At 35.3% G+C, this 268,625-nt stretch overlaps 1 protein-coding gene across 1 annotated transcript; it reads right to left on the bottom strand.

Moving 5' to 3' along the window:
* Positions 1 to 45,391: 45,391 nt before the first annotated feature.
* Positions 45,392 to 230,649, bottom strand: LOC150092552 (general transcription factor IIF subunit 1-like). Its single transcript, XM_090414316.1, has 12 exons — positions 230,463 to 230,649; positions 206,668 to 206,714; positions 197,567 to 197,639; positions 179,800 to 179,993; positions 154,362 to 154,532; positions 149,685 to 149,817; positions 121,774 to 121,985; positions 111,282 to 111,484; positions 88,967 to 89,046; positions 64,886 to 64,982; positions 57,036 to 57,132; positions 45,392 to 45,662 (listed from the first exon to the last, which is right to left on the bottom strand). The coding sequence occupies exons 1-12, from the start codon at positions 230,478 to 230,480 to the stop codon at positions 45,443 to 45,445; spliced, it is 1,545 nt and encodes a 514-aa protein (XP_090270442.1). The 5' UTR covers positions 230,481 to 230,649; the 3' UTR covers positions 45,392 to 45,442.
* Positions 230,650 to 268,625: the final 37,976 nt, after the last annotated feature.

Genomic DNA, 268,625 nt, shown 5'->3' with positions numbered 1-268,625 from the left:
CACATCAGTTTCTTGGAGATTCATTGGAACGAGTCTTTCACTTAACAATTAAAACTAATACGAGAAGATCTAACTTACCATTATTGCAAACATTTTATTTTACAGATTTTATGCAATTCATTTGGTTATGATTAGATACATATGGCTGTTCGTGACCTCCTAATTTTGTTTGTCCCATTATTACCTTCCCTGTGTTACAAATACAAAGCCAAATGTTTCGGTAGATGAGACACTATTTGCCACCTGACCGACTTCTGTCCGCTGAGAATGACAAGAAGTCAGTCATGTGGCAAGAAGCGAAATTAGTAAACTTTGATTATCATCTGAGACGTACAAATATATGCACGTCTCAGATGATAATCAAAGTTTATTATTGAATTGTAATGAATGTATTTCATTCAGATAAATGCACGTATAAAAAAAGTTAACTTGTTAGTTCATTACATGAACAAAATCAAGTAGGTGTTTCGAATTCTGTGTACTTTTTTTTGCGTACTTTTCTAGAATTGGAAGGAGGGACTTTTGTCAGTGCATATACTAGTACACAGAAAGATGGTTTTTATACCTTATTATTAGTACAGAAAACATATTTTGAGTAAAATATAGTTGAAATTTTCTACAGGCTGTTACAGTTATATCCATATATCTGCTTGGGAAAAAAGTGAAAAATATACCCAAAATTGTTGATTTGTTCTCAATGGTTTCATTTCGTTTGTTCCAGTGTTTGCAGTTACTAAAGCTCATGTTCTCTTGTTTGCTATTTTAAACATTAACGTGCAAACATAGCATCTTATGAACCTTTGTACACTACTCGTATGTTCTTGAATCTTAAAACAGTCTAACAATTTTGTAAAAACAGTTGTAATTTATAAATTTATTTATTATCAGTATACAATATAACCTTTTAAAATGATAATTTCAAAAGGTTGATCACTCGGCCAACCAGGCCGGCTGGTTAGCCGAGTGGTCAGCGTATCCGCTCTCCAGCCAAAAGGCTGGGGGGTTCGAATCCCGCCGTGGGCATGTTTGTGATTGTCTGTGAAAAATACTAGTGGTGATGATAAGCGGTAGATGGCGTTGGTTGTTGTAGGTGCAGACAGAGAGCTGTAGAGTAGGTGCCCTCCCTCGATGAGTCTTTGGACTCCCTGGAGGTGTCATATAATAATTTCATTTTTTTTTCATTCATAAAAATAAACTTTCTCTTCCTTTATACGAAATATGAGTTTCTCTCAGCAGTGCTTATCACATCGTTCAAGAAGTATGAGCTCTCCCCCATTCCTTCCCTCCTAATCATTTAAAGAAGAATGCGCTTTATTTTTTTTCTAAAAATCAATGCACTAAAATAATCGATCGATTAGTATTCGTGTTCTGTACATCATGAATGAATGATGAAATTTATTTGCTTACAAAATTGAGTGGAGAACTTTAATACTTATCGACGTTTTCGATTTAAGTTGATTTGCTTTTAACTTTGTGTCCGATAACTAAGATGTAACTTATAACTTTAGAACAAAAGCATTTAAGCTATTTATCCATGCCATAAATCTGCTGCTGTACTTTATTAATTCTACAGAATGCAAGTTCTTTTTAAAGTACACTTACTTTCCATAATTAATTTATATTTAACGACAAACAAGAATTCCTAATACTATATATATAATATTCATCCAAGCTTGATTTGCTTCCTCAGCCTTAAGTAAAAGGCTGGTTATATTCCACTAATTCGAGCCCTACCCAAGGGCCTATGAGTTGTGGAAATACTTTCTGAATATGAATAACAAAGCGGCCTTTTGCAGCTGCCCGATTTTTAATCCATCTAACTCGAGTGCTTCTAGATGTTTTTGCAATGCTTTAGGGATGGCGCCTAAAGCACCTATTATTATGGGACCAACTTTCGTTTTCTTTTGCCAGATTCGTTCAACTTCGACTTGCAACTCGCGATACTTTGTAATTTTCCGTCAATCCGACTATCTCCTGGTACTGATATTTCGATAAACTTAACACCCTTGTTTTCACTTTTTTCAACCACTGTGATATCGGGTGTATTACATTTCAAGCTTTTGTTAGTCTGAATTTTGAAATCCCAGAGTATTTTAGCTTTTTCATTCTCAATCACTTCCTGGTGAACTTTAAGCTTCCAATAGTTTTTAGATACTTGGAACCCGTGCTTTTTACATAAATGTCACTGAACTATCTTAACTACGTTATCATGCCTTTTATGGTACTCATTTGTGCGATTTTGCTGCACCCACTTATGTGGTCTACCGTTTCTTTTTGCACAATCTACATTTACTTCTTGAATTTTTTGTATTTTTGCCTTCTTAACGTTGGTTTTAACGGCCTGTTCTTATTCTGCAAAAATTACCGACATATTATATATATATATGAGAGAGAGATGAATTTATTGCGTGCATTATACAGAGTTTAACATCACTATATCTGATAAAGAACAAAATTTCAGTTGGATTCCACTCTACGATAATTTTGGACAAAAGCTTCTTATTTTTTGCTGGTGGTGTACAAGAAAAATGCTGATGTGCAGCTTTGCACGTAAACTTTCTGTTAAATTTCTTCAGAATCAATGGCTGAATTTTTTTATGTCAAGAAGAGTCAGTAAAATGATCTTAGAACTGATGAAATGGAAAACGCTTAATATAAGAAATATTTTAATAATCGCATTGAAGGGAAGGCTAAGTATGTTTTGTTCGGTTATTCGACAAGAAGAGCATAGAGTAGTTTGATTTTCACACTATTAATTTTCGGAGTTTAAATGCTGGAGAGTAGAAACAAGATGTTATGGTATAGTTGCAGGGGAGATCATTGCCGGAAAGTTTGGTGAGCATTCAAACGAAGAGCGTGTGTGTGTGTGTGTGTGTGTGTGTGTGTGTGTGTGTGTGTGTGTGTGTGTGTGTGTGTGTGTGTGTGTGTGTGTGTGTGTGTGTGTGTGTGTGTGTGTAGACAATCCCAAATGTAGAAATGTTTGTTGAATACAGACATGAAATTTAGTTTTGGAACTGTTATCATCCAAGCCTTCCATCCATACCTATGGCGAGATGCGAACCTGGGCTTGTTGATTGGATAGCAAAGACATAATGTGGTCATCATCTGATCAGGTCGGCTCTTTAGTTGTCCAAATAGCTGCAGTCCTATGAATATTCAGCTCTGTAGCATAGTCAACAGAGCATGGATTGAACGCAAGATGGGTTATTCAAATAACTTTTAATAACCCATCTTGCATTTGAATCCCATCAAAAATATGCAAAGATATTTTTCTAGACCAGTTTCACGCTTCAAGTTCGGCAAAACCTTCTTTCCATATATCTGGAATTTTTATTTTTGGTATAACTCTGCGTGCCTTCTCTCCGCCTCAGACAGCTTGGCGCTAATTCTTAACATCTAAGCAATCCAGAAAAAAGAAAAATAAATAAATGGCATCAATCTTTAGCGAAGAGCGAGTTTGCTTGCATTTCTTGTTAGGAGTTAGAATAAATGCTGCCAGGAATGGGAATACATTACGTTGACCTTCATTTTGGACGGGAAGTCAGTCTATCAGTTTTCTTGATGCGCTACCTTCGGTACGACAGATATGAACACCCTCTGCATGGAAGCCAGTCACCAGATACTCTAAGGGAAATTCCAAACAAATATAACTTCAAGGTTGCTGTGAATGATTTCACCATGATTTCAAATCTTGCAGTATTGCAGTGTCATCTTGCACGTCGTGATTCGCTGATCACGTTTATTACTCAAAGTACAGTAGATGCTACAGTATCCCGTTCAGACCGTGGGTGAGTGGGCTTGATTACATTACAGCAAATGCATTGACGTGTCCCGAATGCCAAAAGAGTGGGTTCTCTATATACACTATGTATCAAAAATTATGATATGCCATTACAAACTAAGGCAAGATGTAGAAGCAAGGAATACGTACTTAATGGCTGTACTGATACATTATTGAAAAGTGAGGAGGGGAGTTCTAACGAACCCAAGCTCCTGTCAGTGACCCTATAATAGCCTTCAATATTTGTCATTTCTGCATTATTACGACTGGTGCAATTAAATCACCCGAGATAACATTTCTTTCATCGAATATCCGCGAATTCTTTCGATTAGGAAGGCAGAAAAGTTTTGATACTAAAGTGTACACCTACGTGTACACTTCAGTATCAAAGCATCACTAATTATAAACTACAATTTTATGTAGCATTCCTTACTTGGAAGATTTGGTTTCCAAGTAAAGAATGTCACATACAATCCAAGCATTACGCAAATATAACTGAATTCAACGTGTGCATAGCTCTAGCCGATTTCCTCCATAGTTCGTTTGGTTTCAACGAAGCCATTTGGTTGGAAATCCCGTCTTTACCTTTTCAGGTGAATTAGGGGCTCATACGGAGGTAGTAAGGTTTTTCTTCTCGCAACCAGGCAAACTAGCCACAATCAATTTACACACGAAAATATATCTTTAGGCATAAGACTAACTACCTTATCCCAAACTTATGGTTAAGAAGCCCACTCGAGTCATGGGCCTTGAGGGCCTACCATTGCGGAAGATTGTTATTATTATTATTGTGTAGAGCTTGCAGGACACCGGGGAGTTGAATAGTCGTGGTGGCGTGTGAGAAACTCCTGTCCGAAAAATGAATACTGATCATTATGTTTGGTCGAAATGATTCAGTTTTCAGCATCAAGTATTGTGTACAATGGCAACGTGTTTTTTTCTTGTTTTTTTTTCTTTTCTTTCTTTTTTTTTTGAGGGGGGGTGAATGGTGGTGGTGGGGGAAGGTTGCAGATGTTAGACTGACCAGCAGCTTGTTCTAAGCAGACCTCGAGTCCATTGAGTATTGCCCTCCAACTAATAGGCTGTGGATTCAAATCCAACCATAGATGTGGCTGTCTTTAGGTTGAAAATCAGTTCCTCCGGTCGGTGGCTTGAGAAAAAAACATTTCATGTTCTGGAAGGATTACATATATTGCATAATGGGTTAATCTAGATAAAGGGTAGAACAATCCAGATTATTTAATCCAGAGAAATAAGTGAAAAATATTTTGATGAAAATGTATATTTTAATCATTTTATTGAAAGTAGAAAACTAAGTGGAACATTTACTTTCATCATCACTGAATATGATCATGCTTTCTTTCATCTGTTGGTGAAGAAATAGTAGCTTTTGTACTTCGAGAATCACTGTGATCTTGAAACTTACAAAAGGATAATTTAATACCATTGAAAAAAAAAAAAAAAAACACTCAAATATGCCATTTAGGACAATATTCAGACAGGGAACTAAGCATAAAATATACAGAAGAGATCGAATGATATCTTGAAGAGCAAAGTCCCTCTCAGTTTAAAAATAACTTTTTTACAGTACTGCTAGCTCCGAAAAATAAACAATTTCATAGATTTAGTTTTGTTTTTCATCAAGTTTGTATAAACAAATGGAAGTGATGCGTGACAATAACAAAAAGTTGTGTTTCGACACAGAATTATTATTAGTTACCCCCCCCCCCCCAAATTCGTTATAATACCAATTTGACGATTTTGGCTTTTATGTCATACAGCAGTGGCGGCCGGTGAAAAATTTAAGTGGATATGCTACATTTACAAAAAAAAAAAAACCTTTTTTCCCCCTAGTCAGTAATGAATTTATTAATAAATAAATTTACATATTAAAAACTGCTTTATTAAACATATTTCATCCTCACCACGAACAAACACCAATAATAAAAGTTTCGTATCAATAACAATGACAAGTGCAAACGAATATCGGCGTTAGATCGCAGTGCATTTGTTTCATGTAACGATAAGTGAAAAAATATAATTGTTTTCATATTTTCAACAGTGACGCTCGTCATAATTCAGCCTCGTATCTATAATAAATAAATAATTATATGTCATTTTAAAAATAAAATAAAATTTACAAAAAATAGTTCATCACGCACACGCACCAATAATAAACGTTTCATATCTCACAGAAATAAGGCGCGTAAGCATACTAAAAATACACTGCCGCGTGAGCAGTTACAGTTGGGAATGACGTAACGTGTAATGACAAGGGAAAACGAATATTGACGTTAGATCGCAGTGCATTTGTTTCGAAATCTAAAGCGTTAATCGAACATTTCCAATTATTAACTATTCAATCAATGTCAAAACATAAGCTGTAACTTTTAACATGTTGTATTGCATTTATATAATGTTGTAAGCATTGTTATTATTTATAAACACAGACAAAATTTAATTTTTTCATTTTTTCCTTGGGGGCGCTGCAGTGCTTATGTACGGACCACCACTGTCATACAGATAATTGTTTTATTGCAATTTGTAAAGTACTTTTGTACTGTATTGTTTCAAATCGTTTTCACAAATTTTGCCATATGTAGAAACGCGTTGTTATAGCAATGGACAAAAAAGAAAAATAATAATAAAATAAACTGAACGAAGCATTTTGTGAAATATACTTAACGGAAAGCATCGTGAAAAAGCAAACAGACTGAAGATAACAATAATTGGCTTTTTGTTTTAATTAACATTAACGATGGCTTAAATCAGACACTTCGTAACAGTTAACGTCAGCGGAATCTGACGTTAACTGTTACGAAGCAGACAGAACAATATAGCTGCGTCACGAAATTGGGCAACAGAAATAACAAATATTTGTCGACATAAATCTGGAAATTCGTATCTTTCTGAAATAGCATTTCCTCAAGTTTTGTCATCGTCTGTGTGTGGCGCAATGCTTTTTTCATTTGCTCGCTGTTTTCTTTCCATGAAAATGCAAATAACGCATACTCATTTCGAAAACAATAAATACATAGAAAATAAAAAATAACAATTATTCGTATAAAATAATCTTAATTTTATTTACCACTAAATATTCCCAAAAATACAATAATATAATTTAAGATAAATATGAGTTAACACAGAGTAACAAAATTATTATAAAACAATTAATAAATTAGTATGTATTTCGTTTCGTTTGTGTTCCATATAATAACTGCATAGAATTTGTACCAAAAATGTTGCATAATTTAATTTTAGGTTCATATCTTACTATTTTAACATCAAAATTACGCTCACGAAAAGAGGTAAGGTACGTGCAGGCAAAAAGAACCCTCATTTTATTTATTGTGATGACAAATGACGTCACGATCCATAAATGCAATGGTGAAACGCGAATTTTTATGAATACCCTCGATTTTCCATACTTGCTGGTATAATAAAATCAGAAACGATGGCATATTTGCATATAATCAACTACACACTTTTTGAGCGAAACATATACGCTTGTTGATTATATTAATATTTTTCCCTTAGTGATAGTATTTTGGTAGCTTAGATATTTATATTCAAAGCAGGACTAGCAAATTATTCCACTGACATAGAAGTATATAAATTCAGAATCATTTCTTAGTCGTAGTAGGCAATCACGGACTGCAGTTTTCCACGTTAAGTTACTGCAAATACAGAATACGAACTGGGTTTCCTCTGAGATTTTTTTCCCATTATCATGGAAAAAATTATAAGATAAAAAATATATATTCATATTTAAAATCTTATAACTAAAATCTTATAAATAAGCATTGCTGCATTCAGTTTTTAACTTCTATAGCTCATATATATAGCTTCTATTGTTGGGCGAGTATTATACCCATGTTAGAAAAGAAAACCGCAAAGCAATGTTCTCACTAGCTTAATGCATACAATGCGAATGCCTTTACCCAGGTGACGAAGCAGACCGTGTTTTTCCAAGTATAACGTATATAACGACTAGCTTTTTGGTTCTTTATTGTGCATTGTAACTAAAATGGGCTTGATTGTGTTGTTTGTTGCCCTCTGCTGTGGTCTTTGTGCAGCCATTTTTAAGACGTAGAAGTAGGGAATTTCTTTCGATGATTAATGAGGGTTGCAATCATAAAAGTCATCATAAATATGAACTTATCCTAATATTTAGTGCATCGTGTACTTCTCAAAATTCGTCTCCAATGAGGGTCAAATTCAGTTGATATCCACTGCGGTCAGATGACATATCCGATGGACTTCGTTGATTACCAATGTTACTCGACCACAGATTTATGATAGTTTCCAGGAGACAATAAACACTACCTCTTTGAAAAGTCCTGACAAAGTTTCTTCCCGTTATAGACAACATTCTAATCCAAGTCTTTCCACCAAAAAAAGCTAAAGAGGCTCACTTATTATCGCATATTATATGTGATTATTATATGATGACATCCTTTGATATGACCAAAGATAAAATGGGAAAAGTGAGTCCACAGACGTGCAAACAATTCCGAATGGTGTTCACATAAGGTTAACGAATTAATCCTGTAAGTAACTTAAAGTTTGTTTTCCTAATTAATTTTAATAACTGTTTTCCCATGCCACGTTTCATTAGCATCTATCAAATTGTCCAGGAATTAATATCAGATCCCCCGTAAGGGGGCATATGGATAAACAGATAGGCACCCTTTTTGTTTCGTATTTTGAGTGCCTAAAATCCGCCAGAGTTTACGGGTGGCGATGATAAACAGGCATATATGATCCGCATAGTGAGCTCTCTGGAATATTGTAAAGAATTAATTAAAAATAACTTTTCTACATTCTGATCGCTTTCTACACATAATAATGGCGACAATATTTCTCCTTTCCAAATAACTTCATTCTTGAAAATGCGCTCTCATTCGAGAACGCATTTTTGTGTTCCTAAAATTAGGATAACGAAATACAGAATCCTAACGAACAAACCGGTGATCGACAAGTGGAATGCGAGATACACACAACGGTATCTTGGCTATCAGCAAACACCGGAAGAGGAAATCATGTTTCATACGGAACCGGTCATGCCGCTATAAAGCAACTTCGTCCTTCACATTTGAACGAAGCTTTTTCACATGCTCAACACCATGACATTTCCTCTGAGTCTTCGTCATTTAATTGTGGGCGGACAGAGAGATTCGTTATATTGAAATTTCCGCAAGGTGTAAGTTCTCCAAGGTTGTTCCAAATACTGCATAATTTCTTTTTCAGTCACCTGATTGCAAGCGCTGGCTCCGATAGGGGGAGCCTTGATCTACAATGCATAACTCACTGTACGCTTTCCCGAATCAATGTGGGAACGCCCTGGAATTGATGTTATCTTTATCTGGCGTTGTTTCCTTCGCGATGACGACTTCGAAGCACTTTTACTCATTACTGGCATCCAACCGTACATAAACAAACATAAAGATTACTTATCGAATTGTCTGTTTGGGTCACGAATTGGACTATAAACAATCCTCATAAGTAGGATTATCCGGGGGGGGGGGAAGAAGTGTGTCATAAACACGGCAAGAATCGGGAAAACTCCCTGCAACTTCAGGGAAACACAATAGAGTAGATTGTACAGCGTGGGAAAACAGGAGCCTTATGCCACACACACACACACACACACACACACACACACACACACACACACACACACACACACAAGGAAATCCCACCGTTTTTGGAGGTAATATTTAATGATCTACCTTAAAATTTAATGAGTAAAAAAAAAAAAAAATAGTGCAATAAAACTGATGAAATCCTAGTAGAACGGGTAACAGCGGAAGGACAGGTCTTGGGCGTGTATGAATAAAAAAAAAGCGTCTGTATAAAATAAATAAATAATAATAATAATTTAGTTTTGTTTTCAGAATATTTCTAACTCTTTTGGTGTATTCTGCTGCTGCCTGTTGTTTAACTTTCGAATGGAGAATGTCACTGGCTTCTAATATTCCTAGGTATTTATAGTGTTCCTTAGCTGAAATTGCTTTTATATATTTCTCTTGTCTGCGTGGCTAGCCTAGTGGTTGTGCGCTTCGCAACCATGCCTGGGGAAGGAGTGCCCTAGGTCCGATTACCGTCGGAGAAGTGAGGAGTTGAAGGATCTTCCATAGCCAAGTTAGCCGGCCTTGATCGTGGACAGTAGGGTTTTTTCCCCGGTTTATCCTGGAGTTTTTCATTCCACAAACAGGCAAACCGACCCGTGAACACACAGGATACAACCATAGGATATAGTGGGGCAAGGATGGCAACGGGAAACCACCTTGGTCATAGTCACTTCCGTAGTATGGTAGCATAGCTTCCCCTACCATCCGTATAAATGAAAGGAAACTAATTCCATTTTGATGTCCTGACTGAAAATACAAACTGTGTTCAGTAAAGAGTCTATTTGCTGGGCCGATTTTCCATATCACTTCAAGTCATCCATATACATCAGATGCGAAATTTTAATATTACATTTAGGAATTTCATATCCAATTTTTGTTTTCTTCAAAATCATAGACAAAGATATCAAAAAAATGTTCAAGAGCAATAGTGACAAGGAATCACCTTGGAAAATTCCACGTTTAACGCTAATATCTCCGAATTGTTCATTGTTGACTATTAAAGTTGTTTTCCATGATTTCATAGCAGCAGCCAGAAACGAACGTATGTTTTAGCTAATTCCAAACATTTGTAGTGATTTTAGAATCCAGGAGTGCGGGAGGGAATCGAATGCTTTCCTATAGTCTATCCATGCCATGTGTAAGTTAGTTTTTCGTCTTTTTGAATTTCTGAGAATCATTTTATTAATAAGGATCTGGTCTTTTGTTCCTCTAGATTTTTGAAAATTGCCTTTTTGTTCAATCGGATAAATCTGATTATCTGATAAGTAGTGGTATATGGAATTTGCTATTATTGCAGTGAACAGCTTAAGCATAGTTGGTAGGCATGTTATTGGACGATAGATACTTGGGTCTGCACCCTTATCCTTATCTTTCATGAACAGAAAAGTATACGCGCAGATATCATCCAGTCTTCCACTGAGCCTGACTGCAACAATCAACTAAATTGTTCTGCCATTCGATCATGTAGACTGGTTAGGTGTTTTAACCAAAATCCATGTAGTTCGTCTTTGCCAGGTGCACTCCAGTTTTTTAATTTTCTAGCTTGTGCATTGACTATTTCTTTAGTGATAATGACATTTTGCATTTGTTTTTGTTTCATTTCGGACTCTTGCCTAATGCATAGCGTGTCTGTCCACCTTTCTTACAACATTAATCCCATTTATCAATACCACTGCACTAAAACGTAAGATGAGAATGAATATTGGGAAATCTTTATATCCGAATATTAGTAGTGGCCTTCCTGCACATAAGCTTAAGAAAGTAAATTGAAAAAACTAAAATATCGATTTAGTTGATCTGTTTTTTTTCCTTCTGAGATATTAGGGACATTACGTAAATGATACCTTAGTTCTATCTCAGGTAAAACTAAGGTATAAAAAAATTCTATAAAAAGAAGCCCGTTTTCCACGGGCTTCTTCTTTATACACTAAGAATCATGAGATTCACAACAAAACAAACTATAAGTTGAATATAGTAAGAAATGCGGTTGGGTTTAATTCCTCAAACTTTATTCTCTTCATACCTTGCAACAAATTAGCCTTAAAGCCTATTATATTTCTATAAATGGTGAATAGTCAACATAATATGTTGAAATCAGTATTTATGCTGTAAAATATGAAACATACTGCTAGGTTCTGTCGTCACATGTGGTCTGTACCTCTATATAAAGTAGACATATGCTTCTGGAGTGAGTCGAGTGTACATCTGAATGCTGTCAATCATATGGACAAAAGCTCATGGACTGGTTTGGTTCCGTTGGTTGGAATTACAATGGAAACAACTAAGGCTACTCACAGACAAAATAAGCATACTGACCTCAGCCAACATACTTATTATGTCTGCCATATTGTGTGTGTGTGTGTGTGTGTGTGTGTGTGTGTGTGTGTGTGTGTGTGTGTGTGTGTGTGTGTGTGTGTGTGTGTGTGTGTGTGTGTGTGTGTGTGTTTCCCCGGTTTGCCTCTTTTTCAGTATGAGAAAAACTGCGGCCTCTCTATGTGTCTGGCTGATTAATTTTTAATATCTTACAGACTCCGAAGTATGTTTTCATAGGATGTCAGTAAGCTACCTGTTGGTGAAAGACAAAGACTGAATCACCTGGTATTAGTAGCCGATGGAAATGTTAAGATGCAACGTCAGCTAAGAAACGCACAAGAGGATGCAGAGAGCTAACACAACGCGGAACTAAAGGATATTAGGAAGAGTAGTGCATAACGAACAACAAAGTTCAGCTTAGTATCAGGACACTAAAAAACTGCATATTGTCGGGTTATGAAAGACATCTACACATAAACCAAACCCCAGGAATGGTAACCAGCAGCATGAATAATATTTGTGTATATTGCGTCATGACAGATCTGCAGAATGTTTGAAGTTCTTCTCCTGATATGGAGAAACTAATCCTGCTACGACCGTTTCACACTGGATGTGTGTGTGGGGGGGGGGATTCCTAGTAAACGTTTTATTTACTGAGTTCCTCATCCTAACTGTGACCTTTGACGGTCGAAGTATAATTGTTTTGAGTTGTTTCTCTTGGTATGGATCTTTTGGTTATAGTGACTGAAGGATGAAAGCCGTAGGTTATGCAATATTCCTGAATGAGACAATTCCTAAATTTTTGAAGGTTCTACGCAAGACTTCATGCATCTTTCCACGTGATACTATATTGCAGGTGCTACAGCGACAATAGTAGGAGGGAAATTATCAGAAGCACTTTGCACCGATTCCTCATCACAACTTAATAACATACCATTAATACGAAGTGCAACGTTGAATGTCGGCCAAATGCAGGCCTGGTTGGCTGAGTGGTTAACGTATCTGCTCTCCAGCCAAAGAGCATGGATGTTTGTGATTGTCCAACTCTCTGTGGAAAGGGCATATGCGACCCTACCACTTCTCTAGCAAACTGCAGTTGGTCTCCTGCCGAAGGGACCGTAAAACTACGCAGGAAACCAATGGACAAGTAGTTCAGCGGCACCCACTGTAGTGTTCTGGTTAAAGGTGGGAATAGCCCCACCCAGGAATCAGCTAAGGAATAAAAAAAGATCAGCCTGTTCAACAATGGTATAAGGGCTGATGGACAAGTTCAAGGGAAAATTATTCAAAATATCTGACTTGTGTCATGATAAACTAGTGAGGAGTTTAGTAAGGTGGGAACTTTGTTTATGGCCGAAGGAAGGATCATATTCTGTTGAAGTGTAAGCAATTCAGATTTCTCCTAAATAAAGTGCTACTCCAATACAATTACAATAAAAATTACTCATTAAATTTAGATATGCACATAGGGATTAAAATTCTTCTGGATTAAACAGTTGCTCAAGATTCAAGATCTTCTCTTGGCATAATGCCTTATCATACATAGAACTAAATGTAAAGATGAATGCAGGGATGAGAGATCTCTATTAAACTGTCTTACTATTTTTAAAAGATAAATAGTAAACGCCTTAGCTATAGTGAAGAAAACAGCGCTGTAGTAAACACGTTGATTTTCTTCGTTTAAAAGAAGCCGAAAGTGACCTTATGTACTGCATTAAACAAGTCCTTGAAGCACATTAAGAAATCCGTTTACATTCATACAGAAGAACTTTAAATATTGGATCAATTCACAAACTCTGACAGCAGATATTTAATAAGTGTGGTCAAAAATGTATACAAGAAAATTTAACGCCTCTTCCACCTTACAAGAGGAGCAGGATATTTCCTCCTGGAAAACAGATATCATTAATTGTCCTTATAGTCATAGCCGAAACTCCTTTGGCTATAATTCTAAACCTCATTTTCCCTCAAAAGCCCTACCACCTCCGTGTGAGACCTGTTAACTAACATTTAGATGAAAACCCCTGATAAAGGTTCTTCCCGTAATCGATGGGATTCTAACTTAAAGTCTTTCCAAAGAAGGGCATCGTCAAAACCGACTGACCTACGGAGGATCTAACCTATATATCCTATAATACGCAAGACGTGCTCCGATTCACAGCATACTTGTGTAAAACCTCGAAACTGCACTTTTACTGCTAATCATTTTGTTCGTGTTTTCCGTTCAAAAAAACCTTGAAATCAGACCGATGTGTACTTATTTCCAATAGTTGACAGAAACTTTCACACGTTTCAGCTCAATGTTATCCTATGGACTGTAATATGCCTGCAACTGCTGGTATCACTACATTTTTATGTAGCTACATGGCTGTGCCATCTTTACAACAATGCAAGTGAGAAGTTAATCGGGTGATGTCCGCGCGGTTAGCCCAGTGGCTATGCGCTTCGCAACCACATGCCTGGGGAAGGAGTGTCCTAAGTTCGATTCTCGTCGACGACGTGAGGAGTTTAAGGATTTTCCTCAGCCAAACCCAAGTTAGCCGGTCTTGGGCGTGGACAGCGGGTCCCCCCCCCCCCCCCATTTATCTAGGGTTTTTCATCCCGCAAGCAGGCAAACCGGCCCCGTGAACACACACACACGGATACAGTCAGGAATACTTTAGACAATCCCTCAGCCATAGGTCTGAATTGTCAGCTATGCCAGTCCCGAGCCCGGATAAAAATAGGGAGGGAGGGGATTGAGGTGCCGTACCTCCCTGTAAAAGGGGCTCACGGCAGTTGAATCACCATACGAAATGAATGAATGAATCGGGTGATATGCAAAGTAATAAAAATTTGCAAGGCATTCGTTATATGATCGAACCCAGCGCCCTCTAGCGGAATGAATGCGCGTCCTTATTGGAGGCTTGAATTTCTTGAAAATAATCTTCTTCGGAATCTGTGATGGGTTTCCAGGATTATTTAATCCTTAGCCTATCCTTTCCACCAGTGTCCTATCATTTAAAAAAAATATTTTTTTTAATTCGCCTAATTTTTCTTTTCTCTGTGTTTTGCGAAAAAAAAAAAAAAACAGGGAAAATAAGAAGAGTAAATAAAAGAAATGAGTAAAAGAAAGAAAAGAGCGATCGCTTGATAATGCAGCGTGGAAACTGGAAGAATGCCAGAAGCGAGTCGTCCTATAATCTATAGTTTGTTTTATGTTCATGCCAAACATTAATATTAAAACAAAAGCCATCATATGATAAATAAATCGGCTTTCCTTGCATTAGTTGGGGCTGATAATTCAAATTCAAAGAACGAAATTGCCCGTCTTTCCAGTTGTTCTTCCTCAGATCCTCACGCTTCATCGCTCCTACTTAGGACATCCAAAATTTACTATTAATATCCACATGTCAACATTATGTATTCGCTGGAAGATATCACAATAAATGCTAATATTGCACCGTTCATCGGCATATTCCGGAAACACAGATAGGATGTATGAATTCAAATCTTCTACCGGAAAACTATCTCTGCCACAGTTAACCAGGAAACCAAGTGATGCGTGGCGATACTAGTTGTATTCAGAGCGAATGCTATAATAAAACATAACGTTGACTTTTTCTCCTTGATTACTGAACCTTGTGGAAAACATGATTCACATACCGCAATACTTTGCAATCTTCAAGTTAAATCTACATCAAGCAACACAGATCCAGTTTGAGTTCAACTAATTCTAGGAAAATGCTAATTTCTAGTTCGATATAAAATCTTCATTTACAGAATCAATGCTGCATTAGGTTCTCTCTTAACTACAGACTTATCAATTTTAACACTAACATAGACTACTTAAGTTTTTTTTTTTAATTCTTTTATAAATGCTTCGAATTCTTGGTGTTAATGATTTTTAGAGGAAAGAAAGAGTGTGATAAACTTGTTTTGTGAATATCTGATGATCAAAATCCCAATTCAGATGATAACATCATAAGTAAACAACTAATATAAGGCATTTCGTCGGAATATTTAGCAAAGTGAGAAGCATTTTCGCCTGCAAATAACAAACAGACAGGCTTTGTAATACCGCTACGGTATAGAATATGAAGAGGATTACCGGATTATCAGATTAAACCAACCAGCAATGCTTAATGTACTATAACTTGAATTGAATGGTTCGTGAGGAGAATTGCATAAAAATAAATAAATAAAACATTTAAGACTGATTTATTTATTTATTTATTTGTTGATCCGGCAGAAAACTTTCATGACAGACCCAGGAAGTTAAAAGGAAATCATGGAAAAGAAGAAAGTGTACGAAAAGTTTAGAAAAAAATGTAAGAATGGAAGCAGTATGTAAAATTAGCTAAGCAAAAATTGGGCAAATAGAGAAAAGAATGTTGTAAAAGAGACATGAAAACTGAAGATAAAGCTATTATTAATGTTTGGAATGATTACTTTGAAAAAATTCAAGAAGTGACATCACAGCGGTGGCAACGAATAAAAATAGACTATATTACAGATCCATCGTAATTTCATAACCGAATGTATTTAAACTTGGAAAGTTTCGAAAATACACCAGCGAGCTTATGAGAATACAACCCTTGACATCGGAGTTGTCTTGGCATTGCACTATTTAAATTTAAAAAATTAATTACACTTTATGGAAAATGATGAACTCAAGGAACCGTGCAAATGATTCATATTTAACTCTGTTTAATCTTTACCGATGACTTTTACTGTAATAGAATTTTTTGAAAGCTTTATTAAATATTCCATTACAAATACAAGTAGTATCACGTCTATGGATAACAAATCAAAGAAAAATAAATCATTACTAACGGTAATGATTAGTTTGTATAACGATATGAAACATTTTTATGAATCAAAAGAGGACGTTGTGATTATTGCATTCTCCATTTTTCCCATGAAATAAAATAAATATTATTATTCAAACGCCTCCTGAAGTCAAGATTCATCGAGAGAGGCAACAGTAAAATGCATTACAACAGATGTCATTCACACCTCTTTTTAAATTGGTTCAATGTTTCTGCACTCACTACCTCATTCGCCAAACCATTCCACTCACCAACCAGCCAACAGCCCTTGCAAAAAAGTTATGCCACAATCTCTTTTGCTCCACACCTTTATACATCTTCCAAGAATGACCTCTTGTCTTTATTCCCTTCCCTCCTTCAAACCTTGGAAAGTTATCCTGAGTATCTGTCCGGTGAGCTTCTCTATGTCTCAATCATATGGCTATTCCTCCGTCTATTTACCAGAGTTTGCAAATTACATTCGCTCAACCTGTCTTCACAGTTAGTATTCCACAAACCCGATAATACCGCGTTTGTTATCCGTCTCTGAACTTTTTTCCAGATCTTGTTTCTCATCTGTAAATGTAAGTGAGAAGTTCTGGAAAAAGGTAAGACCAAATAGGAGCAGCACAGTAATCTACATGTGGTCTAATCAAGGTCTTGTACAGCGGAATGAGCACATCCTTAACTCTCCTTGTCAACGTCCTTCTTAGTATAGTGGCATTTCTTTGCACCACTTTTGCGAAATGTCCTTTACTTGAATTCTCTATCCACCAATATTCTAAGATTTCTCGCTTCTTTCACCTTCTGTCGTACAATGCCTCCAATATGACACACAGCATTACATTTCCGAGATCCGAAGTGCAAAATTTGACATGTACTGGTGTTGAACTGATATTCCTACTTGTCTACCCACAGAATCAATCTATTCAAATCGCTCTAAAGCATCAGTCTTCTTCTTCTTCTTCTTCTTCTTGAGTATTCTGCAATTGAGCAGATTCTTCTTTTAGTAGCAGAAACTTTCCTTCCACTCTCTTCTGTTCTGAGCCTTCTCTTTCAAGGTTGTGTCTCCATTGAGCATATCATCTAACATTGTTTTCCTTACTCTTCTCTGGGTGTTTTTCCGTCTATTTTTCCTTCGATGGCATCTCTGATGATTCCATTTTTTCTCAGAATATGTCCGATCCAGTTTCCCTATTTCTTTTTATCCTCCTTATCAGACTTCTTTCTTCTTCTACTTTTTTAAAGACCTCTTCATTAGTTATTTCATCTGTCCATTTGATATTTTCCATCCTTCTCCAAATCCACATCTCAAAGCTTTCCAAATCCTTAATTTCTTCTTTCTTCAATGTCCAAGTTTCAGCTGCATAGAGGGCAACACTCCACATATAACGTTTTATTAGTCTTTTCTTTAGGTTTCAGTCCATTTTACTTCTGAATAAATCCCATTTTCTATTAAAGGCATCTCTTCCCGTCGCCATTCTTGCTTTTATGTCACTTTTACATCTTCCATCACTGCTAATAACACTTCCTAGATATTTAAATGTCTTTACTTGATTTAATTTTTCCCCATTTACCCTGATATCCATATTTGCCTCTTTCCTTGCTATTTTCATCATCTTTGTTTTTCTGATGTTAATTTTCATTCCATAATTGATACAGGATTCCAGTAATCTGTTCAACAGATGTTGTAGTCCTGTTTCAGTATTTGATAGTAATTCAAATTTAAGAGATTGTTATCCGTCTCTGAACATTTTTCCAGATCTTGTTTCTCATCTGTAAATGCAAGTGAGAAGTTCTGGAAAAACGTAAGACCAAACACAATAATCTACATGTGGTCTAATCAAGGCCTTGTACAGTGGAATGACCACATCCTTATCTCTACTTGTCAACGTCCTTCTTAGTATAGTGGCATTTCTTTGCACCGCTTTTATCTCTTTTGCAATATGTCCTTTATTTGATAAAAGCATCAGTACACCTTCATAATTCTTAATAATATTTCCCAACATTGTATCATCTGCAAACAGCTGAATATTCGCTTACTCCAATATCATTAATTAACTAAATAAACAGTAGCAGTCTTAGGACAGAACCTTGTGGGGCGCCACTGAAAACTCTCCTCCTCAGAGAATAGCTTCTCTATGCACAACCTTCGATATCTATTAGAAAATCAAATTCTTATCTATCAACCAATTGATTATCCAATCCCATTTGCCGTAACTTATGTAGCAGTTTATTATGTATATGTAAAGAAAGGGTTAGGTGTCGTTCATTATTCATAAAACGGCATACAACACCAAGTGGAAAAAAAATACACGTATTAAACTCACTGATATTTTGTGGGTTTTCTATCCAGAATCATCATAACACAATGATAACTGTGACAGAGATAGAGCACTAAACTAAGTAATTGTAGAAACAATTTAAATTGTAACTGACGCCTAATGTACTTACATAGTGTCCTGTATGGGTCAGATAACTACAAAGTTAATTTAGATAAGTCCGGTTATTAGGTCTTAAAATGATTGTCTCCCAGATTTTGTAAATTAATGCAACCATACATGTTGAGGTTGGGAGAGTGCTGTTAATAGCTGATGCTGATTCTAAGAATAGCCTCTCAGACCTTTAATGATTTCTACATATTTTTTCTCCATCTGATCCTATGTGAAAGAGTATTCAGAGCATGGCCTGCCAATCCCGACTTGCCATATAGATGATCTCGGATGTAGTTTTTATGTTCTTCAAGATATATGTCAACAGATATACCAGTCTGTCCAAAATAAGCCAAACTGCAGGCACGGGAACTTGATATATTCCAGTATGTTCGAGTGGATGTAGTCGATCTGTTAGAGAACGTATAAAAGGTAGTAGAATACTGTGGGTTCTCCACTTTCATCCCTCTAGCAAACTTCCATATATTACATGGAAGATGTTATAGGTCTGAGAATCTATTCTTAGAATCAGCATCAGCCACGAAGCACTCTTCAACCTCAATAAGTATTCTTGCATTAATTTACCAAAGATCTGGGAGACTACCATTTTTTAACCTACTAACCGGACTTCTAATAAATTTAGTTTAATCCTTTATCCAAGTGTAAGCAAACAAAGTTTGCGCCCGAAGTATATTCAGGACAGAGGCAACTCGTGGTAAAGGTGGACTTCACCACGAGTTGCCTCAGTCCTGAAGATACTTCAGGCACAATACTTTATTTGCTTACACTTGGTTTAAAGGGTTAAACTAAATTTATTATAGTCTAACCAAGCGGGAAAAAATTCCAATAACCCGACTTCTATAGATTAACTTTGTAGTTATCCGACCCATAGAGGGCGCCGTGTAAGTTCATGAGGTGTCAGCTACAATTTAAATTGTTTCTACAATCACCCTATCCAGAACTGTAGACACTATTATAAAATGCAAGTAAATTAATGAAACAAGACCTCTCTTTAACAAACCCATGTTGGCCTCTATGCAGTATCTTTGCATAGAGGCTGCAGTGATTACATTAATAACCACTCCAGAAATGCAAGCAGGTCTGTAATTTGAAGCATCCCTAATGAGCGGAAAGAAAGCCCAAGAATCTTATTAAACAACCAAGTCAATAGAAATGTAACTTCCTTAGTATGTTCTTTCACAAAGGCGTTTGGAATTTCTTGACATATTTGGCATCTAATTTTTCCATAATGGGAATATCTTAATGTTGATCAATAAATGAAACTTAATGCCGGGATTATTCTAAAATATTTTAAAAGCTTACGTTAAACGTGCTGAAGTTTGGGTGTCAGATTTGTAAAGCGATAAGACATTCTAATCAATGACGAGCACTGCTTCCATGATTTACCTCGTTTTGCTTGCAAGTATTTTTAAAAAATATTTATTTTGATTCTTGTTTAATGTTTGCTGTTTATCTCTCGGGGATGAAAATATCATAAATTAAAAAAAAAAAAAAATATATATATATATACAGGGTGTTCGGGATAAATTTGACATATTTATAATTAATTATATTTTTCCGTATGTTACATGTATTAACACACACTTCTCTTCATTTAAAAGTTTGGACCCTTCTTCATTCATATACAAGATGTCAGAAAGGATGGATAGCTGGAACCCACCTGAATCATGGAAGAGAATAACTTGTATCATGATGATTCGTGCCCGCCATCAAAATAAGGATATTACGACTGCTGCCCAATGCTCCCTGAATACAGTAAAAACAATCAGGCATGAACTAGAGACATGCAATGGTGACTACGAGGATGTAGCAAGAAGAAAGATCCCTAGCAGACGATCTGATTGCGTTCGTACAGCAGAATTCCTCGCAAATCTGCAGGAACAGGTGTTGAAGAACCCTGGCATTGGAATTCGGGCTTTGTTCGTGGAGTTGCTAACTGTAGTCAAGCCCTGGATAACAAGGGTAGCCAATGGTAGGCCGTATGTATGGCAGCAGGATTCGGCCCCTTGCCACACCTCTGGGAAAAGTCAAAAATGGTTGTCTGAAAATTTTTACGACTTCACCAGTCCAAATGTTTGGCCTCCAAACTCCCCAGACCTTAACCCCATGGATTATTTTGTATGGGGCACAGTTGAAAAAGACACCAATCGCACTTCCAGTAATACAAAAGCCCAGTTAATGGATAAAATTAAAACAGTTTTTGCGGCCCTTCCCAGGGAGACTGTAGCATCAGCTTGTTCGAGGTTCCGAAGCAGAATTGAAGCTGTGATCGATGCTAATGGTGGTTATTTTGAGTAAATCTTGTTGATAGTATTGTAATTAACTCTGCCTGTAATGTTTTTTTGTCAATTCATTAAATTTAATAGATACAAAGAAGATTTTCTTTTTCCTTACGAAACTGTCAAATTTATCCCGAACACCCTGTATATATATATATATATATATATATATAAACCTTTTTATTCCATTCTTCATCAGATATTCACACGCGTTGTAAGTCAATCATGTTGTGGTAGCTTACAATTATTGTCATTAGTTCAGTTTTACACAATATAAAAACTAATAAATGTAATACAAATATATGCTGAATATAATAAATCATTATGTTCTGTATTCCTTGTTACTTGGTATTTACTCTCGCGCGCAAATACACACACACACACACAGGGCCGATGAGAGGTTCACTCTCTCCTTCCAAGCAAGGACAGGCAGGCTAACAATGATACTAACGAGAAAGACAAAAACAGGTGCAACACAGTTGGACTTCGTTCTTTCAGAAAAGCGGGCTCTGGTAATTTGTACTGGCTTCCCTTCCCGTCCCCTTATGTCGGCCCTGGGGGGGGGGAGTGAGGAAGGCAAATGGACGTGATGCTCTTGGAACCACTTTAGCACTGTTCTGGTTATAAAAACTATAGCATTATTGTACTAAAACGGTCTCTTATTTATTTTATTTTTATTTATTTGGGGGGGGAGGGGGGATAGGAATGAGGCCAGAAGTATGAATTGGTCATTAACGATAGTCAGGTAGATTATATCTCTTGCAACTGACGAAGAGATCCGAACTCATTTGTCAAACAGTTTACTTTATAGCCTTGAATGTGTTCAAGATCATCCATGACGTCATAGTGAAATTGTCACTCTTGAATGGGATTCTTCACGTTTTTTCTTCTTTTAATTGGACAATTTTTTGAGGTAGCGAAATTACTGAGCATAAAAAATAGAGGCAAAATACCATTTTGCGAAATCTGCATGCAAATATGATAACAGAGTTAGGTGAGTAACAAAAATAAATAAATAAATAAATAAAAGAATAATAATAATAAATAAATAAAATAAAATATTTAGCTGAAATCTGAAAGGGCCAATCGAATGTATGTGTAACGGGGTTAAAAATCGCATTTGAGCCACTGAGAAGAAATTGCGCACCGCCATACCAAAAAAAACCTACACCGTTTTTTTTTTTTTTTTTTAAAGTCTTGATAATGCAAAAACAGTTTTGAAGTGATTAATATGTTAGTTTTGGCGTTCTCGCAAAATACTCAAAATCGAAATGTAACATATACTAGAAGGCAAATGGACGTGATGCTCTTGGAACCACTTTAGCACTGTTCTGGTTATAAAAACTATAGCATTATTGTACTAAAACGGTCTCTTATTTATTTTATTTTTATTTATTTTTTTTTGGGGGGGGGAGGAATAGGAATGAGGCCAGAAGTATGAATTGGTCATTAACGATAGTCAGGTAGATTATATCTCTTGCAACTGATATAATTAATCCATAACGAAAGTGAAACAAAAATTTAATTAATGTATTACTTGTGATGCAATGACTGTGTGAATGAAAGGGCTGTAAAAATGCATCCAGCATTATCACAGATCAGTGTGAGTTACGTCTGTAAATCAGAGGCCAACTCAACCCCCCCCCCCCCCACACACACATATATCTGGATTTTATGAGATAGTAGTCGTCCTAGTCGAAAGAACTAACATCATAAGGCGAGCGTGAGATGTCTGTCAGTTGAGTCTTGCGAAGGAAGGGAGAAGACAGTTTCGTGGAGGAAAACCCCTTCCCTGCCAAAAACTGTATAATTCGTCTTCAGCTGAATGTTCTTGGCCGCCTAGATAGGATTCAAACATAAGTGTGTCCATCCGAAGTGCACGTGGTGTGGAGTCCTTCCGTGTGTGTGTGAGAGAGAAATTTTAAAAGGTGCAAAAAGAATAAGAAATAACTCTACACTTAACGGAAGACAGAAATTCTTACCTCATAGAATAATAATTCGATATCCGCTATTAAACGAGGACGATCCTCTATTTTAAATTCAGTATTTTGCAGTTTACACTATCCTTCACCTAACTTTTCCTTCCTGGTCTGCTCTACTAACCGACATCCGTGGCGATGACGTCAAAAATGATGAACACATTTCATGTCATGGTGATGCTACCGAGTGTATCGCCTCTCGTCCTTAGCAGCACTGATCTGCATGCCGCTTATAATATGACGCACAACCCGTTACGTATTATACGTTGTGTGGAAATCTTTTCATAGGACAGCTGAGAGAACATAAATAATTTATTTTACTTTTCCTCACCAATAATAATAATAATTCCTACTCTGCTTATTATTTATGAAATAGCAATGCAAATATAGTTACCGTGTCTTTATTATTCTTCAGGATTTACTAAATATTAAATTTGCTTATTAGATTACTACAAATAAATAGCCGAAAGGCTTAAGATATTAGATTTGTCAAAGTTAATTAATCTGAAGGGAGATAGGGAATGATCTTTTGTAAGGTATTTTAACCGTATGTTAACTCTGGTCCACAGGGCCGACTCTACCGACGGTGCAACACATGCATTTGCACAGGACGACAAGCTTTTGGGAGCGGCAAAATCGGCCTAAAGTATACGGAAAATAAATCATTAACAAAAAAAGTCATTTATTCCTTCTCTGTTGAAACCAGATTTCAGGAAGTCGTTAGTCAAATTTTTATTTAATAAAAGTTCATTATAAAGGCCTGTGTAACTCCAAGTAAAAAAAAGTTCCTCTAGTCTCCGACTGGAGGAACTTTTTCAAAGCCTTTCTTCGACCGATTCCCGAGTTAGTCGATCTCTGGCACGGGCAAGCGGGTTTTTCCTCCCGGAAACTCAAGTTTTTCGTCCCATAAACGCAAGAAAATCGACCGTAGTACCCACATTATTTCAGACAGTAACCTATCCTGTTAGGGTTAGGTACCAAGAGATGGCGACACTTGTTTGCCAGCCTCTTCATCTGTGGCTGCTATAATTAGTGATAGACATTGGCCAGCTATCTCTAATTGGCTACTGGTGGAGATTGTACTGCCCACTCACTCTCCAAAAGCTAGATAGGGTATAAAGGCCTCGCCTACTCCCTATAAGGAAATAAAAGGCGTTAGTGGATTTATTATTTTATAACTTCATTGTACTGAATATTTTTTTTTAAAAATCATAATCATAATAATGTAGTACAGTAGTATCTCGCTAATCCGAACCTCTTTATTCCGAACCCTCCAGTAATCCGAACTGCGATTTAAAAAAAAAAAAAGTTTCATTTATTACGTATTTTTATTTAATAATTATTATTTTAACTATTATTATTTATTTTATTATTATTACAGTACAGTATTTTTTTTTAATACTGTCGATTGTAGGGTTATATTGGAGGCCAATTTTGATATATTGTGTGTTCACGTTTGCTTTTTTATGCTGTACAGTACGTACTGTATTGTCGGCATGAATCACCGAGGTCGAGCGTCATGGAAAAACTGTGGCCTACTAGAATTTACGAAAAGATAACTATGGCGATACACAAAAAGCGGAAATACAAAACGGACATAATTTGATTAAAAATATAAATCGAAATGTTGAAATTTCACAAACAGATGTTACAGAATGGATTACAGGCAGATCCGAAAGTGAATTCGAAATCAAATCAGATGCTTAAATTATAAATATGATGCTGTTGTTGTTGTTGTCTTGTCCTTTGAAGAGTCTTAGATGTTTCCGTGTGCTCTTTGTACTGCTTTGGCTATGTCTGTGATTTTGTTTGTATAGAGCTGTTGTTCAGGATTAGGATCTATTTCTTGCAAGGCTGCTGTAATTGCTGGACAGGTAAAGAGGTGAGTGGGTGTCAGTTCAGTATTGGGGCAGTTGTTGCAGTTTCTATATGTTCTCGTATCATCTGTATTGATCTTCATTCCTCTATAATGTCCTGTTCGTAGTCTTGCTATCGTGGTGGAGGTCCTTCTGTCAGCATTGATCTCGGGAATTTGATGTTGTATCACTGATTTCAATGGAATTAGTTTAGCTTTTGCTAGTGCATTGGCATCAGCAAGAGTTATCATATGAGTTTCTTGGTTGAGTTCTCTGGCCTCTTTTGCTAATTTATCAGCTGCTTCGTTGTGATCAATGCCTACATGAGCAGGAATCCATTGTAAAATGCAACTTTTACCTAAACACTTTAGATGATTTAAAAGTTTATGGATGTCTTGTGTGAGCTTGGTATTGCCATTTTTGATTGCCTCCATAGCTGATCTTGAGTCACTGTAAATTATAATTCCTTCAGATTGTTGAGATGATGATAGATTTAAGTAGGCTTCTAGTGCTTTAATTATTGCGTAGAGTTCGCTGGTAAAATTGGAAGCGATTCTCCCAGATCCAACTTTTATTGCAAGTTTTTCACCTTTCGGGAGTAGAAGGAGAACACCAGCGCCTCCATTAATCATATTGGTGTCTGATGATCCATCGGTATAACAAATAACCTGTTTGGAGGATGAAAGAAGGTTGATGGTATTTAGGCTTTTTTCTTTAAGTATTTCTTTTGGTTCTTTTTTTGTACAGAGTTTGGTAAGGTTTAGATTTATGGAGGTATTTGAAGGTAAAGGACTGGAAAATAGAGGTTCTTTGTTTATGTGGACATTTAGCTGATCAAGACCTATTTCTTTCCTGATAGTGTCATCATATTGTAAAGTCGATGATCTGTGAAGTCTGCAAATTTGGTTCCAATGTTCATAAGTTTTTAGGGAGATATGATCACTTTGGTAGCTTCTGATATTATTTATGAATTTTATGGTGGCAAATTTTCGTCTGTCCTCCAGCAGGTCAAGCCCACATTCCTGTTGGGCTCTGATGTTGTTAGTGGATGAGACTGCACCAATGATAATCTTGGATGCTTTTGCTTGTATTTTGTCTAGTTTTTTCTTTACCGATGAGGCCGAAGGTGACCAGATAGGTGCTGCATATTCCATTATTGGCCTTATTAGTGTAGTGTAAGTAGTTTTGAGGATTTTTGGCTTTGCGCCCCAATTTGTTCCACAAAGCCTTTTCAGTATGTTTAATTTTTTTAGAGCTCTGTTGGAAGTGTTAGAGATGTGTTGTGCAAAACGTAATTCCTGATCAAGCGTAATACCAAGGTATTTTGGATTTGTGACTTTTTCAATTAGCTTGTTATTGATCATGACTTTGGGATTGTAGGAATGTCTATTTTTCCTGTCTGTACTAAATGTACTTAGTTTTGTTTTGTCTGGGTTGATTTTGAGTTTGAGTTCGTCTGACCATTTCTCTAATCCTCTCATGGATTTGTTTAGAATTTCCTCTGATTCTTTGATTTTAGCACTAGTGTGCCAGATGGCTATATCATCTGCATAGCAAGTTACTTTTGTGTCTTCTGTAAGGTAGGGATGAATATTATTGACATATAGAAGGAATAGTAAGGGACTGAGTACTGAGCCCTGGGAAACACCAGCCCAGGTTCTCCGCTCTTTTGATATTGCTGCATTGATTCTGACTTTGATCTTTCTTCCTCTGATGAAATCAGCAATCCAGATTAAAGCGTTTCCTCTAATTCCAATATCATGTATTGTTTGTATTAATTTTTTGATCCAAACACGATCGAAAGCAGCAGTCATATCAAGGAATATGGCAGTTGTCTTTTTTGTTGGTTTTTCCTGAAATGAGTCTATTATTGTTTGGCAGAAATGGAATAATTGATCTGTTGTCGAATGACGAGTTCTATAAGCAGTTTGGTAGTAGTTGATTTTCTTATTTTTTGTCAGCCAGTGCATAAGCCTGGAGTGTATGATTCTTTCAGTAATTTTACAAAGTATGCTAGTTAATGCGATAGGTCTGTAACTTTGACATTTGCAGCATTTTTGTCAGGTTTCAGGATGGGTACAATAACTGATGTTTTCCATTCTTTTGGAAATTTGCCTGTTCGCCAAGAGGTATTGAGAATGTCCAGAAGTTGTTCTTTGGCATTTTTGCCAAGGTGTTTGACCATATGACCAAAGATAAGATCATTACCAGGGGATTTATTAGGTGCAGTTTTCTCGATTGATGAATTTAGTTCACTTAGTGTAAATTCTTCGGAGAAGATGTCAATAGTTTGGTATGTTCTTGCTTGTTTTAGCATTTTACTTGTGAGTTTATTGAGGCACTTGTCCTCTCTGTTATACTGAAGTTTGGAGTTGTTTGAATAGGTTTTTGCCAGTGTGTTTGCAATTTCTTGATCTGTAATAGCTTGTTTCCCAGCATTTATGATGAAGTTTGTTTTCTGTCGGTTCTCTTTTTTGATGTTGTCTAGGATTCTAATAATGTTCCAGTGTTGGCTGTCTTTTCTTGGATCCAGGTTACTGCAAAGTTCTGCCCATTTCTCTTGTTTGCACTTCCAAATTTCCTGCTCTATTTTGTGTGTTATGTCCATTAATTTCTTTCTGTAATCATCAGTTTTATTAATTCTGAATTGTTCATTGATATTGTCTCTTTCTGTGATCATTGAATCAATATTGTGATCTTTCCAGTATGGTATCCAGGTGTTTTTCCGCTGGCCTCTTGGTATTGTTGCTTTGGCAGCTTTACTGATGTGTGAAGTAAGGATTTGTAATTTTCTGTCGAGGTTTCCAGAGACAGGTTCATCTTGACAGAGGCTCTCCAAGGTTTGAGTAAACCTTGTCCAGTCGGCTTTTCTGAAGTTCCACGTCCTTTTGGTTTGCTGTTCTTGTTCAATCTTGAAGTTTAGTGTTGTTATTATGGGTCTGTGGTCACTGATGGCATTTCCCAGAATTTTCCATTGTGCACTTGATGCAATACTATAATTAATGGCTGTGATGTCAATAGCAGATTCAGTTCCCGTAGTTTTAGAAAGATAGGTGCTCTGTCCATTGTTAATTGTTGTGAGTTCCAAATCTGTAAAGAGGTCTTCCAATTGTTGACCTTTATGGTCTAAATTGGGGGAGCCCCATGTTGGGCTTTTTGCATTTAGGTCACCAAGTATAATGGTTGCATCAGTTAGAGAATCGCTTAGCTTTTCAATGATGTCTGTATCAATATTTGTATTATCAGGATGGTAGACGTTTGTGATTGAAATAGAATGGTTTGGTAGATGTATTTCAACAGCTTGAGCTTCCGTTGAACTGTCATTATTTAAATATTGATTTAGGGTGATTTCTTTGAATTTGATTTCTGGGGTCTTCAAAAGGATAGCAAGCCCGCCACCTGTTCTTTCTTCTCTATCCTTCCTAAGAACTGTGTATCCTTTGATGTTGAAGTTCAAATTTTTATTTAGTTTTGTTTCTTGTAGACAAGCTATATGGATATTATTTTTATATAGCATGTATTTGAGTTCATCCATTTTTCTCTGAGTACCGTTGATATTGAGTTGCAAAATGTTAATATGAGTCCTCGTAGCATATTTATCATCAGGAGCCCGGACTGCAGCCCCAGACGCGTCGGCTTCCCCGGACGCAGTAGCATTGGTTGAAAACCTTTTATGACTCTTCATTAGAAAATGGGTGCCGTTGCCACGTTAGTCACCTTGAAATCGGACCATAAGAAATTTGGTCAAGAGCTTCAAGGGTCCAGGGGGGGGGGGCCGCGAGGAGGTGTGGTCGGACTTCTCCCCCCCTAATATGATGCTACATAATGAATTAGAAGACGATGATGACGATTAAGAATTCGAAGGAAAAAAAAGTAAAACACGAAGAAGCAGTTGACAGTTTTAATATGTGTATAAGCAGAATGATACGCCATTCCACAAATGTTATTGCAAATGCAGCTCCGAGAAGCAGCATTCGAAAAACGTTTAGCTTCCAAGAAGCAAAAGAAAATCAGTGACTTTTTTTACAAAGAAATAAAAAAAACTTTTTTGTGTTATTTCGCGAAACTTTTTTTTTTGGTGTGTTGTGTACAAGAAAGTGATATTTTTTACGCAAATTAAGTTATGTACCGAACTATGCAGTTTTATTAAATCAGAATCCTCAACAATACAGGTAAATACAAACTAAATATTTTACTAAAATAAACTTGTGTACTGTATTATTTTTTAAGTTTTATATTACAGTACAGTAGCATTTTTTCTATCAGTTAATTTATTTATTTACAGAATTCAATTGATGTACCATTTGAATGTGATTATTTTTGTCTTAAACGCTAGTTATTGTTGCCTCTTGGGGGGGAAATTCGTTAATCCGAACGTCTCGCTAATCTGAACGAGCTCGGTTTTTATTAGTTCGGATTAGCGAGATACCACTGTATTATGTTGCGTTTAATATCGCACTGTCGGTGTTAATATCAGACGACGTGACTATAGTAGAACACCTATTTTTCATTTATTTCCAATTCCATTGTTGGCCGCGAGTTGACCTTGACTGAGGATAAATCTCATTTAACCAATGAGACCAAACGATCATAATCAGATAATTAAGAGTAAACCAGTAAAAGAAATAGAATCAAAACACATAAATACAGACTGTATTTATGTATTTTGATAATATAGTTGTGCAGTGATTGTTAATAATACTTTTTGATACAGTTATTAGGATTTAGCTTTGAAAATAATTTTAACATTCCAATATGTCTGATAAAAGTCAGTATATTTTTTTTAAATTCATACTGAAGAGATCCTTTGATTAAAAATAAAAAAACTATCAGGCGCAGAATATCGCAAACGAAAATCGGAAAAAGAACGCGATATTCAGAAACAAAACAGGCTTTGCATAAATATCTAAAAACAAAACTGAAACAGCTAATGCAGTACAAGAGAAAATAAGCGAAAGGACCGAAAATTCTGAGCTCATGGCAAGTACTTCTCATCCCAGTAATGTCGATATTAGTAGCAATTGATTTTAATTATCCATGTAGATGCACATTTTCAGAACAAAATTCCACCATTAAAGGGTTAATTGTCCTCTCTTTCTGTAAAGAAATATAGTTTATGATAATTTTTCATTAACTTAAGAAACTAACTTAACATTAACGAAACATTAACTTAACAAACTAAAATTCGTAATATAACTTGAAGGATAATACCACACTTTCAAAACTCTTCAGCATACCTGAATAGAATTCAACATTAATTACTAGAATTCTCAAGTTTTATTTTCAATTAAGGAACTTTTATTGACTTATATTTATAAAACAGCAACATAGCTGTTTGGTTGGAAAGAGGTGAGTTTAAGTGCCGGTAGGAATAGTATGACTAGAACATTTTTCAAGTCAAGGTCAGCCAGCTAGTCTCATATGAACACCAAGTACTCTTCTTCCTGGAATCTCAAGTTTTTTATCTGTAAAACATTGAAATCTGACAAAGTATGATTGCAGTTTTCGTTTACATGGAAAACACACTCGCCTAGTGGTTTTATAGGCTCGCCTAGTAGATTGCTTGAACTAAAAATAAATAAATAAAAATAATAGTACATTAATATCTCTCACGTGACTTTATATTAAGCCAGTCGGCCGAGTGGTAAGCGTATCTACTATTCAAACCAACAGGCTGCTGGTTCGAATCCTGCCTTCGTAATGTCAGGTATGAAGGCTGATGACTGTGTTTAACTGGGAGATGAATTTCAACGCTCGGTGTGAGACCATCTCCTCGGAGGCTTTAATGAAGGCCTGGAGTGGCTTGAAAAAGTTTCATGTTTGGTCTCTACAACAGGTTTACGGATTATGTAAAAAATAACATTAAAAAATATAGAAAAATCCTTATCCCACGCATTTTAGTAACGTACTACAGGATTACCATCTATCATGGTTAGGAGTCACATGAAAAAAAAAAAAAAAAAAAAGACCCAGATCCAATTAAACTTTCGATTTAGTCGACGCATTGATCGAACATTTAAAACTATGAAATCAGAACCGTTGCAACAAATTTCACAAGCACCTCTTCACCCTCATAAAATATTGTTACATTTAATAATCAAAATTCAGATGCTGAGGAAGCTCTCATCGGTTTTCTGAAATTTTCAACGTTTCTATTTTTTATTTTTTTATTTTTTTTTTCGGCTCTGAAATAAGGATGGATCTTTAACATCCCCTGTTTCAATCTGTATTAATTTTAACTGGTTTTTATGAGAAGAAATCAGTACCGTGTGATTCTATTCACGAAACTTGACATTATCAACCTCACTGAATGTTTTCGGCTAGGAAGCTAAGCAAATAAATATCACTGTAGCAAACATTTTCCGTAGGTACATGATCAAGCCTGGATATTGGCTCGCTCAGGAGAAATAAATGTTCGCACCTCCTAGATATATAAGCCAATTGAAAACAGACTATATATCATTTACTCCTTTTGGTGAGAATACAAGGCGTTATAAGATGAACGTATACAGGGTGGTTCAAAATTCCACTTACAAACTTTGAGGGGAAGTAGAGAACATCAAAATCAGCCATATTCACATAGGAAAGCATGACCGAAAACGCCGCCGGAAGGTACTAACAGGGACACAAAGATACAGAAAGAACACAAGGCAGTAAAGTAGTGTAAAAAACTTTATTAGGTGTAACTGAACAGTTCAATAGCAGTTGGATACATAATATGGTTTCACATCAGGTGCTCAAAGTTACGACCATTAGCAGTGATGCATGCCTGACACCGACGACGCATTGATTGCCGTACATTTTCGAAAATACCTGGAGTTTCCAAGATATTAGCAGCGGCGATGGCGATTCTTGCCACGAGGTCCATGTCAGAGGCAACAGGTGTTTCGTACACCATGGCTTTAAGGGACCCCCCACAGAAAGAAATCGGTGCTCGATAAATCAGGTGAGCGTAGGGGGACCATGCGACGGTTCACCACATCCAATTCGCCCAGCCCCAAAGGACCTGTTCAAATACTGACGCACAGAAATGCCAAAATGGGATGGAGCCCAGTCGTGTTGGAACCACATCTGCCGACGCACGGTCATTGGAACATTGTTCAGTAAATCCGGCAGAACTTCTTCCAGAAAGGTCCGATACTTCTGGGAGTCAAGTCGGGGTGGTAACAGTATGGGTGGACTAAACAGTCAGTGACGATACCTGCCCATACATTAATGGCGAAGTGTTGTTGTGCAGTACGTGATCGCACAGCGTGTGGGTTCTCATGGGTCCACACATGAGCATTGTGGTGATTGAATACCCCTTCGCGGCTAAATGAAGCTTCATCCGTGAACAAAACACAAGTTGGAAAATCCAGCTCTACGGCCCTTTTCTTCAGAAACCACTGCGCGAATTCCACACGTCGAGGATAATCTTCAGCCATCAATAACTGGACCCGTTGCAGATGAAAGGACTCGGAGTGCAAAATGCGCAATACACTAGATCGAGATACTCCTATAGCAGAGGCAACGGCACATGTGCTTGTCTCTGAATTATTGTTCATCGCATGCAACACCTCCTCTTCCATGGAGAGATTTCACGTCGATCGTGGCCGTCCACTATCATGCCTGCGATTCCTGAATGATCCATAGTCACACAAATTCTAATGCAAATGCACAAACATTTAGTGATGCGGTACACGTCTGTTTGGGCACCTTTGGCGATACATTCGTACAGCGGCTCGTCCATTACCGTCAGCTAACCCGTAAACGAGGTGCATGTCTGCCATCTCAGCGTTCGTAAAACGATGCATGTCCTTCGTACGACGTCGAAAGCTTGAATGAGGAAAGCCCCAATTGCTCACCTTCAGCGCTGGCGAACAGCGCCACCTATCACTTTCTCGTGTGGCGTTTCTGGTCATGCTTTCCTATGTGAATGTGGTTGATTTTGATGTTTTTTACCTCCCCTCAAAGTTTGTACGTGGAATTTTGAACTACCCTGTATGTGTGTATATATATATATATATATATATATATATATATATATATATATAAGATATTTTTATTATAAAATTTATTACCAGTTACTTTATTATCAAAAATGATAACTGATATAACCATCAGTTGGATGGTTATATCAGTTGCTTTATCATTTTTGTTCTAGGTGCTTATTAGAACTTTCCAGAACCCCCTGCCTCGAGTGTATGTGTCAGTTGCTTATATCAGATAAAACATGGGGGGGGGGGAATTCAAGGATTTTAAGATATGTTGCTTCTTGTATTTCTATTAGTTGCTTTAATATCATTTTTGTTCTATGTGTTTATCGGAACTTTCGAGATCCCCCCCCCCCCATCGCGTGTGCGTGTATATGCATATACATACGAGTAGGTTTGGAATACTATACTGAGTGATGGGAAGTTGACACGCATCCACCGCGCAGAGTGAACCGTCAGCATGAGGCCATGGTTCCGTCGTTGCAGGTCGGGCTCTGATAATTTGGAAAGTTTTCAATTGACATTAGGTCCTTTAGTGTGTCTGAATAGGTCCTTCAACGCTGCTAGCTACCAGAATGTGCTGGCTCATCACCTATACACGTTCATGGCCTTTGCGCATCCTGCAACCGATGGTGTTTCAACAGAACAATGCGTCGTCCACCAGGCCGCAACCACTCAGTCGCTCACAACGTCCCCGAATTTAAATCGGATAGCATATCTCTGGGATATGCTAACCGATCGGATAGCATATCTCGTAGAATGAGACATCGGATCCATGTATCCGGAACTGGCGTGTAAACATCAGTTGTGGACATTGCTGCATCAGGCATGGCTGGAATTATCTCTGACATCTGGTGGAGTCGATGCTTCGGACAGTACAGGCTGTTATGTGTTAGAGTAGGACTCACATGCTATTAAATCGGTATCTCTAATTTGTCCATTGAGTGTGTGTGTGTGTGTGTTCATATAACTAGTATATATATATATATATATATCATCCTTTAAATAAAAAAAAAAAAAAATATATATATATATATATATATATATATATATATATATATATACGGTATATATATGCAGTATATATACGTGGGTGGTGTGAAAAGTTCTGGGCCTAATGAAAAATCAAATTTATAATTTCAAAATTATTTTTATTTTTCAAACATAATCTCCCTTAAGACTAATACATTTATTTCAGCGATACTCCAGCGCCATTATGCCGTCCCTGTAGTGGTTCTCAGTAAGATCTGCAAAATATCCCTCTAGAACCTGACATTTCTTCGAATCACCTCTTGATTCGAGGAAAAACGCTCACCAGCGATGAAGAGTTTTAGTTTTGGGAAGAGATAAAGTCAGAGTGAGCCAAATCTGGGGAACAGGGTGGATGTTCCAACAATTCATAGTGCTGATCCCTTAATTTTCCCATTGCCAAAACACTTTTGTGGGCAGGTACATTGTCCTGATAAAAGATGATTTTTTCTTCTGAAAACCGGGTCTTTTCTCACGAATTTTTTCGTCTAGTCTGGTTAAAAGACCGGAATAATATTCCCCGGTTATTGTTATACCCCTCTGAAGATAATTAATAAACAAAATGCCTTTAACATCCCAAAACACCGATGCAATGACCTTTCCTGCTGATGGAACCGACTTTGTCTTCTTTGAACAACCGGCTTCTGTCCACTGTTTTGACTGCTGTTTGGATTCGGGTGTGTAACGGTGGGTCCAAGTCTCATCCATAGTAATAAATCGACGCACAAAATCAGTTTTATTCTTGTTAAGACGCTCCAAGCACTGTTCAGAGATTTTCATGCGAGTACGGCACCCATCTTGCGCAAAGCTTTTTCATTTGCAATTCTTCATGCAAAATATATCCCACACGTTCTTTTGAAATGCCTATAGTCTTCACGCACTTTGACTCGCCAGTCATCCAATACCACATCGTGCACTTGATCAATGATTTCTGGTGTTGTTACACTTTTCTTGGACGTCCTTCACGTGGATCATCTTCAAGGCCGGTACGGCCACGTTTAAACTCGGCAGCCCATTTCTTACTTGTCGAAAACGAAGATGAGTGCCCATAAACTTTTATGAACTTCAAATGAATTTCTTCTGGCGTTAAACCTTCTTTTACAAAGAATTTTATAACCGCACGGTACTCAATTTTATCCATTTCAATCAAGAGATACAGACAGCACTTTGGCTTCCGACAGCTGCATAAAACAACCTACTTGATAGTATGACTTGCAATTTCACATGGATTCTTATGACAATATACCAAATTAAAAAAAAAATAAAATAAATCTTGCTGTCTATGGTCGGGAACTTTTCAGACCACACACGAGAGTGTGTGCGTGTGATGTTATATATAAGTATATATAACATCCTTAAAAATATATACTGTATATATATATATATATATATATACTGTATATATATATATATATATATATGTGTTAAAAATACCAAGCAATTTTAAACCTGGTTTTACTCCATTTCCCAAGTAAGCAAACAGACAAACAAGTCAAGTTTGCACCTGCAAGTGATGCAAGTCTAGCTGATCATACAGGTAGTGCAAGACCAAAGCAACTCGTAAAATTGCTTGGTATTTTTAACATATATATATATACTGTATATATATAGTATATATTTTTAAGGATGTTATATATACTTATATATAACATCACGCACATTATATATATATATATATAGATACACACACACACACTCTTGTGTGTGGTCTGAAAAGTTCCCGGACCATAGACAGCAAGATTTATTTTTATTTTTTTTTTTAATTTGGTATATTGTCATAAGAATCCATGTGAAATTGCAAGTCATGCTATCAAGTAGGTTGTTTTATGCAGCTGTCGGAAGCCAAAGTGCTGTCTGTATCTCTTGATTGAAATGGATAAAATTGAGTACCGTGCGGTTATAAAATTCTTTGTAAAAGAAGGTTTAACGCCAGAAGAAATTCATTTGAAGTTCATAAAAGTTTATGGGCACTCATCTTCGTTTTCGACAAGTAAGAAATGGGCTGCCGAGTTTAAACGTGGCCGTACCGGCCTTGAAGATGATCCACGTGAAGGACGTCCAAGAAAAGTGTAACAACACCAGAAATCATTGATCAACAGCCTTAAAAATATATACTGTATGTATGTATATATATATATATATATATATATATATATATATATGTTAAAAATACCAAGCAATTTTAAACCTGCAGACGCCCATATATATATATAAATTTATATAATTTAATGTATATATAATTAGTATACAGGTAGTCTTCGAGTTACGCGGGTTCCATTCCAATGTTTCCGTCGAAAGTTGAGGACTTTTTTAAATTCTTGTTTATAAATCATTTATTAACACCTATACATATAAATACATAAATACAAAATTAAGAAATTGGTGATAGGCTTTGCTTTGCTTGCCGACCCTGCGATGAGCATACAAAAGTAATGTGATATATGTATGTATATGCTGGGGCAAAGTTAAATTAGAGAATTTTTAATAATTTTTGGCCGGCATAAATGCGAATCGTCCTACTTCTTCCAGACTTTGCTTCATAACAAAATCTTTTACAAAACCTCGATTCAGTGGAACCATTAAGTAACAACTGAGTATATCACCCAGACAAAGGCATTAAACCACTGAACTGTAGTCTGACAGATAAGCTTAAATGCCGAAGGTTATTCATGACTTATTTTTAATGGTATTAACAGCACCAAATGAACTACTTTATAAAAAAAGATGTTTTATTAATTTGCTTATATTTTGCTGAATTTCAAATCAGCATGTTTATACGCCAGTAAGTGAAAAAACGCAATTGTAATGGACAAAAGATCAAAGTCCTAATTTAGTACCCTCTAATGTCGAAAAAAAGTTATAGCTATGTGGGAGTTGCTCTTAAGAAAACAGTCTCCCAAATTTTTGGCAAATTAATGCAACCATATTTGATCAGGTTAGAATTCTTCATAGCCATGGCTAACTCAAAAAATAATCTTTTGGATCTGTAGACTTCTAAATAGCACATTAGTTTTCTTGCCACATGGTAACAAATGTATTTTTTATGCTCTTTCAGGCAGAGATCTTCCAGTCTGCCCATAGTAGGCCAAGTCACAATCACAAGTAACTTCATACATTCCAGGGTATGCTAAAGGGAGGTCAATTTTCCAATTATACATGCCAATTATATCCTAAGGAGAGAAGATCACAGTCGCTAATTTAACACATTTTAGTTAAACATCTTTCATTTGAACTGTATGAGACTATCTAGAAGCAAACTATCACAGGTACGGTTGATCAGTGGTATCCATATCCTTCAGAGGAAAGGCTGAGCCTCAACATTAGGCACTACTAGTGGTCTTAAATACTTGACTGCTCAGTGTAAAATCACACTGCTTCTAGAAACAAGTGGCCTTTTGACCACTTTAAGCTTCCAGTAATAATTCCCATATTTTTGGACTGCAAAAGAGTGATTTTTTTCTTCTCCATTTTTTCCAACACTGCAATATCACAAGTAATGTTTATGTCAGACATTATGGAGAGGCTCAACAGTTCTTTTTGATGCAATTTTAAAATAATCATTTTGTAGATCAGCTATTAGATAGTCCACTAGGCCAAACTAAATTATGTTTTAGAAGGTTCAAGGTCATCTAGCAGATAATGTCACTATTCTGCTAGATGTGCATGGAGAGTAAAAAGGAGTTCTTCAGGAATACAGCTTAGTTAAAAAAAAAAACATTACATACATATATATATATATATACATGCTCTTCCAAATCAATTACCATATAGCTTTCCCAAGTGTGTGGCACCCCCTGGGGAGCCATGGCTTCCTCACAGGGGTGCCGCGATTACAAAATTTTCATAATTTTATTTCGATTTTCAATTCAATGTGATAGGATGCGACACCTAGCAGACCTGGTGCAAACCAGTAACTCACTTAGTAATAACTGTTTGCAGAAGCCTCTACAAATGGTTACTAGATGGCGCTCTACAATAAAGTTTCTCAATTGTTTTAGTAGTTTCTCGAACTTTCTCGGTACTTTGTGTTCGTATATAAATAGTTGTCGGTTTCGCGTGGTCTTAGTGTTGAATTAGTTTTCGGAGATTGTATCAACTGAATATTGTTGTGATTTAGTCAAGTGAAGTTTTTGAAGTATTTCTTCTTGTATGTATTTTTAAAAATGGATCGTTTTTTACTAAACAGTAATAAGCATTGTGAGAGAGAAAATAAAGAGGTCACACTGTCAAATAGTGGCAAGAGTGTGAAGAAGTGTAAATATCGAAAATATGACGAATTATTTGAACTTTGGTTTTATGTCGACAGAAGTCAATGGTGAAGGGAGGCCACAGTGTGTACTGTGTATGACAGTTTTGGTACCAGAGTGCATGTTACCAAGTAAGTTGAAACACCATTTAGAAACCAATCATCCCAGCATGGTTAGTACATCTCATGACTACTTTACCAGAAAGTTAAAAGAGTTAAATCAACAAAAAAGTAATTTTTATAAGCAGGCGTCAATACTAAGCAATGCTTTGCTAGCATCTTACAAGGTGGCACATAGAATTGCAAAATATAAGAAGCCTCATACCATCGCAGAAGAACTGATTCTACCGGCTGCTGTAGATATGGTGAACATTATGATCGGTGAGTCTGCTGGAAAAAGGCACTTTTGAAAGCAACTTTCCAACAGACTGGGAAGTTGCTTTCAAAAGCGCCTTTGTCCAATAACACCATCAGTCGCAGAATACAGCACATAGCGGAGGACCTCAATGATCAATTAATTGAAAAAATAAAAGGGAAGGAATTTGTGTTACAGCTAAATAAGGCCACTGATAATAATAATGATGCTCACTTGATTTGCTATGTACGGTTTATAGATGGTAACAACATTGTAGAAGACTTTCTCTTTTGTAAAAGTATCACTGCTGGTGCTAAGGCTCAAGACTTGTTCGAGATCCTTGATACTTTTATATCCGTAAACAATTTGAAGTGGACCAAGTGCGTTGGTGTCTGTACTGATGGTGCCCGTTCTATGTCCAGCTGTTATGGAGGATTGCAGGCACTTATTCGAAGCAAAGCCCCTGATGCACTGCGGATCCATTGCGTTATTCACATGGAAGCACTCGTGTCAAAATATCTGAGTCCTACATTGAACCAGGTCTTAGAATATGTAGTGAATGTAGTCAACTTTATAAAAATTCTGCCAATGAAGGCAAGGTTTTTCAAAAAACTATGCGAGGATATGGGATCCGAGCACATGTCTTTGTTGTACTACAGCACTTCATGATGGCTCTCTCGTGGTAATGTTTTGTCTTGTACGTTTGAACTGCGACAGGAAATTTATATTTTTCTTAAAGAGGAAGACCACAAGTATATCGAAAATTCTGTGAATGAAGATTTTTTGGTAAAACTAGCATAATTATGTGATAATTTTGAAAAGATGAATGCTCTGAATCTCTCCATGCAGGGATGCAACATGCACCTTTTAAAGTCAATTGAGAAAATTTCAGCTTTTATAAAAAAACTAAAACTATGGAAAATAAAAATGAATGAAGACAAAGGCAAAGACTGTTTCCCCTTGTTGCAACAATTTTTGACCTCCAATGAAGCTGATTTCTCTCGAGGTATGAAATCCATTTTTGAAGAACACTTATCTGATTTTAGAAATATTTTCAAAATGATAGATATCGATAAATTTGCATGCATTCAAGATCCATTTAATGCCAGTGCTCTATCTGAATTTATTGCTGCAGAAGAAGAGAATCTTATTGAGTTGTCTTGTGACAGTACGTTGAAAACAAAATTTAGAAGCATGGAATTAACTGAATTTTGGATATCAGTAAAAGATGAATATCCCTTTCTGAGCTCAGAGAATTTTAAGTCCATTTGCGACTTCTTACTTATGCGAAGCTGGATTTTCGTGGCCGCTGTGATAAAAACTAAGTATCGTGTGAAAATCAATGTGGAGAAGGAAATAAGGGTGGTTGTGTCCAGTTTGCATCAAGATTTGAGAAAATGTGCAGTGATCGACAGGCTCATCCATCCCACTAATGATAATTAGTTAAATTTGTTCACTTACTTTTTTTTTTGTGATCTTAAACATGTTTTATTTATTTTTACCTAACCCTTTAATTAAAAAAAAAATATTCGCTATTTCGCAAAGTGTACTTGTTAGAATTTAACATTGGGCGCCTTGGGAAAACCTGGATTCAGCAAGGGCACCGAGAATCGAAAATTTGGGAACCACTGCCCTAGTGGGCTAGATTAGGTGATATTGGTCATTGAGCTGAAGATCTGATGATCTTACCAAATTTGGGGCAGTTTTATGCACCCAAATTTGTTGAGGTTTGGAAAGTTTCTTAGGGCTGAGATGGATTTGAAGAATAGCTTCTCATATTTGTATTTGCCGCAGTGTAACAGTGGCCTTCTTCCAGTGTATCCTGTGGTGGGTGTCCAAAGCATGGTCAGCAAGTCCTGAGTGGCTGTAATGATAGAACTGGATGTGGTCCTTCTGTTCAGAAATTCTGATAATGGCTATCCTGCTTGTTTGGTCGTAGTGAGACATTTGCCAACTGCAAGGGACCTGATAGACACCTGAAAAGTCTAGGGAATGTGACTGGTCTTTACTGGAGTGGATGGGATGCCAATTTTTATGTGGCCTGTGGTTGTGGAAATAAAACATTGTATTTCCTTCTCATCCTCAGATCTTCAGCCCAAAGACCAAGACCACCTAATATAGCCCACTAGGTGGTGCCATTTAGGATTCTATGCCTGACTTTGGTTGCCTTTCATCAATCTCATTTTCTCAGTGTTAGTGCACGTCACTGTTTTTGTAATCCCTGATGATGGCAATGTAACCTTGCCAAAATACGGGAAAGTATGAATTAAAGCTATTATAATTAATATTTTAGTATACGTTATTTCCTGAAAAGTGAAAGTTATAAGTAACCAACATATAAGCCTGACCAGAATTTAAATTAGCTGTTACTAATAACGATGTTTAAGTAGTTGCAAGAATTCTATATCAGATTTGTGATTTTTATATTTAAGTCTTTAACATTTGTGTAACTTTTTTTATTTAACGTATTCCTTATCATGGATTTTCTCTATCTCATGTTTTTTTTTTATATTTAAATACCATTTTGATTGCATTGTTTCTTTTACTAAATGATACACAGGCATGGCTTACGTAAGGTCTTTCATGCACATCTGGCTTTGAAATAAATAATGCTTCTTCCACAATGAAACAAAACTGGAGAAATTTCTGAAATTCAGCAGACTTTTTTTTTTTCTGTTGATGTATTCTAATAAACCTCAAGACTGTTCTCAACAATGATTCTAACACCCCCCCGAACTGCCTTGCCTTTTTCTTAGGACTCCAACAGTCTCATATCTTTCATTATGAATAGTAGATAATTTCAAGTATGTGGGCATCTTGTGGAATTATAATTCCGAAGAATTTGTTTTCAACATTGATGTTGATATTTATGCTCCTAACCCACTGACTTATCACACTATCTCCTTGCCCATGGGGAATTATAGAAGGCTTATTTGTGCCTATAGTCCCAAAGAAGTCTCTACTAAGGAAGAATTACAGGAATTTTTTAGAATATAACATGAACATCAGACATATTCAAAATGTTTGGGGAAAAGTTGGAAAAAAAGTAAAATGGTAACAATGGTAAGCACCTGCAGGATTTCTAACATATTTATAAAGGATATACACAAATTCACATGAAGAAAAGAAATAAGGAATAAGAAAATTCAATTGACTCAAATTATTGCTGAATGCAATATTTCGCACTGTTCCAGAATATATGGGGAGGAGGGAGATTTGAAACTAAAAGCTTTCAGGAAGATAAAAATGAACATATGAATAAAAAGGGAATCAAAGTTGAATAGGTTTCAGAAGTGAACCATAAACTCACACATATAAGCATTATTCAAGAGAGAAACGAAAAAGTTTAAAAGCAAAAAAAAAAAAAAAAAAACCTTGGAGACTCAGGAGCAGGCAGCTCTAGAAAAAACATCGATTCAGCAAGAGAGACTAGTCATAAAGTTGTCTGCAAGGAAAGAAAAATTAGAAGTCGGTGGTTAACTCAGGAAATAAAGTAATCATGGAGAAGAAGAAAGTGTATAAAAAAGTTCCCATGGGGAAATACAAGGAAAAATGTAGGAATGTGAAGTAATGTGTAAAAGTCACTGAAGAAAAGTCATGGATAGACTGGTAAGAATATAAATGGTGAATATCGGGATTGAAAAAAATGTTTTAGAGTCTAGAAAAAGCTTAAGAAAAGAGATAATACTGTAAAAGGAATTAGAGATATACAAGTGATGTGAAAATGAAAGATATTCTACATGAGCAGAGTAACAACTTTGAAAAATTGCTGATTGAAACAAGAAATGAGAGAATTATGATGAAATATTCAAAAAAGTATGCAAATCAAAAGTACATAACCATTTACTCAGGGTAGGCCTAAAAAAAATACCTGAAGTGTGAATAAATCATTGATGGCTGGAGTACATGTAATTTGACCAGAAATGCTCAGATAGAAAGAAATCAAAAATTTCACAAGGGCTGTACCTGTATAATTCAGATGATCTGGTTAGAAGGTCAAATTCCAGATGATTGGAATAGAGCTCTCACAGTACCCATCTATAAAAAAAGAGAAATAAAACATTGTAAGTCAGAGAGGAATGTCCCCACTGAGTGTTCTTCTAGGTGAGATTGCTATTCTTATAGTTGAAAGAAAAGACTAAAGAAAACAGTATAGGAAAGAAGCTTAAGAACATGCTGGTTCAGGAAAAAATAGAGATCATCTTAAAGTGAAACTCCAATCTTGACTAATGCAAGAGAAATCATGGGAATATAAAAGAGATCTATAGTTAAGTATATGACATCGTGCCAAGAGAAAGCTGTTCAAATACTACCATTATATGATGTAAACAGAATATAATATTGAGCAATATATTGCTCTATATTTCAGTTGTAGTCAGCAGTTAGAATGGAAAAAATACAGGAAGATAGTTTCGTGGAAAATCAGGTACAAAATTTATATGAATCACATTATGAAGAAGCATTATGCCTGATATCAAACTCAGCACTAGTGTTATACTAGAGCAAACAATACATTACTACTAAATAAATCTAATACAAGTTTGCAGATTTGTTAACTAAACTGAATAACTGTCAGAGCAAATGTGGTATGAAAATCTGCAATAAGCAGACTGACTATGAAAAGAGGAGCTGAAAACAACTTAATCCTGAACTGGAAATTTACAGAACAAGTAAAACATTCCTGCTATTTATGCACAGTTTTTAGCATAGATAGTAAATTAAATATGGCAACAGACAGCAGAATAATATGAAATAAGAAAGAAACTCACCGAAATACTAAAACAGCTATATGCAAGATAGTCTACAAACCAATTTTAACTTTTAGATCTGAGGGATTAGAAATAAAGTGCTCAAAGACTGGACATCACATATACAAGAATTCTTAAAAAATTAGGCAAGTGAACAGATAGCATCAATGGTAGAATATTAAAAATGAAGATATTAGGAAGGAACTTAACATTATCAGCATTCAGGAATGTGAGCGGAAATAATCGTAGATTGTATGGTTGCTTAAATGGAATGAGAAAGGTTAACAAACCAGGTATTTGATGCAAGGAAAAAGACCTAGAAGACAAAGATCTAGGTGGATTGATGAAGTTAGAGGTGCATTAGAAAATCAAAATATAAAACCTTATATTAATGGAGTCTTGAGAGATTAAAAAATTTGGAAGAAAACTGTTGATAGGAAATAAATAATTAGACTTTTCATGTGAAGTAAGTGCTGGTTCATTTCTTTTAAATCTGTATATAAAATAAAGGATACACATAAATTTAGCCAAAAAATGCCTCAATAATCTGGAATGCAAAATGATATTTTTGAAACATAATGTAAGTGAAATGGACAGTTTTCAAAGTATAACAAGAAAATTTGGTTTTCTTGCTAGCTAGTCAAATTCCTGATATGTCTCTCAAGTAGAACTAAGTTCACAGTTTAAGTCAGGGGGTCACTAAACTTCTTTGACCGTTGACCCCCTTCAAGAGTTTCTTGACTTTTTATTGACCCCTCTTTTTTACTATTAGGTAATTATAATAGGACAAGCAAAAAAAGACACTTATGTGAGTTTTTAGATTATAGTTACAGTGTTTATTGTATGTATAATATAGTATATATTATTATATTGGCTTAAAGTCAAAGGGATACGTTTCTGTTTTTGACGTCCTTCTTAACATTACATATTTGATAGGAGGGATAAATAATATATAAAATTTAATTTAGATAACAAAATAACAATAATACAATCTCCCTTATATATATGAAAATAAGACTTTTATTAACTTAGTATACAATTTACTAACATTGTCAATGTGAAGGGTGTGCTTCGTGACTCTTGACAAGATTAGCAATGTTGGCTTTCTTAATGAAGCAATAAACCCAAGTTTCAAATATTCTAACGAATATTGTCTACATTTTTTTTTAGAATCTGAAGCTGCCATTGTGGTTACAGAGGTTGTAACAAAATAATTAAAATTGAAGTTCAGTAAGCAAAAGTAATAAGTCTAAATAATATACCTACTCAAGTATTTCTATAGGATGTACAAAACTACCAGCCCTACTCAACTCTTCAACATAGAGAAGTTTGGTTTGTGAATGAATAATGATTGAATTATAATATGCATGTTGATGAATTTTAGAATATTAATGCTCACTTGTATGTCGATGCACAAAAATGAGACTGGGATCGAATACGTGTAAGTATAAGTAAATAAGCAACCGAGCACGTGTTGCAATCTCGCTCCCACCGCGCTGGAACTACCGACATCCATTTATTGGTAAATACATCATTTTGGCCTACTTGATTGGCCTCCGTAACTATTTTCATGACCTTGCTCCATCTTATAGGTCTTATTCATGTCACTGTTCCCACGATTCACTCTTAATTGCATTGTCATTCAGGATGGAAGTAATCCAAATTAACTGAATTAAATATTATCTATACAATGATGTCTTATATTTTTCTATTGACTCCTAACAATGTTATATTGACCCCTGGGGGGTCGATATCGACCACTTTGGCAACCACTGGTTTAGGTGATGTGTGAAAGTCACAACAGAAATGGAGGTGCAGATTAGTCAATGTATGATTTATTTGATAGGCATCTGCTAAATGTCAATATTTAGTATTTTGGCTATATCGAAGGATCAGCTACTCTACCCAACAACAAAAACTAACAAAGGTTTTATGTATGAATGCAGAATGAGAACATAAGGTAGGATATAATTTAATTTTTATCTAAAAATATATATACAAAGCATTTCACTGTCCAACACCAGGCTTTACTGATAAATAAAGTTTTCCTTTAATAGTCTGCTGTTCTGGATTAATCCTCTTCAGCATCTGAGCAATGGTTGTAACTAACTGTTCACTGGTCATACCAGTTTTTTTACTTTTAAATTTCTGAAGTAATTCAGTAGTTGTCATAGGCTTTCGCATTAAATACCGTCGTATGGCATCTTCATTAACACCTTCTCCATAGCTTAAAAAAATAATGAAATAATGAAATGAAATTTCATAACATTAGCATGAACATCTTTAACAATATTATATCGAAAAGTAAGTTTTAATGAATATATATACAACTACAGCTAGTAAAATAATATCCCCAGTTAATGTTTTGTAATATTATAGTCAGTTAATATGAATTATGTTAATTGTTGGAATTGTGTTCAATACTTATTGTTTAATACACTAAATAATAAGCATGTGAAAAAGAAATGTTTTTTTTTTTTTCTTTTCATCTTCCCCTCAATGAGAGTATCAATGAGGAGAGATAACTCCCTCTAGGGACCTCATCCCAGAAACCATATATAACCTTGTGTGACTTCAGGCCTTCAAAATAGAAGGGTAGTGATCTCACACTAGACAATAAAAATCACCTACTACTAATTTCTACAAAGGATCCAAATCCCAATCCTACGCATAGAAAAACAGAGATGATATCCACCCAATTTAGAGGTCATTTGGTTTACATACTGGTGTTAAACATATCCAGAAGCAAATACAAAATCATATACAAGATGTCAGGCTTCATACTCAAACACATGCAGCAATAAGTTTGCTGCCTTACGGCCTTGGGATGACAGGATATATTTTTCAGAGAAAGAAGAGCACACAAATCTGAAAGCACACACCCTAACTCAACATCACCAGAGTTAAAGATCGGTACTATCAACATAAGAAGCCTGAATGGCAAAGAAATGGAGCTAGCTGAAGAATTAGATAAGTACCAGATCGACATAATAGGGATGACTGAAACAAAAAAGACAAAAACTGGTGAGATCTTTCTGAGCAATAAACACAAAATGTTATACTCAGGAAATGTCAATTAAGGAAAAGAAGGAGTAGCCATAGTATTCAACACAAAATACAAGGCTAATCTTCTTGAATGGCAGGCAGTCTCAAGTAGAGTGATATGGGCAAATATCAGAATGGGGAATTGGACAATGAGACTTATTTGTGCCTATGGTCCCACAGAAGGTTCTACTAAGGTAGAAGTGGAAGAATTTTTTGATGCTTTAGAAAAAGCAACTGATACAATGAAAAAAGGAAAGTTGGTCCTTGTTGGAAGTCTAAATAGCGGACTAGGAAATGACTGTCAGACATACAAAAATATTTTGGGAAAATTTGGAGAAAAGAGCAAAGCTAATAATAATGGCAAATATCTGTTGGATTTCTGCTCAGGACATGGACTGGTTATTACTAACACCATGTTCCAACATAAAAATGTGCACAAATTCACACTGAGAGAAGAGGGTAGGAATAAGAAAAGTCTCATTAACTATGTTATTGTTGATAGTGATGTTTTCTCCGTGGTGCAGGACACCAGAGTGTACAGAGGATTTGAAATTGGAAGCGATTACTATTTAGTCTTGAGCAGGATAAAATTGAATTTCATATTGAAAAGAATAACATGTAAGAAAGTTTTAAAGCGAATAAAAGTTGAGTAGCTCTCAGATGTGAACTATAGACTAAAATACACAAAGATTATTGAAGAAAAAATGAAAGAGTTTGAGACCAGGAACCAAACTTTGGAGATTCAGTGGCAAGCCTTGAAGAAAAGATATCCTTGAAGTATGGAGTAATTACTTCGAAAAATTGCTAAATGAAACAAGCAGTGATAGCATAGTGGTAGAAGTAGCCATCAAGGGCTTGAAATGTGGAAAGGCAGCTGGAGTAGATGATATTCGACCAGAAATACCGAAATATGGTGGTATAAAAGTCTTACAGTGGCTGCACTGCATAGTTCAGAAAGCCTGGACAGAGGGACGAATTCCCGATGATTGGAGTAGAGCTCTAATAGTACCCATATATAAAAAGGGAAATAAAACTGAATGTGAGAATTACAGAAGTATTTCCCTACCGAGTGTTCCTGGCAAGATCTATGCAAGTATACTTGAGAAACGGTTGAGAAGAATTGTGGAAGAAAAGCTTGGTGAAGAACAAGCTGGATTCAGGCCAAATAGAGGCTGTCAGGATCAGATCTTCACTTTATGACAAATAGTTGAAAAAGCATGGGAATATAACAAAGATCTGTATTTAAGTTTTGTCGATCTGGAAAAGGCATATGACAAGGTGCCAAGAGAGAAGCTATTCAATACGTTACAGTTATATGGTGTCAATGGGGCATTATATCAATCAATACTTTGTCTTTATTCGAGTTGTAAGTCAGCAGTTGGAATTGAAGGAAGGAAGTACAGGAAGATGGTTTAATGTTAAATCTGGTGTGAGACAAGGATGTACATTATCCCCTCTGTTATTCATTATCTATATGGATCATATTATGAAGGAATGTGGTATATTAAACCTGATATCAAAATTGGAGATGTTAATGTCAGCTCTTTGCTTTATGCGGATGATGTTATACTTCTAAATAAATCCGCTACAAGTCTGCAAGATTCTCTGACTAAATTGAATAGCTGTTGTAATAGATATGGTATGAAGGTCAGCATTAAAAAGACAAAGACAATAAAAATAGGTAGAATTGTTGAAAATGTCAACTGCGTTGTGAACAGGGAACCTGTGGAACAAACATTTCAGCTATTTAGTCACGATTTTTAGTGAATATGGTAAATTAAATATGGAAATAGACACAGAGTAGGCAGTCAATGGAATAAATTCAAATGGAATAAGAGAGAAATTAGTCAGAACACTAAATTAGCTGTATACAAGACAGTGTTCAAACTAGTTTTAACATATGGGTCTGAGAGCTGGGTCAGAAGTAAAACACTTGACCAAAGACTAGAGACCGCAGATATGAGAGTCCTGAGAAAGATTAGAGGCGTGAACAGGTGGCATCAATGGTAATATCATATTAAAAACGAGGATATTAGGAAAGAACTTGACATTGTCAGCATACAGGAATGCGTTACCAGAGCTAATCTCAGATGGTATGGTCACTTAAACAGAATGGGCGAGGAAAGATTAGCAAAACAAGTGTTCTCTGCCAGGTTGGTAGGAAAACAACCCAGAGAAACACCAAGATATAGGTGGATTGATAGGGTACAAAGTGCCTTAGACGATAGAAATATAAGATCTGATAATGTTGGAGTCTTGACAAGTAACAGACTGATTTGGAGGAAAATTGTAGATAGGAAATTAGTAATGATGTAAATCTTTTTTCATGTTGTACTATCATATCCTGTACACCCCTTGAGGGTACATGTCAGGAATTTGATGATGATGACGATGAAGAAAGAAAGAAGTGTGAAGATATGAAAAGCTATCAGAGAAAGTTATAACAGATATGAGGATATATGCAAGACAGATCAAGTATGTTGAAGTAAAAGTTTCCTTACTTGAAAACATGAACTTCTGTTTTGGTGAATGTAATGAATGGTCAAGAAACTTGTACACAAGTCACAAACAAATATTATCATCTTTGTCCCATTACTTTGTTTTGTAAGAGTCAATTTAGTACAAAAGTCCTGAACACTTGTTCTGGATTAATTTAGGAATATAACATCATCTGCATTAATAGCAAAATTTGAGATGAATATCATGATTTTCATATCTGGATTAATACCACTTATTTTCATAATGAGTTATATATTTGATGAATAACAGTGAGATAGTATACACCTTTATCTTGTAGTATATTTTACAAACCATATATCTGTATGTATCTCTTTCAATTTTAACTACTTACAACTTAAACTGTCTCATTTATATCACTTAAATGGATCTGAGGTGATTTCAGTTTAAGACATGACTGTTTCCAGCTGGTGACAGTGATTATGCTGTACTGACTTGGTAAGTTGCTAAGTTTATGGACATTCCGTTCAGAAGTTATAAGCTGAACTACAAACAGAAAATTATGACCAACAGGTATTGGTTGCTAGCTGGGGAGGATATCAGCAATGCATGGAAAGCATCTAAAAAATACTTAAATAATGGAATATTATTATTAACATCTGTCCTCCATGAAGTCAGAGATTCATTATGGGAAGTACACATTACCACATACAGAGCTTATCCAACCATGCTTTAGACTGATTCAATGCATCTACATTCACGACACACTCATGCAATGCATTCCATTCACCAACCACTTTACATGTAAAGAACCTGCTCCTCACTCCCCTCCTCAAATCCCTTTGATAGAGGTTTCATGGTCTGCCTCTTGTTCTATCCCCCTCTCCAATTCTATGAAAAATTTCTTCCATGTTAACCTGATAACAACCCCTGATGTCTCAATCATATTCTCCTCACAGTTCTCTTATTCATGAGGCTTTGTAATTTGCATTCTCTCAATCTGTATTCATATTCTACATTCCAAAAACCACTGACCATCTTTGTGAATCTTCTCTGGACCCTTTCTAACATATCCTTGTTACCATGAAAACCTGGTGACCAAATCTGTGCACAATAATTCATGAGGCCTGATCAAGGCCTTATACAATGATATCATAACCTCTTTATTTCTATACTTCAGGATCCTCTGCATCATTGCCATTATCTGATGTGACATCATCACAACTTGTGCAATGTGGCCCCTGAATTTCAGGTCCTTGTCCACCACCACCACTCCCAGATCACTTCTCTACCTCCTTTAAAGTTTCCCCACCAAGTGTATATTTTACATCCCATCACTCCTTACCAAATTTCAAAACCTTATACTTTGCAACATTGGAGTGACAGTTACGTTTGCATGTTCATTCATGCAATCTATTCAAGTCTTCTTGTAAGGCCATAACATCTGCTTGACTCTGCATTACTTTCCCCAATTTTGCATCATCTGCAAACAGCTGCAATCACCAGTCAAATCCATCCCAAAATCATTAATATACAAATTGAACAATGGTCCTAAAACTGACCCTTGCGGTACACCACTAGTGACCTTCTTCTGGAATACTGCATCCCCATATAATACTTTCTCATACCTATCTGACAGCCAGTCATCGATCCAACTCAGAAGTCTGTTATCCAATCCCATCCATTTAAATTATTTAACAGCTTGTCATGTGGCAGTTTATCAAAAGCTTTTGCAAAATGTAAGTAAGTATACCAAGGTATATGCTCCCTTGTTCAAGACATTTGTCACCTTGTTACAGTGCAAAAGTTAGTAAAACATGCTCTCCCTTTAACAAACCCATGCTGACAACCACAGAGAATACTGCTGTTATCAACCCATTTCTATATCCTAGTTCGCGCCAATCTCTTAGTACCTTCACCATAACTCCAGATATACAGATTGGTCAATAATTTGTAGCCACAGCCTTTCACCACCTTTATACAGTGAACAATTTTACCTTCTTTCCACTCTCTTGAAACATGTGCTGTTATAAGACTTTTATTAAATAGGCATGCCAATGCTACTGCCAATTCCCTGGAACATTTCCTTAAGACGAATGGTGATATATCATCAAATTCTATCATCTTATTGACATCAAGTTTTAATTTATTTTCTCACATACCTCCTGCTCACTCACAATTAAACCATCCTCTCCTATGTCCTCTACACTTGAATTTCTCCTGATTTCATCCCAATGAGGTTGAAATACCATTCTAAATTGATCACTGAATACCTCCACAGCTCAGTCAGTATAGCCAAAGCCCTTTGGTTGGAAAGACCTGGGTTCGATTCCTGTCCACTTTTATCTGGTTTCTTTCGACTAAAGGAGAGTTAACGTCTCATATGGAGGTAGAGGGGTTTTTTCACCCAGATTTTTCATCCCTATGAACAGGCAATCTGGCCAGTAAATACACATGGATCTACAGTCAAAAAATACATACTTAATTCCTCACTAGGGTTCAACCAGTTGTAAGGGGCAGTCAAGGAATGGAGGAACTCCATATGAATAAATAAAAATTGAATACCTCAACAATGTCTTCTGTAGAAGTCACGATTCTACCACTTTCATCCATTAACATCATCTTACCATAATCATTCTTCCTTCTACTTGCCACATATCTAAAATCTCTCTTTGCTTGATTTGCTAATTTCTGTTCATACTGTACTTGTTGTCCTTAGTTAGTCACTCTCCTGGCTTACTCTTTATACTCTTCATGTAACTGATTACAATTATTCATCTTGAACTGCTTCTAAAGTGCCTTCTTCTTCCAGATTTCATGCTTAATTTCCTTATTCATCAGTTTTACACCTACTTTATTCAGTCTTCAGACCTTCAGAATACATTCACACATTGATAATGTTAAGTATTTCTTTGTCAATTCCCAAGCAGTGTTTATTTCCTGTTTGCTCAACTCCTCATTAAATGCTATAGCTATAAACTATCTTCTGAGCTTGTCATAATCCTTGTATGAAAGAAGTGCGAGTATAAAAAGAAAATGGCTCTTCAAGCTAAAGACAATCCAAAAAATTTCTTTTTTTTGTTGTGCAGCAAGTAAAAAAGAATGAATGCAAAAGAATAACTAATGAATGGAGATATGTAGGTGACAGATGCAGAAAGAATTCTTGGGAGAAGGTACCATAGCTGTTGCATTACACAAACTGAATAAGAATTTGGAAATAGGGACTGAGTCCGTGTGGTTAGCCTATTAGCTGACTGGCCTGGAGAAGGAGTGTCCTAGGTTCGATTCCCGTCGGTGACGTGAGGAGCTGAAGGATCTTCCTCAGCCATAGCCAAGTTAGCCGGTCTTGGGCATGGACAGTATGGTTTTTTCCCCAGTTTATTTTGGGGTTTTTCATCCCGTAAAGCAAGCAAACCGGCCTTGAGAACTCGACACTATGGACAAAGGATACACCGGGGCATAGGGCTGACCAACTTATCCTGTGAACAGTTTGAGGTCCGATGATTAATAATAAAACCCTTGACACCACAAAGTAAAAGAGGCAAAAGGAAGACGAGATGAGAGATAGGGACTGATGGAACATCAGCACAGATGCTAAAAGTATTCAGCTGAACTGTCTGTTCCTTTGAGCAGGCAATATAATTTGCTATTCAGAATAGGGATGATTCCACAGAAGTGTGCAAAGATTGAAGTACCGTATTTTCCAGTGTATAAGATGCACTTTTTTACCTTAAAAATTCATCTTAAAAATGGGGTGCATCTTATATAATGAAGGTAAAGATTGTTTCCTCTTTTCAAAGTCATACGCACTCCCTTTTATGTTCCAAGATCTTTGTAGGCGGTTAATGGTGCAATCAAATTGATGCGTGACCTTCACGTGACTTCTAGTACGTCATTGGCTAAGAACGGGGAGCCCCTATTCAAGTTTCATAATATCTTATCTGAGTATCTAACTATTTCTATCATTATCTCTGAAGTAGTGGTAAAGACTTTCGAAAAGTTGGCAAGAGGATGAACATTACAGACACAAAGTGACACAGAACCTATAATTAGCAATAACAGCATAAGTCTATTTACTAAGGGAAGAGTATGTTTAAACAACTTAGCTTTTTTAATAATGTTACCAGTGAGTTAGATAAGGGAATGGGTAAATGGTACTTTTGGTCTTTGCTAAGGTTTTTGACAGGATACAGCATGGAAGACTTCTGAACATAAATTGGAGAATATGGGATTGGATAATAAAATATTAGGTGTGGATAAGAGGATTGATGAGTGATAATTATCAAAATGTGGTGTGTGGAGAGGGGGAGAGGAAATCTTCAAGATTTAAGGTGACTAACAGGGTACCAATATGGATGAGTCCTTGATCCACTGTTACTTAATCTTTACATTAATGACTGTGACATACACCAATTTGCTGATGATGCAAAGACAAGCAAGATAATCAGAAAATGTAGCTGATATGTAGTACCTGCAAAATAATTTTAATTTGTTGGAATTGTGGACATGTGAAAGTGGTTGTGTTAGAAAAATTATGCACTTTGGTGTAATGAGATATTCATTGTCATATTATATTGGCATGATTATGTCAGAAGAAAATGTACAGGCTAGGAATCTCGAAGTTTTAATAGATAGGAAATCAGAGTTCAACAGTCACATAGCAAAGACTGCAAATACAACTCAGAAGGTAATTTCAACATTGAAATAAACCTTATGCATGGATAAGGAAGTCATTTCGCTTCTTGATACAACCTCACTAGGATTGCTACACACACAGGTCTGGTTTTCATAGTGAAGCTAATACAGTAGAGCAAGAGAGAGCAAAGGACATTGATAAAGATGACATCAGGATTGTGGAGTAGATTATTAAGGCAGACTGTGGACTAAAGACATTAGCAAATGGCAGTGATATGATAGAAACATACAAACTTCTGAGAGAGAATTTTTCATTTTATGGAAGGTGGGAAGAAGACCTCCATGGATACTGACTGACAGAAGCTGAGTTTTTACTCAGATGCAGAAACTTGGTTTTAATAGCTTTCAGTAAGATCTCCATAAGTACACCCACCTATACAATAATCTCTGCTTATGACTGTTACACTAGCAAGATATTCTACAACACTTAATAAGAAATAAAGTACTGTTGTAGGATATCTTGTTAGTGCAACAGTCATAAGTAGAGATTATTGTTAAGGCACCTCTAAATATATACATTTATATACCCTACATAGAAAAACAATCTAGAGGGAAGTTATTATCTGTGACTTATGAGGTCACATAACGAGATCAATTCTTACGGGTCCTCTATGTGGAAATGTTTATTCAGGAAGTCTGAATTCGATGGGTTGACAAAATAATGGAGGATTATCATGCTGAAAGAAGTATCTATCTTTGCAGTATCCAACGATGGATTGCATGACTGTTTGGTATGTTTTGAGTGTCTGTTACTGTGGCCTCTAAAAAGAAGATTGACTTAATCATGAAATCCACAGTTAGGACACATCACATGTTCTTCAATTTGGTACTGTCATGCTCTTGTTTAATAACTGCATTAGTGCCTTTACAAAAAAACTCAAAAGATAGACTCAGAGAAGAGAATATGCTCAAGAGATGCAATGTTATATCTATCAGCAATACCATCTCAAATGCAAATGACCTCTGCACAAACTGAATCTTGTGGGGCCTAAAATGCAGTTTATGATTGACTTGACAGATTTATGTCAATATATATATATATATATATATTATATATATATATATATATATAAATACACACACACATATACACAGAGAGAGAGAGAAAAAAAATCCTTATCCTACCCAATTAACATTTAGCATGTTTCTGTATCTGTTAGTGAAAACACTCATGAAAGAGACACACACACACACACACACACACACACACACACACACACACACACACACACACACACACACACAACAAATTTTGTTAGAGGAATCACTGATCATGACATACATACTGAATCAAGACCTAAAAGACATTTTCTTGAGCAATGTCAAGAATGATGGTACAGTTATTTATTACTTTTCCTATAAACTAGGAATTTTGCCAACTTCGTAACCAGCTCATAGCTATAACATTAATGCACATGTTTAATATTTTGATTTAACATTTGTAACACTGAAGATAGCCAAGAAACCTGAAAGATTTTTTAAAGCAGAAAAACAAACACTACATACATTCAAAAACTGAATTAAGAGATCACAAGAAATATTGCAAAATTTACTCTATCAACAGTTAACTTAAGCGTGCGCGCGCGCACACGCACGCACACGCACACACACACACACACACACACCTCAAACTCAAGGAGCCACACAAGTGTGTATGCCTCATGTTGGATTCAAACTTGCAATAATTTATGTCATGGAACTATATACTACACAGCAAATAAATGTTAGTTTTTACTAACTGAGAAGAGCTGGGCAATATTTACTTTTAAAAAGCAAATTCAAAAAAACCACAGAAATCTAGTGATCAGCCAAACAGAACTAGAAAAAACTGGATTACTTACAATGTTTGGAATATTTTGCATAGAATCACATATAACACAGTGTCAAGAATAATTTCTATAATAACAAACGAAAGCAGTCATAAGGTAATGTAGTAGGCACTCTGCCTCCCCCCTCCCTCCCCCCCAAAAAAATTTTCTAATAAAGTAATCAGTTGAGGAGGAAAATCAATGCTGCCCATTTTTTATTTTTTAATTAACAAAGACGAATTAGCAAATTTAGACACAGGCCTGAATTTTGCAATATTTCATAGGAATATTAATAGTTTAGCCTTTACTTACCAAATCATGATAAACCTTTTCAAGCTACTTTGGTAATATACTTGAAAACATATCCCCTTAGAAGAGGCCTTTCAAATGAATGTCTTAGAATGTGCTACAAAGTTAACAACCATTTTTAAGTTTATTAGATACTGAAGGTTAGGAAAAAAAAAAGAATACCTTATGATGCAAAATAACACACACACACACACACATATGAATGTGTACATATATATAGGGGGAAGGGATCTGAGAAGCTGTGATAATCACCATGAAGGTAGAACCATGTAACTTTATAATGTAGTTTTCTTTTTATATAATGTAATCTGCATTAATACCATTTTCATTCTAGGTGTTTATCAGAACTTTTCAGTCCCATCTCCATAATTTTTTTTTTTTTTTAATGTTGGGCCCATATACAGAAGGTTGGCTGGTCAACCTATAGTACGTTAGTACCATATATGGATGATGGGTTGTGAAAGTAGAAACTTGTTTACATTTGATTTGAATGCCTGTATATTGTATTCCTTCGGAAATATGTCGGGGGGAATACTGTTCCACAGTACTGCAGTAGCAGGGATGAATGAGGAGAAGAAACTTGTTCTGTGGGTTTTGAGGTGTACTGTAAAAGGATGTTGGGCGGCAGCTGTACGTATTCCAATGGGCTTGGTACAGGATGGGGGAATTATTGATGCTGTTTCAGATGAACCTTTCCTGTGAAAGTATTTATAGAATATACAGATTGCAGAGACCAAGGCATCTATGTGAAAGTGGGAGGGAGCGAGTTGGTGAGGGATGGATCATTTATTAGTCTAATTACTCTCCTCTGTATTGAGTCAAGCATTTTGAGGGAAACTTTTGGAGCCCCACCCCAGATGTGAGAGCAGTATTCGAGAGCCGGGCAGATTTGTGACTTGTATAGTGTTAACAGCTGTTTAGAGGTGAAGTAGTGTCTTGAGCAAAAGAGAAAACCTAGTTTTTTGGAAGCTGAGGATGCAATGGTTGTGATGTGTTTATGCCAGGAGAGGCTTGATGTCAAGGTAATTCCAAGAAGAGAAATTTCGTCTTGTCTGTGAATTTGAGTGTTATCGAAAACAATGCTGGGAGAAAATGGTTCTCCATAGTATACATTCATTTAATGTTAATCACACAAATAACATACGAGAAGATGTAGAGCTATTAAATCTATCTTTAAATCTATTATTTAGATATGAAGAAAATCCCAAAATATACAAGAGTAGCAATAATTTAAAATTTAAATTCTGAATACTTAGTTTCAGATTTTAAAAAAATTAAATAGTTACCAAATCGCTGTTTGTAATGCTCCAGACTGGTCTGGTTTGGATCTCTTGCTTGATGGAAGAGAAGCATCAGTTAATTTTCTTTTGTGACTGCTCTTTCCTGCATTAAAACAGACATCAAGATTATATTTAATAAGAGTTGGAATCATGTCACATGCTTTAAATGTCATAATATTTATACCTGCCCTTTCAAAAATGGTCATACAGTTTATGTCGATCAAATGCATACTATTATGAATATAATATACATCAGAATTAAACAAATGGAAAAACAAAATAAAAATGAAAAAAAAGTAGTCATGTTTCTCAGGCATGAAGTTTAAGGATGTTAGCAAGGTTAACATCCTTAATCTTAGATGTTTGCAATTTCATCACCTGGTGTGAGACCACTGCCTGCTAACTGGATCTTTGGAGCAGGATTTTGTAACAAAAAGAAAAAAAAATACAAAAAATGTATCAAAATAAAATAAATAAATATATATATCTCATTATCCCACCCATACAGGTTTACAACCTTTCATTGGTGGGAATCATTTACACAAGAAGATGTGATGAATTCCCAGAATGGCCTGCTATCACATGTGTGATAGGCAGAACCATGTGACTGTGCATATTTGAACATGTCTGTGCTATTACCTTGAGTCATACCAAAACAAAAGCTAGTAGCTGACAAGCTGTGGTAGAGTTTGTATATGTCTGTTGCTTTCAGCAACAAAAAGAGTCAATGGAATTTAGAATAACACATTAATTTCAAGTTTTATGCAAAGGTAGCAAAAGTTCAAGTGAAACTCTAGGAATGTTAATGTGGATGACGCCATGAAAAAGTCTAGTTTATTTGAGTAGCATATGAGGTTTAGAGAGGGAATTGGAAGGCATTAGAGATGACAAAATAACTAGGTGACCACAAACTTGCTGAACACGTGAAATTGTGGAAAGAGGACAACAATCAGGTCAGTCCGATAGACAATTTAGTATGGGTTAATGGCAGAACAGCACGGAAGATTCTAATGGATCTGAAAAAAAATTTCTGCAAAGATGGTTCTGCAAATTCCAATTATAATTTTGATTTGATTTCCACAATTGGCCATTCTTGATATCAGGTCATTCCAAAAGTAATGTCATTTTTAGCATTAAGATATGAAGGGATATCAAAGATAAATCACTTGCTAATTTAATCAAGTATATATTCTCCATTTGAATCAATAACACTCTTACAATGTTGTGAAAGCTTCATAAAGGCCATTTCTATAGAATTCAGCAAGTTTAGAGGCAAAGAAGTCGTATAGGCTCAATTTCAGTGCTTCTAATATATCGTATTGTGTTTCATTAATAAAATGTTGCAAACTTTGAAATAAGTGGTAATCTGAAGGTGTAAGATCAGGAGAATACAGAGGATGTGGAAGCTTTTCCACATCCTCTGTGGAAGTTCCTCAATCTTGGTACAGGTGATTCATGCACTATGAGGGTGTGCATTATCATGGTGAAAAACAACACTTTTTCAATTGACCAGAAAACACCTCTTTTCTTTCAGTTTTTCATTCAGTTGATCAAGCTGTCCACAGTATAGTTCAGCTGTGATTGTTTGGTTTTGTGGCAAGAGTTCAAAGTGTAAAATTAGCTACAGTCATATCCCACAAAATGCTTAACAAAACCTTCTGAGGGTGAAGGTCTTGTTTTGGCTGAGGTTTAGCCTGTTCCCCCTAAATGAACCCACTGCCTTTGGTGCTTAACATTAATGCTCTTCCATTCTTATCCACTTTTCATCACTGTTGACTACACAACTCAAAACTGGAGATTGATCCTCTCGAGAATGAAGAGCAGTGCAGAGCTAAAGAGCTCTCTTTTATCGTTGTTCATCAGTTCGCGAGGAACCCATTTGACAAGCTTAGACACTATTCCAAGTTCTTGAAAATGGCAATGGATGGTCGTTGACAATGAATTCAGTTGCACTGACATTTCTTGTAATAGCAGCTTTCAGCATATCATTAAAGAAAGAGACAGGGCACCCAGAGTGATGGGAGCCTTTCAAGCTAAAGTCCCCTTGTCGAAATTTTTGGAACTATTGCTAGCACTTTTGCACATTCTAAACATTATCGCCATACACTTTTTATTTTATTTTATTTTTTTTTAAAATTTATTTACAGTGATAGCAGCATTGTTGACTTTTTTGAACTCATAAAGTATGATGTGACTAATGTGCTCTTCACTGACTGCCACAATAATAAAAGGTTATTTATTATTGTGGAATTCCTTAGAACTAGGCTACCTAGCTTAGCAATACTTATAAGCTTTAAAAATTCATGTTTAGATACATTGGAACAAGTACAGGATAAAAACGACATTACTTTTGGGATGACCTGATAATTTTTACTGGTGTTGTAGTCTACTGTATATATATAACTATTGTAGTCTTCTGTGGAAGATAGTGTGGAGGGGCAGGGATTTTTTGGGAACATTTAGTGTTTTATCTATCTTATGGGGATTATAGCCATTGGTCAGGAAGGTGTGACACAGGCGAGAAAGTTCAGCAGTGAGAGCAATGTCATTGGAACAAATTGCTCTCGCTCTATGGGTTAGTGTTTTTAAGATACCATATTGTTGAGAAGGGTGATGGTGTGATTGTTTGTGTAAATATGTCCTTGTACGTGTGGGTTTCTATAAACCTAGAATGATAAGGAAACCTTCTGGAAGACGTGTGATTAATGTGTCCAGGCAGGGCAGACAGTCATTGGCTTCTAATTCCACTGTAAAGTAGATTTTAGGGTGCTGGCTATTTAGATGCACTAAAAATGTATTCGGTGTGTCTGGGCCATGTGGCCATAGCAAACACATTATCAACATAGCATTGCCAGAGACTAGGTTTGAGAGTGGCTGTGTTGATAGCTAGCTTTTCCAGATGTTCTATGTAGAAGTTGGCTAAGGGGGGTATCCCATGGCTGTCCCATCTAATTGTTTGTATATTTTCCCTTTCTGTGTAAAATAACTTGCCTGTACTGTGAATTTAAATAACTGAAATATATCACGGGGAAATTGTGAATTTAGTAAGTTAAGGGTTTCGGTTAATGGTACATTTGTGAATAATGAGGTGATATCAAAACTCACCATTAAGTCTGAACATTTCTAAAGGTGTGGTTTTCTAAAATACTTTTTAGGTAGTCAGATTTTTTAACAAAAGAGGGAAAATTGTTAGCGCAAGTGTTAGTAGCTTGGCTAAATGTTTAACAAGTTTATATGTGGGACTGTTTATGCTATCTACAATAGGGCATAAAGGTGTACCTTGTTTGTGAATTTTTGGAGCTCCATATATCCTGGGTGTTTTAACGTGGAAGGTTGAGTTTGTTGACTGTTTCTTTAGGCCTCAATAATTTGCACTATTTCAAATAATTTCAATTTTCCAAGTTGAAAAAACTTCCATCATCTAAAGGTTGAGAGATTCTCATCCCATCTTTCATGTTAGAATCATTGCTTATCACAGCCAAATTGTAACTTGGCTTTTAGAAACCTTCTTACTGCTTATGATAAGGCAGTTAATACTATCTGCATTGTCTGCTATGTCTGTCTGTAAATTGTGTGTGTTCTGGTCAGTTTGCCAGTTTTGCAGGATAAAAACATCAGTTTCCAATAGAAAACCATTTCACCTCCTTACAAGACCAGCTAACTCACTTTCTAAAGGCTTGATAAATGTTTTTTGTTCTAGAAAGGATTCAAACCCAAATCTTTCAACCAAAAAGTATCATTGATAATAATCTTTCAGTAAATGTAATTTTTTTTTTTCTGAGAGCTGAGTGAGAAATGAAACTTGATAGTTCTGACTAAGATTAGGAGCCATATTAAAAAATAACCATGTCAAAGGTTATTTTGCTAACCTTTCTTCTCATGTGAGATTAGCTCTACTCACACATTCCTAAATGCTAACAAGATCTGATAACATCTGAGTCCTGACATAACAGATTAATATGAAAGAAACTTGTTGATGGAAGTTAGTAATGATATAACCTTTTCACATAGTACTATCATAATATCCTGTACAACCTCTGAGGATACATATCAAGTATTTGATGATGATAATTTCACCCTATTCAACTATTTCATATCATCATTCTGATGAATGGCAGTTGCTTTTATCCATTAAGTGATTGCTGTATTCTGATTTGTTTTAATTTCTTGTTTTAACTACGTTGATAACATATTGTTATTTTTAGCATGAATTTTGTCAATAATCTTGCTTATGTTCAACATTCTTGTTTATATTTACTGTGTTAATGTGTTTTTAACCTCTGAAAAGAACCTGTGACACAAAGTATGATCTGCATTTGACAGTTAAATCAGTTTGACTGGAAAAGACTAGTTAAAACAGTTGTGGACATTACAGTCTCCAGAAAAGATGGCTGCACAATCAAGCTTTAGAATGTAAAAAATCAAAGGGTGATTTTGGAATTGGGGGGGGGGGGGGGGTTACAGAGACAGCAGATAAATGAAGTAGAATGGCACGAGGAAACCTTCAGCCAGAAAAGGTCAAAAAGATTCAAGATTTGGCATCCTCTGACATGGAATATCAACTATACAAATGCAAGTACCAATCCTGTAGTAGAATTAATTATATAAAATATAGTTTGTATAGTTAAGGTACACAATGCTGTGGCAACTTATTTGAGATTCAGTCAAAAAGAGGTCAGGTTCGTATGTCTAAGCAGTAGTGTATTTCTTTCTTTTATTTTCATATTAGTATTGTCCATAATCTTTGAAATGTTACAGAGTAGGGATGTAAGCAAGAATAGAGAGGCTTGAACATATCAACCATAAACAGAGCATGTAGTTTTCTGCCATATGTGGCCTAAACAGGGTCCCTGTTACACATAACACTACTCTGACTCCTTTCATGCATGAGGTACACTGAGTAGGCAAAGGTTGAATTATAGCAGCTGATATGAAATGATATGATACGAGGGTTGTTTGAAAAGTTCAGTAAATTTCCAATAGACAGCGATACAATTCATTTATTCATACCATTGTCAGCGTGCATCATCCTTTTCATGACCCCTGGCAAAATTTTAGCCAAGTGTGATGCATAGTTCTCGTTTGGCAAACATTTAAAATGACCGTGTTTGCATTTTTCATAAAAATGGAGAAAAACGAGCATGCAGTTATAAAACACTTTTATTTGAAGAAGTAGACGGCCATGCAAATCAAAGCCAAGTTAGTTCGTGGGAACTCTGCACCAGCATTAAAGACTATTTATTTTTGGATAAATGAGTTTAAACATGATCGTAAGTCCATCGAAGATGAAACATGCTCCTGACACCCAACTGAGGTCACTACGAAGGAAATGATTGAAATCCATGGTATCATTATGGAAGACCACCGAATGAAAGTGCGTGAGATTGCTGAAATTGCAGGAATCTCAACTGAATGGGTGTATAATATCCTGCATGAAAAATTGTACTTGAAAAAGTTGTGTACGTGATGGGTGCCGTAATTGTGGACTGTCAATCAAAAACACATGCAACAAGACATTTCCGCCCAGTGTTTGGCAATGTTTAATCACAATTTGCACAATTTTTTGAGTCAATTCGTGACTTAGACAAAACCTGGATCCACCACCACTACACAAGAGCACCGAAAAAAGCAAAGACCATTTTGTCAGTTGGGAAGGCGATGGCTGCTGTTTTTTGGGATTCCCAAGGAATTATCATGATATGCTATTTGGAAAAAGGGTAAGACAATAACAGGAGTCTATTATGCATCATTGTTTGTTGGACCGTTTAAAAGAAGAACTGAAGAAAAAATGGCCAACACTGATGCACAAAAAAGTGCTCTTTCATCAAGACAATGCACTGTCCCACACATCGACCGTCGCAATAACAAAATTGCAAGAATTGAGGTTTGAATTGGTTCCACATCCACCGTATTCTCTGGACTTGGACCCATGTGACTTTTTCTTGTTCTCAAACTTCAAAATTTGGTTCAGTGGGTAAAAACTTTCTTCGAACGAGGATGTCATCAAGGCTGTCAATGACTATTTTGCACAATTTGATAAATCCTATTTTTAGATGTGATGAAAAAATTAAAGACTTGCTGGATCAAATGTGTAGACCTCGATGGAGACTATGTTGAGAAATGAAGATGATTTTTTCCAAAAAAAATGTGTTTAACTTATTATTTTATCAAACTTTTCAAACAAACCTCGTATATAAAGAATATGCTACTTTTATATAACAGCCAACCTGCAGAAGTGCTTTATCTCAAATACTGGTTGGCTGGATGAACAGTATTTTCATTTTCCAATCAACAGGTTAGGGTACAGATCTCACTCTGGGCATGTATGTTTGTTAATGTCTTTAAATGGCAGAGAAATTTCACTAGCATTACAAAGGTCTATATTTGGTTTCTAGGTTATCTAAGTCTTAGTTTATTCACCATAATCCTGTTTACAACCTTTCATTGGTGAAATTCACTATAACCATGGTGATATTTCTGGGGCTACACTGGGTGTTTTGCATGCCCTTGAAAGAAATTGCTCAAATTGATATAGAATGGGGGAGGGGGATTCTGCTTGAGGCCAAACATGTCAGGTACCCCAGACCATCAATAATGCAATAATAGCATTTCATCACCGGTGGGTAATTTTTATGGATAAGGGTTGTATAGAATTAATAGTGAAATAGTTATGGCCAGGAGATGACAGTGTCACATCCATTGAGCATTCCAAATGATTTGTTGGAAAACGTTTCTCATTTCAGAAAATGAAGAGTTTCTTAACCCAATCTTCTGAAATAGCTCCAGTTCAGAAAATCTTGAAAAGCTGTGTTTCCTTAACCAGGTCTTTTCTATCAAAGGAATGCAGAGCAGGACTCTTTTCAATTAATGGGATTTACTAATGTTTATTACTACTGAAAGTAATATTACCAATATACCTTTCTTGATATAATACTAGTCTAGCAATATTTAGTAACTGTATTTTTTCTCAGTTTAGGCAGAAGCAGGTGCATGAATTACATCTGCATTGTATTTCAGATTTATGCAAGTTCACAAGTGAAAGAATTTCTGCATATCCTTTTACATTCTGTAATGGAGTACAAAAATAACTAAAATAAAAATTTTTAAAAAAGTATGCAGTTAATATAGTAATACATATTAAAAACTGTATACTACAAAGTGTTAATGCTTACTAAATGACTTAAGGAAATTACAATGTACAATAGAATATACATTAAATCAAACTTTAATATATTTCCTAATATTTCGGCAATGTCACGTTGCCATTTTCAAAGGAACTTACAATAAACACAATGTGCACGCAGGCACTACACATAGTAAATGAGGAACGAAGCAAGGAAGCTATGGTTTTCCTAAAAGTCTGATGCCACTTAGTAGGCTAAGTAGGTATTCTTGGCTGCTGGGCTGAAGGTCTACTGATGTAAGCCTCCCAAAGGGTTTGGGAGGCTTACATCAGTAGTCCTTCAGCCCAACGGCCAAGAATACCTACTTAACCAGCTATGGTAAAGAATCCCAAAAGGTTTGGGAGGCTTACATCAGTAGACCTTCAGCCCAACAGCCAAGAATATCTACCTAGCTCACTAAGCGGCATCAGGACTTTTAGGAAAACCATAGCTTCCTTGCTTCGTTCCTCATTTAATGTGTGTAGTGCCTGCATGCACATTGTCTTATTGTAAGTTCCTTTGAAAATGGTAATGTGACGTTGCCGAAATATTAGGAAATATATTAAAGTTTAATTTAATGTATATTTTATTGTACGTTGTAATTTCCTTAAGTCATTTAGTACGCATGTGCAACCAAAGCCTAAGCCTTTCTACAAGAATTACAAAGTGTTAAAGCAAAGCACAAAGAATTACCTTCTTTTCCATCTTTAACTCCATCAATCATTTTTGTAGGTGTATTGGCACGGCTACTGCTTGCACTATTATCTGAGCCATTTTTCCTCTTTGGTTTCTATAGGTACAGTATTTTATGTATGAATTTATCATATAATTTGCATTCTTCTAATTTATTATTTTTAATAAAAAAAAACTACTAGAACATTTACAAGAAATGAATAATATAAGTCAATATATTATTAGCATATATTTTTGTTATATATTAACATATATTTTTGTTCTAGATGTTTATCAGAACTTTCCAGACTCCACATCATATATGTAAGATTATAACATACACATTTTATACCAATGCTATATAAACGCTTCAAAATTATTAAAAATTTTAATAATTTTTAATAAAAAAATTGTGTTAAAAAAGTTTTTAACACAATTATTTATGACACTACAACAGAATATTTCATTACTAGTCTCTTATGAACAATTTTCTTCTAAACTACGAGGAGGGGGGGGGGTCTGGAAAGTTGTGATAAACACCTAGAACAAAAAATGTTTTTTCATATAAAAAATTTTTCATAACAAATGTGATTTCAAAAAATATCACAAAAATAAGAGGACAAAATTAATTAATTTTTGTTCTAGGTGTTTATCAGAACTTTCCAGACCTCACATCATATATGTAAGATTATGCTCTGCTTGAATGCTAATAACACCAAATTCTTAAATGATATTTTGATTTTAATGGTTCTGAAAATGCCATCTGCTCACTCCCCTAATTTTTATCACAATTCTCACATATGTGGTCTCTGCTCTTTAAGAAAGTGTTTTACTTCTGATATAACTCTGATCTACAAGGTAATTATAATTAAAGTTTAACATTCTAAAAGTCTGTAACTGGGTAATTACTAAGCGGAACAATTTATTATTTAACAATAATGATGTGTGTGGCAACAGAATTTTATTTTGTGCAAAAACCAACATTAGTTCTAAAAGATGCCACTAAGGCAATACATGGCACTGCAATACCATAGTGGGTAATTCAAAACATCACAAAACACAGGGCACACATACGGCATGTTATGTGGTTACAACATGTTTGATATGCTCTCCTCCATTATCGGCAACATGTTGAAATTGCAAAATCGCATGCTTAACCACAGAACATAGCATTTCACTCGAAATGTTGTGCATATATCATGTAATGCGTGTCTTGAGGTCCACTAAATTGGTTATGTGACCACAATAGACGTCTTTGAGATGTCCCCACAGCCAAAAGTTGCAGGGGTTCAAGATCTGGCAAGTGATCTATCTGGCCACATTGTATGAAAATGGTAGCTGAGAATTGTCCTCAGTAAAATAAGTCCAAAACAACTTCTTGACAGGTGTTGCAATGTGCATCATGCATAAAAACTGTTGAATCCAGGCACTGACACTATCAAAGTGTTGGAATCACTTGATTGGCTAAGAAAGATGCATATCACTAGCCACTAACAGTGCAGGTAATGAGACCAGCAGGACTGAGCTCATTGAAAAAGATCTAATAATGAATTCTGTGGTAAACCCACATCACACAGTGCCCTATGGGGAATGAAGCAGAATATGTTGCACGATGTGTGTTTTTGTGGTTGCCCAACTTCACGGCACTGTTCAGATGAAAGTGAGCTTTGTCAGTCCAGAAAATGTTCCAAGGCCAGTCATCCAGTTCAGTCCAAGTAAGAAACTGAGGAGCAAATGTTTCTCATACACCCTGGTCAGGATTAAGCAACTGCTGAACGTGGGAAATCTTGTGAGGATGACAGCACAGAATTTGCCTTTTAGTTTGTCTAAAGACCATGCAATATGCCATGTACTGCTGCTTCCTATGACATTTACTATCCTTTCTTCCTTTAACGTTGTGGCTACCTCCTCTACTATCTGCTGTTTGATTGGCTTCTGTCCTCTACCAGGTTTGAAATCTAAGGAACCTGTCCCTTCAAATTTCAAGATCATTTTGCATAAATTATTTGCAGTCATAGGACCCATTTTTAATCTCTTTAATGTTCTGAACTTTCGTAATGCAATCAAGGAACAGCTGGCATTTTGGTAAAAGTGACATTGTGCTTTAACACATTGTCTACTCAGAGGCAGTGAACTGACACATTCTGCAGCTATCTGCTTTTACAGAAGCTTCTTTCAAATGCATATGTCATTGGGGACATTTGTCATTTGCATAAATGGTACGGTTGCAGCATTTCACTGCATACCAAGAATATCACACATAATTTACATGTATTGCAGTACTATATATTGCCCTAGTGGCAATTTTTAGAAGTAACATTGGTTCTTGTAGCAAAATAAAATTCCATTGCTGCACTCATCATTGTGTTAAATATTACTGAGTAACCACTGAGTAACATCCCCTAAGCAAGCCAAGGAAGAAATGGAGGAATTTTTCAAGGCACCACAGAAGGCAGCACACACAATGAAAAAGTTTGTTGGTCCTTGTTAGCAATCCAAAAAAGCAAAATAGGAAATGATTACCAAATATACAGAAAAGTTTTGGGAAGATTCAGAGAAAAGAGCAAAGCTAATAATGTAAGTATCTGCTGGATTTCTGTTCAGGACATGGACTATTTATTACTAATAACATGTTCAAACATAAAAATGTGCACATTTTCAAATGGAGAGAAGATGCAAAAATTAAGTAGTCTCATTGACTATGGTATTATTCATAGTCATGTTTTCCCACTGGTTCAGGACATAAGAGCATACGCAAGTTTTGAAATCACCATTCAGTCTGGAGCAAAATAAAATTTCTTATTGAAAAAAAAAAAAAAAAAAAGTGTAGGAAAGTTTTAAAATTAATAAGTTGAGCAGCTTTCAAAGGTGAACTGTAGTCTGCAGTTCACCTTTGAAATACAACATTATTTAAAAAAAAAATGAAAGTATGAAAAAAAGAATTAATCCCCAGAAATTCAGTAGGAATACTGAAGAAAACACTGACTCAACCAGAGAATCATGTGGTGAGCCTGTCTGCAAAGCAAGAAAAATCAGAACCTCATGGTGGACTCAGGAATTTAGAGGCAGTAGAGAAAAAGAAGAAAGCATGTTGAACGTTTCTGGCAAGTAAGCCAGTGCTGTTAGAGAGTAGAGATAAAAAATGTAAGAAAGTAGAGCATTCTGTAAAACTAAGTAAACAAAAGTCATAGAAAAACTTTGTTAAGAAGATAGAAAATCAATATCAGGAAGATGGCAAAATATTCTGGGGACTATTCAAGAAAGCTCAGAAATGGAGGAAAGAGTAAAAGTAATCAGAGATGATAAAGGTGATGTAACAACTGAAGTTATTCTTTGAGATGTTGCTAAACAAAACAAGCAGTGACAGTACATGGGTGTCTGTGCAGTTAGCCTAGTGGCTATGAATACACTATAAAACAAAGAATGGTTTTATAGTGTATTCGTGCACAGTGTGAAGGAACATTTAAGGGAAACGGGTTTACCACCAGACAGAAAAGTGATTCTTTTGCTGGACAATTACTGCGCCCAGCTGAGACTTAAACGTAGAAAACATTTGTGTTATGTTTCTGCTGCCAGCGTAAAAAGCCTTATCCAACCAATGGCCCAAGGAGTCATCGAGAATATAAAGATGAACTACCGTTCCCTTTTTATCCTTCAAAGTTCACACATCGATGCATAAAAAGGGAACGGTGGTTCATCCAAGAGTCCAAGATTTTCAGAAACAGTTCACATTGAAAGATGCCATATTTACTTTGTCTCTTGCCTGGAGGAATGTAAACAACATTATTTTACGTCACTGTTGGAGGGTAAATTGTGGCCAATGATCATGTTTGAAGATGACGAATCATGTGATGAAGGTTTTCGTGGTTTTAAAACAAGTCCCGTGCCTGACATTCCTGACATCTTGGATTTAGTAACACATTCGGAGAAGGTCAGTGTTAGTGAAGAGGAGGTACAGGCATGGGTGGATGTAGACAATTCCATTCCCGTCACTCTCTCTCTCTCTCTCTCTTGATGACGACGAAATAATCGAACATGTACTGGAAAAAGGAGAAAGATGATGAGGAAGGGGATGAAGATAAGGAAAATGGCATGCAAACCAAGAAAGTTATGTGGAAGGAAGTCGACGAAGGATTACAGACTATCATAAGATTTGCTGAGCAATGTTCATCTATGTCAGCATGATGTTATGAAACTTCATTGTATACACAGTGAATTTTTAAAGCTCCAGCATAAAAAGGGAACGTCTGCCAGCAACAATTTTGTAAGCAGGCAGACATTCAAAGTTATGTCATGTCATCACACTAAGAAATTCATTTTATGTGATAATAAGTACTATAATTTTTAAATGCTGTTTAAATTCGATTTTGAGAAATATAAAATTATGTGTGTGTTTTAAATTTTGAAAAATCCGCACGATTTTTGATGTTATTTATCATCAAAACCAACGAACTTTGCATGCTGCAATTTCTACAGATGGCATCAAAAAACATGAATAGGTAAGTTCTCAAAATATATATTCAATTATCCAACAAAACCTCGTATCCGAAATTGGCAAAGTCCCATTGTTGCCTGTTAAGAGAAATTCTACTGTATACGATATATCATTTAAATGACATTTAGCCAAATGTAGGGATGGATTGCTCCTCATAGCTTTTTACAGATCTTATTTTTACAGCCAAAAATATCTCAATCATATTAGAAATTCAAATATCTTCACATCTGAAGGATAGGAGACAAGTGAGAACCAAGGGGATGTTAGTGATAGAGATAATCACTGCTCACCAAAATATCAGAAGTTTGTAAGGAAATACCTGTAGTCTTTTCTAGAAAATATGTAGAATTCTTGATAAATGATCTAGAGCAGTGTTTCCCAACCTGTGGATAGTTTATTTTCATTAAAATTTATCTTATCATGTTGCTCACACCTGGCCTAATTGATATGTTCACATTCTTACGAATATCTCCATTTATAACAGTATTGCATTGTCATAAATGGCACATTTAGTGTTGTAAAATTGAAATTTATTACTTCAACTTTATGATATGTAAAATATAAAAAATTTCCATTTTGGATTTTATGGGGGTCGCGGTGAATTACTATTCGCTACAGGGGGTCCACGACTTCAAAAAGGTTGACAAACACTGATCTAGACTGTCCAATATGTGCAATTAATAGAGGGGAAAAAACAACTGCTCTACAAGAGTCAATATAGTTCACAATGGGTCTCAAAGGGTAGTCTACCTCTTGTATCTCCCTATCCACACCTATGGCTTTTTGCAACAGGCCAAATCAAGTGATTGTTACACTTATGTGGACCACATTTTTTAAAACTTGAATTTTCAGGGAAAAATAAAATATATATAAAGTTGAAAAGTTCAATTTATTGAAAATAGCATTTTAATGTCATATATTACATTTTAAAATCAATTTTTTGTATATCCACTGACAAATTGGAAGTTGCTGTTATCAATGTCTCTCAAATTTGCATCTGAGATTTGTACATAGTGGTGAGTGGTTTAATTTCACAAGAGAAAATGCTTGTGCCAGTGCATATATAATATTCATCATAACTTGAATACAACATATGGACAAGAATGCCAACAAGATTACCTGCGTAGTAATCATAAAATACTAGATCGTTCTCATGTGGGCATCACTGGTGCAAAAGTTAAGAAACTAACCAATCAAATTTTAGTATTTGTTTAGTGCAAGCTCTATTGCTGATTTCTGTTAAAATGCAGAGAATGTAAAACTCATCATCATCAAATTCCTGACATGTACTCTCAAGGGGTGTACAGGATATGATAGTATTGGATTCTGAATGAAGAGAAATGGAAATTATTAATACATCATTCAGAGTCCAACATAATATACCATTCCCTGAGCAAAAAAATTTTTTTTTTTAAACTAATAGTCTCATGTTCATAATATGCTATTTACGTAATTTCTTTCAAGTTATGTTAATCAATATTTATTTATTTATATTTTTTGGGGGGATAAACAGCTATAAAAAGCTGAGTATTAAAATATCAATTATTTTGTGAATTCAATTCGTTGAATATAATATTAAAAACTGTAATATGTGCAATTTTAATGTATCCAAGAAATTCCTTAAGATAACACTTGATTGGCTGCTATGAGAAATTATGTTACTTTTAGCTAGCGCGTCTTAGCTAAAAGTAACACAATTTTAGTCTTAGCAAGTATTATTGGCAGGAAAGGAGAGCAGGATTTTGAAAGTTTATTTTTCACTTGGTTAGACTATAATAAATTTAGTTTAATCCTTTATCCAAGTGTGAGCAAACAGAGTTTGTGCCTGAAGATATTTTCAGGCACAAACTTTGTTTGCTCACACTTGGATAAAGGATTAAACTAAATTTATTATATTAGAGAGAAGGATTTGATAAGCAGTACATGAAAAAGTAACACACACGGGAGTAGGGAAGCAAGCAAGCAAGGAAGGTGGCCGATTAACATGGCGTAAAGAATAAAAAGGACTGGGAATTGCTTGGCAATTTGACTTAGCTTTTTCGGAGTTCTAATTCTATTGTAATTTCCTATCGCCTTGCACTGGAATAATGTAGGTCAAGGGATAATAAGAATAAGAAAAGAAAGAAATTGGAAGTTAAGTTGAACCAGTGAAAAAGAATATATTCTCCCGAGTCTATTAATCAGTTACGGAAACAGAATATTCTTTTAAGTTTGTGTAGTCTCAAAGTGAAAGTCAACAAGAATTTAAGTGTGTTCATAGGATTCTTGATGTGAAGAAGCTATACTGCTTATGCCGGTAAGATTATCTTTTCTATGCCCAGTGTGAAGTAGCGAACTTATTTCTGGCGAACATAATTTAATCCTTATTGCTGTATTTAACTATTCAAGATCAAATGTGTGATATAGTGAGACATTTCCATCTTGACATCCCAAATATTGTTCCATTTGGATTAATGGTTCAAAACTGAAAGTGTGATATAGAGAAGCCTGTTACATAAACTTAATGTAATACTGGATACTGAAATCTCTGCAAACTATTCTGCTAGGTTGATAGAACTTTGGAATCTTCAAATGAATGTCTGATGGTTTATATTTTATAACTGTTCTGAATGGTTAAACTAAGTTGATATTTAAACTATATTGAATAATAACTTTAATCAGAGTGAAGTTGTGATAAGAATCCTTGATAAGAAGAATAGAATCTGTGAGCATAAGTTCTAATCATAATTATTATACTCAGCTGAGTAGTTTGCTAGTATCTCAATGAAAACTTAATTATTTTTTAACTGTATTTTCCCAACTAGAAATCTTTGCTTTGATGTAAATTTATGTGACACTGCATTAAATAATTTTATTTGAACTGGATCTTGTATTTGCCTGATTTCTTCATTGCACCGCTCATTAAAATATTTCGAATCTTAGCGGGAACCCCATATGATAAAGAGAATCTTGGCCTAAAATTAAGTTAGTAATAATATAGATTGGTTGATTCCTCAACAATGCTCATGCAAATTTGAACATAGAGTGGTGCAGTTAAAAATAAATATTCTCCGTGTTCGAATGAGGAGTCAATCAACAACTAGAATACACATCAGAGTAGAAAGTAGGATACAACAAAATGGTGCAGCAGTCGACAGGATGTTGATTCACTAATATTAATTGAGCGATTAAGTTTTTGTAGTTCTTTAAGAAGAATTAATCCTTATAACCTTAGTAGTAGGGTTAAGTGAATCACGGTGAGCAGGTTGTGGAGCAAGGCAGGCAAATAATTGTATTTGAAAAGGTTTTAGAATTGAGATTATAAGAATTAAACTTGTAACTGATAAATTAATATGGCTCTTGCATTTAGCATCGGAATGGAAGACAGCGAGTTCTTCTAAACTGTAAACCCCCAGCAAGTATTTCCTCAATTTTCGGGAGAGGAATCTGACGATGTGCTATCTTTTTTTTCTTTTGTGGAAAAACTTAGAGACATAGCAAATTGGACTGACTTCCAGTTATTGATATTATTACGTAGTAATTAAAAGATAAAGCAAAGACCTTTTTTGTACTCATCTCCATTACTGAAAGAAACATTAGAGTACCAAAAATTTAAAGATGCCTTGATATCACAATTTTCTAAACTAAGAAGTATTGGTCCAAATCTGTGGAAACTAGAGAGGGTCACACAGAACGATAAGGAAAGTGTTACTGACTTTTATAATTGTATGTTAACACTCTCCAATAGTTTAAATGTGTCCAGTGTAGATAAACCTCATTTAGATTGGGCTGTGTTCCAACAATTATGCCAAGGTGTTAGACCAGAATTAAGGGAAACAGCCTACAAGAAGAGAATTACCACATTAGAAGAGTGTTTTAAAGCTGTGAAAGAACAAATGAAAGGAAACTTTTCTCCCTCATCCAATCTGAGCCATATAAATGTCATAGAAAGGGCTGATTGTTCCTCTAACATAATCGAAACTGGAAAGGTGAATAAAAAGGAGAAAGGAAGGAAGAAAAGTATTGGGGAAAATTCTATAAATCTTAATCAAGTATCGGACAGTGAGGATCAACCTAACAAAAAGAAATTAATGGAGGAAGTGAAAGCCCTGGTTCACCATGAAGTGGAGAGATTGCAACAACCAATAATAAATTGCCTTGATCACAAGTGGTGACAAAACTAGCAGCTATTACCTTAAAATCTCATGAGAATCACAACCTCTCAACAGATAAAATCAACGAGATAATAAAACAGGAAATACAAAGACAAAATCTGCCCGTATTAACAAGTCTGGATAAGATGATGCAAAGATTAGAGGGTATTAATCAACATATGCCCATTGCCTCTCAATATCAGGAAAGGAAAGAATATCTCTCGATCCTTAGAGATCCTCCTAAGTGTTTCCGGTGTTACAAAACAGGACATATTGCCAGAAATTGCTCTTATATTAGAGGAAAATACTCCAACAATACATGGGATTCTAATTTTGGATATATCCCTCACGGAAAATGGAGTAATTATCAAAACTCCCTTAAATCAAATGAGTCAATGATGAAGATTAAAGGAAATATCCAAGGATTCCAGTGTAATATTTTATTAGACACAGACTGTAATGCTTCAACTATTATAGAAACTATTTCCTACAAATAAAACATATATTAAGGAAGGATATAGCTCAATTAAGGAGATCTGTGAGAATTACTACTCTGTCTGACTCCAATTTTATAGCTTATGAGAAGGTTCATGTAAGAATTTATCTGCCAAGTTTTAGACTATGTGTCTGGCAGAATTTACTGGTTATTCCTTCAACATCTAATCCAGATTCTCATATCATCTTGGGAACTAACTTCATGGAAAGGTATCACTTTTCATGTGATTTTTCAAGGGGTGAAATATCCCTGATGAAAATAGAAGTGTTAGACACAATAATAAGCCTATATACATTGGAAAGAAGAAACTAACAGAAAGGTTTAATAAGTCAACTGATGCACAACCCCGAAGCAAAGTACAATCACATGCTGATAAATTAATTGAGCATAATAGAGTGCAGATTTAGATAAACTGGATAAGCTTGAAACTCAATTCAGCACAGACACAGCATTAAAAGAACAGATACCCACATCTGAAATAAAAGTTGACACTACTGATCAACTAACAACTGAAGTTCACTTTGCCAAGGCAACTACTCTTCATACTGGATTTAATGAAACAAGAAGAGAAAGAAAGAGGCCTAACAAAGTGGTTTTCTTAGGAGATTCACTAGAAACTGTGAGAAGAAAGGGAAAGAATTATCACAGAATTAGTAATTGCAGAGAGGACACAACTAGAACAAAAAACCCAAGATGAAATACTAGCGGTAGAGAACTTAAATTTTATTCTGAGAAGACATTCCCATACTACAGGAATAGAAGACATGCCGACTATAATCAGGGTAGTAAGAATTCAAATGAAAAAGTAGACGAGAATAAATGCACAAATCATAATCAGGAAACAAGTTTTATCCAAACCAGATATGATCTGAGACCTAGAGAAAAAAATAAGAAATCTGAATCCCCTGCAGGAGTGACCTGTGTGAAAAATTTTTCTTTAAAAAAAAATTTTTCAGAGGAAGAGTAAGCCTTTGTTGGATTTTGAATGAAGACAAATGGAAATTATTAATATATCATCATCATCAAATTCCTGCCATGTACCCTCAAGGGGTGTACAGGATATGACAGTACTACAGACAGTACTACATGAAAAAATTACATCATTACTAACTTCCTATCTACAATTTTCCTCCAAATCAGTCTGTTACTTGTCAAGACTCCAACATTATCAGATCTTATATTTCTATCGTCTAAGGCACTTTGTACCGTATCAATCCACCTATATCTTGGTCTTCCTCTGGGTCGTTTTCCTGCCAACCTGGCAGAGAACACTTGTTTTGCTAATCTTTCCTCGCCCATTCTATTTAAGTGACCATACCATCTGAGATTACCTCTGCTAACACATTCCTGGATGCTGACAATGTCAAGTTCTTTCCTAATATCCTCATTTTTAATATGATATTGCCATTGATGCCATCTGTTCATGCCGCTAATCTTTCTCTGGACTCTCATATCTGCGGTCTCTAGTCTTTGGTCAAGTGTTTTATTTCTGACCCAGCTCTCAGATCCATAAGTTAAAATTGGTTTGAACACAGTCTTGCATACAGCTAATTTAGTGTTCCAACTAATTTCTTTCTTATTCCATATGAATTTATTCAATTGACTTCCCACGATACCAGCTTTGCTGATTCTGTTGTCTATTTCTATATTTAGTTTACCATCTTCAGTAAAAATTGTGCCTAAGTAGCTGAAATGTTTTACTTGTTCCACAGGTTCTCCATTCACAACACAGTTGACATTTTCAATGATTCTGCCTATTTTCATTGTCTTTGTATTGCTGACCTGCATACCATATCTATTAGAACAGCTATTCAATTTAGTCAGAGAATCTTGCAGACTTGTAGCGGATTTATTTAGAAGTATAATATCATCCGCATAAAGCAAAGAGCTGATATTAACATCTCCAATTTTGATATCAGGTTTAATACCACATTCCTTCATAATGTGATCCATATAGATAATGAATAACAGAGGGGATAATGTACATCCTTGTCTCACACCAGATTTAACATTAAACCATCTTCCTGTACTTCCTTCCTTCAATTCCAACTGCTGACTTACAACTCGAATAAAGACAAAGTATTGATTGATATAATGCCCCATCGACACCATATAACTGCAGCATATTGAATAGCTTCTCTCTTGGCACCTTGTTATATGCCTTTTCCAAATCGACAAAACTTAAATACAGATCTTTGTTATATTCCCATGCTTTCTCGACTATTTGTCGTAAAGTGAAGATCTGATCCTGACAGCCTCTATTTGGCCTGAATCCAGCTTGTTCTTCACCAAGCTTTTCTTCCAGAATTCTTCTCAACCGTTTCTCAAGTATACTTGCATAGATCTTGCCAGGAACACTCAGTAGGGAAATACCTCTGTAATTCTCACATTCAGTTTTATTTCCCTTTTTATATATGGGTACTATGAGAGCTCTACTCCAATCATCGGGAATTCGTCCCTCTGTCCAGGCTTTCTGAACTATGCAGTGCAGCCACTGTAAGACTCTTATACCACCATACTTCAGCATTTCTGGTCGAATATCATCTACTCCTGCTGCCTTTCCACATTTCAAGCCTTTGATGGCTTTTTCTACTTCAAGTATGGATATGTATTCCTGACTGCATGCCTGGTCAGTGTTTTTTATCACTGTGCTGTCATCACTGCTTGTTTCATTTAGCAGTTTTTCAAAGTAATTACTCCATACTTCAAGGATATCTTTTTCTTCTGTTTTCATTTCACCTTTATCATCTCTAATTCCTTTTACAGCACTCTTTCCTCCATTCCTAAGCTTCTTCAACAACCTCCAGAATATTTTGCCACCTTCTTGATATTTATTTTCTATATTCTTGCCAAAGTCCTCCCATGACTTTTGTTTAGCTAGTTTTACACACTGTTTAGCTTTCTTACATTTGTCTCTGTATTCTGCAAGAGTAAAAGCTGACTTATTTGCCAGGAACTTTTGATATGCTTTCTTCTTTTCCTTCACTGCCTCTTTAACTTCCTGTGTCCACCAGGGAGTTCTGATTTTTTTATCCTTGCACACAACCTCACCACATGCCTCTCTGGCAGAATCAATCAATGTTTCCTTCAGAGTTTGCCACTGAATCTCCAAGGTTTGATTCCTGTTCTCAAACTCTTTCATTTTCTTTTCAATAATATTCTGTATTTTAGTCTACAGTTCACATCTGAGAGCTGCTCAACTTTTATTCGCTTTAAAACTTTCTTACATGTTATTCTTTTCAATATGAAATTCAATTTTATCCTGCTCAAGACTAAATAGTGATCACTTCCAATTTCAAATCCTCTGTACACTCTGGTATCCTGCACCAGGGAGAAAACATCACTATCAACAATAACATAGTCAATGAGACTTTTCTTATTCCTAGCCTCTTCTCTCCATGTGAATTTGTGCACATTTTTATGTTGGAACATGGTGTTAGTAATAACCAGTCCATGTCCTGAGCAGAAATCCAACAGATATTTGCCATTATTATTAGCTTAGCTCTTTTCTCCAAATTTTCCCAAAATATTTTTGTATGTCTCACAATCATTTCCTACTCTACTATTTAGATCCCCAACAAGGACCAACTTTTCCTTTTTCATTGTTTCAGTTGCTTTTTCTAAAGCCTCAAAAAATTCCTCTACTTCTACCTTAGTAGAACCTTCTGTGGGACCATAGGCACAAATAAGTCTCATTGTCCAGTTCCCCATTCTCATATTTCCCCACATTACTCTACTTGAGACTGACTGCCATTCAAGAAGATTAGCCTCGTATTTTATGTTGAATACTATGGCTACTCCTTCTTTTCCTTGATTGTCATTGCCTGAATATAACATTTTGTATTTATTGCTCAGAAAGATCTCACCAGTTTTGGTCGTTTTTGTTTCAGTCACCCCTATTATGTCGATCTGGTACTTATCTAATTCCTCAGCTAGCTCCATTTCTTTGCCATTCAGGCTTCTTACGTTGATAGTACCGATCTTTAACTCTGGTGATCTTGAGTTGGGGTTTGTTTTCAGATTTGTTCCAGTAGCTGACTTTTCGCTGTTCGCCCTGGTTCCCTGGCGAAAACAACGGGGGCCTTGTTTAACCGGGTGACACCCCAGCCAGCATGAAATTTTGTCATGTTGTACCGTCATTCTTTATTTTGGTTTAACCAATAAGAATACAATTTGGTCGGCTAAATCCCAAATTGCCAGCCCATCCTCGTTCGTTCAGTATCAAAGTAGATACCCAACTGGGTGCATCACGAGAAGGTGAGGATTGGACATTAGGTCAGAAGCCCTGGTCGGTTCTCCGCATTCCTTTAAAGGCTATGTGGAGGTCTCCTCTCAGTTACACAGCTTTGACCCTTAAGCATCATTCAGAGTCCAACATCATCTACCATTCCCTGGGCAAAATTTGTTTTTCTTTTTAAACTAATAGTCTCATGTTCATAATATGCTATTTATGTAATTTCTTTCAAGTTATATTAATCAATATTTATTTATTTATATTTTGGGGGGGGGGGGATAAATTACAGTTATGAAAAGCTGTGTATTAAAATATCAATTATTTTGTGAATTCAATTCCTTTAATATAATGTTAAAAACTAATATGTGCAATTTTAATATACCCAAGAAATTCCTTAAGACTAACACATGATTGGCTGCTATGAGAAATTATGTTACTTTTAGCTAGCGTGTGCCTTAGTCCGCATTACTGTACAGGATGCACGAAGCAATTTGAATATAAACAAAACCAGTTAGAACCAGATTTTTGCAGGAAAGGAGAGTAGGATTTGATAAGCAGTATATGAAAAAGTAACACACACGGAAGTAGAGAAGCAGGCAAGGAAGATGGCCGATTAACATGGCGTAAACGTAATAAAAAGGGATGGGAATCGCTTGGCTTTGACTTACCTTTTTCGGAGTTCTAATCCTATTGTAATTTCCTATCGCCTTGCACTGGAATAATGCAGGTCAAGGGATAATAAGAATAAGAAAAGAAAGAAATTGGAAGTTAAGCTGAGCCAGTGAAAAAGAATATATTCTCCCGAGTCTATTAATCAGTTACGGAAACAGAATATTCTTTTAAGTTTGTGTAGTCTCAAAGTGAAAGTCAACAAGAATTTAAGTGTGTTCATAGGATTCTTGATGTGAAGAAGCTATACTGCTTATGCCAGTAAGATTATCTTTTCTATGCCTAGTGTGAAGTAGCGAACATAATTTAATCCTTATTGCTATATTTAACTATTCAAGATCGAATGTGTGATATAGTGAGACATTTCCATCTTGACATCCCAAATATTGTTCCATTTGGATTAATGGTTCAAGACTGAAAGTGTGATATAGAGAAGCCTGTTGCATAAACTTAATGTAATACTGGATACTGAAATCTCTGCAAACTATTCTGCTAGTTTGATAGAACTTTGAAATCTTCAAATGAATGTCTGATGGTTTATATTTTATAACTGTTCTGAATGGTTAAACTAAGTTGATATTTAAACTATAATGAATAATAACTTCAATCAGAGTGAAGTTGTGATAAGAATCCTTGACAATAAGAAGAATAGAATCTGTGAGCATAAGTTCTAATCGTAATTATTATACTCAGCTGAGTAATTTGCTAGTATCTCAATGAAAACTTAATTATTTTTTAAACTGTATTTTCCCAACTAGAAATCTTCGCTTTGATGTAAATTTATGTGACACTGCATTAAATAATATTATTTGAATTGAATCTTGTATTTGCCTGATTTCTTCATTGCACTGCTCATTAAAATATTTGGAATCTTAGTGGGAACCCCATATAATAAAAAGAACTTTGGCCTAAAATTAAGTTAGTAATAATATAGATTGGTTGATTCCTCAATGTTGCTCATGCAAATTTGAACATAGAGCGGCGCAGTTAAAAATATTCTCTATATTCGAATGAGGAGTCAATCAACAACTAGAATACACATCGGAGTAGAAAGTAGGATACAACAATAGTACTACATGAAAAATTTACATCATTACTATCTTCCAATCTACAATTTTCCTCGAAATCAGTCTATTACTTGTCAAGACTCCAACGTTATCAGATCTTATATTTCTATCATCTAAGGCACTTTGTACCATATCAATCCACCTATATCTTGGTCTTCCTCTGGATCGTTTTCCTGCCAACTTCTCAGAGAACACCTGTTTTGCTAATCAATCCTCACTCATTCTGTTTAAGTGACCATACCACATGAGATTAGCTCTGCTAACATTCCAGGATGCTGACAATGTCAAGTTCTTTCCTAATATCCTTGTTTTCAATATGATATTGCCAATCATGCCATCTGTTCATGCCTCTAATCTTTCTCAAGACTGTCATATCTGCGGTCTCTAGTCTTTGGTCAAGTGTTTTACTTGTGACCCAGCTCTCAGATCCATAAGTTAAAACTGGTTTGAACACTGTCTTGTATATAGCTAATTTACTGTTCCAATGAATTTCTCTCTTATTCCATATGAATTTATTCAATTGATATCCTACCATACCAGCTTTGTTGATTCTGTTGTCTATTTCCATATATAATTTACCATCTTCAGTAAAAATCATGCCTAAGTAGCTGAAATGTTTTACTTGTTCCACAGATTCTCCGCAGTTGACATTTTCAACGATTCTGCCTATTTTCATCGTCTTTGTCTTTTTAATGCTGACCTTCATACCATATCTATTACAACAGATTCAATTTAGTCAGAGAATCTTGCAAACTTGTAGTGGATTTATTTAGAAGCATAACATTGTCCACATAGAACAAAAAGCTGACATTAACATCTTCAATTCTGATATCATGTTTAACACCACTTTCCTTCATAATGTGATCCATATAGATAATGAATAACTGAGGGGATAATGTACATCCCATTGACACCATATAACTGTAACGTAATGAATAGCTTCTCTCTTGGCACCTTGTCATATGCCTTTTCCAGATTGACAAAACTTAAAAACAGATCATTGTTATATTCCCATGCCTTCTCAACTATTTGTCATAAAGTGAAGATCTGATCCCGACAGCCTCTATTCGACCTGAATCCAGCTTGTTCTTCACCAAGCTTTTCTTCCACAATTCTTCTCAACCATTTCTTAAGTATACTTGCATAGATCTTGCCAGGAACACTCAGTAAGGAAATACCTCTGTAATAGTGTAAAACTCTCCTTAATAAAAATACTTATTTACATCAAAATAACAATATATGAATTTACTGATTTTTTTAATCGATTAATATTATACACTTTTTTTCTTATATTTATTCAATTTATGCAGTTGACTGCATTAAATCATTGAATAGGCCATCTGTTGTGCATCCCCGATGTAAAAAATACTTTGTTTTCCAACATTCATCTTCAATCCTCTTTCTGGGTCCAACTGATGGGTTTGTCATTTAATCACATTGTAAAAATGAACTATCACATTACATCAAATCAACAATCTACATTCGCTATGGAAAAGGAGTTCTGAGAGTTTACTCCCCACCCCTCTTTTTTTTTTTTTTGACATTACTTACCTGCACAGCCTGTTGTACCTTGTAACTAGTGTACATCAGAAACCAGATATACACAAAATTCTGCTCATTTGACAACTGCCCAGAGTTGTCAAACCCTTAATTAACAGAGCACAACATTTTTCTCCTCTTTTCAGCTTTACAACAGGAGCTTTTCATTATCAAAGATTTAATGAAATCAAATGGCTATAATATAACAACAGACTTACAACTCAACACCTAAGGATACGTCGATAGAATGCATAGCTCCGATCCCATACATTTTGAACCTGTAAGCAGAATCTCAAGGAGGTTTCATCTGATATCCACATATTTTCCAATCAACAAAATTTCTAATCTACTGGCAACTTAAACTTTCACTTCTGTTTGATTTTTCACTTGTGTCATAGAGTTTACTAGACTTGTGAATATAACCTAACAAACTCTGGACAGACAAGCTGTGCTGTGCTGTGGGGGTAAAAAAAAAAAGAATGAATAAACATCAGTAGTGCATTGAATACCTTAAACCTCAAAAGTGGTCTCCCATCTGTTATGTCATCCCAATTTAAATGGGAGTGCCTCCCTATCCTGAATGTTTGGGAGATTCTCATCTTGTATAAATATCAAAAATTATTTATTATTTATTTGATAGGATCATTCTAACATGTGGCACTTGCCATTATATGTTAACCAACTGTTGTATGTGCCATGTATTTGGTCTCTTTGAAATGTTTGTCTATTCCACACTGACATACTGTTAATTTCAGTAAGAAATATTTGTTTGCTAAGTTACATAATGTGTCTAGCATGTTTCACTTCTGATTATGATGTTACAGATTGCATTTGAAACTAAGGTTTAGATTTTCTACATTTTTATCTATAATCTCTAAGAGCACATGCTGACCTATTAGTCAGTAAGTTTTTGTATGATTCAATATAAAAATTTAGTGGCCTGAGTTCTTATTTTCCCATCTTTGCAGATATCTTTACCATATGAACCTACATTTTCTTCATATCACCTTCATGTCACCTGTTCACTCTCATCTCTGCTGCTCTGGTTGACCAAGAGGACAGTGTGACCACAGTCTCCCTTACTCTCTCTAACACACTACAAATTCTTATCTTTTAATCCCACCATAAGCATGAATGTTTGTGAATGTCTTTAGGTAACAGTTGAATTTCATGGTCCAGTGTTGAATGCTAATATGTACCAAAGGTACGGAGGCATATGGAAAAAATTCCATGTCTTTCCTATAGAAAAATGTTTCTGGATTATCTAACACTTAGCCCACTCATAGTATTAATGTACTATAAGTTTACAACTATTCATAAATTAAATTTGCAAAAAAAAAGTATGTGTATATATATAAGTGTCCTCTATAATGAATCAAAAAAATTCTACTTTTTCCCCACTAGAAATTTTCATGTGACGATGAGTATATAAAGAAGCCTCACTGTTGAATTATCCAAACTGATTCACACCACTCTTACTTCAGAAACTGATTCCCCTTGGAAAGTCTAACAGTAAATCAACGAGTGTTTCACTTACTGTTCAGTAACCATAGATGGTGTTTAAATGAAACAACAGTAACTTTTATACTGAGATGTTTTGAGACGTGGGACCACTCATAGCACTAATTATTCTGCCAGTCACATTTTTTTTCTAAGGTAAAAGTGACAGTAACTATGTAATTATGATTATCATCAGTGATAGATGTGAAAATGTTCAAAACTATTTTATATATAGTAGCCATTTTTTATTTGGATATCCTTTAAGAATGTGAGATCATTCCAAAGATCTGCAGAATTCATAAACTCAAAGTGGTGCTACATTCAATCAGATTGGAAAGGGTGAAAATTTGAGGTTTTGGTGAAAAAAACACTAAAGACATAATCTGAGAACATACAGATATCTTACAAATCTGAATAAGGTTAGCATATTTACAAATGTGCCTAGAGAATAAGTTTCTTCCCACCAGATGCCATCACACTTCTAACACTGTTTGGAAAGCACTTTATATATGTGACATCAGAATATATAAAGAGAAAGAAGACTCAACAAAAGGTTTATCAATCCAGCTGCTACTTGCCAATATTTACACGGAATTTTCTGAACAATAAGCCTAAGGACCACCTGAAGCCAAAAAAAGACTAAGTGCTGTATCTCACAGGAAGACATCAGCAACAGTTTATCTTTTGAAGGATATAGTTAATGCTCTGTATATTTAATATCTTTTAAGTGTATTTTTCTAATCCTGAAGAAACCCACAGAGCTTGCAAAACAGGTTAATATATATAAATAAATTAATATGGTACTGTGAATATGCTGTGTAATCTTATATAAAATAAAGAAAGTCACTGACAGTCAACCTCTGAAAAATCAACAATTAGCCAGCATGTTTCTTCTATTCTCTATCCTCGGCAGGTCGCCTAGACAGCATTCCACTTTTGGACACATTCCATAGAAAAGTTTAGAGGAACTCCTGTGGTCATATCAATCCTATAGTCTACTTTCTACCTACTGCAGTTCCTCTCTAATCACTTGTTATGTATCATGAAAGACAGCTTCCTCTATTCATATTTTCTGAAACAAAGGCTGGAGTACATCAGAACTACACTTTACACACACACACACACACACACACACACACACACACACACACACACACACACACACACACACACACCCACCCTTCATTCTATACATAAATGATGATCTTCCACCTCAAATCCTATCCACTGTTTTGCTAATGACAGTACATTCCATTCCTGTTCTTTAATTGACAAACCTTGCAGTGAAAACTGCAACATTTTCATTAAACCATGAACATTTTCAAGCTTCAAGATTTTCCATAACTAAAGCCATTTCCATCCTAAAGCAGAATGAAGATAAGCTCACCAATTATTTTAATGGCTAATATAGTCCACTTTCGTTTAGGAGTGCCCCTTTTTTTTATAATGTCATTGGCTCTTTACTCAAAATTCTAGGGCATTAAGTGTTTTAAAACTAATATATAAAGAATAAAAAAGAGGAGAAATTTTGGACATACCTTTTTTTTGGATGTTGTTTTCTTCTCCTTATTCCAGCGATGTGCCTTCGTATGCTGTTAAAGGAAGAGGTTTTTTTAGGGGGGAAGTGGCGGTAAAGTAATGTGGGAAAATTATTTGAAAAAACTTGGGTTTTCTAATACATGTATAAATATTGTATTACGGGTTGGTAGAAAGTTTTGGGAGGGGGCGAGAGAAGGATCTGAAGATAGAAATAATTTTTTTGGGGAAGAGGAGGGATTTAAGGGAAAAAGTCAGGGGTGGGAGTGATGGGGGTGAGCCATTTCGATACCCGTCATTTTCGGAACTCATAGGAGAAAGTGAATGCTATGTCATGTCAGTTAGGTGTTTCTGTCTTTGGTGTACTTGTGTTGTTTTCTATTGGTCAGAGTCGTGACCTAATTTTTATGTTGTGGAGTTTCCAACTCTTGGAGATTATGTAGGGTCGGTGGACGTTTATTGAGTTTTCATCACATTTTATGCCTATCGTTTCGATATTCTAAGCATTGTTTCATATGTCTTGTAAGATAACGAAACTTCATGTGCTTAACAGCATATGAAGGCACATTGCCGGAATAAGGAGACAGAAAACAACATCCAAAAAGGTATGTCCAAAATTTCTCCTATTTTTTATTCTTCATATATTAGTTTTATAACACTTCAGTAATGTCCTAGAATTTTGCGTAAAGAGCCAATGACATTGTAAGAAAAAGGAGCACTCCTAAACGAAAGTAAGCTATATTAGCATTAAAATAATAGTTTGTTTTAGAGGAGTAACATGAGAATTTTCCCAGAAATAACACCTATAATCTCATCAATTTCTAAATTACCAAAATATAAGCCTGTCTTATTTCTCAAGAAAGATCTCTCTTCACTTCCTCTTACTTTTAATAATACCTAGGTTTTCACAAGACAAGGTTAAATTTCTCTTTGCAGGCTGACTTACATTTCTATACTTTCCAAGCAAAAATGTTTCATTTTTCTGTTCAGTGCAGTTATCCCCTGCTAACCTCTACAAATCCCAAATCTACAAACTTTAGAATACTGTTCTTATTGCATTCAGTGCCAAAATATCCCAAAAAAAATCTGATGCCTCTGTCAGACTCACTTCATTCACTTTCTCACAGATATACTGTTTCCACATAATGCCTTTTCTGTACAGATTTTCCTGTTGTGTGTGTGTGTGGGGGGGGGGGCTTTGCTGAACTGACCTCCATCATTCCTCCACTTTCCTCTAAATAAAAAGACATGACTAAAGGTAACTCATAGTCCAGTTTCAAAATGCACAGAACTAGCTTACCTCTTATTCCATCTACCTCAATATTTTATAGCTGTCATTCTCACGGTTTTTCTCCCAAATCACAGACTTTAGCTACAAGAATGCATCCTTTTTCTTCTTAACTACTTGACCACAAACAACACTGATGTGTTATACGTTTTGCAAACTCACATATTGGAATAACGTAAAAAATTAATTTAAAAAAAAAAACTAACAGATTTTTTCTATTAGCACATTTGCCTTAATAATAATAATAATACAAAAAAATAGAAAACCTATCAAAATCTAGAACCAATAGTATTATACCTGTAAGATGTGTGCTTGTTCCTGACGAATGATTGTAAAAGCAAATTTAAAGCACAAAATCAAATCTGACCATTAGTTCTTAACTACTCCAATTCTACCAGTGAGGCTACCATGTTGTGATTTTTTTCCTTTTCAAATTATCACAGCTCATTATTTCTTATATTTTCCAAACAACTATGTCTTATGTACAACAAACACAACTAGATCATTCAAAGTTTTAACTCTTGTAACAGTTTGTGTTTGTTTGCAGATAGACTTATTAAGTAATCAGAAAGAAGTAGAAAATAAGTATTTTATACTTATGAAACCTGCCTAACAAAAGGATGTGTTGCTTGTATGTATGTAAGTACATTGGGTTAGGGGAAAATGAAGATCCAGTTCTGTGCGTTGATGATGCAACTATGCACAGATTTAGTCACCTAGGTTTCTTAGTGATGCATAAGTGGTGGAGAGGATGCAGAGGAAAGAGACAAAAATTTCCCTGTCAGGTTAGACAAAAAGTTTCATGGTAATTTACTACAAAGTTTAGCTGACAGAAAACGAGGGCATATGACAGATAATAGAGGAAAATGGATTACATTTTTTGCATAGAGTGACTGAAAGGAATGGGTTGCCAGAGGCAGTTGACTGCTCCATTAAGTATGAACTTCCCACAGTAAGTCTTCAGTCTACATAGATATACCAATGTAATAACATTATTACAACATGAGATCCACAGTATATGACATAGGCCATAGTACATTTCAGCATACACTCAAATGTACAATGGGTTGCAATGAGCCTTTTTCAGAATACCACAGAGGTATATAAATATAGTATAGCTATGTAATCGCCATATCCTCTGCAAGCTTTATTTCCTACAGGAACATTCACCAAGTTTTGAAATAAAATTTGGATATTAACCTACAGTTCTAAAACAGTGTCAACAACAACAGAGGGAAATTAACAGAAAACACATTTGAAAGAAAACGTGCCACTGAGAAAATATTTTTTTATTATCTTACAATCAAAACACTGGACTATACGAACAAAGACATAATGAGAAACTATGAAACCTGTTTCAAAGATTCAGTGTTCTATCATTTTCTATAAATGAACACTTTCTTTAAGTAAGAGAATGGAGTGGTTTTGTCATGTCTGGAGAGCATGACCAATTAATCAAACAAATACAAATAAAACTGACCAGAAAAGACTCAAGGAAGACCCCAAGTTTGAATGGTTGTGGTGTGTAATGAGACAGCTAGATAAACAATTTGCATCGATGCATCCTATGACAGAGACAGATGGAGAAACCAACTGATGGCAGCAATAGACCTTAATTCTCCATTAAATAGCTGTTGAGGAGGATAAGCCCATTATGAATACTTGTAATCCACAACTGTTAATTATTAGTCACAATTAACCAGATTAAATAAAACTATGCTGCATTAAAGTGAAGAGTGCTGTATGAGTATGTGGGTGGTCTGAAAAGTCTCGGTCTCGACCATAAACGGCAACACTATCGGCAAGATTTTTTTTCCTAAGTTGGTATATATCCATCATAAGCATCCATGTCAAATTGCAAGTCATTCTATCAAGTAGCTTGTTTTATACAGCTGTCGGAAGCCAAAGTGTTGTCTGTATCCCTTGAAATGGATAAAATTGAGTATTGTATGGTTAAAAATACTTTGTAAAAGAAGGTTTAACGCCAAAAGAAATCCATTCGAAGTTCATAAAAGTATATGGGCATTCTTCACCTTCGTTTTCCACAATTAAGAAATGGACTGCTAAGTATAAACACGACTGTATCAGCCTTCAAGATGATCCAAATAAAGAATATCCAAAAAGTGTAACAACACCAGAAATCATTGATCAGTGCACGATATGGTATTGGATCACCAGCGAGTCAAAGTGCATGAAATTTCTGAGACTATAGGCATTTCAAAAAAAATGTGTAGAATATATTTTGCATGAAGAATTGCAAATGAAAGAGCTTTGCGCAAGATGGGTGCACACGCTTGCTCACAGCAGATCAAAAACGCACCTGCATGAAAATCTCTGAACAGTGCTTGGAGCATTTTAATAAGAATAAAACTGATTTTGTGCATCGATTTATTACTATGGATGAGATTTGGATTCACCAATACAAAGCAGAATCTAAACAGCAGTCAAAACAGTGGACAGAAGCCGGCTGTTCAGCACCAAAGAAGACAAGGTCCTGGCACTGATGTTTGGGGATGCTAAAGACATTTTGTTTATTAATTATCTTGAAAAGGGTAAAACAATAACTGGGGAATATTATTCCAATCTTTTAACCAGACTCAATGAAAAAATTCATGAGAAAAGACCCGGTTTGCAGAAGGAAAAAATCATCTTTTATCAGGACAATGCACCTACCTTAAATTTCCCATTGCCAAAACATCTTTGTTTTGGCAATGGGAAAATTAAGGGATCTGCACTATGAATTGTTGGAACATCCACTGTATTCCCCAGATTTGGCTCCCTCTGACTTCTATCTCTTCCCAAAATTAAACATCTTCCTGGAATAAATGTATTAGTCAAGGGAGATTATGTTGAAAAATAAAAATAAGTTTGAAATTATAAATTTGGTTTTTTCATTGTTAGGCCGAGAACTTTTCAGACTACCCACGTATTTTAAAACCTCAGCAAAAACTGAGAAACTTTATTAATGATTTAAATATAAAAAAACTAACAGGTCATTAATGAGATTCTTCATCCTGGCAGACCAAAACATTATGTAGAGATAAAAGTAAACATTAAGACTAATTTAAGATCATAACTAAAATCTTTTAAAATTATGTAGTTATGAAAAATAATCTAGTTCTTATTGTAAGAATAACTTTTATACCTGCATGAACATAGCAGACTGGAATTTAGAATCATCAAAATCAGAATCTGATGACTCAGAGCTTGATTCTCCAGAAGAACCTATTAATACATATATAATAAAAAAAATAAGTTGTAATTCAACTAACATTTATTATTACTGTGCTGCTTGGAAGCAGCATGGCAATATCAATAAAAAAAAATTTTTTTAAAAAGCTCATTAATCTATAAAGTTTGTATTTTTGCTTCAAAAATGCTTACAATATTTTAATGAAAAGTTCCATCTGTACATGCTTATGCCATGTTCATACTCTACAATTAAAAGATTTTCTCTATTCTTTCTCAGGACAAACTGCTTAATGTCCAAAACACCTGAAATTTCTAATTCCACAGATAATTCTCACATAAGTTAGTTATTTAAATTGGCAAGTCCAAAAGTTTACATGACAATTACAGTAAATTTGCTGAAAACAACTTGAATTCTTCCAAACTGGGAGAATAATTACAAATCTTACTAATTACTTTAACTACAAATCTTATTTCTTAATATTCAGTAAGCACCAGTTTAACATAACCACCATGAATGTTACCTTTTCATATTTGCTGCAACAAAAATTTAAAAAAAAATAAATAAATAAATTACTGAAATTAAAATAATATAAATAACATGCTTAAGTTAAAAACTGGTGAGGTAAGGTGGATTTGTCGAAATCAAAATCTTTCATTACTGGAAATTCTAATTTATAGGATGTGTTTGAGAAAACATGAAATGAGATTATTCATGAGTGAAAATAGGATAATCAAGAGGGAAATAAGTTCATTCAGAGTTATGGATAATCCATGAATGGATAACGATTTTGGCAGTTGCTCCAACCTATCAGACAACAAATTTAGGAGCTGGTTAAGAGCACAAAGAAAGAAGAGGATCGTGTTTTTGCTATGAAAAATGATAGTGTATATCACAGGAAGGTCTCTGAATAAAGGGATTAACATACACAAATTAATATCCAGAGATCCCATGACATTACAAATCAAAACCTAAATCTTTCAGATAAACTTACCACCAGACACGAAAGTATTCCATGGGTTTTGTACACAAGATCAAGAAAGTGGGAAACTCACTTTGACTTATTGTAAATCGCATCAGATCTCCAACCTACAAAAGTTGCAAAACTTTTGCCAACATCACACATGATCCCATTGTCAATTAATTTTCAATACAGAGAATACAACATAATTTGTCAAAGATTAAAATTTTTATCCTTTAAGCAAAGCAATGAAATCATGGCTGTCATTACCTAGCAATCAGATGACCTATTAGAATTTTCTTCAGAAAATCTGAAGGAGATCAAGCAAATATTTCTTCCTTAATGGTCCAGATCCAAACTAATCTCTCCTTCAGTAGATTATCTCATTATTCCTTAGTGGTAAATTTTAAACCATGTCAGAACAACTTCTTCAGAAGCCATCTATCTGATGGATATTCCACACACACACACGCACACGTGAGTGTGTGAATATATGATAAAAAAACAACTTTTTTTATGAATTACTTTTGGATGAAATTATAATTCTTGAAACCTTAATTTCAAATTGTTTGTGAATAAAAACAGATCCAATTATAGTAAAGAGAGAACAAAAGAAATGAAAATTGTCTTCCTCATAACATAAAACTGCATTCTCCTGAACTAACACCTATTCTCTATCACCTATTCGCTAAACTGTACTCAGCTGGCATCATCTTTCAAGCATGGAAGCCCATATACAACCAGTTTCTAAAACACGAGATAAATGTTTACCATCAAGCTACCAACCTATTGCTCTTGCATCAGTTTTGTCTAAATAATGGAGAAGGTTATCAGCAGTCAACTTCAACATCTTGAGAACTGCTAATTAGTGACTACCAGTATAGATTTTGCTGCTCGAGATCCACGGGAGATCTGGCCTATGTCACTCACATTTGTACCCATTTGGGATCACATTTGAAGAAACCGTGCCATTGCTCAACATGATCAATCCTCTTCCTGATTTATATAAACGTCAAGCTCTCACTGACTGCAAACACTATTCATATTTAGGCTGATGTATCACATTCCACTCATCCTACTCATATGACAAGCACTGCAATGCTCAAACATCTCAAGCTTCAAGATCATTTGTAATAAGTGCCCTGAACACTAATCTCTGCAGTATCCTTGATTGGATGCCAGATGTGAAAGATTCAATGCTTCCAAAATGAAGTTTTGCTTGTTTTCCAGCAAAACTGCAAAGACCTCAGATGTTCTCCACTTAGTTTTGATAATGTTCAACTTAATAGTCAAGACCAAATTGCTCTTCTTGAACTGATTCTTATTCCAAACCTTTCCTGCACAATCATATCACTTCTATGGCATCATTAGCTTTCAAACAACTTGGCATCTTTTTTTTAGCCAGGTTGATACTTCTCTGCCAAACAGTTACTTACTGACATATAAATCCCAAATTCAACCAGCAGTGGAATAGAGCTCTCATGTATGGAGTAGTGCACCTAAAGTGTCCTAAAAATTCTCAATGCTGTTCAGAAAAGAGCAGTCCTATATAACCTGAAGAATAAGATGACTCCATCATCTTATGATGCCCACTAAGTGCCTATTCACATTTCACTTATAAACTCTCTTCAGTCACTTTCCCATAGAAGATAAGTTTCTGCATTGCCTCTCTTTTCTACAGATATTTTATTTCCATGACACTGATCAGCAGAACTAGAATCCATTTGCTACAGCTGCTCAACATCGTTCTACAGTCAAACTGCATACTAACTGAACCCACTACTCCCAGTCATCTTTCATTCCTTACATCTCAATTCTTTGGAAGTCTCCCTCATGAAGCACTTTTTCAAAAGACAACTTCAATACTTCAAAAAGAATATCAACAGATTACGCTATTCTTCAGACTTTCCTGTCAATGCTGGTATCCCTCACGGCGCTATAAACAGATTACTCTATTCCTGACCCTTCCTCACATGATATGGCATATTTTACTATAGGCTCTTCTGCCTTTCATGTTCAGGATAAAAATAAAAAGCATGTGTGTGTGTGTGTGTGTGTCTTTAATTAAAGATGCTTGAATCTAGTACCAATTTAACATCACAACAAGCATACTTTTCCATTATCCCAAAATTAGCGATTAAGTTTTTATAATTTTTTTTTACATAAAAGTTGAAAATGTTCGGAACAGAATTTTGAATGTTGATATTTCTGTTCTTTTTTTGCAAGACTATCATATTTGAAACAAAGTTACAGACATCATGACAGTTCTTATGTCAAAGATACTCAAAAAAACACTTATGTTCTATTAATCGGTGGGTTGCCTAGTATTGCCTAGATATGCAATACTAGCTTTCTTCATATATAACGTGAAGAATAAGATGAATCCATCATCTTATGATGCCCACTAAGTGCCTAATTCCTGTGATCTATCATTCTTGGATCAAATAGGGAAGTTAGCAAACATCTCTACAGAAGAGCAAAGATTATGCCAGATATCATGTGTATGAAAATCTGGTCTTATTCAATGTGAGGTTTCTTTCAAACAATGAAATACAATGAAACAAGATCCATCTTTCACAGGAGTCAGTTGTTATTAGAAAAAGATGTGACACTGTTTTACACACTAGATCTGAATAGAAATGGATAGAAACTACCAGGTTTGGAAGTAATTTTCTTTATAACAATCCTACAAATGAAAGATTGGTAGGATCGTCATTAAGATCTACAGCAAATTGGAGTACAGGATCCTAAGACAGCACAACATGATTAAGTTTACCTTATTACTAATGTCCTATCAACAATTTTCCTCCAAATGAATCTATCACTTGTCAGCACTCCAATACTGTCATGGTCACTTCTGATTGAATCAATCCATCTAGATCTTGATCTCCCTCTGAATATTTTTCATGCTATTTTGGCATCAAACGCCTGTTTTCCTAATCTTTTCTCTCCTATTCTGTCCAAGTGACACCCCACCTTAGATTAGCTCTGTTCGCACATTTGTTGAGTTCCTTTCTAGCATCTTCATTTTTAATATGATTCTGCCATTAATACCATCTATTCACTCTCCTAATTTTTATATAATAAATTTAGTTTAATCCTTTATCCAAGTGTGAGCAAACAATGTTTGCACCTGAAAGTATCTTCAGGACTGGGGTAAGATGGTACAACACCAGGACGACTCCTTGCAAAGGCAGAGCAAGCTACCAACACTCCTATCTCAGTATCTCACAAATGCAAAACACATCTCCTTGCAGATATGTCTAATGTTATGCATTAAGGGAAGGGCCACTACCCAGACTAGTTTCGACCTTTATTGAGGTCTCTTCAGTGGGAGCCAGGCCCAAGTGGAGATACCAGCCAGAAGCATTAGGAGGTCATCTCTACCTATGGGCCTTGGCTCCCACTGAAGAGACCTCAATAAAGGTCGAAACTAGTCTGGGTAGTGGCCCTTCCCTTAATGCATAACATTAGACATATCTGCAAGGAGATGTGTTTTGCATTTGTGAGATACTGAGATAGGAGTGTTGGTAGCTTGCTCCACCTTTGCAAGGAGTCGTCCTGGTGTTGTACCACCTTACCCCAGTCTTGAAGATACTTTCAGGCACAAACTTTGTTTGCTCACACTTGGATAAAGGATTAAACTAAATTTATTACATTCTAACAAAGTGAAAAATAAACTTTCAAAACCTAATTTTTATGAAGATTCTCATATTCAAGGTTTGACAAATTAAACAAACCACCACACACACAAATTTAGAAAGTTTTTTAAAAAAATAAATAAAGAATATAATCTACTACACCAGTTTGCAGCTGCTTGCCAGAGGGAAATGAATGAGCAGATCTGTCAAACCCTGCTCTTATCTATAGCTCTAATTTTTGATCAAGTGCTTTTTTCTAACCCATGTTCAAATCTATAACTCAAAACTGGTTTAAAAACCGTCTTGTACACTGCTAGTTTAAATTTTGGCAAACTTCTTTCTGGGGTAATAATAATAATAATTATTATTATTCCATATATATTTATGCAACTGGCATCCCAACATCGTCACTAAAAATTGCGAAATATTTTACTTATTCTATAAGTTCTCAAGGTTTCTATGTTTCTCCCTATTTTCATAGTGCTGATCTTTTAATTGCTGATTTTTCATGCCCAATTTGTAGCTATTATTCAATTTAATTAGAGAATCCTGGAGAATTGAGCTGGATTAATTTAGGAGTACATCATCTGCCTAAAACAATGAGTTAATTTGGATATCTGACTAATATCAGATTTAACCCTTTCTGACCTGACTTTTTTTTTCCCAAGTGAAAAAATTTTTTCTTTCTATTTATTTTGTCTTTAGGTCTAAAAAAGCAAGAATATCAAGTATTTTGGTGAAAAATACATTTCAGGATAGGAATTCTGACTGACTGATTCCATATGGAATCATTATATTCTGATAGCAAATATTCAACTTCTGAGCTTATACTCTATAATCCAATATATGCATATTATTCTACTAAGTCATAAAAACCGATATTGGTAAGATTTATACATATAATACATACCTGTTATTATATTAAAGAAATAGAACTACAACATACGATACCAATTGGAATCATTCGCCACGTAATATAGGCTACAAAAGCCAAGACAGTTAGTGATTCCAATTGGAATCACTAGGGCAGAAAGGGTTAATGTCACTTTCTTCCATAATGCAATCTATGTAGATAATGAATAATAAGAGTGCAGATATAGTGCGCCCTTGTCTTACACCTGATTTTACATCACACATCTTACTGTTTTTCCTTCAGTTCTATGTGTATAATGTTCCATTTACCCCACATAAGCTTATCTCTTGGGACTTAGTCATATGCCTTTTCTAGATCTACCAAACTTAATACAGATATTTGTTACATTTCCATGATCTCTCAATTATTTGTCAAAGTGAAAAATCTGATCTTAGCAACCTCTATCTGGCTTGAACCTGGCTTGTTCTTCTCCAAGTCTCTATCACAATTTTCTTAGCTTCTTCTCATGTATGTTTGAATAAACCTTACCAGGAACACTCAGTAACAGAGGAAATTCCTCTGCAATTCTCACATTTAGCCTTTATTTCCTTTAACATACATGGAACTATGAGAGTTATTTTCAACCTTCTGACCAGGCCTCTAAATTATGCAGTGTGAGCATTGCAAAAATTTACACCTCCATATTTGAGCATTTCTAGTCAAACACTTACCAGCTACCTTTCCACATTTCAAACTCCTGATAACTTTTTCTACCTCAAGTATTGATCTATACTCTTATTTGGATTCCTCTTGAATATTTTTTTACTTCAGTCATCTAGAATATCTTTACCTTTAATTTTCATGTCACTCTTATCATTTTTATTCCTTTTACAGTAATATTTCCTTCATTTTTATGCTTTTCAATAGCCTCCAGAACATTTTGCAACCTTCCTGATATTTATCTCCTGTATTCTTACCAAAGTGTTCCCATAACTTTTGTTTAGCTGATTTTACACATAGCTTAGCTTTTAGACTTTTCTCTGTATTCTTTTAGGCGTCTGCCAACTTATTTGCTAGAAACTTGCGGTATGCTTTCTTCTTTTCCAAGACTGCAGTTTTTAACTCATTATGTCCACTATGGTGTTATTTTTCAATCCTTGCAGATGACTTCACTTCCAATTCTTCCTTAAGAGAACCTTCTGTGACCATAAGAACAAATAAGTTTCATATTCCATTTTCTCATTTTGGAATTTGCCTACAAAGCCTACTGAAATTGCCTTTCATTCAAGGAAGAATGAATGGTAATGAATATGTGATACTTCTTGATAAAGTAATTCATCCAACACTGCAGCAGTTTTATGGATAGATGCCTCTTACAGCATGTTAATGCATCATTTCATTATGTAGGTGCAATGTGCTACAGAAATATGCTTTTGATGAAAAAATGTGCAGAAAATCCTGAATTGCCAGCACAAAGTCCTGATCTCTACCCACCACAGCACCTTCAATATAAGATGAAAAAACTGAGTACAGTCCAGACTAGCACGCACAAGGTTTGCACAGGAAGTGTCTTGGAGACTAAGCTACTTGCATTTAGAGGCTGATAACTTCACATCAATTGCCTTAGTATCTCATAATGCCAAGCACACTTCCTTTCAGACATACATGCAAATCACACCTCCCATACCACACAGTTTGCATTATGGGAAATTAAGATAATTGATGTGAAGTTATAAGCCTCTATATACAAGTAGCATAGTCATGAAGATCTTTGCATACTATCAAGGATTAAACAAAAATATGATTTCTTGGAAAGTTTAATTTAATCTTTAACCAAGAGAAAATACTCCATACATAAGAAATCATTATTAAAAAATCCACAATCAATTATTAACAGACAGAATAGAGATCACAATGGAATTTTTTGTTTAAGATGAGAGGAATAACTGTATTTATTGGTAGTCAGTTGAATAAAGCAAAAACCTTCATATTTATAACAGTTGACAATAACTCAGGGTGCTTAAGAGTCAAAGCTGTATAACTTAGAGGAGACCTCCACATAGCCTTTAAAGGAATGCAGAGAATCGATCAGAGCTTCTGACCTAATGTCCAATCCTCACCTTCTCGTCACACATCTTACTGTTGTGGTGCAACCTGTTAGGTATCTGGATACTGAATGAATGAGGATGGGCTGGCAATTTGGGATTTCACTGACCAAATTGTATTCTTATTGGCTTAAACCAAAATATAAATGATGGTACAACATGACAGAATTTCAAGCTGGCTGGGAAGTTACCCAGTTAAACAAGGCCCCCCCATTGTTTTCACCAGAAAAGCAGGGTGAACAGCGAAAAGTCAGCTACTGGAACAAATCCTAAAACACACCCCAATTCAACATTGGTACTATCAGCATAAGAAGCTGAATGGCAAAGAAATGGAGCTAGCTGAGGAATTGGATAAGTACCAGATCGACATAATAGGGGTGACTGAAACAAAAAAGACAAAATATGGTGAAATTTTTCTGAGCAATAAATACAAAATGTTATATTCAGGCAATGACAATCAAGGAAAAGAAAGAGTAATCATAGTATTCAACATTAAATATGAAGCTAATCTTCTTAAATGGCAGGCAGTCTCAAGTAGAGTGATGTGGGCAAATATCAGAATGGGGAACTGGACAATGACAGTTATTTGCACCTAATGTCCCACAGAAGGTTCTACTAAGGTAGAAGTGGAGGAATTTTTTTTTTGAGGCTTTAGAGAAAGCAACTGGCACAATGAAAAATGATAAGTTGGTCCTTGTTGGGGATCTAAATAGCAGAGTAGGAAATGATTGTCACACATACAAAAATATTTTCGGAAAATTTGGAGAAAACAGCAAAGCTAATAATAATGGCAAATACCTTTTGGATTTCTGCTCAGGACATGGACTGGTTATTACTAACACCATGTTCCAACATAAAAATGTGCACAAATTCGCATGGAGAGAAGAGGCAAGAAATAAGAAAAGTCTCATTGCCTGTGTTATTGTTGATAATGATGTTTTCTCACTGGTGCAGGACACTAGAGTGTACAGCGGATTTGAAATTGGAAGTGATCAACATTTAGTCTTGAGCAGGATAAAATTGAATTTTATATTGAAAAGAAGAACATGTAAGAAAGTTTTAAAGCGAATAAAAGTTGAGTTGCTCTCAGATGTGAACTGTAGACTAACATACACAAACATTATTCAAAAAAAAAAAAAAATGAAAGAGTTTGAGAACAAGGAACCAAACCTTGGAGGTTTAGTGGCGAATCCTGAAGATCGACAGGATTTCATGGATTCAGCCAGAGAGGCATGTGGTGAGGTTGTCTGCAAGGATAGAAAAATCAGAACTCCATGGCATACACAGGAAGTTAAAGAAGAAAGCATATCAAAAGTTCCTGGCAAAGAAGTCAGCTTGTGCTCTTAAAGAATAGACAAATTATAAGCTAAACACTGTGTAAACTAGCTAAATAAAAGTAAGACTATGGTAAGAACATAGAAAACAAATATCAAGAAGGTGGAAAGATATTCTGAAGGTTGTTGAAGAAGCTCAGAAATGGAAGAATGAGTGAAAGAATATGGAGTAATTACGTCAAAAAATTGCTAAATGAAACAAGCAGTGATAACACAGTGGTAAAAAACACTCAACAGGCATGCAGTCAGGAATAGATATGCATACTTGACAAAGAAAAAGACATCAAATTGAAATGTGGAAAGTCAGCAGGAGTAGATGATATTCGACTAAAAATGTTCTAGTATGGAGGTATAAAAGTCTTATAGTGGCTACATTGCATAGTTCCAAAGGCCTGGAGACAAAGGGACAAATTTCAGATGATTGGAGTAGTGCTTTCATAGTACCCATATATAAAAAAGGGCAACAAAACTGAATGTGAGAATTACACAGGTATTTTTCTACTGAGTGTTCCCAGTAAGATTTACGCAAGTATACTTTAGAAATGGTTGAGAAGGATTGTGGAAGAAAAGCTTGGTGAAGAACGAGTAGGTCGTGTAGGTAAATATCTGATCCTGACAAACGAAGGCTGTCAGGATCATATATTTACTTTATGACAAATTGTTGAGAAATCATGAGAATATAACAAAGATCTGTATTTAAGTTTTGAAGATCTGGAAAAGGCATAGGATAAAGTCCCAAGAGAGAAGCTCTTCAAAATGCCAGGTTATATAGTGTCAATGGGACATTATATAAGCAATACTTAGTCTTTATTTGAGAATTGAAGTACAGGAAGATTGTTTAATGCTAAATCTTGTTGCAGACAAGGATCTATTCTCCCCTCTGTTATTCATTATCTATATGGATCACATCATGAAGGAAAGTGGTATTAAACCTGATATCAAAATTGGAGATGTTAATCTCAGCTCTTTACTGTATGCAGATGTTATACTTCTAAATGAATCTGCAACAAGTCTGGAAGATTCCCTCAATAAATTGAATAACTGTTGTTGTTGTAATAGATATAGTATGAAGGTCAGCAATAACAAGACAAAGACAACGAAAATAGGCAGAAGCACTGAAAATATCAACCGCATTGTAAATGGAGAACCTACAGAACAAGTAAAACATTTCAGCTACTTACGCACGATTTTTAGTGAAGATGGTAAATTAAATATGGAAATAGACAACAAAACAAAGCTGGTGGTAGGAAGTCAACTGAATAAATTTATATGGAATAAGAGAGAAATTAGTCAAAACACTAAATTAGCTTACAAGACAGTGTTCAAATCAATTTTAACTTATGGATCTGAGAGCTGGGTCAGAAGTTGACCCAGCTCTCAGACACTTGACCAAAGACTAGAGACTGCAAATATTAGAGTCCTGAGAAAGATTAGGTGCATGAACAGATGCCATCAATGGCAATATCCTCTGGTCTTGCAGACCATGCTCTGGATACTCGCCACAGAATACGGTGGAAGAAAGCAACAATAATACACCGGAGCAAATATAAATTCGAAAGATTATTTATGGAATCAGCCTCTGCCCTAAGAAACTCTCCAAACCTCAACAAATTTGGTTGTATGCGACTGCCCCAAATTTGGGAGGCATACATCAGCAGACCTTCAGCCCAACGGCCAAGAACGCCTACTTAGCCCGCCAGAGGGCACCATCAGGACTTCTAGGAGAACGATAGCTTCATATCTTCATTCTCAGTTACTGTATTGTTAGTGCCTGTGTGCACCTGCCTTTTTGTAAGTTCCTTTAGAAAATGGCAATGTGACATTGCCGAAATATCGGAAATATCTATTAAAGTATAATTTAATTTATATTCGGATCTACGTTGTTTCAATTCCCTAAGTGATTTAGAAATGGCAATATCATATTAAAAATGAGGATATTAGGAAAGAACTTGACATTGTCAGCATCCGGAATGCATTAGCAGGGCTAATCTCAAGTGGTATGGTCACTTACCACCTGAGACTACCACACAGAATGGGAGGAAAGATTAGCAAAACAAATGTTCTCTGCTAAGTTAGCAGGAAAAAGAACAAGAGGAAGACCAAGATATAGATGGATTGATACACTAAAAATTGCCTTAGAAGACAGAAATATAAATTCCGATAATGTTGGGGTCTTGACAGGTAAAAGACTGATTTGGAGGAAAATTGAAGATAAGAAGTTAGTAATGATGTCAATTTTTCATGTAGTACTGTCATATCCTATACACCCCTTGAGGTTACATGTCAGGAATTTGATGATGATGATGACAATAAATCAGAACCTCCATAGCTCAATCAGTTTTCATGATGCCCAATGGTTTACCTTGGAGAAACCTGGGTTCCAATGCTGTCTAGGATGCACAGAACCTTTATACAAGCTTTTCTACTGAAAATGGGTTACCCATACAGCAGTGGATGGGTGTTTCTTCTCAGAAAATGGACTTTTCATTCTACAAGTAGAAAAATGGACAGAGAACACATGCAATTAACAGACAGAATATGGTAATATGGGGTGAACCATCCTATGGAGTCAGATTTGGTTTTGAAAGCCAGCATAATATGGTGACTGTTGTGCAAGCAAGTGGATGTTACAATAACTTATCTAGGAGATTAAGAGGTTGAAGTGAATCTAAGAGTGAGATTGTCTATGAGCCAAATTGCTCTCCTCTGGACAGCATCAAGAATTTTAAGGGAAATTTTAGGTGCTCTACCCCAAACACATGAGCAGTATTCCAAGCATGTGCAAATTTGGGATTTGTATATTGTTAAGAGTTGGTTTGGTGTAAATCAGCATCTTGAGTGAGGAGAATGCCTAGATTCTGGATGTGAGTAGATCATTTATGTACATCTTGATGTGATGTGCTTATTCCAGGAGAGACTAGAGGTAAACATTAGTCTGAACAGAGAGATCTAATCTTGTCTGGTAATTTGCATCTTACTGAGAATAAGGATAGGTGAGCTGAGATCTCTTTCGCAAGAGATAAGGCAAGACTGTGTTTTGGTGGCATTGAACATGACAAGATTGTCTTCAGTCCATTGAAGAATAGTATGTAGATCAATGTTTAAGGCACTAGTTGTAGATGTCTTGTAGCCTGAGATGTCAGAGTATCGCATGGTTTGTCAAATGAGTAGAATGAGTGAATAGTACTATCATATGCAAAACTGTGGATAGGAGTGATTGTGAGTAGATCATTTATGTACAGGAGAAATAATAGGTGATAGGACAGAGCTTTGACACAGTCCAGAATTGGTAGTGAAACTTGAAGAGAGGAAGCCATCTACAGTGACTCACAGAGAATGAACAAAAAAGAAAGCTGACTGCCCAATTGCAGAGGGCAGCAGGGAGAACAAAGAATGGCGATCTATTTAGTAGGCCTTGATGCCACACATGGTCCAAAGCTTTTTTTTACACTGGCTATAATGTATAATTCAGAAGTCAAAGACAGAATGTCAGATAACTGGACAAGAGCTCTCATTGTACCAATCAATGAAAAGGAAAATATGAAAATAATAAAAGAAATTCATGGCTATGTGTTGAAGGGAAGCATGAAGAAAAATGACTAAGGTTCAGCAAAGTTGAGAAACGCCAGAACCAGTTTTTACTTTTAAGACATACTGAGAAATCGTGAGAAGATAACACAAATCTAAGCTTTGGTGATCTGGAAAGATATTAACATCAGACTGTCATCTGCAATGGAGTTGAAAGACTCATTGCAGGAGGTACCAAATTTACACACAAAACCTAAATTGTGCTTTAAACTCACTAAATATATCTGCATTTACCACTATGTCAAGCTATGCATTCCACTCAACAACTACTCTCTATGAAAGAACCTGCTCCTTATAAAACTTTCAGAGATGTCCCCTTGTTTGACCCCTCTTCCCCCATTCTATGAAAAATTTCTTCCACATTAACCCAGTAACAACCTTTTAACAAATGTCTCAATCTATCCCCTCTCTTTCCTCCTATTCACTATGCTATGCATTTCCTCAATGTCTTATATCCTACATTCCAAAGACCCATTACCATGTTAGCCAGCCTTCTTTGAACATTTTCCAATACAGTGGAACCTCAGTTGTCGAACTCAATTTGTTCCCGAAGGCTGTTCAGAAACCGAATTGTTCGAAAACTGAAACCATTTTCCCATAAGAATTAATGTAAAATGGATTATTCCATTCCCGAACCCCAGATGATTGTTTATTTAAACCTTTACAACAGTACTTCATGCATAAGATCGTATACAAACATAATGAAAATACATAAAATCTTACATAAAAAGAATAAACACAATAAATAGATAAAATATAGACGAAAATTGATCGCCTCTTTATTTTTCAGTATTGTACATATCATTGATTTCGCCATACCGAACTGCATAGCAAGATCTGAGACACAAACGCCATTTTTATGTTTGGATATAATTTCTTTTTTCATCTCTATCGTGGTTCTAACAACTTTTCTTTTCAGTTCGCTGCTATCATGATTCTTCTGCGGCCCCATGGTGGATTAATTAATAATAATTTATGAAAAAAAAAATCAAGAAAACTCACTGCAAAGTCGAGTAGGTGAACGAAAGCTGCCGCGTAACTGACACTTATCCTGCCTTACACTCAGCATGCGGAGCACGTGGTTGCCATTTGCCTGTTCGGAAACTGGGGCGTTTTTTGTTCAGAAAATATGTTCGGGAACCGAGGCGTTCGACAACCGAGGTTCAACTGTACATCCTCATCACCATGAAAATCAGGGGACCAAATCTGTCCACAATAATTCAGACAAAGCCTGATGAATGCTTTACACAATGGAACCAGAATCTCCCTATTTCTGCAGTTTAAGGTCCTTTGCATCATTGCCATAACCTGATGTGCTTACTTCACAACTTGTACAATGTGACCTCTAAACTTCAGATTTTTGATCATCACCACTCCAGTCTCTTGTCTGCTCAACTTCCTCAAACATTTCACCACCTAGTGTATACTTGACATTCCATTATTACCTACCGAATTTCAGAACCTTACAGTTTGAAACATTGAACTAACAGTTCCATATTGCTGTCCACTCATACAATGTATTCAACTCCTCCTGTAAGGCCACAACATCTGCTTGATTCCTCACCACTCTCTTCATTTGCATTATCTGCAAACAGTTGTATATCACTAGTTAAACCATTCTGACATCATTAATACACAAATTAAATAACAATGGTCCCAAGACTGGCACACTACTAGTGACTTTCCTCTTTTGGGATATTGCACCCACACACAACTTGCTGATACCTATCCGAGAGCCAGTTGCCTATCTAACTCACTAAACATCTAATCCCATCCGAATACAGTTCAGTTTAGTTACTAACTTGTAGTGTGGAAATCTTTCAGAAGTCTTTATATATGAGAGGTGAAAAGCATTATGCAGTGTGCATATGATATTATATAACCTATATATATACTGGTCAACTGAAGGTAGCACAGGAAAATGAACTAGAATGAAATCAGGTCCATGCAAAACGTAGGTATGATGTGAAATCAGGTTGTATGCTTTCTCTGCTTTTATTGATTATCTACATGGACCACCTTATGATGGAAACTAGCATTAAACCTATGATATCAAATTAGATGTTAAACTCAGCTCTTTAAAATGGAAATGTTATTTTTATAAATAAATACACTACTTGCCTTCAGGGATTTTTAACTAAACTGAATAGCTACCATAATAAATTTGATATGAAAATCATTCAAGAAAAGAGAAATTATGAAAATAGAAAGAAATCCTTAACTGGTATATGAAATAAAACATTACGGCTATTTGGGCACACTTATTAGTGAAGATGACAAATTAAATATCATCATCATCAAATTCCTGATAGTACTACATGAAATTTATATCATTATTAACTTCCTATCTACAATTTTCCTCCAAATCAATCTCTTACCTGTCAAGACTCCAACATTATCAGATCTTATATTTCTATCTTCCTAAGGCACTTTTACTGTATCAATCCACCTATACCTCGGTTTTCCTCTGGGTCTTTTTCCTGCCCACCTGGTAGAGAACACTTGTTTTGCTAATCTTTTCTCTTCTATTCTGTTTAAGTGACCATACCACCAAAGATTAGTTCTGCTAACACATTGCCGGATGCTAACAATGTCAAGTTATTTCCTAATATCCTAATTTTTAATATGATATAGCCATTGATGCCATCTGTTCATGTCCCTAATCTTTCTCAGGACTCTCATATCTGCAGTCCGTAGTATTTGGTCAAGTCTTTTATTTCTAACACAGTTTTCAGATCCATAAGTTAAAATTGGTATTAAATTAAATATAGGAATCAAATTAAATTAAATTTAAAAAATCAAAATCAAATAAAATATAGGAATAGATAACAGAGGAGGCAAAGCTCTTATGGTAGAAGAGACAGCTGATGTTACATGATAATTCAAGAATGCTTAAGCACAACTAATCTAAAGTGGTATGATCATTTAAACAGAAGGCAAGATGAAAGGCTAGCAAAAACATGTAATGAAAAAAAAAAAAAAGAAAAAGAATGAGAGGGGAAAAAAATGCACAAAAGAAAATCAAAAGATCTCTAGATGAATTGAAGCACTTAATATGAGGGTGGTCTGAAAAGTTCTCGGCCTTGACCATACACGACAACACTATCGACAAGATTTTTTTTTTTCTAAGTTGGTACATCTGTCATAAGCATCCATGTAAAATTAGAAGTCATTCTATCCAGTAGTTTCTTTTATACAGCTGTCTGAAGTAAAAGTGTTGTCTGTATCCCTTGAAATGGATAAAATCGAGTATCATGCGGTTATAAAATTTTTTGTAAAAAGAAGGTTCAACACCAAAAAAATCCATTTGAAGTTCATAAAAGTTTATGGGCATTCTTCTCCTTCGTTTTCGACAATTAAGAAATGGGCTGCCAAGTTTAAACATGGCGAACCAGCCTTGAAGATGATTCACGTGAAGGACGTCCAAAAAGTGAAACAACACCATAAATCATTCATCAAGTGCACGATATGGTATTGGATGACCGGCAATTCAAAATGTGTGTAATTGCTGAGACTATAGGCATTTCAAAAGAATGTGTAGGATATATTTTGCATGAAGAATTGCAAATGAAAAAGCTTTGCACAAGATGAGTGCTATACTTGTTCACAGTAGATCAAAACGAACTCGCATGAAAATCTCTGAACAGTGCTTGGAGCATTTTAACAAGAATAAAACTGATTTTGCGTCGATTTATTACTATGGGTGAGACTTGGATTCACCAGTACATAGCAGAATCCAAACAGCAGTCAAAACAGTGGACACAAGCCAGCTGTTCAGCACCAAAGAAGACAAGGTCCTGGCATTGGTGTTTGGGGATGCTAAAGACATTTTGTTTATTAATTATCTTGAAAAGGGTAAAACAATAACCGGGGAATATTATTCCAATCTTTTAACCTGACTCAATGAAAAAATTCATGAGAAAAGACCCGGTTTGCAGAAGAAAAAAATCATCTTTCATCAGGAAAATGCACCTGCCAACAAAGATGTTTTGGCAATGGGAAAATTAAGGGATCCGCACTATGAATTGTTGAAACATCCACCCTATTCCCCAGATTTGGCTCCCTCTGACTTCTGTCTCTTCCCAAAACTAAAAATTTTCATCGATGGTCAGCGTTTTTCTTTGAATCAACAGGTGATTGCAGCTGTAGAGGGGTATTTTGCAGATCTTACTGAGAACCACTACAGGGACAGAATAATAGTGCTGGAGCATCGCTAGAATAAATCTATTAGTCTTAAGGGAGATTATGTTGAAAAATAAAAATAATTTTGAAATTATAAATTCGTTTTTTCATTGTTAGGCCGAGAAATTTTCAGACCACCCTTGTAGTTCCTCTGATGACTGAGAGCTGATTACAGTGGAATCCTGAGAAATACCAGTTTAAATCAGTAATAATAAAAACAAATGAATTGTTTTTATTATTACTGACTGAAATGAAGTTTATGAGAAAAACTGCAACGTATACCCTAGTTGATCACAAAAGAAACGAAGATATCATGAAAGAATTAAACCAAGAACCAGTAATAGAAAAAATTAAAAAATATAAACAAATGGATGGAACATGTTCAAAGAATGAAAACAGAAAGATTACCAAAACAAGCCTTAAAGTACAAGCCATTAGGAAAAAGAAAACCAGGACGTCCTCTTAAACGATTCAACGATGACTTCTAAAGCCGGAACAGGCCATACTAGGCCTAAATCCTTGATACGTATGATAATGATTATTACTGACTTCTACCAGTAATAACAGAAACAATGTGTGGGATTAGCATAGTATCCTATAATAACCTTCAAGATGCATACAAAGAAAATCATCATCATCAAATTCCTGATATATATACCCTCAAGGGCTGTACAGGATATGATAGAACTACATGAAAAATTACATCATTACTAACTTCCTATCTACAATTTTCCTCCAAATCAGTCTGTTACCTGTCAAGACTCCACATTATCAAATCTTATATTTCTATCTTCTAAGGCACTTTTTTACTGTATTAATCCACCTATATCTTGGTCTTCTTCTTGGTATTTTTCCTGCAAACCTTAATGAATAGCAGAGGGGATAAAGTAGATCCTTGTCTGCCACCAGATTTAACATTAAACTATCTTCCTGTACTTCCTTCAATTCTAACTGCTGACTTACAACTCAAATATAGACTAAGTATTGCTTGATATGATGCCCCATTGACACCATATAACTGTAGTGTATTGAATAGCTTCTCTCTTGGCACCTTGTCATATGCCTTTCCCAGATCGACAAAACTTAAAAACAGATCTTTGTTATATTCCCATGCTTTCTCAACTATGTGCCATAAAGTGAAAATCTGATCCTGACAGCCTCTATTTGGCCTGAATCCAGCTTGTTCTTCACAGTTGAGAAGAAGTCCACAATCCTTCTCAACTGTTTCTCAAGTATACTTGCACACATATCTTAACCAGGAACACTCAGTAGAGAAATACTTCTGTAATTCTCACATTCAGTTTTATTTCCCTTTTTTATATATGGGTACTATTAGAGCTCTACTCCAATCATCTGGAATACAAAGAAATAAGTTTGCTAAATTCTCATTAGAAAGGTGGGTGTAGTTTACTCCTCACTGCATAAATTTTACTTTTCTGATCAAGCAAAGTCCATGTAATCATTAATCCAAAACTTTAACAAAAAAAAAAAGGCTATGCATTCAAGCATTTTCACCATTCAGTCCTAGTTATCAGTTTCAGAGATTTTTACTTTGGGAAATATATGTATATTAAGTCTGCACTTGAAATCTGAAAGCCATTCAAACTTTCATTTCTTTTAAAACTTTCTTAAACACTTTTCCTTTTTAATATGATTATACTGTTATAAATAGGAAATAAGCAGGCACAGAAAGACTTTTAGCCCCTAACTTTGTGAAAATCTACTAGCAGCTACTCTCCACCTTTAGCCATTATTATTAGTCAAGTTCAGGGCTACTGATGATTTTTAAGTAAATTATACTTGACTTGATAATTCATGCAATAAATTATAATTGCATGAATTATCTTCATGACTAGTAATGAAGCATGCAAAAAAAAATTTTTTTTTAATAAGTGAAAAAAAATTCATACTTGCCAAGAAATCATACTCTTTTTTTTTTACCTACGTGCAAGCAAACTAAGACCAGGTTACTTGTATAGAGGCTACCGAATTTACATCAACAGCCTCATTATCCCATAATGCAAATGCATTTCCTTTTAGATGTGTATATTGCTATGTATTATGGAAAGGGTCATTATGCAGATCAATTCTGACCTTTATTAGGAACCAAGACCCAAAAAGATACCAAGGTTAAATTAAAGAAAAAGCATATCACCTTATTATTAAAATATTTTGGTTCAGATATAGGAGGAAATTTTTCCACTTGGTTATAAAGTAAATTATACTTGCCAGGAAATGCGACAATATACATGTCTGAAAGGAAGTGTAAGTTGCATTATGGAATACTGAGACAACTGAAGTCAACAGCCTAGTCACACATACACTTGAATAAGCAAATAAGAATATAAACAATAATATAATTTCTTAGCAAGTATAATCCACTTTGTAATCAAGTGGGAAAGCCTTCAACATAATTTTTAAGACCTCAGGTGAGAACATGGCAAACAAGTGCTATCCTGGCTGGTTGGCCGAGTGGTCTGTGTATCCGCTCTCCAGCCAAAAGGCTGTGGGTTCAAATACCGCCTTGAGCATGGATGTTTGTGATTGTCTGTGAAAGTACTAGTGGTGGTAGTCGGCGATAGATTGTGTTGGTGGTAGATGATGAAGGTTGGTGGAGCAGTGAAATGAAGAGTTGTAGAGTAGATGCCCTCCCTCGATGAGTCTTTGGACTCCCTGGAGGTGTCATGTAATAATAATAATAATAATCCTCTTATGATGCTAAACCCAAACATATATTACTGTCTTAAATAGTGTAAATGCCTGAACTGTAAGATTAAAAACTTGTTTCTAAAAAACTTAGAAAACCTTAAATGCCAGTGATGAAGATCAAGATCAACTAACCTGGGAACCAACTGAGAAGCCTAGAAAATTTTCTCTAGCTGATAAACCATAAAATGATCTTTATTCTGACAAGTCTAGCATTATAGAACAAGCAATGTTTTTACAAGGCTATACAGATTGTTTATATAAACACTTTTATTTTGATTGAATCCACGTTGCAATCTTCGTATTTTCAGTTCAACAACTATAGTTCTCAGCAGAACCAACAGTTCTAAACAACTATCAGAATAGTCAATTCTTAATCAAAAGCACTAATACAAGTCAAAGATATCAACAGCTGGGTAGTGCTAATGTCTTGAGGTAGTACAAGTGAAAGCAGTCCCGATGCCAAGGATTGCATTATCATAAGCTCTCTGGTCAATTTATAAAACTTTCAAAGTTTCTATATTTATTCAACTATAAAATAAAGATGAATCTTTAATAGTCCTTATTTCTATTACACTGCCAAAACAAAGCAGCTCTTTTTTTGATAATGATCATGTTAATATTTTTTTCTACATAAACAGAATGCATGTCCCTATATTACATTTATGGTACAGTAGATTAATGATATCTAGCCACTTGCTAATTAGCTATCCTCTTCCGTTAAACCTCAGTTTAATAAAGAGTAACAATTAAGTTTAACTGGCAAGTATATCAAAAAGATTTTTTTAGCTAATGACTTAGAAAGAATGAAGTAGAGTGAAGGCTACTATACCCAGTTTAAAATTTCTGTCTTGTGTGTTTTTATGTAAAAGATACAACTGTTACTTTTACCGTGAAAACTTTTACTATGAAAAATGGCAACCATTTTCTGAAACACACTAAGCAATGCCACTTGTTACCATTATCAGGACTCTAAGGACTGAAAAGAAATGAAGCTATCTATTAACCCCCAACTGGCCACAACGTCTATAGACGTTCAGCTAAATCTGGATACAAAGCTCTAACACCTATTGAATAACATGGATAAGAAGTGCAATTTGGTGTCACTATTTCATCCACATTGGCCAGTAGGGAGGTTAAGCTATGTTGTGTCCTCTGCTACCATTCTTCTCCAACAGAGATACCTTATATCTGAGTTTCCTGAGATATATAACATTATAGTCTCTATACAGAAACTACAATAGCATTTCAGATAATCTCATTCTGCCAACATTGGAAACAAACATAATTTTTACAGCTGACTCATAGTGAAAACCATTATAACAAACTCATCATTGCAAAAGACTACAGAAAACTCCTAACCATAAGTTCCAGAGGAAAGATGCCATTGTACAAGAAAGTTTTTGGAAAAATTACCTGCTCTAACAAAATATTTTTGAGGTCCCTACGAGTCAACAGCATTTATTTTATTTTTATGAAAAAGGTGAGAAGGATAGCATACTCTCTTTTGATTTGCCCAATCACAGTGATGACACCTCAGAATAATACTTGCTCCATATTCTATACATAAAAAACAATACTTCAGTCACCCACATCATTCTTCTTGTTATAAAGAACTATACAAGGATTTACACAATACTAAAATAACATAGTGTAGAGAAATAAAGGTAAATTCCACAGATATGGAGAAAATGAACTGGTGCCATAATGTCAAAAAAAATCTATAAACAAATAAAACTTATCTGTGGTGAAATGTTTTTTGTTTTTTTTCAAGTTATGTGTGAAATAAAGGTGAAAAATCTTGGTCAATCCATTACTTTCTGTCAGTATATAATATACTGAAAGAAACAAAAAGAAAAAAATCAAAAAAGGGACCATGAGATGATGGACTTGTTGAGCCATCTCTTCATTGCAGGCCGCTTAAATTAGTGATATCCTTGGGCCAGCTTTCTCTGATTGGCTATCAGTGGAGACTGAACTGCCCACTCAGTCTCCAAAAGTTAGATAAGGCTAAAACGGCCTCACCTATTCCCTACATGAGAATAAAAGGTGTTAGCTAATTTTTTTTTTTTTTGACAGAAACATAAATTAACATACTTGAAATTTAATTTTTTATGTTATTATATTTATCAAATTTATGCATACATTAAAGAATAAAGAAAAATGAGATAAGTATTCTGTAATGAGTCATTTGAAGTTATAAACAGTTAATAGCACTAAAAGTAATACCAACACATGTCTGAATAAGTGATTATGGCATGGGAAAAAATAACATTAAATTAAATAAATAAACAAAAAATATGACTGAAGCAACTTAGGTTAGGAAGCCAGGATGTCTTAACTGAATGCATTCAACCATCTGGTGTCTTTTGTAGAATGAAAAACTTGAGTTTCAAAATGAGACCAACTCACCTTTCGTCAAAGTCCTTAGCAAGATTCCTCATATCCAAGACAAGATTTAAATACAACTTAAAAAGTCATATTTTCCTCATGACTGCACTATAGGGCAGCTAACTACCATTCTATATTAAAGTTTCATACAAAATCAGTTAACTGACTATAATAAGAAATTCAAGACTAAAGGAATACTTTGTTATGATTAATTTCCTTTTAGAACATGAGATGAGAGCTTATAGCTTTGACATTTTTTTGGTAGCTTGTGATAAGTGAGTTTACCATGATGCTGCCTACTGTGGTGAACAAATATATTAAAATTTTTGCTATCTGTGAACTGAAATTATACTAATTATATCCTGTTTATTATTTTTAAATGGATTTATTATCTTTAATTTGCATGAACAAATGAATTGTAGGTAGCACTGCCTTCTAGAAAAGATGATAAATAGCTAGATTCGATGTAATTCAGTAAGGAAAATAAAATTATTTACAATATCAGTCACCTTCTGCTTTTTTTGCCTTCACTTTAGCTTTGGATTCTGTAGCTTTTTCCTCTGTTGTTTCTTCAGTCTCTGCCTTATCTTTGCTTTCATCCTTTTGTTCTCCTTCCTCTTCATCTTCCGATGTATCCAGTTTCCTTATGGCATCTTCATCCTCTACACCCTTCATTTCACGATTAACTTTTTCTTCTTCAGGTTCTTCATCACTAATTATTTTAAATAATTCATTAATTCCAGAAATTATATATTTTCATATTACTTAATAAAAATTAGACAACACATAAAATAACGCTTGAGATTAGATGTGCTAACATATTCCTGAATGCTAACAATGACAAGTTCTTTCCTAATATCCTCCTTTTTAATCTATCCCCCTAATCTTTCACAGAATTCTCGTATCTGTTTTCTCCAGTGGTTGATCAAGGGTTTTATTTCTAACCAGTTCTCAGATACATAAGTTAAAATTAGTTCTAATTTGTTTTATTTCTAATCCAGCTCTCAGATAAGTTAAAATTGGTTTAAACACTGTCTTGTATAAGCTAGTTTAGTGTTATGGAACATTAGAAGCATAGCACATAAAGAAGATAAATTAGATAAATTTTAAATGAAGAAAATATAGAAATTGCAATTCTTACAGAAACAAAAAAAGAAATTTAAAGGAACAAAAAAAAAAAAAAAAATAATTATCATATGATATATAGTGGACAAACAAATACATGCAAAAGCTGGTGTAATGATTTAGATCCATAAATCAATCATTATACATACTGGAATGAAAGAATATTAGAAATGCAATTAAAATTAAATAAAGCAAATTTACCAGATCTTGGAGTATATGTCCCTGAAGAAGAAAATGAAGACTTTTACAAACAGTTACAAGGAATATATGAAAAATTAAATAAAACGGACAATATAATTATAGCTAGAGATCTTAATGCCAGAATAAGAATAAAAAAAAAAATTAATAATAATACAGAAAAGTTTGGAGAACCAACAGTAAACAAAAATGGAAAGCAACTCATTGATTATATAATACACAATAATAATTTTAAAATAATGAATACATTCCACAAACATTAAAATATACATAAATATACATGGTGTGCAAGAGAACGAAAATCAATAATAAACTACTTTATAGCAAATGAAAAAGCAGCAAACCTCTTCCTAGGTGTTAAAGTTAGAAGAGTACTAAAAACAGACACAGATCACTATTCAGTGTAGGCAAAATTAAGGTTTCCCTAAAGTTGGTTACAAAAAAAATACAAAAAAAAAATAAACAAACCAGAGAAACAAAATCTAATTGAAAAATAAGACTACCAAATGATTCAAGTATAAGGAATTTATTAACAGAGGATTAATAACTACTTAGCAAAAATATAAGAAAATGAAGACATAGAGAAAGAGTGGAATAATATAAAAGAAATTATTACATCAGCAGCATATGAAAGTCTAGGAACACACAAAAAAATATCATAAAAATAAAAAATTATGCTGGTTTGTTCAGCAAATTCCATTCTGTCTAGGATGAAATGTATTTTAGTTTTGTTATTGTCTTAATCACAGGTGTCTCTAAGATGTGTTTGCAAATAATTCCCTTTCCATTATGAATGCAAATCTTTATTTCTCCCAAAAAAAGGATTCATTTTTCATATAACAAAATAAATAAATACTAAATCTGGGTTCATTTCTCGTTGTAACAAGGGGAATCCTTATATGGGCTTTTTCAGTTGAAGGTGAGTTAGCCGATCTCACTGTAGTGGTAGCAGGGTTTTTTCCTCCTGGAAACTTGGTTTATTCATCCTGCGTATCAGCCTTCAAAACACACGCAATTTACAGATAAAAATTACTGTTGTTGGTGATGGGCAATAGATGGCACTGATGGTAGTAGTGTCGTACAATTAAGTAGTAGTGGAGAGGATTAGATGTATTTAGTGAAGTAGAGTAGTGTGTGCTCTCCCACAATGAGTCCTTGGACTTCCTGGAGGTGTAACGCAATAATAATAATAATAAACTGCATAAAACAATTTAAATATCTGTAATAAAGTCATAAATTTCCAAAAGCACTTTTGAGCAACAACTAAACAGAAGTCATGGAAAGACTGGAATATACAAAATAAATATCAAAAAGGCAACAAAATATTCTAGAGGCCACTGAAAAAAAGCTTAGAAATGGAGGAAGGAGTACAAAAGCAGTATACTGAGAATTCAGTTGATTTTTGCCATGTTCTTGCCTATTTTCACAGTTTTGTCTGATTATTATTTCACTTTACAACAGATAGTTGAGAAATCATGGGAATATAACAAAGATCTATTTAAGTTTTATAGATCTGGAAAAGGCATATGACAAGGTGCCAAGAGAGAAGCTATTCCAAACGCTACAGTTATATGGTGTTAATGGGGCATTATATCAAGCAATACTTAGTCTTTATTTGAGTTGTAGGTCAGCAGTAGAATTGAAGGAAGTACAGGAAGATGGTTTAATGTTAAATCTGTTGTCAGACAAGGATGTACATTATCCCCTCTCTTATTCATTATCTATATGGATCACATTATGAAGGAAAGTGGTATTAAACCTGATGTCAGAATTGGAGGTGTTAATCTCAGCTCTCTGCTTTATGCGGATGATGTTATACTTCTAAATAAATCTGCTACAAGTCTGCAAGATTCCATGACTAAATTGAATAACTGTTGTAATCAATATGGTATGAACATCAGCATTAAAAAGACAAAGAAATTAAAATAGGCAGAAACATTTGAAAATATCAACTGCATTGTGAATGGAGAACTTATAGAACAAGTAAAACATTTCAGCTACTTAGAGAGCTGGGTTAGAAGTAAAACACTTGACCAAAGACTAGAGACTGCAGATATGAGAGTCCTGAAAAGATTAGGGGCATGAACAGATGGCATCGATGGCAATATGATATTAAACACGAGGATATTAGGAAGGAACTTGATATTGTCAGCATCCAGGAATGCATTAGCAGAGCGAATCTCAGGTGGTCACTTAAACAGAATGGGAGAGGAAAGATTAGCAAAACAAGTGTTCTCTGCCAGGTTGGCAGGAAAAAGACCAAGATATAGATGGATTGATACAGTAAAAAGTGCCTTATAAGACAGAAATACAAGACCTGATAATATTGGAGTCTTGACATTTAATAGACTGATTTGGAGGAAAATTGTAGATAGGAAGTTAGGAATGATGTAAATTTTTCATGTAGTACTATCATATCTTGTACACCCCTTGAGGGTACATGGCAGGAATTTGATGATGTCTGATTATTAATGATTTTTATGCCAAATCTGTTACAGTAGTTATTTATATCCTCATTATACTCATAAGTTCTTAACTACTTGTCCCAAAGGAAAATCTGATTCTGACAACTATTACTGGATCTAAATCCAGCTTGATTATGTTCTCCAAATTTCTTTTCAATAATTTGTATTATATTTTGCAATTATGCTTGCATAAACCTTAATTACAAACATAATTGCTTGCAATTATGGCTTGCATAAAACTGGAAGATTTATGCTTACATAAACCTGGAACACTTGGTAGGAAAATTTGACTGCAATTTGCACATTCATTTTTATAAAAGGGTATTAACAGAGCTTTAATCTTCCAATGTTCAACCTTCTGAATTATGCAATGTAACCACTGCAAACTCATATCTCTATACTGGCATTTCTGGTCAAACATCTACTCCACAGCTGACTTTTTATGTCAGAAACATGGAAAGACAGATGTTGTAGGTTTTGGCTTTTCTACCTGAAGTGTTTCTCCTGAATGCATTCCTGTTTACACTTTATCACTCTTTTATTAATTTCTTCCAGAGTAACTGATAATATTCCAAAGTAATTTTTTTTAAATTATACACCTCCCACCTATGAAAGGTTTTAAACCATAGTATAGTATAGTAGCACCGTGGTGGACTAAGGAGGTTTTCTATTTTTATATAATTTTTTTGTATTTTTATTAATTTAATTTTGCACCATCTGAAAACCCTGTTCTAGAGACAAAATGTGAAGCTTTTTGAAGTCTCTTGAGGCCAATAAGAGGGGGCAGATCTCACAACAGGAAATGAAATTCATCTCTCGCCTAAAGATAATGACAAATATCCATGCCCATGGTGGAATTCAAACCTACAGGCTGTTTGTTGGAGAGCAAACTCCAGACTTTCAGGAATATTTCATTTTATGTGATCTTTATGATTTGATTGTTTTTTTAGTAATCTTTCTTCCATTTCAAAGCTACGATGTCATATATCCTTTGAACAGGATGGTCTCAGCATCTCTGGACACTTTTTTTTGGATGCAAACATGATCCATTTTTCCATACCTGATTTCGAAGATGAAATATCTGATTTATGACTATCACATGAAAACAACCTGCATAAAAAGAATATTACTACTATTCTGATAACTTGTAAACCACATATGGATTTATTTCTATTTTCAAAATGTTTGGTCCGTCTTTTTTTTACCCTTTAGCTTGTTTGTGTAAAGAACCAACAGTGATATTGTTATTGCACATGAAAGACATTGAATGTTACAGCACAGTGTCAACTGCGAATTGGGTATCAATCCATCAGCTCACTGGGCATCATCAGATGTTGTATGGTCATGCTTTCCTTGGTAATGTTCCACACCAGTCCTCACCAGGTGGTCCTATCATATGCCTTTCTGGAGACATCAACTCTATGAAGATCAGTCATTCTGGACACATCATCCATCCATCTCGTTGAAGGTCTACCCTTTTCTCTTTTTCCAGGGACTGTTTTGATAAGTCCTCCTTCCATCTTTTCAATGTGTCCAAAGTATTTCAGCTTTCTTCTGTCAATATGTTTAAGGAGCTTTAAAGTTTTTTTTCAAAAATTCTTTAAGGAGCCTTAAAGTTCTTCTTTCCTAGCACCCATCCATTTGACCACCTTTCAGTATGATATCCTCAACAGCCTCATGAACCACATGTCAAAAGCAGATATCCTTTTCCTATCAGACTTCTTTAGGTTCCAGGTCTCATATCCATAAGTTGTTGTTGTTGGAAAAACAGTTGCATCCAGAATCCTCAACTTTGTTCCTGTGGAGATAGATCTAGCCTTCCGGATTTTAAACAAGTCTCTGACTCTTGTTTTAGCACAATTCCTAGTCTGCTTCTAATGGCTTCTGAACAGCAGTTCTTCACATTAAAAATGCATCCCAGGTATGCAAACTTGCTGACTTCCTCAATTCTTTCTCCTTTAAGGTACACATGTTTCTCAGGAGTTTTCTGTGTATATTTCCTTTGAGAACCATAATCTTTGTCTTGCTAGGTTTCAGTTGAACTCCTGTATTCTTAGTGATCTTATTAACTTTAAGGATTTGTCCTAGTTTTTCCTTGTCATTACAAAGGAGTACTATATCATCAACATACTTCAGATTATTGATCAATCTATAACCTATCCAAATTCCTGTGTTAAACTCATTCAATACTTCAAGCATGATGTCCTCAGCATAGATACTAAACTTGTGAGGAAAAAGGAGGCATCTTTGCCTTACTCCCTTGTCAACCTGAAGCCAACCAGTTACCGTGGCTTCCTGCTCACTGTGCAAGTTAGCTATCAACCTGATAGTGTTGAGGTATTGGTTGCATTCAAATGGTATATTAGTACTTTTCCCTAAAGCTACTGGATGCAGAGATAATTAGGTGTATTACTTATGTTGTTAATAATCTCTGCTATGGAGTTATGCTATACTTGTGCATTTTTTTGAGTTACCATTTATTGCAGCAATTACAGATATAAATGGCCATTAAAATCAATAGCTATGCCCAAACAAAGATGCCAATTTAGTAAAACAGCAAAAAAATTTAAAAAAAATTTTTTGCAAAGCAAATCAAACATAATGACATTAAAAGGTTCATTGCACCACATGCAATACACAGTTTTCTATCAGAGGTGGAGGACATTCCAACATGCTGCAACATATTAAAATAAACACAAACAATCTAAAAAAAAAAAGGAAAATAAGTGTAAAATAATTTCAGATAACAATGTATACTGCTAATGAAGCTGCTTAACTATCATGCATTGGTTGAAAACTATGATAGTTTTCAATCAATGGATTGCACAATAAGAAAGCTGTACGACAGTTTCCTTGCTTACAAATCCAAAACACAGCCAATAAATGTGAATCTTTTCTCTTCATAGGCATTGGAATGAAACAGGTAATCACTCATTAAATCAAGTTAAAGTGGCCAATTGTGCTAGTTGATAGCACCAATTATATTGACATAAAATTAGTACCAACTTCAATTATTACTATTTATCAGAAAAGGAGTCCAAATAAAATCATTGATGATTACTAATTTACCTGGACAAACATCTGATTTAATCACTAACCATATTTTAAACCTCTTGGATAAACTCAAGCTGCTGGAAAAAATTATCTGCTTTTCAGCTGATAACTAACTTTGGTGGCTCCAAACAAAAAGGAAAGAAGAATGTGTTTGCAAAACATCTGGGAATCTACAAATATCAGTGAAATAGGATATGCAGCTCACATCATACACAGTGCTCCAGATTGTTTGCCAATTATTTTCAAATTATTCTTGAGAAAATTTTTCATTCCCATATTTATAGTGTATAAGGTTGAACAACTAAAATTGTTTGGTGGCTTTGCTGACGAAGAATATAAAACTATTACGACAGAGCAAAACATGTTGATTATCTTTATTACTATATTATCTTTCATGCTATGGCAAGAGTGATTGTTAAGAGGCTTAAATCATATTTCTTCTACTGATAAATGCACAACTGTATTAACTTTTTTTTTTTTTTTTTTGGAAAATCCAATTTTTTAGTCTTTTCATCTTTAATTCAGAAAACTGAAAAACAAGAAACACTGCCATTTGAATGTATGAGCCGAGACAGAAATCTTTGACAAAATTAAAATGAAAACTATTTACCTATTAGTGTTGAATATTTATTGCAGAATTCGATTAATGATGGGTTCACATTCACACATTTACAATTTAAGTTTTATGTAGATGAATTCTATAATACAGTAATAGAATACATACAAGAACGAGCTTGTCTTCTTGAACCATTTAATTCCATGTCCTGGGTAGCAATAAATAAAATAGTGGAGTGGAAAAACATCACTAGTTTGATTACTATAAATTCAGTGTCCACATCAGCAAAAGTCACAGATTGAGATAATTTATTTTATGAATTTACTACCCGAAGTTAAACTGTCAGGTTAAGTTAGTGACAGACAGAAATTTTCCAACACTTTCATAAATGAAAACATTCCTTTTAAGAATATGAAAATCACCGTTCAATTTATTTAGACACTGCCCAGTTAGTTCCATTGCTTCAGTTGAAAGTTTTCTCTTTAGCCAATTTATTATGAATCAATGAGAAAGCCTGATTACATACCAAGACAATAAAACCATTGATAATTATTAAAACCTTTCAAGAATGAAACAATGATTTTCATGAGCTTGTGAACAAAGAAGAAATATTAAAAAAGATGCATTCTTCTGAAAAGTATATAAAAAATAAGATACACACCATCTGAATCAGTCACTATAGCAAAATTCTAAGAAACAAACTGCTGGAACTCAGATGGTAACAAGTAGGCAAATTTTGAAGTACGTGTTATATTCTTTTATTTTAAATTTTGCTTTTTTATTATTAAAAAATAACTGCTAATTTCATTTTGTTTTATTTATTATTTAATGATCAGCTGATACAAACGCACAAACAGATAACAAGGGTATTTTTTTAAAATATTTACTTTTATTCAAATTTACACTAATGATTTCCAGTGAAAAAAAAGTGAAATTTAGGTCACTGAAAATAATATTTCTGAGGAAATCTCCCTCTGCCAGAGATGATTTTTTTTTTTTTTTTTTTAAATTATGAGCACCCTATTCTAAAGCTTTTTTGGTAGCTTCCAGAACATTTTGTCCTAATGATATTCACTTATACATTCTTATCTAAGTCATCATGTTTTTTTGTTTTTCTTGGTTTATATGTAGCCTAGTTTTTTTACATTTTTCTCTGTGTTCTCTCTCTCAGAGCACATGCTTTCCTGTTATCTGAAGTTATAGCCAAAGCAAATAAGGCTCTGAGGTCACTGTATTATACTTGTTAATTGCTTATGCTCTTCTGGCCAGTGTCTGTTTTATGGTATGAAGAAATATGTGAATATCAATCCTATATTGAATTAAATAAATGCTTGCACAGGATGGAATTAATAGCACTAATTAAAGGATCCTTTGTAATAATACCGAGCTTTTACATAGAAGCACCTAGAAATTTGAATATCTTTTCAAAGAAAGTGCTGATCTCAATAATGGACTTTATGCTGACAGGAAATTGTCATTAAAAACCATTTTCTTAATTATTTTTAATACAGATGATTCTAGTAGCATAATAATTTTAACGTGGTACTACATATTAAAAGATACTACCATTCTTCATGCATTTACATTGTTATTTTTAAATTTTCAATTATTCATCAGTTAATACTGGTGAAATGGTTCAGAGATATAAACCAAATATTTGAATCTAATTTGCACTTTTAATTAAATTTCTTTGCTATGAACATGTCTTATTATTCTGATGTTGACCTATTTGGCTTCTTAGAAATGAAATCAGCATTTTCATGAATCTCTCATTTAATGAATTTACTAATGAACTGATGTACAAATAAGTCTGCCATTAGCACTTGCGATAATAAACATCCTGTATACAACACAGACAAAAGGTATAAATAATCACAAACAGGGAATTTTGATTTTGATTTTCATGTAGTTCAAACACATTTTCTTATACACTAGTATTATATTCTTCCAACACAAAACAGGTATGTTCACAGTTTATTAAGAAATACTGCACAGTCAGTTTGTGGTAGTGGTAATTGCAGATTAAAATCTAAGAAACAAAAAGGCACTGTTTAGTAAATTTTATTACATTTCTTCCTTTCGTTCTCTAATTTTTACTATTACTCCACAGAATAGGTTATATGATGTTGTATATTAGATACCATTCATAAATTTAATTACCGTATTTGTTGGCGTATAAGACTCACTTTTTTTTTCTTTGAAAATAGGTATGAAAAACAGGGTGCATCTTATACGCCAGTACTCAGTTTTTTATTACTTTCATTTCTGGAAATTTTCTCTGTTCCGAGTTACACAATTTCTTTCTTGCTTCCTTGCGGTGCGTGAAAGCATTCCAGTTACGTTAGTTATGTATTCCTGTTACTGGAATACATTCTAGTATTCCAGTTATGGATAGATAACATTTGGTCTAGGCACTCTGGCGGACTGTTGAAGAAGCCTGCCCTGCTACTATGGGATCAGTTTTGTTCTCACAGAACAGAAGATGTTAAAAATAAACTCAAGGAATTGAAAACTCAGTTAGCTGTAATTCCAGGAGGTCTAACTAGTCAGCTTCAACCTTTAGATGTCTGTATTAATAAACCATTCCAGGGATTTATGATGGTGAAGTGGAACACTACATCCAGAAGAAGTGTGGCATTAGTAATGCACTGGATGGTACAGAGGACAATTTGTTGTATGAGGACTCAGATTCTGATTTAGAAGAGGTTTCAAGTGTCTCTTATTTAGCTCTAGAGATGAATTTCTGGGTTTTGACAAAGAAGATTAAAAGGTGGGTACTCTTTCCTAGTTAGATTAGGTATTTGTTGAAAGTAGACCTACTTATTACTTTATATTTGAAATACTGTAACTTCATTATAATATTCAGTAATAAAGTTTTTTTCCTAAAAAATGTGTACAAAAAAAGGGGTGCGTCTTATATGCCGGCAAATATGGTAATTTATTTATTTATTAATTATTAAATATAAATTCTAAAATTGGAAGTAATCAACTGTTTTTATTCTAAGTTAGAAAGCGAATAAAATATCACCTCAGTGCCACAGATTATATGCAGCACTGTTACTGCAGTTTAGCATCTAACACACTAACTTCTTTCTGAGAAGTGATGTTACAGCCAGTTCCCTGATTTCAAATCACTGTCAGCATGCTAGATGCTGAATTTTGACATTCCTATTTTGAAAATGTGGCGTAGATTATAAAAAAGTTGAGATATCATAATATCATACAACCTGTTTTACATTCAAATTAAATTTCACTTCACAAAATTTACAAGAATAAATACCACTGCTATGGACTGTTACAGTGAACTCTGTCACAAGCTGGACATACAGAAATGTATATTTCATACTTTTTTTGAGAACAAAACTATGTATGTCTGTATTGAAAAAGAATTTGAAGAAAACAGCCAAAGCCTTGTTGGAGAGAACAAGTCAAAAAACAATGAGACCTCTGCTTAAAGTAAGAGAGCTGCAGTAACTAATCTCACTGCTTTTAACCATTCAATACACTTTCAACCCTTTAACGAACTGAATATATCAGCTTAATGACATTTTGACAATGAACTTTCAAGTCTTTACATAAAAGCAAACAAAATGTGCTACTAACCTGGAAAAAGAATCAGACATATAATCAACCTCTTTATCATCAAAATCACCTTCATCACTTTCTTCTACAGCTTCATCATCAGAGTCCTTCTCTTTCTTAACACTTTTCTTCTTGCCTTTCTTTTTATCATCATCTTCTTTCTCACTTTCTTGCTTCTCATCCTCTTCTGATTCATCTGCATCCCCAAACCAATCATCCATATCTGATATTTTCTACAAAGCAAAATACAGTATTATAATATGTACTGATGTTACTATGAGGCCAGATGAATAAACGACTAAACATCTTTCATTTAAATGAAATATCTAATATTAAACCTGCTTGTTCTTGTACATGTAAACTCAGCAAATACTAATTAGGTTTGGAATACTCATGTATTATCATCTCCCAAAATTCTTTTAAAGTTTATTTTAACTTAGATCTACATAAATTCTTTCCAGTTTACATTGGAAAGAATAAGCAGGTACTGATCCACATGAGAAATCTTGTTGGCTTAACTAGATGTGCATATCACTCTACCCTCCAACCAACAAATTGCAGGTTTGAATCCCATTGCAGGCATGGATGTTTGTGAATCATCATCAGATGAATTATGTTGTACAGTGTAAAACAGGAATGAAACAGGTAAACAGAAAAAGGTCAATATGTGCTAATGGGAAAATATGCTGGGAATGGAGGTTATAAAATAATAATAATAAATATAAGAACTATTTTTGTTAAATTCTACAATTCTTACACTGTGGAAGCTGAATTCAATCATATCAATAATTTATAGAGAAATACAAGTTTAACATATCAGAACACTAGACCTAAGAATAAAATTGAATAATTTTTGGCTGGATATGGTATAGCATATTGCATACTATCAGGCACAACTACCTTGTTAAAACAGACATGCAATATCCTGTGATTTTTACGAGATTAACATACCAGTTACCTATAAACCAAATATTATTAAACAAAAGTAACTGTTATTACAAACTGACTGATATACCTTAATTTTTTTTTTTTTCTCTTATAATCAAATACATTAAAGTTGTGTTTTTGGATGGGGGGGGGGATCAGTGTGGGAGAAATGATTTCATGAAGGGGACAATAAGTGAAATAGTTTGAGACCTTCCTGCTGTAAAACAACTATCATTATGCTTATTAGAAACTGGAGGTAGTTTGAAGAGTCTTCTCAGAAGAGTCAGGTTCTCAGATTATCTAACTTCCATGAATAATACTGATATATGATAGTTTTACAATCTTTCATGGTAAGAATTCACATAAAAAACAAAACAAAATATTTTTTTTTTACTTAAATTAAGGGGATGTTAAATCCCACATAGTTTTAAAACCGAATAAGAAACTCAAAGATTGGAATCAGAGAGTTTCTTGCCGAATATAGTAAACTATAAAGTATCGGCGACACTAGCGTTAGCCAATGCAAGTGATCCTAGTACGTAGTACAATACCGGGCAACTCATTGCAAGGGTGGGGAAGTTCAGATGGCTATTCTTAGGTATTTTCCATAATGTAAAAACACATTTCCTAGGAAATGTATGCTGTTATTACATTATGGAGGGAGGTCACTACCCAGACCGGTTTCAGCCTTTTTTGAGGCTTCATCAGTGAGTAGCTAGACCTAATACCAAAGTGTATAGCAAAAAGAACTTATGTATACTGCGAACGAGTTTTCCAAACAGGTGCAACCATTAAGTTACTTAAGTATAAAGAGCTAATAAGCTTCATTTCGGCAATGAAAACATTACTTAAATTAAGGGGATGTTAAACTCGTTCGCAGAGTGCATAAGTTCTTTTCGCTATACTTTGGTATTAGGTCTAGCTACTCACTGATGAAGCCTCAAAAAAAGCTGAAACTGGTCTGGGTAGTGACCTCCCTCCATGATGTAATAACAGCATACATTTCCTAGGAAATGTGTTTTTACATTATGGAAAATACCTAAGAATAGCGATTTGAACTTCCCCACCTTTGCAACGAGTTGCCCGGTATTGTACTACGTACTAGGATCACTTGCATTGGCTAACGCTAGTGTCGCCGATACTTTATAGTTTACTATATTCGGCAAGAAACTCTCTGATTCCAATCTTTGAGTTTCTTATTCGGTTTTAAAACTATGTGGGAATTAACATCCCCTTAATTTAAGTAATGTTTTCATTGCCGAAATGAAGCTTATTAGTTCTTTATACTTAAGTATTTTTTTTTAAATTTTACAGATGTTACATGATAGTAATACAAAATATTGGGTATTATAAAGACAACGATAAGTCACTTGTAAAGAATGCTGAAAACTGAGTAGGCCTTCCGATCCAATGTCACTCCTCACCATCCTGTGACATGTTCATTTATTAGGTATCCGCATGGATAATATGCGGATGGACTGGCAATTTAGAAATCCGACAACCAAACATTCTTTACTGGCTTCAACCACAAAAAATAATGGTACAAAATTATTTCACCCAGTTGAACAAGGATGCTGCTGTTTTTGTCAGAGAACCAGAATTAGCATTGAACAATTGATACTAAAATACACTCAATCTTGGCAGAAATTGCACAATTAAGAAAAGAAGCAGAAGTAGAAGAATTAGAGAAGCACCATAATTGTCAACATAATTAGGACTACTGAGATGGACTAAAACACGTGAAATGCTGCTAAATAATAAATAAAATGTTGCATTCGGATTTCTGGTGATCAGAAAAAATGAGGAAAGGAAAAGTTACAGATTTCAGCACTAAACAACACAGCCAAGATACACCAAATAAGGACCTAAGATCTAAGTAACATTAGCACCTAATGGACATAGACGACATATCAATGGAATGTTCAGAGCAGGGGTCGCCAAGGTTATTTGCTTGTCGACTCCTTCAAGAGTTTCTTGACTTGTTATCGACCCCCTATATTTTACTATTACGTAATTATAATAGGACAAGCAAAAAAAAAAGACGTTTATGTGAGTTTTTAGATTGTTTATTTTATAGTTAGTGTTTATTGTATGTATAATATAGTATATATTATTATATTGCTATTACTACTACTATTACTATCACTGGTAATATCACTGGTATTACTAGTGATATTAATAAACTACTGGTATTACTACCAGCGCTGCTCAACTCTTCAAAAAAGAGAAGTTTAGTTCGTGAATGAATAACGATTGAATTATAATATGTATGTTGATGAATTTTAGAACATTAATGCTCACTTGTATGTCGATGCGCAAAAATGAGACTGAGATCGAATACTTGTAAGTATCAGTAAATAAGAACCACGCATGTGTTGCAATCTCGCTCCCACTGCGCCGACCGGCAGGAACCACCAACATCCGTTTATTGGTAAATACGTAATTTTGGCCTACTTGATTGGCCTCAGTAACTATTTTCATGACCTTACTCTATCTTACAGGTCCTATTCATGTACCTGTAAGATGGAGGTACTGATCCCACGATTCACTCTTAATTGCGTTGTCATGGAGGGGTAATCCAAGTTAACCGAATTAAATATTACCCATACAATGATGTCTTATATTTTTCTATCGACCCCTAACAATGTCATATCGACCCCTTTGGCGACCACTGGTTTAGAGGAATTGAAGGATCTGAAAACCTTTATATCTGAACTTACTAACTTCTATATGTTATATGTAAACATTAGGAGCCTAAGAAAAAATCTGGATGAGCTTCTGGTCATGTTGAAGCATACTGATACAAGGCCTGATATGATCATGCTGTCTGAGATATGGGTCAAAGAGGAAGAGATAAGTATGTGCTATTCCTGGGTATCGCACATTCTGTAACTGAAGCATATAACAAATCAGTGAGGGATTCATATAGAAATTTAACTCAATGTAATTTTCATATGAGTACATGCAATGCCTACATCTACATAATAAGATCAACAATACTTCATTTATTCTAATATACAGATCGCATGAATATACAACAATAGATCATTTTAATGAGGAGTTATAAAGAATACTGAAAAGTGTCAAAACAGCTTATAACTTAGGGCAGTGTTTCTCAAACTTCAGATATCCATGTACCCCTTCTTAAATTTTCATTATTACCAAGTACCTCCTTATCAAAATAATAATAATAAAATAAATAAAAAAAGTATATTTCATTGTAAATGTCTACTTTATTTTAATTTAGATGTACGTGTAAACAAAAAATGATATATTTTTAATAGAATCAAAATTTATAAAGATATTGTAAATTTTTACTTAATTTAAATAATTTATCATCAATGAGAGGAGTTTTTGGAGACCAATGAGGAAAACTCACCAGAAATGCTTTGGGAAGGAGTCAAGGTGATACAGCGAAGAAGTATCTCGGCTCAATAAGAAAAACCAAGAGACCCATGGATATCAGATTCGACATGGGAACTAATCAAAAGAAGGAGGTTGGAAAAACAAAGAGACAGGGACTGAAGAATACAAGAGATTACACAGAGAAATCAGAAGAGCCATCAAGGACAAGGAAAAGTTCTATACTAATAAATGTGAAGAAATAGAGTTCCAGATGAGAAGGCATAATTATAATCATCATCATCATCTTCCTTATACCCTCTTTTACCTTGCGGTGTCGAGGGCCCATTGATCATCGTTTACAGGATAAGGTGGTCAGCCTTATGCCCCGGTGTATCCTATGGCGTGTAGTGTTGAGTTCTCAAGGCCAGTTTGCCTGCTTTGCGGGATGAAAAACCCCAGAATAAACTGGGGGAAAAACCCTTCTGTCAACGCCCAAGACTGGCTAACTTGGCTATGGCTGAGGAAGATCCTTCAGCTCCTCACGTCACAGACGGGAATCGAACCTAGGACACTCCTTCCCCAGGCATATGGTTGCGAAGCGCATAGCCACTAGGCTAACCGCGCGGACTCGGCATAATTATAAACGGATGTTTTATTTAGTTCGTGACTTAAAGCACAAGTTTAAGCCTAAATTGAATGTCATCAAAGACAGGTATGGATCATTACTGAGAGAAGAGTTGGAAATCAAAAACAGACGGAAAGAATACTGTGAGGAACTGTACTGCAGAGTGGATAAAGAAAATGTGGAGCCCTCCCACCAAGAAAATTTTGATTTGGAACCTCTTAGGCATGAAGTTGAAAGAGCAGTTAAGCAGCTTAACAGCAATAAGGCCCCAAGTGTAGATGAAATCCCAGCAGAGTTAATTAAGGTCACAGGGGATGGAGGTATAAGAGTGTTTCATAGATTGATTACAAAGATATGGGAGACAGGATCATGGCCTAGAGACTGGAAAAAGTCAGTTTTCATACCACTACATAAGAAAGGAGACATGAAGGCATGCAAGAATTATAGAACTATTAGTTTGATATCTCATGCAAGCAAAATTTTATTAAAGATCATGCTAAATACAATTGAGGCCAAAGGTGAGGCAGAGATGCCCGAGGAACAAGCAGGTTTTGGGAAAGGTAAGGGCACAAGAGATCAGATCCTTCGCCTTAGACAGATTATAGAAAAATATAAACAATTCAGACTCTCTCTCTGGTAATGTGTTTCTTAGACTATTCTAAAGCTTTTGACTGTGTTGAGCATGTGAAACTGTGGGAAGTAATGAAAAGAATGGATTTTCCTCAACACACTATCAGGTTGATAGCCAACTTGTATAAGGAGCAAGAAGCCATGGTAAGAACAGGTGTTGGATTGACTGACTGGCTTCAAGTTGGAAAAGGAGTTAGGCAAAGATGTTTACTTTCTCCTCACTTGTTTAGTATATATACGGAGGACATCATGCGTGAAGCATTGGATAAGCTCAAAACAGGAATTAGGATAGGAGGTAGATTGATCAGTAATCTGAGGTATGCTGATGATACAGTACTCCTTTGTAATGACATGGAATAACTAGGACAAATTCTTGACATAATTAACAAGATCAGTAATAACAGAGGTCTTCAACTAAATTCTAGCAAGACAAAAATTATGGTTCTCAAAGGAAATACAAACAGGGAAGCTCTTGAGAAATAAGTTTACCTTAATGGAGAAAGAATTGAGGAAGTTAGCAAGTTTGAGTACCTGGGATCCATTATTAATGTGAAGAATTGCTGTTCAGAAGACGTCAGAAAAAGGTTAGGAATGGCTAAAACAAGTCAGAGACCTATAATCTGGAAAGATGGATCTATCTCCATGGGAACAAAGTTGAGGATTTTGGATGCAGCTGTTTTTCCAACAGCGACTTATGGATATGAGACTTGGAACTTAAAGAAGTCAGATAAGAAACGGATATCTGCTTTTCAGATGTGGTGTTACAGAAGGCTGTTGAGAATATCATATACTGAAAAGCATACAAATGAATGGGTGTTAGGAAAGATCAGTAGAACTTCAAGGCTCCTTAAGGATACTGACAGAAGAAAATTAAAATATTTTGGACACATAGAAAGAATGGAAGGAGGACTTCTCAGAACAGTAATAGAAGATAAAGTTCCTGGAAAAAGAAGCAAGGGTAGACCATCAATGAGATGATGGATGGTGTGTGTGGAATGACTGATCTTCAGAGAGTTGAGGCCACCAGAAAAGCAAACAACAGGACGAGGCTTGGTGTGGAACATCACCGAGCATCGGAGTGACCATACGGCATCTGTAGATGCCCAGTGAACATAGTAGTATGAGAGGAGTGAACTTGCTTATGGTGGGATAAAATTTCAGCAAAATTTGGCTCTATAGTTGTTAATTTCAATCTCAGATGTGGTTCGACATCTATAATGAGGTTCATCTTCTTCATCTTAATATCTACAAGGGCCAAAAATCCAACTTCACACAGATATGAACTTGGAAATAGAAAAATGAACCTTAGAGCTTTATTTGTTAATTCAGGAAATTCATTCTGCATTTGAAGCCAAAATGATGATAACGTATTCTCGCTGTATTTATTTTTTTAGGAAACCATCAGAAGCTAGTTCCAAAAGTTATTCGATCGTCGACAGACCCTTTGGCATAGATTTGTTGATATTAAAAGGGTATCTTATCAACTCAATATTAATATGCAATTCAGGGAAATATACTCTTCTAGATTCATTTGTAAGCTTTGTAAATGCTGTTTAACAGTAATTTTCACATCATCATCAATTTGTTCATTTGAACTTGGGAGCAATTCATGAAGAGATGGAAAAGCAAATTCTCAATACCAACATGCTTTTGTAATAACTTCATCTTTGCCAATGTGGTGTTCATTTTATCTTGGGCATGAAGTATAGAAGTTTCCTTACTTTGTAAAGACAAATTAAGATTATTCATCATCATGCATATCAAGGATTTAGGCCTAGTGGGGCCTGTTCCGGCCTTAGAAGTCATCATTGAATTTTTAAGAGGACGTCCTGGTTTTCTTTTTCCTAATGGCTTGTACTTTAAGGCTTGTTTTGGTAATCTTTCTATTTTCATTCTTTGAGCGTGTTCCATCCATTTATGTTTATATTTTTTAATTTTTTCTATTACTGGTTCTTGGTTTAATTCTTTCATAATTTCTTTGTTTTTTTTTGTGATCCAATGAAGTATACTTTGCAGTTTTTCTCATAAACTTCATTTCTGCTGTTATTAATATTTTGTTTTTGTTTTATTGTCCAGATTTCACTTCCATACAATAAGATTGGTAGGGCTAATGTATTGTCTGGTTTGTTTTTGAGCTAGGTTTGGTTTAAATATAGAATTAATTAGAACTGATATTTTTAAATATTTTCCAATTTTTACGTTTTTCGTTTTCATATGTGATCATACATTGTAGGTAGTTAAATGAATTCACCTGTTCTAAGATCTCGTTATTATTAATATCCTAGTTCTTGCTGGATCTTGTCCTTTAAAGGCCATAGTATTTGATTTTTCTGTTGATATTATCATACCATAATCTTTGGCTATCTCATTTAGATCTAAAATAGCTTTCTGTAAGTTATCTTCAAAATTTATTCTTGTTGAGAGGCTTATACGCTGGTTAAACATGATAACTAATATTTAAGGAATTGACAGCGTATACTAGAAATATAGATTAAATAAACTTTAATTTATACTTTCTGATATTTCGGCGAATGTCACGTTGCCATCTTCTTGGGAACTTACTACTAAGAAACGTGCACACAAGTACTAATAACAGCAAATGAGACTAAAGCTAGGAAGCTAGCGTTTTCCTAAAGTCCTGATGGTGCCCTCTGGCAGGCTATATTGGTAGTTCTTGGCCTTTGGGCTGAAGTTCTTCTGATAAAAGTTTCCCAAATTTGAGGCAGTCTCATGCATCCAAATTTGTTGAGGTTTGGCATGTTCCTAAGGGCCGAGGCTGATTCCATGAATAGTCTTTCATACTTGAACTTGCTGCGGTGTATTACTGTGGCTTTCTTCCATCTTATTCTGTGGCGAGTATCCAGAGCGTGGTCTGCAAGCCCAGAGTGGCTGTACTGGTGAAATCGGATGTAATCCTTGTGTTCTGAGATTCTGATATTTGCTGTCCTGCCTGTTTGGCCAAAGTAGGACAGTTTACAGCTGCAAGGGACCAGGTATACACCAGGTAGGTCTAGGGGAAGTGGTTGGTCTTTGGTGGAGCGAATAAGGGATGCCAGTTTTCTATGTGGTCTGTAACAAGTGGTCAAGTCATGTTTTTTTAAGATTTTATTGATTTTTTCCGAGGTGCCTCGGATGTAGGGAATGGTGATGGATTTAGAATAATCTTTATTGTGAAGGGGAGGTGGTGGTGGGTTGTGGATAACTGGGTTAAGTATTTTTTGGATTTTTTAGAGGGGGTAGCCGTTGGCTGATCAAGCCCTAACCACAGAACTAAATCACGGATGTGATTTAGTTCTGTGGTTAGGGCTTGATCATTAGAACAGATTATTTTTGCCCTGTTGAATAATGTTTTAATAACTCCATATTGTTGTGAGGGGGAGGGGGGGATTGTTGGTGAATGTATCTGCTTGTATGGGTGGGTTTTCTATAAACTGAGAAAACCAAGGTTCCATCAGGTTGGCGGGTGACTAGTGTGTCTAGGAAGGGGAGGTTATTGTTTTCTTCTTTTTCCAGGGTGAATTTGATTCTAGGGTGTTGGTTGTTTAAGTGTGTTAGGAAGGAGAGGAGTGAATCTGGGCCATGTGGCCAAATAGCGAAGACATCATCAACATAGCGAAGCCATATGGTAGGTTTTTGTGGGGCTGAGTTTAAGGCTTTCTCTTCAAACGTCTCCATGAAGAAGTTGGCCAAGGGTGGGGAAAGTGGTGAATCATTCTATTTTAAAATCTCTTTCTTTGAATCTTGTTCCTGCATATTTATAGTTCTGAACATAGCTTATCTTCTTCAGGTGATTTTCTGTTTCTTGTTTCTTTCAGGATGATTTCAAAATCTTCAAAATTTGTAATTATTATTTGGTCGTCAGCAAAAAGGAGAATGTTTAAGTTCACAGTAGGAGAAAGTTTAATACCTTGATGGAAATTTTTATTCCATTTAGGTAAATATTAAAAAGAGTTGCTGAGAGGGGGCATCCCTGTCGGACCCCTTGGTTTATCTCTCTTGCATATGATAGCTCATGATTTAATCTTATTTTTATTTGATTATTTTCATATACACTTATAGCTTTTAGGTATTATTTGGTATTTGTCTTTCATTTAATATGTTAAATAAAATGCTTCTTTTAACTTTGTCAAATGCTTTTTCAAAGTCAATAAATGCAATATGTATTTCTAAATTGTATTCTCTTCTTTTCTCTATTATTAATTTTAGGCAAAAGGCTGGGTCTATACATGATCGTCCTTTTCTAAACCCATTCTGTACTTTTAAAATAAAGTTTTTGAAATATTTCATTAGTTTGCTATTTATAATTCTGCTATATATTTTGTAACAGGAATTTAGTATGCTTATACCTCTATAGTTTTTAGGGTCATCTCTATTATCTTTTTTAAAGATAGGAATCACAATTGCTTTTTACCATTCTATTGTGGGTTACCAGTTGTATAAATTTTATTTAAAAATAATAGAAGTCTTTCTTTGAATCTTGTTCCTGCATATTTATAGTTCTGAACATAGCTTATCTTCTTCAGGTGATTTTCTGTTTCTTGTTTCTTTCAGGATGATTTCAAAATCTTCAAAATTTGTAATTATTATTTGGTCGTCAGCAAAAAGGAGAATGTTTAAGTTCACAGTAGGAGAAAGTTTAATACCTTGATGGAAATTTTTATTCCATTTAGATAAATATTAAAAAGAGTTGCTGAGAGGGGGCATCCCTGTCGGACCCCTTGGTTTATCTCTCTTGCATATGATAGCTCATGATTTAATCTTATTTTTATTTGATTATTTTCATATACACTTATAGCTTTTAGGTATTATTTGGTATTTGTCTTTCATTTAATATGTTAAATAAAATGCTTCTTTTAACTTTGTCAAATGCTTTTTCAAAGTCAATAAATGCAATATGTATTTCTAAATTGTATTCTCTTCTTTTCTCTATTATTAATTTTAGGCAAAAGGCTGGGTCTATACATGATCGTCCTTTTCTAAACCCATTCTGTACTTTTAAAATAAAGTTTTTGAAATATTTCATTAGTTTGCTATTTATAATTCTGCTATATATTTTGTAACAGGAATTTAGTATGCTTATACCTCTATAGTTTTTAGGGTCATCTCTATTATCTTTTTTAAAGATAGGAATCACAATTGCTTTTTACCATTCTATTGTGGGTTACCAGTTGTATAAATTTTATTTAAAAATAATAGAAGTCTTTCTTTGAATCTTGTTCCTGCATATTTATAGTTCTGAACATAGCTTATCTTCTTCAGGTGATTTTCTGTTTCTTGTTTCTTTCAGGATGATTTCAAATTCTTCTTTAGTTATTTCTTTTTCATTAAGTGTTTGCCAGTTGTCTTTTATAAAATATTTATCTGTCCACAATTCTGTGTAGAAATTCTTCTAATTTCAATTTGATGTTTAATTTTATGTTTTCTTTAGTATCTGCATTTAGTCGTTTCAAAATCTTATATACATTGGGTCTTATTTTATACAAATCATGTTCTAAATTAGAAACGAAATTGTTCCATGATTCTCTGTGTTTTTTTCTGACTTCTCTTTTAGCTATGGCTCTTATTCTTTTATATTCTATTTCATCTTCTAATCTTTTACTGCTTAACCATTTATGATAGGCTTCTTTTTTTCATTTTGATTACTTCTTTGGTTATATCATTCCATATCTTCAGTTTTTTCCTTTTATTGGATTTTTTGGTATTTCGTAAGCTTTCATTTGCTGCTGCATTTAGTATCACTTTTATATTAAGACATTCTATTTCTATTTCTTCATTTTGTTCTATTTTATCTATATATTGGTTAATTCTTTGTTCATATAGCCATTGTATATTTGTGTCATTTAATAGTCAAGTTTTATGAACAAATGTTTTAAATTTTCTTTCTGTTCTTGTTACTTATAGCCATTTAGGTGATAATCTTAATTTTCTTTTAACGAGGAAGTGGTCACTGCTTATTTCATATCCTCTGTGAACTCTAACATCTAATGAAAACCTGGTGTCTTTTCATTTAAGATAAAATAATCTAATATTGATTTCCATCCTCTTGCTGCCTAAGTATATTTATGTATGTCTTTATGTTTTCATGTTTATATTTCTTTATGTTTTTGTCTTTATGTTTATAGAAAGAATTCATTATTTTTAGGTAATTATAAACTACAAAGTCAATCAATTTTTTACCATTCCTGTTTAGAGTATGTTCTCCATATATTCCTATATTATTATTAATTGTCGTGTTTCCAATTCTTGCATTTAAGTCTCCTGCTAAAATTATGTAATCATTTTTATTTATTTTATTATATATATGTTATAGCTGATTATAAAATTCAATATTATCCTGTTCTCTTCCTTCTTCTGGGGCACATAAACCAATTATTGTTAAATAGCCTCTATCTATTTTTATTCTAGCTTCTATTATTCTTCCATTCCATAATTTATAATGTTTTATCTGTTTTGAAAGGGAGTTATGAATCCAAATCATGACTCCTGCTTTGCTCTTTGGTCTCTGTCAACTCCACTGTATATCACATTAACATTTTCGGTTCTCATGGTTCCTTTTGATTTCTTTTTTGTTTCAGTGATTACTGCTATTTTAAAATTTCTTTCCTTTAATATTTGGTCAATTCTATTTCTTTATATGCTATTCCTCTTACATTCCAGTTTGCTATATATATTATATTTTGTCATTTCCATTATCATTTTACCTTTTCCATTCCAGGGTTGTTTTCCACAGATTCATTCCAATTACCTTTTTCTTTCAGCTTAAAAGTAGAATTATGTTCTCCATGTCAGGTGACTAGCCTGACGATGGAATAGTTCAGTAGTAGGGCTGAACCCATGGCCCATGCTCCCTTAAGGTTCTGAACTAGCCTTCCTCCAAATTTAAACCCATAGGAGGATAAATAGAGTATAATGAAGGGGAAAGAATAGATTATAGGAGAATAGAGTAGAATTATAGAAAAGGTTTATAGATAGATAGATAGTTGTAAGGCCAGAAACGGAAAGACCCCATGGCCCTCGAGTACTCCAATAGCATAAGAGTCATAAAATAAGAAGAGTTGGCTGAATAGGCCTTATAGGAAAAATTGAAGTGAGTGGATCTTCCTCCAAGTAGAATACAATAAATATATCTTGCCAGGTATGCTAACTGATTAAGCCATTTCGAATTATGTAAATGATTTTTTAGTTCAAAATTTTCAATCAAGAAAAACTTTTAGTTCATTCTAAAGTTCAAATAAACGAGTAATTACTTTTCCATGAGAACATCAGTATGGAAAAGAAGTTATGTATGATTACTTTCCATTCTTTTGCAAAGTTGGGAGAAACAGTCTGGCAATTAGAGGGCGGCCTTCAATATAATTTATAATTTTTACAGCTTCATCCAGAACTCATCTTAGGTCTGTAGACATCATATGTGCAGCCAAAGCTTCCCTGTGTATGCAGCAGTGTGTAGACTTTGCATCTGGTGCAACAGCTTGAATCTTTGAAACAAGCCCTTTTATTGATCCAACCATGGATTTCCCTCAGTCGGTGCTTATTCCAACATAATTTTTCCAATCAAGCTTGTTTTGATTCATAAATGTATTTATATTATTGAATATTTTTTTTCTCCTATTGTACATATCTGGCAAGGGGGCAAAATAAAAGGGAGTCATGAAGTTTTGTTTTTGATTTTTTTTTTTTCGTACCTAATTAATACTAGAAGATTTGCAAAATTTGTAATGTTGGTGGATTCATCAACTTGTCTTGCATAATAATTACTCGAGTATATCGGATAGCAATGTTTGTTTTATATTTTCAGCCATTTCAGTGATTTTTTGATGAACAGTACTATTTGAAAGGCAAATCCAATCAAAAGACCTTTTTGCATTATCTCCAATCATAATTTCTGATATTATTCCTGCTGCAGGGTTGACCAAAGTTTCAATTGCTTCTGCTGCACCACCTTTTGCTATTAATAGCGACATACGATATGAAGGTTCTAAATGCTTCATATTTTCACCTCCTGACATGATCGACATAATTTTTTGAGATTCTTTTAAATTTTTTAGTTTATTTTGAAAAAAATTCTACAGATTTGTCCTTGTATTCATCATGTTTCGATTCAAAATGGCAATTTAAATTAGATGGTTTCATGCTTTCATTTTTTTTTTTTTTTCAAATTTCACCACAAATGACACATAATGGAATAGGTTCCTCTTCTTGATGATGTGTTCGCTATTTGGCCACATGGCTCTGAAACACTCCTCTCCTTCCTTACACACTTAAACAACCAACACGCCAGAATCAAGTTCACCCTGGAAAAAGAGGAAAACAACTGCCTTCCTTTCCTAGACACACTAGTCACCCGCCAGACTGATGGAACTTTGGTTTCTCAGTTTACAGAAAACCCACCCATACAGGCAGATACATCCACCAACAATCCCACCACCCCACCTCACAACAATATGGAGTGGTAAAAACACTATACAACAGGGCTAAACTAATCTGTTCTAACGACATAGCCCTTAACACTGAACTAAATCACATCCTCAACACTTTCTCAGCCAATGGCTACCCCCCAAAAAAAATCCAAAAAAAAAATAAAACCTACAAACCACAGCCCTCCCTCCTCCCCCCCTCCACAAAAAAGATTACTCTAAATCCATCACCATTCCCTACATCTGAGGCACCTCAGAAAAAATTACCAAAATTCTAAAAAAACATGACCTCACCTCCTGTTACAGGCCTTACAGAAAATTGGCATCCCTTATCCGCTCTACCAAAGACCAACCACTTCCCCTAGACCTACCTGGTGTATACCAGGTCCCTTGCAGTTGTAAACTGTCGTACTTTGGCCAAACAGGCAGGACAGCGAATATCAGAATTTCTGAACACAAGGACTGCATCCGCTTTTACAAGTATAGCCATTCTGGTCTTGCAGACCATGCTCTGGATACTCGCCACAGAATACGGTGGAAGAAAGCAACAATAATACACCGGAGCAAATATAAATTCGAAAGATTATTTATGGAATCAGCCTCTGCCCTAAGAAACTCTCCAAACCTCAACAAATTTGGTTGTATGCGACTGCCCCAAATTTGGGAGGCATACATCAGCAGACCTTCAGCCCAACGGCCAAGAACGCCTACTTAGCCCGCCAGAGGGCACCATCAGGACTTCTAGGAGAACGATAGCTTCATATCTTCATTCTCAGTTACTGTATTGTTAGTGCCTGTGTGCACCTGCCTTTTTGTAAGTTCCTTTAGAAAATGGCAATGTGACATTGCCAAAATATCGGAAATATCTATTAAAGTATAATTTAATTTATATTCGGATCTACGTTGTTTCAATTCCCTAAGTGATTTAGAAATACATAACCAACGTATAAGCCTGTCTACGAGAAGGTTCCTCTTCATTTCCTATCAATGAAAATCCACATTTCAAGGAATTCATATCGTACTTACGAAGATTTTTCATCTTCTTCCTAGCTGGTTCTTTAGTGTTGTCAGACGACACACCCTCATCAATTTCATTTGATTCAGATACAATATCAACATTTTCTTGTTACTTATAGCTACTTGTATCTGCTACATTTCTCTCTTTTGTGAATTTTATAAATAGAGTCATTAACCAATGATCCATACTTAAGAAAGTTTGAAAGCTAAAAAAATTATAATATTTATTATAGGTATTATAACTTCTGTGCATTATTAAAGCAATTATATCACTGTAAAATTAGTACAAACCTATTAATCGTTATTTTAACTAACAACAAATTTGTAATATGATCAAATAATGAAGCGCATTGATTAATGTCTTCTTAACTGTTTTAATTACATCTAGTAATGATTTGTATACAGTAATTTTTTAACAATCGCCGTTATATTCTCTTCGTGTTGTTGCATGCTTGCAATGCATGTTCATATACAAAGTTGAATGAAGAGTCACAAGTGATCACTTGCAAATTTACAACTATTCAAATGAAGCAGTTATCACAAATTGAGTAGGAGAATTCATACATACTATATAATTTATTGAGAAATATATATGTTTAAAATAATTCTTTTTTTCTTAATAGTGATTCCATGCACTAAAGATGCACAGCAGAAAATTGCCACGTACCCCCTGAAGGCCTTTCATGTACTTCCGAGGAATACACATACCACACTTTGGGAAACACCGACTTAGGGGATGTAAACAGACTTGCTTAAAAATACTAGAGAAACAGAAGAATATCTGTTTCTCTAATAAAGTAATGAATTTCTAAACATAATGTGTGATCTGGGTTTCAGACAGTAAGTTGTCCAACCAACTAGGAAGGTGGGAGATGCAGGTTTGTATATCGATCATGTCTTCATAAGAGGCACAATGGAGAGCATAAGTAACAAAGTCAAAATATGAGAATACCACATAATAGATCACTTCCCAATAACAGTCAAAATAAAACCCAAAATAAAAGAGAAGCCTGAAATCAATAAAAACAACAATATACCTACAGATAACAAAGATAGAAGCAAAACAATTGATTACACAAAATATGACAAATAAATCATGAGTAACAAACACAATCATTCCTCATAAGGACAAATGAACATTAATGAGTTCTATTGGGAGCTGATTTCCAAGATCACTCTGCCAAAAAATGAGCTATGGATGCATGCATCCAGACACAAGCATGCATGCATGCACAAAGGCAATGCAAAACTAACTGAAACATGTGACAAAAGACTAGAGTCCTAAGTAGGTGGGGTACCCTCTATGGACACATATTGACAGCCTAGGAAGTAAACTGGGAACTACAGTATTCAACACTAAACACAAGGATAATCTTCTTGAATGGCTGGCCATATCAAGTAGAGTGATGTGGGCAAATATCAGAATGGGGTTATTTAGTTATTTTTGATTTTCATGGCACAAAGACATCAAAGATCATACTGTGCCAGGACACAGGTTATAGCAGTACATATGGTAAACAGTTAGTAAGAAATCACAAACATCCATCCTCTTGGTTAGAGAGAGCAGATATGCTAATTGCTCAGCCAACCAGACTAGTCCTCAGAATGGGAAACTAGACAATGAGATTTATTTTATTTGTACCTATGGTCACACAGAAAGTTATACTAAAGAAGAAACTGAGGAATTTTCTGAGACCTTTCACTCTTTCTGTGCCTTCCGAAAATCGTTTGTGCCATTCAAAAACACATGCACGGGATATGCACTTTTCACCCTAAGCCTCAGAGAAGGCAACTGACACAATGAAAAAGGAAAAGATGATCCTTGATGGAGATTAAACAGCAGAGGAGGAAATGATTTCTAGACATATAGAAATGTTTTGGGAAAATTTGGAGAAAACAACAGCACTAATAATAATGATAAGTACCAGCTAGATTTCTGTTCAGGACATGGACTAGTTATTGCTAACATCATGTTCCAACATAAAAATGTGCACAAATTCACATCAAGAGAAGATTCAAGAAATAAGAAAAGTCTCACTGAATTATGTTATAGCTGATAGTGATGTTTCCCCCACTGGTTCAGGACACAAGTGTATACAGAAAGTTGGTTGGCATAGGAGCGATCTTTCAAGACCTCTCCTATGCCAACAATCACAGAGTTTATGCAACAATGCAAAGATTACAAGTAACATGCTTAATGATGCATGTGATTAAACTACAGTGATACCTTGGCTAACGAGTGACTCTGCTAATGAATTTTTCGGCTAACAAAGATTTTTTTTGCTGTTTTTCGGACTCGGCTAATGAATGTTTTTTTTAGGATGCGCGCGCTAACATAAAGCAGCAAACATGAACGGTCGGGTCATTCCAGGAGCTTATCTTTTCCATCTGTATGTGTTAATTAGCTGGAGAAGAGTTGAAAACGCAACTGAATCAGGAAAGAGACAAGGAAGATAAAGAGTGCTCATCAGAGGAGGAGGACAGCAATAAAAAGGGAAGAATGCCAACAGGCGACATTAAAAAAATTCTGCACTACTGGGAAGAGTTTCAGTCTTTGGCTAAAAAGTGGAATCCCAACAAAGCTGAAATGAACAGACTTTGTACCTTGGTTGAAGACAAGTGTCTGAATCACTTTAAAAACATTCTGGAAAAAAAAAAGTTCAATCAACTTTAGACAGATTTTTGACTTCTCCTTTAGCAAAGAGACAGAGGCCAGCTAATGAAAAAGAGGAGACTTACCTTGAATAAACTTTAAAAATTTGGAAGAAGAATAGTAAAAACGTTGTGTACATATTTTCAGTTTAATAAAGTGTATATAATAGTGTAAAGATCGCCAGTTTTTCATTCTACTTTCCATTCTCCTTCATCTAAATGGGTAGCTGTTCATCTCAGCCTTTGGTGAGTTTTTGCCCTTTCATAGTGTGCTTTTTACTATTTTATAAAACTTATCTTTAAATAGTAGGCAGCATTCAGAACAAATTAAACAATTTTCTACAGAAACCCACGGGAAATCGCGTTTCGGCTAACAAATGTGATTCTGGAACGAATTATCTTCGTTAGCCGAGGTATCTCTGTATATTCCAGTCTTTTCAATGTATAGGGAGGGAAAAAAGGCTCTTAGGAAGCTTTTTTTTTTTAATGTCTGATCCACACATGAAAGGCTGCAAGACCTATAACACATTAACGCTGTGTGGGGGGGGAAAGAAGAATAGACGAAAGTAGGAAGCTGTTCACATTTTACTTGAACAGCTGAGAGTTGTAATCTTTGGGAAAGACTGTTTCAAAAAACAAAAGTAGACAGAATGAAAGAGGCAGTGAAGTTGGTACAGTGATTGTCAAGAAGGACTGTAATAAGGTGTTGGTTAGCAGTGGCTCTTGTTTTAATGATTCTGGAGGAGAGTGGAGGAATGATAGTGGCCAATTCAGCAAGCACTGTCTATGAAAATATCTGTAGAAGAGATGCAAAACAGAAACTAAATGCCTGAAGTGGATACGTGAGAGAGAGAGGGGTCATTAATTAGCTGGATTGCCTTCATCTGGATAGAAACAAGAAATCTTAGAGGATTTTGGTGCACCACCCCAAATATGGGAATAATAATACATGGCTGGGTGGATTTTGGCTTTGTAGAGAGTTAGCAGAAGTGAAGAAGAACACCAAGTTTTTTGGCAGATACAGAAGCTATAGCTGAAATGTGGTTGTGCCAGGAAAGATCAGAGGTGCAGGTCAGTCTGAGCAGAGAAACCTGATTGTGTTTGGATATCTCAATATTACTGAAGGTAAGGGGGGGGGGGGATGTGAGTTCTTTCTTGTGAGAGATCAGACAGGACTGAGTTTTTGTGGTACTGAAGTTTACAAGGTTGTCCTTGCCCTGCCAGGATATAGATAGGAGATTAGGATATCCAAGTTCAGATCACTGATCATGGTAGATCTTGTGGATTTTAATACTTAAGCATTACAAGGTTTGTTGTGCTTAAGTATCCTCCATTCCTACAAAGCAGGAATGGAGGGTACTGTTATCAGCAAAGCTATGGATAGGATTGGATGTCTGAAAAAGCAGATCATTTATATACAAGAGGAAGAGAGTGGGTAAAAGACCTCTGGTGTATTCCTGCACTGGTAGGGAAATCCTAGGAGATTAAACTGTCCACCATGACATGTAGTAAGCAACCAGTGAGGAAGGCAGACCATAGGATAGCAGTTTGTTAAGCAGGCCCCTATGTTAAACTTGATCAAATGCTTTTGAAATGTTGAGGGTAAGTACGTGAGATTTTTCCAAATTTCTCCATGACTTGAGTCCAGAGGAGGGTAGTGAAAGCAAGATCGGCTGTAGATTGCAAGTGGTGTAATCCATACTGTATGGTCACTAATTAGTTGGTAAGTCTCTAGGTGGTTCAAGAGTCAGGTGTTCATGACCTTTCTCCATAGGATAGCAGTTTGTTAAGCTGGCCCCTATGTCAAACTTAGTCAAACGCTTTTGAAATGTTGAGGGCAAGCACGTGAGATTTTCCAAATTTCTCCATGACTTGAGTCCAGAGGAGGGTAGTGAAAGCAAGATCAGCTGTAGATTGCAAGTGGTGTAATCCATACTGTATGGTCACTAATTAGTTGGTAAGTCTCTAGGTGGTTCAAGAGTCAGGTGTTCATGACCTTTCTCCATAATTTTAGAGAGAACAGAAGAGCAACTGGACAGTAATTTGTTGGTTGACTTATCACCTTTCTTTGGGATGGACTGAATCTGAACCTTTCCATGTTGTAAGGTAGATGCTAGTTGAATAGGATAGATTGAAGAGACAATACAGGAAAGGTATTAGTTCTGGAGGACAATTTTTTTTTAACACAATAGGTGGGATACCATAAGGATCAAATGCCTTGTTTATGTTTAGGTTATTAAAGATTCTTCTGATTTCTTTTTGGCAGAAGACTATGGGTAACATAGAGCAAGCCACTGTTGGCAGAATGAGGAGAACTCTCTACAGGTCATCAATGCAGGAAAAATGCAATGTGCACTAATTACACAAATGAAATTTAATTTACATTTTCATGTAAAAATATTATCAATTTGTAATATCCCATTATTATTAATGTGCTTTCATTCTGAAATAGTTAAACACTGAAGCTAGTAAGTCATTCTTTCTATTATTTGAATATTATTACAATATTATGTATCACACAGTTATGCACTTTAAAGGCTAGTAGTAATTATTATCTTAGAGTGTAAAAACCCCTGAATTTAGTTGGTATGACTCTAGGTGGTTCAAGAGTTGTTGATGACCTTCATAATTTTAGAGAGAACAGAAATTAGAACAATTGGATGATAATTCATTGGTTGATGAACTCCCATCCATCATCGGATGGGCTGGATGTGAGCCTGTTTCCATGTTATAGGGTAAATACCAGTTGAATAGGATAGATTGAAGAGGCAATATAGGACAGGTGCTAGTTCTGGGGCAAATTTTTTAAAACAACAGATGAAATACCATCAGAACCAGATGTCTGTTCAGGTTATTGAAGATTCTTCAGATTTCTTTTTTGTCAGGACTACAGACGACATAAAAGGAGCCGTTCTTGGTAGTGTGGAGGAAACTCTGACAGGTCATCAATGCAGGAATTTGAAGAGAAGAGTGATGCCAGTAAGTTGCTGTTGTCTTTAGGTGAGGTAACTAAGGTACCATCCAGCTGTGAGAGAGTTGGAAACCTGGTGGGAAGAAGTTGTTCCCAATGGCCTTGGCAAGGGGCCTACTGCCATTTGGACAGGTTTATAACATTTAGCTCTATCAAAGTCTGACTTAGACCTGATGATTCTTTTACAATTGTTTCCAGCAGCTGTATAGGCAGAGTGGGAAGCTAGAGTTTTGGTCTTCAGCCATTCATGGCATGCAGAGGTTTTTTCTTTTACAGCATAGCACACATTTTTCAGAACCAAGGCTTGGATGGTGACTGAGAATTTGCAGTGGAATGAAGGATGAAAGCCTTCATTCCTGCGAGGATTTGTTATTCGGTCTGAGCAGGCGTTTGGATCAGAAGAACTGAAGCAGTAATCAGACCATGGGAAGTTAGGAATAGAAGTCACAGAGATCCTCCCAGTGGGCACCCGTATAGTGCACCAAAGGACATAAGACTGAACTGATGGGTGAAGGTTGTTCTATGGCAAAAGAACTTGTACAAGGTTGTGGTCCGAGTTACAAAAAAGAGAACTGACAACCAGAGTATATATACCTGGAAGGGGAGATTGTTAGGAAAAAGGTTAACTGTGTGGGCAAATTGAAGGGGACTATTAAGTATTCTGGTTGGAAGACTGGTGATCTGAGATAGGTCATTGCTGATGGCAAACATCTCAGCATCCCTGCTTGGTTGGTTGGTTGGTGAAACTGGAGAAGGATAGCCAATGTGAGTTGTCGACACTGAAGTCCCCAAGAAGGATAACCTCAGTATTTGGGTATTTCGACTGCAGGAAGTAGAGTTCTATGGAGAGATAGTCGAAGAGGTTAGAGTGGTTGATGGAGTTTGGAGAGTAATAGAGCATATGAAAAGGGCAGGTTGGTTTAGTATACAAATTTTGAGCCAAAGCATATCAAACAGTGGGGATTCAAGGATGTGCAGTCTCTTGTATGGTATTTCAGTTCTGATGAATGCACAAGTGCTGTCCTTGTGGCAGAAACAGCTGTGCAATGTGTAGTTGGGGCAGTTGAGCTAGACAGTGGCTGTTGAGGTTGCCAGTTGGGGTTTTTGATAGGAATAGTACTTCTGGTTTAGATGACTGTAGGTGGTGGTGCACATCATTTATATTGCTGTTTAGACCATAGATGAATGTAGAATTTTTTTTTTTTTTTGGTAAGAATTAATGTTGGTGGATTGTTTGGTTGGATTTTTGATGTTTTTTTGTGAATGGATTTTTTTTTTTGACTATTTTTTTGTGGGAGACTTTTTGAGATCCACAGTAAAAATGCATTTCTTTGGGTTGTGGTTCATTATAATTTGTGAGGAAGAGATAAACAGGAAGTGGGGCATGCAATGAAAAGTGGCAGAAATGAAACTCACAAACATACTGCCCACAGAGGGAAATCAGTCCATACATGATCTCAACAGTTTCCCCTGCAGCCACACTATTGGTCTGCTTCCAGTCACAAACTGGCAAAATACATGGCTGTAGGATTTGACACTGGCTGATCTGGAAACCTCCAGATTCCTGTCCATACATGATCTCAACAGTTTCCCCTGCAGCCACACTATTGGTCTGCTTCCAGTCACAAACTGGCAAAATACATGGCTGTAGGATTTGACACTGGCTGATCTGGAAACCTCCAGATTCCATCTGTTCCATCGTTACTATCTGGTTCAGTCCCGTGTACTATCCAGGGGCTGGCCTGGGGAACTGTTTTATCGCTTGGTTTTTTGCTTATGATAAATAACCTCCTGAAGATGCTGTGAGTCGTATAGCAAAACATGTAAAATATATATATATATATATATATACAGGGTGTTCGGGATAAATTTGACATATTTATAATTAATTATATTTTTCCGTAAGTTACATGTATTAACACACACTTCTCTTCATTTAAAAGTTTGGACCCTTCTTCATTCATATACAAGATGTCAGAAAGGATGGATAGCTGGAACCCACCTGAATCATGGAAGAGAATAACTTGTATCATGATGATTCGTGCCCGCCATCAAAATAAGGATATTACGACTGCTGCCCAATGCTCCCTGAATACAGTAAAAACAATCAGACATGAACTAGAGACTTGCAATGGTGACTACGAGGATGTAGCAAGAAGAAAGATCCCTAGCAGACGATCTGATTGCGTTCGTACAGCAGAATTCCTCGCAAATCTGCAGGAACAGGTGTTGAAGAACCCTGGCATTGGAATTCGGGCTTTGTTCGTGGAGTTGCTAACTGTAGTCAAGCCCTGGATAACAAGGGTAGCCAATGGTAGGCCGTATGTATGGCAGCAGGATTCGGCCCCTTGCCACACCTCTGGGAAAAGTCAAAAATGGTTGTCTGAAAATTTCTACGACTTCACCAGTCCAAATGTTTGGCTTCCAAACTCCCCAGACCTTAACCCCATGGATTATTTTGTATGGGGCGCAGTTGAAAAAGACACCAATCGCACTTCCAGTAATACAAAAGCCCAGTTAATGGATAAAATTAAAACAGTTTTTGCGGCCCTTCCCAGGGAGACTGTAGCATCAGCTTGTTCGAGGTTCCGAAGCAGAATTGAAGCTGTGATCGATGCTAATGGTGGTTATTTTGAGTAAATCTTGTTGATAGTATTGTAATTAACTCTGCCTGTAATGTTTTTTTGTCAATTCATTAAATTTAATAGATACAAAGAAGATTTTCTTTTTCCTTACGAAACTGTCAAATTTATCCCGAACACCCTGTATGTGATGTTAATAAAAGATGTCTATGAGCTAAATAAAATGTGATTATTTATTATTCATGTAAATCGATTGGTAGTGAATTACCTAAAACGAAGGATGGTTGGTTGAGAGAGCCAGTAAGCAGCTTGGTTTTGTGTGCCATTGAACACAAAAAAAGTAAATAGTAAGTAGTTGAGCAATGATTCCAACATACCTGCTAGTCTGGTAAGTTGAAGAAGCCATGAGTGCCTAAATGAATGTCAGTACCTCCTTGAATATGTATTTCCTGGGAATGGAGTAGGGACAAGGTCAATCTTTTTCCCTAAATTCACTATACTTACACTTTCCACTATAACAAATTATTTCCCTTGTATTTAGGAGTTCTGTTGTAGCAAGCATGTACTGTAACTATCACAGTATCCTGTATACCTCTTGAGAGTACACATTAGGAATTCATGTTTTAAATTTCAGATATTTCAAATGATTTCATCTTTTGCAAGTCCCTGCTTTTGCCCAGAGACACAATATCATCGACAACAGCAACATACTCTGCCTCAAAGTCTCTGTCTGCTACAGAGTCTGGCCACAATTTCCTCCAGGCCGAGTTCATGGTCCTGTAAGTCACTTGCACCACCCAAGCTTTGTCAAGGATACTTTAGAAATGGAGGATGTTGAAGTGATTTTTCCAGAATTCTCTGAGTGTTAATTCTGTGTCAGATGTCACTTCAAAACATCTTTGAAACAGTATTTTGGTGTAGAGTTTCTCAAAGTTCAAAAGGACCTGATGGCCTATGGGTTGGATTAGAGGAGTCATGTTAAGGGCAAGGAACTTCACTGTGATAAAAATCAAACTCCTCCACCAACTCGTTCTCCAAGTACATTTGAAGCCTGAAGGGTGAGCAGCAGCATTGTCCATCACAAGAAGGCATTTTATTGGCAAATTTTTTTCTTGAAGGTATTTCTCACACTTGTGATAAAGATTTCATGGATCCACTCAATAAAAAATTGCCTGGTTACCCAAGCCTTACTATTAGTTCTCCACATAACAGACAATTTACTTTTCATCACGCTATTTTTCTTAAATGCCCTCGGATTCTCAGTGATACACAAGCAATGGCATGACACAAGTCCCCACTTGCGTTTCCACATAGCAAATCAGCCTGTCCTTCATTGGCTTGTGTCCTGGCAATTCTTTTCCCTCCTGAGTGACGTAGGTCCTCCTTGGCAATTTTTTTTCAAAAATAGTTTCATGACAGTTGAACACTTGTTAGGGAAGAAAACCCTCAGCCTTTACATAGTCACTAAATTCTTGCACATATTTCTCAGCAGCTTCTTGGTTCGAGCTCACAACCTCCCCATGCCTAACCACACTATGTATGCCACTTCTCTTAAATTTCTCAAACCACTCTCTACTAGCTTTGAACACATCAGTATCACCACTCATACCAAGGTTTTTCTTTAACAGGTCATCATGTAATTGCCTTGCTTTTCACAAATTACAGCCTCAAAAACCCTATCACCAAGTAACTGTTTCTCATTTATCCAAATTAGCAACAATTTTTCTACTTTCTTCAATCATCTGTAATCTTTGTTTAGTAAGAACTTTTACTCCTTTTGCAACATCAGCTCCCTTGATCGCCTCTTTATTTTTGAGTATTGTAAAGATAGTTGATATTGCCTTACCAAACTGTAAAGCAAGATCCGAGACATGAATGCCATTTTCATGGATATGATTTCTTTTTTCACCTCTATCATAGTTCAAACAACTTTTCTTTTCACTTTGCTTGTTTCAAAAGCAGTTTAGATGCCAAAGGCTATAAGGTAATTGGTAAATTTTGAAACTTTAGTTTCTCTTCTATTTGGCAAGGATGGATTAATAATATCCTTCATATTTGTATTAGTAACTAAATTAGAATTTTGTGGGAGGTACTGAAAACCATGAATGGACAGGAAAGGTGGGAAACATTGCAAATTCCCATTACTTTTTTTCATCAACTACATTACAGAAAAATGTCATATGGCGATGGATTAGAAAGTCTTACAAGAAATGATATAAAAAAATAATAAAAAAACATAAAAACCATAATTCATAAAAAACCAAATATCCAATCAAAAATATAGAAAATAATAATACACACACCACACCAAACTTTTTGAATGGATGACTCTTCCTTATTCAGTACATTTGTCACTTTTTCCTGGAATACAAGTACAGTGGAACCTCAGTTGTCAAACAACTCATCCCGAACAAATCAGTTCCTGAACATGTTTTTTGACAGTTCCTGAATGGGCAAACTGGCAACCACGTGCTCCACAGGTTGAGATGTACAGTGGGAGAGCTTCAGTTACACCACAGCCTCCGCTTAAATTTACAGTGCCTTTTCTTGATTTTCTTTGCATTTTGTAGTTTTTTTGTAAATTTTTATTAAATAAGCCACCATGGGGCCGAAGAAGGATAGTGATACATGATGGCAATGACTACAATGCCAAAGGTTGGCATCGTAGTCACTTTGGTATATATATATTCTCATAAGCTCTATGGTAAATTTTCAAACTTTTTAGTATCTGTTCTATTTAGCTATAGTGAATCAATATGAATCAATAACATCCTTCATGTTAATAATCATCCAGAGGAATTCCATTATCTACATTAGCCAACAATTTTCATGGAGAACTTTAAACTATGCTTTCTTCACAACATTCACCCCAAACTTCAGTTTGGTGCAGATACATTAATGACACTGTTGCAGTCTGGCTAAGTTCATTTATTATCAATTATCAAACTAAGACTATCACAAAAATAAATGCTGTTCATTAACCAATGGATATAGTTCACATTAGAAGATGAAAATAAGAAGTGTCTCCTCCTTGGATCTTCTCATTCTTCTCTGACCAGATGGAGGTAAAATCTGGCAATTCAAGGATTCTCCTTCCTTCAAGCTTACACTTTCCTCCATGGACCTGTTACTACAACAAGAAATAGAACATAAAAAAGTGATATTTATATATTTGATGGTTGTAACAATACTTTCATCAACAAGACTGTAAACAAAAATAGAACACTGCTTCTTCAATCCCTCAAGAGGATGTAGTCGTACAGCCATTCGTTATATTCAAAGAATATCTGGATGTAATTACTCACTTTTATAACAAGTACACTTGTTATAAAAATGAGTAATTGTATGGGAATATACATAAATTAAAATGTCATGGCGTTTTGTCTATTACAGCCATGATCTCATCATTTCCATGCTCGTTACAACAAAGTTCAATTGTATCAGGTTAATTCAAACCTATATACAGGTGGCAAAATGCAGATTACTCTCTTTAATAAACCCCTTGAAATACCTCTCAGGAGAGGAGTAAGACGAGGAGATGTGATCTTCCCTAATTTCTTTACAGCAACTCTAAAAACATGCTCAAAAATAAAAATCTGGATGGGGGTTTAAATATAGATGGAGAGAATCTTAAAATACTTCTGTTTGCTGATGATGTGGTTCTGATATCTCATCAACCACTGGAATTAGAAATAATGTTGAATGATATAGATTTGCAGCGTAGAATGACAGGATTACAAACTCGTTGACAAGACAAAGCGGATGACAAACAAATACTGTTCATGACCACCAAAACAAATTGCAAAATTGTAAAATAAAGTCAGAGTGGAGAGATACATTTGTTTAGAACAAGTAATCCGAATGGACTATGATATATCAGATGAAATGAATGGATACAAAACAGTGTCTTGGAAAGCTTTTAACAGCATAAAAGACCACTACAAAAAACAGATATAGCAAAAACCTTTTTAACAGTATTATTCTACTAGTACTAATGGCAGCGAAACATGGAACACAAAAAAGAACAACAAAGCCTAATAACAATCCAAAGGACAATAAAAGAGAAGAGTCTGCATGGTTCAAAAAATTTTAAAATAACTAGCCTGATAGCCTTACTTGCTTACAGACAATAAATAAGAAAGATCATATAAAACACTGAAATAAGAAAAAATCTGCATTCAAAGATGTGACAGAAGCTATCTATATCATGACAAAAAAAGGTGGGCAGGACATGCATGCTTATATGTCCTGCCCATATAGGCATGCATGAAAGACAACAGAATGGACTTCAAGAATAATAGACTGGTATCCTAAACACACAAAGAGAATACCTGGTACACTACCTAGTAGATGGCAGGATCCTATAAAATCAATAGGAGGAAATTTGCTCAAGATAAAGTTGCCATCGTCAACCTGCAGTCATGGCAAAACCAAGACTGAGAACATGGGTCCACCATGGAAAGGAACATATGGAAATATACAAAACATACAAAAGGTGATAGGGTTTCCCTTCCAACTTCAGTTTTCATTCCACATAACAGACAGAACACGTACAGTTAACAGACAATAACTGGCCTGATAGCCTTACTTCCTTCTACCATAATTCCAAATAACACTGCAGCTTGCCAATGACATCATTTTTCTGAATATTTAAAATATGCATATTATAAAACTGTAAGGCATCTATACTAACTGCATCCAAACAACGCATACACTTGAAATACATTTCAATGCCAACAGCAAATCTATATTTTAATCCAACTTACAAATTCCTTATTAGGGCCACCCTGTTTCTTCTTTTTTCCCTGAGGCTTCTGCTCTTCTTCTACCTGTCCATCATCCTCATTTTTTAGTCTCTTTTTTAACATAATTGAGAAGTAATTCATCACTTTATCTCTCCTGAAAATATAATAATTGATGATAAATTTCTCTAATAACCTTAATAGACTCTGAATAATCCTAATTTGTTCTTTTCATTTTTTATGGTGCATCAGCAACTATGCCAGGTCAATGATTAAGAGCAAAAACATAACAGGTGTATAAATAAAATCTAAAAATTGATTTTTATATAAAAAATCAAGTATATATCAATAAATGTTTGCATCATCAGCAAACAATGAATATTTCCTTTCAGGTTATTTCCTATATCATTTATGTGCAAATTAAACAGCAATGGTCCCAGAACTGAACCTTGTGGCACACCACTAGTCACCTGTTTTCACCTAAATTCTATCCCTGCCTATACTGCTTTTTGATATCTGTTCAGCAGCCACCCTCTTATCCACTTAACCGATGGATAAGAGGGTGTTACACTAATTTGTGTAACAGTGTTCCATATGATATTCTGTCAAATGACTTTGCAAAATCCAGCAAAATCATTCTGTAGCCAACTCTGCTCTTACTCTATTGTAAAAAGTTAATAAATTATGAAGGCATGACCGACCCTTTACAAAGCCATGTTGACTCTCATACAGTATCATATTTTTATCTACCCATTCTTGAATTCTCTTTTTTACCAAATTTTCTAGTACTTTTACTACCATGGCTGAGATACTGATTGGTCTATAATTTGCTATTGTAGTCTTAGAACCTCCCTTATGCAAAGGAACAATTTTGTCCTATTTCCACTCCCTTGGAACTCTACCAGGGCTAAGACTTAAACAGCTTAGTCAAAGGCATTACCAGTTCCCTTGCACATTCTTGCAAAATCCTAGCTAACATCCTATCTAATCCAACAGCTGTATTTACATTGAGATTCTGCAATATCCTAAGAATCTCCAATTCATCCACCTCTGTTCCCACATTAGTGTCTGTCACATGGGTTAAAACAGTAACCTCACTAGGAAGATATATGCTTGCAAAGTGGTCACTCAGTAACTCAACTATTTTATCCACTTCTGTCTCCTCATGACCATCATCACTCATTAAGGTTAATATTTCATAGTTATTCTTCCTCTTATTTGCCACATAACAAAGGAACTATTTGAAATTTCCTTTTGCCTGCTCGGCCATGCTAGTAATCTTTCTTGCCTAGGCATTGTACTGCTCATGAGTTTGCTGGTCACCTTTCTCTTTATATATCCTCCACAGTATTTTCTTCTTCTGTTGCTCATGTTCAATGATATTACTCATCCATCCAATCCAATTAACCCTAGGTATACAATTTAATACTGCTTCCTCTAGATGACATTTAACTATATCCTGCTTCCTCTAGATGACATTTAACTACTAACAACCTTAGTCTGCAGTGTTTTATGCCATGGTACAGATTTAAGCCTCTTCCTCAGCATGTCATAATCACCTGCCACAAATACCCCTTCTTGCTAGAATATTCCTCATGTTTTTTTCAATCTCCCAAGTCAAGACTACATGGTCACTTTCACCAATTGGAAGCAAACTTCCATTCCGTATTACTTTGAAATTAAAATGTCAATTTCAATGTCCTTAGATCCTTTTATTTCTGTTAGATGGCATTTTCAAAGATATACACTAAATGGGAAACATTCCTGATCTCTGTCTGTCTCTCTCTCACAGAGGCACGCACGCACAGAGGTTTGCCCATAAGTCACAAAGCGGTTTAAGATGTTAATAACTTTTTTTTTTTTTCAGGTAAAGAACATTTAGTAAATTAATCACGAAAGTGCTCACATCTTAACAACAAATAATAATTGTGCAATTGTGAAAATCAGCATTCAATTTTCAAAATAAAATGCTAAAGACAGTTATATGCTAAGAGCATATCACTGTATCGGGGGACCCCTTTTGAGTCTTTAAAATTCGAGTTATCAGAATTGAAGGAGAACAGGCCTACCAGTCCAGAACTCAATGGGTGGGGGGAGTCCCCCCTAGTATAAATACAGTGGTATCTCGCTAATCCAAACTAATAAAAACCATGCTCGTTCGGATTAGTGAATTTTCGCCCAAGAGAGAACAATAACTAGCATTTAAGACAAAAAAATCAGATTCTAATGATACATCAATTTAATTCTGTAAATAAATGTAGTATCTGATAGAACTGATAGAAAAAAAACTATTATACTGCAATGTAAAACTTAAAAAATAATACAGTACACAAGTTTATTTTAGTAAAAAATTTAGTATGTACCTGTATTGTTGAGGATTCTGATTTAATAAAACTGCAATAAAAAAGCTATCAGTTACATAACTTAATTTGTGTAAAAAATATTACTTTCTTGTACACAACCCACAAAAAAAGTTTCACAAAATAACACAAAAGTTTTTTTTTTTTATTTCTTTGTAAAAAAATCACTGATTTTCTTTTGCTTCTTGGAAGCTAAACTTTTTTTCGAATGCTTCTTCTCGGAGCTGCATTAGCAATAAAATTTTGTGGAATGGTGCATCATTCTGCTTATCTCATTCTATACACATATTAAAACTGTCAACTGCCTCTTTATGTGTTACTCTTTTTCCATTCCGTAACTTTTATTTTGAAATTTCAACATCTGGATTTATATTTTTAACCAAATTATGCATGATTTAAATTTCCTCTTTTTGTGTATCACCGTAGTTATCTTGGTAAATTCTACAAGGCCACAGTTTTTTCCATGACGCTCGAATTGCTTCAGGTTCGACGGCTTCCCAGGCAAACGTGAACACACAATAAATCAAAATAGACCTACACTATAACCATACAATCGACAACGTGAAAAAATATTCTACTGTAATAATAATAAAATAAATAATAATAGTTAAAATAACAATACACAAAATAATAATACGTAATAAATAAAACTTTCTTCTTTCAAACCCCAGTTCGGATTGCTGGAGGGTTTGGACTAAAGAAGTTCGGATTAGCGAGATACCACTGTATAAGATCTGACAATGTTGTAGCATTGACAAGTTACAGATTGATTTGGCAGAAAATTGTAGGTAGGCAGTAAGTAATGATGTAAATTTTTCATGTAGTATTATCATATCCTGTACACCCCCCTATAAGGTAAATGTCAGCAATTTGATGATGATGATACATTTAATAAATAATATTAATAAATTTAAAATAAATTTATTATAATTAACATTAATAAATATATTAATGTTTTAATAAGTTATTTTAAAGAAAACTAAAGCGAGGACAATGGAAATGATATATTGTTAAGCAACTTTTACCTCCTCCTCTCTCTCTCTTTTTTTGTCTGGAATGAGCTAAATACAATCCACTAAATACAGCTATCTGCCCAACAGCATAGAAGCAAATGAAAGTTATAAAGTGAATATAGGATGAGTGTTAATTCTGAAGTACAGGTGTAGGAAATACCACAGACTAGAAGATTTGTTGATATTGTCTTTCTGGAGAAAGATGAGGGGAGTATGTCTAAATCATTCATTGCCTCATCTATACAGAAAATGGAAAAGTAGAACAACGATAGGATATCACCCTTATCCTTATCCTATAAGACTATTAAGACTTCATTGAAATGTTACATCACATTCAGATGTTACTAGCTGAATGTGACAGAGCATGGGAATGAAGAAGTTTTATCCAGGGGTTTAGACAGCTCAAATAAAATTTTAAGAAGAGATAAGTTTTCTGCATTTGTACCCCTTTCAAATTTAGATTTGCTGATGGGTTCAGGATGTGATGTGATGTAGTGCTGCCCTCCCCCCAGTTTTTGCAAGCAAAAGTTGAATTTTTCTCTCAAGCAATTTGCAATATGTCAAGTTTTCTTGGACTATCTTGGCATGCCTGTTGAAGAACCAAGGTGGCTTGGAGAACAGTTAGAATTTTTTGAGTGTAATTGTAAATGAAAACTTTTATTCCAGAAGAATTATTTCACTTACTTGGTCAGCATATGGTCTGAATCAAAAAAAAGCAAAACTAAGTAGATTATGGAAAGAAGAGCAGAAATCAGGAAGATCCCATTAACACTACTGCAGGCGCAAGGATAAAAAGCTAGGATGGGCTGGGGAATGGAAACTCCACAGAAAAGGAAACTTGGATGCGATTGTGGTCTGCATTATCAAGAGGCAAGTTAACAATATGTTAAATCATTGCTAACAGCAAATATCTCGGCATTTTATTCACCTTGATTTCTGCAAAAGAGAAGTTAATTTGAGTTGTGAACATTTAAGTTTCAAGGAAACAGCTTCATTGTTTGTTATTCAGATAACAAAAAATCAAGTTTCAGAAATAATCAATGATTATCTGAATTTGCAAAACAAAAATGACAGCAAACAAATAACAGAATGGGATAATGAAATCTTGAATCAGATAAGATCATATGAAGGTCTAGTAAAAAATGAAGGATTGCAATAAAATACACTGAATAACAAATCCAGTCATACTGGAGGAAGAAGAAATTTTTGGAAAATAATTATGAAAAATTATTTGATATTAATGGGCTAGGTTTCACTCATTTATATTTCAAAATGATATATGCAAAATATAAAATATAAAGGCACTGTACATAATTAAAAAGACATGCCTACTGAATTCCTCCTCAGCCTCCTCTGCACTCAGAGCTTTATATCGTTGAATTGGAGTAAAGTTATACCATTCTTCAACAGGAAATGCTTCAAACACTGCATCTGGTGATTGCGTAAAAATATAATATGAAGTATTTTCAGCTATGCCACCACCTCTGGTTCCTTTGAATCTGTTAACAAAAAAGTTTTGATATGGATCAGAAACAGAATATTTGTGAACTACTTTCAAAACTTTCTATTCAAAGCACTACAATTTGATATAACTGCATACTATGATATGCAATGATGACAGTATAAGCAAAACATTAAAAAAAAAAATATATATATATATATATATGCACACACAGGATGATTCAAAATTCCATGTATAAACTTTGAGGGGAACATATAAACTATGTGAATATGGTTGATTTTGATGTTCTCTACCTCCCCTCAAAGTTTGTACGTGGAATTTTGAATGTATATATGAAAATCAATGAAAAAAAATTTTAGAATAAGTTCTTGGTAATATTAATTATATTTCTAACTTTGCAATATACCACACATGCTGAACCATTTCAAGATTAATAAAAGTGTGTGCGAGTGAGTGTCCAAGTATGTGCGTTCATGCTGAACATATAGCATTTTTATCAGAATATTTCAAGAATATCAATTCCAAATGATGTACTGAGAAGAGAGAAAGAGGCGAAGTTTGGAAAGAAATGCTAAATTTAAGATTACTTTATGGGAGTAGCGCAATTGGTTAACGTCATTAATTTTTCAAATCCAAAATCATTTCTAAATTTGAAAATTTTGATTTATATTAACATGATTTTTTAAAGGGGGGGGGGGGGAATAGAACAGAGGAAAAAATACTTTCAAAAATCAACAAAATTATCAGTTTGTTGATTTTTGAAAATGTGTTCAGAATTGAAAAATAGTTATTATATTTACGATTTTTTAACATGAGAATGCAGGTTGAATAAAACAAATAACAGGAAAAAAAAATTCTGATAAGAAATTCTTCAATTTTAAGTGGATACTGTAAAATTCTAAACATTTCCTGACATATCACACAATCAACATATGAGCAATATGAATTTTCTCCATCTTAAGTAATGGAGTCTTTTTAACTTGGTATTTATGTAACAGAATAATTCACCAGGCAAATTTATTAGCTAAATATTTAAATTTAATTGATTAACTTGGTATTTACTTAATATAACATATTAATGATTTATTAATATATTAATAAATATATTAATAAATCATTAATATATTTTGATTTATTAATATATTAATAAATATATTAATAAATCATTAATGCAATAGAAAAAAAGAAACCAATCAATCAGGCTCATCTACTGATTTGCTCACTGGACATCAGCAGATGCCATATGGCAACTGCTGATGTCCAATGAACATAACCAGTCGTAGGCAAGTAATCAGAACATATTCAGTCACAAGCAAGTAACTAATTAAAATTTATTTATATCATTGTTTTCTGGGGAGTACGTATTTATTCACAAAAAATGAGTGAATATAGATGCACATGCGCTCGAGATGTGTGCGAGTATATTTTTGATTTTGCAAGCACTTTACACACACACACACACATTTTTTTTAAAAAGCTTAAATGACAAAGCCGAGAGATAAAAGTAAAAATACTATTTTAATTAAGTAAATTGTACAACTAGTTTCATCTTCATAGAAGACTTCTTCAGGTGCATTGTTAACAAGAGGGAACAACCAACAAAAATTGCAAAAGATCAAAAAACTATACACTAAAGCATTAGCATATTAACATTTGAAACTGTTCTGTGTATCACTTCATTTTTAGGCATGTGCATGCATTCAACATCTCATCGATGCCAAAGTTGGATGGCAGCACAATGACAGTCAGAAAGGTTATAGCTGAGGTTAGTGTTGAGATGTAATTGATTGAGAACTATTTCTTTGGATTCCACAATTCTTTCCAGTTCATCATAGCATCAAAAGATGTTTTCAGATTCATCCCATAAGACTGGATGAATGAAGTTTTCCCCATTAGCATCAGCAGAATTCAAGACATGGTTCGACAGGCCACTAGCTCTGGTTCTGCCATATGTGATGATGTCTCTTAAGTTCCTCAAGACATAATTCGATGAAATTTTCCATCTGGCCAAAGTAAAGTTTATTGCAGTTGCACCAAATACGATAAACGCTGGGATATTTCAGGTTGTTGTGTTTTTGTTTTGGCATACTGAGCAAGGAACAGAGTTTCAGAAGAGAAGTGAAAGAAGTCCAGACTTTATATTTTTTTAAGAATTTTGGCAAAACGGAACTGATATATGGTAGGTATATGTAGCCTTTTTCACTATTTCAATCTTTGTTATGGCGAGGAGGTGGATTAAAAAGTAATTTATTAATTGTTTGTTTTGAATAACCATTTTACTAAAAGGTTGTAAGAAGAAATTGAAGTTCTTTGTTAATATCTTCTTCTTCACAAAGAAGTGAGCAAGAACGTTTGCCTAGTATAGAAATAATACCACGTTTTTGAGGTGGATAGTGATGCAACTGTGCATGGAGATATCTATTAGTGCAAGTTGGTTTCCTAAATAGAGATTTTTAATTTTTCAGAAATATGAGTAAGTATGACATCCAGGAATGAAGAGAGCCAACAGTCTCTACTTCTGCAGTAAATTGGATTTTTGGGTGTTGACTGTTGAGGTGGTCGGAAATTCTTCAGAGCCATGACTGGAGATTAGGAAGTGATACCAAGGTATTGCAGAAGTCATATTTCCATATACAAGTGGCCAAAAGGTGTCACACCTTATTACTAAAATACTCTGGATTAGAGATAGATATTGAAAGTTTTCCCACATGGTAGGCTCCCACTGATGAGACCTCAATAAAGGTCAAAACCCATCTGAGTAGTGACTCTTCCATTATGCATAGCATTATACACATCCATAAGAAGATGTGCTTTGCATTACGGAATACTAAGGCAAGTGATGTGAAGTCATTAGCCTCTATATACAAGTTCCCCAGTCATGAAGTTACTTTATGCACAAACTTTGTTTGCTTACACTTGGACAAAGGATTAAACCAAGAATATAATTTCATGGCACCTTTAATTTATTCATGAAATGTTGGTCAACCCATTGTATGTTAGTACCATATATGAGCAATAAGGAACTTACATTTGACTTGAAAAGCTGTGGATTGTATTCCTTGGGAAATACATGGTGGAAGACTGTTCACAGAGCAGCAGTGGAAGAGATAAATGAAGAGGAGGAAATATTTGTTCTGTAGGTTTGGAGCTGAAGTGTGAGAAGGTGTTGGTCAGCTACTGCTCATGTTTCGGACAGATTTGCAAGAGGGTGGGAGAATTATTGATGCCAATTCTGATGAACAGCAGCCATAGAAGTATTTATAGAATATGGAGACTTGAAAGCCTGTGCAAAAGTGAGCAGAGTGTATTAGTGAGAAAAGGAGTCGTCAGTTCAGTTGAACTGCACTTTTCTGTATAGAATTCAGTATTTTCAGGGATCACTTGGGGCACTACCCCAGCTATGAGAGCAGCACATTCAATGGTCAGGCAGATAGATGATTTATATAGGGTTAGGAGATGTTTGGAGTTAAAGAAATGCCTCGAGAAAAGAGAAAACCTAATTTTTTAGATGCAGAGGAGGCAATATTCGTAGTAAGTTTGTGTCAAGAGAGATTTCAGCATTTCTTGTAAGTATAATCTAACAAGAGTTGGATAGATTTGATACTTCCTAATTAATAACTAATACTTGATTATAAATAAAGCTAACTGTGAGAAAAGTTTTATAATTCTGTGTGTTACATATGTATTAGAATTCCATTCCTTTGAATAGAATTTCTTAGTATATGTTGTACTATAATTTGATAATTAAGTATTCTTATTTAATTACAAATACATCACGAATTAATTGATAATATAAAGAAGGTAACTTGCTATAGAATATCATTAAAATCTTTACATGTGGAACTTTGAAAGGTACTTTTTTGAGCATTTGTTATACCAAGTGAGTCTGTGATAACAATGTTTGCTATAGTGAGAATCAGCTGAATTTCTAAGATCAGGTGTTGGGGAACATGCCTATTCTCAAATTCAGCAAACTAATCTCCAAATGGGACACAGCATAATATAGTATGATATGATAACAATTCTCCAAATCAGCTCTGGCAGAGTTCCCAAAGAGTGGAAAGAGGGCAAATAGTTCCACTACATAAAGGAGACTTCAGAAACAAGACAGCAAATTATAAACCAACCAGCATTTCAGGAGTGGTTGAGAAGGAAGGTACCAGAAATGGCAGTTAAGAGCAGAATTCAGACATGGGCAAATAGGAGCGAAATGAAATTATGGATCCGAGACTTCAATTAAACCACAGATTGGATGATTCCAAGAAAAATTAGGAGCCTGAACAAGATACCATCAATGGCACAATCATATTAAAAATGAAGATGTTAGGAAGGAACTTGATATCGTTATCATTCAAGAATGTGTGAAAAAAAGAGGAAGTCCAAGATATCAGAGGAATGATGGAATCAGAAGTGCCTTAGAGGACCGAAATGCTTGTTATGACAATACTGGAGTACTGACATGCCATTTGGAGTACTGACTAATTTGAAGAAAAACTGCTAAGAGGAGATTAGTAATAATGTAAACTTAATGATGCAGCACCATCATAGTAGCATATATAGTAATACCCCAATTTTATGTTCCCGCAATTTATGTCATTTTCCGTTGGTCCTGTCTTAAGGCCTATTTTATGATATATTGTTTTCCTGCCGTTAACAACATGATGTGGATGTTATTTCCTGTGATTTGCGTTTTTTCCCTCGGGTGACAATACTGATTTTCTAATCGATTTCTGCAGAAATCTGCTCATTTCTGTTCCCAGATGGAGTTGCTTTCGGCTGTAGTTTTGTTTCTGCCATCACAGTGACTTGCACGCATGCAGCAGTAATGTAGTGATGAGCGATACCGTGATTCTTCAACCACACTACGAATTGATATTGCAGAATTTCTGCAACATAATTTAGCGTGTGGGGTGCTAAGGGGTCAAAGCTATATAACTGAGAGGAGACCTCCACATAGTCTTTAAAGGAATGCTGAGAACCGACCAGGGCTTCTGACCTAATGTCCAATCCTCACCTTCTCATGGTGCACCCTGTTGGGTATCTACCTGGATACTGAACGAACGAGGATGGGCTGGAAATTTGGGATTTAGCTGACCAAATTGTATTTTTATTGGCTTAAACCAAAATAAAAAATGACAGTACAACATGACAAAATTTCATGCCAGCTGGGTTATCGCCTGGTTAAACAAGGCCCCCGTTGTTTTCGGCAGGGAACCAGGGCGAACAGCGAAAAGTCAGCTACTGGAACAAATCTGAAAACACACCATAACTGAACATCACCAGAGTTAAAGTTCGGTACTATCAATATAAGAAGCCTGAATGACAAAGAAATGGAGCTAGCTGAGGAATTAGATAAGTACCAGATCGACATAATAGGGTTGACTGAAACAAAAATTGGTGAGATCATTCTGAGCAATAAATACAAAATGTTATATTCAGGCAATAACAATCAAGGAAAAGAAGGAGTAGCCATAGTATTCAACACTAAATATGAGGCTAATCTTCTTGAATGGCAGGCAGTCTCAAGTAGAGTGATGTGGGCAAACATGAAAATGGGAACTGGACAATGAGACTTATTTGTGCCTATGGTCCCACAGAAGGTTTTACTAAGGTAGAAGTTGAGGAATTTTTTGATGGTTTAGAGAAAACAACTGACACAATGAAAAATTGGTCCCTGTTGGGGATCTAAATAGAAGAGTAAGAAATGATTGTCAGACATACAAAAATATTTTGGGAAAATTTGGAGAAAAGAGCAAAACTAATAATAATAATGGAAAATACCTGTTAGATTTCTGCTCAGGACATGGACTGGTTATTACTAACACCATTTCCCAACATAAAAATGTGCACAAATTCACATGGAGAGAAGAGGCAAGGAATAAGAAAAGTCTCATTGACTATGTTATTGTCGATAGTGATGTTTTCTCTCTGGTGCAGAACACCAGAGTGTACAGAGGATTATTGAAAAGAATAACATGTAAGAAAGTTTTAAAGGGAATAAAAGTTGAGCACATATATGAACTGTAGACTAAAATACAGAAAGATTATTGAAGAAAAAATGAAAGAGTTTGAGAACAGCAACCAAACCTTGGAGATTCAGTGGCAAGCCTTGAAGAAAACACTGATTGATTCAACCAGAGAGGCATGTGGCGAGGTTATCTGCAAGAATAGAAAAATCAGAACTCCCTGGTGGAAACAGGAAGTTAAAGAGGCAGTGAAGGAAAAGAAGAAAGCATATCAAAAGTTCCTGGCCAATAAGTCAGCTTGTGCTCTTAGAGAATCCAGAGACAAATGTAAGAAAGCTAAACACTGTGCAAAACTAGCTAAAACTAAAAACAAGTCATGGTAGGACTTTGGCAAGAACATAGAAAATACATATCAAGAAGGTGGTAAGATATTCTGGAGGTTGTTGAAGGAGCTTAAAAATGGAGGAAAGAGTGCTGTAAAAGGAGTTAGAGATGATAAAGGTGACATGAAAACGGAAGAAAAAGATATCCTTGAAGTATGGAGTAATTACTTTGAAAAACTGCTAAATGAAACAAGCAGTGATAGCAGTGGTAAAAAATACTCAATAGGCATACAGTCAGGAATACATATCCATACTTGAAGTAGAAAAAAGCCATCAAAGGCTTGAAATGTGGAAAGGCAGCAGTAGATGATATTCGACCAGAAATATTAAAGTATGGTGGTATAAAAGTTTTACAGTGTCTGCACTGCATAGTTCAGAAAACCTGGAGAGAGGGACGAATTCCCGATGATTGGAGTAGAGCTCTCATAGTACCCATACATAAAAAGGGAAATAAAACTGAATGTGAGAATTACAGAGGTATTTCCCTACTAACTCTTCCTGGCAAGATTTATGCAAGTACTTGAGAAATGGTTGAGAAAAATTGTGGAAGAAAAGCTTGGTGAATAACAAGCCGGATTCAGGCCAAATAGAGGCTGTCAGGATCAGATCTTCACTTTACGACAAATAGTTGAGAAAGCATGGGAATATAACAAAGATCTATATTTAATTTTTGTCGATCTGGAAAAGGCACATGACAAGGTACCAAGAGAGTAGCTATTCAATATGCTACAGTTATATGGTGTCAATGGGGCATTATATCAAGCAATACTTAGTCTGTATTTGAGTTGTAAGTCAGCAGTTAGAACTGAAGGAAGTACAGGAAGGTAGTTAAATGTTAAATCTGGTGTTAGACAAGGATGTACATTATCTCCTCTGTTATTCATTATCTATATGGATCACATTATGAAGGAAAGTGGTATTAAACATGATATCAAAATTGGAGATGTTAATGTCAGCTCTTTGCTTGATGCGGATAAATAAATAAATCCGCTACAAGTCTACAAGATTCCCTGACTAAACTGAATAACTGTTGTAATAGATATTGTATGAAGATCAGCAATAAAAAGAGAAAGACAATGAAAATAGGCAGAATTGCTGAAAATGTCAACTGCGTTGTGAAAGAACCTGTATAACAAGTAAAACATTTCAGCTACTTAGGCACGATTTTTAATGAAGATGGTAAATTAAATATGGAAATAGACAACAGAATCAATAAAGCTGTATAGTATGAAGTCAATTGAATAAATTCATATGAAATAAGAGAGATATTAATTGGAACACTAAATTAGCTGTATACAAGACAGTGTTCAAACCAGTTTGAACTCATGGATCTGAGAGCTGGGTCAGAAGTAAAACACTTGACCAAAGACTAGAGACCGCAGATATGAGAGTCCTGAGAAAGATTAGGGATGTGAACAGATGGCACCAATGGCAATATCATATTAAAAACGAGGATATTAGGAAAGAACTTGACATTGTCAGTATCCAGGAATGCGTTAGCAGAGCTAATCTCAGGTGGTATGGTCACTTAAATAGAACGGGCAAGGAAAGATTAGCAAAACAAGTGTTCTCTGCCAGGCTGGCAGGAAAACGTCCCAGAGGAAGACAAAGATATAGGTGGGTTGATATAGTACAAAGTGCCTTAGACGATAGAAATATAAGATCTGATAATGTTGGAGTCATGACGAGTAACAGACTTTTGGAGGAAAATTGTAGATAGGAAGTTAGTAATGATGTAAATTTTTCATGCAGTACTATCATACCTGTACACTCCTTGAGGGTACATGGCAGGAATTTGATGATGAAGTTGCTTTCAAGTTGCAGTGGTGGATGATCCATGTTAATAACATGGAGAAAAAAGACAAAAAATGTATTTCGGTAGAAGAAAAGATGGCAATTCTGCGATGTGTAAATTGGAATGCCGGAACATGTTTGCATTTAGCAAAAGATCTTGGACTCTACGTGTCCACTTTGAATACGATAGTCAATTAAAGATTTTTTTAAATAGATAAATGTAGGTAATTTTAAATTCATTTATTATCAGTTATTAAATTTTGAAATCTAGTATGTAGCCTCACATACTAGCAGTAAGTCATCTTTCAGCCTTTTGTTAATGGTTTTTCACATTTCCTGCTATTTACACTTTTTTTACATCAGTCCCCTGAAAAGTGTAAAAAAGGGGTTTTACTGTATATCCCTTGAGGGTACATATCAGGAAATCAATGCAGATACATATTGGGGGCAGCAGGACTTTATGAAAGATATGCCCTGCCTTAGTAACGTATGTATTCTCTTTCGATAATAAAGTAATAGTTGATTTGAATAAAGAAGACAGCTACACAATGATGGTGCTAGGATTTGTAATGACATTTGACAGAATAGCACAGGTACTATTATGTAAATAAACTGGAGCAAACACATATGTTGTTTCTAATCTATATGGACTGTATAAAAATATATATATATATATATATATATATATATATATATATATATATATATATATATATATATATATATATATTTTTTTTTTTTTTTTTTTTTAACACAGTCCATATATTTGTCCATATAACAGTCCAACAATATATATTTGGATTTTGCTAAGGCTTTTAACAGAATACAGCATGGCAGGCTGCTGCATAAATTGGAGAAAATGGGTTTGGGTTATACAATATTAGCATGAATAAGAGGATGGCTAACTGACAGATATCAAAAAGTGGTATAGGAGATCTGAGTCTGCAAGGTTTACTGTAACAAGTAGTGTACCACAAGGATCACTGCTTAGTCCACTGTTATTCAATCTGTACATTAATGATATTGGGAAGGATTTAACAAGTGGCATACAGTTATTTGCTGATGATGCAAAGATAGGTAGGGTAATCAGGAATACTGCTGTTATGCAGTCTTTGCAGAATGATTTGAATAGGGTGGAATTGTGGGCATGGGAAAATGGATGTCAGTTCAATGTCAGTAAATGTAAAGTCATTCACTTCGGCATGATTAGATATCCAATGTCGTATTATATTGGTGGGATTAGACTAGGGATCTTGGAGTGTTAAAAGATAGGAAGTTGAAGTTTAGGGGCCATGTGGCAAAAACTGCAAATACGACTCAAAAGATAATTGCAATGCTGAAATGAACGTTCACATGTAAAGATAAGGATGTTATTTTGCCTCTTTACAAGGCCTTGATAAGACCTCACTTGGACTATTGTGTGCAGGTCTGGTCTCCTGGTTTCCGTTGCGATTCTGATATATCGGAGAGAGTACAAAGGAGAGTGTTAAAAATGATATCAGGATTGTGGAATACCGATTATGAAGACAGATTGAGAATTTGTAGACTGCAGACACTAGCAAACAGGAGAAAGAGAGGTGATATGATCGAGACTTACAAACTTCTGAAACGGTTATACAAGATTTCAATTGATGGAGGGTAGGGAAAAGACGAGACAGCATCCTTGGAAGCTGAGAATGAAGGCTGTCAAGAAGGGTGTGAGGGCTAGATTTTTCTCTCAGAGGGTGGTGCGTGATTGGAATGGATTGCCATTGGATATTGTAAGTGCAAGCAGTGTGAATGAATTCAAGAATAAGTATGATAGCTGGTTTGTGTAGTATGTGGCCTCCCTCGATGAATCTCTGACTCCCTGGAGGCTTCTCTTAATAATAAATAAATAAATAAATATATATATATATATAAAATATCAAACCTGATGTCAAATTAGGAGATGATCAAGCTCAGTTCTTTACTAAGCTTAATATGATACATTTAGTATAATATCATTTATTTTTGATAGCTTAGTGTGCCTGCATAATTGCTGGCTTTGTGAATATGTTACTGACTTTTTTTTTAACTGAATTTTTGAATCTTACGTTGAACAGAACACAATTGTGGTATGTGCACAAGGTCAATGCATCAAACATCAAATGCTGTTAATGATGCAAACATTTCGAAGATATTTCGATGTTGTGAGTGCAACATGCAAGTGTGGTGAAATGTGAAAGATGTGCTTGTGGAGAGACTGAACAGGAGACAAGAGAGGGTGTGGATTTGTAGAAAGTGTGATATTTTGTTAGACTAAGAGTTATCAGCAAATGCAAGAACAGACTGAAGGAATGAAAGTTACCATAAATGAAAGAAACATAAATGGAATGAAAGTTAATACAACTAAGGAAGTGAAAGGATGAAGAAATGCAAGTAAATGATATGAAAACAAAAGGAACTAGGAATGAAGAAATGGAAGAAAGGTGACAGAATAAGAGGCAGCGACAGTTAGTAAATTTACCAGAATGCAAAATTTGAAAGAGTTGTTCAAATGAAATGAGGGATATGAAGAGTGATATTAGACATTTAGTGGAAACAAATGAAAGTGTGCAAAATAATAGAATGATAGAAAAAGAGTTGATAAATGACTCGAGAATAGCAATGTATGGGGATTCCATTGTTAGAGGAGTCATTAATGAGAGAGTCCATACGGTCTACTAGCCAGTAGAAAGGATGGCAAGATAATTCATGCTTTGGATATGAGGAGGAAACAAGCAAGTGAGTTAGTGGTGGTTGTGGGACCAAATGATTTAGTTGGACATAAGTAGAATGTGAGGGCAGATATCGGGATGTAATTGAGGAGAGTGAAAGATAACACTATAGTGGGAAAGGTTGTCAGTATGTTGCCAAGGTATAATAATGAGTTAAGACAGAGCAAAAATCAAGAATGGTATGGAGGTAGAGCTGTGTGAGGAGAAGGGAGTAGAATTGGTTAATGTGTGGCATGTATTTGAGGGAAGAATAGATTTATACAGAAGTGACAGACTGCATTTGAATGGCTTCAGAGTGAGTGAACTGGAGAAACTGTGCTGAAATGGAAGTACAGTGTGTGATGCTAGAAAGAGATCAGAAGTAAAAGATCATGAGAGTGGAATGAAAGAGACCGAAGTGCTCAGCAATGGAAATAGCAGTGGTATGAGTGATGAAGAGAGAACGGGAACGAAAAAACAGGGGTAACCTGAATGGAAAGGGAAACGTGGCATAAGGAGGTAAATGTTGGAAGTAGTAGTAGTAGTGAATGTGTAAATGTATGGGGATGATCAGAATAGCAATGAAATGAATCAGGATGTGAGTAGGGTAGTTGAGACTGAGGGGATATATCAGTTAAGCAGTGATAAAAGTAAATGAGCAAGGGCAGGTGTAGTGGGGAAAATCACAACCAACAAATAGTTTGCATAGAATTGGTTATAGACCTAAAAATGAACTGCCATGTTTATTTACAAATGCCAGAAGTATCAGAAACAAGGTAGATGAAAGTGTTTCACTGAGTTTATTTGCCCAAACACTGTTGGAATAAGTGAAACATGGTTGAATGATGATGATATCCTAACAGGAATAAAAATGGAAGGCAGTGTTTTTCATGAGGATAGAAAGAAGAAGGGAGTAATGCTGATGATAGCAGGGGAATTACTGCATTTACTCGAAAATAACTTGCACTCCTGATTTTACTTTATGAAAAAAGAAATTAAAAAGTTTTACAAATACCTCACACACAAAAAAAGTTTAAAACTTTAAGAAATAAACAGTGAATGTTGTTATGACAGTTTCAAATATTTTGGAATTCAGTTGAAGAGAATCAGCCTTTCAACTCAACAATCATTGGCTTGCCTTTGTCACTGAGTCGTGTGATCTTTTGTTAATACACTAGTCATATGCATAGAGATGGAAGCAGCCAATAGAGGAAATATGGGAGTGAGAGCATTGACTTCTTCTTGGTCTTAGATTGCGTGGAGGTGAAGAATTGAAGGAGGTGAAATTTAGGTCCTACACAGAGTGGATGGCAGCTGATGGCTACGACCTGACTCCAGCAGGGAAGATTAAGAGACTATCATTAGAACTGTTGTGCAAATGGATTTTGAGAGCTTGAGACATGCTTTTGTCAGAAATAATTACCAAGTGTTTTTTAAAAACTGGCATCTCTAATGACTGAAGCAAAGATGATGCTATTTGGGTAGATGACTGTTTGTTTTAATTTAATTACAGAAGCACTGTTGTTAAAGATTCAAATATATCACGTGATGAAGGTGAACAGCTGATCGCTTAAACAACATTGATAAATAAAATTTAAATGCGTTCATTTTATAAATCATCATCATCATCAAATTCCTGATATATACCCTCAAGGGAGGTACAGGATGATACTACTACTTGATTACAAACTTACATCATTACTAACTTCCTATCTACAATTTTTCTCCAAATCAATCTGTTACTTCTCAAGACTCCAACATTATCAGATCTTTTATTTCTGTCTTCTAAGGCACTTTTTTACTATATCAATCCACCTATATCTTGGTCTTCCTCTGTGTCTTTTTTCTACCAGCCTGGCAGAGAATGCTAGTTTTGCTAATCTTTCCTCTCCCATTCTGTTTACGTGACTGCAACACCTGAGATTAGATCTGCTAACACATTCCTGGATGCCAACAATATCAAGTTCTTTCCTAATATACTTGTTTTTAATATGATAATGCCATTGATGCCATCTGTTCATTCCCCTAATGTTTCTCAGGTCTGCAGTCTCCAGTCTTTGATCAACCCAGCTCTCAGATCAATAAGTTAAAATTGGTTTGAACAATGTCTTGTACACAGCTAATTTAGTGTTTTGACTAATTTCACCCTTATTCCATTATAAAGTTGTTCAGTTCACTTCCTACCATCTTTGTCTTATTATTGCTGATCTTCATACTATATCTATTACAACCAGTTATTCAATTTAGTTAGGCAATCCTGCAGACTTCTAGCAGATTTATTTTGAAGTATAACATTATCTGCATAAAGTAAAGAGCTAAGATTAACATCTCCAATTTTGATATCAGGTTTAATACCACTTTCCTCCATAATGTGATCCATATAGATAATGCATAACAGAGGGGATAATGCAATACTTTGTCTTTATTTCCTTATCTGACACCAGTTTAACATTAAACCATCTTTCTGTACTTCCTTCAATACTAACTGCTTTCTTACAACTCAAATAAAGACAAAGTATTGCTTGATATAATGCCCCATTACCACCATACACCTGTAGGGTTTTGAAATAGCTTCTCTCTCTCTCTCTCTTGGCATCTCTTTGGCCTGCTTGTTCTTCACCAAGCTTCTCTTTCACAATCCTTCTCAACCGTTTCTCAAGTATACTTGCATAAATCTTACCAGGAACACTCAGTAGAGAAGTACTTCTGTAATTTTCACATTCAGTTTTATTTCCCTTTTTATATATGGGTACTATGAGAGCTCTACTCCAATCATCTGGAATTCATCCCTCTGACCAGGCCTTCTGAACTATGCAGTGCAGCCACTGTAAGACTTTTATACCCTCCATACTTGAGCATTTCTGGTCGAATATCATCTACTCCAGCTGCATTTCAGACTTTTGATGGCTTTCTGCGCTTCAAGTATGAATATGTATTCCTGATTATTACATGCCTGGTCAGTATTTTTTTACCACTGTACTGTTATTGATTGCTTTATTTAGCAATTTTTCGAAGTAATTATCCATACATCAAGGATATCTTTTTTTCCAGTTTTCATGTCACCTTTATCACCATTAATTCCTTTTATAGCACTCTTACCTCTATTTCTGAGCTTTTTCAACAAACTCCAGAATATCTTGTTACCTTCTTGATATTTATTTTCTATGTTCTTAAAGCCATAGTCTTCATGTTACTTTTGTTTAGCTAGTTTTACATAGTGTTTAGCTTTCTTACATTTGTCTCTATATTGACCTCTTTAACCTGTGTCCACTATGGAGTTCTGATTTTTCTATCCTTGCAGACAATCTCATCACATGCCTCTCTGGCTGAATCCATCAAATCCTGTCGATCTTCAGGATTCGCCACTGAACCTCCAAGATTTGGTTCCTTGTTCTCAAACTCTTTCATTTTTTCTTGAATAATGTTTGTGAATTTTAGCCTACAGTTCCCATCTGAGAGCTACTCAACTTTTATTCGCTTTAAAACTTGCTTACATGTTCTTCTTTTCAATATAAAATTCAATTTTATCCTGCTCAAGACTAAATGTTGATCACTTCCAATTTCAAATCCTCTGTACACTCTACTGTCCTACACCAGTGAGAAAATATCACTATTAACAATAACATAGTCAATGAGACTTTTCTTATTTCTTGCCTCTTCTCTCCATGTGAATTTGTGCACATTTTTATGTTGGAACATTGCATTAGTAATAACCAGTTCATGTCCTGAGCAGAAATCCAACAGTATTTCCCATTATTATTAGCTTCTCTTTTCTCCAAATTTTTCCAAAATATTTTTTTTTATGTCTGACAATCATTTCCTACTCTGCTATTTAGATCCCCAACAAGGATCAACTTTTCCTTTTTCATTGGGTCAGTTGCTTTCTCTAAAGCTTCAAAAAATTCCTCCACTTCTACCTTAGTAGAAACTTCTGTGGGACCATAGGCACACATAAGCACACATAGTCTCACTGTCCAGTTCCCCATTCTGATATTTGATATTTCTATTCAAGATTAGCCTCGTATTTTGTGTCTTCAATACTATAGCTACAACTTCTTTTCCCTGATTGTCACTACCTGAATATAACATTTTGTATTTATTGCTTGGGAAGTAACCAGATTTTGTCTTTTTTGTTTCGTCGATCTGGTGTTTATCCAATTCCTCAGTTAGCTCCATTTCTTTGCCATTCAGGCTTCTTATGTTGATAGTACTGATATTGAACTCTGGTGATGTTGAGTTGAGGTGTGTTTTAGGATTTGTTCCAGTAGCTGACTTTTCGCTGTTTGCCCTGGTTCCCTGGGACAATGGGGGCCTTGTTGTTTAACCAGGTGATGTTCCAGCAAGCATGAAATTCTGTCACGTTGTACCATCATTTTATATTGTAGTTTAAGTCAATAAGAATAAATCCCAAATTGTCAGCCCATCCTTGTTCGTTCAGCATCCAGGCAGATACTTAACAGGGTGCTCCACAAGAAGGTGAGGGTTGGACATTAGGTCAGAAGCCCTGGTCGGTTTTCTGCATTCCTTTAAAGGCTATGTGGAGGTCTCCTCTCAGTTATACAGCTTTGACCCTTAAGCACACCATTGTATAAATAATGTGAGCAATTATAAATGATAGTGAATACTGATGATTTAATTATAAACGTCAATTTAGTTTCTTCTGGAAAACTTTAGTTTCCAAAAATCTCCACATATATCTCTCACCACAATTTTTTAACTTTAATTTTAGGGAAAAAAGTGCGAGTTATATTCGAGTAAATATGGTATGTCCACATAAGGTAGACATGAAAGAAGGAAATAGTGGCAATAGTTATAAGGCAGTGTGGTGTGAGGTGGAAGATGACAGGAAGAGATATTTAGTTGGATATTGCTATAGGCCAGGAATGTGAAGTAATGTACACACAACTTGGGTTAGTGAACAAAGGAAGGTGGATTATTATGGGTGATCTTAATAATGCCTGTACAGGTTGGAATGAAGAGAAAGCATTTAGGAATAAGGAAATTGAGTTCTTGAGACAACTAACTATCTCGGTAATGTGAATGGGGTTTGCACTTCCCTCCAGTGGGTGAGAGTGATCATAATGTGATCACCTGGGTTGTGGCCAGTGATATGGGGAAAGGATAAATGTGAAAATACAAGGTTGGCGATTATGACAAGCTCAGGAGATAGTTCAGAACTATAGCATTTAATGAGGAGTTGAGCAAAAATAAATGCTAACTGGGAACTGAAAAAGAAATACTTAACATTATCAATGTGTGAACGGTCACTTCCCATAATGCATAGCATTATACATGTCCGCAAGGAGATGTGCTTTGCATTATGGGATACTAAGGCAAGTGATGCAAAGTCATTAGCATCTATATATGAGTTGCCCTGTCCTGAAAATACTTCAGGCATAAACTTTGCTTACACATGGATAAAGAATTAAACCAAGAATATAATTTATAACTTCTTGTCATCTTTAATTTGCAGAAGCTCAAGTGTAGGGAATTTAATGAGAAAAGACTTAATGAAGAATTAAGGAAGCTAGATGTCAATAAGGCAATAGGACTTGATGACATATTACGACATGGCTAAAGGGAATGTTCCAAGGAATTAACATCAACTTTGCCAGCCTGTTTAACAAGAGTCTTGCAACAGTATAGTCCCAAAGAAGTGGAAGGAAGATAAAATTTTCCACTTCAAAGCTGGCAATAAGGATAAGGCTACAAATTATTGGCCAATCTGTGTATCTGGAGTTGTAGTTAAGGTACTGGAGAGGTTAGTGAGAGATAGGATACAAACGTGGGTTGATAATAATGGTATTCTTTGCACTCGTCAGCATGGATTTGTTAAAGGGGGAGTTGTGTGTCACCAACTTGTTTATATACTATAACAATGTAACAAATGTGTTAGACAAGGGAGATACATATACAGTGGTATGCTTACATTTTGCAAAGGATTTTAATAAATTACCACACTACAAATTGGTAACTAAACTGAAGCAGATGGGATTTGATTATGATTAGTCAGTTGGATAAGCAACTGGCTCTCAGCAAGTGGGATGTCAGGGTGCAGTATCCCAGAAGAGGAAAGTCACTAGTGGTGTGCCACAATCTGTTTTGGAACATTCTTATTTAATATATATATTAATGATATTGGGATGGGTTTAACTGGTGATATACAGCTGTGTGCAGATAATGCAAAACTGGCAAGAGTGATGAGGAATGCAGATGTTATGGCCTAAAGGAAGACTTGAATAGATTGTATAAGGGGGAACAGTATGGAACCACCAGTTCAATGTTGCAAAGTCTAAGGTACTGAAAGTTGGTAGGCAACAATGGAATGCAAAAGTATAGACTTAGTGGTGAAATTCTGGAAGTTGAGAAAGCTGAAATTCAGATGTCACATTACACAAGTTGTGAAGTCATCACATCAGATTATGGCAATGATGCAGAGGACCTTCATGTACACAAATGAAGAGATTTGTTGTTCCAACATATCCTCATCACCATGATATATTGGAAAGGGTCCAAAGAAGACTGACTAAGCTGATGAAATTCTTTGAGATATGAAGGATCAAACTGCAAGCCTTTGCAGTTTGCAAAGACTTGCAATTAGGAGGAAGAGAGTAGATATGACTGAGATATTTAAGTTGGTAAAGGGGTGGTACAGGTTAATGTGGAAGAAGTTTTTCACAGAATGGGGGGACAAGGATAGAACAAGGGGGGGGGCATCCTTAGAAGTTATACAGCTTCTAAGGATGGTGTAAGCAAGGGTATAAAGAACAAGTTCTTTGCACAAAGAGTGGTGGTTGGTGAGTGGCAAGCAATGCTTGACAATGCGGTGACTGCAGATACATTGAATGAATTTAAAGCATGGTTTGATGGACTTTGTGCATAACATCATGAACCTCCCATGATGAGTCGTTGACTCAATGGAGGCTTGATTTTATAATAGTAATAATAATACACAGTCCAGTCAAAATATTATGACCCCTACTCTAATAGTCAGCTTTCTCTCTTACTTATAGAACATGAATAAATTCCAGCATTTATAGAACATGCTGGATTTTAAAAAACCAAACCATGCCTTAAAATAATACTGAGAAAAAATGTAAGAGAGCTAAGCTATCTATCTGTAAGAGAGCTGTATAAAAGTAGGTAAACCATCATGGGGATTGGTAAGAATATTGTTATTATATGGGCAAATCTATCCACACAATCTATTATACTGCTCCTTGAACCATTAACAGAAAATGAACTCAAAACTGACTTTGATAACCCATTCAACTCATTCACCACTCTTTAAGAAAAAAATCTAGTCCTCATATCCCTACTGACCACACCTTTGTTCAACTTTCAAGGATGACCCCTTGTTCTAGTCCTAGCCAAGTGCTGAAACATTTCCCCTGCATTTATCCTATAAAATCCTTTAAGCAACTTAAATGTTTCTATCATATCCCCTCTTTTTCTCCTATCAACCAACTTCTACAAACCACACATCTTCAATCTATCCTCGTAGGGAACATTCCAGGTCATTCACCATCTTGGTCACTCGCCTCTGAATCCCCTCCACCGCTACTTCATCCTGAAGAAATCCCTAGGTTTCTTCGGATTTCTTTGATGCAGAAAGAAACTCCTAGGTTTCTTTCTGCATCATCAACAAAATTCTAATGCTCATTCCCCGAGAATTTACAGTCTATCAAAGATACACAAACAAAACACACCACTCCGGCCGATAACCAAAGGTACAGACAGCCCGAATTATCACCTAGCCAAGAAATTAGCAGCAACACTCAAGGAGTGGGTAGGTCATTCCCCCTCCTATATCAGAAACACACAACACTTCATAAATATAATCAAAGACATTACATTAGAAAAAAGATGATTTATTAGTCAGTTTTGATGTCTCTGCCCTCTTTACGAATGTCCCAATCAATGACACAATCCTTCTTTTACAGAACAAATTCCCTCCAGATATCACGGCGCTCTTTGTACATGTATTATTCTAGTTATTGTTCTAGTTATTTTGTATGGCAAAACGCTTTCTACCTACAAAAAGAAGGCACTGCCATGGGCTCGCCATTATTCCCCCCTGTTGCTAACTTTTATATGGAACATTTTGAGCAACATGCTCTAGATTCCTCTCCTTTAAAACCCAAAGTCTGGCTTAGATACGTTGACGAGGTTTTCGTGATCTGGCCCCATGGTCGCTAGACACTAGACACTTTCCTTAGCCACCTAAACAAACAACACAAATGCATACAGTTCACAATTGAGATTGAAAAATAGAACACACTTCCATTTCTAGATACACTTGTCAGATGTCTTCCTTATGGCAGTCTTTCCTTCACTGTTTACTGGAAACGACACATACTAGCCAATATATATACACAAACTCCTACCACCACCACCCAACACAAAAACTAGGTGTCATTAACACTCTATAAAAAACAGGGTGTTGAAGATCTGCTGCAATGAACAAGCGCTGAAAGACAAATTTAAAGTTATCAGCAATACTTTTCTAAAAAATGGTTACAGCCAAAACACTATTAACAAAATTCTCTACAAGACCTTAATAAAAAAACAAAGATAAACCAGACTATATACAATAAAACTATAACCATTCCTTACATTAAAGGGACATCAGATAAAATAAACAGAATACCACAGAAATACAACCTCAAAACCACCTTTAAACCTCCTGCAAAATTAAAAAGCTTACTCAACTCAACCAAAGACCCACTCCCTCCACTGGCCCACCGTGGAGTATACCATATTTATTGCACCTGTAATCTACCATACATAAGAGAAACAGGACGCACAATTCTTATCAGACAAAAGGAACAAACGACACATTAAATATAATAACTATGGTGAAGCCTTTCTGATCATGCCATGAACACTTTACATAGAATTGACTGGAAAAGCACCAGTTGTTTACATCACACCAAAACAAGGTATGAACACAAATTTAAGGAAGCTGTGAGATTCTTATCAACCACCCCAATCTGAACAATAATGATAGTCTAAAAATCCCAAGCATATGGAAGGCACATATTCTACCCAGAACCTTTCATCCTAAGAGCTAACTATAAACAGGGCTGTAGATAATCCAGAATCTTAAATCTAATATAATAACTGTCATGTTAAAAATAGGACATCAGTGTTACTGTAAGAAAACTATCAATATGAAAGACTGTTTCTTCCATGTTATCTTAAATAGAATTTAGATTTGATGTAGTTTCTAAATATTTGATTAATTTTATCTGTATTTTTTTTTTCCACTAGAGGTCATGCCAGTAGAATAACCAGTGATCAAATCATTGTTTCTTTAGCTTACTGTATGAAATTTAACTCAGCTTGTCCTTGTATATTTGTATATACTCTAGATGATGATCTTGATATGAAGATCAAAATGTCAGGAAATAAAAAATAGTTATTTATAACACGGTTGTAAAGTTCATAATTTCCAAAATGAATGCTGATCACCGTACAACACTAAAAGAAATGACACCCATTAACTTTTCCCATACTGACAGCCTATTTAAATCGTCCTGCAAACTCTCCACATCACCTTGATTAACTATTACTCTACCCAATTTCGCATCATCAACAAACAACTGAATATTTCCTTTCAGGTTATTTCCTATATCATTTATGTACAAATTAAATGGCAATGGTCCCAGAACTGAACCTTGTGGCACACCACTAGTCACTTGTTTTCACCTAAATTCTATCCCTGCCTATACCGCTTTTTGATATCTGTCCAGCAGCCACCCTCTTATCTACTTAACCAGTGTCATATCCATCCAGATTTGTTCTAATTTGTGTAACAGTGTTCAATGTGGTATTCTGTCAAATGCCCTTACAAAATCTTACCATTTCCTTTATCCAACTCTGCTGTTACTCTATTATAAAAAGTTTGTAAATTGATAAGGCATGACTGACCCTTCACAAAGCAATGCTGACCCTCATCCAGTATCATATTTTTGTCTACCCATTCTTGAATTCTCTTTTTTTACCAATTTTTCTAGCACATTTACTACCACCACACCTGAGATACTGATTGGTCTATAATTTGCTACAGTAGACTTAGAAAATAAAGATTGATATAGATAAAAATAAAGATCCAGAAAGTGGCAAAATGTTTTGGAGGATACTGAAAAAAGTTCAGAAATACAGTAAATATGCTAAAGTGCCATAAATGGAATCAAGGATGATAAAAGATACATGAAAACTGAAGACAAGAATATTCTAGATGCCTGGAGTAACTACTTTGAAAGACCATCAAGCAAAACAACCAGTGACAGAACAGTAATAGAGAATACATAAGAGGAATACAAAGAGAAGTACATATCAGAATACTTGAGAGAAAAAAAAAAAATCAAAAATCAAAAGCATGAAATGTGAAAAGATAGCTGGAGTAGATGATTTTCAACTAGAAAAGCTCAAATACGAGATATGGTTTGGTTTATTTAGATTTATGGGCAAAGCAACTTTAACTAAGAGGCCAGTGCATTATATGCTAACTGCATGTCTTCTAATGGCCAGTGTGCCTGTTCTGAGGGATGAAAAACCCAAGTGCCACAAAAAAAACTACCTCCATATGAGACCAGCTAACTCACCTTCATTTGAAAAGTCCTGATAAAAATTTCTTCGTATCCTGAACAGGATTTGAACTCAGGTGTTTCCAACCAAAGGGCACTGTCAAAACTGTCTAAGCGTATAAAAGCTATGCAGTGGATACACTGCATAATTCAGAAAGCCTGGTCAGAAAGTTCATATAAAGATCTCATTGTTCTTGCATATAAAAAGAGGAATAAGGCATAATGTGAGAATTACAGAGAAATTTTCCCACTAAGAATTTCAAGTAAGATTTATACAAGCATGAGAACAATTTGAGAAAAATTGGGGAGGAAAAATTTGGAGAAAAACAGGCTACTCTCAACAAGCTAGGCTCAGACCAAAAATACAGATTAATGGGAAATACAGATCGATGGAAGCCTATTTTCACTTTAAGTGAAATAGTTGAGAAATCTTTTTCCCAAGGAGAAAAAGAGCTGCTTGGATGGCCTTCAACAAAATAAAATCAACAATTACCAACCAAAACACAGATATAGAAATAAGAGCCTATCTCTTCAATACTTACATTCTACGAGCATTAACTTATCACAGTGAAACATGGAACACAACTTCAAAAGAAGAACAAAGCTTAATAACAACTCAACATGCAATAGAAAGAAGAATGTGCAATATAAATAAAATAGACCACGTAAGACACACAGAAATCAGGAAGAAATCTGGACTCAAAGATGTAATAAAAGTAATCTACAACAGCAAAAGCAGATGGGCAGGACATCTCACCAGAATGAGAGACAACAGATGGACAACCACAGTAATATGGTATCCGAGAGATACCAAAAGAAAACCTGGAGGACCAGCATTAAGGTTGAATTATATAAGCACGTAAACACAAGAAAGATATTTAATTAGCCAAATATTTCGGTTTGAAAATTGCAGACCATCTTCAGTGGCACTACAAGAACAGTTTTAAAAAATACAAGGTGGAATACTAACAATAGATCATTTAAAAATAGAACAAGCCACGCGATGTTATATCGCTAAGTATTAAAGGGAATATATCTAAGCAGAGACATGATTGAAATAAAGATATTAATTAATAATATTAAATAACATAAAATTAATATGAATTAATGAGTTATCCTGATTAGACTTTCCCAGATTTTTGATAAAGTGCCATAAATGGAATCAAGGATGATAAAAGAAACTAACCACAAAGGATGTTGTGGTTAGTTTCTAACTAACCACAACATCCTTTGGTCAAAAACTCTCCTCTTACATAGATCCCACTATAAATTTGAACATTTATTCAAAGATGAATATCGTTACTCCATCGTCCTAACCTGAATCGAATGACTATATATCTGTATCAAAAATCTGGGAAAGTCTAATCAGAATAACTCATTAATTCATATTAATTTTATGTTATTTAATATTATTAATTAATATCTTTATTTCAATCATGTCTCTGCTTAAAAAAATTCCCTTTAATACTTAGTGATATAACATCACACGGCTCGTTCTATTTTTAAATGATCTAGTGTTAGTATTCCACCTTGTATTTTTTAAAACCATTCTTGTAGTGCCACTGAAGATGGTCTGCAATTTTCAGACTGAAATATTTGGCTAATTAAATATCTTTCTTGTGTTTATGTGATTATATTATTCAATCTTTATGTCACAAGTATCCTAAAAATATAAGCACTAAGGTGGGAAGAACCAATGTTTAAGAAGGTTAGAAGAAAATGGAGAAGAAAAGCCCAGGACAGGAATAGCTGGACTCTTTACGACCTGCAGTTGTGGAGAAATCCTGACTGAAATCACTGGCCCATCAAGGTAGTTAAGCAATCATGAGAATATAACAAGGAAGTTGATAACATTTATTTACTTAGTAACACAATGTTTCATATATATATATATACTAAGGTGGCACCCCCCAGCGCCCACGACGCCCCCCCCCCAAGTTCCGGGCTGGTAAGCAGGTTCTCCATTGTTTTGAAACATCCAACAAACTGTTGTCTCATGAAGGCAAACACATTGTTGGATGTGAAACGTTTCAAATTTCGGCTTGTCAGCTTAATGGCTTAACCCGGTTCAAAACAATGAAGAGAGAGACAAAAAAAGTGACATAAATTTCGGCTTATATTTTTATATATTGAGAGTGGACACACACACACACACACACACACACACACACACACACACACACACACACACACACACACACACACACACACACACACGAGTGGTCTGAAAAGTTCTCAGCCTCGACTATAAATGGCAACACCATCAGCAAGATTTTTTTTTCTAAGTTGGTACATCTGTCATAAGCATCCATGTGAAATTGCAAGTCATTCTATCAAGTAGTTTTTTTATACAGCTGCCAGAAGCTAAAGTATTGACTGTGTCAATCGATAAAATTGCATATCATGCAGTTATAAAATTCTTTATAAAAGAAGATTTAACGGCAAACGAAATTCATTCAAAGTTCATAAACTTATGGGTACTCTTCTCCTTTCATTTCGACAATTAAGAAATGGGCTGCCGAGTTAAAACGTGGCCGTACCAGCCTTGAAGACGTCCAAAAAAGTGCAAAAACACCAAAAATCATTGATCGGTGCACGATATGGTATTGGATGACCGGCGAGTCAAAGTGCGTGAAATTGCTGAGACTATAGGCATTTCAAAAGAACATGTAGGATATATTTTGCATGAAGAATTGCAAATAAAAAAGTTTTGTGTAAGATGGGTGCCGAGCTTGCTCAAAGCAGATCAAAAATGCACTTGCATGAAAATCTCTGAACAGTGCTTGGAACGTTTTAACACAAAACTGATTTTGTGCGTCAATTTATTACTATAGATGAGACTTGGATTCACCATTACACACCAGAATCCAAACAGCAGTCAAAACAGTGAACAGAAGGTGGTTGTTCATGCCAAAGTCGGTTCCATCAATATTAAAGGTGTTTTGGGATGCTACAAGGCATTTTGTTTATTAATTATCTTGAAAAAGGTAAAACAATAACCAGGAAATATAATTCCAATCTTTTAACCAGATTAGACAAAAAATATTCGTGTGGAAAGACCCAGTTTGCAGAAGAAAAAAATCATCTTTCATTAGGACAATGCACTTTCCCACAAAGGTGTTTTGGCAATGGGAAAATTAAGGGATCTGCACTATGAATTGTTGGAACATCCACGCTATTCCCCAGATTTGGCTCCCTCTGACTTCTATATCTTCCCAAAACTAAAATCTTCCTAGCTGATCAGCGATTTTCTTCAAATCAAGAGGTGATTGCAGCTGTAGAGGGGTATTTTGCAGATGTTACGGAGAATCACTACAGGCAGAGACATTGTGAGGAATTTTGGCACCTATGGCCAGGAAAGAAAATTGCACCGTTCTAAAAAAAAAACTTTAAAAATCTCAATTTTTGCACCTATGGCCAGGGCCACATTGGCCATAGCCTCACTACGCCTCTTACTACAGTGATGGAATAATGGCACTGGAGCATCACTGGAATAAATGTATTAGTCTTGAGGGAGATTATATTGAAAAATAAAAATAATTTTGAAATTATAAATTCGTTTTTTCATTGTTAGGCTGAGGACTTTTCAGACCACCCATGTATATATACATGCATACACGTCAAACCCAGTTTGGATGAAAACTTTTCATAAGCTAGGTAGAATAAAATGAAAAGAACAAGAAATGTTTGGCAATTGCACTTTGTATAAATAGCTATCCTTAGACCTTAAAAGAATTGAACTTTAACAATAAATGCAGAGCTGAATATATTTTTCAGCTTTATTAATTATGCCTGTGTGTTGTCTAGATATGTTATTTATGCTTATCTAAACAATGAAAATCTTATACAAACTTTTTGCCACCTTTTCCACCAACTTTTAAGATCCATGGCTGCTCTTCTGGATTATACTTTTTCATGATAATGCCATGTTTCTTTCTACGTGCTTCTTCACGTTGCTCATGACCAAACTCGCTACCTGCTCCATATTTTGGCATATCTTCCTCTGTCTTATATTCTTTGATATTGTTCTCTCTTTCCATCTTTGCCTATTTCAGAGATCGACAACAATATAAATTATAGTTTACTTTCATAGCAAATAAATGTACATTCCTATATACTGAGCAAATGTTATCATCTAGACTAAATAAAAAAAACAAAAAATCAGGTAACTATATAAAAAGCTGATAAGCCTATAGTACTCTTAGCACAAATGTTGAGTTGACATTAAAAAGCTCAAATTATTATACAGACACATATTTAGTACATGAAGGAAAATGAATTTTAAAATTGAATGTACAACATTAAGGCAGAATGAACAAACAATAAATAAATAAAATAAATAAAAAAATAAATAAATAAGCTAATGCCTTTTATTCTCTTATATGGAGTAGGTGAGGCCTTTATACCCTATCTAGCTTTTGGAGACTGAGTGGGTAGTTTAATCTCCACCGGTAGTCAATCAGAGATAGCTGGCCTATGACTATCACTAATTCTAGGCAGCCACCGATGAAGAGACTGGCAAACGAGTGCTGCCATCTCTTGGTACCTAACCTTAACAGGATATGTTACTGTCTGAAATAATGTGGGTACTATGGTCAATTTTCTTTGAGTTTATGGGATGAACAACTCGCTTGCCTGCGCCAGAGATCGACTAACTCAGGAACAGGTCGAAAATAGGCTTAGAAAAAATTCCTCCAGTCGGTGACTAGACTTGAACCTAAGTCTTTCAAGCAACCAAGCTCAGAGGATGCAAGCACCACTTCTGCTGGGCTACACAGGCCTTGCAGAATGAACATAGGAAAAATAAATAAAATAAAGTGACAGTTGAGTTGGATAACAGAAAATTATATAATAGAAAAGATAATTATACATATTTTATTAAACAGTGGCGATTTTTTAATGCAAGAATTAGAGTAATGATTAATATAGAGACAAGAGAGCTTTCCTATTTTGACTGGAGTTCTAGAGGGATACTCTTTGGCACCATATCTTTTTTTATTATTACCCTTGACTATGCATTCAAAATCACAGGAAATGGGTATAGAATAACTCTTCAAGATTTGGTAGAACAAACCCACATAAGCAGTCCCTGCTTTGCAGGTGATACTGTGCTTATTTTATTATTATTATGTGACACCTCCAGGGAGTCCAATGACTCATTGAGGGAGAGTGCCAACAGCATCGAATGATTGACCCCTTCCAACTACTAACCACACTCAACTAGCTTAACTTTTTGCGAGCCATTAGTAGCAGAGGCTCTACCAATCGACCAACCTGTGTTGATTGATTAACATTCAGACTGTCCAAACCACCTAATTCATGTAAAAATAATAAAATAAATAATAATTAAAATTAAAATAATTTATGTAAAAATGCAGCACTGATTAGGTTGGCAATTTGTTGCAGTAAAACTAGTCCTAAAGAAAGAGAATATAAAGAGGTATTAGACTAAATGAACACTTTTGAATTAAATGTTTTTCAGTTCCTTGGTTTCTACACTGATACTTTGATACAGTGAAAAGAAAGCACAATGTTCTTCAATTCCATAAAAACCTAATCTGGAAATCCACAAAAACCAAAATTTGTCTGTAGAAAACCGCCAGTCAGGCCATATTTACATAGCCATATGTTCCAAGACATGGAACATTACTACTCAACAGTTAATATCAACAACAGCCTTTGATCAATACTAGGATACATGTGACCACATAACAAAATAAGTCATAATACTGTATTCTTGAAGAAATCCAACAAATATCCCTAACAGGAACAATTCAGAAAAGCCAGCTTAGGTGGTTGGGACACCAAGGAAAAGGAAGACAAAGAAAACAGTTTCTGCAGTACATCAGAAACTTCATTTTGAAGATGAGTTCATGAACCACCTGACATTTGGCAAAAAACAGAGCGACTTGGCTCACTTTCATTGGTTATCTCCATGAGTTATCTGAATGTTTCTGTATATATTTTCCAATCCATTCAGGACTAGATGATGATGTTGCTTTCTAATTTGTGTTAAGTTTAGAATTAGATTTAGTTCAATTTAGTTTACATATAGATATTTTTAGTAAATAATTCAAGTATTGTATGACAATAGTGTGACATGGCACCAATGTGCAAAAATCAAGAGCACCTAAGACACCGTCATGAGAATGAAAGTGCAAATGGAATGTGTAGATAAAGTGTTTCATAAATGAGTCTCGAAAGCAAGAAAGTGGTGAGCATTAAAAATATGCAGGATAACTGACTGTCAGTATGAGCACAGATGGAAATGAGCGAATGAGCAAGTAGCCAAACTGACTGATAACATAGAAGACATAGTGAATGACAAAATGCTGTAATGAGAGAGGGAGGAAGGGTGTATTCAATAGGTAACATGGAAATAGTAGAGCGGGGAAAAACAAAATATGCAGCACAATGACAGGAATCTCATGGATATTCACAGGTGTGCATCATAATACAAGATGTGGGAAGAGTATTTTAAGATGTTTTTCGAGTATCGGGAAGGTTAGGGAAGCAGAAGAAATATAAAAATGAGGATAAAGGATGAGGAAAGGGTGAAAGGATATGTTAGATGCAAATAAGTGTTTTGAAGGAGAAAGATCCGAGAAGTGACAAGAAAGACAAGCAGTTAGAACAAGGGAAAGATATGAAAAGAGTTGGTGAAGAAGGTAAAAGAGACGAGCAAAAGAGTAAATACTGAGCCTGATGCCAAGGTATGAAACAAGTGAGCAGAGACCAAACTGTCAATGCTAATGATTCAATGCACTAACTGTACAGGAGAAAAGGGATACAGTAACTGATATGGAATGATTTTAATGGCAGACATCAGTACTGGCAGTAGCATCTATGACAGGCAAGGAAATCATAGATGCTACTAATATACAGCGTTTGCAAGGTGATTTGAATAGGCTGGAAGTGTCAGCAAAAGATAATGGCTCTCAGGTCAATGTTAGTAAGTGTAAAGTAATGCACTTGGGCATGAATATTGGTGGAATTATGTTTGGAATAACTGACAAAACTAGAGATCTTGACGTTATGGTGGATAAAAAGTAGAAGTAAAAAACTCATATAGTAAAAATTGCAAATACAACTTAGAGGATAATTGTGATGCTGAAATGGATGTTGATATTTTAAGGTAGAAGTCACATGATAGAATGTTTTCTCTTTGCAAGGCCTTGATAAAACTGCACTTGGACTACTATGTACAGATTTAGTCTCCTGAGTTCCAAAAGGATAAAGAATCTGTGAAAAAGCAGCAAAAAAGAGTTACAAAGATGATAATGGTATGGAATGTAGATCACAATAACAAATTGAGAGTATGTGGACTGCAGACATTAGTTGACAGAAGAAAGAGGGCAATATGATAAAAGGCTATAAACTTGGGGGGGGGGGCATTACATGATATTAGTTAATAAAATTTTCATTATATGGAAAGTGGTAAGAGGAAAAAGGAGTATTGTGGAAGTTAAGTTTGTGTGCAGCTAAGAAATGGGTGAGAGTTAAATTTTTCCCTCACAGAACCATGAGTGAGTGAAATATTATATCTGTTGAAGTGGTGAATGCATCTAGTGTGAATGAGTTTAAGAGAAGATATGACAGCTGATGTGGATGATGTAAGGCCTCCTGCAATTAGTCCTTGACTCCCTAGAGGTCTAATAACAATAACAAAACACTAGTATAATACAATTACTACAAATAACTCAACAAAATGAAAAGCAAAAATACAAATTATTTTTGTTCTTGCCTAATAGTTTAGACACAATGAACCATACACAATAAACTTTAACTATAATTATTGCATGAGTGGAGGGGCAAAATATCAGAACAAGAAAAGCACATGCATTATAAAGTCTCTTATATCTGCTTTTCTCACTGGGTGCAAAAATGCAAAGCAAGGAGCACATCTAACAGAAGTTATATAAAAGATCTGTTTAAGACACTGGCAGTTACCCTACAAAAATTCCCTTGTTTGTTGGCAAACCATGTCTCATCACTGCAAATACAGACATAACACAGATCGATTAGCAAATGGAGTTTTTGGATCAATGGCCAGCAATGAATTTGAAGAATGCACATCCAACATTAAACAACTTTGGATCAAATTTCAAAATGCTCTTCAAGTCAGCTTCCTAGCTAAGAAAGAGGCACCTAGTACATTTGATCGCATAACATCAGTGATACCTTTATTCTGAATGGATGCTGCATAGACAGTGTTTTTGAATAACAATAAAATGATGTCAGCTTAACATAATCACTTTCACCTAATTGCAACTTGCACCATAACCTATCATAAATCTCGAGGAGGAACTGTCGATTTGGTTGTGTATGAATATGAAAAGAACCATGAGCAGCCATTAGTTTATGTAACCTTGTCCAGAATAAACGATATAAATGGACTATATTGTTCCTACTGGTGACAAGACCTTGCACCACATACTGAAAAATGTGCAATTGATAGTGCTTCTCCAAAAGAAGTTTGAAAGGGCAATTAGTAATCCATTGGAATCATACAAGACTCTTTACTTGAGTTTATGAAAGAGAGAGAAGATCTTATTCATTCTTTCTCTTAATCAGTCTTCCAACTAATTCCAAAGATATCACAAATACAGTTACTTAACATTGCCAGATATTAATGCTGTTTGAAACTTGGTAAATTACTTGCATGCCTAACTTCAAAAGTTCGTGTTTTTTAGTCACTTTAGCTTTGTTAGCTCTGAAAATACTGAATACATTATACGAAGGACAGAAGAAAATAAGTTGAAAGTATTAAAGCTACTGGCAGTTGGATTCAAATACAGTAGTAAGCTTGTATGTGATATCTGCAAAAGCTGAAGTAATGTACAAGAGCACAAGTAGTTCCCTCTGACTTGCTTGTTCAACTAGAGTCTAAACATGAGTACAATTCCCGAAGAGAGGAAGTAAAATGTGATAATTCCATCATGCAGTTTGCATAATTCCATTATAGCACTACATTATGGTGAACACCATTATAACAAAAACCCCAGCTAACAAAGATGTAAATATCCTGCAAGATAATCTAAATAGACTGGCAGTATGGGCAAAGGATAATGGTTACCAGTTCAATGTGTCAAATTTATAAGGTTTTACAATCTGGGGTGAAAAGATTACAAGCTGTGTATTACATAACTGGAACTAGACTGCAAGAAACTGATGAGGAAAGGATAGTGGGAAAAAAGGGGTTGAAATTCTGAGGACATACTGCAAAAGTGAACAAGACAGCTGAAAGAAGCACTTGCATGTCAAAAGATATACCAAGAAGCAGAGATAAACTTACCATCCTCTTTATAAGACTATGATCTGAACTACTATGCAAAGACATTGTCACTTGGGTTTCTTGGGAATGAGGAAATGATGGAGAGGAATCAGAGATGAGTCACCAAAATAATGTCTGGTCTATAAAGTGCTAATAAGAATTATAAGGATAAATTGAAGGTCTGCGTTGATAGGTAGAAATGTGGGAGATATGATAAATGATAGATACATTACTGAAGGGATTTTATAGAGGTTAGTAAGATTCAAGGCTACAATTTTTGCTTGAAGAGTGGTGAACAAGTGGAATAGGCTGATATAAGTGATTGCGAGAGATTTTCATCGACTGAGTGACAAGAATGAATGACAAGCAGCGTATGAACAGTGGCTAATGTGGAACTGCCAATGAATTTTCAGACTCAATGGAGATAAAAGCTAGATTAGAAATAAAACAACTAATTAGAGACTGTACATGAGTTTGAAAAAACTTATTACAGTAAACTCTCGATTTAACGGACCTCAATTCAGCGGACATCAAATTTAACGGACATTTTTAGACAAATAAATACCGATAATGAAATAATGAAAATAAATAAATAATACGATGGTTAATTGGCAGTGTTTATAAATTGTTTCTTAGAATATATTCGTGTATATCTGTGAGTATTCATAATAGTTTGCACACGTGCATGTGCTTTGGTTCAGTAGCATAGCATCAGTAGCATTGCTAGCACAAAACACATGGTGTTTAGGCTGTTTCAGGAGTAATTTTCAGTTAAACCATTATTAATATCAATTAATATGTCTGGGATTAAAAGAAAATGATTAAACTTGACGATAGCACAGAAACTTGAGTTAATGTTAGAAAGTGGTGCATCTGTTGCTAATGTTTGTGAACTTTATGAAGTGAAAAAGCAAACAGTTTCGAATACAAAAAAATAAACACAAACTTACTCAGTTTTTGCTAAAATATAACGCTGAGAGCTCCAAAAGTGGTTTCACTGTGGCGGATAAGAAATGTGAAGTTGGCCAAGCATAAGAATTTAGAAGAAGGAGTCCAAAGCTGTATAACTGAGGAGACCTCCACATAGCCTTTAAAGGAATGTAGAGAGCCGACCAGGGCTTCTGACCTAATGTCCAATCCTCACCTTCTCGTGGTACACCCTGTTAGGTATCTACCTGGATACTGAACGAATGAGGATGGGCTGGCAATCTGGGATTTAGCCAATCAAATTGTATTCTTATTGGCTTAAACCGCAATATTAAATGATGGTACAACATGATAGAATTTCATGTAGGCTGGGGCGTCGCCCAGTTAAACAAGGCCCCAGTTGTTTATGCCAGGGAACCAGGGCGAACAGCGAAAAGTCAGCTACTGGAATAAATCCAAAAACACACCCCAACTCGACATCACCAGAATTGAAGATCGGTACTATCAACATAAGAAGCCTGAATGGCAAAAAAATGGAGCTAGCTGAGGAAAATGGCAAAGAAATGGAGCTAGCTGAGGAATTAGATAAGTACCAGATTGACATAATAATAGGGATAACAGAAACAAAAAAGACCAAAACTTGTGAGCTCTTTCTGAACAATAAATACAAAATGTTATATTCAGGCAATTTATTTATTTATGCTTATGGCTACATGAAATGGCAAGTGAAAAATACAAGCACAATTTCCAGAAACAAATGATGAAAATCTTTACATGTAAAAGTTCATTACATAAAAGGAACAACCTGTTTTCTAAGCTTTCTTTTTTGATTAAAATAAAGCAGAAGTAACTTGTCAGAATCAAGCCAGGGGCAATTATTGTCCTGCTGCACCAAGTATGACAAGGCTGCATGTTCTCACAACACTTCACAATAGCTGTATCCGAGGTTTAATTAGAAACTTGATCCACTGCCACGACCATACCAACTACAGGTCAAGGTCCAGTCTGGAAAGCCAATCCAAGGCCTCATCCGTCACTGTGTGGATGTCCTGTTGTAGGCCACCACCATGAAATTGGCACCTTGGGCAGTTATACACAATATGAGTAATCATCTGAGGCATGGGCGAACAATCACAACAAAGGTGATCTAACAGCCCCCAATTATGTAGAAGGTAGCCACATCTACCCTGATTAGTTCTAATCCTGTTTATTGATGACCATATCTTCCTAGGAAGAGCAAAACCAGGCTGCAGAGCACAGGGATCTTTTACCAGGAAGCCATTTGTTGGGAGATAGATCAGTGTTCTCTCCATATGTCAGATACTGATGGCAGCACAGCTGAAGAGAGTTCGTCCATGGACCAGAGAGGCTTTCTAGATTTGAGGCAAAGACTAGGTGGATTTATGAGAGTCTGGTGCAAGGGGAGAAGTGGATTGTTCATTGCTTTATTAAATACCTTAATCGAGGCTTGTCTTCTCCATATGTTTGGTGGAGCAATGTTAGATAGTACAGGCAGCCAGGAGAGAAGGGTGCTTCTCACTGCCCCACTAATTGTGCGCATGGTAGAGTTTAGCTGGGTGTGTATAATGTTAGTGTGTAAACCTCTTTCCCAGACAGGGCACAATATTCTGTTGCAGACTACCTTAGGACTTATGCACCATAACCCCAGGTTGTTCCAGCAAGCCTTAAAATGATATTGTTTCTGGTTTTAATTTTATTGGAGAAGTGGATGATGTGCCTTTCATAGGTTAGGCTTCTGTCCAGGCTCACTCCAAGGTATTTTGGGTGAGGCTCATGTTCCACCATTTTTCCACAGAAAGAAAGGTTGAGTTGTTGATTCACCTCTGCATTGTACAGGTGAAATACTGAGGACACTGTTTTTGTTGGATTTGGCTTCACTCTTCCAAGGTGTTCAGGTCTGTATTCAAGGTTGATTCTAGGTTGGCAAAGGAGGTAGATTGATGTAAGATTGCTAGGTCATCGGCGTACATATACTTGCTTGATCTGGTATGAGGCAGATCACACAAGTAGATGTTAAAAAGTAAAGGGAATAACACAGAGCCCCAAGAAAGACCGTTGTGAAGGAATCTGGGCCTGCTCTTTTTTCCGTCAATATGGACCCGGATCTTTCTGTTGGAGAGAATAGATTCAAAAAGTCATAAAGTTTTTTTGCACTTTACAATATTCCCTAATTTTTGGAGGAGGCCCCTGATCTAGACAGTATCATAAGCTGATGTTAGGTCAATGAAAGTGACTCCAGATTTAAGTTTCTTCTGGAAGCCTGTTTCAATTTGAGTTGTCAGGGCCAGGACCTGGTCACAGTAACTTCTTCCTGGTCTGAAGCCAACTTGTTCAGTCGGGAGAGCTCTTTCGATGAGTGGTGAAATTCTTTTAAGGAGAATTCTTTCAAAGAGCTTAAAGGTGGTGCAAAGCAAGGAGATAGGTCATAGGTTTTTCACATCATTTGGATCTTTCCCTGGCTTTGGCACAGCAATTATTTTGGCTTCCAGGCACAGCTTTGGCAGTTTCCCAGTCATGATAATTTCTGAGAAAAGGGCAGCCAGCCATGTTTGGCCATGTTAACCAAGGTGTTTTAGGAACTCAGGGAGGATACCATCCACTCCTGCAGCTTTGCCATTTTTGGTGAGTTTTAAGGCTATTTGTACCTCTTCCCGAGATACTGGGTGTACAAGTTCAGGAAGCTCGGGTTCCGTCTTCAGGATTGGTCTGATGGAAGCTTATACAGCAATTTTTCTGGTAGAGCTGGGATGAATCTTGGAGGTTTTCAATAAATGGTTAGCCATTTGATCAAGAGTTATCTCTGTTGTTTTGTGTGTCATTGGCTCTGTTCCACCTAATTTTCTCAGAAGTGACCAGCTTCTCTGACTAGATGTGACGAAATCGAGTTCATTGATGGCTGAGATCCATCTTTCCTTTCTGCTTTTATCCAGAGTTGATATGAGCTCTTTAGCAACAGTTGGATCTTCAGCCTTCAGAAAAATACCTCAATGAAGTCAATGAATCTGAGGGTCTTAATTTGTCAAGTTTACAATGCAGATGAGACTGGCCTGTTCTATCGTGCTGTTCCCGAAAATACCCTCACAAGCAAACAAGATTAGCAGGCCTGTTAAAATTAAACAAGGAGCACATTTCAGCCCTACTTTGTGCTAATGCCGATGGCACGCATTGCCTCAAGCTGATAGTAGTCAAAAGAGCACGAAAGCCTCAAACTTTGAAGAATGTTATGAACCAGTTGCCTGCCATCTATTCCAGCCCAAGGAATGCCTGGTTTACAAGTGACATTTTTTCCACTGGTTTTTTCAATGCCTTCATACCTGAAGTGCAAAACTACCAAGAAGAAGTCCTGAAAATCTCTCCTGAAGATGTAAAAGCTGTTTTACTTCTTGATAATGCATCAGTCCATCCTAATGCTGAGAAGTTGGTTAGTAGGAATGGATGAATAAAATATATCTTCCTTCCTACAAACACCACTTCTATAATGCCTATAGACCAGTCGGTCATTGTTGCCTGCAAGAGGTTGTATAAGAAGAAGTTTCTTGAAGAGGTTATGGTTGTCTTGAAGAATGAAAATGATCCCAAAGAAGATATAAGAGGAGCCAGGACACTTCAAAATTTGCACGCATACAACATCAAGTCCGTCATCATTAATTTTGCTGCCACTTGGAAGGAGATAAAGACTAAGCACTGGCTAATGGCTGAACCAAGTTACTGAACGGGAGAGAATCAGAATACGATTTTAGAGGTTTTGAAACCTCTGATTTATGTGAAACTTTGATGCGAGCTGGTGATAATGTCATTGAACAATGGCTAGACATCGACGAGGGTGACCCAGGCAACCAAATTCTCAGCCAGGAAGAGATTGCTGAAGATGTTCTACAGGGTGATCAGGAGGTTTACAACGAGGAAGAAGAAGTTCCAGATGGTTGAAACTATCGGTGGTTAGAGAACACATGGACAACATCATCTCATTCATAGGCATGTCTTCAGGTCCAGAGGTGATTGCATATTACGAACATTTTCAGCAATTTTGATCTTTAATTATTAAGAAACAGTCTAAAAGTGGAAAGCAACTGAAACTTGATGCTTTTGTACAATCTCAATCCTCAGTAAAATGGTATTTACATAAAAATGTTCTCATTAAAATATATTAATACCACAGAAAGTGTTTTATTTTCAATACTCTTCCTAAGATTCATGATTTAACAGACTTTCAATTTTACGGACAACCCTTAGTCCCTAATAGTCCGTTAAATCAAGTGTTTACTGTATCACTAGTAACTTCCAAGGAGTCAAGGACTCAATGAAGGTGGTCACATTTTCTCGAATTCATTCGCATTATCTGCACTCACAATCTACAAAGGACAAGCCATTCCAATTAGTCACTGCTCTACTAGAGGATAATCTACCCCACATCTCTTTCTTGACTGCATTAATTCTCATATTCCATGGATTCTCTCTCACACACACACACACCCTCTCCCCACTCTCCAAAAAGTGAAAAATTACACCTACTGGTATCATATATGACCCTTTCAGAAGTTTCATGTCTTTATCACATCATCCTGTTTGTTAGTGTCTATTCAGTTAAACTTTAGTTAAGCCCTTATCCTGGCTGTGTAATTTGAGTCTAAGCATGGGGGGGGGGGGGGAAGGGATTCGACAGGCATAGAAATTTTGTACAATAATACCATTGCACAAGGATAGTGCAAAGACTGATATGTTTAACTATTGACCTATCAGTCTCTGTGCAGTAGTGGTGAAGATTTTGGAATAGTTGTTAAAAAAAAGAGCTGGTTGACAGAGAATCTCTATTATGCAGTGAACAGCTTGGATTTACTAAGGGCAGGTCATGTTGGAGTAACTTGTTCACATTTTATAATAATGCTATAGTTCAATTAGATAAGTGAGAATGGAGCATGGTATGCAGCAGAGGCGTAGTGAGGCTATAGCCAATGTAGCTCCGTCCATAGGCGCAAAAATTTAGATTTTTAAAGTTTTTTTTTTTTTTAGAACGGTGCAATTTTCTTTCCTGGACATAAGCACCAAAATTCCTCATGATCTGATATGCAGTATGGAAGACTGCTGCATAAATTAGACAGTATGGGATTCTATTATAAACTGTTAGCTGGGATAAGAGGATGGCTAATTGATAGATCAAAAAGCAATGCATGTAGTTGGGATTGTGTCTGCAAGATTAAAGTGACCAGTGATGTACACTAGGGATAGTTCCAAGTCCATTATTATTCATTCTTTTATATTAATGATGTCAGTAAGGATTTAACAGGAGATATATAGCTGTTTGCTGATGATGAAAGATGGCCAAAACAATCAGGAATGTGGCTATCATGCAAAACTTGAAGAATGATTTGAATAGGCCTGAAATTGTGGACGTGAAAAGATAGATGAGATATCCGATATGAGTGGGACTATAGGACTATGCTAGAAGAAACTGATATGGCAAGGGATCTTTAAGTATTTTAGTAGATAGGAATTTGAGGTTCAGAATCTGTATAGTAATGACTGCAAATATAAATCAAGATAATTGCAGAGCCAAAATGAACATTGACATGCAAGGTTAAGGAAATAAATTTGCTTCTTTACAAGGCCTTGATACAACTTCACCTGTACTATTATACAGAGGTCTGGTCTTCTAGTTTTTAGACCCCCCCTCACAGCAGATAGCATTAAACTTTCTATCACTTGGAAAACTGTAACTAGTATTGAAGTCATAAGTTTCTACCTTAACAGGGAACTCAAATCATTCCATATCATTAACAGCACACCCAGTCCTTTCCTTCCTAAAAATACTGTACCTTTTACACCTGATACTAGTTAGCATATCTGCCTTTAACAGCTATAATCTGAGGCCACAATATTACCTTGGCTTTTTTTTATATTCACCACTTTAGTCTGCATGACTCAGCTGGACAACTTGGAGATCTCCATTTATATTTAATGCCTCACTAATGTAAACATACTTGACTGTACCTATGTCTGAACTGAAAGACCATGTAATCATTCCTTCATCTTCATCACCTTCATGATTATGGACATCTGTATCATTAACAAATTTGCATGTCCCTCTTATGCATAAATTCTCATCATTCCTCCCATCATAACCTAGTTACCCTAATTCTCTGTATTAGGTCTCACAGCAATAAATAATTTCTCAAGTTTTCTGATACCAAATGCATTCAAGGCCATTCTTTTTACATAAATGCATTTTTTCTCAATTCTCACTTTCATTCCATACATCAATCACCTTCAGATTTTAAAATTATCTTCAAATTCCTGCCATGTACCCCCAAGGGGTGCACAGGATATGATAGTACTACATGAAAAAAATTACATCATTACTAACTTCCTATCTATAATTTTCCTCCAAATCAGTCTGTTACTTGTCAAGCTCCAACATTATCAGATCTTATATTTCTATCGTCTAATGCACTTTGTATCATATCAATCCACCTATATCATGGTCTTACTCTGGATCGTTTTGCTGCCAACCTGGCAGAGAACACTTGTTTTGCTAATCTTTCTTCACCCATTCTGTTTAAGTGACCATAATACCTGAGATTAGCTCTGCTAACGCATTCCTGCATGCTGACAATGTCAAGATATCCAGGTTTTTAATATGATATTGCCATTGATGCAATCTGCTCACGCCTCTAATCTTTCTCAGGACTCTCATATCTGTGATCTCTAGTCTTTGGTTAAAGTGTTTTACTTCTGACCCAGCTCTCAGATCCATAAGTTAAAACTGGTTTGAACACTGTCTTGTATACAGCTAATTTAGTGTTCCGACTAATTTCTCTCTTATTCCATATGAATTTATTCAATTGGCTTCCCACCATACCAGCTTTGCAGATTCTGGTGTCTATTTCTATACTGAATTTACCATCTTCACTAAAAATTGTGCCTAAGTAGCTGAAATGTTTTACTTGTTCCACAGGTTCTCCATTCACAACACAGTTGACATTTTCAATGATTCTGCCTATTTTCATTGTCTTTGTCTTTTTATTGCTGACCTTCATACCATATCTATTACAACAGTTATTCAATTTAGTCAGAGAATCTTGCAGACCTGTAGCGGATTTATTTAGAAGTATAACATCATCCACATAAAGCAAAGAGCTGACATTAACATCTCCAATTTTGATATCATGTTTAATACCACTTTCCTTCATAATGTGATCCATATAGATAATGAATAACAGAGGGGATAATGTACATCCTTGTTTCACACCATAACATTAAACCATCTTCCTGTACTTCCTTCAATTCTAACTGCTGACTTACAACTCCAATAAAGACTAAGTATTGCTTGATATAATGCCCCATTGACACCATACGACTGCAGCGTATTGAATAGTTTCTCTCTTGGCACCATGTCATATGCCTTTTCCAAATCGACAAAACTTAACATTCAGTTTTATTTCCCTTTTTATATATGGATACTATGAGAGCTCTACTCCAATCATCGGGAATTCGTCCCTCTGTCTAGGATTTCTGAACTATGCAGTGCAGCCACTGTAAGACTCTTATACCACCATACTTCAGCATTTCTGGTCAAATATCATCTACTTCTGCTGCCTTTCCACATTTTAAGCCTTTGATGGTTTTTTTCTACTTCAAGTATGGATATATATTCCTGACTGCATGCCTGGTCAGTGTTTTTTTACCACTGTGCTATCACTGCTTGTTTCATTTAGCAGTTTTTCAAAGTAATTACGTAATACTTCAAGGATATCTTTTTCTTCCGTTTTCATGTCGCCTTTATCACCTCTAACTCCTTTTACAGCAACAATACCTCCAGAATATTTTGCCACCTTCTTGATATTTATTTTCTATATTCTTGCCAAAGTCCCCCAATGACTTTTGTTTAGCTTACACAGTGTTTAGCATTCTTGCATTTGTCTCTGTATTCTCTAAGAGCACAAGCTGACTTATTTGTCAGGAACTTTTGATATGCCTTCTTCTTTTCCTTCACTGCCTCTTTAACTTCCTGTGTCCACCATGGAGTTCTAATTTTTCTATCCTTGCATACAAACTCACCACATGCCTCTGTGGCAGAATCAATCAATGTTTTCTTCAGAGTTTGCCACTGAATCTCCAAGGTTTGATTCCTGTTCTCAAACTCTTTCATTTTTTCTTCAATAATCTTTGTGTATTTTAATCTACAGTTCACATCTGAGAGCTGCTCAACTTTTATTCACTTTAAAACTTTCTTGCATGTTATTCTTTTCAATATGAAATTCAATTTTATCCTGCTCAAGACTAAATAGTGATCACTTCCAATTTCAAATTCTCTGTACACTCTGGTGTCCTGCACCAGGTAGAAAACATCATTATCAACAATAACATAGTCAATGAGACTTTTCTTATTCCTTGCCTCTTCTCTCCATGTGAATTTGTGCACATTTTAATGTTGGAACATGGTGTTAGTAATAACCAGTCCATGTCCTGAGCAGAAATCCAAAAGGTATTTGCCATTATTATTAGCTTTGCTCTTTTCTCCAAATTTTCCGAAAATATTTTTGTATGTGTGACAATCATTTCCTACTCTGCTATTTAGATCCCCAACAAGGACCAACTTTTCGTTTTTTATTGTGTCAGTTGCTTCTTCTAAAGCATCAAAAAATTCCTCCACTTCTATCTTAGTAGAACCTTCTATGAGACTTCTACGAGGCTAATCTTCTTGAATGACTGACTGCCATTCAAGAAGATTAGCCTCGTATTTTGTGTTGAATACTATGGCTACTCCTTCTTTTCCTTGATTGTCATTGCCTGAATATAACATTTTGTATTTATTGCTCAGAAAGATCTCCAGTTTTTGTCTTTTTTGTTTCAGTCACCCCTATTATGTCGATCTGGTACTTATCTAATTCCTCAGCTAGTTCCATTTCTTTGCCATTCAGGCTTCTTATGTTAATAGTACTGATCTTTAACTCTGGTGATGTTGAGTTGGGGTCAGATTTATTTCATGTCGGCTGGGTGACGCCCCAGCCGGCATGAAATTTTGTCATGTTGTACCATTATTTTTTATTTTGGTTTAACCAATAGGAATACAATTTGGTCGGCTAAATCCCAAATTGTCAGCCCATCTTTGTTCATTCAGTATCCAGGTAGATACCCAACAGGGTGCACCACGAGAAGGTGAGGATTGGACATTAGGTCAGAAGCCCTGGTTGGTTCTCCGCATTCCTTTAAAGGCTATGTGGAGGTCTCCTCTCAGTTATACTGCTTTGACCCTTAAGCACCCTCTTAATTTTAAAATTAAGATATTAGAAAAACACTAGATTGTGTGTGTGGGAGAAGAACTAATCTAAGGTACTTAAACAGAATGGGAGAGAAAAGGTTAGCAAAATGTGTGTGCATGTGTGATGATAGATCAACAGGAAATGATGCAAAGACCAAAATCTAAGTGAACTAATTGTAGTTTAAAATGTAACATTGGAGAATGTTTCAGATCTGAAAATAACAGACCAATCTGAAAGAGGACTGTTGATGGGAAGCCCATTTAAGTAACTTAATTATGCGATATGGCATATATCCTGTATACCCCTTGAGGATACGTAAAAGTGCTGTTGATTTGGTACAACTCTTGAAAATATACACACCAGGAGATGACCAAACAGCATTTTTTCAGCATCATAAATTCTTGCACGTTGCAATTGGCAAGTAATGTACATATTTATTCTTCAATAAGCTAAATTTTAATAGTCTAAAGCAGAACTGGACAAATATGCTCTTCCACCTGCCTGTGGCAAGTAGATTTTGCCAGCTGGAGAGTAGCTGCCGAGAAGAAAAAACAAATGTTTTCACATAAAAAAATGCAAAGTTTTTGGTTTTTTTAATCTTTAAGAAAATGCAAAAGAATGCAATCATTTGAGTCACAAAAATTAATATAACAAAATTATATTTTCTAAAAAATCCCTGGATTTTTACTGTTTGTCCTATAGCAATACAGCACCATTAATTACACTTGAACCTTGAAGAACGCAGGTTTGAACTGCATGGATCCACTTATTTTTTTATGAATAAATATATTGGTAAAATTTTTTGCAGATTTGCGACAATTTGAAAAACTCTCAGACGAACTGCACAGCTTAGAAATATCCAAAAAATTTAGAAAAAGTTAGGTATGTCATGAATGCATAAAATAGATGTAGATACTACTCTATTTTATCATTTACTACCATAGAGTATACACAAATCTATTTATAAAAAGTTAAAATTTATCAAAAACTAAGTTGAGAGAATGTAAACAAACATAAAGATGCAGCATTAAATCATAACTGCATAAACTTAACCGTTATTAATTAGTTAAATAGTTTAATTATTACACTAAGCTACCATAAAGCAATCATATTGCTGCTGCTTCGTTATCAATGCATGAATCATTATACCTGTAAACAAATAAGAATAATTTCTTTTTCATAATATCTTTTCATTTTTGATATCTAGTGTTAGTAATACATATAACATCTAAAGTGTTTTGTATCATTTGTATCATATAAGACAATATTGATGTAGGTACTGACAGACATAAGATTCATCTTGTAAACAGATGATGTAAACTTACGATATCGATAAATACAGTACAGTACTGTAAATGTATTTTCACTTCCCTATGATTTTGTTTAATATCATTTTCTTTTCTCTAGCTTACTTTATTGTAAGAATATAGTATATATACATACACGCCATATAAAATATGTGTTAATCAACTGTTTATGTTATCGGTAAGGCTTCCAGTCAACAGTAGCCTATCAGTAATGTTTTTGAAGAGTCAAAAGTTATATGCGGGTTTTCAAACAACATGGAGGGTTGGCACCCCTAACCCCCCACGTTGTTCAAGGGTCAACTGTATTAGACTCTTGACTTACTGGGAATAAACTATTAAAAAATAGGAAGGAGGGAAGTCTTGGGTAAGTAAATGTTTTTGTAGCAAGTAGGATTTTGCATAATTTGTCAAGCCTGGTCTAAAGTATCCATTAAAAAATAAAATGACTGAGAATAAGAATACTACACAGGCATTACAAATGGAGAATTACAAATATTACAAATATACAACTGATTTAACTATTTATTCCCTTATTTCTTTCAATAATTCTGTTATATTGAAAGGACTAATTACACACTGACATAATTATTCAAATTTATGGAAAAAGTTTAAAGCTATTTACAAGAAGCTGTTAATTATGATTTAACAGTTTCATATCTGACTATAACCTGACTATCTTCTGTGAAGAACATAACTTGACATCCAACATATAATATTTTTTAATATCAGAAAATAAATTTTAATTATATGCCATTTAAATGAACATGCATATGAGCAATGGGTAAATATATTAATTACAAAAATAAAAATTTTCAACAGTAAAGAGATACCTGGCTCCAAGTTGTTACATCAACTTTTAATGTGTTGTTGAAGCTCATTACGCTGTAACGCTTTCTTTTATTTCTATCAAATCAGAGGAAAATGAATGTATTTGAATAAAAGCATAGAACTCAATTTCAAAATATGTTATTACACTTAGTGATAATGCTTTTACAAAATGTTTGTTATTTTTCTTCATTTATTGTTACCAGTACACGTGGAAAATAGAAGAGGAAGGTTTCAAGAAATGTTTAACATTAATTTTCAATTAAAATTAACTAATCAACTATTCATATTGGTTATAATCGAGAATATTTTGGTTAAGCAACCTCAGGATATAGGCTATTTAGGACCATGGATAATTCCAGATTAGGAATGCTTCCTTATATTCCATATAATAATGTAAGCAAATACCATGAAAGATCATAGTTAGGGTATTCATTATTATGTAATTAACTGCAATATTTCACTATCATAATCATAATAAACACATTAACAACAGAGACAAGAAAGTTATAATTCCTCTTTATAAAACATTGATATGGACACATCTGGATTACTATACACAGGCCTTGTAACCTGGGTTTCCTGGGGAAGAGGAAGTGGTAGAGAGGATCAGAGGTGAGTAGCCAACATTGTGAGTGGTCTGTGAAAGTGGAATGCTTCCTATGATCATAGAGTAAGGATTTGTGGATTGCAATTTGGTCAATATGCAGAAAAGATGGAATATAATAGAAACATTTCAGTTACTAAAAATGTTTTATAGGATTGATACAGAGGAAATATTCCAGCACTTGGCTTAGGAAAGGGGGGGGGGGGGGCTATCTCTGGAAACTCAGTAGAAGGGCAACTGGGAGATCACTGTATTTACCAGAGTATATACAATGATCTCCCAATTACCCAACCTTCAAATAACCAAATATTCCATTAACCAACCCTTAAATGGGTTAGTTTGTCAACTGAGTTCTGGCAGAGCACCATGTAACTGAACCGCCAGTTAATCAACACTTCAATTATCTGACAGGTAAACAGATTTCTAGCTGCAATCAGATAACTGCAGGATTACCAAAAATGACACTTGCCAGTTTAATATGCAATAATTTGCTGCAATTCTAGTTCCAATCATTTACAGAATTAAGTTTGCCAAGTGCACCAGTCAATGTGGTATTGTCTTCTTTCTTAGTGAAAACAGATTATTTCTTAAAATGTGATAAGAGAACTAATTCCTTAAAAGAAACACGTTACAAACTTCTGAAATGCCCAGGAATTGTTTCTACAGGGCTAAGACTTATTCACAATATTACAACTGTAGCCTCAGTTTTTATAAAATAAAAACTACATTCAATAAAAAAACCTCACTACAGTCTGACACACATCATTAGTTGAATAACTGAATGAAACTATTAACTATGTTAGGTATAATAGCAATTACTAGACACCTTCCTTTAAACAACTGCTAGGGGAAGAGGACTTATTGCTTAATTTCATCCACTGTCCAGCTGACATAACACAGATTAGGGCTTCTGACCTAACATGGCTCTTCACCTTCTCATGGTGCAACCTGTTAGGTATCTACCCAAATACTGAAAGAATGATGATGGGCTGGCAATTTAGGATTAGCTGACCAAACTGTATTCTTATCGGCTTAAACCACACAATTCCTTCATAACTGCACACAACAATCTATAAAGTTCTTTGTTGAAAATTCTCAAAGTGACATCTGTTCCTCCAGCATCTCATATCAATGATCCTGAAATGCAATTTTAAACTATAATCACATCTTGCACAATTCCAAATCAAGTGGTGGCCTTCCATTTACTACAGTTAACTAGAAACAGCAAAACATTGTAGTAAGAGAATTTCGTAATCAGGGAGCATGAAATTTTCTTACTTCATTTATAATAAAATATGTAAAAAAGTAAATAAATAAAAATGTCTTCAATAACTACTCCTCTTTTTCAAGAAAATGATAAACAACATTTTGGTTTAAAAAAAAATGAAAAATTTTGCAAAAAAACTTTTAAATGAAAAATCTTTCTTTGAAAGTCACTCAAAATCAAAATATAATTCACACATAACTATCCATTCCATGGGTGCTTAAGGGTCAAAGCCATATAACTAGGAGGAGATCTCCACTTAGACTTTTAAGGAATGCAGAGAACCTATCAGGGCTTCTGACCTAACATGGATCATCACCTTCTCGTGGTACAACCTGTTAGGTATCTACCCAGATACTGAAAGAATGAGGATGACAATATGACAGAATTTCATGCTGGCTGGGATGTTGCCTGGATAAACGAGGTCCCCATTGTTTTTTATCAGGGAACCAGGGTGAACAGCGCAAAGTCAGCTACTGGAACAAATCCCAGAACACTTACCAACTCAACATTAGCAGAGCTCAAGATTGATATGATCAACATAAGAAGCATCAATGGAACTAGCAGAAGAATATGATAGTAACAGATCAACATAATATTTTGTCACAATTTTTCGTACTTACTTATTCTGCCTCACAAACACTTGTTTTGTCAATTATTACTCATCATAATGGAATGAATACGCATCATTTTATCTTTAGAGAAAAACTGAAGGGTATGACAAAGTATCCAATTAATTGAAACACATATGTGCAGCAAACAGTATGAGGAAGCAAAAGATTATGGATAAAATAGGAATGTTGATGTCTTTCTTGACTAGCTAAGAATCTTAAACTTTGGGGAAAAGAGCGAGAAGTAGTAGATGGAACAAAAGAGATGGATGAGAAGTGCATTCAGCATGTTTGAAGATGGATAAGTGGATGTTGACCAGCATCTGCTTTTCAAAAAGAAAGAGGAAACAACTGTGACCAATTCAGTAGGATATTATCATGAAAATACCAAATAGAACAGGCAAAAGACAGAACAAAAAATGGCTGAGAAAATTATTAGAATAAATATGTAAAATATCTGCTATCTAGCAAAACCACATTTTTACATATTTCAAATAAAAAAAGGGATGTTTTTGTACAGTTCCACATTAAAAATTACATATAAATGCATTTTTAACTAACATTTCTAGTGAAGCCTGTATTCAATAAAAATCATTATATATAAGCATGATTACAGTTTGCCACAATTTGTTTAGTTGACATACTAATGAAAATATTTTGGTAAAGGAAATATCAATAGTATCTTGTGAAAAAGAATAGCTGTTCATGATTCTGCAAGAGGACTTTGATATAATGTTAAGAACAGAAGAGAATGAGACTGAAAAAAGAGGAAAAAACTGACAGGTTTTCATGAGTTAACATACAGCATCTTGAAACACAAATCATGAAGAGTTCAAAGTTTTATGCACTGGGGAAAACTGTATGAGGAAGATTGATCAGAAGGCATATGGAATGAAGGAAAAGGATAAGTGGATGAGTAGTCAGTGAGTCGGAACCTCAATTGTATATGGATGTTGACCAACAGTTGCTTGTGTTGTTCATGCATTATTAGAGAAGTGATGGAATATTGATCAGTGGAGCAATATCTATGGAAATACCTCCAGAAAAGAATGTAGAAACACAGTGTCTATGGGAATGTGACTGAAGGCAAACAGCTTACTTCTAGATACAATCTAGAAGAATGAAGAAGAATATAAACCTTTTTGGAGGATAAAAAGACTATGGACAATGTCATATTTATGCCATGATGAAACAAAGATAGGTTTCTCTTCTTGGGCTAACTTTATATCTAGCTTATCCTGACATAAACACAAGTCCATAGCCTCTTTAGCTTCCAAAAAGCTTGATAATATTGTTCAATCCAAAAACAATGCTATCTATATTATTGTTCAGTCTATAAACATTGCTTCTCTTCTGCTCAACTCCTGATACTTTATAAATCTAAAATCTGCACTACATGGGTTTAGGCAATAATCTGGAGTTAGTGTTTACTATAAGAAATTAACTAATTATTTTTTTAAAAAAATACATATTTCAGCTTTAAAAATGAAGCAGCAGTAGATTTATTGGATTATTTAAGAAAATAAAAAAAATGAAATCTGCAATTTCAAATGAAGATCACTGGTGAACATCAGTGATTTCAGCAACCATGTGGAAAATGTCCTAAAAAATCACCACAATCATAAGATTCCAAATCCTACACCTACACAAAAGTCAAAAAATTTTTATCAATACTATTGCTGTTAAGTCTGCAGAGGGAGGATTTCTACAATGAATATTATATATTAAGATAAAAGCTGCTGCCTCGTGGTTCAGAAAATGTCACAAATTTGATGACAATTAATGATTGGCCTCCCAATGAACTCCTTAGACCCCACTCCTTCAGTTCAAACACACGGCTTAGAATTAACCACACGGCCGATGCTAACAGGGCAAAATAAACAGTATGACAAAAATCATATAATGATTTGAAAATATTTAAAAGGAAAGTAATCAATTTCAATAAAATATTTTGGGTTTTTATTTTTCACTACAAAAGGAAGACTAGCTGAGAGAAAACTGGTTGCATAAAATTTCTCAATCCTGCTACTCACTACAAGGTACTGTGAATGATAAAGCGACATGGAGTGTATTACCATCGACAAAACTGTGAACAGATACTCCAGCAATGACAGAAAAATCAGAAGCTAACAATTTACTCAATACAGGGTGGGAGGGAACCATAACATGCTAACTTAGAAAGAAGGCCAGACTTGATCAAATTGCTTGAAAAGAAAGTCAAGTGCAACCACAGGTCCAAATCTTTTCATGGCCTGTATCCAAAGTTGGGTACAGTTAGAAAGCAGATGGAGTGTTGTAGAATCCATACTGAATTCTGTCATTCTCATTCTACTGATGAATCTGTAGTTAGTTAAGAAGCTGCTGTTGACCATCATTTTTGAGAGTACTGAGGTGATGGCAATAGGGTATCAGTTCGATGGCTGACTTATCTCCCTCATTAGGAAGATGCTGGATAAAAAAAAAAAAAAAGCTTGCTTCCATGCAACTGGATAGATTGAAATTGAGTAGGAAAGTTTTGTAAAGGCGATATGGGGCAAGTGTTAATTCTAGAGAACAGGCTCTTAGTACAGCTGGGATACCATCCAGGATGGAAGACTTGAGTATTAAGACTACTTTTTCCAATGACCTCCTGTCAAAAGATCAGAGGAAACATACTAAGAGCGATTTGTGGAATAGAAAACAAAGATTTCATCTGATGCCAAGAGTTCTGCCTTAGGTTCAGGGGATGTTACCAATGTTCTATCATAGTGGTTATCAAACTTTTTCACACAATCATAACTAATTGTGTTAACCCAAGCGGTCCATGGTACTTGATGGCATAATCACTACCATGCTACTGATGGTCAGTTCAGCATTTGCAGCAGAATAAACCAAAATTAAATATTAGGCTTTCAAAAGCTTTCATACATATATAGTTGTATAAACAGAAAAAAAGTGTACTGCAATTTGGACGAAAATATTTTTCACTTTCAAAATTTGGCAGTACACTGTTTGAAAAACACTGTTTTATCAGAACAAAAATGGAGACATAGGATAGAAAGTTTTGTCCTTAACAACAGACCAAAAGGTTCAACTGCCATTTGAACGGAAAGTAACCTTAGTGTATTTGAGTCCCTTACAAAGGGTGTGTTTTAGATTTACTAATTTTTTTTGCAGCTGTTATGGATGCAGTGTAAGCTGAGTGAATGAGTGAAGTCTTTAGCTCAAGCTATTAAATGTACACTGCATTTTTAGATTAGACTGCTTGTCACATTTTCTGGAAAACCAAGAAATAGATAAGGGTCAGAGATTTTGTAGAATGAGTAATAAAGGCATCCAGGAAGAATAATAATTTCGGTTACTAGATAAAAGCAAGTGGTTGGAAATCAGACTGGAAAAGAGGAAGAGAAATTCCTGTCAAAAAAAGATGGGCAAGGTTATGGTAAGAGGAGATATAACATCAGTGGTTTATTGGGAGGAAGAGGTGGTTAAGAAAAGGTTTAGGGTGTTGGGAGAATCACAAGGATTATCTAGAATTCTGGTAGGCATGTTAACAATGGGTTAGATCATTATTGACAGCAAACAATTTGCTGCTCTTCCAGATTGGTCTACGAAGTCAAAGAAAGGGATCCAGTCAGACTTTCTGGATATTGATATCTCCAAGGAAGATTATCACACTGTTTCAGCAATTAGATATATGATCAACTTTCAGAGGCAGATTACCAAAGAAGTCAGTGTAATCATCAGAATAAGGAGAGCAGTAAAGACAGCAAATGAAGACAACAAAATGAGACAAGACAAGGAAATCTTCAGCAAAAGCAGATCACATAAATGACATTTCAGGCCTAATAATCTTTGATATGAGATATCAAACCCTAACAAGAGTATTGTTTCTCACCAATCCCCCTTGTTTATGGAAGGTAAGGTAAGAAGAGCTGTAGTCATAGAGGATGGCAGCTGAGGTTTAGGGATGAATTACAGAGTTTGGGTGTCTAAGTGGTTCTGGTGCACAACACTGATGTTGGTAATATCTACTACATGGAATTTTTTTTTAATGTGGAAGTTTTTTTTTTATTATTCACATGTAGTTTTGTTGATATTGAGTAATTTTTTTATTGTTTTGTGAATGTTTTTAGTTGTACTTGGATATTTTTTGAAAGTTTTTTGTAGGATTTTTTAATAGCAGTAACACTATTTTTTCTGCTGACTTCCATATTAGATTGTTATGAAAATTTATAGCATAGGTGATGCAGTAGGGGTGAAGGACTTGCAGAAAACACCCACATAGAGGAATGCTCAGCTCCCAAATCCAAGTGGAAGAATTATTTGCCAGCTGATCAGGAAGCTTTCTGAAGTGTTACAACAGGTTCAGCTCCATTTACTATCTAACAGCCAGTCTGCAGAAAATGCTTTGCAGCTGTACTCTCAAACAACGGAAATGCTGTCTTGTTGGTTCAATAATTATGGAGCAGAGGGTATATCCAGCAAGGCCACCATCCACAGGAAGAAAGAAAGGGAGAGAACAGAAACTGGACACTTCACTTCTCTATTAAGCACAGTGGTGCTGTGTTTCACACCAGGTAATGAAAATCACACCACCTAGAGATTTGGTTGGCATTTCTTCCAACTAAGAAAAGTATTCTTTTAAAGCAGCAATATTCAACTCACATTTCTCTACTAAAGAAATGTCATTAGAGGGAACAGCTAAAGTGAAGAAAGTTGAAGACCTAATCAGCAAAGTAGGAAATGAATAACATACACACAGTTTGGGGAAATTTTAGAGAACAGACCAAAACTAATAATAGCATTGGGTATCTCCCAGATTTCTGTTCAGGACAACATAGATTAGTTATTAGCAATATCACATTCCAACATAAATTATGTGGATTCACATGGAAAGAAGACATGAACTAAGAAAAGTGTTAGTAATTACATTACTGTTCACAATGATATTTTAATGCTGATTCAGGATAAACATATACAGAACATTTGAAATAGGAATGTCATCAACATTTAGTTTTGGGCAGAATAATAAATGTCCAAAAATAAAAAATCTGTGCAAAAGTTTTAAAAGAATCAAAATTAAGCAGCTTTCAGAGGTAAAGTGTATGCTAAAATATATAAACACTATTCAAGAAATAAATAAAAAAAAAAAAAAAAAAGTGTTTGAAAACAAGAATGAAACCTTGAAGACTCAGTGGCAAAGTCTAAAGAAGACAGATTGATTCAGCCAGAGAGAGATGCATTAAGTTGTGTGAAAGGATAGAAAAATCAGAATGATGGACTCAGGAAAATAAAGTGTTGGTCCTGGAAAGAAAAATACCCACTGAAATTTCTTAGCAAGTAAGTTAGTATGTGCTATGAGGGAATACAAAAATGTAAGAAAGCAAAGTAATATGCAAAAAATAGCTAAACAAAGGTCATGAGAAAGACTATATTTTTATTTTATTTTATTTACTAAGTAATTTAAGGAAATTACAACATCGCTAGGATATACATTAAAATAAATTTTAATATACTTCAATATTTCGGCAACATCACATTGCCATTTTCAAGAAACTTAAGAACAAGACACGTGCATGCAGGCACAACAAACAGTAAATGAGGAAGAATCAAGAAGCTATTATTTCTCCTAAAGTCCTGATGGTGCCATCTAGTGGGCAATGTTGGTATTCTTGGGCGATTGGGCTGAAGGTCTTCTGATGTGGATTTCCCAAATTTGAGGCAGTCTCATGCAGCCAAATTTGTTGAGGTTCAGATTGTTTCTTAGGGCTTCAGCCCTAAGAAACAATCCGAATTTGTCTGCCGAAATATTGAAGTATATTAAAATTTATTTTACTGTATATCCTAGTGACGTAATTTCCTTAAATTACTTAGTAAAAAATGCATAACCAATGTCTAAGCCTTTCCACGAGAAGGAGAAAGACCACAGTAAGAAGATTTGCTGGTAGTTAGCCAAGTGTTGACTATACCCATTCTCAAACAGGCTGCAGGTTCAAATCCTACTATGGACATGGATGTTTGTGAATGTCTTTAGATGGGGGAGATAAATTTCAATGTGCATTCAGATTCAGAAATGTGTGAGCAGAACTAATCTAAGCTGTGCTAACACATTCTCAAATTTCTGGTATGGTCACAAACAGAAGAAAGGTTAGTCAAACAGGTGTTTAATGCCAAGACAGCAGAACAGTCTGAAGTGCCTTAGAAGACCAAAATAAGATGTGACAATATTTGAGCCCTAACAGATAAGACTAATTTGGAGGAAAATTGTGAACATGAAGTTATTAACGTAAAGTTACGTAGTGCTATTAGACCATCTTATACACTGTTGAGAGAGTACATCTCAGGATGATAAACACATGTTAGGAAGAACTATTATCACTAAATGAAAGAAGAAACACATAATATTATCAACAACAACAACTTAGGTAAGTATATCACAGAACTTGAAAAGTATGTATTATAATAAGAAGGCTCATACTGATAAGATCTTATTTCCTGACCAACTTGTGGTTAATATTATCTGGGCAATCAAGGCCAGTTTATTTAGAACAATTATTTCTAGAATTTCTAGTTAATTCTAGTTATTCTAGAATTAACTTCATTTGGATTTATAAGTCTAAATTATCAGGAAAAGAAACTTACCGTGGTATCCTCAAAGCAAATTCCTGTACATGAGGACTTGAATGTGACTGCAAAAATAAGTTACTCATTATTTTTCATGAACAGTTCTTCCAAATTAATTGTAATTCCATAAAAAAATATTCAGATGAATGCATATTCATATATATATTTATTTGCTTATATGGTATCATACATTATGGTTTCCAAAATATGCCCTTAAGATATATCTTGGAGAACTTTCACAACTCCACAAGTGTCTTGAAAAACTGATTTCTGGATATTCAAAATGTTGTGATTTCTGCTTCTTCTGCAGCTTATCCCACTTTAGTAGGGTCCCTGTTTCTAATGAGTCTCCTCCACATCCTCCTGTCTCTACATCCAAGTTCTTCATCCTCAGGTCCCCCACCACCACCACTCCCCTATTTCTTCTTTGGCCACCCCTGCTTCCTCCTTTGCACATCCATCTACATGACCTTTCTTCCCACATGATCAAACCATCTCAATCTTGCCTTCTATATCTTTGCTCATTAAGTTTGTGACTTTCACCATTCCCCTTACATAGTCATTTCTCAGACAACCCTTTCTGGTCACACCACACATCCACCTAAGCATTCTCATCTCTGCCACCTCCATCCTGCTGGTGTTATTTTTCTTCAGGGCTGCAGTTTCCATAGCATATATCATAGCTGGTCTCACCACTATCCTGCATATTTTTCCCTTTAGATTGACAACATCCTCTTATCACATAATAATCCAGCCAGCTTGTATCCTGCATGCAACTTTCTACTCAGCCTCTCCATCCTTTTTCACTGTTGAACCTAAGTACCTAAAGTCACTAACCTTCCTGATGACATTTCCTTCCAGCTCCAGATCTGTCTCTCTTGGCTGCCATCCACTTTGCAGCACATGTACTCTGTCTTACTTCTGCTCAGCCTCATACCGCTCTCTCTCTCTTCCAGTACTCTCCTCCATCTTTCCAGTTTACCCACTTTTCTCTTGATTCTGCACACAGCACTGCATTGCAACATGTGACTTCCATTATGTAAAATTTCATTATGCAAAATAATCAAATTTTATCAAAACAAATGTGCATATGTGTATAAAAAAAGTTAAAATTAAAAAAAAAAAAAATGAGATTAGCATAATTGTTTATTTAGGTATCCAACATCTTTAAAATTTCACAATATTTCAAACTGTTGATGGAATTTAAATCCATTTGTAACTGATCTCATAACATACATTCATCAAGAGATAACTAATGAAAACATCCTGTAAATTCTGTAGGTCAAATGAACTACAAAGTCTATTCTGATTTCATAATTCCAACAGTAATAACATAAATATTTTCAGAAAGAACATTCAAAAAGTTAGATTTCTTTAAAATAAATGAAAAGATATGAAAATTAATGAAAATTTGAAAAAAAATGTATCAATACATTTAAATTGTCCAAATTTAAGACAGTCAGAAAACAGATGGACACAACAGATTAGAAATCGTACTGAAATACAACATTCATGAATTATTTCTTTAAAAAAAAAAAAAATTGCAAAGCATTTGTTAATCGGATTAAAGAAACTAAGGAATTATATATATATATTATGCATGTGGGTGGTCTGAAAAGTTCTCGGCTTCAACCATAAATGGCAACACTATCAGCAAGATTTTTTTTTTTTCTAAGTTGGTACATCTGTCATATGCATCCATGTGAAACTGCAAGTCATTCTATCAAGTAGTTTTTTTTTATACAGCTATCAGAAGCCAAAGTGTTGTCTGTATCCCTTCAAATGGATAAAACCGACTACTGTGCAGTTATAAAATTCTTTATAAAAGAAGGTTTGCTCACAAGCAGATCAAAAACGCATTCGCATGAAAATCTCTGAACAGTGCTTGGAGCATTTTAATAAGAAAACCATAAAACTGGTTTTGTGCATCGATTTATTACTATGGATGAGACTTGGATTCACCATTACACACCAGAATCCAAACAGTCAAAACAGTGGACACAAGCCAGTTGTTCGGCTCCAAAGAAGACAAAGTCAGTTCTATCAGCAGGAAAGGTCATGGCATCGGTGTTTTGGGATGCTAAAGGCATTTTGTTTATTAATTATCTTGAAAAGGGTAAAACAATAATCGAGGAATATTATTCCGATCTTTTAACCAGACTAGACGAAAAAATTCGTGAGAAACGATCCGGTTTGCAGAAAGAAAAAAATCATCTTTCATCAGGAGAATGCACCTGCCCACAAATGTGTTTTGGCAATGGGAAAATTAAGGGATCTTTACTATGAATTGTTGGAACATCCACCCTATTCCCCAGATTTGGCTCCCTCTGACTTCTGTCTCTTCCCAAAACTAAAAATCTTCCTCGCTGGTCAGCGTTTTACTTCGAATCAAGAGTGATTGCAGCTGTAGAGGGGTATTTTGCAGATCTTACTATGAACCACTACAGGGTTTGGGATAATGGTGCTGGAGCATTGCTGGAATAAATGTATGTCTTAAGGGGGATTATGTAAAAAATAAAAATGATTTTGAAATTATAAATTTGTTTTTTCATTGTTAGGCCGAGAACTTTTCAGGCCACCCACGTATATTTATATATATATGTGTGTGTGTGTGTGTGTGTGTGTGTGTGTGGATCAGATAAATATATATATATTTATCTGATCCACACATGAACAGTTGGTGCATCATAGCACATTAGTGCCATGTGTGGGCAAGTGGAATAGAAACAAATGGAATCTGTTCACATTTTACTTAAACAGCTGAAGGTTGTATTTGGGAAAGGCAGAATGAGGAAACTATTCCAAAGAACAGAAGTATGATAGAATGAAAGAGGAGGCAGTGAAGTTGGTACAGTGAGTTCCAAGATGGAATATAAAAGTGCGTTGGTCAGCAGTGGCTCTTGCTTTAATGATTCTAGAGGAGAGTGGATAATAGTGGCCAATTCAGCAAACATTGTCCATGAAAATATCTGTAAAAAAGGTGTAAGGTAGAATGTCTTAAAGTATTTTGGTGCACCACTGCAAATATGGGAGTAGTATTGCATGGTTAGGTGGATTTGGAATTTGTACAGATTTAGCAGCTGTGAAGTAGCGTCTTTGCAAAACATGTTTTTTGGTGGCTGCAGAAACTATCGTTGAAATGTGGTTGTGCCAGGACTGATCTGTTCATGTCAGTCCAAGAGAAGAAATCTGATTGTGTTTGGATATCTCAGAATCATTGAAGGGAGAGGGGCACAAGCTGTTTCTTGTCCCATTCTGGGTATAGCTAAGAGATTAGAGTTCAGGTCGCTGATCATGGTGGATCTTGAGGATTCTAATACTCGAGCAAATGAAAAGGAGGAATGGAGTGTACTGTCATCGACAAAGCTATGGATAGAATTGAAAGTCTATGAAAGCAGGTCATTTATATACAAGAAGGAGTGGGTGAAAGAACAGAAGCCTGGGGTATTCCTGCATTATTGGGAAAATATGAAGAGAGGAAACTGTCCACCATGACACATAGTAAGTGACCAGTAAGAAAGTTGGCAAATCAGTTGCAGATGGCAGTTTGCTAAGTAGGTCCCTGTGCCAAACAAGATCAAAAGCCATTGAAATATCGAAGGCAACCAAGTGAGTTTCTTCAAATTTTTCCATGCCTTAAGACTCAGACATGGGTGATGAAAGCAAGATCAGCTGTAGATTGCAAGCGATGGAATCTGTACTGCTGGTCACTGATTACTTGCAAGTCTCTAGGTGGCTCAAGAGTTAGCTGTTGATGACGTTGTCCATAATTTTAGAGAGAACAGAAGTGAGCAAGAAAGTAACATCCAATTGCTCTGCAACTGGACAGTAGTTTATTGGTTGACTTATCTTTCTTTGGGATGGACTGGATGTGAACCTGTTTTCATTGATGACCTAGAGAGATAACGCTTTCCAGGTCATCAATGCAGGAAAGATGCAATGCTCATCTAATTACCAATTAGATGAGCATTGTAATTTGTAATATTCCATTATTATTAATGTGCTTTCATTCTGAAATAGTTAAACAGTGAAGCTAGTAAGTCATTATTTCCATTATTGGAATATTATTAGGGGAGTGAGGCAAGTCCACGTCCCTGTGCTTCCTGGGACCTTCTGTAGGGTACGCTACCTACAAGGATGATAATGTACCTCTGTGAAAAACAACGGACAAATCAGCAGGATCCATATTCCAGTGGTGAAATGTACAGAAGAATCTTCAAAGGGGCAGACCTCTATATACAACCTAGGCTCAGATGGCTCCAGCTGTCAGTACCTGGTTAGGGCCCCTACCTAGGGTTACAAGAAAAATTAAAGGATTCAATCCTCTGACAAAGGGAAGCAGCTTTGTCAGTACTCACACAAGGTTGAAGTCCCATGATAACAGTAAAGCTTGTGATTAGAAAATTGCAACACCAATACAGTTTATTGTGTATGTCTGTAATACTGCAGGGCAGAAAGCAAATAGAAAAACTACTGCTCTATTCTCTCCAGACTAACCACCATGGCAAGCAAATCTACACAAATGGCCCCAAATTCCTGGTATCCCATGGGCCATGGGAAAGAAGCACAAAGAATCTCTGTGCACAAAATGGTGTGTCCACTAAAACTAGGAACCTGGAATGTCAGAACCCTGTATGAAGCAAGTAAGCTAAGAAATGCTATCCAAGAAATGAAAAGCCTTGGAAATGGAATTTTAGAAACGAGTGAAGTTAGGTGGCCAGAATCAGGCAAAACTCAAGGACATGACAATGTACCACTCTGGAAGTAGTGAAAACAATCATCAAATGGAGTTGGAATAAAATTAAACAAAGATGCTAATAAGTCACTGTCGACCTTCATCCCCTTACTCGGATAGGATGATGTTATTAAAATTGAAAGGTCAACCACTAGATATTAATCTTTATACAGGTCTGTACCCCTGCTGCTGACAAGAATGATACTGAGATAAAAGAATTTCATGATCAATTAAAAGTAATGAAAAATACAAAGAAACATGACATTAAATATCGTCATGGATGATTTCAATGCTCAAGTTGGAAAAGGTAGAGATGGAGATGTAGTTGGCAAGCATGGCTGGGAACAAGAAATGAGAGAGGAGATCGTCTTATCCAATTCTGCCAAGAAGAGGAACTAATAATCAATAATCACAAACATGGTTTAAACTACCATCCTGAAGGCTATATACTTGATTATCACAGGATAATAATGCGAATATAATCAGAAACCAAACTGATTACTTGTTAATTAATCAACAATTTTGAAGTTCCATAAAGAGCATAAAATCCTATCCTAGTGCGGATATCGCTTCTGATCATTAATCTACTGGTGACAGAGTTAAAATTTAGACTGAAAGCTATACTTAAGAAACATCAACAAAAAAGGTTTGATCTAGGAAAGTTAAAAAAAACCAGATAAGGAAAAAAAAAAAAAAATTAGTGCTATCTCTTGATTCAGATCTTGAGATTAGTGCTATCTCAAGATCTGAATCAAGAGATAGCACTAATCAAGAATGATGACATCACGAAGGTTGATAAATCATGGGACAAATTAAAACCTGTCTTCATAGAGAAATGTACCAATACCTTGTGTCCTGATAGAACAGTAAAAAAGAAAGATTGGATAACTGTCTAAATTCTCTCTCTCATGGATCAACACAGATCATATAAAAATCATAGTCCAACAAAATATACAAGATCAAAGAAGCAAAAGAAATCTGGATAATTTCTACAGGAAAAAGCATAACAGTTTCAATCTGTACAAGAAGCTGAAAGAGGTCTTAAGTATATTTAAGAAAAAACAATTATGCATCCTTCGAAACAAAAAGGGAAAAATAATATCTGAAAAGGATAATAAAATACAAGAATGGATGAAATATGTAGAACTCACTGATAACAGACAAAACCCAGAAAATACTTATGAACAGATAGAAGGTCCATGCATTCTAAGATCAGAGGTAGAACGTGCACTGAACTCAGCTAAATGGTAAAACCTTCGGCCCTGATAGAATTTTAACAGAAACAGTAAGGTTATTAGAAGGTGACAACATTGCTATATTAGTAAAGCTATTTAATAAGATCTACAATACGTGCATAATCCCTCAAGACTGGTTATGACCAATCTTCACCATGCTACCTAAAAAAGCAAATGCAAAAACTTGTAATGACTATAGAATGATTAGTCAAATGAGTCATGTTCTCAAAATGTTTCTGAAAATAATTCAAAAAAGAATATACCGAAAATGTGAAGACACCATCAGTGATAAACAATTCATCTTTAGAAATGGTTTGGGAATGAGACAGGCTCTTTTCTGTTCTCAAATCTTATTCCAAAAATGTAGTGACCAAAACAAGGAAGTATTCATTTGCTTCATCAACTTCAAGAAAGTATCTGACAAAGTCCAACATACTAAAATGACTGAATTATTAAAAAGAATTGGATTAGACTGTGAAGACATCAGGATCATTGAAAACTTATATCGGAACCAAAATGCATGTGTTCAAGTTGATGACATTATTACAGACTCCATTAACAACAAACGAGGAGTCAGGGAAGGATGTGTGCTGTCGCCTCTTCTTTCTAACATATACTCAGAAGCTATATTTCAAAAAATCTTAAAAGGAAGAGAGGAAATGATTAATGTAAATTGTGAAATTATCAGTAACATCTGATATGCTGATGACACAGCTCTCATGGCTGACTATATTCAGACTCTTCAAAATCTTCTCGAACTAGTGAACACAGAGAATGAAAAAATGGGATTAGGAATAAATATCACCAAAACTAAATACATGGTCATAAACAAGAAACCAATTCTTAATTCAACACTTTCTTTAAACAGGAAACAAATAGAAAGAGTGACAAAATTTAAATATTTTGGATGCTGATTAAATGAAGAATGCAATCAAGAAATGGAAATAAAAGTTAGAATTGAAATGGCAAGAAAAAATGTTCTCCTGATGAAATCAACACTGTGTAACCACAATTTAAATTTAGAGCTTAGAGGCTTCTTCTTTCACTACGCATTATTCACACTTCCCATGCAGGGTCCGCGTATTACTTAGATGCGACTTCTTGTTAGTACCACTCCCAACCGACCTGTCGCATAGCCTGCTGCTGGGGGGGGGGATATTTTTGACCGTAGCAGCATATGTACATGGGGCCGGTTTGAGGGATGAAAAACACCAGATAAACTGGCGAAAAAACCCTACTGCCCAAGACCGGCTAACTTGGCTATGGCTGAGGAAGATCCTCAAGTCTTTGATGGGAATTGACATTGGGACACTCCTTCCCCAAGCAAATGGTTGCAAAGCGACTAGGCTAACCGCACAGACAAATTTAGAGCTTAGAGTATGCATGGTTAAATGCTATGTATGGTCTGTACTGCTGTATGGTGCAGATCTTGAATAGAACTTCTTTTAGAACTTCTTCACAATATTTTTCCATTCTACTCTATTCAGTGCAATACTTTTCCAATTCTTAACTTTAAGAATTCCAAGGTCTTTCTCAACCTCAACTAACAATCTCTCTTTAGGTCTTCCTCTTCTTTTTCCAATTATTTTCCATATATATACATATATATATAGATATATATATAGATATATATATTTTTTTTTTATTAACTCCCTTACTTTCTTCCATCCTTGCGAAGTGGCTGTTCTTTCATGCTATTCTTTCTGCCTTAATAAATCTAACAATATCTTCTTTATTTATTAATTTCACTATTTGTTATTATTCTCCAACTGTCATTCTTTTCTTTAATTGGTCCAAAAAATTTTCTCATTATTTTCCTTTCAAAAATCCTTAACCTATTCTCTTCTTTTTGGGATAGAGTCCATATGTTATTACTGGTCCAATAATTGATTTATAAATTTTTAGTTTAGAATTCTTATCTACAACTTTACTACCTAATAATCCTTGATGCATGTGATAGCATTTATTTCCAGCTATTATTCTATTATTTATTTCTTATGCTATGTTATTTGTTATTAGGGATCTTAGATATTTAAAATGATTAACTGATTCAATTTAGTCATCTATACTAATTTAGAGCCTATTCTATTTCCATTTCTTACATATTGCACATATTTAGTTTTTTGTTCATTAATTTATATGTATTCCTTCGATTACATAAATGATTTGTGGATGTTTAGTGCGGATGGAAGAAGGGTGTGTGCGAAGTGTGACCTGAACGAAGAACTAATGAATGCGAATATGAAATTGATGACAGAAAGTGCTAGTACCGATTGTATCGCGATTGCACGTTTGAAAGAAAAAGATGGTGAGCAAGAGAAGCGAAAAAATGTTAAAAAATCAGGAAAAAAGAAAAAGAGCGATTTGACAACCGTAACGGATGTTAAAAGGGACAAAAGTGAGGTGGAAAGAAACGAAATTGAGAGAACGAATGAAAGTAGAACTTGCGTAATGCAGAAATCCCAAGTAAAAAAAATCGAAAGAATAAATGATGGCGAAAGTTCGATGCATGTTGGACCGAAAGTACTGAAACAAAGAAAGATGAATGACAGTAAAAGTGAGAAGAATGATAGCGAAAGTTGGACGCATGTTAGTCCGAAAGTACGGAAACAAAGAAAGATAAATGAGAGTGAAAGTGAGAAGAATGATAGTGAAAGTTGGACGTATGTTGGACCGAAAGTACGGAAACAAAGAAGGATGAATGAGAGGGAATGTGAGAAGAGGGGGTCGAGAGTTAGAAAGTTAGAAAGATTTAATGATAGAGAGAATGTGTCGCGAGGTTCGGAAAATGAATTAGATTGGATGAGGCAAGAAATGAAATGGATGCGGAATGAAATTAAGAGAATTCAGGTCAAAACTATTAAAATAAATCATGATGGCATGAAAGAGTTAACGAAAGATGAGCGAGTGGCGTTGTATGGCGACTCCATTATTAAAGGTGTGCTAGAGGATAAAATGCACAAGGTATGTTTTCCAGGCGGTAAAATAAGTAGAGTGATTGAGGCATTGGATATGAGGCGGGAGCGAGCAAAAGAGTTAATTGTATTAATTGGTACAAATGATTTGAGAGAGAACAAAGAGCATGTCAAAATGAATGTCAAGAGACTGCTTGGAAAGATAAAAGAGAATAGTGTGACAGGAAGGGTGGTCAGTGTGTTGCCTAGGTATGATTGTGGTGAAATGAGGCGGAGAGCAAGGATTATGAATGGTATTCTGGCTGAAATGTGTGAGGAGATGGGAGTACAGTTTGTTAATGTGTGGAATGAGTTTGAGGGACGAAGTGAGCTGTATGGGACGAAGTGAGCTGTATGGGAGCGATGGACTGCATTTGAGTGGTTATGGTGTGAGTCGCTTGGAGAGACTGCTGCTGGAAGGTAGAGAAGTGAATAGAGAAAATGAATCAGATCGAGAGGGGAGTGATGTGGAAGAGCAGGAGAGTAAGACAGGAGAGATTGAAGAAGTGGAAAACAATGGAGAGGTGAGTGGTATGAGTATAGAAAATGAGAGAATGGGTGTGAAAGAGGAGCAGGGAAACGGGGGAGGCCCAGGGTGGACAGGGATACACAGCGTGAGAAAGGTGGATGCTCCAAGAGGAGGTGAGAGCATGTGTAGGCAGGAAAGTAATGGGATGACCAGGGATCAAGAGGAAACAGATGTTGTTGCAAAGGGTTCTAAAATGAAGAAGCAGAAAGAGAAATGGCCCCAGTCCAGCATGGAGAGAGCACATCGAGTGAATGGTATCAGTGGAACTAGCTGTAGATCCAGAAATGAGTTGTTGTGTTTGTATACCAATGCTAGAAGCATAAGAAACAAGGCGGATGAAATGGTTGCACTAATTGTGTCTGTGTACCCAGAGATTGTTGGAATAAGTGAGACATGGTTAGATGAGGACGACATCCTGACAGGAATAGAGATGGAAAGGTATGATGTGTTTCGTGAGGATAGAAGGGATAAAAAGGGAGGGGGAGTGCTATTGATGATAGAGAAAGAATTATGTCCATACAAGGTAGAGATGCAAGAGGGAAATAGGGCCAGTGGTTTTGAGGCAGTATGGTGTGAGATAGAGGTGATTGGAATCAAATACTTGGTGGGATGTTGTTATAGACCTGGTAATGTGGATGGTGGTGATAGTGAAATGTATAGTCAAATAAGCCAAGCAAATAAGAAAAGGGTGATCATTATGGGTGATTTTAATTATGGTGTCGTGACGTTCTATTTTCATGTTATGTTCTAAATCCGCCATCTTGCTAAAAGTCACTTTCATAAAATAAAGGAAAACTAATTGCAAATTAATCACTGATCTAAGGGTAGAGAAATTTCTATTATACTGCGCCACTCTATCCTTAGATAAGTCTATATGAATTAGTAAGATTAATTCAAAATTAGTTAGCAGTCTTTTCACTCATTCAGGCCGATGGTATTTATTTTCTTTCCTTCTGGGATTCCCGCTAGATCCGAATTTTTGTGAACGGTGCAGTAAAAAGAAATTCAGGCAAACACAATATTTAAATTAACAAACAAAACATTTAATATATGGTTATATAACAAATACGTGTATTCCACTTTTAAATATGACAACTCAGTCAAGCTAGTACATCAGGTCAAGTCATTCACAATAAATCAATCTTCCAAACTTTCACATACAAATACAGTTTCAGAATCACAAAGTTTCTTTACTCAATTTACTACAATAGAAATTCTTAATTAATCAGTTTCCTTGTATCTCTCAACTATACTCCACGATCAACTCGTAACAGGCACTAACCACGGTAGATATCACTTCAATGTCTATATTTTCAACTCTCAGCCTCGATGGTAAGCTACAGTTAAATTTTAGAAACAGCGCAACGGAACTAATACTTAAATCTGCATACACTGAAATAAACTAATAGGACTGTCCTTACCAGAAATAATCTTCAGTACTTCCAATTTTTGTGAGCACACTTTCAAATTGTATTTATCACACTTGCGAAACACTAAATAACTAAAACATTACTAATCGCGCTTCAAAAAATCCAGATAACAACTATAAGGTACATTAATTATTCTTATTTATCATTCATCAACTAGTTTAACTTCGTACAATTCCCTTTCTTGGTAGTATAGAAATAAGTCGTAATTGTAGACTGACTGGATTTATTCAGTATTCTTCTTTGAATGTCCAGTTCTCTAATTATCCGATTACGGCAGTAATTTCCTTTATTACTACGGCTGACTTTGCTGTCAGCCAACTATAAGATTCACTTATGAAAAAAAATATCTACTCAATTCTTCCCTAAGAACCTTTTAATTACATCTACTTCTTTAGTTAACCTCCTTGCTACCTTATAGTTCCAAAGTTCCCTTCCGACTCTTACTTACTACTACGTATCTCCTTTCTCTCTTCTTCACAAACGCTCCCTTCACACGCGCCCGTTTATTTTCACGCGTCTCCATGACAACCGATAGACGTAAACATTCTCGCGAATGTTACATTACGCTATACAACTACATTGAGTTATTACATAACATTAAGCTTTCACAAAAGGAATAAATAGAATGATCGCATTTCAATAAATGCGCAGTTAAACTACAAATCAATAAATAAAACAGCTTAATAACATTTAATACAGAATTTATTTACCATTAACACATTTCTTTGATTAAGCAATTAAATATTTGACATAATTAAGGTAGTTATATAATATCAATTATAATTTATGTTATTTACATTAAATAATATTTACAAATATAGTTCTTATGACGGAAAATCATGTTGGATTCTGAATCAAACAACATTTATTCTATTTTCTACATAATTAGAATCCAACAAAGGCTTACTCTTCCTTTGAAAAATTTTTCTTTAAAGAAAAATTTTTCACTCTAAACCTTTAGGTGGTGGAATCAGATTTCTACTACCCCTTTTTTTTTTTTTTGTCTTAGGTTATACCTTGTTTGGATGAAACTCCGTCCTGTGTTTTCTACAACGCATGTACTATCTTCTACAACTTCTCGGTCTTTACTTAGATTCTTACTGTCATTACATTTGACTGTAGTATAACTTCTATTTTGGTGACTGATTCTTCTGGTTTTCCTTCTGTAATTATTTAAGTCCTTATAATTGTCTCCTCTTCTCATATTCTTAGTTCTGATATGCAAAGCTGATACCTCAGTAAAATTAATCTCAGCTGGTAATTGATTCTCAGTACAAATTTCTTGCTCAGAATCAGATACTTGAAGTTTTGATGTCAAGTCAGTGTCAAGTTGAATATTAGGCTGATCAAGTATAGTAGAGCTTAAATCAGTATTTTTCACAGCTTGTTTGTCTATAGATGATTGCATCTTATCAGGTTGTTCTTCTTGATTAGGCACACAAAATCTTCTTGTTGGTTGCTTTGTTCCTGTGCACTCAAAGTTATTGTTTTTTTTAACACGTATTCTTCTATTCAATATGGATATTTGACCTGTGGAAAAGTCACAAGAGAAGTGATGCCTCTCCATAAAATTTGTTCCTAATATTATGTGAGCATTTAAGCTAGGAGAGAAAGGGACTATCAATAGATCTTGATATACACAGAGGTTGATGTCAGGTATATAAATTTGTGCACGAACTTTTTCATATGCTGTAGATCTCGAATTAGAAAGAGTGGAAATTCTTACAGGTCTCCTTAAATTGGTGACATCTTTCCATAATTTATCTCTTAACTTTAGGAAATAATGCTTACTGATGATTGAGGCATTACAACCTGTGTCAAATAGAATGTTACAATTATGACCTTTGACACATCCTGCAACCTTCATCATTAACTCTCTTGATCTAGGGAAATTTTGAGCTTTATTATATGTTCTGTTAGAAATATGTCCAAAATTAGAGTTTCTTCTGCTGTTAGAGTAGTTTCTTTTATTAAAGTAGCAATTCCTAGCGATGTGACCAATCTTGTTGCAATTAAAACATTTGGGAGGATCTCCATCATCTCTGAGAAATTTTCTCCTTGTCTGAGCTTGAGGATCAATGGGAATTTGCTGTCGAACATTCTCCAGGGCTTCCACTACTCTATCCAATTTAGCCAATATTGGTTTATTTTGCTTCTCAACCTCCAGTTTGACAACTTTACTAATATGTTCTGCTGTGGGATTGAAATTTTCTTGAAATCCTACAGTCATTTCTGTCAATTTTTTCATTACTTCATCTAATTTATTCTTCATTGGCTGTTGTAATTTTTCTACTTCCTGGTGAACAATGTCTTTTACTTCCTTGAATAATTTCTTGTTGGTTTGTTCTTTCGTGTCGGACATACAGTTTTGATCAATAGGATTCTCTCTAATGATTTTCCTTTCATCTTCTTTCTTTCTGTTCTCTTTTGAGGATTTATTTACTCCTATGGAACAATCAGTTGTTTCTACTATGTTTACAAGGCCAATATTAGATGAAAGGCAAAGGTCTCCAATCATCTGTTCCTTTTCCTTGACAGCTATAAGACATTCCTCTAGTGAGGTTATCTTCTTCTTATAGGCTGTCTCCCTCAGTTCTTGTCTGACACCTTGTCTAAATTGTTGATAAACTGCCCAATCCAAATGAGGTTTGTCTTCATTGGATACATTTAAACTTTCAGAGAGAGTTAGTAATCGATTGTAGAAGTCACCAACACATTCTTTGTCCTTTTGTATAATCCTCTGCAGTTTCCACAAATTTGGTCCAACACTCCTCCGTTTACAAAATTGAGATAGCAAGACCTCCTTAAATTTCTTGTATTCAAAAGTTTCCTTAAGTACAGGAGATGAAAAAAAATATGTCTTAGCTTTACCAATTAGTTTGTTTCTAAGTAATACCAACAACTGAAAGTCTGTCCAACCTGCTGTTTCTCTGAGTTTCTCAACATAAGTAAAAAAAGATAATACATCATCAGAGTCTTCTCCTGAAAATTGGGGAATTACTTGTTGGGGATTCATACTTCTAAAAAATTCACTGTTTTCCATCTCTGAATTGGAAGTAACAGCCATTGTGATAATTGGAGCATCAATTCAAATAATATAATCCTTTAATTTCAAAAAAAAACTTTATCTTTGCCTGATTTCTGATTACAACCAGTTCATTGTGATCTATTCAATTTACCTTATAAATTTTCAGGGAGCAATTTCACAATTATTATTACCAAGTTAAATTAAATCTGTTAATCTACAGCTGTTAAATTACTTTCTATCAATTAAATCACATCCTGTCGACTGCGCCATTTGTCGTGACGTTCTATTTTCATGTTATGTTCTAAATCCGCCATCTTGCTAAAAGTCACTTTCATAAAATAAAGGAAAACTAATTGCAAATTAATCACTGATCTAAGGGTAGAGAAATTTCTATTATACTGCGCCACTCTATCCTTAGATAAGTCTATATGAATTAGTAAGATTAATTCAAAATTAGTTAGCAGTCTTTTCACTCATTCAGGCCGATGGTATTTATTTTCTTTCCTTCTGGGATTCCCGCTAGATCCGAATTTTTGTGAACGGTGCAGTAAAAAGAAATTCAGGCAAACACAATATTTAAATTAACAAACAAAACATTTAATATATGGTTATATAACAAATACATGTATTCCACTTTTAAATATGACAACTCAGTCAAGCTAGTACATCAGGTCAAGTCATTCACAATAAATCAATCTTCCAAACTGTCACATACAAATACAGTTTCAGAATCACAAAGTTTCTTTACTCAATTTACTACAATAGAAATTCTTAATTAATCAGTTTCCTTGTATCTCTCAACTATACTCCACGATCAACTCGTAACAGGCACTAACCACGGTAGATATCACTTCAATGTCTATATTTTCAACTCTCAGCCTCGATGGTAAGCTACAGTTAAATTTTAGAAACAGCGCAACGGAACTAATACTTAAATCTGCATACACTGAAATAAACTAATAGGACTGTCCTTACCAGAAATAATCTTCAGTACTTCCAATTTTTGTGAGCACACTTTCAAATTGTATTTATCACACTTGCGAAACACTAAATAACTAAAACATTACTAATCGCGCTTCAAAAAATCCAGATAACAACTATAAGGTACATTAATTATTCTTATTTATCATTCATCAACTAGTTTAACTTCGTACAATTCCCTTTCTTGGTAGTATAGAAATAAGTCGTAATTGTAGACTGACTGGATTTATTCAGTATTCTTCTTTGAATGTCCAGTTCTCTAATTATCCGATTACGGCAGTAATTTCCTTTATTACTACGGCTGACTTTGCTGTCAGCCAACTATAAGATTCACTTATGAAAAAAAATATCTACTCAATTCTTCCCTAAGAACCTTTTAATTACATCTACTTCTTTAGTTAACCTCCTTGCTACCTTATAGTTCCAAAGTTCCCTTCCGACTCTTACTTACTACTACGTATCTCCTTTCTCTCTTCTTCACAAACGCTCCCTTCACACGCGCCCGTTTATTTTCACGCGTCTCCATGACAACCGATAGACGTAAACATTCTCGCGAATGTTACATTACGCTATACAACTACATTGAGTTATTACATAACATTAAGCTTTCACAAAAGGAATAAATAGAATGATCGCATTTCAATAAATGCGCAGTTAAACTACAAATCAATAAATAAAACAGCTTAATAACATTTAATACAGAATCTATTTACCATTAACACATTTCTTTGATTAAGCAATTAAATATTTGACATAATTAAGGTAGTTATATAATATCAATTATAATTTATGTTATTTACATTAAATAATATCTACAAATATAGTTCTTATGACGGAAAATCATGTTGGATTCTGAATCAAACAACATTTATTCTATTTTCTACATAATTAGAATCCAACAATGGCAATATAGACTGGAATGAAGAGATAGCGACTGGAAGTAAAGAAAATGAGTTTCTTGAGTTTTTGAGGGATAACTACCTCAGACAGTATGTAACAGAGGGCACACGAGGATTAAGGGTCTTGGATTTGGTCATCTCATCGGAGGATGTAATTATAAATGAGGTGTCAAATCATCCACCAATTGGTGAAAGTGACCATGAGGTGATTACCTGGATGGTTGCCAGCAGTGCAAGGACCCCTGTGAAAAAAGGGTATATGTGGAACTACAAGGGGAGTGATTATGAAGAGCTCAGGAGACAGCTTGCAGATGTAGCATGGAATGAGGAGTTAGCTGGAAAAGAGATCAATGCAGCTTGGGGGATTTTCAAAAACTATTTAGTAGATGCAATGTCTAAATGTATACCATGGGTGAGAAGGTTAAATAAGGTAGGTGTGAGATGGATGAATAAAGAGATTAAGCATGCAATACAAAAAAAAAAGGCATTGTGGAGACAGCATAAGAGAAGTGGAAGTAACCAATTTCATGAGGTCTACAAAGACCAGGCAAGGAGGGTGACTTGGTTGGTGAGAGTAGCTAAAGAGAGGTATGAACAGCAGTTAGCTAATGAAGCCAAAAAGAATCCTAGGGAGTTCTTTCGATATGTAGCCAGCAAAAGAAAGAACGATTATGGAAGGATGACACTGATTGGAGGAAATGGTATAAAGACAGCTGTTGCAGAATGTGTTGTGGAGATACTTAATGAGCAATTCATAAAGATCTTTCAATCTTGTGAATGTGACTTCATGGAGAGATTAAGAGCAGTTGATGATGGGGAGGAGAGACTGACTGTAAGTGAGCAAGAGGTGTTTGGGGAGTTGAGTAAACTAGATGTAAATAAGGCTGTGGGACTTGATAATATATCACCACGTATTCTGAAGGAGTGTGCTAGAGAGTTGACACCTGCCTTGACATATTTTTTTAATACGAGTCTTGCACTTGGTCAAGTTCCTAAAGAGTGGAAGGAGGGCAAGATTGTACCACTTCATAAAGGAGGTGATCGAACTCAAGCATCAAACTATAGGCCTATCTGTGTGTCAGGTGTTGTGGTTAAGTTGTTGGAGAAGCTTGTGAGAACTAGGATCCAGAGTTGGGTTGACAACAATGGTATAATCTTTGATGGACAGCATGGATTTGCTAAAGGGAGGTCATGTTTTAGTAATCTACTTACTTATTACAATAAAGTGACTGCTTCCTTGGACAGAGGAGAAGGATACACAGTAATATACTTGGATTTCGCAAAAGCTTTTGATAGAGTACCTCATGATAAGTTGACAGTCAAACTAGATCGGATGGGGTTGGATATTAGATTAGTGCATTGGATTGGAGACTGGCTATCTGATAGGTATCAACAAGTTGTGTATGGGGGTGCAATATCCAGGAAAAGGAAAGTCACTAGTGGAGTGCCTCAGGGGTCTGTTTTAGGGCCATTACTATTTAACTTATATATTAATGATATTGGTGAAGATTTGGATGGAGATATTCAGTTGTTTGCAGATGATGCAAAGTTGGGACGAACCATAAAGAGTAGTGAAGATGTTGTGGCCTTGCGAGAAGAATTGAATAAATTGAGTGATTGGGCAAGCAAATGGGGATGTGAGTTCAATGTTGCAAAATGTAAGGTTTTAAAATTTGGAAAACAAAGATGGGATGCAGAATTTATGCTTGGTGAGAATATATTGTTGGAAGTAGAGGAAATAAGAGATCTGGGGGTGATAGTGGATAAGGATCTAAAATTTAGGGGACACATCGCCAAAATTGTGAAGACAACACAAAGACTTCTGGGAATGATGCGGAGGACACTGACATGTAGAAGTAGGGAGATACTTGTTCCAATGTATAAGGCTTTGATTAGGCTACACTTGGACTATTGTGCCCAGATTTGGTCACCGGGTTTTCAGAAGGATGAAGAGATGTTGGAAAGGGTCCAAAGGCGAATGACTAAGGTAGTTTCTGACCTCTGGAATGTTGAGTATGAGGAAAGATTGAAAAGATGTAATTTGCAGAGTCTCGTGGAGAGAAGGAAGAGGGGAGATATGATAGAGACCTACAAGTTGGTAAGGGGTTGTTATAGGATCAATGGTGGAGAAGTTCTACAGAGAATAGTGGGAGATCAGGGGAGAACCAGAGGTCATCCCTGGAAACTGTATAAGGAGGGTGTGAGTAAGGGAGTGAGAGGCAGGTTTTTTTCGTGCAGAGTTGTGAGTGATTGGAATGCCTTGCCTGAGAACGTGGTGTCTGCAAGTAATTTGAATGTGTTTAAGACACGGTATGATGAGATGTGTGTGTAAGATAAAAGGACCTCCTAGATGAGTCTTCGACTCCATGAGGTCTTGTTTTAATAATAATAATAATAATAATAATTTGTAAACCAACTTCTTTAAACTTACTTTTTTAAATCTTTTTTTTTGGTATGGCTAATTATTACAATACCATCTGCATATGAACAAAGCAGTACAGATTCTTATTAAAATAGCTTCTTATATTGAGTCTTATTATATATTCAAGTGTCAAATTAAACAAATTTGCAGATAACACATTTCCCTCTCACTCCAGAACTTATTTTGAATGCTTCTGTTAAATCACCTTGTATTTTAACCCTTCCCTTAGCTCCCTCTAGTGTTATTTCAATCATTCTAACCAATTTTTGTGGGATTCCCAATCTTTTAAGACTATTAATCATTTTTTGTCTATTTATTTTATCAAAAGCCTGTTTAAAATCAATATATAAATTATATAATTCTATATTATATTCCATACATAGTATATTTATATTCCTTAACATAAATATATTATCAGAAGTTGATCTCTTTTGTCTAAAACTGGATTGGTAATTTCCTAAAATTACTTCCGTATATGGTTCTAATCTACTATTTATTAAACTTGATAAAATTTTATATGTTACATTTAACAATGTGATTCCTCTATAATGACTACAATTCAGTTTATCTCTCTTTTTATATATTGGTTGAATCACTCCTATTTTCCATTCCTCTGGTAACTTTTCTTCATTCCATATTTCAATTATTAATTGCTAGATTTATTATTATTACATGATACCTCCAGGGAATCCAAGACTCATCGTTTGGCTGAGAGTAGATACACTAACCACTCGACCTACCATGCTGCAGGCTCAAATCCAGACCTACCCTTCACAAAACAATGTTGCTACCCCCATATAGTATCCCCTTTCTTTATCCATTCCTCTATTTTGACTTCACCAATTTCTCCAAAACCTTAACCATGACTCCTGATATGCTGATTGATCGGTAATTTATTATTATTATTATCATTACACCCTCCATGGAGTCAGCACTCATTATGGGAAGTTCATTACTGACAACATATTCATCATATAAAATCTTAAAATCCTTAACAATCCATGCATTAACAACACATGCTGGTAATGCATTCCATTCAGTGACAATTCTCCATGTAAAACATTTGCCCCTCACACCCTCTTCATCACACTTTTACATAACTTCCAGGGATGACCTCTGGTTCTTCACCTTCTACTCTTTTTATAAACCCCTCTGGATTAATCTGATAAAATCCTCTCCTAACTTAAATATCTCTATCATATCACCTCATTTCCTCATATCCACCAAACTCTGTAATCCACATCTCTTCAACCACTCTCTCTCTCCATAGCCAGCATTCCAAAGTCAAGTTGGAGGTTTAATGGAATATTATCAGCACTGAGAAAGGATTAAAACTAATTTTAATACTTCAAATATTTCGTTTCCATCACAGAGACATCTTCAGGGATTACAAAAGAACTTTTTGTAACAACACACGCAAAAAATAATACAATAGTGAGTGAAACTAAAGTCCTATCTAAAGGACGTAAAGAGGGATCTCTGATAATTAATGTGTCCCAAATTTTGGGAAATTTAATGCAACCGTATTTGTTTAAATTCGGTTGATTCCTGAGTGCAGATGCAGATTTGAAGAATAGTCTTTCTTTTTTGAACTATGGTGGAAATGGTGGTTTTTTTCCCAGGAGATCCTGTGGGTTGTATCCAAAACGTGGTCTGCAAGGCCATGACCATAATCATGATTGCAGATGTATGACTTTTTATTTTATTATTTTTTTTTTTCACTCTGCACTGACACACTTGAGAGTTTCAGGTGACACACCTTGGATGTTGAAAAATATTGGCATTCCGATGAAAAAACTGCGATAAATCGTGTAAGATCGCTCTCAGTTAAGGCAAAGGTAGGTTTGTTCATTGAAAGAACTTTTTATCAGTACTCAGCAACAGAAAAGTCATTAAATGTAATGTAAGTTTGTAATTTCAGTTTATTAAATTCATTGTATAATATGAATTCATAGATTTTATATCAATGTCCTATTAAATAAATAGCCTAATATGATATGTATAAGTCACCATCTATGATTATGTAGTTACATTTATAATGCATATATGCAAGTGGCACATCAACAAAAAACTTTTTTTTTTTTAAATACAAATATTTAAAAAAAAAAAAGTTTGACACACTTGGGTAAAAAGGTTCGCCATCACTGTCCCAGGTCAACACCACATGATCACTCTTATCAACTGGCAGCAATGTGATGGCCTTTGTTACAGACAAATCTTTTCATATACTTACTACATCCAATAATTGCAAATCCCTAGTACATTCCACTGCATGCAGCTTCAGGTAATTATTCCTTAATAACTGTACAAATTCCATTACCTTCCTCCCATGTCCTTTCCTCCTTCCAATCTACACTCCCATAGTTGAAGTCCCCCATAATAATTACTCTACCTCCATTTATTTACCAATGCATACTATCATCTTCATCCTTTACATTTCCTCATCTATAAAAGCAGGTCATCTATATTTTGTTCTGTTGACCATTATCTCAATCAGATGGCCTCAAATGTGCTCTTTTCACTAGTCTGCAGGTGAATTCCAACTATCTTTGGTTGCAGTTCAGCTTTTGCCAATAATACCCCTTCTCTCCCTCCCTCTCTCTCTCTCACACATTCTTTTCTCTCCATCCTCCCTGAAAACACTATACCCTTCACATTCTACCCCATTAACTATATTATCTTCTGTCAGCCATGTCTCACTAATGCCAGTAGCCTTTGGCAAAGATGAGCTAACCAATGCCACCCACCCCCCTTGTTCTGAATGTTCCTGGCATTATTGTAAATAAAGTGCAATAGCCTCTTAGGCCCACTGTTTTGTTTTCCTTATGATTTCTACTAACTATCCCATTCTTCTATATTCTTTATACTTATACACACAGGCTGTTGAATACACATCAAATACTTTAGTATCCTATATACAAAGCACACTGCAATTCAGATGTATATATTTAGTGCCACCCTGTGGGTAAAAGGTGCAGTTGTTCAAAGTTATATTTCAGCACCCCCATAAAATAGAATTTGCAAATTAAATTGAAATTTTAAATGAAATGATACCCCTTCTGATCAGGAGCCTTTGTGCAGGTTTGATATCGCATGTAAATTTTCCAATACTTTTGGATTTATTTTAAGCTGATTATTACATCAGTTTAGAAATGATGAACTGTGGATATATTTCCAGTAGACCACTAGAATGTTTTGCAAAACATGGATTTCATAGATCTAAATACTACTATGTGTATTGCACTGAAGATGAAATACTAAATGCCAATACTAAAGTTGAAACTTTGATATTGGCATGTCTGGGTGGTGAACCTTTGAAATTTGTTAGGTGGTGAACCTTTCCACGATTATGCTAACTAAATCTGCTTAGATTATAGCATGCAAATTATTTAAATTCAGGGCTGGAATCATTGGATTTTTTTTTTTTTTACATGAATATTCCATGAATAATGCAGAAGGCATCTAAGAGACAAAGTTTCATTCTGGAAATGTTCAATATTTTTAATAATTTATTCTCTAGCTGTAGTTAATTTTATTAATATTATCTTTAATTCTACAAAAATCCCGTTTTGAAATTTTGATGGATGAGGAATGGAAAATCGGTGGGCCCTGACAGGATTCCAGTGGAGGCATGGAAGGCACTGGGGGAAGAGGGAATTGACTTGCTGTGGGACCTGTTCATGAAAGTTTGCCAACAGGAAAATATACCCGAGGAATGGAGGGAGAGTACACTTGTCCCCATCTACAAGAGTAAAGGGGATGCACAAGACTAAAAATTACAGAGGAATAAAGTTGATGTCCCACACAATGAAAATCCTAGAAAGGGTTCTTGATGGAAGATTGAGGAAGGAGGTACAGATTGCAAAGCAACAATTTGGCTTCATGCCTAGCAGATCAACAACAGATGCTATCTTTGGGTTACAGCAGATGATGGAAAAGTTTCCAGAGAAACAATGGGAGCTACATCTGGCATTTATTGATCTGGAGAAAGCATACAATAGAGTGCCAAGGCAAGGAGTCTGGAGGTGTCTGAGGGAGAAGAAGGTTCCAGAGAAATATATCAGGTTGGTGCAGGAGATGTACAGTAATGTGAAGACACGTGTTCGGACCTGTCTGGGACAGACAGAAAGTTTTCAAGTAACAGTTGGCTTGCATCAAGGATCAGCATTAAGTCTGTTTCTGTTTAACATTGTGATGGAGGAGGTGAGAGAAGGTGCGGCTTGGACAATGTTGTATGCAGATGACATCTTGCTGTGTGCAGATTCAAGAGAAGAAGCAGGAACTAAACTAGAAAGATGGAGAAAAGTACTGGAAGAGAGAGGTATGAGACTGAGCAGAAGTAAGACAGAGTATATGTGTTGCACAGTGGGTGGCGGCCAGGAGACAGATCTGGAAGGAAATGTCATCAGGAAGGTGAGGGAGTTTAGGTTCAACATTGGAAGAAGATGGAGGAGTTCAGAAGGAAGTGCGATGCAGGATACAAGCGGGTTGGAGGAACTGGAGGGAGATGGCTGGAGTGTTATGCGATAAGAGGGTGCCTATCAATCTGTAAGGCAAAATCTATAGGACAGTAGTGAGGTCAGCTCTAATGTATGCTATAGAAACTGTGGCCCTGAGGGAAAATAACATCAGCAGGATGGAAGTAGCAGAGATGAGAATGCTTAGGTGGATGTGCGATGTGACCAGAAAGGATCATCTGAGAAATTACTATGTAAGGGGAACAGTGAAAGTTACAAACTTAGGAGCGAAGATACAGGAGGCAGGTTGAATGGTTTGGTCATGTGATGAGGAGGGAGGACGAATATGTGAGAAGAAGGGTCATGCAGATGGATTTGCAAGGAAGGAGGAAGCGTGGGTGGTCAAAGATGAGATGGAGGGAGCTGGTAGAAGAGGACTTGAGGATGAAGAACTAGGATGTGGTGACAGCCCAAGACAGGAGGATGTGGAGGAGACTCATCATCGACAGTAAACCCACTTAAGTGGGTGAAGCTGCAGAAGAAGAAGCTGGAATCATTGGATTTTTTTTTTGACATGAATATTCCATGAATAATGCAGAAGGCATCTAAGAGACAAAGTTTCATTCTGGGAATGTTCAATATTTTTAATAATTTGTTCTCTAGCTGTTGTTAATTTTATTAATATCATCTTTAATTCTACAAAAATCCCCTGTTTTGAAATTTCGCGTGTATCTCCCAGATAAGAATGAATTTTTTTTAAAAAAAGAAAGAAAATTAAACAATGGGTAAAAAAGATAACGCTTTTATGTTTGAATTCTTGTTAGAATATGACTTATTTAATTGGAAAGAAGTGCAATAAGATTTATGAATATAAATAGAGTAAGTCATTAGACATTTAAGAATTGAGAAATGTCACACTTAGTGCCCCCGCCACCTTGCGCAAGGCCATGTTTACATGCCACAAGACATTATATAAAATACTTATAACATAATCGCTTCGATCGAACAGAAAATAATATATAGATAAATATGTAAAATAATATGAGAAACCTAATAATATAAATAAATATGTAAAATAATATGACAAAACCTAACAATATAAATATAAATAAATATGCAAAATAATACAAGAAACCTAATAACCTGTTGCTGTCCAGACATTCCTGTATTTTAAAAAGAGAGTAACGAACAAACAAAATATTTCTATCGTGCAAACTCAAACTTCACCACAAACAGTTTCCGAAATAATTCATTTTAAAGACTTATATATAACCACTATTCCAAACAATTCACCAGGAAAAACATCCAACGACGGTAACTACATGACAAACAATCCTATACACTGAACTCGATTACGTCATGCGTAGAGCCACCACCAATGGATTTATTGTAAAGTTTTATATAATAATAATAATAATAACATTATTATTATTATTATTATTTGATCTTTTGAACTCTGAAGAATTAGTTAATTCTGAGAATGGAGATCATCAGAGGCATTCATAATATCTGAACCACTGGTTCAGATATTATGTGATTCAAGTTGTCCAAGTTCTTCACAGTTCCTCCCCAATCAAATTTCTGTTAATAAGCATTTCTAATATAGTTGATCTTGTGAGAGCTATTTTCAGTTATGATACCTCAAATAACTGGCCCTTGAATGGGTTAGTGTATCAAACTTCTGGTACATCATGCAACTGTATTTTTAGTTAATTAACCCTTTTGTTTTCTAACCAGCAAATTGACTTCATGTTGTGGTCATATAATTGAGAAAATAACTGCATTTAATGTATGATTTTGGGCTCTAAATTTGGATGAATATATGTCATTTATTTAGATTAGTAGAAGATATTTACTTCTGAATATCAATTTTTTAAATGAAATAAATCATTTTTCTTCACTCAAGGAAATATTTTTAATTTTCTCTAAAATTTGTAATATTTTAGAGTCAAAAAATTGCTAATAAATATGATATCAGAAATTAATTTTAAAATATACCCACCAAATTTTGTAAGTTGTTCCACATCAGGGATACAAAACTTGTATGAAAAAAAAAAAAAAACGAGAAAGAATAATTATGTGTAACAGCTTTTTCACAAACTTCAACAGACCAGTACATACAAGATGACTAAAATCCATTGGATTAAATTATATGCAAATGTTCGAACAAAGCTGGTTGTTTCTGTCATGTTCTGCTACATAAAACTTCATATCCCAGCTCCACAGCTAATTAGATTATTGATGAATGCAGAACAGACTTGATGTCACTAGTTTTGTTACACTGTGTTGGAGTATGCAATATTTTTCATGCCTGTTTAAATTTTCTTATAAAACAGTTATGATTGATACACAGCATTTCTGTTTTTTTGCCAAAAAACTCGGTGGCCTGTATTTGTTGTGTTGAAGAATAATCCTATCAGTGCTTCATTTTCTTCCCAATGCCCTTTACAGGTTCTGATATGCAGATGTATCCTGACTGCCCCAACTTGCCTACATATCTAATTCCACAAGAGCAATAAATTTTATAAACAACCATAAAGTAAAACATTCCAATGATAAGGTTTTGAGGTTCCCATATCCACTGATACTTCCACGTTCTCCTCAAAAAGAAACCAGAAGTTTATATCAAAGTCACGTTGAGTGACTAATATGTCACTGCCTGTCTAAAAGGGTCATAATGCATGTTTCACTGTTCATATTTCCATTATTGTTCTTATAATAAAAAGAATAAATATAAATCAGTTAACCACGTTACCGGCCAAGACGTCTATAGACGTTCACGTTATCATGGATGCGAATCGCTTATTAAAATTATAATACCATTGTTATAACAATGAAATATATGATGGATACGAAGCGTATGTGGATGCGTATTTGATCCATAACGGCCAGTAAGGTGGTTTTAATGCCTTTTATTCCATTATAGGGAGTAGGCGAAGCCGTTATATCCTATCTAGTTTTTGGAGACTGAGTTGGCAGTTCAATTGCCACCAGTGTTCTTATAACTCATATGAAATATATATTGTTATTATTATTACTATTGTTGCGGGTAACTCCAAGGAGTCGACAGACTCATCGAGGGAAGCCCTAACATCATGTCAAGAACACCTATTCGATATTCACACAGTATCTATCATACCTTGCCTTAAACTCATTCATGGTCATAGCATCCACAACTGACTCTAGCAGCTTATTCCACTCATTCACCACTCTCCAAGTAAAAAACCCAGCTCTAACACCCTTGTCAACCACGCAATTGCCCAGTTTCCATGCATGGCCCCTAGTCCTCCCACCATCAGTCATATTTTCAAAAATATCTTCTGAATCAATCTTATAGAAACCCTTCAGTAATTTGAATGTCTCAATCATATCACCCCTCCTTCGCCTATCGTCCAATTTCTGCAACCCACAAATCTTCAACCTATTCTCATAAGGTTTATTCCACAGACCTGCTATCATCTTGGTCACTAGTCTCTGGATCCTCTCCACTTCCTCCACATCACGAAGAAACCCTGGTGCTCATAACTGGGCACAGTAGTCCAGATGGGATTTTATCAAAGGCTCGATACAGAGGAACAACAACTTGTTTGTCTCTGCATGTTAAAGTAGTTTTCAGAAGCCAAATGATTTGCGGAGCTGTTTTAGTCACTTTTGCAATGTGGCCCCTAAACTTCAATTCGCTATCCACCAACACTCCCAAATCGCTGGCCTCATCAATCTCCTGGAGTATGGTTCCACCAGTGCGATATACTGCTGCTATTCTTTTCACCCCAAAGTGCATAACCATACACTTTGCCACATTAAATTGACATCTGTTTTTCATAGCCCAGTCCTCCAAACTATCAAAATCATCCTGTAAAATTTTGACATCCTGTGCACTCACAATTGCTCTACCCAACTTTGCATCATCAGCAAACAAGTGAACACTTCCTCTCAGATCCTTTCCTATATCATTGATGAAAAAATTGAAAAGCAGTGGTCCACGAACAGTGCCCTGCAGCACTCCACTAGTCACATGCCGTCTTTTAGACTCCACTCCTGAATAAACCACACCCTGGTATCTCTCCTTCAACCACCTTCCTATCCATCTCACCAACCCTATACTATCCCCATCTGCTCCAGTTTACTGATTAGGGTTCCATGTGGTATCCTATCAAAGGCCTTGGCAAGGTCCAGTAGTATCACTGTAAACCCATTACCCCTATCCAGTTCAGCCGTCACTGTGTTATAAAACGTGAACAAGTTACTGAGGCATGATCTACCCTTCACAAAACCATGTTGTCCCCCGTACAATATCCCACTTTCATCTATCCAATCCTGTATTCTTTTCTTGACTAATTTCTCTAAGACCTTGACAATGATTCCTGATATGCTAATCGGTCCGTAATTTACAACAGCAGTCTTGGAACCACCTTTATGCAGTGGAACTATTTTCCCCTCTTTGCACCCCCTCGGGACTAACCCAGACACGAGACTCAAATTAAATAAAATGGTCAAGGGTACTGACAATTCTTTAGCTGTTTCTCGTACAACACGAGCTGGTATACCATCTAATCCCACAGACGTATTGACATTGAGGTTATGCAATAGACTACTCACTCCACTTCATTCACCACAATTCCCATATAATCTACTGGTTTATTTGTTTCTGCAATGTCACCACCTGTATGATATATTCTTGCAAAGTGCTCACTCAGTAACTCAACTATATCAACTGATTCAGTTACCTCCCTACCATCGGCATTCTTTAAAATCATTCTGCCATGTACATTTTTCCTTTTACTTGCTACATATCTAAAAAACTGTTTAGGATTCTCTTTAGCCTGCATGGCCAATGTTCTTTCGTAATCCTTTTTTGCTTTTCTTACCACACTCGTCACCCTTCTGGCCTGCGCCTTATACCGTTCATGTGCCTGCCGGTCACATTTCTCCTTAAATTCCCTCCATTGTTGTTTCTTTTTTTTGCAGCTCTTCCTTAATGGTGTTATTCATCCATTTAACCCCTACTTGATTCATTATTCGGACTCTAGGTATACAGTCAGCCATTGCTTCATGCAAGCACTTCTTAACTACCTCCCATGCACTATCAACTTCTAGTCCTTGCAGTTGTACATGCCATGGCACTGAACCAATCAAACTCCTAAGCTTGTCATACTTTCCAGCCCAATAATTCCACATGTACCCTGTCTTAATTGAAAATTCTACACCATTAGCCACTCCCAAGTCAAGACCCTATGATTATTCTCACCGATTGGTGGCAATGTGGTCATATTTGTTACAGCCAAATCCTCAGATGTACCTTTCTGACCCCCTAGTATTTTTTATTACATGCTGTCGCAGATAGTTATCCCTTAATAACCGCATAAAATCTAATTCCTTCCTCCTGTGTGTCCTCTTCTCACTCCAATCAATGCGACCATAGTTGAAATCTCCAATAATAATCACCCTCCTTCCACTCATTTCATCTATTTGCTTGGGCATACTGTCATCACCATCTTTTCCATCACCTAGTCTATAGCAGCACCCAATTGTATATTTAGTTCTGCTAGCTACAATCTCACACCAAATGGCCTCAAATGTGCTCTTTTCTCTATCCTGCTTCTATTCTCATTGGGTGTAGCTCATCAGCTATCATCAACAATACTCCTCCCCCCATTTTATTCTCCCTGTCATTCCTGAACACACTATACCCATCACATTCAATCCCACTAGCTATATCATCTACAGTCAGCCATGTTTCACTAATACCAACAACCTTTGGTCTGAAAGTGCCAACCATGGACAAAAACTCTTCCTTCTTGTTCCTAATACTCCTAGCATTAGTGTACATGAATTTAATTCCCCCATTATCCCCAACCCTACCTTGATGCCTTATATTAACTATCCCACTCTGATTTGTTGTCCTTATTCACTCAGGCATATTATATTCATTCTTACATTCAACTGCCTCCCTAAGGACTGTATATCTACTCCCCCACCCTTAACAAATCTAGTGTCCCTGAATTTGCACATCCACTACATTCAGCAACACTTTCTATTTGATCGATATACAGTATATATATCGATCTGTTCATGAATTTGTATTTCACTGTCATGTGTATTGTGTAAATATGGAAGTCTCAAAGGTGTCTTTGTGCAACAAGATCTGATATATGCTGGTTGCTGAGTGTTGACTTTAACATGGAACACAACATGCCCAGTGAAACCAACAAATTGAGTCAACCTGTGCAATTTCTCAATTAAATTTAAAGGCCATTTAACTTCAAAACACTTTATCACCAGGATTTAGGATGTTCCTATATCTTCTGAGAAGCGAGCCCTCTCAAATGCAAAGAATAACAAAGAAATAATCATCCTAAAGGGAGATAAAGGCAATTCGACGGTTATTTTCAAAGACTACATAACGTGGATCACTGATTTAATTTCAGACACTTCAACTTATCGCATATTAGATGTCAATCCAATTATATAATATCAAAAAGAGACCAATTTCCTAATACGAAACATGACTAAGTGGCCCTCGGACTTACAACGAAGTCTGAAATCTCTGCAGCCACTGAAGTCAAGTTTATATGGTGCACCAAAAGTGCACAAAATCGGTGTCCCGCTCCACCCGATCGTCGACGGTAGAAATTCTCCTATATATCTACTAGCTAAATATCTAGCTGGTGTTTTGAAAGATAAAAAAAAAAAAATCAGCTAACGCATTTTTGTTCCCGTATACGGGAGTAGGCGAGGCCATTTAGCCCTATATAACTTATGGAGACTGAGTGGACAGTTCAATCTTCACTGGTACCAATCAGGGATAAATTGCCCAAGGCTATCACTAATTAAGCAGTACACAGTGAAGAGAGACGACTGAAATGTTCCGCCATCTCTTGGTTCCTGACCTTAAAACAATATATTTAATGTCTGAAAATAATGTGGGTTCTGCGGTCGATTTTTTTGAGTTTACGGGATGAAACACCGGAGTTTCCTGGAGGAAAATCCCTCTTGCCCGTGCCAGAGATCGACTAACTCGGGAACCGGTCGTAAAAGGCTTAGAAAAATTTCCTCTAGTCGGCGACTAGACTCGAAAAACCAAGTCTTCCTTCGTGCGGCCAAGCGCCGTGGTATGCAAACGCCACATCCACTGAGCTACACGATTAGTAATAATGTTAACAAATTTTATAATTCGTATCTTTGTCATATGAGTATTTTTTTTCGTAGGTGCGGTTGCTACAATTAATTATCACCTCTAGGAAACGGTAGAAAATAAATTCTACAATGGATAAAGCAGGTCCAAGTAGGAAACGCAAACTACAGGATGAAAAACGGCAGTTTCAGGATAGATGGACCCAAAAATATGGTCTTGTGCAGTCGTTTAATAATATCGTGTGCTTGATTTGCAAAAGTGCTGTAGCCATACTAAAAGAATACAATATAAGGAGACACTATGAAAGTCTGCATTCTACATTTTCAAATCTACCCGAAGAACTATATAAACAAAAGATTTCATTTTTGAAACGATAATTGACAGGTCAGCAAGTGATGTTTACAAAACCTCTTCAAGATTCGGAAATCACAACAGAAATAAGTTTTGAAATATCTCGCCTTATAGCAAAAACGTGCCGACCATTTACAGACAGCGATTTCGTTAAAGATTGCCTTGAGATAGCTGCTAAAAAAATTTGTCGTGAATTAGCCAAAAATGTTGAGAAAATTCAGTTAATCAGGATGACTGTGCAAAGAAGAATTACTGCAATGTCGGAAAATATAAAGGACCAATTAGCATCTTATTCAAAGAAATTTGAGTATTTTTCATTAGCTATTGATGAATCGACTGACATTACTTCCCCAGCCCAGTTGTTAATATTTCATCATCATCATCATCCTACGTATCAAGGATTTAGGCCTAGTTTGGCCTGTTCCGGCTTTAGAAGTCATCGTTGAATCGTTTAAGAGGACGTCCTGGTTTTCTTTTTCCTAATGGCTTGTACTTTAATTCTTGTTTTGGTAATCTTTCTGTTTTCATTCTTTGAACGTGTTCCATCCATTTATGTTTATATATTTTAATTTTTTCTATTACTGGTTCTTGGTTTAATTCTTTCATGATATCTTCGTTTCTTTTGTGATCAAATAGGGTATACTTTGCAGTTTTTCTCGTAAACTTCATTTCTGCTGTTGTTAATCTTTGTTTGTCTTTTTGTTTTATTGTCCAGATTTTGCTTCCATACATTAAGACCGGTAGGGCTAATGTATTGTATACTTTTAGCCTGGTTTGTTTTTGAACTAGGTTTGGTTTAAATATAGAGTTAATTGCTCCTGTTATTATTAAATATTTGCAATTTTTATGTTTATATCTTCTTCATTTTCATAAATGATCATACATCCTAGGTAGTTAAATGAATTCACCTGTTCTAAGATCTTGTTATTTATTACTATTTTAGTTCTTGCTGGACCTTGTCCTAAACCACCCTACCGGCCAAGACGTCTATAGACGTTCACGTTATCATGGATGCGAAGTGCTTATTAAAATTATAATACCATTGTTACAACAATGAAATATATGATGGATACGAAGCGTATGCGGATGCGTATTTGATCCATAACGGCCGGTAAGGTGGTTAAAGGCCATAGTTTTTGATTTTTCCGTTGATATTATCATACCATATTCTTTGGCTATCTCATTTAGATCTAAAATAGCTTTCTGTAAGTTATCTTCAAAATTTGTAATTATTATTTGGTCGTCTGCAAAGAGGAGAGTGTTTAAGTTAACTGTAGGTGAAAGTTTAATTCCTTGATGTAAATTTTTACTCCATTTTATTATTATTTCATTTAAGTAGATATTAAAAAGAGTTGCTGAGAGGGGACATCCCTGTCGGACCCCTTGGTTTATCTCTCTTGTATATGATAGCTCGTGATTTAATCTTATTTGTATTTGATTGTTTTCATATATACTTATGATAGCTTTTAGGATATTATTTGGTATTTGTATTTCTTTTAATATGTTAAATAATATGTTTCTTTTAACTTTGTCAAATGCTTTTTAAAAGTCAATAAATGCAATATGTGTTTCTAAGTTATATTCTCTTCTTTTCTCTATTATTAATTTTAGGCAAAAGGCTGGGTCTATACATGATCGTCCTTTTCTAAATCCATTTTGTACCTCTAGAATAAAGTTTTCGGAATATTTCATTAGTTTGTTATTTAAGATTCTGCTATATATTTTGTAACAGGAATTTAGTATACTGATACCGCTATAGTTTTTTGGGTCATCTCTATTACCTTTCTTAAAGATAGGAATCACAATTGCTTTTTTCCATTCTATTGGGGGAGGGGATACTAGTTGAGTAAATTTTATTTAAAAATAATAAGAATCTTCCTTTGAATCTTGTTCCTGCGTATTTATATAGTTCTGAACCTAGCTTATCTTCTACAAGTGATTTTCCGTTTCTTGACTCTTTCAGGCTGATTTCTAATTCTTCTTCAGTTATTTCCTTTTCATTTTCGTTAATTGTTTGCCAGTTGTCTTTTTTAAAATATTTGTCTGCCACAGTTCTGTGTAGTAATTTAGAAATTCTTCTAATTTCAATTCAGTGTTTAATTTTTTCTTTGGTATCTGCATTTAGGTGTTTCAAAATCTTATATACATTGGGTCTTATTTTATATAAATCATGTTCTAAATTAGAAACAAATTTATTCCATGATTCTCTGTCTTTTTCTGACTTCTCTTTTAGCTATGGCTCTTATTCTTTTATATTCTATTTCATCTTCTAATCTTTTACTGCTTAACCATTTGTGATAGGCTTCTTTTTTTCTTTTTAATTATTTCTTTGATTGTATCATCCCAGATCTTCAGTTTTTTTTTTATTGAATTTTTTGGTCTTTCCTAAGCTTTCATTTGCTGCTGCATTTGGTATCGTTTTTATATTAAGCCATTCTATTTCTATTTCTTCATTTTGTTTTATTTTATCTAGATATTGGTTAATTCGTTGTTCATATAGCCATTGTACATTTGTGTCATTCAATAGTCTAGTTTTATAAAGAAATGTTTCAATTTTTCTTTCTGTTCTTGTTACTTGTAGCCATTTAGGTGGTGATCTTAATTTTTTCACTGTGTTAATATTTGCACGTGGAATAACGCAAGAGTTTGAGTTAAGTGAGGAGCTGATTGGAATGAGTTCATTGTCAGATCAAACGAAAGGTAATGACATGTTCACTGGGCTTTTGGAACAATGTTCCAAACTTGATTTAGATCTGACAAAATTATCACGTATCACGACTGACGGAGCTCCTTCAATGATAGAAGCTAATTCTGGATTGGTAACATTATTGAAACAGCATTTGGAACGACAAACAAGTCGTGGACGAACATTAGAGCTGTTCCTAAATTTAATTGACGAAATTGAAATCTTCATGACTGAAAAAAATAAAAACGTCCCTGACAAAAAAAAAAAAAAAAAAATCCGGATTGGTTATGTGACTTAGCCTTTCTGGTTGACATTACTAATCATTTAAGTACGTTAAATACGCGACTTCAGCGCAAAGATCAATTGGTTACTCAACTTTACGGCCACCTTTTATCTTTTCAGTGCAAGTTAAATCTATTTCAAATCCAACTGAAGTCAGGGAATTACATTTTTGAGTTCACAGGACGAAAAACCCGACTTTCCGGGAGGAAAAACCTGCTTGCCCGTGCCAGAGATCGAGTAACTCGGGAACCGGTCGAAAAAAGGCTTAGAAAAATTTCCTCTAGTCGACGACAGACTCGAAACCACGTCTTCCTTGGTGCGGGCAAGCGCCGTAGCTGGCAAACGCCACATCCACTGAGCTACACAGGGTCCTTATATGAAATAATATCTGATAAATTTATAATATTAAAAAAATGTTTACTCAAAGGAAAAATATTTTAAATAATTAAAGTTGGAGCTGTGAACACTATTTTATATTGAGGAGAAAATGAAATTTGCAAATATTCTGCATGACAATAAAACTCTCACTGAAATTTTTCTCCATGACGGGACAAAAGAAATTCTGTTGTCGTTAAGTCATGCAAAGGGAACTACGGGGAAGTGACAGTCAGACTTTGCCCTCCAATCTAAATTTAAGATCGAAACTTAATCAAAAATTAAAACCCTCCAATATTAATTTCAAGGGGTGATTAAACAAAGCCACTCCAAATTAAGATAGATAACAAAAAAAAAAAAACAAAAAAAAACCAAAAACTGAAAATTAAACTAATTCAGAAATTTGTGTAATTGCCATTAATAACTGCCTCAGATGAAGTCCAAAGTTTTAGATAAACAGCTAACCTATTTCATTTAATGCAAACCGGATATACTTGTAGTTACTCTGCTTCCATTACTAAGCTTCAATAAACATATCAACAATTTGCAGGCAGAGCAAAAAGAAAAATAAATATCTTTATAAGTATCTCAGGTAAAGTGTGAGGAGCGGAAGCTAAAATCTTAAAAATCACGAAAGCCTCTCTTATCCGAATCATTCGACTACGTTTCGTCCATCTGGATGCACACAACACAAACCAGCTTAGACAAGCTTAGAAAAATTCGAAAAATGCAGCTAGAATCATATGAGGAATAAAGATTACAACTCCTGGAAAAATAGGAGACCAACATTTGTTCGATCTGAGTGCCCTCTATCGGCATAATGTCGAAACACCGTATCTAATAATTGCATTTCTTCGGGTTTTCTGATCAATAATCCTGTTATTATTTACTGCGAATTGCTTATTTCGCTACGTTGATATTTCTGTATCTATATATGGAAGTTCTTACTTTCAAACTGTGCACATAAGAAGTTAGTCGGACGATATGCAAATTCATAAAAATTAGAACATTTTAACTCACTTCGTACAAATTAGAACATTTGTACGAAGTGAGTGTCCTCTATCGGCATAATGTCGAAACACCGTACATTTCAGGTATATCGTTTATTGCTCTGTTCTCTATCAATCGGCTGTTAAATTATGATATATATATATATATATATATATATATATATATATATATATATATATACCATTTTGTGTAAAAAACACGAAAATAACTCGTCTCTGCAATTTGTTAAAAACAGCATTTTTTCGTGTATTCTTTTCAAAAAACCTTGATTTTCCCTCACCTTGTGGTAGTAAACCTGAGAATGCAAACGTATCGGCTATTATTCACTCCGAATTGATATAAGTTCATGTTTCTGTAGCTATATAGCAGTGGTTACTACCAAACTGTACAAAAAACACTTTAATCGGGTGGTATGCAAATTAATAAAAAATTACATTTATTCGAACTGAGTGTTCTCTATCGGCATTATGTTGAAACACCGTATATTTCACGTATACTATGTATAGATCTGTTCTCTCTCTCAACTGGGTGGTAAATTACGCTATATATAAGTAATATTACTTAAATACACTCAACGTGCTGTAATTTGTAATGTTTTCTGTAAAAAGCACGATAATAACGCTTTTTATTTTAACTAATTTTGGCATCGCCGAAGTGAAGCCTTTTGGCCCTTTATTTCAGTAGCTTTTATGCACTTTCCTTAACATTTCATTTTGTCGTGTTTTCTTTTCAAATAAACTTGGTATTCCCTCATCGTGTTGTAGTAAAGATGACTAGGCATACGAATATGGTTGTAGTAAAGCTGACTATGCTATGAATATGGGCTATTATTCCCTTCGAATTGCTAATATCGCTGGGTTAATTTTTCTGTAGATCTATCTCAGTGCTAACCATCAAACTGTACAAATAACAACTTATTCAAGCAATACGCAAATTAATAAAGGTTTTAATGATAAATACTACTAGTTTCGGCATACAGCAGCCTTCTTCAGGTATTTATAAAGGAAAGGAATACTAATAAACATTGAATTATTTAAACAAACTGTAAATTACAGGTACAAATTGCCTCACATGATCGATACATAAAAACGTTACTATACATAATAAATAACGGAAAAACTCACGTAGAAATATTATTTAATAGTATAATTTTCGCCTGTGTCACAGGCATCTTCATTACAATTGAGCACAAAATTAAACACTAACTGACAATTCCAAAAAGCGCCACCTAAGTAGCTGGTGTAAGATAACTAAAAAGGTCAATAACTTTCCTAAAAAAAAAAAAAAAAAAAAAAAAAAAATCAGCTAACGCCTTTTTATTCCCGTATATACGGGAGTAGGCGAGGCCATTTAGCCCTATCTAACTTTTGGAGACTGAGTGGGCAGTTCAATCTCCACTGGTACCCAATCAGAGACAGATGGCCCAAGCCTATCACTAATTAAGCGGTACGCAGTGAAGAGAGACGGCTCAAATGTGCCGCCATCTCGTGGTGACTAACCCTAACACAATATATTTAATGTCTGAAATAATGTGGGTTCTACGGTCGATTTTCTTGAGTTTACAGGACGAAAAACCCGAGTTTCCGGGAGGAAAAACCTGCTTGCCCGTGCCAGAGATCGACTAACTCGGGAACCGGTCGAAAAAAGGCTTAGAAAAATTTCCTCTAGTCGCCGACTAGACTCGAAACCAAGACTTCCTTCGTGCGGCCTAGCGCGATGGTGTGCAAACGCCACATCCACTGAGCTACACAGGCTCTCAAAAAAAAAAAAAAAAAAAAAAAAAATTTAATACAATAAAAAGTTAGGAAAGATTAGCTGATTTGTAAAATACTATCTCCCATAAAGGGGATAGACGTAAGCCGTCGGATCTGTTTAAGTTAGGAGAATGAAGTAGAGTTTCACATGCTTCTTTATAAAGGCGTTCCATGAGAAACTGACTTTTGTGAAGAACTCTTGTCTTTCTCCAATGAACTCTGTGTCTAGTGAAGATGGCATGTTCTGCAAGTCCAGACTTTTCAGGTTTAAAGTATTCAATATAAGATTGGTGTTCTTCTAGCCGAATGGAGGCAGATCTTCCCGTTTGTCCGAAATAACATAATCCACAAGAGCACGGAATCTGGTAGACACCTGGATGATTAAGATGTGGAAGCTTGTCCTTTGGAGAAGCGAGAAAGGTGGAGATTTTTCTAAACGGTCGAAAGGCAACAAAAATATTCAGTGGTTTTAAAATTTTTGCTATACGTTCACTGATGCCTTATATATAAGGGATGGTAATGCGCGTTATTTCCTCTGCGTTTGAAGAGGGAGACATATTAAATCTACTCAAAGTTCTTTTAATGAAGCAATTCTTATAGCCATTAGATAGAAAGGAAGAAGTTATATATCGTATTTCTTTCTGTAAAAGATCGTCTGTAGAACAAAAGGAGTGGACCCGATGAACCAGTGTTTTAATAGTTCCTGCCTTTTGACTGGGATGGTGATGAGATTCCGCATGGATATAATGGCCTGTATGAGTCTTTTTTCTATAAACTGAGAAATGTAGGTTACCATCTGGTTGGCGAAGAATTAGAAGATCTAAAAAGGCTAACTGCTTATTTGATTCTACTTCTAGGGTAAACTTGATCCTAGGATGAAATGCGTTTAACTTATTGAGAAATTGTTGTAGTTCATCAGAAGAGCCATTCCATACAGCAAAAATGTCATCGACATATCTGAACCAATGAGTAGGTCTGGGAGAAATATTGTCAAAGATACGTTGTTCAAAATGTTCCATAAAGAAATTGGAGATAGCAGGAGAGAGAGGATTACCCATTACTGTTCCTTCAATTTGTTGATACAACTTATTTTTAAAAGAAAAAAAAACAGAATTGATTACAAAATCAAATAAGTTTACAATGTCTGAAGGAAATTCCTGTTGTAGTAATTCAATACTTTCCGAAAGAGGCACATTTGTAAATAAAGAAACAACATCTAAACTGATCATGATATCAAAAACGTCCAAATGAAGATCTGAAATTTTATTTTTGAAATCCAAAGTATTTTTTATATAAGTATCAGTTCTTCTAGTTGAAGAGGAGAGTAAATTAGATAAAAATTTTGAGATTTTGTAAGTGGGGCAACCTATACAATCTACGACTGGTCTTAACGGAATGCCTGGTTTATGAACTTTTGGAAGACCATACAATCTAGGTGGACGAACGAAGAAGGTTTTAAGTTTTTTCTTTTGATCTTCATTCCATGTAGATACATTATCTATAAGAGAATTAAGTCTCTTCAATTGACTTCGGGTAGGATCCGATGTAAGAGGCCTATAAGTTGAATAGTCGCGAAGTAAAAGAGACATTTTTCTCTCATATTCCTTCCTATCTTGAATCACTACAGCCTTCCCCTTATCAGCTTTCGTAATTATTAAAATATTGTTATTCTTCAGTGATTTCAATGCTTTAAATTCAGAGTAAGAAAGATTAGGACGAGGAGGCTTGGCATGAAAAAGAATTTGTGCACATTCAAAACGTAATCTGTTGGCTGTATTTTGGGATAAGGATCGAATACCCTGTCTATGTTATGAAAAAAATCCATAATAGGCACCTTATTCGGCGTAACAGAGAAATCATATCCTTTTGATAAAACAAAACGTTCACAGTCTGTTAGTGGACGTCCGGAAACATTTATGACTACTTTATCTATATCAATAGTATTATTACTGGATCTAGGTAAGCTGACTAGTGATTCAAATTTACGTTTTAGCTTGTCACGAGAATCATTGAAAACCTTTAAGTAAGAACTCGAAGATATGCGCATTACAGTAGTTAAAGTTTCAACAGTTAAAATGGATTCCAGAGCAATTTTTATATCCATAATTTCTCTGTTTAAGATGGCAAGAGATTTTTTAGCTTCGTGTAGCTGAATATTTAAAAGAGACTTACTAGCTTTGAAGTAGATCCGATGAGCTTTTGGGGAACTAAAAAGTTCTTTTATTTTACAACAGCTTGGAATAACCTGGGCCATTTTACATCGTTTAAGAAATATTAATCTGTTCATGCATTTGGCCTTCTTTACCAATACTTTACCGTATCTAGCAGATTGTTAATATTTAATTACTGTATTTAGCAGATTATTAGGAAAGTTATTGACCTTTTTAGTTATCTTACACCAGCTACTTAGGTGGCGCTTTTTGGAATTGTCAGTTAGTGTTTAATTTTGTGCTCAATTGTATTGAAGATGCCTGTGACACACAGGCGAAAATTATACTATTAAATAATATTTCTACGTGAGTTTTCCGTTATTTATTATGTATAGTAATGTCTACTCACCGTTTACCTCTTTTAAAACTTAAAAACGTTGTATTTTTCAAGTTGTTCCAACTAGCGTGCCATTGTTTGTTGCAATTGTGAGTGGGTGTTCACGTGAACGCCAATATTGAATAACTGCAGCATGGCTATCTGGGATGTTATAACTGAAATTATTATTTAAGTGGACTGGGTTCAGTAGGATTTCCCTTGATTCTACGATTTTCCTTTCAAACTCATCTTCACAGCGAAAAATATTTTCTGATCTATTCCAGCATACAGAGTGGCTTTGTTGGTCATCATTAGGATTATTTGAAAAAAGAACATGACTGGATGCATGAGTGAACGCAGTTGCATGAGATCTTTTGTATGAGATGTCTCTCTTATGTGTTGTTCAACAAATTTGTTAGTTTGACCAAAGTATGGGATATTGCAATCACACCACAATTTATATACTCCAGGGTGCTTAAGCTTGTGATGAGTAGGTTTTGGATGGCTGATTAGAGAGTGGATTTTTGGAAGTGTGGTGAAGAAGGTACTGATATTATATTTTTTAAGGACTTTAGCTATTTTCTTAGAGACTGTGCTAATGTATGGAATGGAGATGCTACCTTTAAAATTAACAGTCTCTGTTGTGCACTGCTTAGGAGGGTTCAGAAGAAATTTCGTAATTGTTTTTTCAGAGTATCCATTTTGTTTAAAAATAAGAGTGAGGTGATTCATTTCTTTTTGTAGTTCATCTTGTTCATTTAAGAGAGAACGTGCTCTGTGTCCTAAGGTAGATATAATTCCAAGTTTTTGTGGTGGAAAATGATGAGAAAGATTATGCAGATATCTATTGGTATGCGTAGGTTTTCTGTACATAGAGATTTTTAATCTTTCAGAGCATCGTGTAAGCATAACATCCAAAAAAGGTAAAGAGTTATTATTTTCTATAACAGCAGTAAATTTTATATTAGGATGTTGGATGTTTAGATGACGAAGAAAATCTGGGAGAGCTGTGTGCCCGTGATTCCAAATAATGAATATATCATCAACATATCTTTTCCAAACTTTTGGTTTAAATGAGAAGGAAGATATGGCTTTCTTTTCAAAGTCTTCAAGGAAGATGTTAGCTAGCACTGGGGACAAAGGGTTGCCCATTGCCAGGCCTTGTTTTTGTTGGAAAATGGAGTCCTTATATCTGAAGTAACCAGAATGAATGCAATGCTTTAATAAAGTGAACATTTTTTTGGATAATTTGTCCTGTAGTAATGTAAGTACCTCGTCTGTAGGAACGTTAGTAAATAAGGATATAATGTCAAAACTAGCTAGAATATCATTATCATCGATGGGAATATCTTTAATATGAGAAACAAAATCTGTGGTGTTTTTGATGAAAGATGAAGTTTTATTGGAGAAACACTTGAGGTACTTTGCTAAATATTTTGAAAGTTTATATATAGGTGAATCAATTCCTTCCACAATTGGGCGAAGAGGGATGTTTTCTTTATGAATTTTTGGAACTCCATTGATGCATGGGATAAGAGGATGTAGAGAGCGTAATGAGAGGCGAATATTATGAGGAAGTTCACTCGCAGTCTTTAACAAGTTGTTTGTACGGTTTTGTAATTCTATTGTAGGATCTTCCTGAAGAATTGAATATATTGAACTATCTTCAAGTAATTGAAGCATTTTGTTGTAGTAATCTTCAGAGTTGTGGATGACCGTAAAGTAGCTCAAGTGTTTCTCCAATAAATCTTCATCTTTCATCAAAAACACAACAGATTTTGTTTCTCATATTAAAGATATTCCCATCGATGATAATGATATTCTAGCTAGTTTTGACATTATATCTTTATTTACTAACGTTCCTACGGACGAGGTACTTACATTACTACAGGACAAATTATCCAAAAAAATGTTCACTTTATTAAAGCATTCCATTCATTCTGGTTACTTCAGATATAAGGACTCCATTTACCAACAAAAACAAGGCCTGGCAATGGGCAACCCTTTGTCCCCAGTGCTAGCTAACATCTTCCTCGAAGACTTTGAAAAGAAAGCCAAATCTTCCTTCTCATTTAAACCAAAGGTTTGGAAAAGATATGTTGATGATATATTCATTATTTGGAATCACGGGCACACAGCTCTCACAGATTTTCTTCGTCATCTAAACATCCAACATCCTAATATAAAATTTACTGCTGTTATAGAAAATAATAACTCTTTACCTTTTTTGGATGTTATGCTTACACGATGCTCTGAAAGATTAAAAATCTCTATGTACAGAAAACCTACGCATACCAATAGATATCTGCATAATCTTTCTCATCATTTTCCACCACAAAAACTTGGAATTATATCTACCTTAGGACACAGAGCACGTTCTCTCTTAAATGAACAAGATGAACTACAAAAAGAAATGAATCACCTCACTCTTATTTTTAAACAAAATGGATACTCAGAAAAAACAATTACGAAATTTCTTCTGAACCCTCCTAAGCAGTGCACAACAGAAACTGTTAATTTTGAAGGTAGCATCTCCATTCCATACATTAGCACAGTCTCTAAGAAAATAGCTAAAGTCCTTAAAAAATATAATATCAGGACCTTCTTCACCACACTTCCAAAAATCCGCTCTCTAATCAGCCATCCAAAACCTACTCATCACAAGCTTAAGTACCCTGGAGTATATAAATTGTGGTGTGATTGCAATATCCCATACTTTGGTCAAACTAACAAATCTATTGAACAACGCATAGAAGAGCATAAGAGAGACATCTCATACAAAAGATCTCATGCAACTGCGTTCACTCATGCATCCAGTCATGTTCATTTTTCAAATAATCCTAATGATGACCAACAAAGCCACTCTGTATGCTGGAATAGATCAGAAAATATTTTTCGCTGTGAAGATGAGTTTGAAAGGAAAATCGTAGAATCAAGGGAAATCCTACTGAACCCAGTCCACTTAAATAATAATTTCAGTTATAACATCCCAGATAGCCATGCTGCAGTTATTCAATATTGGCGTTCACGTGAACTTGCACGCACAATTGCAACAAACAATGGCACGCTAGTTGGAACAACTTGAAAAAAAATACAACGTTTTTATGTATCGATTATGTGAGGCAATTTGTACCTGTAATTTACAGTTTGTTTAAATAATTCAATGTTTATTAGTATTCTTTTCCTTTATAAATACCTGAAGAAGGCTGCTATATGTCGAAATCAGTAGTATTTATCATTAAAATCTTTATATATCTCGGTCTTGGAGTCATTAAATCTATTTTTTTCAAATGTATAACAACCGAGTAAAACCTGATCGCCATATATATATATATATATATATAGAAAGTATTTTTACCTTGGGTATAATTATGTTAAAGATACCAAGCAATTTTAAACCTGGTTTTACTCCATTTCCCAAGTAAATGGGAAAATGGGAAATGGGAAGCTTGGGAAATGGAGTATATATATATATATATATATATATATATATAACAATATATAAGAAATATAATATATATATAGATATATAATATATATATAGATATATAATATATAATATATACAATATATAAGATATATAAGATATATAATATATACAAGGAACAAAGGAAATGGAGTTTATACAATTGTTAAGAGATAATTACCTGAGACAGCATGTTATGGAAGGGACAAAAGATTCTAGAGTGTTAGATCTGGTCATAACATCGGAGAACATATCAGTAAGTAATTTAGTTACAATGTCTCCACTTGGGGAAAGCAATCATGTGGTCTTGACCTGTGAGATTGAAAGACGTGCTGAATATTCTATTAAGAATGGCTATATGTGGAATTACAAGGCTGGTGATTATGGCAAGCTGAGAAGTCAGCTTTCAGCTGTATTATGGCATGAGAAATTCAAGGAGAGAGATGTTGAAGGTGCGTGGGAGATTCTCAAGAAGTATTTGAAGAAAGCTGTACCAGACGTTATTCCCAGAGTCAGAAGGAGAAATCAAGTAGGAGTAAAATGGATGACTGATACTATTAAACAGGAGTTGCTGATAAAGAAAATGTTGTGGAAGACTTTTAATGAAAAAGGTGATGAGCGTTCCAATCAGCAATATAAGGTACAGGCAAAGGGAGTAACCTGTATGGTAAGGAAAGCCAAAGCTAATTATGAGAGAAAGCTAGCTGATGAATTCAAAAGAAACCCTAAAGAGTTCTTTCGCTATGTGGCTAGTAAAAGGAAGAATATCCATGGAAAGATTACTTTAAAAAGTTTTGATGCTAAGGAAATTACTGAAGCTAATCAAATAGTTGAGTTGCTTGGTGATCATTTCGCAAAAGTGTACCATCTTCGTAATGATAGTGCCGTGTCAGATGTGCCATTGACTGATGAGAGTATAGAGATAGATGAAATTGAGGTGCTTAATATATTAAAGAACCTTAATGCTAACACTGGCATTGGGTTAGATAGCATATCAGCCTATGTGTTTCGAGAATGTGCAAGAGAATTAGCAACTCCTCTAACCAGAATATTTAATTTAAGCCTGAGTTCTGGTAAAATGCCAATAGAGTGGAAAGAGGAGAAAATAGTTCCATTGCACAAGGGAGGCTCTAAGACTGAGGTTGCAAATTATAGACCAATCAATATATCTGGAGTGGTGGTTAAGATTTTGGAGAAATTGATTAAAATTAGAATTCAGGACTGGGTGGACAGCAATATGATACTTTATAAGGGGCAACATGGTTTTGTGAAGAGTAGATCTTGCCTAAGTAATTTGCTTACGTTCTGTAATAAAGTAACAGTGGAGTTGGATAAAGGAAATCCTTACTCAGTGATACTGCTTGACTTTGCAAAGGCTTTTGACAGGATTCCACATGAAACTCTGTTACATAAATTAGAGCAAATGGATTTGGATCCGAAAATGGTGATTTGGATTAAAGGGTGGCTGGCGGACAGATATCAAAGAGTGGTTTACGGAGGAGCTGAGTCCAGGAAAAGGCAAGTGACTAGTGGTGTACCTCAGGGCTCAGTTCTTGGTCCTCTATTGTTTAATTTGAACATCAATGATATTGAAAATACCTTGAATGGAAATATCCACTTGTTTGCTGATGATGAAAAATTGGGAAGAGCGATAATCAATTCAAATGATGTGGATATTTTACAGGATGACATAAATAGGCTGACGCTATGGACTGAGGTAAATGGCTGTCAGTTCAATGTGGCTAAGTGTAAGGTGATGCACTTCGGGAGGATGACATCGCATTCTGTTTACTATATTCATGGAACTGAACTGCAGGATGTTGATGAGACAAAAGACTTGGGAGTTATTGTGGACAGAGAACTTAAGTTTAAAGGGCATATTGCTGATTGCCAAAACATCACATCAAATTACATGGTTGTTGAGGAACACACTAACAAGCAGGAATAGGGAAGTTATTGTTCCACTCTATAAGGCATTAATAAGGCCGCATTTGGACTATTGTGCACAGATCGGGTCGCAAGGATTTCTTGGTGATGAGGAAGTGCTTCAATTTGTAACGATTTGTGTCAAAAACACGAAAATAACTCGTCTCTGCACTTTTATGTAATGTTTTCTGTAAAAAGCACGATAATAACGCTTTGTATTTTAACTAATTTTTGCATCGCTGAAGTGAAGCCCTTTATTTCAGTAGCTTTTATGCACTTTGCTTAAGATTTCATTTTGTCGATGGGCTATTATGGGCTATTATTCACTTCGAATTGCTAATATCGCTGGGTTGATTTTTCTGTAGGTCTAGCTCAGTGCTAACCATCAAACTGTGCAAATAACTTGATATATATGTATATGTGTGTATATATATATATATATATATATATATATATATATATATATATATATATATATATATATATATATATATATATATATATATATTTCTCAAGTAGACTGTGTATTGCTATGTTCTCTCATTCGGCCATTAAATTATGCCACATAACAAAATTAATTAAATACATTAAACGTGCTCCAATTTACAGCGTTCTGTGTAAAAAACTCGAAAATAACAAGTTTGTGCTCTTTGCTAAAAAATGCATTTTTTTATGTTTTCTCTTCAGAAAAACCTTCATTCTTCCACACCTTATTGAAGTAAAGCTGATAATTCACTCCGAATTGCGTATATTAACAGGTTGATTTTCTTCTAGCTACTACATGCCTTTGCTATCTGTGAAACTGCAAATTAGAAGTTAATCGGGCGATATGCAAATTATATATATATATATTTGTCATGTTGTACCATCATTTTTTATTTTGGTTTAACCAATAAGAATACAATTTGGTCGGCTAAATCCCAAATTGCCAGCCCATCCTCGTTCGTTCAGTATCAAAGTAGATACCCATAGTAGATGGGTATCTACTTTGATACTGAACATCATTTTCCTCCATCAAAGTAGATGGAGGAAAATTGTAGATAGGAAGTTAGTAATGATGTAATTTTTTCATGTAGTACTGTCATATCCTGTACACCCCTTGAGGGTACATGGCAGGAATTTGATGATGATGATGATGATATATATATATATATATATATCAAGTACACTGTGTATTGCTATGTTCTCTCATTCGGCCGTTAAATTATGCCACATATAACAAAATTAATTAAATACATTAAACGTGCTCCAATTTACCGCGTTCTGTGTAAAAAACTCGAAAATAACAAGTTTGTGCTCTTTGCTAAAAAATGGATTTTTTTTATGTTTTCTCTTCAAAAATACCTTCATTCTTCCACACCTTATTGAAGTAAAGCTGATAATTCACTCCGAATTACGTATATGAACAGGTTGATTTTCTTGTAGCTACTACATGCCTTTGCTATCTGTGAAACTGCAAATTAGAAGTTAATCGGGCGATATGCAAATTCATAAAAAAATACAATATTTGTTCTATCTCAGTGCCCTCTATAGACATAATGTCACAACACCCTATAAAATATCTAATATATTTTATAATTACTTTCATTAAAGTTTGAATCTTAGTTTGTAAATGTCAGAGAGACAAGGCGTGAATTGCAAAAGGTTGAGAGACGTTTAAATTAGCACTGAGAGAAAAGGAAAAATGAACAGGAATATAAGGCAAAACGTAAGTCAGAAAATAACAAAAATCAGATAAGTGACGTTGTTAGTAAAAATAAAGAAATTATTTGGTATGGTGACACTATAATGAAACATGCCATAGATGAGAGAGTTATAACATCGAGTTTTCCTGGAGCGAAAATTAAAAATATAACTGAAGTAATTCAAAAACAGAAAAGAAAAGTAAATGAAATAGTAGTTGTAGTAGGTGCAAACGATTTAACTGGCGATAAATTCATTATGAGAGAGGACATGAAACGGTTGCTGGAAGAGGCGAGGGTGAAGAGCGAGAAAGTGAAAATCATTAGTATTTTACCTCGCTATGACAGAAATGAATCAAAAAGACGGGCTGTGATGGCAAACGACTCGTTGCGTAGAGTGAGTTTGAGAGAAGATTGGATTTGTATAAGAGGGATGGCCCACACCTGAATTCGTTTGGTATCAAGAGTCCGGAAAAACTAATATCTAGTATGAGACCTAACACAGAGAGTCAGGGAAACGAAATTATAAAGGGAGGAATGGTCTGAATGTGAGTGTAAGAGCCAAAATGGTACATAATGGTGTTAATGATGGGAATGAGCTTTATCATGGGAAAGTTGACGAGGCGAAAACGATTTCGGGTTTGTGTTCGTCCGATTCGGACCAATCGCATCTGTGCAAAGATGTTTACATGTGTAAGATATCACAGATGAATAGAAAGTTGTCCAAATGGGTCAGACAGACTGCAAGCAAGAGTATACAAAAAAACGTGCAGCTAAATTATTGTGTCTGTACACGAATGCTAGGAGTATCAGAAACAAAGGGGAAGAGTTCGTTGCCTTAGTCAATATGTTGCGACCTCAGATTGTAGGAATTATTGAGACCTGGCTATCAGAATCAGACCTACTAACTAGTATCGAGTATCATGGGTACAGTATTTTTAGCAAGGATTGAGAGGGTAGGAGAGGAGGGGGCGTGCTGCTAATGATAGTGGATGACTTAAATCCAGTTAGAGCTGAGACCTGTGAATGTAATAATACTACTAACAATATTTCATGTGGCAGTGTGTTTGAAGCCATCTTGTGGAGATGTAATCTAACAACACAAATTACACAGTTGGGTGTTGTTACAGATCTGGTGGATCGGTTGCTGGTGATGAAAAAATTCATCACCAAATAGAAAAGGTGAGCGCTAAAAGAATAATCGTAATGGGAGACCTTAATTATCCAAATATTGATTGGGTAGCAGTAGAATCTCATGAGAAGAATGAAAATGCATTTATTGAGCTGTTGCGGGACAACTTTCACCAAACAGCATGTGACAGAAGGAACTTGAGGTCAAAGAGTGCTGGATTTGATTATAGTGTCAGAATGCCTTTCAGTAAAAGACGCAACTGATTTGCCTCCAGTTGGTGACAGTGGCCATTCGGTACTCACTTCGGAAGTGATTAAGTTTATGAATGTTCCATTCAGAAAAGGATACACCTGAACTACAAATTAGGAAATTATGACCAACTGAGGAATATACTGAGTTCAGTAGAATGGGATCGGTTGCTGGATGGAAAGGATATCGAGCGTGTATGGGAAGCACTGAAACAATACTTAAATGATGTGATATCAGAATGTGTTCCGAGAGTCCGAAGAATAAATAGAGTAGGAGTCAAATGGATGTGTTATCTTATTAAGCAAGAGATTCGTAAGAAAGGACGATGTGGAAGGAAAACTCTTTGCATAAGGATGACGTCCTTTATGAACGTTATTAGCAGCAGGCTTGAATATTCACAACTGTTGTACGGAAAGCAAAGTCAGATTATGAAAAGAAACTGGCTCTCCGTGCTAAAGACAACCCACAAGAATTCTGTCGATATGTTGCAAGTAAACGAGAGAATGAATATGAAAAAATAACTCTTCCATATCCAGATGGCGTGAGGGTTACTGATGCAGAGGACGTTGTTCAGTTAATGAGTGCTCATTTCGTTAAAAGCTATCAACCTGGTGAACGCAACATTCAGCTCACTGTTAGCTCTTCACTAGATGAAGAAACGCAGGTGTGTGAGGCCGAGGTATTAGAGCTGTTGCACAAACTGAATAAGAATTCAGCAATAGGGACTGATGGAATATCAGCACTGGTGCTAAAAGTGTGTTCAGCAGAATTGATCATTCCTTTGACCAGGTTGTTTAATATGAGTCTCCGAAAAAGGAACATTCCGTAGGAATGGAAGGAATGTATGGTAATTCCATTGCATAAGGGCAGTGCAAAGACCGATGTAACAAACTATCAACCAATTAGCATCTCAGGAGTGGTGGTGAAAATTTTTGAAAAATTAGTTAAGGCCCGCATTCAGAAATGGGTTGACAGTGAATCTCAATTTGCAATGAACAACATGGATTTAATAAGGGAAGGTCATGTTTTAGCAACTTGCGCCCATTCTATAACAATGTTACCTTTGAACTAGACAAGGAGAAGCGATACATTACGACACTTTTGGATTTTGCCAACACTTTTGACAGAATACAACATGACAGACGGCTGCATAAATTGGAGAGAATTGGTTTGGGTTATACAACATTAGCATGGATAAGAGGATGGCTGACTGACAGGTATTAAAAAATGGTATATGTGGGATCTGAGTCTTCAAGGTTTAAGGCAACAAGTTGTGTATTACAAGGATCAGTGCTTGTTCCACTGTTATTCAATCCGTAAATTAATGATATTCAAAAGGATTTGAAAAGCGACATACAGTTATTTGCTGATAATGCAAAGATAGGTAGGGTAATCAGGAATGCTGCTGATATGAAGTCTTTGCAGAATGATTTGAATAAGCAGGAATTGTGGGCATGGGAAAATGGGTGTCAGTTTAATATCAGTAAATGTAAACTTCGGCATGATTACTTATCCAATGTGGTATTATATTGGTGGAATTAGCTTAGAAGAAACTGATGAGGCTAGAGACCTTGGAGTGTTAATATAGTTAATATGGTTAATAGGGTTCAAAGATTGCAAATACAACTCAAAAGATAATTGCATTGCTGAAAAGAACGTTCACCTGTAACGAAAAGGATGTTATTTTGCCTCTTTACAAGGCCTTGATAAGACCTCACTTGGACAATTGTGCACAGGTCTGGTCTCCTGGTTGCCGTTGTGATTCTGATATATTGGATAGAGTACAAAGACGAGTGTTAAAAATGATATCAGGATTGCAGAATGCTGATTATGAAGACAGATTGAGAATTTGTAGACTGCAGACACTAGACTTGAGACTTACAATCTTCTGAAAGGGTCATACTGGATTACAATTGATGGGATTTTTCAATTTATGAAGGGTGGGGAAAGGACGAGAGGGCATCCTTGGAAGCTGAGAATGAATTCCGCCAAGAAGGATATAAGGACTACATTTTTCTTTAAGAGGGTGGGTGGGGCCTGATCGGAATGGATCGCAATTGGATGTAGTTAGTGCAAGCAGTGTGAATGAATTCAAGAATAAGTATGATAGCTGGTGTGTGTAGTATGTGGTCTCCCTCGATGAGACTCTGACTCCCTGGAGGTCTCTCTTAATAATAATAATAATAATAATAATAATAATAAAATTTTTTTTTTTTTAGTTTATTATCTCTCAAATAATTACATGAATATACTAACATTTAGGCAACAATGCATCTTTTTCTTGTAAAATGGTTCAGTAAGAATTATAATTACTCTTAATATCATTATCATTTGCAGAATTTCTCTTTGACACAAGAGTAGAAAGTGTGTATTATTACCATTAATAATAATCATAGTAATCATGTTTATTGTTAATGACTCACAAGTTAAACAATATTACTTATGTTGCAGTTTATATAATAATATTTTTTTTAATTTAAATTGTAAATTAAATATATAATTTTAAACTTAAATATGTAAATGAAGTATTACTATCACATTTTCTGTTTACTACTAGAATTCATTACTGAATGTTAAGTGAATAATGTTAGATAAATACTTCTACTGGGATGTAACTCAACTGCACCCTCGAAGCTTTGTAATTAGCTTATCTGAGGGTGATACTGGTTATATATACGTATATTTGTTATTGATTTGGTTGCTGTGTTGGAAGTAGGCAGATCTTTGGGAGGTCAAATGAATGATCTGAAAGGGCGGATCAAAGTGAAATTGCCGATATATCCTGTGTTATTGCATCTGTCTTGATGGTTCACGTTCTTTTTTTATTGTGGGCTTCTTTATGAACTATTTAGGAGGCTTTTTTCTTCACAGTGGCAGCCTTTCTATGTCTTCTGTGCTTTTAATTTGTATCGGCTTTGAAGTTTGTGACTTCCTTATGAATATCTTGGCATCTCTGGTCCACAAAAATTGGTAATTTTTTTCCATTTTTGCTTTTCTTGCTTGGTACCACAGATTCTGGTTGAATGGTGTTAAATATTCGGATAGGAAGATTGGTGTATTGTCTTGCTGTGCGTTCAAGTCCTTGGCAACTGGTTTTTTCTGCCTGCTGGCTTTTATGAGATTGTCTCTTGTGGACTTGCTTTTAAGACGAATTATGACTGGTGCAGGTCGTGGGAAGCCTTGGTTTTTGCTCTTCTTAGGAATCCGATTTACAGTCTGAATGTCGTTAAGCTGTAGGGGTATATCAATTACGTGGCCTAATTTTAAAACCACGTCTCTGAGGTTTTCTGTAGGTGCAGTTTCAGGAAGACCGTTTATGACAAGGTCTTTTTTATGTTGTTGCTGATTTAAACGTTCGTATTGTAGTTTTAGAGAATGAAGTTCTTGACGGAGTTCGGATGTCTCTTTCATCAAATTGTGTTGCCTGTCTTTTAGTGCGTTAATGCTCATTTTAATGTCTTTTACCGTTTGCAACACTTCTATAACTGCTAAATTATTATGTTTTACCAAATCTTCATATTCGCTAGATTTTTTTGTTATTTGTTCGTTCTGTTTCTTAAAGAGTTCTTGCACAAGATCTACTAAGCTGGCTTTTATAGTCACTAGACCGTTTTCTATTAGTATACTTAAAGAGTTTAAATTATAGGACTCACCTGCGTTTTTTTGTCTGTTCAGTTCGTCATCTGATTTTGCCTCCGGTATAATCAGCTGCATCGTAGGTGGCTGCCTTACGTGCGTTTCTTTGTTCCTCAAGCAGATTACACACTTCCATTCCTCACGTGTTACATCGGGTTTATATTTATGTTGCCCGGTTGTTTCTGAAAAGCCGGCACATTTTAAGTGTAGAATATTACTGCATTTCGTACAAGTTATATTATTTCCGTTGGACGGTAACTCCTCCAGGCATTTGATACACTTCATGACTCACCTTTCTTCCCTTTGGCAGTCAGGCGTGATTATAAAGATGGCAACGTCCTTTGTTCTTCGCTGGTTGTTGACTACGGTCCTCTCTGTTCCTTTTTCAACACTTCAAAACTTGGTTTCTTCTTAGCCGATCTCGTTGAATTTTATATCACTGTCGTCGGCGTCATAAGTAGGGTTACTTGGGAGCACTTTCAACTTAAAACAGGAGTTGGAACCACTTTAAAACTATAAAAAACTGGAGCAGCGATATCACCTTGCGACCGTTCGTATGCCTACACAGCGCCCTCTTTTACTATTATAATATTATTATAATTTTAATTATAATTATAATAATATAATAATAATAATAATAATAATAATAATAATAATAATAATAATAATAATAATAATAATAATAATAATAATAATAATAATATATCACTCTGTTGAAATTGTATTTACTGCTGATGAAGAAAATTGAATGTAGAATTCAAAAAGTTTAAACAAAAATATATAGTGTTGGGATAAGGGACGAATAGATGGCTGTGGTTGCCTATCATAATTATATGGCGATTTCTTGGTAGTGAACTGATTGCATTGACCATCTTCAGAAATTTCATTCACTGATCGATATCGAATTTCTATATTTTGTTTATTTCGTATTATGCTATGAGTAATAATAAGTGGTTCATTGTTACCCACATGAATCATTGTGATCTGTTGCTGGAAGTATTATTATTATTATACCATTGATTGTTGAATGATATATAAGCAGACACCTCGAGAGTTTCTTTGAAGTTGCCAACCGGATTCAGAGACTTCTCCTCCGAGTGTTTGAGTCTTGGAGCGCTTCCCCTCTCATCTGACTGTCCATAAGGGAGGATTATGAACGGTTACCTGAGAGGTTGGTGGGATGGATTGGGAAGTTGGTTGTGGCTGTGGTTGGGTGGTCGGGAGTGGAAGCACAGTGTGTGCTGGGGAAACATAGCAATTACTTCATATCGTCTTCAATCAATAAATAAGAAGTAATTAACTAATGTGGAAGTTCATAAATCTCTTTCTCATTTTCTCCATATATTTTCAAAGAGATATTTTGTTTTATTATTTTGAAAACTGATATTTTATTTCATTGCTTTTTTCGGAACTGATAATTTAATTTTGGCTTTGTTTTTTCACGTTATCAGGAATGAAGCTCAGCAATCGATTTTTATTCTCATAAATGTCCATTCAGAAAACCTTTCATCAGACAATATCGACGAATGAAAGTGAATTTCCTGGTACTGTATGAGTTGTTCTTGCCTTGATACATCTGTATGGCATTTATAGCAGATCAACTTGTTTATAGATCCTGATGTGAAGTCAAGACGAAATAATGCAGGTGGCACGTCACTTCTGTGTAGCAGCCATTAAGAGCCAGTATCTTATGGCTATATTCAGTTTTCTGTACCGAGGGACGAAAAGCACAAGTTTTTCCAGCGAATTGCTTATTTCGCAGTAAATAATTTTATATCGCTAATTTTATATCGCTGCGTTGATATTTCTGTAGCTATATAGAGGCGTTTACTAGCTTACTATCAAACTGTGCGCATAATATGTTAGTCGGACGATATGCAAATCCATAAAAAATTAGAAAACTTTGTTCGAACTGAGTGTACTCTATCGAAATAATGTCGAAACCGTACATTTAAGGTATATCGTTTATTGCTCTGTTCTCTATCAATCGGCCGTTAATCTATGGTATGTTTATATCTAAATTTACTTTCACTACACTCAAAGTGCTTCAATTTGTAACGATTTGTGTCAAAAACACGAAAATAACTCGTCTCTGCACTTTGCTAAAAACATTTTTTTCTTATTCTTTTCAAAAAAACCTTGATTTTCGGTCACATTGTGGAAAATCAAGGTTTTCCACATTTTTTCCGGCCATACGGTACTCACTTCGGAAGTGATTAAGTTTATGAATGTTCCATTCAGAAAAGGATACACCTGAACTACAAATTAGGAAATTATGACCAACTGAGGAATATACTGAGTTCAGTAGAATGGGATCGGTTGCTGGATGGAAAGGATATCGAGCGTGTATGGGAAGCATTGAAACAATACTTAAATGATGTGATATCAGAATGATATCACATCATTTAAGTATTGTTTATATGTTAATATCAGAATATATCGTTTATTGCTCTGTTCTCTATCAATCGGCCGTTAATCTATGGTATGTTTATATCTAAATTTACTTTCACTACACTCAAAGTGCTTCAATTTGTAACAATTTGTCACATTGTGGAAAATCAAGGTTTTCCACATTTTTTCCGGCCATACGGTACTCACTTCGGAAGTGATTAAGTTTATGAATGTTCCATTCAGAAAAGGATACACCTGAACTACAAATTAGGAAATTATGACCAACTGAGGAATATACTGAGTTCAGTAGAATGGGATCGGTTGCTGGATGGAAAGGATATCGAGCGTGTATGGGAAGCATTGAAACAATACTTAAATGATGTGATATCAGAATGATATCACATCATTTAAGTATTGTTTATATGTTAATATCAGAATATATCGTTTATTGCTCTGTTCTCTATCAATCGGCCGTTAATCTATGGTATGTTTATATCTAAATTTACTTTCACTACACTCAAAGTGCTTCAATTTGTAACGATTTGTGTCAAAAACACGAAAATAACTCGTCTCTGCACTTTGCTAAAAACATTTTTTTCTTATTCTTTTCAAAAAAACCTTGATTTTCGGTCACATTGTGGAAAATCAAGGTTTTCCACATTTTTTCCGGCCATACGGTACTCACTTCGGAAGTGATTAAGTTTATGAATGTTCCATTCAGAAAAGGATACACCTGAACTAGAATGGGATCGGTTGCTGGATGGAAAGGATATCGAGCGTGTATGGGAAGCATTGAAACAATACTTAAATGATGTGATATCAGAATGATATCACATCATTTAAGTATTGTTTATATGTTAATATTTCCCATTGATAAATGAGCTTTATCATGGGAATGTTGACGAGGCGAAAACGATTTCGGGTTTCTGTTCGTCCGATTCGGACCAATCACATCTGTGCAAAGATGTTTACTTTTTTAAGATATCACAGAAGAATAGAAAGTTGTCCAAATGGGTCAGACAGACTGCAAACAAGAGTATACAAAAGAACGTGCAGGTAAATTATTATGTCTGTACACGAATGCTAGGACTATCAGAAACAAAGGGGAAGAGTTCGTTGCCTTAGTCAATATGTTGCGACCTCAGATTGTACGAATTATTGAGACCTGGCTATCAGACCTACTAACTAGTATCGAGTGTAATGGGTAGTATTTTTAGCAAGGATTGAGAGGGTAGAAGAGGAGGGGGGCGTGCTGCTAATGATAGTGGAACAACACAAATTACACAGTTGGGTGTTGTTACAGATCTGGTGGATCGGTTGCTGGTGGTAGGATTTTTATTTTATATTTGGAAGAAGATGGCTAATGATTGGATCTTCAGGGTCTCGTTGGTGGAGGGTAAATTAATCTGAATCTGTGCTATTAATTAATTGACTCTTGCGCTATTAACCTATACGCTGTTACTGGTGATGGAAGAATCACATATTTCTACAAGGAGGAATTATTTGGTCGTTCCTGATGATTGAGAATGAATGTTTTACACATCTAAAAATTCATTTTCAAATCAAATATATTAATAAAGACGTTGAAGCACAGTGTGTTCTGGGGAAACATAGCAAATACTTCATATTGTCTTGAATCAATAAAGAAGCAGTAATTAACTAATGTGGAAGTGCATAAATCTCTTTCTCATTTTCACAAAATCAAAATCACAAAAGTATGTTTAGAAAAGTAATTTGGATATTTGATAGCTTTACGTTTAGTTTTGGTAGTTCTTTGTTTTATTTATTCATTTACAGAGAAATCCTTGATAAAGATCAAAGAGTTTCAAGGAAATCAGAGGAAGATGATAATATGAGTATATCTGCGGCAACTTCTACTTCTCCCTGATAGAGATGAAGGAAGAATAAAGTCTCCGTATAAAGTTGCTATTTAACTTGCGAAAAGTAAACAGCAACATCATAAAATTTCAGAGGTGCTGTCTTCCTACCTGATCGCTGGCGTAAACATGTTAGCAGAAAAGACATAAAAAAGCATTGAGGTCCGATTTTCTTAGAATATATAAGCTTTGATGTAAAGAATCAACATAAAAATATTCGAACATCTTCTTATATTTCAACATTTTAATAACAGTCGATGTTTAATTACCTGACTTTTAGCAGGTTCACAAAGTGGATTAGATTATGTTCGCTCGTTTGGGAAGTATCAAATTAGATTTTATATTAAGTAAATATCGACGAATGAAAGTGAATTTCCTGGTACTGTATGAGTTGTTCTTGCCTTGATACATCTGTATGGCATTTATAGCAGATCAACTTGTTTATAGATCCTGATGTGAAGTCAAGACGAAATAATGCAGGTGGCACGTCACTTCTGTGTAGCAGCCATTAAGAGCCAGTATCTTATGGCTATATTCAGTTTTCTGTACCGAGGGACGAAAAGCACAAGTTTTTCCAGCGAATTGCTTATTTCGCAGTAAATAATTTTATATCGCTAATTTTATATCGCTGCGTTGATATTTCTGTAGCTATATAGAGGCGTTTACTAGCTTACTATCAAACTGTGCGCATAATATGTTAGTCGGACGATATGCAAATCCATAAAAAATTAGAAAACTTTGTTCGAACTGAGTGTACTCTATCGAAATAATGTCGAAACCGTACATTTAAGGTATATCGTTTATTGCTCTGTTCTCTATCAATCGGCCGTTAATCTATGGTATGTTTATATCTAAATTTACTTTCACTACACTCAAAGTGCTTCAATTTGTAACGATTTGTGTCAAAAACACGAAAATAACTCGTCTCTGCACTTTGCTAAAAACATTTTTTTCTTATTCTTTTCAAAAAAACCTTGATTTTCGGTCACATTGTGGAAAATCAAGGTTTTCCACATTTTTTCCGGCCATACGGTACTCACTTCGGAAGTGATTAAGTTTATGAATGTTCCATTCAGAAAAGGATACACCTGAACTACAAATTAGGAAATTATGACCAACTGAGGAATATACTGAGTTCAGTAGAATGGGATCGGTTGCTGGATGGAAAGGATATCGAGCGTGTATGGGAAGCATTGAAACAATACTTAAATGATGTGATATCAGAATGATATCACATCATTTAAGTATTGTTTATATGTTAATATCAGAATATATCGTTTATTGCTCTGTTCTCTATCAATCGGCCGTTAATCTATGGTATGTTTATATCTAAATTTACTTTCACTACACTCAAAGTGCTTCAATTTGTAACAATTTGTCACATTGTGGAAAATCAAGGTTTTCCACATTTTTTCCGGCCATACGGTACTCACTTCGGAAGTGATTAAGTTTATGAATGTTCCATTCAGAAAAGGATACACCTGAACTACAAATTAGGAAATTATGACCAACTGAGGAATATACTGAGTTCAGTAGAATGGGATCGGTTGCTGGATGGAAAGGATATCGAGCGTGTATGGGAAGCATTGAAACAATACTTAAATGATGTGATATCAGAATGATATCACATCATTTAAGTATTGTTTATATGTTAATATCAGAATATATCGTTTATTGCTCTGTTCTCTATCAATCGGCCGTTAATCTATGGTATGTTTATATCTAAATTTACTTTCACTACACTCAAAGTGCTTCAATTTGTAACGATTTGTGTCAAAAACACGAAAATAACTCGTCTCTGCACTTTGCTAAAAACATTTTTTTCTTATTCTTTTCAAAAAAACCTTGATTTTCGGTCACATTGTGGAAAATCAAGGTTTTCCACATTTTTTCCGGCCATACGGTACTCACTTCGGAAGTGATTAAGTTTATGAATGTTCCATTCAGAAAAGGATACACCTGAACTAGAATGGGATCGGTTGCTGGATGGAAAGGATATCGAGCGTGTATGGGAAGCATTGAAACAATACTTAAATGATGTGATATCAGAATGATATCACATCATTTAAGTATTGTTTATATGTTAATATTTCCCATTGATAAATGAGCTTTATCATGGGAATGTTGACGAGGCGAAAACGATTTCGGGTTTCTGTTCGTCCGATTCGGACCAATCACATCTGTGCAAAGATGTTTACTTTTTTAAGATATCACAGAAGAATAGAAAGTTGTCCAAATGGGTCAGACAGACTGCAAACAAGAGTATACAAAAGAACGTGCAGGTAAATTATTATGTCTGTACACGAATGCTAGGACTATCAGAAACAAAGGGGAAGAGTTCGTTGCCTTAGTCAATATGTTGCGACCTCAGATTGTACGAATTATTGAGACCTGGCTATCAGACCTACTAACTAGTATCGAGTGTAATGGGTAGTATTTTTAGCAAGGATTGAGAGGGTAGAAGAGGAGGGGGGCGTGCTGCTAATGATAGTGGAACAACACAAATTACACAGTTGGGTGTTGTTACAGATCTGGTGGATCGGTTGCTGGTGGTAGGATTTTTATTTTATATTTGGAAGAAGATGGCTAATGATTGGATCTTCAGGGTCTCGTTGGTGGAGGGTAAATTAATCTGAATCTGTGCTATTAATTAATTGACTCTTGCGCTATTAACCTATACGCTGTTACTGGTGATGGAAGAATCACATATTTCTACAAGGAGGAATTATTTGGTCGTTCCTGATGATTGAGAATGAATGTTTTACACATCTAAAAATTCATTTTCAAATCAAATATATTAATAAAGACGTTGAAGCACAGTGTGTTCTGGGGAAACATAGCAAATACTTCATATTGTCTTGAATCAATAAAGAAGCAGTAATTAACTAATGTGGAAGTGCATAAATCTCTTTCTCATTTTCACAAAATCAAAATCACAAAAGTATGTTTAGAAAAGTAATTTGGATATTTGATAGCTTTACGTTTAGTTTTGGTAGTTCTTTGTTTTATTTATTCATTTACAGAGAAATCCTTGATAAAGATCAAAGAGTTTCAAGGAAATCAGAGGAAGATGATAATATGAGTATATCTGCGGCAACTTCTACTTCTCCCTGATAGAGATGAAGGAAGAATAAAGTCTCCGTATAAAGTTGCTATTTAACTTGCGAAAAGTAAACAGCAACATCATAAAATTTCAGAGGTGCTGTCTTCCTACCTGATCGCTGGCGTAAACATGTTAGCAGAAAAGACATAAAAAAGCATTGAGGTCCGATTTTCTTAGAATATATAAGCTTTGATGTAAAGAATCAACATAAAAATATTCGAACATCTTCTTATATTTCAACATTTTAATAACAGTCGATGTTTAATTACCTGACTTTTAGCAGGTTCACAAAGTGGATTAGATTATGTTCGCTCGTTTGGGAAGTATCAAATTAGATTTTATATTAAGTAAATGGTTAAGAAACAGACGTAACTTGGATGAACAGTTTCTCTCATTAAACAATATAACAAAATCTGTAATTATATTTAACACTAAAGATTTGTGATTTAATTTGCATTATTAATTTTGCATATTACCCATATTTAAACATTACACAAAGAGAAGTGTGTGCGATTTATAATATAAACAGAATTATTTCAATCTCATCGATTTCACTGGCAATATTTGGCAAGAAAGATTCTAAATTATAACAAATATACTTTTTAATAATATATAATATAATTAATATAATATAAATATAATTATAACAAATACCTTTGTATAATTTGTTTTAAAGATTTAATTGTTTATCCTCTTTGGAACAACTTTCCTCATACTAATCCTCTCCCTCATGACCACAACCCTCAAATCTTCAAGAAACTCCATAATCAAATTCCTTTTCCTTCTTTTTATACCTGATTATCGCATTATATTTCCAGTGCTGCAATGTTAAATATATGAATCGTCCTTAATCCTCTGAAATGAAAATTACACAAATTTGTAGATATTTGTTTCGCAAGTAAAGAAGTTTCAAGAAAACTAAAACCATTGTTTTGGAAATCTGAAAAAAAAAATGATTAAACCAAAAAATAAATAATGATTTTAGCAATTATTTACCGGAAATGATTCACAGTACTGAAAATGTCTTACTTCAGAACTGAACATATTCTTTGGTAATTGTAGCAAATTTTAAATTCAGCGTATATTTCTGATTATCTGAAAAATGTCCATTGAAATGAACTCTTTCAGAAAAATCACCGATTAATAACATTTTCAATAACGGTTTAGTTCTAAATAGGAAAGAACTTCCTACGATGAGGGAATTTCGGTGCTTCTTCAAGAATCAACATAAGTATGCATATACCATCCTAAATCATCTGTAGGGTCAAATACTATATTAGGAGCAACCTAAGGATATATTAGTTCTTGCTATCCCGTCATTATCACTATTGGGGCAGAAGATTATGAAGAATGACATCCCGTTTTTTTTCCTCAGGGAACAGGCAGGCACGTATAATTCCAATAAGGAGGAAAGTCTTCAGAGAAATCAATCTTGAATTGGTCTTCTGGAAGCATTGAGGTGGAAAGTAATAAATGACGATTTGTTTTCATTTTTGTCTGCAGTGAGGGCCCTCATTTGGTCTCCAATACCCAACAATCGAACACTGCGTGCGATCTTCTCAAATCCTTTACCAAAACTAAAATTAAAATGCGCATTAGCGATTGGTCTCTCTTCATGAAGTTAGTGCAGGTCAGCACAGTTTAGCCTCTTGGGTATTATGTAGTACCACCAGGGTATTTATACACTGGTATATAAGCATCGGTCGAGAGATAGCAGTTACCATTTCTTCCGTTCTGAACATTTCGCTACACAAAGAAAAGTGATCTAGTTTCTCTCTCTCTCTCTCTCTCTCTCTCTCTTTCTCTCTCTCTTTCTTGGAATTTTTTTAAAATTTAAATACAATTTAATTTAAATACAGTTTAAATATAGAGTTAATGATGTTAGTCAAATTTTGTAATAAGAAAACTGTTACCGTGGTCCTTGAATATCTCTAAAATAGTTTTTTAAACATGTGTCCTAAACGTCTGCTTCGTAAGAGGATCTCTTATACGTGTAAAGTATTTTTATTCACTTGTGATAAAGAAATGAATTCATCGGAAGTAATAATGCTAAGCATCATACTTTTTATCTAGAAAGTTATCTATAAATCAATGATAATTATCACCACGAGAGAATTTATAAAATTTAAGATAATTAATAATTCAGTACGAAATGTATATCAAATGTTATAGACTAGAGTCTGGGTATGATGAAGAAAATTACAATACCTTTCTTTTACAGATAAGCCAACACTGTGAATCATTGACCATTTATTCTTTTCAAAGGTAAAAAAAAAAAAAAAAAAAAAAATAAGCTAAGGCCTTTTTATTCCCGTATACGGGAATAGGCGAGGCCATTTAGCCCTATCTAACTTATGGAGACTGAGTGGACAGTTCAATCTTCACTGGTACCCAATAGAGATAGATGGCCCAAGGCTATCACCATTTAAGCGGTACGCAGTAACGAGAAACGGCTCAAATGTGCCGTCATCTCGTGGGCCCTAATCCTAACACAATATATTTAATGTCTGAAATAATGTGGGTTCTACGGTCGATTTCCTTGAGTTTACAGGACGAAAACCCCGAGTTTCCTGGAGGAAAAACCCGCTTGCTCGTGCTGGAGATCGACTAACTCGGGAACCGGTCGAAAAAAGGCTTAGAAAAATTTCCTCTAGTCGACTAGACTCGAAACCAAGTCTTCCTTGGTGCGGCCAAGCGCCGTGGTGTGCCAACGCCACATCCATTGAGCTACACAGGCATCCGTTTTGAAAGATAATATAAAAAAATCGGATTCCTTCATAAAGAATTCTAAGCATTTCACTGAAAAATTAAAAGCATCACTATCTTAAAAACAGACATACTTGCAAGCCTAGACGTGGTTTCGTGATTCACCAATACCTGCGGAAAAAGTTATCAAGATCATAGAAAATCTCTACCCACATGACACCACTCAACTTTTTAGCCATTGCCAAATGAAATTATTTCAAAGTGAATAATACAATTTATGAACAACTTGATGACTTAGCCATGGGCAATCCCTTGTCACCTCTCTGGTCTGATCTATTCATGGAAAAACTAGAAGCTGACATCCTTTCGAAAGTAAATCCAAAGCCGTTGGTTTGGAGAAGATACGTAGATGATGTTTTCATTATTTGGAAAGACACAGAAAATACCGTCTTTGATTTCTTAACAAAAATAAATTCCTTCCACAAAAAAATAAAGTTCACTTTAGAGCTGGAAAAGAATAATCAATTTCCTTTCTAGAAACACTAATAAAGAAACAAGAGAAGGATAAATCCAGCTCATAATCAATCGAAAACCAACAGACACTGGACGTTACCTACACTTCAAATCGTTTAACCCTTTTGCAAAAAAATTCAGCATAATATACATGCTTTAAAATAGAGCAACCGATATTATCTCAGAAGAAAAAGATTTCTTTGATGAATTTACTTTCATATCTCAAATACGAGTAAACAACGGTTACCCAAAAAATATAATCAAAAAATATCACAGAAACCCTCCACAACAACAACCGCTTGTCATGCACCATACATCATCCATCGTCATCCCTTATGCAGGCTAAGTTTCAACAAAAATAATCAAACTTATGAGGTTTCTCAAAGTCAGAGTTCTTCTCAAACCTGTCAAAACTATACCCCACATTTTCAGATCTCCTAAGGACATTAATGCCTTCTTCAAATATGCAGACGTATCCAATATCCCATGTAACTATGGATTAAAT

The sequence above is a fragment of the Typopeltis vanoorti genome, chromosome 25 (assembly GCF_054136105.1).
Source record: "Typopeltis vanoorti isolate ZY-2024b chromosome 25, IOZ_Tvanoo_1.0, whole genome shotgun sequence".
In the NCBI taxonomy this organism is placed as follows: Eukaryota; Metazoa; Arthropoda; class Arachnida; order Uropygi; family Thelyphonidae; genus Typopeltis; species Typopeltis vanoorti.
This window is presented reverse-complemented; position numbering and strand designations above follow the sequence as displayed.

What these genes read in the sequence shown, in the direction of transcription:
- LOC150092552 (XM_090414316.1), bottom strand. An exon ending in ATGTAACAACTTGGAGCCAG is followed by an intron (nt 179,994 to 197,566) that starts GTATCTCTTTAC and finishes TCTCTGAAATAG; the next exon opens with GCAAAGATGGAAAGAGAGAA. An exon ending in GAAGGCAAAAAAAGCAGAAG is followed by an intron (nt 89,047 to 111,281) that starts GTGACTGATATT and finishes ATGTATTAATAG; the next exon opens with GTTCTTCTGGAGAATCAAGC.